General features: G+C 34.0%; 3 protein-coding genes and 1 long non-coding RNA gene across 13 annotated transcripts in view; 2 read left to right on the top strand and 2 right to left on the bottom strand.

Moving 5' to 3' along the window:
• Positions 1-2,537, top strand: part of LOC132698348 (uncharacterized) — a 5,826-nt gene extending 3,289 nt beyond the window's left edge. For both annotated transcript variants that reach the window (XR_009618364.1, XR_009618363.1), the window contains exon 5: positions 2,246-2,537. This is a non-coding gene — a long non-coding RNA (uncharacterized LOC132698348). The remainder of the gene's footprint in view (positions 1-2,245) is intronic.
• Positions 2,538-145,938: 143,401 nt separating this feature from the next.
• Positions 145,939-151,464, top strand: LOC132698289 (keratin-associated protein 10-7-like). Of its 2 annotated transcripts, XM_060664280.1 has the most exons (4): positions 145,994-146,164; positions 146,236-146,342; positions 149,221-149,502; positions 150,942-151,464. In XM_060664280.1, exons 1-4 carry the CDS (start codon positions 146,127-146,129, stop codon positions 151,385-151,387), a joined length of 873 nt encoding a protein of 290 aa, XP_060520263.1. In that variant the 5' UTR covers positions 145,994-146,126; the 3' UTR covers positions 151,388-151,464. The 2 variants fall into 2 exon arrangements, with proteins under 2 accessions (XP_060520262.1, XP_060520263.1); XM_060664279.1 differs by having other exon boundaries at positions 145,939-146,342.
• A 1,818-nt stretch (positions 151,465-153,282) lies between these two features.
• Positions 153,283-156,115, bottom strand: LOC132697951 (probable ATP-dependent RNA helicase DDX20). 2 transcript variants are annotated; one of them, XM_060663742.1, is made up of 4 exons: positions 155,717-156,115; positions 155,490-155,663; positions 155,309-155,436; positions 153,400-153,518 (listed from the first exon to the last, which is right to left on the bottom strand). In XM_060663742.1, exons 1-4 carry the CDS (start codon positions 155,907-155,909, stop codon positions 153,510-153,512), a joined length of 504 nt encoding a protein of 167 aa, XP_060519725.1. In that variant the 5' UTR covers positions 155,910-156,115; the 3' UTR covers positions 153,400-153,509. The 2 variants fall into 2 exon arrangements, with proteins under 2 accessions (XP_060519724.1, XP_060519725.1); XM_060663741.1 differs by having other exon boundaries at positions 153,283-155,436; positions 155,717-156,082.
• Positions 156,116-157,419: 1,304 nt separating this feature from the next.
• LOC132698811 (potassium voltage-gated channel protein Shab) lies at positions 157,420-288,082 on the bottom strand. Of its 7 annotated transcripts, XM_060665119.1 has the most exons (17): positions 238,647-238,757; positions 238,224-238,435; positions 236,367-236,615; positions 207,112-207,477; positions 203,214-203,501; positions 202,967-203,164; positions 198,517-199,363; positions 196,471-196,646; positions 194,595-194,738; positions 182,542-182,631; positions 173,123-173,374; positions 168,895-169,200; positions 168,666-168,834; positions 164,499-164,681; positions 163,209-163,405; positions 162,985-163,155; positions 157,420-159,770 (listed from the first exon to the last, which is right to left on the bottom strand). In XM_060665119.1, exons 4-16 carry the CDS (start codon positions 207,331-207,333, stop codon positions 162,994-162,996), a joined length of 3,234 nt encoding a protein of 1,077 aa, XP_060521102.1. In that variant the 5' UTR covers positions 207,334-207,477; positions 236,367-236,615; positions 238,224-238,435; positions 238,647-238,757; the 3' UTR covers positions 157,420-159,770; positions 162,985-162,993. The 7 variants fall into 7 exon arrangements, with proteins under 7 accessions (XP_060521102.1, XP_060521100.1, XP_060521105.1 ...); XM_060665117.1 differs by lacking the exons at positions 236,367-236,615; positions 238,224-238,435; positions 238,647-238,757 and adding exons at positions 247,835-247,874; positions 287,807-288,082; XM_060665122.1 differs by lacking the exon at positions 238,224-238,435 and having other exon boundaries at positions 238,716-238,788.
• Between the last annotated feature and the right edge of the window lie 276 nt (positions 288,083-288,358).

Below are 288,358 nucleotides of genomic sequence, written 5' to 3'. Positions count from 1 at the left end.
ACTATTGGATATAAAAACCAACAGTATAAAAGAGCTGTTAACAGGATTAGATTTGACAGCTTGGTAATAACAAAATATATAATGTCATCATGGTCATAACCCACTACGTTTATGACGCATATGATGAATGAAGTTAAAAGACTAGATTAGAACGATGAGGCCGGATGAAGCTAGATCAGTATAACTTACTAAAATTGTGACTTTAATAAATTTAAAATGATAATAATAAGTTAAAATAAAAAAAATTCTGTTCCATTTAATTTAAATATGCCCCATTATGCCCAATATAATTTATCTTAAAATAAAAAAATATATCGATTTTCTTCTTAGACAATTTGTACTGCATATATTTAAAAAAACGGACTAAATACGCAAATTCACCAATCTCTCAACATCAACATTGCAGTAACAAAGGCACTGCCATCCGTTTCGCATGACTGTTGCTGCATTTGCAAATTAAACAAACTAATCGAGAAGTCCTTGAAATACCTCGTCGATTCCGCCATTGCATTGTTTTCCTCCCAGCTGATTGCATAAAAAGTTCCCTCCTATCTTGCAAAATCTCGCATTTATTTTACACCCAAGGAATCAAGTTGGTTATGCTTAGGCTCCACCTTTTCTGATTAGCAACAACTAATTACGTATACTTCGACATTTAATAACGCGGTACCCCCTTCTCGGCTGTTTCGCACGATGAAAAATAATTTGTTGTTGATTATCTAGGTAAATTTAATATCCTAGCTAATTCATTGGTAGTTTTGCTTACTTTAGATGGAAAAAATGTTGCTATCGTACTCCACTAAACCTTCTGTCGATTATGATTTTGTCTCATTTTAATGATTGTGACAAAATGATAATAAAAATAACTAACTTTCTTTTCCTGGTTATGATAAGCAGCTTACAAATTTTTAAATAATTATATTTCAGCTCAATATCAAATCAACACAAATGTGTTCAGATCCTATTTACTATTTCAACTAAAAATAATGAAGAGTTAAAAGGGCCTACAAATCTTGTACTTTATATGTATATTATTAGCCAATTGCAGTTTCAAAATCATTGTCATGACCTGACTTGACACATCATTTATACAATTCTGTTAAAACTTTGTTTAATTATAACCTCGAAGTCTTCTTTGGTTTGCAGTGCATAAGTTTGCTCAACAATGATTTTTTTTGTAATGTGATGTAAACAATACAAATAGAACAACGTGTTTACGTACAGTTGGGTAGTAGATAATCGATTAGAATGAGATTATTTTTTTAATGTCAAATTTTATCAATCCTGAGTATGCTGTCCTGAATTTGATACAAATTTGCAAGTGCAAATGCATATAAAACATAAATTATCGCCAACCTGGCACCAGACTTTAATAGTTTGGTTTATTTCCTTTGAGGACATCTAAAAACCTTAGTTTGAGACATACATATTCAAAATGAAGAAGAACTAAAGAATCCGGATAACTATTGATAGATATATTTCAGAAAAATGGTAGTTTTTTTAATCCTTAATGATACAATAAAATTGAAATAAATTAAAAAACATGAGATATTTTATTTTGTGTGTGTGTATTTAAAAAACATGAGATTTTTATTTTTTTTATTTTGTGAACATGTGAAACTAGTTCTTATTTCTACAAAATATTAACGTGTCATGTCACGTAAAAAAGCGAAATTTTACCGTTATATATACAAATAAATGACTATTGTAGAACGAAACTCCAGGAATTTTCGAGATGAAGAGGTGGTACATTTTTATTTAATTATTTAAAAATAACTTATGTTGAGTAAAAAAGGTTATTTTATAAAATTGATTCACTTGCACACTTTCACATGCATTGATCATTACTTTAAACCAAAATATTTCGAAGTCGCTAGGACCAACCGACCCCAAATTCGAATATTTTTTACATAAAAATGGTTGAAGAATTCATTTATTTCACTAAAAATTTTTAATTAACAACAAAATCGAATTTCTCATGTTAAAAAACAAAAATAAAAATTTAAAGCCCTGTATCCCAAAGCATTTTAGATATTTTAGATCAACTGTGTGGTTCATAACTTATAACAAAAGTTTCGAAAGTTTGCCCCATTGTGTTAACCAAATTTGATTTAAAATCTATATTATAAAACATTATATAAAACAGGAAAAAAGTCAGGGTGACATCTCAGTAAACATTAAAGTACACACTTTAGTATAAAAAGTTTCTTTTTTTTTTGTGTTAATAAAATGTCGTTAATTTTAGGTGCCCGATGCGTTCCTGTATGTACATACCTTAAATTATGCAAGTGCCATGAAACGGGAAGGCATGAAAAGCTCTTTTGCCTAGAAGAGAAAAGTGGATCTTGATATATGCAGTGCAGATTTGATGATTTTGATATATCTAGCAGCACAAAAATTTGCGAAAAACACTGAAAAATCTAGGATAATCAGGGTTGAAACCTACCAAACCAAGGAAGGAATTTTTGCTGAATTTCCACTTAAGAGGCCAAAACTGGTAAACAAAGAGCTTCAGAAATTAGAGTCATTCTTCAAAAGTAAGTAAGTAATTTTAAATTTTAAAGAAAATCGCAAATCTGCATATTGGTGACTTAAACAATGACAGTGTTGGGATAGTTTCAAACATCATTGTTGGCAGTGTTTATTAAAAATAAGTGCTGAGATGCGTTTTATCTCATGGTCACAAATCGACAAAATTCTTGCTAGATAGAAGTTTTCTATTGAGTCGGCAAAAGAATATCAGTATTATGTCGGGTGATATCGTGGTGGGTTTTCGGGATTTTCTCATAGAAGGCCCGCGACAAACTAACGTTAACTATCTAAAAAAATATGCAGTGTTGCCTTTTTAACTTCACGGCTAATCGCAAATAATATAGGCAGCTTTGAATCTGCTAATAAAGCAATGGTCCAGGTTTTCACTGCGGGTCAAGAAAGCGATGTAATCGGCGCAGACGTACGTCACGCAGGTATGACTGACATGTAGGCTAGTGGGCACGGTGGTATAAAACGAATTGTCGCCCAACAATCTATAAATAGATCCTCTCGAGCCTATTCCATAATTGACGCGATAAAGTACGGACCGACATCACTTATTAATATCCCGACCTTCTGTATAGTCAATTAATTAATTATATCTACTTGTAATGCGAAATGCAGTGCGTGTTTGTCATGTCGCCGCCGCAGGGGACCCGTAGACCCCGGACATAATATGATCCACCATGACACATGACGCGCAGTGTGTCCCAAGGTGCGGACCGCACCTTCCATACTTCGTGACTTAATCCACTTATAGGCGACGTTTGTCGCGTCGTGTCTGACCGGTTGTTCCGTCGGCCCATTTTTTATGATGAGTTGGTTATTTTTTTGCCAGGGCGCCGATATACCGATGAGACTTTTAGATTGCACTGTTTCCCTTCGGCCGGGAGGTGCATTTTTATGAGCTACTTAAAAACAAACACTGTTATTTTGGTTAGTCGGAGTAAAAAAGAAAAAAGAGCGGCTATCGGTACAGAGAACACTCTACCGGCGGACAGCTCTAATAAACGGACAAGATTCGTAGAACGGAATTTCGACATAAAATAATAATAATAACAATAATCATAATAATGATAATAATAATAATAATAATAATAATAATAATAGTAATAGTAAAAATTGAAAACATCAACATAAGTGCAGGGGTCCCACAGGGCTCAGTTCTAGGACCAACACTCTGGAACATAGCCTACGATGGACCTTACAAATTATCCCATGTCGATTGGTTTTGCCGACGACTTGGCACTAGTGGTGACAGCTGAAAACGAGCACGTATTATCAAGAAATGAATGATGATGAAATCGCATAAGAGCTACAGCTGGCCCCGCAAAAAAATGCTCATCCTAAAAGGCAAAAGAAAGAGAGATCACATACGAATCAATCTGGGTGCGGTGGAAATACAACCAAGCAAAACCGTAGAATACCTAGGTATCACTTTGGATGAACGGCTTAGCTTTAAAAGACATATTGAAAACACAATAGAGAAAGCTAAAGATCGGGTGGCAAGGCTAACAAGGCTGATGCCAAATATAAGAGGCCCTAGTAGCTGCAAGAAAATTGTGTTATGCAGAATGGTGGAGAGTGTTACCCATATGGTATACAGCATTAAAGCATAACAAATATAAAGATATGATCTCCAGGGTCCAGCGAAAAATGATAATCAAAGTGGCATCAGCATATAGAACCGTCTCGACTGCCGCTTTACAAATTATAACGGGGGCTATACCCTTCGACTTTCTTACTCAGGAGAGGCGATATGTATACCAACAGGGTGCTCACAACCCAAAGAACTCAAATATGACTGCAAGAACAAGAAGCATACAAACCTGGAAACATGTATAGGAAAATAATTATAGAAAAGGCCAATGGACTAAAAGACTTATAAACAACATAGAAGACTGGGTAAATTGTGCTTTTCGGCACACTGACTATTATCTAACACAAGGCATCACAGGCTATGGGTGTTTTGGGGCATACGCCAATTTGGAAAGGATACAACTGACACCTGTATATATTGCAATGAAATAGGCGACGTAGAGCATACAATCTTTAAATGTGCGAGATGGAGCGTAGTACGAAACAATTTAGTTCTCAAAATGTTAGAAAATGAGGAACAGTGGAAAACAATGCACGATATGATTAAAACCATAATGACTCAGAAGGAGAAAGAGGAGAGAAAAAGGCAATATGGCGTGACAACCGGTTTAAGAATAATCTCAGAAGACTACACAACCTACCATCCATGATGTCATGTCAAACACGGATGGTTCCATGGATGCGATACAGGGTGTCGAAATAAAGAGGTTTTAGTGGGTTAGAGTCTCTCACTGTTTTGCCCAGAGAAAAGACAGCAACTCGTGCATGATGCATTTCCTCTCTTAAAAAAAAAAAAACAAAAAAAAATAATAACAACAGTAATGTTTATCATGCCAAATTATATAAATTTATATTAAGCTATACAAAGGAATAATGGGCCTTGACGCAACTTCCTTCCCAAAGAAAGGTGCTGTTGAGGCCAAACTAACCAAAAGTAAAGTTATAACAAAAAAATAATACATATTACAACATTTCATGTTCCCCTTAAATACAATAATCGAAGTTTACCTTATGTGGAGAACGGTATAGAAGAATAACAGGATACAATGACAAAGAAAGAAGAGAGAAGACAGTTTTTCAGAAAAAGAGAAAAAAAAAGATATTTCTTTATTTAAGCAAAATTCTTACTTAATTAGTGAATCGTCGTTAAAATGTCGTGCTAATTATCAACGTGTCAAAAATTTGCATTTCCTGGGTCTTTTGAATGAGTCAATAGATTGGGTGAAATCATTTATTTTATATTTATTAATTATAAACACAATCTGACAGGAGAAATTTTTTTTTTTTTTTGAAAAGGTATAGTTAACAAATATTTTCTACGAATATTTATGTTGTGATTATCTATACGATGTTATTGTTTCATGAAGATAGGGCGGACATTTTCACCTAATTATTTTATAATACAGACATACTGAATGCAAAGCAAGTCGGTGAACCATGGAAAGCCGTTCCAACTCTTCAAGCAAGCATTATTAGCTTTATACAAGAACTTTGGACTGTTTGCATACTTTTAATATCATCACAATCCAGAAATGATTGTATAATCAAAATTAAAATGAGATAGTAATAAAGTTTCACACAGAAGTGACAGAATTTTTTGAGATAATTAATGTCGGTGCAAATGTAATAACTTTAACACTGATAATGCTCTAAAGAGATACATATCACTTCAAATCTATGACGTACTTATTCCTCAAGTTTGCCTTATGTGTTAATTTGCGTTATTACAATTATTTCAATCTTCGTACACTACACTAAAAAGTAGTGACACTTCCCAAGAGCCATGTTGGAGACATGGATTTTTTTTAACAATTGAGCGGGATTGATTTGCGAACAAAGGGTTCCCCATTACATTGACATTTTAGGCAACTGGTAGTTCAGGTAGTTCTCTCCATAATACGCTTGCTTCAGTTATTTCTTATGATAAAACTAAAGCTGTGGCAGTGATTTGTGCTGTGGCATCGGTCCACAATATTGCAAGAGAAGCTGCAGACAACTTAGAAGAGCAAGTTACTCCAAACAATACAGAACAACGTTATGCAGAACATAATAAATCATTCTGGTGCTCTATATTCTAATTACATATTCAATAACCTCTGGCTTTCTTTTAATGTTGAAAAGAGACGCCCTTCAAAAGTTGACAGTGTATGTTTTTCTTCACACAATCATTCACATCAATTGCATGGAAAATTTTAGAGTACAAGGAAAGAATTATAAAAAAATAATCTGTTGCAATACTTTGTTAGAACTATTTCGAATATTTCGAACAGAGAATCGTGTGTTGCAATTCAAATTTTCAAAGCTTCAATATAAAAAATGTGCCGCCCCGTCCGCATCGAACCGGAGCCGCAAATAGGTGCGTCACCCCTTCGATAACGCCACAATGTGTAAAAAATTTTCAATTATCAGATTCCCGGAACACGCGTAAAGAGCATAATCATACCCCGAGGTCAATATACTATGTTTCATTGACCCTTAATTTTTTTGCCTCAACGAAACCCTGAAGATACTACCTGAAGTGGAAAAAACTTTTGCAGTACCCTCGATGAAATGATGGAAAGTTCTTACTTGTAGATTGTAGATTTGATAGAGTCGGTCGATAATAGCGATGTATGTGAATGTCGATATTCTGTTGCGCAGCATTTTGATTTTGTGTCCGCTGTGCTTAAAGAAACTAGTGGGATGTAGTTAGACAATTCAAGGTAATGTTGGCGCTGATCACCATAGAGAGAGAGCGAGAATTTTTGGAGCTATCTGTATGTGACATGTATATACTAGAATGGCAGATTGCTAAGTTGAACTTATTAACTAGACTAATCTGTTTGGATGTTAACATGACCTTCGGCTGTAATATATTCTCTGGCTGCAAAATATACTAGTTTTGCAATGTTAGTTTTTAAATTCTCAGTATTATGATGTTTTCTTTGATTGGATTTCTCGCCATATGCTTCTCTAAAAAAAATGCTTACACAATACACGCTTTATGTGTTTTGGATGTATTTTGATCTTTTGATGACGTCATAATAACAAAGAAGAGAATTTAAATCCATCAGAACATAGTGATGAGTGCAACTGAATATTAAGCTACGTAAAGTTATTCTGAAGTACTGCTCTACGTAATAGTTTAGAATTGGACTTATAATAAAGACTAATATTTTTGAGGTCTTGTTTTCAGCTATATGTGATTGAGAAGGTTAACCAGTGGTAAATGTATGTCGAGTGCCCAAAAACTTTCGAGTATGTTTAGTTGAAGCGGTTAATTTGAATAATAAAGTAATAAAAAATGTACGTCTAGGTACAATAATTATTCGGTATAATGACTCAACGACCGCTCACATACCTTAAGGGGGCAGCTGAGTATGCAGGTGTCCGTGGGAGTACACCTGGTCACCTGGGGGCCTTCTTCGAGAAGGTAACGCTCACTGGTCTTGTGCGTAAATGTAATTTAGACGGTAGATGACGTTACGCGATATAAAAAGTAAGCGGGAAAATCGACGTGTGTGTAATTGCTCAGAGGGTATTTCATTCCCGCCTCGATGCCGGGTTATTTACAGCATATAATCCGGTTCCTCTGGCGCTTAATCTTTGGCGAACTTAATTTCTATTAGTTAAAAGTTATAAAGGCTAAAAAAAAAAACAAGGTTCCTATTAATATCAAATTCGGTGGCAACACAGGTCAAGGGACGGTATTTTTTTCCTTTCCTTAATTTTCAATTAAGTATATTAGGAATTCCTAGAGTTTCGTTAATGAAACAAAGAGTCGTCATGTTGTGCTTGGACGTGTTTCTGGATAATTGTTGTTAATTTAGTAATTAACTCACTTTAATATTTATTCATTCCATTCCCATTCCAACTCCATCCATCAGTAATTTTAATATATATTTTGCTCTATTTTAATAATTTTTTTTACATATTTTTACAGTTCCTGCTTCTGATTGGTTTTCCCACTAACCAACCAACAGCAATTTTAGAGAAAAGATTTGAATATTTTTTCACTTCTGCTACAGGTGCTTATAGTGACTTGATAGTTGCAGCAAAAACTTGAACCAGATTTTGTTGCGTCATTTCCAGGCGATTCAAAATATTAACGAAAAATGTTGGGTTCGTATAGTACTCCATCAGGTCTAAGAGGAGGTTCTTTGTTAAGGAAAAAAAAATACCTGTAAAATAAACATGTGTACACTTTAAATAATAAAAAAACCTGTTCGATTCAAATCACTCAAGCTTTATATAAACTATTTAAAATATCCACCCGTAAACGCATAAATGCCATTCAATTCCAGAGAAGTGAAAAGTTAATTAAAATGTATGTACAGAAATTTGAGCTTGAGCGTTTATATTAGCTTTTGCTATCAACTTTAAAAGGAACCTTCCTAGTCCAGCCCTGGCGTAATGATAAAGCCGAAATAAAACGTTAACTCCGCAATACGGCGCATTGTTAATTGAAACCTATATCACTCAGTGGACAAGTTATTTTAGCCTTCTGACCCTTAAAGGCCGTATAAGGTCCCGCTTAATTGGAGGCTGCGCGTTATTTTGACGATCAAAGAATTTTAAAGACACGCCGATAAGATTCTTTGTCGGATCCGGCAATTCGGATTAAATGACCGGGCAGATAATGGGTGTCAACTTCACGGAGGAGGAATTTCAAAGGAATACAGAGAGAATAAAAAGAGGCGCTAAGTGACAACGGCACAGTAACCGTAACCGCATTGTTTACAAAATGCAAAAAATATTCAGGCATTTTGCCGTCGTATTAGAAGCAAAAAGTCCAGCTTATGAGGTGCTAGTGACAGTTTCAAAGTCATTTACTTCATTTCTCATGCTCCCGAATCAAACAATTAAGAGTAACGGAGTTTTGAACTGAGGAGGCTTTTACTTGATGAAAATCCATTTATCAAAATAAATAAGAACAGATATTCACTAAATTATATATTTTGACATGACAATTATTCCGAAAACTTTATCAAATGTCATTTGTCATAATTTCGTGAAAGTCTAAACTTTTAGTTCTTATTTATTTTGATTTTAACGGAATTTTGTTTAATTGAGCAGTGGATAGCTAAAAAAGGCAGTTATAAGCTAATTAAATCATCACACAGGAATTAAAATCAACTCGAGGCAACTACGTATTCACTCGAGTTAATAGAAAATAAAATTATATCACTAAAAGTGGATTTACATTGTCTGGTTTCAAATCTAATTTTCTATTCGAAAATACTAATTCAGAACATATCTGACAATTTTCAAGTGTAGTCGATTTTGACGTTCAGACTATCTGACGGTTCGAGATTTGATATTTGAGTTAATGCCATTTGTTGTATGTTTACTATTTTTTCAATCCCGATAACGTCTTAAAAAAATGCTTTTCACTTACAATTATCAACCAAAACAAAAATTATGAACGAAAACATAACGAACACCATCGCTGCTACTTCATTGCTAAACTTGTTACTCTCCTTTTTTAATGTTTGTATTTAGCTCTGGATGATCCATTTTAACAATAATTTTGCACCTTGATAATAGTATATTATGCAACAAGTGTGGTAAACGATAGAGTTTACCAAACGTGTTGCATACTATCTTTTTTTCATGAACATTAGTTTTTGGGTAAATTTTTGCAAAGCAGCAGGAATACATTAAGAATTGACAAACGTCAAAATTCGTGTGGTAATATTTCCGAAAACATCGGAATAGTCCCATACCCGTGCGGTAATAACTAGCAAATGTCCGAAGTGACTCCATGGGAAACGAAAGTGACGTTGTAAAATGACACTTTTAGCACGCAAGATATTAATATAACTAGGAATTTTACAGAAAGAAGTAGAAAAAGAAGTTTTTTCTACTCCCGATCTAGCGTGCGAGAAGCGTTACCTTAACACTTCAGTTTCGTTTCACACGGATCTGAGCCACTTCGGACATTTCCGGGATTTTACCGCACGAGCAATCGGATGTTTTCGGAGATATTTCCTACCGTTTGAATTTTGACGTTTGTCAATTCTGACGGTCATGTCAGTCAATGTATTCGTGTTATTTTGCGAAAATGTACCCAAAAACGGACTGACACTTTCCGTAAACGTTTTCGTTTATTAACTCGTGAGTCAAATGCCGTTTGCATAATATACTATTCTCGCATGTAGACACTGTGCTTCCAATGAAACGGGACTTGATCCTGAGCTACGAAACGAATTAAAATTTTATGGAATGTTCTGCAGAATATTCAGACTCAAAGGAGTTTAAAGGCCAAGGCGCTATAGTTATTTTTTACCAGAAAAATACTGATATGACTCTCTTTCTAAGTAGTATGAATTTCTTTTTGCAATCAAAAAGAGGGTTATGAGTTTGTTTTGCTGTTTGTCTAGGCGGCTATGATATGTACCATCAGTTCGTTTGGATTTTATTATACTAATTCAAATTGATTTTAAATCATATTTGAAACAATTGAAGTCAACTTATGAACTGGAAATATCATACTGTGGTTTCAAACAGTCCAAGTCGAGGAGACCAGATTTTCAACTAAAAACTCGACATTCCATCATAAATTGTATGCTGTAATAAAATGTTTTGGACTCAATTTGTATGCCTAAGATAATAATAATAATAATAATAAAAATAATGTAATATATACATGAAATTTGATTTCTTCATGATAAGATAGAACAAACTTCAATCTTTTATTTGGCATATTTGGTCAAACAGATGACCACTAACATATATCATTAAATCACACATCATCTTGGAACGCACTTGCCGAATTTTTATTAATATACAGTTTATTTAAAATAAGAAAGTTGGTTCAGAGAAGTTGGTTGGAAAGATAAGCATCTCGTATGAATGAAATATCGATAATGTTTAAGTTAATTACAAGCGGACCACGTAGGTACGGACATATAACATAATTCTACCAAAATAGGCACATAATATGAGCAAATGACGAAATTAAATAATAAAACCGATTGATTCACCTTAAATTGGCGGTAATAAAAGTTTCATGAGAAGCTCGTATAGAAACCAGGTTTTAAAACTGTTTATTAAATCAAACGCCGAATAATACCAATAATAATTACAGCAGATTGAGTGTCGCGGAAGTGTAGTTGATAACGTTAATTTAGGTGGAGTCGTAAAATCAAACTTTCAATTTACAGCGACGTTGTCTCTCAATAACACACTAATTAAATGGAATTAACGAAATATTTCTAATTATAAATCCCCTATTATAAGGTTATAAGATACCGTAAAGTTTTATGGTCTGACCATTGAAGTCGTAAGGATGTAATATGCTTAAAATCATAAAATCCGCTTCGACTTTCAATTAAAGAAAAGTGTATAACGATGCAAGATGCTTGAAAATTGCTTCTTTATATGAAAATTATACTAATCGAGAAGGATTAACGGATAGTTTTTCAGTACATTCTAATAAAGAAATGTCAACGCTTTGCTGAGAAAATATTTATTCAAATTTCTCAAAGAAATTTCCACAGGCACTTTACAAACCTTCTGAATTCCTCTCACGTTGGCTGTTGATAAATCGAACTTACTGACGTTTCGCCAATCCTGTTGACTTCTTCAGGGCTTAACTGCTGAGGGGAGCTGAGCAAAAGAAGAGGCATGAACATCGTCTTGGTGAAAGGTTGCGGTTAAGATTGGTTGTTTAGAGATTTGTATGGATTCTCCGAGAGTTTTAGTTTGATCGAATAACATTTGATGTCAGGTTTCATGATTATGTTCGGCAACTGCTAGTGAATTTATTTGTCGTAGTCTTAAAGCTTTTTTTATGTTCTCTTAGCCTAGTTCGTATTTTTCTTTAATGTTTTTTTGCGGCGTATGCATGGAATGCTGTAAACTTCTGCTGTCTCTAACGGAATTTTGTCTTTCACTGATCCAATATGTTGAAAGATTTTTGCAAAAGTGGTAAATCTGGTATTAACGTTATATTTCTAAAGAACTTTATCATGTAAGATCTTTTGAATGTAAAGAAGCAGCAAGTGTGATATTACTTTCGGACTTATTTTGTTTGGGAGGGTATAGAGAAGTGTATTTTGTAATGGAACGTTTGTAGTGAAATGTGGAAGTTATTAGGGAGACGTCCAGATTCTAGGTGCTTTAATGCTGAGTTCAATAATTTGGGTGGAGATAGTTTTTCGGTTCTGCAGACAAAAGAACTGATAACCGATGATTTTTGGGCCGAACGGTAATATGATAACGCATTAACATAAAACTCATGTTAGGGTGTCTTCTACTTCTTATAGTGCCATGTAGATTCTTGCATCGGCGTCGGTCATATGTTTCTGTTAATTGCAGCATTTTGGAGATGTTGAAAATTTTCAATCCCTGTCTCATTTCTTTCTTCTAACTCGCCTTTTTCCTCTTTCGGTCTTACCTTGAAGAATAAGGCGGTGGAATTGATATCGTTCTTCTAGCATATTATGTTCCAAATGGGAAATTTTTCTGCGCTTTATTCCTTCCTAAAGCTCTCCATCTTCTAATTGTGCTCTTCGAACAGCTTCTTCATTTGTTATGCGATCTACCCACTATGTTCTCAGCATTCTTCGCAGATGCCACACCTCCAATACTACTAATTTATTTATAGAATTTGCTTTTAATGTCCAGGCCATTACACCATACAAAAGAAATGAGGAAACATAACGTTTAAGGGTTCGGTATCTTAGTTTAAAGTTTAGATTGTGAGTTTTAAGATTTATTTTAGTTTAAGGAAGGTTGCTCTACACCTAATCTCTTGTTATATTGAAATTCTTCTGATATCATCATCAGCTGCATATCAGTCCTACTCACTTAGTTTTTTTGTATACCAATTTTCAGGCCTAATCATGTGCTTGTTTCATTTGCCCGATTCAATAGTTCCTGTAGATCGTTTGTATTATCCGTGATTAAAACAGTATCGTCTGCGTATCTAACGTTATTACTTGGTCTCCTGTTGATTTTAATGCTCATACGATTATTCGAGACCGACTCACGAAACACTCTTTCCTAGTAGAGATTGAACAGCACCGGTGATGAAATGCAGCTCTGTCCAACACCTTTTTTCTATCAAACCGCTTAGTACAAATTGCTTTAGGTACGACATTAAAAGATAGTGTTTTACATTATCGAAAGTCTTTTTATAATCGACAAAGCACATGAAAACGTCTTTCATCTGGTCCTGACGAGGTTTGTATGCTGAATATAGCTTCTCTTGTTCGGTAACCATTTTTAAACCCGAACTGACAGTTGCCGCTAGCTTTTTCGCACTTTTTATAGAGCCTGTTATGCAAAATTTGCAAAAAGAGCTTCCAGAAATGGCTCATTAGACTTATAATACTCGTTTCTGGTAAATAAAAGTAGAACGAAACCAGCCTTCTGTTAGGGTGTATAGAGTTTAAATGGTTAAGAAAATCTGGAAGAGATTATTGACCGTGAGGTCAAATAACAAAGTAGCCTCTACATATTTTTTTTTTAATGGAAAGTATCAAAAGTTTCCAAAATTATATTTGGGCTGGTGATTATGGAGAACCCATAGCTGTTCCTGATTATGACAAATATCTGTAAACAACGAATGTTAACGATTTCTCAATAACCTACTCAGGAGGAATCCGAAGATTTGTCAATACTATACAAATTTATTTACTAAGATTTTTTTTCAGCACTTAGAAAGAAAGAAAGGAAAAGGAGGATATAGGACCAAAACGACAAAAATATAGGGTTTCCACGATTTTATGACCAGATTACGGTTGATCCAACTCTTTGAGAATGAGTCGAGTCTGGTTAGAGCAGATTGATAAATAAATGAAAAAATATATTTTTTGTTTATTTTTTTTAATGATTTGTTAACGATTTATTGAAATAGTCTATTATATTATAATATACACACTATTATAACAAATATGAATAGTTTGCCGTTTGCACACTGTTGAGCTAGTGTGGGTCTACGATGTTGTCTGTTCCTCTATTTTAAAAAATGAAGCCGTACTCGCAGTGTTAATAAATGATAATAAAAAATATCGGCCAGTTTAAATGCCTCACATTTGTTTTAAAAGTCTGCAGTTACTTTGACTAACATTATTTTAATATTATGTTAATCTAAAAAACTTATTCGACGAGTCAAGCAGCAAATGATCGATTCCTGGTCTAGAGTGCCTATAAGTGTAATAGGTGCCTTTAGGTGTAATGGGCATCCACACATCTTTACTTTCGAGATTATCCGTAAAAATGGTTTTCCTGTCGGACATAATATGCAGATTTTATAATGTCCGCTGAGTGAATTTCCTTGTGAAAACTGTTTTTTCCTCATGTAAATGTTAACTAATGCAAATGCAGTGAATGCATTTAGTAGTAGCACTGTGCCTTTCTTTTTATTTCGCTAAAAGTCGTAGTGGAAACGATTACGCAACAATGTACTGGAGTGACTTAACTATTAGATATCGAGGAATCATGTATTCTCTTTTAATGCAAGAAAACAGATTGATTTCAGAAAGAAATAATAATCATCAATAAACAATCGGAAGGACGTGTTACTAGGTCAGAAGCTACAAGATTGCTTTCGAAAAATCGTTACTGGGAGGAGCAAGTTCGTAGCGCGTAGCGCGAAGCAGCTTTTTATTTTAAAAAGTAGTTGCTTCGTGGTTTCTTGTCCTAGGACCACTATGGAACTTTTCGCAAATTCGATGTGATTTTATTGTGCATGCACCCCGTATAAAGTGTCTTTCACGTATCGCCGAATTTCAAAGTCACGACAAACTTTGATAAATATAAAAAATTGTACAAGTAATAACGATTTCCGATGATATTATTCCAAGTGTCTCGCGCACCCTGTATGGTAGACGCAACCTGAAACACTCTCGATACAGTTTACGACATTGTTTAACTAAAAACGGCAATTTTCAGGGTCTTTCAATTTTTTTTAACCATAATTGACACACCCTGTACATAATTGAAAAAAATCCGCAAATGGAAGTTATAGCCCTGGATCCTCCACGTTTCCTGGTTGAAGAATTTTTCCAAAATAGTAAATGGTTTTCGAGAAAACAAGTTTTTTCTGAGACCATGCAGTGCTCCGTAATAATCATCATCGCGTCTTGACTGAGCCCCCGAAAGAGCGATTTTCATATGGATTTTTCCAAATATCCCGAGCAGCGTGTGTGATAGGCGAAAACCGCAAATACAAAAATTGTAGCTCTTGATGCGGCGTATGCTGTTTGAACCGATTAGCCATATTGTTTACGATTTATGATTTGATAATTTACTCTGGACTTTTAGATTTTTGCCTATAATTTGAAAACCCTCTATATAATCGAAAAAATGCTTGAAATAAATGTTATTGCACTGGATCTCCCGCGTTTGCTGGTTGAAGAATTTTGCCTATCGGGTAAACGATTATGGTGGAAACCATATTTTTCTAGAAGCTAAAATTACCAAAACAAAATTTTGCACCCAAATTTGTTTAAATGTGGACACGGACCTTTACTGCTAAATTTGAGGTTGATATCTGCAAATTTGGGACACTTAACATATTTCTCATTTAGCACACAATATCGGGAACACCCTAAATACAAAAGTTTTTGCTGTCTATACGGGCTATATCGCAATATAAAAGAGAGTGAGATTTGATTCACAGTCTTTCAGTTATATCCAATTTTCAGTTTTTTTGAATTTGTAATAACCAAACATTCTGACTATCCCGAAAGCTATTCAGTTACGGCAAGTGGGCCTCTGTGTCCACAAAAACGCATTCTATTTCTTAACTATTTATTTACTGATTCAGAGTATTATGTATTCTTTTATTAAACTGGGATAAGATGATTGTGTTTCGTTGATTGTAAGAGATAAAGAACTTGGAACTTCCACTGTCTCTCTCACTTCATTACTGGAAGCTGTTTACACTTTACACGGACAGTGATCATAATCACAGTAGATTGTTTAGTAGAATAGTTTTTGAACCAATTTCTATCTCGAATTCGGTAAGTAAATACATGCATAAATAACCAAGAGAATTCAATCGATGTTATTTAATTACGCAAAATTGTTTTATCCTACCAATTAATTTTAATAGAATGCTACTAGATCCTAGATCTCCCTATCAGTTCTTTTACTCGTTAATTGGGATTCGGTTGGTTTAGACACCAAGACCAGACTACAAAGTCTTGTCTCCAAGTAATTAATGCTTTAAAAGGCGAAAACGTGGGCAGCAATTATGTTTTGTGTCCGATTACGAAACACCAAAGCTACGACCCGTTCGTATTAGTTAATAACAATCGTAAATTGTTGGAGGAGCACGCTGGTCCCTATTACCCGTGGCCAGAACCGTATTTTCGAAACTACCAGGCAGTCGCGCCTATTTTTGATGTATTTCTTATTTTGAGAGTACATCTAAAACGGTAATTACCAAACAAAAAAAAATCCAAAGTAATCATCATCTGTTAAAGTGAAGTAGTAAATTGAAGAGAAAAGAAACAGTATTGTCCTTCTCCACAGTAATTGAATGTCAAAATCTTTTTTTTTTATACTGAAGATAACTATAAGACTATAACAAACATCAATTGGCGTATCTAAAAAAAAATTCTTTTTCTTGAAAAAAAAAACAAAATTTTATTTTAACGATTTTTGAATAGGTTTAGTCCAAGTCCAAGCTGACACAGTCGAAGTGTATTAAATATTAGTTTGATTCATTATAAAATAGTACAAATTAGGTATCCCATTTCAGGTACTTGGACAACTTTTGAAGTTGCTGAAAACAGGAAAAAATCACTATTAGTTTTTATATAAAATTACAAAAAAAACGTTTGGGTTATAACTATTAGAAAATCAAATAAAAAAATATGTACCCGAATGAATTCTACTTAAAAACATCAAAACTAACCAACCATGCAGAATCCCGAAAAACTCTTTAGCTCCCAATGGAGCGACTTGAAAAACTTAAGTGGCTCACTGTTGCTTGAATTCGTCACAAGGATTTGATGTTTTTCTTTTAATTTATTTAATGAAGATTTAATAATGTCATTGAAGAAGTTAATGTATTAAAAACAAGAGATGTACATAATACGCAGTGCGGCAAAAAAATCTGAAGATGAACTTTGATATTTTATATATTAAGACTATAGAGCATATTTTTATTTAATACCTAAGTCCAATTTCCAGAAAAATCCCCTACCAAAGACACCATTTTGAAAAATAATTCACGTTATCACGTTAGGTAACGTCACGTGTGCGTGACGTCACTGTACCGTTTGCGTTTTGGCTTTACCCTATCTCCTACGGTGCACACTTCCCATAATATAAAAAGATTCGATATAAATGGTAAAACTTTACCTAAAACCTCGCTTTTTTCGATTAAATTTATTAGCAATCGGCTTACGATCAACGCTAGATACGGTTCGGAACCAAATCTATTGCACCGATTCGGCCCTGACAATAACATAAATTGCCCATATTGTTGTTTCTTAATTAGAAAAAAAACCGTTACATTGTCGTCGTGTGCTTTAATTAACCTATAAATCTATTTGGTCAACGTGAGTTTCCTTGTATGTTCTCCTAAGGGGGGCCATTAATTCTATGGAAGAAATTTTAACGTCCCATCGTGGGCTGGTAACGATAGGCTGTTGCGACACTGACTTACGGATTGTATTGGGGAAATACATGTTTTGATATGTGCTTTTGTGCATTTCAATTTATTCACTAATTTTTAATTTAAAATTTTTATATATAACTCGAAATTTTCAAATTTTGCCTTATAACTCAAAAATTTTATGTTTCAACTCCAAATTTTACCTTAAAATTTCGCCGTTTATGTCGAAATTTTTGGAAGATCGCATTCTAACCTGAATTTTTTGAAAATTCTTGTTCTAATTCGAATAATAAAAAAAAATATTTTTTTTTCTCTTTCGAAAGTATCTACACTCGTATAAAAATTTTATATCTCGGTAACCCTAGGACCTATCGCCATTGGTACAGAAATGATCAGAGTCGGAAAAAAATTTTTTTTTTGTCTCTCCGTTCTCCGTTCTCGTCTATGGTTTTTCCTGAATAACTTTTGAACCGTTGGAGGTACAGAATTGAAATGTGCCCCGTTTTTAACCCTCCACGAGATACATCAGCCTGTAAGAAATGGCCTCGATCCGACGCCGGCATCCATCTTTTTTTCGCGTTTTTCGACTGTTTTTTGAACATTGCTATGAAACACGATAAGTGTCCGAAATTTGAAACAATCGATTTTAAATGGGTGGGGGGGTCAGTAAGTTAAAAAAAAATAAAAATCGCTTGTGGAAAGGTCTACAAAAAAGACCATTTTTCAAACACCGACGCCAGAACCAGAAGACGCAGAGGATACTTTCCCATAGACTTGATAATTTTTTGAAAAATATTCAAATTAAAATTCAAAAATTTAAAAAATACTGATAAATGGGTCCCCCTATTATTGAAAATTGGCAATAATTTAAAATCTGTGTTTTAGATGTCAGTTTTTTTTACATGATAATATAGCCCATATAGCCAGCTAAAACTTTTGTATTTAAGGTTTTTAAGTATTGTTGTTCGCGATATTCCGTGAAATATTAAAAGACATAATAAGTGCCCCAAATTTGCAGCTACCGACTTCAGAAGTAGAAGTCTGTACCCGCAATTAGACTCCTTAAATTGGGCTCAATAAAAAAACGCGAAGTATTTTTTTTTTGTTATTTTGGCATGCAGATAAACATCTTTTCCTCCAAAACCGTTAATCCGATCGGAAAAATTTTACAACCGTAATACGTGGGAGACCCGGTGCTATAACTGTTGTTTCACGCATTTTTTTGTTGAAAAACTTATCCTAGAAATTTCCGCTTTTGTGGGTGAATTATTGGCGATAAATGAAAAAAGATGTGATAATTTGATATGAACAGTATCGTAAACTGTGTCGAGAGAGAGTTTAAGGTTTCATCTATAATACAGGGGGCGCGAGATATTTGAAAAAATATAATTTTTAATTGCAATTGCCAGTTTAATTTTAGTTTTAGAAGTTTTAATATTTACCGAAGTTTGTTGTAACTTTGAAGTTCGACGAGATGTGAAGGACACTTTGTACAGGGTGTAATCACAATAAAATTACATTGCGTCCCTCTAGGACAAGAAGCCGCGAAGCGCCTTCTTTTAAAAATGAAATGCTGATTCGCTCTACTTGCGACGAATCTTGTTCTAAAGGAAAAATTTGGAATTTTGGTTTGTTTGGTTAGTTGGTTATATTAATTATGCACATATTTTGTATAGCCTCTAGCAGCCGTTTCCAATATGTCAATCGCCGACGTACAATTGCAAACACCCCGTATTTCGCATTAATATTGTAAGATAATTTCAGTAATAATTGAAAATAGAATTTTAAGCTAGAACATGAATTTACAAAATTTTGAGTTTAAGCAAGATAAAACATGAAATCTCGAGGTTATAATACGAAATATTAAAAGATCGAAAAATTTAGGGTAATATTTCAAATTAAACGCATGGCGAAATATTTTTGATGACTTTTTCTACGCCTTCGTAATTTTGTTTTTAAAAATTGTTATAATTTAGGTAGTTATAGTTCTGGGGTAATTATTGTACACAGGGTGTTTGGCGGAGGGTTTGCGATACTTGGTCGACCATTTCAGAAATATATTATTAATAGAAAGTGACCTGGACGTCCCTGAATTGCTTTGTTTTTGTTTTATTATTAATATGAGCACATTTGTATACGTATTGTATTTGTAACTAATTACAACTTTATTAGAACAGACGAAAAATACACAAAAATAACTTTGAGGAATGTTAAGAAAACCACATAAGCGAAAATCTTAATTTTTGTAAATTCCTTAAATTACTACAAAAGTAAAAGAAAATCGGAGACCTTTAGAAAACGGGTCTATTAATAAAACATATAAATATAATTATCAAAATTATAAAAAATAAATACATAATAAAAATTCCATGTCCGGTTTGACTATTCCGATTTAATAATATGGTACTCGAATTTGGAGGGCAAGACATTTAGTACCAGTTGCCACAGCTCTAAATCGTTGCTCTATGAATTGTACCGTGTAACCGTCCATGTATACGCCTTGGAGTACACCCGACAATTCTAATTACTGATAAATTGTTAAATCATTGTTACTAAATAAAACGAGATCATTTCACCGATATCAGTCGGGGCGTAAGCAAGAAATAATTGATTTTAATAAATTGATGTAAGTCCACGCGCACCACTTACAATCGCGTATCAAAATTGTCGACCAAGTTTCAAAGGTCGGTAAAATTGTCTAAAGAACACGTGACAAACAAAACACCAAATTGCCTTATATCCAACTTTCAAACTCGTAAAAATCCCTTAAAAATACGCCGCTCCGTCGGTATAAAATTACACATCGGCCGTCTTCAAAGCACGGAGAATAGGGTAGAAAGTTCTTCGCAAAGTTTTTCATAACTTTTCCTCGCTTTACTGCGGAAAAACCACTTAAAATTTTAATAAGCCGTTGGAAACAAAGTTGGGATCAAATTTGCCGCCACATAATGTTATCGATAATTTTATTATTGTCCTTAAAAACTTTCGTATTTCTATTGTCTATTTTTAAATCCGTTTCAGTGTCGAAGTAAGTGGTCGTTAGATGCTGTATTTCATATAATTTTGACGTTGACGCGTTATTAATTAATTCGACAATTAATTATTGATTAAAGTCAACTACCAAATAGAGGATCAAAAATAACCAAACTCATTAAAACAAAACCAGCTGAACGAAATTGTGGACTATTAAAAAAAACCTTAATCAATTTTCTTTTCACGTGGTTCGTATGCTGCCTTTATTTTTACTACTGTTAATCATGGTTTTCACCAATGCAAGATTAGGCTACTTTGACTTTCTTCAGCTTTTTCTAATAAGCCTTATTCTCTAGGTATTTTCACATATGTCCTCACTCTATCGAGAACTCTATAGAAAAAACATTAACATTTGTTACCTTTAATCACGATGATTTGATTCTTTCAAGGTTTTTGTCATATTGCTTAATGCAAAACAAAAGAAAATAAAAGAAACATTTTTCATATTGCAATTTTTGTGTCTTTCGAAACCTAAGTGAAATAGAAGCAGGAAAAGCAGAATTTGCAGAAAAACCGATATTGCCAGAAATTTTATCGAAATTAAGAAGAAAATGCTATTATTTTATCCAGAGAGTGAGGTTTTAAGTTGATATCTGCCAGTTTGATGAAAATTTAGCAAAAAGTGGCAGAAAAGCCACCAGAAATTGATACTTTAAGTTGATATATACAAGTTGGATGTAGTTTTCGGTACAATAAGCTATAAAATCCGATTTTGTCAGAATTATTATCGAAATTAACAAGAAAAGGCTACTATTTCACCCAGAGGGTGAGGTTTTGCTGGGTAGATGTCCTTTCCGGTTTAATAAGTGGCGGTAAAAGTCGATTTTGACTGGGATCTGATCGAAATCAAGAAGAAAAAGGTATTATTTGACCCAAAAAGAGAGGGTTTAAGTTGATATCTGCAAGTTTGATGAAAATTTAGCAAAAAATGGCAGAAATACCGATTTTCACTAGTGTCTGAGCTAAATAGTTTGAAAAGGCCAATGTTCTAACTAGATAATGGTATTTTAAGTTGATATCTGCAGGATGGATGTAGTTTTCAGAACAATAAATGAGAGAAAATTCGATTTTTCTCACTGAATTCGACCAGAAACAGTTATTTTTCGAAACAGAAATTGATGGTTTATATTGATAGCCGCTGATTAAGAATTAGACAAATTTCTATTTATAATTCTGAAAGGAAAAAACAAAATTCCACTGGAGAAGGTGGACCCAATTTGACATTTTTCAAAGTTTTCGACATTTCTGGTAGATATAGACAAAAACGAACGAATATGGCCTAAGCTTGGGTGTAGTTTCTGAGTTACGAGGGAATTATAAGGAGTATGCATTTTACGCAAGGGTCCATAAGTTTTTTTTGTGAAAAATTTGTTTTCGTGTACTACATTTTTTTTTAACATTTAATTATCAAGATATCACTCAATGTTACCAAACACAGTACATGAAACAAACCACAATATTAGTTTTAATCGGCATCTTGATTCAATTTAAGACAAGAACACTCTGTCTATTTATGACTTTCGAAATTATTTCAAAAGTTAGTTTACAGGTGTGTAAATATATCCATCGATTTCATCAACTGAGAGTCTTTGTGGTATATTTGCGGTTGATTAGCTGTCTATTAGGTGTATGTGATGATGTTTTAAAAATTAATAAAAACAGAGTGATCAAAAACTGAGATTAAAAGTTTAAATGATAAAAACGTTTAAGTATTTTTTTTCAAATGGAAACAATGTTTAGATTTCGAAATACATTGTATTTACATTTAAAATAACAACAAATAATTGCTAACCTGGGGGACATAAAACATAACATTTAATATTTAAAAGACGAATTCAAACAACTAAGTTTCTTTTGATATTTTTGATAAGCCCAATAACATAACATAAAATTGCTACAAAAACTGTGAAATAAAGCGCTAAAAAAATTAAACTGACTAAAGTTCCAGCACATTACGAGTATTACAAACAATTACGTAATTATACAAATTCGGCCATTAGATCAGAGAAAAAAGCTTATTTAAGAACTAAGTTTTGTCATGGTAATGCCAAAGAGAATTGGAACGAACTAACGAAACTTAATGTTGTAAGACGTAACAGGAGTACTTTGCCAAATCACTTAGATAATGTCAATCATACTAATAATTTCTTTATAAACAGTGTAGAAAATAATGATAGCCCCAATCAAGAACTGCTGAACTTTTATAATAATAATAGGTTAAATGACAGAACGGATCACTTTGACTTTGTATTGTCCACGGAAGATGAGATTCTCCACGTTCTGAAAAATATAAAATCTAAAGCTGCGGGCCATGATGATATAAATATATCATTAATACTCCTTTGCTGTCCATATTTTGCCCCATACATTACGCATATAATAAATGAGTGTATCTTAAATTTGTATTTTCTGTACTTGAAACAATTATGAACGATCAAATGGTAAACTTTTTAAATTCTGATCATATTCTACCAGAGAAACAGTCTGGTTTTAGACCTAATCACAGTTGTGAGAGTGCCATGCTGGACATTACTGATGACATTTTTAGAGCGACTGACGATGGAAAGATAACGGCTTTAATATTGTTGGATTTCCGTAAGGCATTTTGATATGATAAATTTTCCAATTCTCTTGGCCATTCTCCATTACGTTGGTTTCTCCGAAGCTGCCCGAAAGTTTCTGTGTTCCTTTTTGTCAGGTCGGACACAACGGGCTGTCTACAATCAGCAGCAGTCATCGTTCCTAGGTGTTCGCATGGGTGTTCCACAGGGCAGCATTCTTGGTCCCTTGTTGTACACTATTTTTACTTTTAACTTCATTGGAGCCGTCCACCAATGCAACTGTCATTTTCATGCGGATGACACTCAAATTTACTACTAATTTTTTCCTCAAGAAATAGCTACCGCAGAGGATATCATCAATACAGATTTATCAATTTTTTTTAACATTGCAACAGATCACCTCCTAAAGCTTAACCCTAATAAATCTTCAGTAATACTCTTTGGAAATGATAATCATTTAACCCATGCAAAGTATAACATAACAATTAAATTTAATAACATAAAATTGTCATTCTCTGAGTCATGCAAAAGCTTGGGTCTCACTCTTGATTCGCAGTTGCGGTTCAGAAAACATATTACTAATAAACTAAGGGTTGCCTATGCTAATTTAAAATTAATTTATGGCAATAGACATGTCAGGGAACTAGTAAGTTGCTGTGTGAATCACTTGTTCTGTCACAATTTAATCACTGCAGTGCTGTGTACGGACCGTGCCTGGATGCGTCCGATCGTTACCGTATCCAGAAGGTTCAAAACTCCTGTCTAAGGCTAATTTATGGAGTAAGGAGGAGAGATCATATCTCGCCGTACCTTGGTGCGTCGGGTTGGCTTAATATGCACCTTCGATGCAAATTACGAATGAGTTCTCTTTATTTCAACATTCTTAAAACAAAATTACCTTTTTATCTTTACAGAAAAATTACTCTTAACGACTAGTTATACCCCGTCACCGCAAAGAATTATTTAAAAGATCATATTCCTATAATATAGCCATTTGCATTAACTATATTACTAATTTTAATAATAATCAGTCCAATTCAACGTTTAGGAATAATTTCAAAAAGTAGTTGTTAGGCACGCACTAATATTAAGCTCTTCTACAAAACATGTGCCCCTTTCCTTTCCTTCCCCCTCCATTTCTTCTCTTGTCTTTTCTTTAGAATTATGTGTATCTACGCTTGGCCCTTTCAAATAAATTCTATGAAATTTTTTATTATTATATTTTCTCTGTTAAATTGAGGCCTAAACAGTATCTAGAATTTCTAGATGGCTTCCCTAACAAAAGGCCTATTGTTGACCATTATTTCACTTATTTAACTTTGGTTATGTAATTATTTTTATGTAACTTTGATGGTTATAACAATAAATGTATTATTATTATTATTATTATTATTATTATTATTATTATTATTATTATTATTATTAAATAACAAACTTTGACGTTATAAATAAATGTACAACTATGAAAGACAAAGCAGAATGCGATTGAGAATTCCGAAGTAATATTTGCTAGATTGCGGAGCAACAGATAATTCTATTATAAATATATTGCACGCTTCCTTAAATAATAAACGGGCCGTTATGAAAGTTTTAATTTACCACAAAAAAATAATCTCATATCGATCAGCAATCTATAATTTAGCAAAGCGATGGCTCAGCAAGATGATACTTGTAATTTAACGGAGCACCGGTAGCCGCCGCCATCTTGATGATTTATAACATGGTTAATTATTATTGTAATACGTTCAGGCAATTTATGGGCCTATAGTAATTATTACGAGTATTAAGATATACCGAAAATCGCTCGAGGAAATCGCACTGTTCGCCTTTTATTTGAAATTTTTTGTGCTCCGGTACCACAAGACTTTTTAAAATCATTTATATTATAAGATACCTTTTTAATAAAAGGGAAATATCATCCGGATTTTATAAAGGTTTTAATCGAACGAAAATTACGTTCAATTCTCTCTCCAGGTAGATTTATATTCCCTAAAAATTTTGCCGCTAATTAAAAACCAGAAATTCGTAAATAGAAATGAAACAGGGAAAAAAGATTTAATGTTGCCATCTACAGATACAATAAAATAAATACAAAAAAAAGTTAGCACCAAACAAAAAGATGTGATAATTTCGTATTTACCAGAAAAGCCACAAAGATAGGGATTCATACGAAATAAGTACATTTCTTGCAAAGCTACCTCAAAGCAGATTGAAAATCCCCATCAAAATATCGGGTATAAGCGTTTTTAATCATTACTATCATTCATGACCAATAAACTAAATTTCGTGTTTTTTCAATCAAAATTTTAGGAAAATACGACCACTTTTTGCTATTTAAAAATCAAGAATAGGGAACCCTATATCGATAAATTTCCTCTAACGAAGATCATTTTCCTGCGGATATTGTCAAGAATCCCCACAAATTTCTCTCGAAACTCGCCATATGCAAAACAACAATAACCCGACCGCACCGAACAATACTTCTTTTCCCTAATTTCTCTCAAACAATGATTCTCAGCCGGAGTCTCTGCCCCGATGTACCCCCTATTCCGCTGTATTCTCGCATCAACAAGGTCCGTACTAAGTAATGCCGACGTCGCTAGCATCTTTGACATTTTTTAAATTTTAGAATTAAATCATAAAAATAAACATTCAAAACACTTTTTAACCACACTAACATACTTGTAAACATTTTCGCTTTTATAGACACTCACTGACAGTGATAATTTCTGAAATATTTGCCTTCCGCCTCATATCACACACTATTTTCATATTGGTAACTAAATTGTGATCCAATAAAATTCCTAGATATATAATTACCTACTATAGATGATTTTGATATTCAAATTTACATTTTTAGTGGTTTAAACACCCCGAAACAATGAAAACTGTGTGAGGTGTGAAAATAAAAAAATTGATCGAAATTACATTTTAATTTCATCACACAAATTTTAATCTAAATCCAAACTGAATCAAAACAAATTATTGCGTTGTTGATACATTTGATTCCCCGGACTTACTCAAAAATTTCGATACAGCTATATTTGTCTGGAACAGTAAATAATAATAGTAATAATATTAATAATATTGTATATATAGGGGCAGCATAGTTCGTGATTTACGGTCTAACTGCAAAGTGTCAGTTAGGCATCATTCAACAAGTCCATTTTGGCATAGTTTCCATTTTCACACAGTTTTGTGTAGATTTGATGGATATCTTTCAGGCTCATGAAAAATAAAATTTAATACAATACAATCCGACTGAATTTTTAGTTGCCTATGTATTTAGTGGTTACATTAAGTCAGTTGCATCCAATTAGAAAATATGACTGTTAAGCTATTCCCAATAGCACCGCATTCAATCAGATTTTATAGATGACACAAAAGCTCCAGGCCATCTGCCATAGTTTGAGAGCAATAACGAGAATATTTACCAAAAATACCTTATTACTCTTCTATGTCAAAACGTTTTGAAATATCAATTAGTTAATGTATTAACATTAAACATATTTTACCATTTAGGCAAATGAGAGTAGCTATTCCGAGCCTGCTTCAGCGTAACCTAAACGAGTAGTAAGATTAATTCTTGGAGTCCCGCAATCCGCATATTAACCGGCCCTTTGTCCCTCAAGAGGTGTTGTGACGTGTTTCAGGCAGGGCCCTTTGTAGTAGTCTTAGTGCCCGATCCGAACCCTGCGCTATTGATGTATCGATGGGTATTAGCAAATAATGTCTCGTATTGGAGTGGTTTTCTGCTTTTTAACCGCAGTTTGATTGTTTAGTAAATAGAGGTTGGTTATTGGTTCATGACGCACCGACTGACTAATAAAATATACAGGATGTCGAAGTATTAGTAGGTAATAAGGTTCTAATAGACACTCCATAATTTAGTCTAAGTTTATGAAACTTGTTATTATAATTTTTTCATAACTGCAACGGGAGCTTGTTGGTTCTAGAAAGTTTTTAATTTTTAATAGCCTATCTTACTATTTTCAGTTTTTCAAATTGGTGGTCAGCAACCTCTTGATAGGATGTTTCTTCCAATTTTATTGGGAGCTAACCGGTAAATCTAGACATCACAAATCACAATCGAAATCGATATGTTTAAATATTGAAAACTTTCATTTTAATATAATTGCTCAGTTCATAGACAGACAAAATCGTTAGTGTTTTGTCGTTGGGGCTAACCCAAATTTTGCCAATAAAGACGTTCACTTGCCGCATACAATGGAACCGAACATAAATCAACAATCGATTGGAAAATACATTTTCAATTGCCTAGTGACATTGCTAAATTACCTGTAATACTTCTGACACAGAGGGCTACCTGAATTAGGGGTATGTAGCTACAAATACAAAAGATGTCTTGCACAGTGTCGTTGTGAGCATGAGGATGATATTGAAAACATTAAGGGGTGAACATAAAGAGGAGGGTTGATCGTGGTCTGTTTAGTACTGAAGGGTTTGAGAGATGACATGCTATTAATATCTGTTTATGGTTAATGGTACAAAAGGCGAGATAAAATATTTTGGACCCATTTGGGTGGTGGAGATGTCAAGAGACATAGAAAATTATTGTGTCTTAATAAAATATTTGCTAAAATTCAACGTCAAGTTTCGCGGAAGAAATACCATAACTGCACAAGTAAAAAAAGAATTCAAGAAAAAGAATCATAACACATTATTACCACTAGAGTTGTTGATGATAATATAATTACTCTGACATTTATCATAAAAGTGATTCATTTTTACATTTGTATGTGTATGACTTACTAGTCAATACTAATGAAAAATACTGTTAAAGACATTTTTGGATTTTTGCATTTGTTGATATGTCATCAAAACGTTCTTTAAAGGTTTTGTCTATTGATCAAAAATTCAAGGTTATAAAAAAAAGTGGAAAGTGGCTCAAAAAATAAAGATGTAGCTGTGAAGTATGGGATTTCGGCAAGTACAGTGTCTACAATTTTGAAAAATAAACATTCAGTTATCACCGCAATGGAACGTTTCGAAGAAAACAAAAACAATAACATTACACTAATGGATTGTGTTGACGGCGTAACTACCGCATGGAATATCGACGTTAAGCCTGACACAATTGCAAATTGTTTTAAAAAAGTCGGTTTTGGTCAGTATTCTGAATGGGAAGAAGAAGATGATATTCCCTTGATTTTCCTAAGTGAACGCCTGAAAGAAAAGAGTGAAGAGGAAATCCAAATAGAAATCGAGTTTGAAGCTTGGACAAACATTAGAGGTATAGCAGAAGGATATTGTTACTTCAGAGTTTCCTACTGATGAAGATATTATCGAGTCCTGCAGATCCGAACCGGTACAGTTAAACATCGAAGATGACTACGAAAGTGACACGATGGAGGAGAAATTGGAAGATGATTCTCAGCAACCACCTTCAAATGAATTGATTGAAAATTCGTTGATTGTCTTGCGTTCCTATTTGAAAACCAGTGAATACACAACCGAGTCCCTCTATGATTGTTTAAATAAAATTGAAGCTTTTGTTGAAAACCAAAATAAGAAATGCGATCGTCAATCAATAACTGACTTTTTTCCAGTGAAAGTTTGTATATACTTGTTTGTACATATATACTGGGTACATATACAATACATTTGTATGTACATATATTATGTAAGTACATACATAGATATGTACTACTATTTCATAATTTTCCTTTTGTGTTCAAAAATCATAGATATTAGGGCATTTATGTAACGTATAACCCATTTTTAAAAATGAATGAATAAATGTTGAATCACAAAAAAGTACATGCATTTGTAGTTTTTATTGATAACTCGAAGTCTTGATAACTCGAAATTTTCATGTGTCAAATCGCAGTTCGACTTATCGAAGTTCGACTGTAACTTGCTTTCGGGTTACGTTGAGATTAGGAAATTACTTTTCTAAAATAACTTTATTTCCTAAAGCACTGAGATATTAAAAGGGGTCTGAAATTTGATTGGTTGGATATCGACTGTCAATTTCACATATTTTTATATACATCGTAGACATTCCTTTATACTAAAGATATAAAATAGATATTTCAACCTTACTGTTGTCAAAATTGAATACTTCTCTGAGACCTATCTTCGTCATCTTGTCTCTGTTATATTTCCTACAAATGCAGCTTATAACATAACCTTTAATGTAGAATAAATCACATAATTCAGATTAGCCGAGTTCACTTAGGCGGTCATAATTTTTGACAGAGATATAAGACATAATTACCTCTATGTCAACTTTAATATTGATTAAATATTAGGCACGACATATTCATTATCAAAGCCAATGTCGTAAAATTTATGAACCAATTTAAATATATAAATTTAAATTAAAGAGCAGTTTCTCGCTGAAATTCAGCACAGGCGTCATAGTTACTCGAATCCTTGCAATAAAATTATCTACCACAAAATCACAAATCGACCCTTAAGCCGGATCAGCATCTGACGAGATTCTAAAAAGAAACTCAAAAGCGACGTATTTTGTTATCAAGTATCACCTGAAATAGCAATAAAAATTGAGTTTGCCATTTAATATTGCAAATTATCTGCAACAATGAGTGTTTTTTTTAAGTGATTTTTCTATTCTTATTATTGGCATGTAGATTGAGTTGATGAGAAAACGCCCACGTCAGAAAATGCAGCATAATGGAACTGGTTTATCGGAGATTTGCGATAGGAAGTCTTGTAATATGAGAGCACAGCACAACACGGAAGCTCATTTCTCAAAGCCCGCCAATTAGACAGCAAATTGAACGTGAGAATCCACAAGACGTATGATATCAACGATTTATCATCATACGCCACTTGAATTTGAATATTTGCTCGACGTTAACTGTGAGAATAAGTCTGGGCTTCGTTCGACCGATATACGTTTAGTAGTTTCATATAATATATTTCGTTAAGCGTTTTGATTAATCGTTCATACTACTTTATAGTAGTATCATCCACAATGTTGTGGATACAAGTAAAATATTTCAGATCAATTTTGAATTGCGACTATGCTGCGAATGCCTATTGCGACTTTCCGATTGCAACTCTGATTTTTAATATAACATACCAACTTTTTTTTTTAAGTTCGACCTCACAAAGTTGATCAGGACCGTCCAAAATCCGCATCTGAAAAACAAAAAAATTAAATATTCGAACTGTTGCTTTTTACGCTACCTCAAATTTCGAGTGCATTTTATCACAATATTTGACTATGTACTGATCTATTTTTAGTTCCTTTTAACGCGGTGCTGTTTTAATTAAGAAACTAGTGTATAACAAATAATATATAATATATTGTGTGTACCTTAAGCCCCAACTTGAAGGATTCGGTAACTTATATAAATATAAATATTGTATAGTATATGAGTATATCACTGGTATGAGAATAACACAAGCCCTGTAATGTTTATTGTGACTAAAATTTCTGTACCAGCCTAAGATACTTTAGACACTAGTAAAGTTCACTGTAAGTGAATATTTTAGTAAAAGAAGTTATCTAACTATGTCATTAAGATTATTACCGTCATTTTCAAAAATTGCAATGTGTAATCATACAAAATACGAGTGACAAGACAAAACATGTTTGGTTTTTTGTTTTTGAGCGATAAAGAGTTCACTGATTGGAATAATCGCTACCAATTGGTGTCACAAAATTACTGCTTGTAACACATGGTGACTCGGAATATAAGTTGGCAATGAGAGAATGCTCCATACTAAGAACGATTGGACAGAATGTCATGTAATTAAAAAAAATTGCAACTCAGTATTCCAAATCTATTTTTTCTGAATTTTTAAAATTCAATTTGAAATGTATTTTACTCGCCAAAATCTGAAATTAAATGATGAGTCATAATTTCAAATATTGATTAATTTGTGTTTGTTTGTTGTTTCATATATTTAATGATGCTCTCGGTCAGCAAGTTTTTAATTGGTCTTATCGTGCGCCTTATACGCGTGTTGCTCAAGCATGACGATTTTCATGACAGTGAAATGTTTGCGCTGAGTCCTCTAAAAAATTTTGCAATATTACAGAATATATAGGACGTCACCGAAAAATCGGAACATATCTAAAATTCATCGTAAAATGAACATATCTTCTGGATTCCGCTTGGGTCGGTAAATCAAAATTGCTGACGTTTCGCCAATCATTGAAGTTTTTTTTTTTAATTACTATCTTGCACTTAGATTTAAGATATTCGGGTTGTAAAGTTTCTGATTAAGAGCGTATTGAGTTGATTTGAAATATTGGGATTTTGAACTTATTCTATTACAGTGTTTTATTCATTGGGCATTACTAAAAGACCACCTAAATTCTCTGTCTTTATCTGATATTATAAATGTTCAAATTGCCTAAATAAAATTTAACAATGAAGCATGTTGAGAGCATCCCTCCATACAGTCGCCAAATGCACGAAAATTGTCATCCCGTTCCATAAATAACACATCGTTCCTGACTCGTATACCATTACTCACATAAATCATCTAATATAATCGATAATCTCCAATACGCCATAAAAGGGTTGCTGTCGCATTAACATATATCCGCTCAAATCATTATAAATTACCCCCCTGGTTCTACAAAATTATACCGTCTAGAATCCACAATTTGGGTTTAGTCGATCTCATAAATCCCGCTCCGGCAAATGCCATAGGAACACGATACGAAAAGGATATTTTGATCGCGTAAAAGTGATTTTTAAAACTATATCGGTGCTAGCACATTAATGGACATGACAAATTTGGTTAGTTTAGACGTTTGCCGAATAGGTTTTTGTTTCTGGTAATAAACAACATTTTCCGGTATTGACCTTAGGTGAACCTCTGAAATTGAATGCTAACAACTAATTAACCTCTTCGTACTTCAACTTCGTGGAATAAATCATTCCGGCCTGAACTGATAAGAAACGGATAAATGCTGGGCTAAACGTAAGAATAAGTAATTCAAGTCTTATATTCCCTAATGAACGAATTTAATCTGTTCCCCCGCTTAGTATGATGTGAGCCAAGTTTGAAACTAGTAATGAATTAATACGAAGGGGTACCCATAAAAAACCGGAATTCAATTGCCGCATGCAGAGCTTATATAGTACACCTTTCTGCCGCTAGGTTGTGTAGTGCAACATCTCCTTAATCTGTGGTTAAATTTTTAAAAAACACATAACCTCAATTTCTGCCTAAACTATGCAAAATTTGAATAGGAGTTTCTTAAGAAAGTGACCTTTATTTTAACCAAGGAATCCAAAAATGTCGAAATATGGAGGGTGTTCCGTTTAAAATAACAAAGTCGATGTCGGGGACACAAATCAACAAAATTATAATATTTTAAATCTGCAGAAGAGTACAAGAAACTTTTGTACGAACCTTTTTTTCGTATCTCCTACGTGAGATCGTATAGTGTAGCCTTTTATTTGTCACACGGTGTATATTCTCACGCTATTATCGATGGGCATAATAAGTGTATCCTTTGCATAGAGAATTATAATAATAAACCTATGAAATAACCAGTGCAAAAATTATTTTTGAGCAATGGCGGCGCAGCGGCGGTCTAATAGGTATAAAAACCGTTGAACTCGAAACCAGTCCCAAGCCACTAATAAATTTAATCGGTTAATCTAATAAAACAGAACAAAATAGACGTAAACGAATAGCCACGTCGCGGCCACTGCACTACTGTAAAAACTAATCATTACGCGAGCAATAAATTCTCCAATTTCGCATAATACAGATTCTTTTGATAAACTCCCGGTCAAAAATAAAACAATAGCATTATCCGCAGCTCTATAAATTAATCACCGCTTATCTAAACGTTCACGACCGCGAAACATATTCGAGTGGCACACGCCATTTTTATGCAAATGGTCGCGATTTACGTTCCGTTTTGGCCGCTGATAAATTTGCGGAAAACTGTCTCGTCCGTTCGGCTCACGGCCATTAGCAGATTACATTCTGATGCTCCGCCGGTCAACAAATAAATTTCGTTTTGCTAAATTCCCCCGGGAATTCTACGCAATCTGAAATTACCTTTGTTGGATGTCCCTTGTTGAATCGCGCGTTTTTTTCCAATTAAACGGATTGGAATTATTTGCGTACCTTCTTTATTGACAGCCCTGTAAGTAATACGCGGCATCTGAGGCGGGATTATTAAAATGCCTGAGCGCATTGTTTCAATAACGCACTTTTCTATTCGAGTTACAATTCGTTATCAATTCGTTCCGTGTACAGGGTGTCCCATATAAGATCCTCCATCGATTCCGTTATCCCGAAAGATCTTTCGATGTTAAATTTAAGTCCACATCCTGTATTGTTATTTTTGAATGTGCTTTGATACTAGATAAGTTGTGGGTATAGGGTGCTCAAACTAATGTCAAAAACACAAAGTGGCTGGTCATCAGCAAAAGCGGAATAAGTCAGCGTGGTAATCTCACAATTACGAACGAAAGAGCGAAGAAGTAATAAATATTTTAAAATATTTTCACTGAACTTACCAAAACTAATCAAGCTCGTGACTTAAATGGCGTCTATCCAACTTATCGCATAATATATGTATTCCTTTGTTTCGAACCACTCATGATAAACAAAACTTAAATGTTTGCTGATATGACAATTGTGTTGAACCGGTTAAGCAAGAAATAGAACTTTGGCAAAGAATTAATTAATAATTTAATGGCAATTAACACGCGAACAACGTTTAGCTTCATAGAAATCAATTTTTTTATAATACTTCACATAACTATATAACTACTCACGTAGTTTAACATGTTTTTATAACAGTGCCATAAATTTTTATTTTTTTTAATATTTTCTCAATTTTTTTCCAAAGTTAATTTCATATTTTATTAGAAGTACCTTTATATATGTCGGTAAAATCTGTTCATAGATATAAGAAAGTGACTAACTGATGCGAATTAAGGAAAGACCCGGGCAAGCTGTAAGAATGAAATATGGCCGAACAGGTCCGTACTTTGCTTAGAATTTAATTATTTGAGGTTTTGGTAGCAAAGATACTAAACAATATTTATTTATAATTAAATAAAATTACAAATAATTTTTATTACCTACTTAAATTACTTACAATTATTCACATAATATATTAATATCACTATCGATATCGTCGCCTGTTCTAATTATTATTTGTTCTATATTATTTGCAATATGGATATACGATTGTTCTGCTTTTTCTATATGTTTAACAGAATTTGCTCAACTTTGTGGAGGGATGTTAAAAACGTCGGTTTCTATAAGTTTGCGGACATTGGAGTTAACACGGGGAAAAACATTGTTACGACGAATGGCAGATTTCCATACAGTTGATTTTGGAATTTTCGTCAATGTGGCCGTTTCTTCTAAAGATACTTGCTTGCTAGCACCGCGTTCAATGAGAGTCAAATAAACATTGTTTATAACTTCCTTAGTCTCAATAGAATAGTGTTTTCTACATTTAGGCGGGAGCATCTCTTGAGATACACTAGATTCGCACATATTTTGCATAATTCGCACACGATTCAACACACGCTGTATTACACATGAAATAAAAATGATTACTAAGTAGTATACCACAATTTTACCTGAATTAAAATTGCATTGCATTGTATGTTAATGACCACTCTTGGATAATCCCATTCAAAAGCAATTGGTCACTTTCTTATATTTATGAACAGACCATAGCTGTCATTGAACTCTTAAGATTCCACGTAAAACCTTTGCTTGTTCTAACTTATACCGATCAATCTAGATATTGATAAATAATGTATAAACGTCTTTATTTGTTTTAAAAATTTTAATCGGGTTTATTGGGTATTCAACTATTACTCTTAGTAAAAGTAAAAAAGTAAAGGTAAAAAAAATGCCAAATGCCATATCAACAAAGGGGTAATATTTATTTGCCCATAGGTTTCGATCCTACGAAGAATTTTAAGTAATTCAAAGCATTTATCAATACTTAAATTAAATAATAAACGAAAGAATCGTATCGTATTTTGATAAAGATAAAGTGTTTGTGGAGAGTCAGTTTGGGTACCTTTCGGCTAAATCAACATTCAAAGCAACTATAGCGATTCTGGAAAAGATTTTGGAAGCTATGGATGTTACGCTTATTTCCTGTATGACCTAATTGGATCTTTCGAACGTTTTTGATTGCGTTAGTCAGTTTCTTGTAAACAAACTTGAATTTTACGGTATAAGCGATTAAAGTTTAAACCTTTTGAAATCTTACCTTAACAATAGAAAATACGACGTCACGTTACCTAACGGTGATGTTTGTGAACCACAATTTGTTTCGCTTGGGGCGCCACAAGGCTCAATATTCGGTTCAATTCAGTATCTGGAAGTACTCAGGCGATTGTTGATGCAGAAGAGTGGTTTCGCTCGAATCGTCGATACATTTCAGATTCCAAAACTTATTCAACTTACAACTTTTGAGACGGGTTTAACGTTTTATTTTAGTTACTTCATTAACGTTATATCACATGTCATATTGTTATGGGGAGACAGATAGGCATATAGAATCTTTAAAATTCAAAAAAATATTGTTTGAACTTTGTGTTGCGCACAAAGTTCAAACAATTTTCATCTATCAGTGCATAATGTATGTCTATGATAATAAAAAAATAATTAATTCCGACTTTCACATGGATGATACCATGAAACTGATATGTGTGTTTCCTATAAGAAAACATCCATTACAAAATCACACTCTTAAGGATTTCTTACACAGGGTGTATCAGCTTTTTGTAGCAGGATTTTATCAGATAGGAATCAACAAAACAATAAATAGATGCCATAGGTCGTGGTTTAATAAATGCTCATTTTTACAGCGGCTTTCAAAACCGTTATAACTTTTCATTTTTGAGGCACTAGAAGATATAAAAAAACTAATAATAATTGTAATAACAAATCAACAGCTTCCAGTTTTCGGATTTTTGCTTCTATATGCAACACCGTGTCTTCATCAAACATTTGATAATGACACGGTGAAGTCGAAATAATTGTCATGTCATAATATATAATTTTGTGAAAATCTGAACTTTAGTTCTTATTTATTTTGTTAATTTTTTAGGAAAATAAGCCGACACATCCTATACAGAATGTCAAATAACTTCTCGAGTGAGGGAAATAAGTCATAAAAATTAATTATTTAATAAAAAATAACTAATATTTTTTTAATATATCCCGTGATAGAATTGAAAGACACAAAATGCATGTAGACATAAATAAAAAAGCGCTAATCCAACAGCAATTTCTAATTCATATTTGTTCAGTTGATTTATCACAGTTCCCGTTATTGTCCGTGTCACTCTCTTAACTCCAACCCACATCAAAGTGTCCCGCGGTGAAGACAAATGTGTCGTATCAATTTTTACTTCTTAACGTTTTTAATACGCTTGTTTATTGTTAGGATACTATAAATAAGCGGTCGTTATTTGAGGTGTAGCCTTACTCTAACATTTTTTAGCGTTTGAAAATAAATTGGGGTACAGTTCAGGAGTAATTTATTAACTTGTCCAATAATTAGTTCTAAAAAATATTAACATGGTAACAGTGCATTTGATAAAACCTATTTTTATATGTATGTGTGTATTTTGCAAAATATATTAGTTTCACGAAATAGCATTCGTTTGAAGCCCAAATTGTTTGTTTGATCTTTCGAATACAGCAGTATCCAAAGAAATTCCGAAATTTTGCTTCAATGCGTACTACAACATCGAAGTAGATTTTATAAGGATCCAAATATATATATATATATATATATATATATATATATATATATATATATATATATATATATATATATATATATATATATATATATATATATATATATATATATATGCGGTGACGCAAGATGGCTGCTGAAAAGGGTCCTCGAAATGTCGCTGGCGGGATTGTGTGCCCTGTATGACAAGTGGTGATGCAGGAGGGCGAAATACCATGAAAAACAGCAGGAATATGTATACTCTTCGGGCATGAGTCCCTGAGAACAAGTAAAAGGGAGACAAAGGGAGATTTCAGCTTAGTTGAGGGGCCACGTATTTCTTTCCACAGGCCAGAGTTTCCTTAATCTTAAATGGTTTCGAGAATAAATCTAATATAAATCGTGCTCAATTCGTTTTGGGAAATAGCAGTTGTCACAGGCATCAAATAAATGCCGACTATTTGTGGAAATAGAAGTATCAGAGAACAATCTCAAATTTATCAAAGTTTGATTGTGCGATGACTCTGTATTTGAAGTGATAACCGATAACTACTTTTTCATTAAAAATATTTTTTTCAAATAAAAAAGGAAGAGAAAAATTATAGTGTACCGGCTCGCTATAATGTACCAAATGTTTTATGCTGTCAGGATTTTTTAAGGCATAAGGAGAGGGGTTTTATAAATTAGTTTGAATTTCTATTCTTCTTATTATGAATTTCATACAGCAAAAATCAATTTCCAATTGTAAACGAAGGTCAAGATTTGGTTTTCATCTTATGCAGTGTGTCGAAATCGAAACAAGTCAAGTTTGTCTTCCAACGAGCAATAAATTTCGAATATTTTCAGTCAGTGTTTTAAATATACCTAATCCGATCCGATCGCTCTCACCAATGACTAAAGTGCTTAATGAAGTGACTGTTTGCGAACGCTTAATCAGTGAATAATGGGGTATCTAGGGAGTATTAAATCGCTATCTTTCTTATTAATAAGGTAAAGTGGTATGATACTAATTGTTTGGAACGTTTATTAAAAACTCAGTGAATAAGAAATAACTAAGATGCGAATTCAATCGAAAACCAACAAAAAGTTTTTCTACAGACCCTTCACATTAATAGAAAAATGTATATATAGAATTACCAAGGCGGGGGCGTATTACACACTACTGATTTTAATACGCCCCGGGTAAAAAGTACTGAAAAGTAACAGGTTATTTTTTGTTTTGCATTCGTTTCTTTTGACGTCCACATCTGTTGGACAGGTTGAGGTACATCGTGCCGCGTAACAGATGGGTCATATGGATGAATACCTGCCTATCAGCGCAGAAACGTTGTTCCTGTTCAACTTTCTGTCTTTGTGATTAATCATCCATGTTCTTGCGCAAATTAGCTTTTTAGCGGTTTAAAAAAAGATTTGTCGAGAGGCTGCATTGCCTGCGTTGTGTGGCTGGACAGACATAAAAGTTCAATGTCGTTTTCAGAAGCCAAGTCCAAAATGCATGACCATCCAATATCAGTAACGCGTTGCCGGTACCTTTTCTTGGAATGAAGTATTCACGAAACCACTTTATAAATAAATAGCTGTTAATGGATGAGGTCTTTTGGTTCATATAAACATCGGAGTCAGGAGGAAGTCCATCTAAAAAATCTGGTTTTCTGTATTTATCTTTCATTATTCGGACTGGTGGAAAAAATGTCCCTTCAGCATTGCAGAATGCTATTAATGAGATATTTTCACCCTTTTCTGCATTTGTGAGAGAATACTCCCTCCCATAGCAACAACACGCTCTGCCTTATTATTCACTTGAATGCCTGTTTCGTCCATATTGAATATTTTGGACGGCTTATTTAATAATTCATTTTCAGTTAATAGTTTATGCAAGACATCAAAATAATCACCAACTTCTTTCCTATTCATCCCTTGGGCCCGAGCTAGTGAGAGGCCTTCAGATTTTTTGATAGATAAGCTGGGATTTCTTCTTAAGAATCCATTTAACCAAACTTTTCTGCTGACTCATCATTTTCAGAGAAACAGTTTATGCTTAACTCTTTGGCGAAAGCAAAAACCATTTTTTTCATTTCTACTCGGTGCGAACCGCACTTCTCCCAGTGCTTGTATATGCCGGACCAACCTTTTTTCGTGCTCTCTACTTAGAGCTGGACTTTTACCTATGTACTTTGTAGAGCTATTTGCAGCTAAATGTCTCCTCAAAGTTCTTGAAGGTTCACCATGCTCCCTACTGACTGCATTTATCCCCATCTGACCACTTTTCACTTTTTCCATAGCTGTCGACTTTGCAGTTTCAGTCCAAGATGCTCTTGTGGTTTTTCTCACACATACTCTGCCCATAACCTTCGACTGGGGCGTTTTAGAACCAAGCATATGGGGCGCATTCGAAATCGGGTGTACAATACGCCTTACTGGGATATTTCACCCGCCACATTTATTTTAACGGCGAAATGTGCTCACAGGAATTTATTTATTTGTCTAGATGACGGTCCAACCGAAAAAAATCGAAGAAAAATGATTTCAGACATAAAAGAGGACATTTATTCAAACTGTGAAACAAATTTACCGCATACGAAGTAAGGCACGTGTAACACGACCGGTGTCCTGCAAGATACTGAATCAGACAAGGATTGAACGCAAAAATATGGCGGCGGGGCGTATTAAGAGCCGGGGCGTCTTACACCACTTTACCCTAACACTGTATTCGAAGTGATAAACTCTGTTTAGTGCTCGTGGGTTATTGGGTATAATATAGCATCTTGTTTTCGGAAATATTTTTTTGTTAAGTATTTACTTATCCTCCTAATCGTCCTGCATTACGGCCTACTCACCAGAACAGTAGGCTGCGCTCAGAATTTTGTCTTGCATCAGCACCATAGCAATGGCGTTTCTTTGATTACTACTCGTCAGAAGTAGAAGGACCTATTCTTATATTTTTTGGAATATTGTCGAGCGTGTACAATAATGTCAGAAGGATCTCTTTTTGATTCGTTTTCTGCGCTCTGCTTTATATTTTACGTACGCGGTGACAAAAATATTTAGTATACGGTATATTCATCGCGTTTCGAAATTACAGAAAAAAACACTCGGATTAATGTGCGCTGGTAATCTGGATCGCACCAATTTGGTTAGTTACTTTTTAAGTATGAAGAGATATTCTAAAATCGTGTTCTGTGATGATTAGGATTATTGTTGTATTTTATGATTTGACAATAACAGACTTAATGCCCCCCCCTCCATTTTTTCTCACCTAACCTCTATTTTTTTCAGAAGAATCTTAAAGACTGAAGTTTTGATACACGACCCTCACTTACATGAACAATAATACCGTCATAAAAAAATTAAATCAGAAGTTGCAAAATTTCTGAAATTATGCTAACACGGCCACCATCTCCTTTTTACAGAACTTCTGGATTCCTCCTGAGTCGGTTCTTATTGAATCGAACTTGCTTCAGTTAAGCTCTGAAGAAGCCAACGGAATGATCCGCAAAATGTAAGCAAGTTCGACTCAACAATAATCGACGCAGGAGGAATCCAGAATTTTTGCAAATAGTACCACAGTAGGTTGTGGAAGTCTCTATGAAAAATCAAACCACCGCCAACTTGTTAGAAGTAAAAGGTGTTTCTGCAATTAAAAATTCTTTAATAAAACCGGTTCCAATAGACGTCATATTCATCTCTAAATTCTATAGGTCTTCCATCTACATTTCGCATGTTTACTTATCCTAAGACGAAATACCATGCATCATCACAAAAATAAAATTACTTAGGAGGTCGCTATGAATTCTTATAAATCTTGTACTCTTGCTGTCTCAGTTCTTGCACACACCCATAACACAAATGCTATCGTAAGATCGTGCGGTAAGTCCCACTAGATTAATTAATTATTTGTTGTAACCCAGAAATTGAGGTTGTCGAATTTCCCTCGTTTATATTCGCCATCTGCCTGACATTACTAGCGGTCTGTTGCAACGACAACAGTCGAACCTATTGACAATGAAATAGATTTCCAGTGTCAAACTTTTGCTTTTTACGGAAAATAACATTTTCTCAACAGATGACGAATAAATAAGCAACAATGAAGTGAATTTTAATAGTGGAGTATCGATACTACTACCTGTACCTGATACCAACATATTCCTATTAGAATTAACGTGGGAACTTAACTAGTCGCCTAATTTTCCGCGATTGCTGTAGAATAACGCAAACGAGTCTGGTTGCAGCGGGTTTTTGCTCGCCGTGTATTGAAGAAAATTCATAAAACCAGTACGTAAGAATCTCATATCTCTAACAGCGGCAGCGAGCGTTTTCCTTCTGTCTGTGCGAAATTATATCCGCTGCTGCCGCCGTCTCGGAGTGGAGAATGGGTAATAAGTGAAATATTGCGCGTCACATGGGAAGTGGAGCGGAGTTTAATAAAAATGGTATACCTATTGTAATACAAAAGGAGGAACGGAGCGTACGCTGGTATTCGACGACGACTGATGATTCTCGCATATATGAAAGCGGGTACGACTAAGGGCAATTCTGTCTGCTCTGTAAAGAAGATACATTTTCATCATCGGCGATTGATGGGTCAACTGCGGAGAAAACCGTTCTGAACAATGACCGGTTTAAAAGTGCGGATGTCTATTTTTGAATTTTGGTGATCAGAACTGATACGAGAAACTCATGTAAAGGTACCCTTGCCTAATTAAAAATTTGGTACACTTGGTACAAAAATTAAATAGGAGTCAAATAATCAACTATTACTACTGGTTTTTAATGGTTAGAAATAACCACTACTGAAATTTCCAAATGTCTCATAGTCAAAATTGGTAAAGATATCCTTGATTCTTCAGACCCCGTCGACTTGTTTACTAGAATCTTAATAGTTATAGTTTTGCACTGCAGGGAAATCCTTGTGAAATATTTCCAACAGTTATCAGTACAAAGTTTCTTTGATACTTTCGGGTCATATATGGTAAAACGCTTCAAAAACGATATAATGGGTACAACTTTCAAAGCTTCATGGACCAAATTTAGTGTACAGAAAACGTTTGTTCATTGTCCCATGTTTAAATATATTAATTTCGGCGTACGCTCGTTTATGTACTGGGCAGGCATAAATTAAGAAGCTCTTACGAAGATTGTCGACGTCACTCAAAGAATAACTACTAACCATGATCATGTGCTGCCGTGTGCAGGGTACATGAGATTTTAAAGATTTGTCACCATGCTCGATAATGCTCGTACCCATGCAGTCCCGCTTTTTGAACAATATTTTCAACACTAAATTGAATGAAGCAAATTTTGTTTTTGTACCCCCTACTCTAGAATACCCACACGACCTCCAAATAATCTCGAGACTAAAAAGTATAATATACAACCCTTTATTACTCAATCACCAAATCAAACGAGTGACTAAAATGACGTTCATCAAAATTGTTGAATAATATACTATTTGTGTTCCTTATATTGCCAGCTGGATTTGTTATGACTTTTTTTTGTAGAACTAAAATGACGTACTCTTTCATTTTAGGTTAGATTCATTAGACTTGGCTTTTACTTAATAGGATTTAATTACAGGTATAGGGCTATAAATTTAAATTTAACAACGGAGACGCATTTAAATCCAATTGGTTATTAAGTAATAAATACGAATATCTCATTTTGTTGATCTCCATAGTAGCTTCCAACAAATTTAGTTTTTTTCTTTTTGAATAATAATGTAAAATATCAAAATTATCGTCAATATTGTGCATTTCTAAATTTAAACGAATGGAATAGTTAGAATTCGAATTTTTATTTTTATACGCCCTTTTATGTTCGTTAATACGTTTCTTAAATGTTCTACCTGTTTGTCCGATATAAATTTTGGAACATGATGCACTAGAATCCGGATTTTTGAGTTTTTCGTAATTGAGTTTTAATGATTTTTAGAAAATGTCCTATGGCGTTTTTAATTTTAAAAGCAATATTAGGACCAAATTTAGATAGATATTTCGAAATTTTCTTGCTAGGTTCACCTACGTATTTTATTGTTTTATAAAGTTTGGGTTCGGTGTTTAATGTGGGATAGAGTTCGGAGTTATTTGAAACTGCTTTTTAGTTCTTATCTTATCTTATCTTAAAGTGTTTTATATTATTTAATTCTTTTTCAGAATTTTCTGTAAAATGGACCATTAAATTCAAAATAATTTTGGTCTAAACAAGCTATTAAACTATCTAGCAAGTCTTGATTTATGATAGGCTTGACTTGTCTCTGAGTGAGAATGTTGGGAAATAGGTTTTAAACGTCAAAGCGACCCATATAACTAATTACAATAAATACGTAGAAATATGATAACAAAAAAATATTGGTTATTACAAAAGAAGCTAACAAAAACAATGCAATAAGTATGTCTATGAGCGTATTTAAAGTGAGGTTGTCAGTTCAATAAAAAAATCCAATCTTTATGAAGTAATTACTTGAAATTAAGTACTTTTTGGTTTTACATAAACAAAAACCAAAAACAAACAAAAACGATGCAATAAATTTGTCCGTGAATGTGGTGAGTGACGTGATGTTGACAGTTCAATAGAATTTTTACAACATTATTTTATGAGTTGATTATTGGATCAATGTAAACAACCCGTACAAAAGAGTGCAATAAGATATGTTAAACTTTATTGCTTAGGGTTATCGGGATCCGAATTGAATGTTACTTTATCCTCTGTTATTCTAACATATTCGTATTTTTGGAAACAGCATTTCTCTAGACGTGGTTTATTAAAGTAGTAAAAAAATATTTAAAAAACGTTAAACAAATACTGAGAAAAAACAATAACAACAAACAATGCAATAAATTTGAGGTTGATAGTTTAATAGGATTTATTATTTTATTCTTACTATTGTTCTATTTTTGATGACAGCATTTCTTTAGGTGTGGTTTATTTACTATTTTTTTCTTTTTTATTAAGAAAAATGAAAGGAAAGGTATGTATTATAGACTATTTCTAATTTTTGAAATTTATTATTTTTTCAGATATTCGAATTCTAATTATAACATTGAAACTATAAACACTAATGTTTCTCCAAATTAAACGCTGACAGTTCCTGTGTTGGGAACGCCCCTTGCATAAAATATAAAGTAAACCTTCTACTTCAAAGCGGTGCTCCTCTGCTGAGCTACATCGTATACACATTTTAACATAAAACTGACGATTGCATTTCGCACTTACCATGCTAATATTACGCAATAAAAAAGCCCGTGTTATTCAAAGCTTTGAAAATACCTTTAGCCGTAATAAAAGTTTAAAAGTACATTAAAATCAAATTGAAATTATGCATCCCACAAATCATAAATAATGGTCTATTACCGTTTTTTTACCTTTAATTCAAATTAACCCAATTTTAAATATTAAGTACTTGTATATAATTCGTTTTAATTGGCACTTGACACGTTTAAAAGGGTTCTGGTTAGCGTGAATAACGTCTTGTCATTTTTTAAAATTAGCGTACGGCGCCAGCAATGAAAAAAATATTGCACGAGGTACTAACACTAGTCAAGATTTTTTTCGAACACGGGTAGGTATAAATCTTGTCGCTGTTATATTTTTAATCGCATTGGTATATAACCCGGCGTATCCATTTAAACAACCTTGAGAGGAGAACTGTTTAATCATAAATTACGCCTGATTTTAATTAACAACATTTCAAATAGAACAAATTGCACCGAATGCTTTTTTAACGCAAACGCGATAGGTAAACGATGCGAAAAATGCGCCGTTATCGCTGAAATAAATTTTATATATAGGTAAAACAAGAATGGTTTCGGTAAAAAATCTGAAAAAGCTGCGTTGCGTTCCGTGACATGGTTTCCCATGGTGATTTACGATTATTTTGAAATAATTATCTGGGTTTCTGGATTGATAAATCGAACGGAAAACAGGATATTTGGAATTCTTGGCATGTCCGAGCGGACGTACAGATATTCTAATTTGCGATTACGAGACCCTCCGACAATTTGTTGAGAAATGTTGAGTTATAGCGTCAACAATCGATAAATTAGAAAACGGCCGTCGAGTCTAAAATTTTCAAAACAAGTATTGTCGCCTTTGAGACTGATTTCATACATTGCATTACTTCAACTTTAGAATTTCGGTAAGCTATCGATTGCATCAGCCGACAGATATTCCTCAAAAAGTTCCATTATTGCGGTATAACGGAAACAAACTTTTTCTACTCCCGCCTGTAAAATACCTAATTGCACACCGATCTAGCGTCCGGGAACCACGTCAGTATCACATGGATCCGAGCCACTTCGGACATTTCCGGGATTTCACCGCACGGGTTTGGGAGCAATCGGATGTTTTCGATATATTTGCCACTCTTTGAATTTTGACGTTTGTCAATTCTGACAGTCATTTCAGTGAATGTATTCGTAATATTTTGCGAAAATGTACCCAAAAACTAACGATCGTAGAAAAAGTATAGTATGCAACACGTTCGGTAAACTTTTTAAGTCACTCGTTTATTAAACACTCGTGTCAAATAAACTCGTGAGTCAAATGCCGTTTACCGCACTTGTTGCATAATATACTATTAATGGGCAAAATCGTACATAGCTGAACATATTCAGAAAATAAAGCCATTTGACGCTTGAAAAAAATTGCGCATTACCACGGAAGAAATTGTACAGAAAGAGGGCGAGAGAGAGAGAGAGAGATTTAGCAGCTTCTGATGATGAACGATATAATTACAGTCAATTCGCCCGAAGAAGCTGTAGTTAAAGCTAATGAGGTTTTTAGTAGGCGATTGATTTGGACAAAAAACTTAAATGTTAAAAAAACAACACGCGTAATTCGCCACGTGAATAAAATTACTTTATAGCATATATTTCGTTAAGAGTTGCATTTTTAAAATTTTCGAAAATTTAAAAAGCAAAGCACTGTTAGGCAATCTCCTATTTTTAGTATCAAGAAGTTTTTGTAGGTTTTGAGTTATACGACATCTTTTTAAACCATGTTTTTTCTATTGCACTGGCATAAAATATAAAAACTGATTTTTGTTGCTGCAAATTGAATAACAAAAAATTATTACAGCTACAAAAATGGAAATAAAAATCAATTATTACTTAATGAGTTTTTAACGTCTATACGAAAGAACCAAAATATGTTAACTTACTTAACTTACACTACCATTAAAACTTTGAGTGTTGTAAAAAGTAACTCACACAACCGGTCCAAATGTAAATTATATTTATTCAATATCCCAACGTAAATGCATTAATTATATGGTCTGCTATACCGTACACAAAGAAATGCTGAAGAGGGTTCAAAAAATTGTCTTATAAAAGTGTACTACACAAGCATGACGTTTGAATTCATTCCGAACTTGCACTGCAGTTAATTTGTTCACAAAAGTCGACATATTATTTGAACCGCTAGCTAGACTGTTGTTATATTTTTCGTTAGGTTTATTTTTGCCGTTTTTTCTTTATTTCTAATATTGGTAAGGTAAAGGTACCTTCCCAATAATATTAGTAAAACATTATATATATATATATATATATATATATATATATATATATATATATATATATATATATATATATATATATATATATATATATATATATATATATATATATATATATATATATATATATGTATATATATATAAAGAGTATCGAATAATAACAAAAAAACTATACATTCCAGCACCGAGGCACGGATCAAAGAGTTAATTGTTTTTGAAGATTCCGCTGCAGTTTACCGTTCATAAAAAAAAATCGGGGAGTTTTCATTTGTATATTTTGGCTGTTTTTCGTTTGATATTAAAATCAAATTAACATAACCGAATGCGTGTATATATATGCTGTACTTATACGTTGTTATAAAAAATCTCGACTGGGAGTTAACCAGGAAGCAATTAAAGCGACTGACCGATCATATTCCTCGCAATAGCATTTGCTAATTCCTCAAGCTTTATGATATTGACTAATACACTTAGCACGCCTAACTGTAAGGTTTGTGTCGAAAAATCCGTTTAACTGTTTGACCATTAAAACTAATTTGTCCGTTCCACTTTGGCGGATAATTGAAATCTGTTGTCCGAAATGTTGGAATATTTATATTATTACGTCATATCCGACAAGACCCCGTAACAAAGAGGCGCCGCCTTGTTTTTTTTGCCGATCGTAAAATGTATCGGCGTCTCAGGCAAAAAGGACAGGGTGGGCAAGCTGCGGTGAGGAGATAATTAGGGTATTATTATGCGATGTTTTTGGGGGTTTACGATGAGTTAGTGAAGACGTAGTTGTCGAACGGAGAGGATTAAACTCGATTCTGCTTCATTACGTGGTTTTATTTTTGATGATCCTTACAAAGCAGCGGTGGGATTTTACTAAAATCACTTACAATCGTTTTTTTTTTTCTCTTCTCGGACAAGTTAAAATTATTGTACGTCATGGGAAGATTTAAATCGAAAACAGTTACAAGTGAAAAGCGTAATAAACGGAAAGAACGTTCATCCTCGTCTTCGGGAAGTGATAGTGACAGTTCGAATTCGAGTTATAGCTCTTCCGATAATAGCTCGAGGAGAAAACGGACAATAAAACGTTTGAGAAAAGAATTAAATGATTTAAAAAGGCGTAAGCCGGTCTTTCGCGCGGGAGACGAACTTTTAGTGCCAAAATTTGACCCAAGTCGGGATGACGTGATGGTGGATAATTGGTTGAGTAAAGTGGATAGTTTGGCAGAACGTTATCAGTGGGACGATGATACTATTCTTCGAATAATTTCCGGACGATTACGAGGTAATGCTCGTCAATGGTACGACGAGAACGTGGAGTATGACTCAAGCTGGATTGAAATTAAAACATCAATGAGCCTCTATTTCCGTAAGTCTGTTCCATTTTCCAAGTTACTAAAGGACGCTGCTAATTACGAAACTAAGCCGGGACAAAACCTAGGAGATTATTGTTTTAAAAAAATGTCTAAATTAAGGGCACTTAACATAAATATACCTGACGTTTATTTGATTGACGCAGTAATCGGCGGTATTAAAGACGATAATATATCGCGAACTGTTAGAGCCGCACAGCATGAGAATGCCAATGCACTTTATGCGTATCTAAACACCGTGGGTAACATGCCTACGGAAATTTGTAGTTTTCGTCAGAATAATACTAAATTCAAACGTCTGCCTTGGACTGGCTTCAATCGAGGAAATTCGAATAATAAAGAATTTTCTAGAAAATCTGAGTCCCGCCCAACGTGTTACAATTGTGGTATTCCGGGTCACATTTCAGTTAACTGCAAAAAACCACGTCTTGAATGTAATAATTGCAAAAAACTAGGTCACACTAAAGAAAAGTGTCCCTTTTTACAAAAGGAAATACAGCACGTTAATCTGTTAGCAAAGGAAAAGTTTCCTAATATATTCTTACAGCCCGCCCGAATTTTTGGCAAAAAAATAAAATGTTTAATAGATTCGGGCAGTTCAAATACGCTAATAAAGGAGTCCCTCGTTAAGAGATTTGGATTGCAACGTATTGATTCGGAGAGTATGACTTTGTGTAGTTTTATGGGCACTTCTTTAGATAGTAGGTCCCTTTGTAAAATAACCGCTACTATACAAGGGGTTTCGGCACAAGTAAGTGCCATAATTCTTCCGGACAAATACCTTAAATATGATTTATTAGTTGGTCGGGATTTTATTAACCAAGAACATGTAATCATGATTAAACGTGACGATCGATTAGTTTTATACAGCTTATTCCCCATTACAAGTGTGTCTGTGAGTTTGGTTGAGGTTTATGACACTATGGATTTAAATAGTGTAAATTTGGGCCCTATTTCAGAGGCTGATAAAGTAAAATGTATTTCCTTATTGCATAGTTTTTCGGATTGCATTTCATCTTCCATGGAAAATTTAGGAAATACGAATACGGTAGAGATGGAGATAAAATGTATAGTCGACACACCGGTTGTACGTTATCCTTATCGTATGCCTGAGGTTGAAAGGGGTATTCTCCGAAATATGATTCAAGAACTTTTGGATAATGAAGTCATCCGCGAATCCAATTCTCCGTACTCCAGCCCGATTACACTTGTTAAAAAAAAGGATGGAGGCTATAGAATGTGCGTTGATTTTAGACATCTCAATGCAGTAACCATTAAAAACCGTGGTGTATTGCCACATATCGAAGACCAAATCGACAAATTAGGAGGATTTAAGTATTTCACCAGTTTAGATTTAGCATCCGGTTTTTATCAAGTTCGCATGGCTGCTAATTCCATTGAAAAGACTGCATTTGTAACACCCGATGGCCATTACGAATTTTTAAGGATGCCCTTTGGGTTAGCAAATGCGCCTTCAGTTTTTCAATCATTAATAAACAAGGTTCTGGGACCGTTAAAAGATGAATTTGCCTTCCCCTATATAGATGACATTATAATTCCTTCATTGACGGTTGCGGAGGGACTAGAACGCTTAAAAAAGGTGTTAATCCAACTTCGTGCACATAACCTTACTTTAAAAATCAGTAAGTGCGTATTTCTTGCAACTACTATAGAATATCTTGGGAGAGAAATCAGTGCAGAAGGAGTGAGGCCAGGTAAGAAGAAAATTCAAGCGGTATTGGATATGAATTATCCTTCCAACGTTAAGCAAGTGCGTCAATTTCTTGGATTAGCAAGTTATTTTCGAAAATTTGTCAAGAACTTCTCCATGATTGTCGAGCCTCTAACAAAATTAACTCGCAAAAGTGCGAATTGGATATGGAGCGCACCACAAAAAGAAGCATTTCACCAAATTCAACAAAAGCTTATATCTTGTCCAATTCTTGCAATATATAACCCTAAATTAGAAACCGAACTTCACACAGACGCATGTTCCATCGGTGTCGGGGCAATATTGCTTCAATATGATGCTGAGGGTAATACACATGTTGTCTCTTATTTTAGCAAAAAAACAACAAGCGACCAAAGGCAGTACCACTCATACGAACTCGAGACTATGGCTGTAGTTTATGCCTTAAAATATTTTCGGGTTTATTTATTGGGGATAAACTTTAAAGTGGTTACGGATTGTAATGCCTTGCGAACGACCTTATCAAAGAAGGATTTGATCCCGCGCATTGGAAGATGGTGGCTGGAAATTCAAGAATATACCTTCGAAATTGAGTACAGGGCCGGCAAAAAGATGACGCATGTTGACGCTCTTAGCAGAAACCCTATATCGAACAATAATTTTAAAGTTGAAGTTTTTCATATAGACTTGACAGAAGCTGACTGGATTACCGCCGCACAAATGCAAGATGAACAGATTTGTAGAATCCGAAACATTTTAGCCGATAAAATAAAAAATAGCGATACAAAGTTTTACTTTGAGCAGTATGAGTTAAGGAATAACAAATTATACAAAAAATTAGGAAATGGAACCAAAGCATGGGTTGTTCCACGAGCAGCACGTATGCAAATTTGTCGTTTGTGTCACGATGATTCTGGGCATCTTGGTGTAGAAAAAGTGTTACAAAGAATTTGTGAAAACTATTGGTTCGCAAAAATGAGGAAATTCGTAACGAAATATGTTAACGCATGTCTAAGTTGTATGTATTACAAACAGTCGTTTTCTAAACGAGAATGTAAATTGAACCCTATTGAGAAACATCCGATTCCTTTTCATACATTACATGTAGATCATGTTGGGCCGTTTATGACAAGCAAAAAGAAGAATAAGTATATTTTTGTAATTGTTGACGCATTTACTAAATTCACTGTAATCGAACCAGTACATAATCAAAAAAGTAAATACGTTATTAGGGTTTTAACCGACCTAATATATCTATTTGGAGTACCTAGCAGAATTATAAGCGATAGAGGGACAGCTTTTACATCTCGAACTTTTAGAACATTTTGTAATACTTATGGGATTAAGCACGTTTTAAATGCCGTTGCCTCGCCCAGAAGTAATGGCCAATGTGAGCGATATAACAAAACCATTGTGAGTGCGCTATCAACAACAGCTGCAGGCAAGGATGAAAGAGATTGGGACAAATATATAAAACAAGTGCAAAGCGCACTTAATACAAGTTTTAATAAGGGTATTAATTCGACCCCCATGAAGGCGCTTATTGGCTATAATTCAAAACATGCGGCAGAGGCAATAATTCTGAATGAAATCCAAGACGAAATCGATAGGCTAGACCTGGAAGAGCTTAGGTGTAAAATTTCGGATCACATATCGAGGGACCAGAAAAAACAAAAAGAACGCTATGATAAAACACGACGAGATGCCAAAAGGTACAACGACGGTGACCTAGTTAGAGTATTAATAACGAGTATACCTACTACGGGTGCCAGTCATAAGCTTCATCCGAAATACAAAGGCCCTTTTCGCATCACAAAAGTACTATTTAATGACAGATACGAAGTTGAAGACTTACGAGAGGGGTTCAAACGTAGACGAACTGTTGTAGCCGCAGACCATGTTAAAAAGTGGATTAGTATACAAAACGAAGAGGATTAATGGCAAACGTGCCTATGAGCGAACGTCGCTCGTGTTTTGTATTTTGGCAAACGTGCCTATGAGCGAACGTCGCTCGTGTTTTGTATTTTGGCAAACGTGCCTATGAGCGAACGTCGCTCGTGTTTTGTATTTTGGCAAACGTGCCTATGAGCGAACGTCGCTCGTGTTTTGTATTTTGGCAAACGTGCCTATGAGCGAACGTCGCTCGTGTTTTGTATTTTGGCAAACGTGCCTATGAGCGAACGTCGCTCGTGTTTTGTATTTTGGCAAACGTGCCTATGAGCGAACGTCGCTCGTGTTTTGTATTTTGGCAAACGTGCCTATGAGCGAACGTCGCTCGTGTTTTGTATTTTGGCAAACGTGCCTATGAGCGAACGTCGCTCGTGCTTTGTATTTTGGCAAACGTGCCTATGAGCGAACGTCGCTCGTGTTTTGTATTTTGGCAAACGTGCCTATGAGCGAACGTCGCTCGTGTTTTGTAGTTTGGCAAACGTTGCCTATAAGCAAATGTTGCTTATTTTATTGTTTATAAAGGAATATCGCTTATGTTTAAGATACCCTACTAATTGATTATGTTTTTTTTATTACGTAAGACTAGGAACCAAGCTAGAATAGTCAAATTATTGTAGTTTTGAAAGATTTAAGTTACGTTTAAATTTCACCATTAGGTCTGAGGACAGACCAATAGTCAGGATGGCCGAGTGTTGGAATATTTATATTATTACGTCATATCCGACAAGACCCCGTAACAAAGAGGCGCCGCCTTGTTTTTTTTGCCGATCGTAAAATGTATCGGCGTCTCAGGCAAAAAGGACAGGGTGGGCAAGCTGCGGTGAGGAGATAATTAGGGTATTATTATGCGATGTTTTTGGGGGTTTACGATGAGTTAGTGAAGACGTAGTTGTCGAACGGAGAGGATTAAACTCGATTCTGCTTCATTACGTGGTTTTATTTTTGATGATCCTTACAGAAACCATATAATAAGACGTAAGGCCAAGCGTTAATACGAAACCGTCATAATTTCACTTTAATGATTTCCTTAAGGAACTACCGATTTGTATATGTGACTAGAAAACGAGCCCATATTTTACAGTTATTCACACACAAGCCTTAAAGATTTCATTTTGTTAGAATATGGTTAAGAAATATTGGTAATTGGACGGGACTAAAGGACGGTCTAATCACACCAATATTTCATATGCGATGGACACCCACGCAACGATGGCCATGGAAATAGAAGACGCAGCGCCGACAAATAAACAAAAATTGTTTTGTAGGTTGTGGGTGTTGGTTGCCTTGTTTCCATGATACAGGGTTGAATTCGCCCAACTTTGTAATCACATTTTAATTTGTGTCTACTATAATCTAATTGAAAATCGGTAAGCAAATGCTTAATTGTCGATATCTTGTTTTTGGTAAAGTTCGGATTTTCTGTGGATTTTTCACAAAAAAGTATACTTACTACAATATCTCAGTAGCTAACCATTTAATTGCCAGAAAATTAAAAACAGACTAGTAGTTTCATTCATTGAAGGGAGCTAAGGGCTTGACAATTGAATAAACCATCCAACGTCATTTTTGTATCTGTCACAAAGGATTTAGGTTATCTCTATTTTATGGACCTAATCTGATTGACAAGCGAAAATATACTCCATTGATACAAACATTTCTTCGCCAGTGATTTTTAGATTAAGTCTCAGTCTTGGCACCTGAGGATTGAAGAAAGCGTAAAGCCAACACTCTAAGACAATAACGGCAATTTCCTCTCACTGTGGGTCACTGCTTTGCATATCGGCTTACCAAATGACAAATTATTCCTAGCAACCGGTTTTAGGTTACATTTGCAAGTTTGCATAGATTGGACGGACCACTAACGCTGTGTTTAGTTAATTACAAAATAAAATTCTAAAATTGGGATAGATCAACGCATCCAATGATAACTGTTTATATGACTAGGTATATAGACTTTTAAGTACAGAGTGTGCATTTTCTGAGACTTTAGAATATTATTTTATTTTATTTTTAAAAATGGAGAGTTTCAGTTGTTCTTAGTTTTGAAAATTAACTATGATAAATAAAACTATGTTTCCTATCCTCTACTGGCTTTGTCAATTCTGAGGGTTTTATATGCCTGCTGTTTCGCAAAAATGTAATCACTTATGATCGCACAAAAATTATAGTAGGCTAAGACGTCAACAGCAATCATTCATTAACTCTTGACAAAAATAGCGTTTTTCTACCCCAGTTTATAAAATACCTAATTACGCACCGATCTAGCGTGCGGAAAGCGTCGCTTTACCACGTCAGTTTCGTTTCCCACGAACCCGAACCACTTCGGACATTTCCGGGATTTTGCCGCACGGGTTTGGGAGCAATCGCATTTTTTCGGAGATATTTCCCACGCTTTGAATTTTGACGTTTGTCAATTCTGACAGTCATGTCGGTGAATATATTCGTGTTTTGCGAAAATGTTATGCAACACGTTCGGTAAACTTTTTAACTCACTCGTTTATTAAACACTCGCTCCGCTCGTGTAAAATAAACTCGTGAGTCAAATGCCGTTTACCGCACTTGTTGCATAATATACTATTATCAAACGTATTTATAGTCTATTTAAGTATAGAAAACCCATTGAGGTTATCTTTTAAATGAAGATAAATTTAATCATATTATGTACTAACCTGCTAATAAAATAGCATATAATTCTGCGCCCAAAATCGAATTTTCATTGAGAATTTTCAACTTAAGTCTAAGTATTTTAACAAATTATTATTAAATTGTCAAAAGCAATTTGAATGACAGCCTTATGTTATTTATTAAAAAAGAATCACAGCCTCGCACACAAAAATTCACTGTGGAAAAATGTTATTCATCTCGTTATTTATTAAAATAAATATATACCAAAACAAACGCAAAAAATACCTATTTTAACAAGACAAAAATATATTGGTGGGATGTTTCAATAAAAAACATATTTGCCTCTTAACTAAAAAACGAAACTCGCTACGCTTCCAAATTCTTCTAAAAAGTTCTACAAAAAAAAACGCTTTTAACTTTTTAATAATTTTAAGGATTTTTCAATTTAACTTGGTATGTCAGCGAATAAGCGAAATATCATGCAAGTGTCGACAAATTTTTTAAACAAGATGGATGGGTGTTATATGCCACATTTAATTTATTTTTACACATTTTCTTAGAAGTTGTCAATATTTGGATAATGAAAAGGGTTTATTTTCTAAAAATCATTAAATATTCGACTAGCACAGACGTACTGGCCCAGAACAAAGGGGACGAAGACATAAACAAAACCTTCACCGAGCATCTTAACTACTTTTCGACGCCTTTTTGTATATATAATGTTCCTTATAATACTCACTGCATATGGTATTTATTTTGTTTGCAAGGGAACGGATTTTTTTTATGTCGTTTAAATCGTTCCGTATTTGCGATAACCTAAAAGTATATTTTGACATCAGTCAACTTTTCAGAGTGTCACTATAACAATAAAAATAATAATGTTAATAATAATAATAATAATAGAATAATAATAATAATAATAATAATAATAAATAATCGTTTATTGACTACTTATAAATACAAAAACGTATTTTTGAATAATAAAAATAATAATAATAATAATAATAATAATAATAATAATAATAATAATAATAATAATAGTAATAATAATAATCAATTTACAGGGATTAACAATAACCGTTAGACAATATATATATTTGAACCTATACCAATCTTTATCCATAATTAACTAGTAGACAATGTTTTTAAAAAGGATATAGAAAAAATGACTTGTTAGTTTTTGATGAATTTACTTGGTATTTCATTACGAAATTTGGTTATTAAGGTAAGGAAATGACCGTTTGCAAAGCTGAGTCGAATGAAATTGTGGTGTGAGGGCCCTCTTATACCTAATATTGTTAGTGTGCACGTCAGTTCTAAATTTATTTTTTCGTATAAGTAAGGATTTTGCATGTTTAACCATCCCATCATTTCGAGAGTGTGACTTATACGCTCAAACAGCAATTTTATAATTTCTGAATACGAAAAATGTCAATGTGGATGAAAGATAATATCGCAGAACTTAAGTTATGAAACACTAATAACTCACACCACAATACTTTTGTGGTGTAAATAATCGTTGTTTTGGTAAATAATCTTTAAATTGAAGTAAGCTTTTTGAAGTCATTTAGTTAAAAACCGCAATTCACTATCCAATAGTAGACCTAAATTTTTTCCTGTGTCATTATACGGAATTACTTTGTCATTTATAAAAATTGATTCTTTAAATGTAAGTGCAAAGGAGCTTTTGTTCTTCTTACGTCCAAACAATGTAAAAGCAGACTTGTCAGAGTTTAGTTGCAGGCAGTGCTTCTCCGAAATATTTTTAATGTCATACAAATCGGCATAACAATGACTTAAACACGAAAGACATTACCTAGAAAAATTTGAAAAAAAATATATATATATATATATATATATATATATATATATATATATATATATATATATATATATATATATATATATATATATATATATATATATATATATTCTCACGTATTGATTCACGGATGGAAAAATGTGATGACACTATATTCCGGGATATCATCCGTTCGCTCGTTGAACTCCGACTGGAATCCTGCATCCGACTGGAATCCTGCAAATCTTGCATCCGACTGGAATCCTGCAGACGTTTCGCCAAAATCTCACTTGGCATCTTCAATGCTCGCGCTCCGAGTGTTCGAAGTGTTTTCGGAGCGCGAGCATTGAAGATGCCAAGTGAGATTTTGGCGAAACGTCTGCAGGATTCCAGTCGGATGCAAGATTTGCAGGATTCCAGTCGGATGCAGGATTCCAGTCGGAGTTCAACGAGCGAACGGATGATATCCCGGAATATAGTGTCATCATATATATATATATATATATATATATATATATATATATATATATATATATATATATATATATATATATATATATATATATATATATATATATATATACACTGTGTTCGAAGTGTTTTCGGAGCGCGAGCATTGAAGATGCCAAGTGAGATTTTGGCGAAACGTCTGCAGGATTCCAGTCGGATGCAGGATTTGCAGGATTCCAGTCGGATGCAGGATTCCAGTCGGAGTTCAACGAGCGAACGGATGATATCCCGGAATATAGTGTCATCATATATATATATATATATATATATATATATATATATATATATATATATATATATATATATATATATATATATATATATATATATATATATATATATATATATATATATATATATATATATATATATATATATATATATATATATATATATATATATATATATATATATATATTTAGGTGAGAAGGTTTGGTTCCAGATTCTCGGATTTTAATATATCTGAAAGATGTCGAGAGTTTCAGGAATAGGAACTTTGGTAAAGAGGGATTCTAGGTCGCAACTAACTAAAATATCTTGTGTATCTAATGTAATGCTTTTTGATTGTTCAATGAAGTGAAAGGAATTAAGTACGAATCTCTAGCAAAACATCTAGATTCCTTATTAAAACCCATTACAGGGAAAACTGATAGTTTCTTGCTTAATTCCTTTCACTTCATTGAACAATTAAAAAGCATCAAATTAGATATACAAGATGTTCTAGTTTCGACGTAGAATTCCTATTTACCAAAGTTCCTATTCCTGAAACTCTCGACATCATTTCAGATATATTAAAATCCGAGAATCTGGAACCAAACCTTCTCACCTTAATTGAAAAATGTTTATCGGGAACATATTTATATTTATATATATATATATATATATATATATATATATATATATATATATATATATATATATATATAATTTTTTTTTTTTTCAAATTTTTCTAGGTAATGTCTTTCGTGTTTAAGTCATTGTTATGCCGATTTGTATGACATTAAAAATATTTCGGAGAAGCACTGCCTGCAACTAAACTCTGACAAGTCTGCTTTTACATTGTTTGGATATATATATATATATATATATATATATATATATATATATATATATATATATATATATATATATATATATATATATATATATATATATATATATATATATATATATATATATATATATATATATATATATATATATATATATATATATATATAGAAAAAAGTTTCGGGCCTAATATAGAGCCCTGTGGAACGCCTTTATTGAGATATTAAAAAGCAGATAATTTGATTGTATGTCACTGCTGAAACCCTCTTACTCAGACAATAGATTTCCTGCGTTTACAAAAAACCTATCTAATGTAAAACTGCGGTTAGTAAAGAATGAATGAACGTATCAAAAGCATTTGAATAATCCAAGAGAGTCTGTTTCCCCTCATCTAGAGCTTTAAAAATATCATAAGTAATTTTCAAAAGGGCAGTTGTGCATCTCTCTCCAGCTTTAAAACCAGATTTACCGGTATAAGAGAGTTGTTGTACCAATACTTTCGAAGCTGTGAGTTAATTATTTTTTCAATTATTATATTTAATATTTCGATTTCCTCAACATCTGTAAAGGAGAAATTAAGGCTTGAAGCGTGTTTGTTTCTCCGATAATACTCAATTAATTCAGTATCCAGCAGGAGATCAGGTATGCTATTAATGGACTGTTTATATTTTCAACACAAGATAACTCTTGTGGCAACAAATAACTACTTCCACGTTTAACCAAATCTAACAATTTTAATGCTTTTAACCATGTGTTTAAAGTTTAATAAGCAATCCATATGAGTATTGAGAGAGCCAATTGACATGTTTGGTGAATAATTTTAGGTAATATTTAATCTGTTTTTGTGCTCAAATAATATGATGACTGATTGATTGGCCTTAAGCTTAAAGTTACAAGCTGAAGATAATGGAATAGGGAATTTAGGTCCTCGTTAAACTTGTTCATTTGCAGTGGCATTTTGGAATCCTCAGCGTAATCATTTTTAAAGCACAAGGAAAATCAGAGACGTATGCTGACAGTAACAGACACTCCGAGCTTTGGATAACGCCAGTCTCACAGATATATTGCTATATTTATTATTGTTGCAGATAATAAATAAGAATTTATTAATTTTGTGGCGGGATTTTTTTAAAAGGATTTTATACTGATGAATTTAAATTTACATTTTTACACCGTATAAAAAAAAGATGGAATACGAGACAATAGCAGCTTTTGCAAAATCATATTTCGAAATTTGTATCGGTCCGCCCATGTTTCCACGCAACGTTCGCCTTCTTTGTCTGAACCCGAAGCTTCGTCTTTTCCGCTCAGTACTATATACATTCAAGATTATCCATTTTCACGTGTCACCGCTTTGGAAATTTTCCATTTTCCTTCGGCGCGTTCTTATTTTCTTTTTCCTGAAGCATTTTCCATAAATTATTTATCGCCGCCGCCTTAGTCCTATTGGAAGAGTTTTCTGGAACGGCAAAATGGCCGACAACGACGGCGACGACGAAAACCCGGGGAAATAAATTTAAAAGAAAATGTATTCGGATCGAGGTGAGGCGTTCCATACACGCGGGAACCGCGGAATTGCATGTGTATGGGAGATCCGGGAACGCGAAGGGGCTTAGCAAGGGGAAAGCTCCTCCTTCCTTCGAGAATGAGATTAACGCTATAGTCAGATTTTTTTTGCTTATGCTGATTAGGTTATATTGCTAATAATAATTTCCTTCATTGTTGTTGAAGTGCTTTTGTCCTAACGATAACAACTTCAACAAAATGATTAATTTATAGAAACAGAAAATTCATCAATGGTGTAATTCAGTAATTTAAAATATACCAACGCAAATGAACAAACGAATATAATATATGTAAATATATTATATAAATCAAAATTTGTTTGACAGATACAAAAAAATATTGTGAACACCTTAAGAGAATGATCGTAGTACAGAACAGAGCTCTTAAGTAACACAACTTAAAGTGCTCTCACCTTATCGAGCAAGGCAACCTCCACCCAGCATGGGAATGCTTAAATAAATTCGAAAGACTGAATGAAAAAACATATAATTAGACTAATTTTGATAAGAGATAACTTTTTAAAATACCTTTGCTGGTATTAACCAGTAGCGTACAAATAATACTTTGTCGAAGAACAATGTCTTATTTAGATTGAAATAAGTTAAATCTTAATAATGGAAAATGCTTGTATTCGTATAATATATTTGACAAATTTCTGATGTTAATCACGCTTTTATTTGGTTTATGCCAGTTTTTGCGTTTGCGGCGATTTTTCTCCAACATGGTTGCTACAGTGTGCCTGTTGAAAGAATGTAGTTGATTAGTTCTGGTTAGTTTTACTATTATTGCAAATAAATATGGACTTTATAAGAAAAGAATTTCACGAATCATAAGAAATGATGGGGCAGAATCGCGGAAAATCGTTAGTCTACTTAGTGACATTGCGCAACACATTTGATATACAGGTTTCATGAAATGGAATGAGGAGCTTAACCTAAAACTTATTATATAGAAAGTGTCCATGATCCAAACAAGTCTCCTAAAATACAATGCATTACATCCACATAAATCATCAGTTATACTCTTTGGTAACGACTAGTAGATTAATCATGTCCGAAGGAAATCAAAATTGATGTGACGAGTAAGCTCAGAACTTATTATAACACTTCAAAGTTACAGTCAACGTCATTGTTTGTCTCGCTATATAAAAAACAACCTGTGTAATACTTTTGTGCTATTACAACTGAATTATTGTATTAGTGTATACATGCCCTGCTTTGATACTTTTGGATGATATCGTATTGAATTCCTGTCTTAGACTACTATATGGAGCGAGTCGCAGAGACCGCGTAACACCTTACCTAAAAAAATCTGGTTGACTTTATTATATTTAAGATATAGGCTCAAAATTATTAGGAATAAAATACCGTCTTACCTGTACAACAAAGTTTGTTTTAGAAGTGATAATATACATAATTTAAAATTACGTTGCGAGGGGCTCTTGAGCTCTTAAAAAATCGTTTTCTTATAATATAGCTTTTATTCTAAATAAGTTCAATATACACAAACAATACAACAAATATTACTTGGGCAATAAAAACATTTCACCGTCATTCTACCCCCCCCCCCCCCTCCCGCCCAATCCTAATCATTTTGTATTCCACTTCTCTTCTTTCTTCTCTTCTTCTTTCTCTCTTCCTTTTTTTTCATATAGCTTTAATTTTTATTATGACTCTACCTAATGTTAATTTTTTTTTGTGTCTTCTGCCTTCACCAGTATCTGGTTATCCAGATGTCTGCTTTTTACGCCCCTTGCAAACCATTTGTATATTCTTCAGTTCTTTAGGTACTTGGTATATTTTATATTTGTTATTTTGGCTAAATAGTAAAGTTAATATTATTATTATTTCGTGTTTTTGTTATAATCGCATATATTTCAAATAATAGTTTTCTCAATATTTCATAGTTTTTTCATTCTCTGTTGATCACTTGAATTAAATAAACAACGTTCATTAAATAAATATGGTTCTAAATTCAATCCCAATTTTTCGAAAACTCCGTGAATATATTTACTGGTATCCGATTATTAATCAATTATCACAACCTCGAGTTACACTTCGAACCATTATTCAATCAGATACCGAATATTGTGTTTTATCGATCTCTATCGTACCCATGCCGACACCTGCGTCAGGTAATTTTATTGCAACAAGTCCGCATACAGAGCTCGAGGGATACCAAGAAATTTACAGTGCAAGCTTTATAATCCGGAAAATCAATCCAGACCATCATGACCTTAGACGCGTCAATTATTTTACCAAATCGAGAGTAATATACCTTACGCAGAGGTATATTATTTATTTGGTCAATATCAAAAGCTTTTTAAAAATTAAGCAATCTTATATATAGTAATTCATTAATAATAAATATTTTAAATCAAGAATCATGTGCGCAAATTATTCAGATAGTGATGAACCAGGCTCCGCACGCCCAGTGGAAGTGACAATTCTTAAAATAATAGAAAAAATCTACAAAATAGTGCTGAAAGACCGCCGATTAAAAATGCCTGAGGTAATAATATGTAAATAATGTAAATACTGTAAAAGAGCGCGTTGGCAATATTTTAAAGAATATTTTGCCCATGAGAAAGCTTGTGCAAGATGGGTGATTGCTAGCGCCTATCGAAAATTTGAAAAGGAAAACTGTTTTTGAAGGAGAATTGGGCACTATAGAAACGAATTATTAATGAATTTTTGCGCACTCCTGAAAATAAAAATCAAAACAGTGCACAGCAACTAGCTTCAAAGAAGGCAAAGGCCATTTTATCAGCTAACAAAAGTTTTCGCAAGCACTTTAATGACGTTACTTAATTATCGTCAACATGGTATGCCATGCGTTCACTACCAAAAATATAATCTTAACTTAACGCAGGAACGAGATTTCACTGTACGAAGCGGAAAATTAATAAAATCTTTGTCAAAAACATTGAAGAAAAACCAAACGAAACGAATTGCCAGCAGGCCAGAGACGCTCCCTTCTCGTCGCTCATAACCTCATTCCCCGTGTGCCACGGGTTGCCAGCGTCTTCCCGAACAAACATTTTATAACTAAATTAGAGCGGATATGAAAAGAATTAAAAATTACCCATTGCCCTACCTATAAGTGTGCAGTTTTATCTTTAACTCTCGTACGGCTCTGGTAGAATCCAGTAGGGTGTCGGAACAATACATACACTTCTCGCCGAGTATGACAATACGTCGTATTTTTTTGAAGAATTAATCAAAAATAAAATTGTAAATTAAACACCATGTAAATCAATTATTCATGGCGAAACGTCAGCAATTTCGACAGCAAAAACCGACGCAGGAGGGATCTAGAAGTTTTGTAAAAAGTATAGAAGCATGAAGTTTTATTCTTATTTTCGACACACCATGTTGTTTACTTACAAAAGAGAGTTTTCCTGAAATACTGGCTATTTATAAGAAATAAATTTTAAATTGACAGACACACACTGTTATGATACAGCCTGTTAATCAATTTAAAGCTTTGTCCTAAACTATATTTTTTATTTTGTTTTGTGGTGCGGAAATAAACAAATAAGACCGTTTTCTGTTTTTTTCTCAGTCTCAGTGACGTTATTCAACAGCTTTTTCCCGGCCAGTCTTGTTCCATTGCACAGTCGAGGTAGATTAATGTTACGCAGCATGAGAACCACTGATCCTATTTTTAACTGGAAATTGCGAGGTGGTAATCCAGACAATTCCAGTGAATTTAAACACTCTGACAATATTGCTCGTTCACCCAGCCAATTATGGTTGTTGAACTTCTGTGCTATATATGGGAAAATACGCTGAATAAGTTCCATTTTTGAGTCTGCGATATGACAGAAATCTGTGGGTAATGTGATGAATCCGGTCGAGGTGTCACATTTGCAGTTTCATCTTTGTGCAAAAATACTCGCATATTGGTTGGAGTATCTTTACATACTGCCACAAATTCGATGATTTTAGGCATGCATTTAGTTCATCTGCAATAGTTTACCTGGTAGTCTGACGAAAATCAACTGACAACAGAAGCATGGCCCCACCATCTGGTTGTCACGAAGATCTTTAAACGTTCTGTCCAGTGCCTCCAGTGAGCTCTTATGGGCCATTGTGCATTCATCCCAAACAACCAATTTGCATCCCTGTAGAATCTTGCGCTATGTTGCAAAACTAGCAGAATCGCAGATATTCCAGATGAAGCTAACGCTAGAGCAACATCATTTCGCGATCTGATCCTCGCCAAAAGCAATGAAATTAAGAACGTTTTTCGAGTTTCCCCGGGAGCATCAAGGAAATAAATTCCACCAGATCCACTACTCACAGCTTCTATCAAAGTTTTGTACGCAATTCTTCGTTGATTTAATTGTGGAACATTTGTACGAACTGTTTCGATCAATGCTTCAATGTCGTACTGTTGTTGTTCTCGTTGCAACTCGTTGTTTAATGCATCGTTTATATGGGAAAAAGAAAAGGGCTGTTTTTAGGATTTTCCCGGCAATTATTATAATTTTTCTCACTTTTTAAACCTTCCCTAGACCACCACGAACATTTCAAGACGAATATAAGATAAATCCGTCTTGCCGTTCTATATATAGAAGATTAAAATTTTTAATTGGTGGTTTGTCCTTAGGATAATTGGGTATGGCAGGGTCTATCAAAAAATGGCGTTTGCAGAGTAATTTAAAACTAAATGCAAAAAACGGGATTGAAGGATTTTTCGGAAACGCCTTATAGCCTAAAGTCTGCCACCAACTACCAAATAAACGTCTCTGGTTTAGAAAAAGTTTTCTTTTTCGAACTAAAACAACGCACAGACTATAAAAGAGCAAATTGTCTGCAGAAACCAATGCCCTTATCCTGAATGGATGACCCTAAATCGAATGAGAGTTGGGGTTAAAGGATGCACATGACGAACATGGCTAGATGGGGACTACTCCCGAACAACGAAGACACAAAAGCGGCTATGACGTAATACAGCAACCGAGTCCCTTTTTGGTCTGCCCAATGCTTGAACAGTCCTGGACGATTCATTTCTTGGAAATAACAATGCATTCAGGGCTTTGTGTCGACTTTTTTACTTTTTTACCATGTGGGTCTTTCAGAAAGGCACCAGATATTTTCAAATTACAAAAATCGAATATTGGCTTTCGTCCGAGAGCTTTATTTCGAACAATTTAAAATATTGACAGTTTATGAGAACAGAATATTTATATACTATGGCATGGAAATATTGAAAAGGCATAGATAGAGGTGAATTTTGCGTTCCCAGACATAATTGTCTCTATGAAAAAGGAACATTCTTTATAGCAATTAAGGCATATTGTAAAATCTTGCCTAGGCACATTAGTGCACTGGAAAATATTAACAGTTACAGAGAGAACTTTTATCAGTGGTGCACATTCAATATTTTCACAAGTTTGATTCTATTGTAAATTCTGTTTGTTTTTTGTTGAAGTGAAGCAAATTTCTCTACCTACCCATGAAGATGATCCAATGCATCAAATTCAATTTAATTACCTTTGTTGGTTTCAAAAATATTCACAAGAATCAAAAATCGTGTTCTATTTTAGTACATAGAGTACTTGCGGTTGCAAATTGACGTCGAATTTCGGAACGCAATATACATAATAAAAGATTTCACCCTTTTATTACAAACAGTGTTTTATATCCTATACGTAACTATAAGGTGTAAAATTTAAATTAGAAATGATAAAATATAAAGGTTTCAAAAACAAATAATCCAAATGTCATGGAACAATTAGTTGGTTATGGGCTCAAAACCCAAACAATACATATTTATAATAAGTGTTATATTATACGGGGTAATTCAAATTATACCTGCAAAATGGCGATTTCTCGAATGAATATGCTGCGCAGCTGAAAAAAAAGTTACGAGAATGTGTTTTTTTTGGGTTTTGAAAAAATTACGTATTCTTCCGTTTCCAGATTTAGGTATTGACACATTTCAGAGACTTTTCATTGGAGTAATTTAACGAAAATACTGTCAAAAATTGCTGGGATAGTGATATATAGGTCACCACCACCGATTTGCAATTAATTCCACTCGAGGAAAAATCGATAATTAGTGCGTAAACGACCTCCACAAAGCGAATAACATTGGAGCTTGCCACCTCGCTCCCCCCTTTTCACACTTTCGCTTCGCCCGCCACGCCGGAGTACAAATTCAATTACCCTCAAAACAAGACGCAGAAAACAATTATCCGAGAACGGGGAACCGGGAGTCATCCTCCCCGTTTTCGAGGGGCTGACCTCAGCGGCACGTTGCCTCTCGTCCGGAAGTCATTAAAATCGTCCGCGGAGTTACGAAACTCCCATTAACGGGGGCTGCTCGGGGAAGGGGGGGTTGCCGCTCGCCACCCCCCGCGCGATCACTGAACTTTCTCTTACAACTTTCATTAGCGGAACCCTGATCTTGTCCAACTTTTGCATCGACCGACCGGGTAACCGAGTGCCTCTGTCTGCCATCAATTAATTCTAATTCGCCGCCACTCTTAGCACTGTTGCCGCTTTACTCAATTATTACCCGTATATGGGGAATATCATAATTTAACTACAAGTGAGCAAAGTGGGTGTGCTCTCCCCATACTTGAAGAGACATTTGTCCCGCTTGATAAAACATGTTTTTTATACCCAATTGTTAGCAAAGTTACACCACATGTGAGCAAGGCAATTAGTTACACGATCCAAATAGCAGATATTAGAAAGTAGACTGTTAATAACATTTTTCTAGTCCCTTTTGTAAAATACATAATTACACCAATCTAGCGTGCGGGAAGCATCACTTTACCACATGAGCTTCGTATCCCATGGATCCCAGCCACTTCGGACATTTCCGGGAAATTGCAGCACGGGTTTAGAAGCAATCGGATGTTTTCGGAGATTTTACCGCACGGCTTGAATTTTGACGGATGTTTTGCAAAAATGCACCCGAAAACTAGCGGTCGTAGAAAAAGTATAGTATGCAACAGATTTGGTAAACTTTGTCAGGCACTCGTTTATTAAGCACTCGCTCCGCTGCGCTCCGTTCGTGCCACCTCCACACTTATTTCATAATACACTATTAATACATATTTCTTTTTATTAAAAAAAAAAATATGGTGTACGATTTCTTTGCTCACTTCAACCGGCCTCTTTGAAATTTAATAATTTTTTAACTTATACAACGTGTTGCTTATTAGCAATATGGTAGAGCTAAAAAAATTAATTGAAGAAGCAGCAGTGGATGTAAGGTATTTTAAACAATATAAAATTCAAATTAAATCATTAAAGATTTTTGACACTCAGAATAACGGAATATTTTTCTCAATTTTTTGTCGATGATTGTCGACTGTCGATGATTTTACAATATATAGGAAAATCAAAGTTAATAAATTGTTTTTCTGTAATTAGTTGCTGATTTATTATAATTAAATGTCAGGATAGGTAGTTCACTATCATTCATCCGAAAAATAACGATTCTAACACGAGCCATAGAACAGAAGGCAATTGCGTTGCGACAAGAGGAGAAACGGCAACACGGCAAGAATATCGTTATTCAAATAAGAGGGTTAATGAGAAGAAATGGCTCACAGCATCCGCGTTGTCGGGGAAACGGTGAGTAGGAACAGTAGGTCGGCGACCTCATTGAATAAATTTATTCAAATTTATTGGGTCAGTCTCTATTTCCCGCAGTATAAGGTCGCTTGTTACAGACCGAGGTCCAGGTAGGGAAACGCATTCATTATAAAAATGAACACTAACTTATAATTTTCTAAGAAAAATATCGCGATTAACAATTTGATCTTAAAAGTGAATTGAAAATACTATTAATAATAATAAAAATTATAATTATAAAATATAACAAATATTAATAAATATTTCATTGCTAGTAACTCAAAAATACGATAATAGTTTTTCGTGGAAGTCCTTAATTTGAAAAAATGCGTTTTTATCAACCTAGCCAAAATGCCATAAAGCCTCTTGTAGATCATAATTATATTCTTCGGAATTCCTCTGTAATTAATTGACATTCTTCTCCAATTCCTTCATAATGTACACATCAAAGATCATTGTTATCAAAATTTCAAAACCCACAATGAATGGCGTCCGTGCAACGGTGGTGACACCATCTGTTGTTTATTTAATTTTCGGAATTTACTGCTTTTTAAGAACACTTTTGTGTAAAAATAACGCACTTAGCTCTGGTCATAGTGATAACAACAACTCTAAGAAAATATTACAATTGGCTTGGACCGTAGTGATAAAAATAACTTTACGAAAGTTAAATCAAATCACGTTAGAAATTCAACAGAGTGGGCTACTTTGTAGTGAAACATCTTGCATAGCTGACACTATTTAATGCTACTCTAATAAAATAATTACTGTCACAGCAGCCAGAAACAGAAATCGCATCTGACTATGAATTTTAAAAACATATTTTGTTGTAAAAAAAAGTTCACTACCGTTTCTCAGACGCAAATGAACAATTTTTTTGTCCTACTTCTATGATGGTAGGTAATAACATTAGTTCCTGTCGTCTTATGGGCCCATGAACAATGTTTCAAAACGTTTTATGGATATGAACACTTTATAGGTAACTTATGAACGATTTGCCCCCATTAAACTCAAAAATATGAATGTCACGATCTTTTAAAGACATTTGTTGTATCTTGAAGAAAAGGTCACTAGACGTCTTTGGAAAAAGGCAGGAAAAGAGTCAGTATCAATCAATCAATATATGTTTGAAAGTAATTTTATGGATTTTACGAACCTATTTAAGGAAAGGTCATTTAAAGGTCTTTTGTTAGTCTGCAGGTGCTCAGATGAAGAGATCAAATAATAATATCACAGGAAGGCGGAAATCCACGCAAATGCTATGGAACAAACTCCATACAGCTGGTATGGCTTCATGGTCAAGAAACCCTAGTAAATTTTCTTACACATTTAAACTCTATACACCTATATACCATTGAGTTGGAAACTAATAATAACCTTCTATTCTTAGATATTCTTATCAATAGAAAATCAGACCTAACATTGGGTCATTGTGTTTACAGAAAACCCACGCACACAGACCGATACCTTAATGCATGGTCACATCACCATCCGGCTCAAAAATGATCGGTTTTTAACTCTCTTGTTTGCAGAGCCGTAAAACTATCTCAGCCCGAGTCACTGAAAACAGAATTAAAACACCGTCTCTCTAATAATTTCCATATTAAAGATATTAAGCGTTCCATCAAAAAATACACTTCACCACAACCTTCCAATAGCAATGAGGCCGAAAGCAATCCTACACTTGCCACTGCGGTCCTTCCTTACATTCAAAACATCACTGACCACATATCAAAAGTTCTAAAGAAATATAACGTCAAAACCAGATGATTTACCACTTGTCCCAAAATCTCTCAACATCTTCGATCCGTCAAGGACAAAATTCCATTTCAAATGCCAGGACTTTACAGCATTCCATGCATATGCATTGGAGAGATCGGACGAAAAATACGCTCAAAGAGCCTTAGGACTATGACAAATAAACTCATAAGCTGTTGCCGAGCACACTCATGAAACCGGGCAAAATTTTATTCTGTAAAACTAAAATTCTTGCATGTAATCAGTTCTTCTACCAACGAAAAATCCGAGAGTCTATAGAAATCTATAAACAACCTGAGAATCTTAACCACGACTCAGGTCTCTACCTGTCATCAATTTAGGAATCAGTCATCCGAAACAGTGTTTATGCCCCTCATTTAGCTCCGCGCCACTCAAATAATATATAAGCAGGTACAGAGTAAAATACGAGCCAGTTTCAGTCAAGCTCTGAAGAAGCCAGCAGGATGATTGGCGAAATGAAACGAAAACGAAATTTCGACTCAGCAAAAACCGACGCAGGAGGAATCCAGAAGTTTTGTAAAAAGTAGCTGGTATGTGGTCCACAGATGGAGCTTGCAGATCACAGTGGGGCGCTATTTCTTGGAGAGGATGCGTAAACTTACATGTATTTCGTGGGGGCAATGTGAATGCCCGTCATTAAATGGAGGACATTGCAAAAAGTTTTTTTAGTGTCATTTGCCGACGAAGCAGGTGCAAAATTTGTACTACTACTTGATAATGCGTGACCCCAAACATTGCGAGGATAGTACCCGAATACGTCCAAGAACAAAATATCGAGGTATTTGCAGTGGATTGAAATTGCCAAAGATCCAAAATTAAGAGCAACTTAAAAGCTCTAGGAGGAGGGGCGTAACATCAGAGGGAAGATGATTAGCACCTTCAGTCGGAGTGCAGAGACTACTCACATTATTAGCATTTAATTCTTTAGAAGAGATACATTAAGTTTTTAACCCCCAAAGTTCCATTTTTTAGTTTTTTTTGTAATTATTATTTAGTTTCTTCAAGAGTTAAAAAGAAATACTTTTTTTAATAATTAGAACAAATTTTACTTTTTGAAAAAATAAAAAGCAATTACCGAAATGATCCTTATTTCATTTCAACTAGTTACAGCACCACAAACTAATGCAGCTCCTTAGATCAGAAAGACATCCGATACTACCCGCACTGGAACCAAAAAGCGCAAATAAAACTAACCAACAATATGACCGACAACATACAGATCAAAAGGGGGGTGCGACGAGGATGCGTGCTGCCTCCACTTTTATCCAACTTATATTCCGAAGCAATTTTCCAAGAGGTCCTGGAGGACATGGAAATGGGAATCAAAGTTAATAGGAGGTGGATTAACAATACCGTCCTAATCGCTGATAATATGCAAGACCTACAACAACTGGTCAATCAGACAGGAGAGCAGAGCAATGCCCTTAGAGAGGTTGGATAAATTCAAATATCTGGGAGTCTAGTTATTTGTAGACTGGGCATCAGACAAAGAAATAAAATGTCCTTTTTACAAAACTTCTGGATTCCTCCTGCGTCGGTTTTTGCTTAGTCGAAATTGCTGACGTTTCGCCAATCATCCTGTTGGCTTTTTCAGAGATTGACTGAACCTGTTGAAACAGTTTCAGTCAAGCTCTCAAGAAGTTAACAGGATGATTGGCGAAACGTCAGCAAGTTCGACTCAGCAAAAACCGACGCAGGAGGAATCCAGAAGTTTTATAAAAAGTATCATACTAAAGCCTTTATTTTTCTTATTGAATAAATGATATTGAAATTAAAAAAACAGTGTAATTGGAGTGGTGAGGTCTAGCTTGCAGCTACTTATATCTAAAATGTAAGCATTGAGAATTTGGAACCCCCCAATGAAGTACTCTGTATATAGAGGTAAAATAAAAAAAAAAGTCCCATTGAACAAGTCCGACAGGCATTCTTGAGGTTTCGACGAGTGCTTACTTGCCCCGATTTTTATCTTAACCTATGACTGATTTTCGTGAAGTGCTTTGTGGGTGCTTCTGTACGGCATGGAAGGCTGGACATTGAGGACGACTGCAATTAACAAGTTGGAGGCTTTCGAAATGTGGCTGCATCGCAGTATCCTTAAGGTGCCTTAGAAACATCAGACAGTGGACAGGACTACAAGATATATGCAGACCACAAGGAATAGATAAGCGATGGAAAATATTATCATAAACATCGATTAGTGGATATGCATTGAAAGAAGAAGAAGTTTATTTTACCAACATTAATGGAATATTATTCTACTATGTTTAAATATTAAAAACGCAAGGAACCACAGTTTTTCAGTTATACCGTATAATACCGTTCGTCGCGTCGCCGGCAAAAAGAAAACCGCTCGATAGTCATCCCCTACGTACTTTCCGCCCTCTCGCCCCATCCAGTCTGGATCACGTATTCCCCTTTAAGCATCGCACGTGAAACTCTTTCTCGCAATCGAGGATCCGGGAACCAGGACTGGCCTTCGGCGCGATTGATTCGCTGGAGGCGGCGGCAGCGGGGCGGACGAGCGGCAGCCGCCCCTTCAGCGCCATGTGTCGCATACGTCGCCGTTCGCTTTTATTGCATTTTCTTCCATTTTCTTCCGTTTGAGACGGCGGCGACGGCTACGATTTGCAATAAATTGCGAACGCCACGTTCGCCGCTCCCGGATTGATGGAATTTGCAAGTGGATGCTGGAAAAACGGAGCGGCGACGCGGGGCTGCCGAAAGGGTGAGGCGGATACGGTAGACGACCATTTGCTGCATTAGCTCTAAAAACGTAAATCTTTTCTATGCAAAATTTTATGCGATTCTTTATCGTTTATTTTGACATTTTTCTGTATGACCCCACGGTAGAGTCCAAAATCATTGCTGTAGACTTATCTACGGACTATGTAAATATGACAAGATTCAAGAGCTGGAGTTGCTTAAAATCGGAAAAACTTTGAGTCATACGTTAAAGCAATTATATTTTTATTTTATATTACTATTATTTAAAAAGAATTCGATGACACGCAAACATCAAGTGCCCGTCTTGCGTAGTGACGACAATGAATTGGTGCTGGACACGAAGGAAAGATTACAGATTTTGGAAAAGTACATAGAAACACTCTTTTTTCTACTCCCGTCTGTAAAATTCCTAATTACACAACGATCTAGCGTGCGGGAAGCGTCACTTTACCACGTCAGTTTCGTTACCCACGATCCGAGCCACTTCGGATATTTGCGGGATTTTACCGCATCGGATGTTTTCGGAGATATTTCCCACGCCTTGAATTTGTCAATTCTGACGGTCATGCCAGTGAATGTATTCGTGTTGTTTTGCAAAAATGTACTCAACAACTAACGGTCGTAGAAAAAGTATAGTATGCAACACGTTCGGTGAACTTTTTAAATCACTCGTTTATTAATCACTCGCTCTGCTGCGTTTGTGAGTGAAATGTCGTTTACCGCACCTATTGCATAATATATACTATTAACGATGAAAGGCCAAGTGAGATGCAGCCATCACCAATGAAGAGGGAGAGGATATATATAAGAAGGAAATCTTACATGCTATAAAGTTACACAAAGATGAAAAAGTAACCGGTCCACGTCCATGGTATCTACGGAAATATTCTTAAAGTCATCTTTGATGACGGTCCATGTGTCGATCTGCTGGTGTGGTTGCTCAACAGAAGGTATGCTTCTAGCAAAATTCCTCAACTAACCGAAGAAAGCAAATTCAACTAAGTGATGTCACATATCCTTAAAATATTATTAAGAAACATATACTTGAGAATATACCAAAAGTGTGTTCTCTCCTTAAACATTCTAGTGCAGAGATGTAGAAATATGTGCACTTTATAACCCAGCTATACCGGAATCAGACAGCTGAAGTCAGATTGGAAAGAGAAGTATCAGAAAGCATTAGTATCAGAAGGGGCCTCAGGCAAGGATGTATCCTCTCGAGGCACTGGATGAAAATTTGGGAGGAATAATAGTGGATAAAGTTTCTATCAGTAATATAAGATACGCTGATGATACTGATATACTGACATGCAATATCTAGGACCTCCAACGTATTATTGACCGTCAATGTCAATGTCAGTGAAAAGTTTGGTCAGAGAATAAATGTTGGAAAAACCAAATTAATAGTGGTGGAAAAGTCAAACAGGTGACGGGAAATTTTGGGAATCAATGGAGACGAGGTAGAAGTTTCTAGCTTTAGATATCTCGGAACACTTTTGAACCTTAAAAAGGAAATACATCCTCGAATAGAATAATTTTTTTTTGTAGGAACCAGTTGACCCTTCCACTCAGAATTCGAATGGTTCGATGCCACATATTCTCGATTTTAGTATATGATTGTGGACCCTTGACTACGCTACGGAGAAGAGAATTGAAGCATTTGAAATGTATATTTACCGCCGTATCCTCTGTATATCTTGGACTGAGAAAGTATCAAATGCTGAGACGTATTCATAAATTGAAGGAACTACTTGCTACTTTGAAGAAGAGAAAAGCAATCCACCTTGGGCATGTATTGCGTGGGGAAAGATGTGAAAGTTTTCGCCTGGTACTGAAGGGCAAAATCCAAGGCAAAAGATCTGTAGGGACACGCCAGAACCCGTGGCCTAAGGATATGCTTCGATGATTCAAATGCACATCGATAGATATATTTCGGACAGCAGTCTCAAAGGATCGATTGGCTATACGGATCGCCAACCTTCGAAGAGCGACAGCGCTATAAGAAGAAATACCCCAAGTGTGCCATACGAAAGGCTAGTCGTGATGACGAGCACTCCTCACGTCCGCTGTGTCAGTGATCATCAGTCAAACTTGTTTCTCTCAACAGACATAAGGACCCAAGGTGTATCTTAATCACTTGTTACTTATTTCGCCAACCATTTCATACTTGGCGCCCGCTAAGACTCCCGCAATAAGGATAATCAATCGCACAGTATATTCTGGATAAAACCTACGTAGCCCCTCAATATTCATTCGCTTCTCTCTCTTTAATTTTGCGCACCAATATTATTATTATTATTATTATTATTATTATTATTATTATTATTATTATTATTATTATTATTATTATTATTATTGTTATCATTATTATTTAGCAATGACATGTAATTAGTGGACATGGACATTTAACAAATGCTGTGGCACATCCATATTCATCAGTTGGACGCATACGATGGAGAGGAACAAACTTAGTGGACTCATTGTACAAAGATGTATTTCGAAAGACAATTTCATATCAAATGGCATGGTAAGGCCTACCCAGACACCGCACGTTTTGTGATGAAGAATATTGGATGTTGGAGGAATGGAGAGGATATTGACATCATAGATTAGCCAATAACGTCACCTGATCCAGATTCAATGAGAAACGGGTAGAAAGCACTTGTAAGAGTCGCTAAAGGAAAACTAAATACTTCGGTGATGATCTTATAGAGTAATGGAATAGATTCTCCTAATCTTATGTTCAAGATTTAATTTTAGTTATAGGTAGGCGTTATATTCATTTCTATTTTTTAATTAAATTTGCTCAGAAATTCAGTATTCAGAACATCAATAAGACGTGCAAAGTTCAAGTTCCAAGAAAATCGAGTATAAGTTTTTTCATTAGGTTTATAATGACATTATTTTTAAATATTTTTTAGCTTTTATTATGTTTTTGGATGTTGCCATTGCAAATAAATATATCTTATAATACAACATTTATTTAGAAAAAAACTACTCTGTCTGCTGCACAGTCAAACATAAAATAGTACAGATTTAAATCCAAAATCAAAATTATCAAAATTATGTTCAAGATTTAATTTTAGTTATAGGTAGGCGTTATATTCATTTCTATTTTTTAATTAAATTTGCTCAGAAATTCAGTATTCAGAACATCAATAAGACGTGCAAAGTTCAAGTTCCAAGAAAATCGAGTATAAGTTTTTTCATTAGGTTTATAATGACATTATTTTTAAATATTTTTTAGCTTTTATTATGTTTTTGGATGTTGCCATTGCAAATAAATATATCTTATAATACAACATTTATTTAGAAAAAAACTACTCTGTCTGTTGCACGGTCAAACATAAAATAGTATAGATTTAAATCCAAAATAAAAATTCTGAATTTTATGGATTAGCTGTTACGGGATCTCTATTTAACGACATAAAGAATTGATAGTGCTTTTATTTATTTTATTTTGAACGGGTTCATAAAAATGTATTCAAATAAGTTACAGGTATTATATGAAGATAATTCTTATTTTCTGATTTATTAAGAAACATTATTTTGTGATATTACGACGTTGATATTATTTTTATTTAAAAACGTTAAAATCGATTTTTCTTTGTCTACTGAAAACTGTCTATTATCTCGTTAGATAATTTTCCGATACTTGAATATTTTCAGCTTTCCTCTATACTGCTGGCTCGTCAGACATTAGTCCCGTTTTCTACGGCAAACGATGGAAAAATTACGCTGCCCGTCGCATAATTTATTCATCAGAAATGCATTTTCGATAATAAAATATAAAAAAAGTCAATTTTCGCTTCGTTCCGGGCGTTCACGCCCGAATAAAATTTGTACGCGGAAAACGAACGGGTGGGGAAAAAACGCGAAATTTCATTTTACTTGCTGCGAAAGTCGATTTTTCCGTAGTCGATAAAAATATTTAATTCCGGAGCAGTAGAAATTTCGCATTTAAGGAAAAATTATTAGATTTCGAAATAAATTGGTCGTCCATTAATTTGACGTAGGAACGGAATTTTATAAAAGCAAATCTGATTTGCTCGCGCCGGGTTTACAAGACTCGGCTGGGGAATACGGACACAATTTGATAAACGAATACCGCCGTGCTTTCGAACTGTATTACAAGAGTTAAATACCATTGGGCGCTTTTTCCTACAACCAAAATGCGCCCCGATCAAACAACTAGAAAATATCGCGCAGAGTCCTTTGTTTTTGTTGCACAAATATTAAGGCTTAAATTTATTTCCGCTTGTTACTTTTGAAAATCGAAGAAATCGAATTTTTCGAAAGTATCTGCGCTCGTATCAAAATTTTATATCTCGGTAACGGTAAGTCCTACTGGATCGCCGTTGGTACCGTCGAAAAAAACATTGTTTTTTAGTCTGTTTGTCCGTTCTCCGTTCTCGACTTTTGGTTTATCCTGAATAACTTTCGAACCGTTGGAGCTCCAAAATTGAAATTTTCCTCCTTTTTAACCGTCCACGAGGCACATTAGTGATATAAAAAAATATATTAAAGTAAAGGAGAATAATTCAACAGACTCGGCAAAGATTGCTATTTCAAAAAATTAAAAAAAAACAAATTGATTACATAATTTTTAGGACAAAAACATTGAGCATTATCCAAAAAATAACCGTCTATAGGAATAACTGAAGAGCATTCATTCAAAACCAGTAATATCCATATTTCGAGTAAAAGATGAAAAACTATTGGTTAATTTCGATATCTGATTTGAACTTATCTATGTTATTCTTATATATGAAATTTTTAAAGAATTAAAACGTACTCTAAATGTGTTCGATTCACATTTTATTTAACAAGTGGAGATGTTTGCATTTGAATAAAACGCTAACCAGTTGTAAACTCATATAACTTCTCCCAAATTTAAAAATTCACAACATCAATACTAAAACATTAACACTAAAATGACAAATTATGTGCATATTGTACTACATAAATTGAATATAGAGGTCCCCAAAAACTGCAAAATTGTCACTCCTCAGGCTGTGAGACGGTTTTTGCAAACAATCTAATGATCATCACTTTAGGCACATCATACTAGCCTGCACTTTTAGCTGTTTTTGACAGCGAGTCCTCCGTCTTGAACATTTCAATTTCAATACACGAAAGTTTTCCTTTTCCCCAAAATTTAATAGCATATTGTTGTATTTTCAATAAAAACCCGGGAATTTTCTTTATGGTGAGTACTGTACTGTTCACGGCTTCAATCTATTCCATAACTACATTGTTGAACTGTTGAAGCATAACAATGAACTGGAAAGCAATGTAAAAAAAATAAGAATTGATTGTTTCTGCATTAAGAAAATAACCAAACTCCCATATACCCTACATTTCAAGTAAAGTTAATTAACATAAGTATCCTCCGTCATTTCATTTCAAATACCCGCTGCTACACAATGCAACCGCGTTTCGCGTTCTTTTGATCTCGTTGCTTTCCTTTATTCCCGAAATCATCGATCCAGAACACATCCAGGCTATATCGCCGACGCCCGTCTCTTTACATATTTCTCACATCATCATTTTTTCCGCAATTTTATCCCTTCGCTCGATATCAGCATCTCGAATATGCACGTCTTCTTGTCCTCGTCGTCCCTTTTCAGGGTTGGAAAGAATTTCCAGGGTGGTGGAAACAGTGGAAGTCCGTCATTATATCCCGGCTAAGGGCAAAGATCCAGGCACGGCACCGTGTTCTCTACACGCTTCCGAACAATGCCTCAGTCAAGAGGCATGTACGGGGGTTGCGAAGGGATGGGAACGAGGGGCGGACCTACGAAATACGTTACAGACCGGAGCGGTTTTTCAATCCCATATTAAAATGAGTATATTTCTTATAAATTTCGGAATACAATGCACCGAGTCCCATAACATTTTTTGGGCCACCTCGACAGATGCTGATTCTCCATTTCACACAAATTTCGCGGGTTTCATATTAGACAAATATTTCACAGATTTCTAAATGATTGTACGGATTTCGCCGATTTCGAAAAATCACTTTTAGGTTATGTGGAAAAATTTGGTAAAAAATTATTAGATAATAAAAAATACATACTATAACACGAATTTTATCATCCATAAATTTTCACAAGGAGCATAATAGTTATATATTTTTCGGAGAGACTTCCGCAGACTACTGCAATACTATTTACAAATCTTCTGTATGAAACTGCAGTTAAGCTCTGAAGAACCAAACAGGATGAATCCAGATAATTTACAAACAGTATAAGAATTATATTTTTGACATTTACTTCAAAATTTGATTTCCCAATTTTTTTCTTTTCAACTTGAATTAAGTAATTTTCTTCAATGAAAAGGGCATGTCTAACATATTTAAAACTTAAAAATTTTGATAAATACCGGTGCGTGAGAAAAATTATAAATTGAAAATAAGCATCGGAAATATATTTTTTTAATGGAAACCACCTATTTTTTATGATCTTATTATTTATGTGTTATATTAAATTACGTTATAATTTCACTAAGATTTCATGGATTTCACAAATAATAGAGAGTTCACAGAGCTGGTATATCAGCCTTCAGGCATGAACAGAACTGACCTGATAGTATTTTTGAATTGCTATTGAAATTTGTAGGCGTGACCGTTAATAATAGGGTCAGAAGCAGGTAACCAAAACTCTCGAATCGAAGCTCAAATAAACGAGAAGTAGGCAATTTTGTAAATTAAACTAGAAAATCGTTTGGTCGAATATTTTAACCTCTACCAAATGTTGATTGACAGTGTCTAAGAGAACGCACACCAAGTCTTACTTTAATAAATTCAATTAAATATAATTATAACAGTCTAACCAAAGATAAATTATAAATTTAAGCGTTTAATAATTTTCTTCTAGTCCCTCTCTCTCTAAAATACGGATAGAGCGTTTCGTTACCCACGGTCCACTTCAAATATTTCCGGTACTTTAGTGACGTGTTTGGAAGCCTTCGCATGTTTGTTTGATGTGCAATATACTAATGTACATAATAACCGTAATACGAGTATAAAATGGTAAGTTCTGAAACATTTCAATCTTGCTGGTAGTATGTAATCACTGTTGACAAGTGCGAGACGCCGGCCTGACATTATTATAGTGGGTCTGCCGTTGTGAAGAAAAACGAATGCGGACCCCTTGCTGCTCGAAGACCTGCTATGTTTCCTGAAATGCAAAAAAGAGGGGACAAAATACACACACTCTCTCTCGAATAGGGATATTATATAACTACATACTTATTATGTCCCAGCGAAACCCCTAAAGAAGAGAAATTTAAGAAAAAGTAACTGGGAGATGGAAACAAGTGTATAAATTGAATTATTTATGGGGTTTAATAAATCAAGGTTTCTTGCGAGGGAATTCGAATAAAGTAGGTTGTTATAAATTGCTTGTTTCGGGGTAGTTTAACGAAATTGTGTAAGGCGTCTTCGGCTACGACCAGAAAGAAATTAAATTGACGGTATTTTTAATTTGGAAGATTTTATGTATACGTGTGTAGGAATTGTGTATGGGCATAATTCAGTGAAAAACAAGTCTTTATTTATAATGCTTGTATTAAAAATTTTCCTTTCATTTTATTTTATGAAAAATTATGATTAACGTACTAGTGAAATAAATTTTTTGTTCCTTTCTTGTCTAAATTCACCTGTATTATTATTATAAAGCAATGCAAAGAATATTGCTTGTGCAATAGTGGCTTTGGATATGATAATCCGTTCTAAAGTTGGAAGACATTCTGCGAAACCCGGAGTACATACAAAACAATATATTAAGTATATTTTCTTTATGTTCATATTGATAACATTAAGACCGTCAGTTTTTGGGTACATTTTCGCAAAACAATACGAATACATTCACTGAAATAACCGTCAGAATTGACAAACGTTAAAATTCAATCCAGATTCCTGGGAAACGAAACTGACGTGGTAAAGTGACGCTTCCCGCACGCTAGATCAGTGTGTAATTAGGCATTTTATAGACGGGAGTAGAAAAAGAAAATTGAGCAATTAATTCAATTAAATTCACTTGTTCCACAAGGTAGACACAAGTAATCGTCAGTATTAGGTGAAGTTTAAAAAGCCAAAGAATTCGAACAGTAAAACAACTCTTGTTCTGTAATCGTTCTTTTATTTACAAGGGACTGAAAATGGATGCCATCAACTACATCATCAGTCGCATCTACAAAATGGGTACACAGTTTTTTTTTGTCAGTAAAGTGGATATTATTTAAAACTAAAGTGCGTTTATGGCACACCAGCCTGCGCTGTTCCTCTGAACGCCTACGTGAAATACTTACATTTTTTAAATTTGTTATTGAAATTTAGAAATATAAAATGGTTGTAGGTCCATTCCTTAGCACCTTCTCAAACACGTTAGAGAAAACGAAATATAGGGATTATATCGCCATTTTTGCGGACCAGGAAGAGGTCCACCCCTCAACTTATGGAAAATAACCATAATGAATAAAGTACCTAATATACAGGGTGTCCGAACTAAGGTCGGGATACTAAAGCTCCAAGAAATGGAAAGTTAAATTGTCATTTATTTCGGAAACTATGAATTTCCTGAATAGACGACCTTATACAAACTAACCTTAATTTCTAATGCCAAATCGGATTAAATTATATTTTACGTTTTCTTGTAATTTCATTTTTGCACTTCATTTTTGATGACGCTGCATTAATTTACGATTAAAATGGTAGAAGGTTCGTATAGTATAACATACATGAAATATATCTACAATTCCCCTGCGAATCCAAAAATGCAATTATTTACAGGGCGTTTCATTTAAAATAAGAAATTAAAGGGATAAGAATCTTATTTCAGAAACTCTGAATCCTTTAAGTAGAATTTTCTTCCAAACTAACTTTGGAAATATTTCTTTTTATTAAAATATAAGATACCGTTTATGAATCAAGGGAGTTCTTGATTTTACTGAGGCCGTGCTTTTTCCTATAGTTTTTCATTTTGCTTAGTGGTTCGATAAACCGAAACGCCAAACAGGAACGTATCAATCCAACCGTCATGCAAATACTTTGCACCACGGCGTCATACTGTCATTGTTAATGAATATTCGGCACAACGGCTTCTTTTTCTCGAGAGCTCAACGGCAACGTCTTCTTTTTCACGCGAAATGTCCCAAAACACGAATATTATAGTCTCGAAATGGCACAGCTAATAAAAGCTAGTCGAAATTGCAGATTCTCTTTAGGAATTCCCGTATAAAATTTTCTCATATTGCCCCGCGCTCGGAAAACAGCGAAAACGCGAAAATAATTGAAGAGCAGTTTTAATAAAATCCCAACCGTACGCTGCGGATTCATTGTTTGGATTTTTCAATTCTATTTTTTGGACCAGGAAAATGCGGATAGAAAATGCGCCCGTGATGTTCAATGTTACCTAATGAAAATGGTTACATCCGTGCTTTTTTACCACATCAAAATTGAATTAAAAACGAACGTTAAAAATGTCGAGCTTACCGCACTAAGCCTTTTTTTTCACGTTGCGCAAAATTAAAGTCGGGCCTCGGTTTGACGGTGAAAGTTTCCATCCACATTTGTTTATCCCTTCTCGATTTGCGTATGAAATTGTTATATCTGGTGAAGAAAAAGTTACGGGGCTTTGTTTATGGGATTGCATTAGACTCCGTAGATTAATATCAATTACATTCCAGAGTAACGAACAAGATTCAAGAGCTGAGGTGACTTCAAATTGAAAACAAAATATTGAGCCACAATGCACAAGATTAATGCGGTTGCTCATAGTCATCCATTATATGATCGTACAGTTCGTACCTACATTAGTATTATCACACATGACGCTTCATTTTTCAATAATCATCTTTAGTCAGATTAACATTGCAACATTTGCAAGACAATTTTATCCTAACAACTATAAACTGCAAATATTCAGCTATATTAATAACTAGAGTAAATATATAAATATATAATAGAAAACGTCAACCTAATTACAGAATAATTTCATCAAATGTACGAATCAATAACATGGGCTACCAATGACTAAACAAGTACATCATACAAATTGAAAACACACAAAGAATGTAATGGTCTCTACCCGGCTAGGGGACTGCCACAGACTGATCTATTAGATCAAAATCTAACAATCGTTTTCTGAGGTTACTAGGTGAAATGCAGGTTATGCCCTTAGAGTCCCTGAGGGTACATAAGAATTCAGTTGGCTCAGCAATTCAAAGCGGTCTACTAATCAGACACGTAGTGCCTGTAAAAACTAATATGATTTGACATTTCTAATAGATCAGTCTGTGGTAGTGCCCTAGCAGAATAGAAACAGTGCAAACATGCGTTTTCAATTTGGTTAATGCACTTTTTAGATACTGGTTGCCATGTTGTTGAATCGTGCTCTATTTTCGAGTGTACATAACTAACGTATAATAAATGTTGGCATTTTTAGGTTCGATCAATATGTTTTTTAAAGGACAGGTTTGTGTCAGACGTTCCACCCAAATGTTCCTAATGTCACATCTTCTTGATAAGACTTTTAAAGACGCTTAAAGAAACTTTGTTGTTTGTGGGCTATCGAGTGGGTTATCTTATCACCATGTCATACAACTGTGTCAAGTTGCATAATTCTCTGCCCCAAGCCTTTTGAGTACTAAACTAAACAATTTAATAGCTTTGTAATCGTTTCTGTGTTCTGTTAAGCATCATTACATTTTTAAAAGAAGCTACCACAGGCTACTGTACCACTGTACTGTAATCTTCTGGATACGTCTTGCGTCGGTTGTTTTTAAATCGAATATGCTGACGTTTCGCTAACCATCCTGTTGCTTTCCTCAGACCTAAATAGAAACTGAAACTTTCAGTTTAGCTACAATGTAAAAAGCATTTTTACATTGTATTAACGCACCCTATTTATTTGCCTGTTTCCTTAATACTATAATTGAGCACATTGCTTTTTCTCAATTAACGTTGCGATAGTCTCAGAAAAATAGGAGACTTCCAGCATGAGGATGGAAAGCTTCACGACCTTTGTTAATTAATGCGATGTTTGCATTGCTCTAACTTTTTGACAAAATTGTCTTTTACACTTTCGAGTGTCCCTATTACAAGTGGCCTGAGCCTGACTAAATGCACCGTAAGTACTTCTTATTGCAAACAATAAATATCTGTTTTTCGTAATTTTTCTTCCTCTTTTTTGTTGTACTGGTTTTCGAGGACATGAGAAATACGTGATTTCTTTCCAAGTACTGTAACGCGATGTCTGCTTTACTTGCAAGGATCAATTCTCTCTCAAGTTTTTCATATTTGGCTTCTGTTGTTGTTTGGCATTGGTAAATCTATTAGAAAAGCTTCTTTGGTTTGCTCATTAATTACTGTCATAATTGTTTTATCCCAAACTTTAACAGACTCGTTTTCATATAATTTTTACATATTTATCTTTGAGAGGTATTAAAATTCTCAGGTGGCATATTGTTTTAAAAAAAGCAGCAACAGAAGCTAGTACAGCAGTCAGTTGCAAACAAACGCGGAACGAATGCATTAGCATAATTTATCAGCCAAATTCGCTTGCTTAACTCGAAAACAATTAGCGGCACTTATTTAAATACGGTAGCCATTACAAATTAAAATGAAGAAGTTGTGTATATTTATATATGTGTGTGTGCAATTGAAAGAGATAAGGCACTTCTCTCGACACACGATTTGTCTTTAATACGAATGCTTCACCTGCTGCCGCAATTAAATGTGTAACAAAAACAAAAGTCTTTGTCCCGAGTGGTTTAAGACCGGTAGTCGCACTACACCACACACGGCTTTTTATCAGTTTCATAAAATGCACTTTATAGAGTGATTAATGGACGGTTGATTTCGTTATCTGTCGTTTGTTACTGTGGGAAATGGCCTAAGAAAGGAAGACAATGAAGACATTGTTAAATCGGCATATTTAATTTGCGGTTTCGGAAATGCCATTAACACTCGGGCTTTCAATAATTGCCCGGACCACGCAAATAAAGCGAGTCAAAATGTCTCCATTTTGGCTCGGTTCCAATATATTATTGTTTTTTTTCAAACCGGTAATAATTTATTCAAGGTTTCGGATCGTTCTGAGTTCGATCTGGAAACATTTTGAAATTTCGACATTTAGTAGTCAAATTCTTTATGAATACATATATCTAGGAAAAATTGTGAAACTTAACAAAGAGAACCAAATAGCAGAAATCAATAAGCATGGCCAGCAATTAGCAAATCGAGTTTAATTCTAAAAAGCCTTGCATATTTACCAATAATCTCAGTAATCCAATATCCAATATCCAATAATCTCTGATGATGTAATATGGAACCTCCTCAAAAAACGCGTTGGGAAAAGTAATACCAATTTATGTCAAACTTTGATATTATTTATAAATCTTTTTCACCTGTATAAAATTGCCATTGATTTTGTTAAATTCTACTCAGTCTATTAAGAATAAGCCCTTTTTCTTCTTCTTAGGGTGCCTGTCCGCTACGAACGTTGGCAATTATTCTGGCTATGATAATTTTGTTGGTTGCAATTCAGAACAGTTGTGTGGAAGACTTGGAAGATTGAAAGTCAGCATTCAAACGCTTGGAGTTTGGACTTGGTTTCCTGTTTAAAGGTCCAGGTCTCCACAACGCACAGAAGAACCGAGTACACATAACGCTTTAGGAGTCTTTTCTTTATTTCTAGTGAGAGTCGATTTTGAATACTTGACCCGTAGCTAAGAAAACACTTTTAGCTTTTCCAACTCTGCACCGGATCTATTGAGAATTGTCCTATGACTCATTAATTATAGTTCGCAAGTAATTATATTGTGAGACTCTATGGATTCTTGCTTGGTTTATGTATAGATTTGCTCCATGTGCTCCATTTCTTACTTATTATCACAAGTTTGGTTTTACGGGGGTTTGTATCAAGTTCAATAAAGATTAGATATTATTTTCAAATTTCTTCCGTCAATTGTATTTACAACAACGATCCTGTTATAAAATCATAACGCCCCGAGCTTATTTCATTTTAACACTTAGGAAACACTTCAATCGGCATCACCCTTAATTCCCACCATTAATATTCAAAATCAATTCTACCTTATCAACGGCACAACAAATTCTCCGCCTGGGCATGTCCGGGAGAAGGAATAAAAATCGGGAAGTCAACAACAATATCTACCTCGTTACTTTCACTGCGTAGCCGTTCTATAATAAAAAGTTTGTTATGTAAATTCTCTTGTATGTAAATTTGAAAAATTCAAATCAAACTTGTGATCGGCGGAGAGACATGAGAAAACGTCGAAGACTGCCACGGTTCGCGAATAGAAACGGATATGTTTGTCGAGAAAATTTGCATAGGTTTTTAAAGAGGGTTAAAAAAACGGTCATACTAAGATTACGGCCAACTAATTTCGTAACTTAGTACCTGCCAGGTGGTGGCAACATTTTTTTTATTTGCATGAAACTTAATGTTAATATTTCATTGAAGTGAACATTAAATTCAATTCTTTGGGAAAACGAATATTTAAGTACAAGTTAATTCCTACTTTGCCGCAGTTTTAGAAAATTATTGCAAAATGTCTGTTTCAACGTAATGCGCCAAATAATCTTAATGGCTGGTTTATAACAAACCTTATAAAATTAAACCAGGAGAAAATAGCAAAAACAATCTTTACGTTCAAAACTACTTCCCAAAATTTTTGAAAAAAAAAAACGGTTAAATTTTCAGGATTTCGTTTAAATCGAAAGTCACCTCGTCGAGGCAATTTCTAAAAAACTCTTTTTGTAATAAGAAACGTACCAAGAACTGCCACAGTGAGTGCGCTTTTCGCTTACTGTTTTTTCCTGGGGTGCCGCTTTGAGAACACCCACCATGCTACAGGGATCTTCGGACTCCAACGTACTTGCTTTTTCAATTCCAAGCTGCAATTTCTGCAGTACTGACCTTTTTTATAATAATTTCAAATTCAAAAACAAACCAAGCTGCCGACTTGAGTCTTATTAACTTTGCCTCACTGTACACTAAATGATTAATATCAACCAACACTTTTCGTTTTTGGGTGAGTATGGGATGTACGGCTGGTTTCAAAACTGATACTACTATTAAAGCACTTTTATATCAAATTTTCATTGTTTTCATATTTCCAATACTGTCAATGTCAAATGAAAAAAATGTCATACGAGCAGAGAGTTAAAAGCAAGAATTGTGACCAAGTTAGAAGATGGTTGGTCCTTATCATCGGCAGCTCAACGAATTAATGTAAGCAGATAAACCTTTTTTTCCATTAATAACAGTTGGAGCAAAGAAGAAATGTTTAAAAGAAAAGAGGGATCTGGCAGTAGTTAAGCATGAATTTCTGGGCAGTAAAACCACAATTTGTCGAAGAATGAAGGCATCGCAACTCAAGTGCTGGACTGCGGCAAAAAACACAGCAATCACTCTTCAACAGACGTAAGCACGGCTTATTTTCGCTTTTAACTATCAAACGCAAGGACATCAGTTTTGCGATAGTCATATTTGTAAAATTAAAGTGTACCAGACAAATAGCATTTCAACCATGCAGGCTGCAGGCCATTTCCGGGTAGATGTATGGACATGGATGAGGAATGAGATCAGTATGGCGGATTGAGGGAAGATTTGTTGGTGAAATTTACGCCGAAATATTGCAGAACGTTTGGGTGGGGGAACAGCTTTACCTGGAAAATAATTATATTTTCAAGACAACTGTCCACACTGTAAACTGCCATGGCCAAGTAACAGTAATGACACTAACCGAATCGAAAACATAACAGGGATAACGGATGTATCGAAGAGATTTTATTCCTCACAGCGAGGAGCTATGGCAAGGTATTCAAGAAGTATGGGAAGAATTGTCACTTGAAAACTTCATAGCTCCTTTGCCCAAAATATTAAATTCCTCCAAAGTGTCTCTTCTTGTCTTGCTTATGTTAAAATGTTGGGCCGCATCTTCTAAATTTGTTACAATCCTCGCATTTATCGAAACCTAATTATTTGGAATTATCTTTTTATTTATTATTAGTTGAGTCTGTTTAGTTTAGATGTTTTTTAAAGATAAAACCTACGAAAACAAACCACCGATAAACATTAAAATTGAACAAAATACTGAATACTTTGATACCGATAAAATGTAAGCCTAATATACATTTTTTGCAAGAGGATGTTTCTTTTTGCTTAAAATAATTTCGGGTTTAAACAAACAGTAAGTGCTGATTAACGCAACAAATATAGATTAAATAATACATTTTATTGTAAGAGATGGATACACTTTTTTTGTGGCTAAAACAGTTGACGAGACTGAACCACTCGATATCCACAAGGAAAAAACACACAACTCTTAAAATTATGCGTATTAATTTTTATTACTCAAAATAGTTGCATAAACCTGCTTTTATAACCCATATTGGACGTCAACTCAAAATTTGCATTGCTCAAAATATAAAGTGGTTCGTTTCTAATTTAATTCAAATATATTATGTTTCTGTTTATTCATATACTTAAGATTTTAAAACAATATTTTTTGGACTTTTTTTAATACGGGAAATAAAGTTGTTGCTTTAATATCTACAGCACCTTTTAACTTCAGATATAAAACTAATTTGGCAGATCCATTATCCAAAAATATTACAACCAAACTAAAACGAATCACGGAACGTTTCCTTCAAGAAAATTTAATAAAATTTAAATTAAAGTACAATCTCCTCCCGTTCCCACGCCCAAACGAAAACGAAAAATCTAAGGAAATCGCAAAACGTCCCCGCTGAAGCTAGAAAACCTAGTCTTTCATCGCCCCGTACACGCAGAGAATAAGCAACATACTTTCTTATTCTTACTTTTTCCCGAGAAACGGGGGGCGGAGCGAGCCGCCACCCCCACCCTAAGACGACGTATCGTATGTGAATGTGTGGAGGCGGCAAGAAAGAAAGAATGACGTATGTGAAGGGGATGAATTTTTCCGTCTCTGGGAGCCTATAGGTAGAGACTATGCCTGAAATTTTCCATTGGCTCCGGGAACGCTTGGAGGAGAATTTTTTTGACGGATTCTACGTAAAAACGGGGCTGGGGATCGCGGGATTTCGTAGGCGAATGCCTCTTTGAATACAAAGTGTGGCGATTTAAAGCGAGCCGTGCCGCAGAGATGAATTGGAAATCTTTTGCGTGCACGAAACGAGTAATTTCGCTTGAATGTCGCCATTTTACTTGAAAGGCAATTTGGCTTTGAAGACATATATATGCCAGGTTTCCCCTCAGTACTACTAAAAGCTATTGCTTATAAGTGTTTCACACACTGTGAAATTATTGGCGACGACTTAAAAGGGTCGCAAATGTTTGAACCATTATATCTCACAGACATCTTAAGAAATTAGAAATGATAGCAAACGCAATACTTTAGTTTGTCGATTTGCAAACCAACTTCGCGTTAAAACTCGTTCCCCTCCGGCCAGTGACTTCGCCCCTCCTTATTTTAATACTCCCGACCTACCCCATTTACCTAATTTCTCTTTCAATTTTCTTTTTAAGAAACTTCGCGGCGTTGCCAATCACAGACGCTCAACTAACTAGCTAGAACGTAATGATCGTCTAAAAATATATTATGCAAAACATGTTGGATGGGCACTATATTTTTTCTATCACCATTTGCTTTTTTGACATCTTTGATCAACGAAATTAATAAACGTGAAAGTACGGTGAATTACAAAACTGCCATTGCCATTCTGGAACTATTCTCATGGCGAGTTGGGACCAAATTAATAATTATAAAATTGTTTGCGTTGGCCCTGTAAAATAGGTACATAATAATAAAGTTCAATAAACCTTTGTTTACGCAATTTCAGAATAATGCAAATTAATATCGAATACAAAACCTTTCAAAATTTGATTTTAAAATATACAAAAATGGTGAGAAAAATAATTGTAATAACGAATGGAAATGAATGTTTCCGAAGCTGAAAATGATACTGTCATGTTTAATAAAAGAGCTTTTAAGTGGAGCGGAAGAAAAACATTTCACTCACAGCGAAAAAACAACATTCTTTGTAAAGAATGCAAATACTGGGATTACAATCCGACAACTTGCGACGACTGGTGGAAGTGTATAGGTATTAAACATATTACTGATAAAGACTTTTACGTTTACTATTAAGAACACCCAAACATAAGCAAATAAATGCGGGGAGAAAATTTTTCGGGTAAAATTTAATTTGAGCGACGATGCTACATTGCCTTCAATTACTTGTCCGAAGTTAACAAAAACGTCGAGAACAAAAACCGGAGAGTATGCAAATTTTTGAAAGGAAATTGGGATCAAATTGGCAACAACGCCCATCTCAATTAACCGACGAAGGGCGCCGCGACCTCTAATTACCTCATCTCCCTTTCGCCTTCCCGAGAAGGTCAAGGACGAGACGATGTCTTCGACCCCCAATTAAATCCTCTTCGTCGAAATTGGAATTCGTTCTTTTTAAATAGAAGGAGAGTTTTCTTTTATTACTTGATTTTATTACGTCGATATTTAATTTAGTGGAAACTTTATTCAATGTAATTTCCTCATTTGTGTGACCAGCATATTTATCGTGTATATTTCACATAAGAATCAGTAGCTGAAATTGAAGAGAGTTCAGCTCAAAATGTTCTCCCTCACAACAGTTTTACTGTCCAAATGAAATCTATATTCATGGACAAAAGCTTGATTTCATTTTTCATTTATATAACTTTCATTTTCTCCCTCTACATACGAAGAAATGTACCTGCAAGTTCCACGGATTGCAGAAGTTTCTTTTCTTTTCGCTGGTTGGTTTTCATTTTGATATTTGCAATTTTCTATAAATTCGTCCTTCCTGTTGCCAATATTTTGGGTAAAAACTGTTGTGACGACAGAAATTTCATTCATTGTCACACTGTCCGTTTTAGCACTCAGTGATACCTGGCTCCATTAGTCGTGACAAAAAAATGAATGTAGAGGATTTTGGGGAATGAAACACAAAACACTTTGTCAGTGGAAATATTATATTAGACTATTGTCCATTACGACTGAGTAAATTTTACAATTTTTGACCAAATATCTCCATGGCACGTTAAATTGCGAAATTTTGCTTCAATTGCCGCTGAAATTCCTGTGATATACGAGTTTCCGTGTGGATAAAGTATACGCATCCGATCATAAATTCTGCGCCTTGGATCAGATGCAGCGTTTAATTAAGCGATTTCGGACAATAGCCCACGTTTCGGGAACCAGTAAATCTCGCTAACAACATTATTAAACACGCTCAACTGTCAAGAGGCAAAATACCGCTTTCCCGACGTTGAGATATTTTGTTCAATTTTTTTTCGCCATCTATAAGGTCAATTCCAGAAAGTTCTGACGAGAAATTCCAGATTCTTTGTTTTTAAACGTAATTCACAAAAATATACACTCTAATCGAAGAGCCATTTTTCTATTCCACACGCTTGAAAGTACCTCAAAATGTTTTAGGAAATACTTGAAAGTGGCTTTTATTTTTATTTATTGCCATTTTCCATTGTGAAATCATAGTCATATCATAGTCGTTTTATTTATTTTCTTCCCTATGCCATATTATATTTGAAAAATATCTAAAGATAATTTTATTTTTATTTAAATTTGAGTAGCTACTCGGAACTAATTTTTAGCGTGTTTTACTAATGTGACCTGTGTGACTGAAGTGACCCATGCAACCTGACACCAATTACTTTTCTCTAATTTTATTTTTAGGTCAAGTTTATTTTTAGGTTAAATTATCTTTTTAGGTCCCTTACAATTTTCGGCAACAAGATAGTGGACTATACTATCAAAGGGTCTATGAACTGTTACCTTGCAACTACTTTGCAGCTTAACTATAGTTTCAGTAATAATGTATAATTTATTGATAGCTAACAAGTTTTTCGTTCATATCTTAAACATTATCCGCCGGATTACAAGTATCACTGTTTTTCTATTTCTTATTTATAAAGGCATTCATTCTTAAATCAACAACTTTTTTACTAAAGGACAAAAGATAGGAGAAAAAAGAAACTCGACAAAATGATGGCTTTTTCTGATCTAAGAATATTAATTTTTCTGTAATTTAATTAAATAAATAAATAAGTAATAAATGATATCTATTAGTATTGATAAAACCGCAACGATTTTTCTGATTCATTTTTGCACTATCGGATTTCTCCATTAATCGCTTACTCAACGAATAACAGAGCCATAGATATCTTTCAGTGAACTAAACGAAATAAAAAAGGCGCGAAATGATTGATATATCTTGCTTCCACCGGCGCTGGAATATCAGATTAAAAGTATATTAAAAACCTATTATGCCCGCTATATGACATCATATTTATTACTTAGAGGCGTTCGAGACGATAAAAAGAGCAAATCGTACGAATAAAAGCGTCCGCACATCGTAATGCGCTTGCTACAGCACGATCCAAGAAAGTTGACGACATCTTCTCCGTATCTCTTCTCAAAACATTGCTTTGAACAATAGAGATTTAGGACCGTTACAGTTTATAGCCAGCAGTTCATAGCAAAATTCTAATAAGCGTACTGGAACTATTATAAACTTCCTAGCGCACATCGTATTAGTTAAAGTAATAATTAATCGATAATTTTCTTTATTTTAATGTATATATAAAAAAAAATCACGGTCAGGCTCATGCGTAGAGGCATTTTATTTCTAGGCCAATTTAAACAGTGAGTTTATTACCTCAAAGATCTATTTTCATCGTTGTTGATTTTCGTCGATGATATCATATGCTGCGTTCTTGGGACTAGAAACGCCCAAATATTAACAAAAATTGGCACTATAATCGACTGTAGGTCCTGCTGCAATGTGAAATTTATAATAGTATTTTAGTTTTTGTTGTTATACATATTAGTAAGAGACGAATTTTATATACGTAGGTTTCAAACTTCATTCTCCTTAACTCTACTTATAACGAGTTTCTGAAACTGTGGAATAAGTGAGTTATATCACTCCTTTTCTATGCATTTGCTAGTACTTAAATGCAATGATTTTTTTTAATAACCAAAACTAAGAATCTGCTTGTTACATTTATAGTAATATAATATCTACTCATACATGTAAGCAAAAATAAAAATAAAAATAAAACGAGGATAAAAACATTAACTCACTAGGCATGTTTATATACATAGTTTAGGATTTAGGTAAAAAAAAACTGCTATGCTCGATTAAATATAATTGAAGTCTTATTTACCTCTGATATTTTAAGTTAATATGGTCATCAAAATGTCGTCTGCCCGCCTGAAACATCCATATTTACATGACTTATAAAATTCATCGATTAATTGAAACTATAGAATCAATCGACTAATTTATGAACTAAATGACTTTCATCCAGTTCCACAACCAAATAGGAAACCACAACTTTCTCCATGTAGCCATCAATCCATGTGTGCTTCGACTTGCAGAAAAGGACCAGTTTGTCATCAGAATCAGACGAACAATTACCACAACTGCACTCTAAAACTGAGATGTGTTGAACAGAGACCGCAGATTTTGTATTTAAGTTCCACTGAACCCATTGACGTTCGTGACAAAGTGAAAATTTTAAAATTTTCTTAAAATCTTTGAGGGCGTCATTTTCTGTCGAACCAAATATGGCAGCTAATTGAAACTTTTTTAAAATGTGTAATTGCATGGGACGGTAAATGAAATAGAATCAGAATAATCTTTTATTGGATTCAACCAGATGTCAAGAAAATTATTGCCTTTCTGTCAGGATAAGAACAGAATAAATAATATGACAATTTCTTATCCATTTTTTGTACCTTACGAAAGGGATTTGAGAATGTAATATATAGATGTTTTATTTTTAGCTTCATTCAAGGAAATACCATAAACATATTTTATGGCATCCATCAAATTAAATTATATGAAGTAATCACTTCAGGAGTTATTCAATTCAACAAATCTCGATTTTAGTTTTTAGGTTATTTTTGTGTTTATATGTAATAATTTTTAAAATGTGCCACATAGGAGAGCTGGGATGATTAAATCCCAAAGAAAGAAAACGTGATGCAGATTGAACTTTGTTTTCTTTATTCTCCCTGTAAATTTTAGGTGAAAGAAACGATCCGATAATAAGAAATCACTTTGGAACACAGCAACGAAGGAGGCGATATATACACGTAGCAAACCTATAAATACAGATGTGCCTCTCTTTTCCGTTCTTAATGGAGCTCATAAATATCCGCGAATGGGGGGAGGTGATTGCCAACTCCCCAAAGTTGCCCGCCCAACAACGAACAGACATCGCGGGCGCCATTTTTGTATCGATTCTGATTGATTACCGGGTTGTTCGAAAATGGATTGGAGATAGCTCAATTTAACCAGCAAAAATAGGAGTTCAACAAACTTCAACGCACGCCTGTATTAATCAAAACAATTCCTTCTACTTCCAGAAAAAATGATGAAGTTTAAATGTCTGCTGCAGCTAATTTTTTGTCGTCGAGCATAAGCAAAAAAGTAAGGAACTTAGAACTAATATATAAAGCAAAATACAAAAAACTAATGATTGATTTTTTCAAATCGACTTCTATTGGGCAGGGTTCTAAATCAATAAGAAAGTGTTCTGATATTTCCTTTAAATATTTTCCAATTACTTGTTTCTTTTAAACTGTAAGGCAGTTATTTTCATTGCACAGAAAAAAACAATTTCTAAATTCTACAGTACTTACCTCTTCAATATTTTCTACTTGATTGAAATTTTTACATTAAGAACACCAGTTTAAATAAATATATTTCCAAGAAATATTTTTCATTGTGTGTGTTTTAAAATGTTTCAAATTTTTATTTCTAAATTGCAATTTCTACTTCTGAGATTGCATCATCTCTTTATTTGGAAATTGTGGCCTCCTTAAAATGATGATATTATATAATTTTTGAAGGAGAAACAATAAACTTATTTTGAAAATGCAGTACTTTTTGTTTTGAACGCCTTAATATTTAAATGGAGACGACAAAACGTAACATACACATTTGACAATATGCCTGTGCCGTATTCGCAATGTTCGAAAATGCTTTTAAAATATAGTTTCCATTATAGTATATAATTATATAGTATTGAAAGCTATGTAGTTAGAACACTATTATTACTACTTTTACTACGTACATTCTTTAAGTGTGTTATATGAAGTAAGGGTTTGTTTCCAAATACATCTGAAGTTATCTGTTTAAGAATGGCCGGGGCCACATCGAAAGTTTGAGAAATTTACGCCGATTGGTGGCAAGTTCTTGTGCAGACTGTAAGCCCGGGAGCTGACCAATAATAATGAAAATTATTTGCATGTAATACATATATGGATTTTTGGATACAGTATCAAAATTTGGTATGTGGTATATGGATCCTGCTATTTTGACAAAACTAGATACAGGCCAAAAAATGTCATAACATAATGTTGAAGTTGGGTTTATTTATACTTTTAATATATTTAAGGCTAGGAAAGAATATATAATATAATTAACATTTTCATGAACTTCTCAGCAGCATTTTTTACGAATACGAAAAATTACCTATCCAAATTACACGGTGGACAGAATCTTTACTAAAGCCCTCTCTTTTTCCATTTTGGAGATTAAAAGAAAAAGTTAGAAACGATTTTTTTTTCGTTTAGAAGTAGTTTCATACCATTTAATGGGTGTTTTTTTATGGGTGTTTTTTTTCGATGTATAGAACTTTAAGTTGGCATTACTGTTCAAGATGGCTACCGATTTAACAGCTGTGACAGTGATTTATTCTCAGTTTGGTTTGGCAATTCATCATGAATAGACTCACGCTTAAACAACGCTTGCAAATAGTGCAATTTTATTTCGAAAATAATGGTTCTGTGCGGAATACGTATCGCGCACTACGTCCATTTTATCGTCGACAAAATCGTCCATTAGAGCAGTTCGATTAACCATGGAACGTTTTCGAACCACGTTTACTCTTACTGATAACTCGCATCACCAGAGACGCCGTAGGGTGTGTACAGAAGAAGCTATTGCTGCTGTAGAGCGTAGCATTGAGGAAGACCCGAATGAGTCCATCCGCCATCGAGCACAGGAATTGGATCTGTGTCCATCCACTTTATGGAAGATTGTGAAGAAGTATCTTGGTTTACTTGCTTACAAAATCCAACTCGTGCAAGAATTGAAGCCAAACGATCATCAAGTAAGGTATAGATTGAAGCGCACTTCTGGTTGAATGGCTACGTCAACAAACAAAACTGCCACATTTGGAGCGAAGCTAATCCTCAAGTGTATGTCGAAACACCGTTACATCCAGAAAAACTTACTGTTTGGTGCGCTTTATGGGCTGGTGGAACATTGCTCCGTACTTCTTCAAAAACGATGATGGCCAGAACGTTACAGTCAATAGTGATCGGTATAGAGCTATGATTACTAACTCTTTCATTCCTGAATTGAATAACCAAAATGTGCAGGAGATGTGGTTTCTACAAGACGGCGCAACATGTCACACAGCTCGTGCCACAATCAATTTATTGAAAGACACGTTTGGTGACCGCCTAATTTCACGTTTTGGACCTGTGAATTGGCCTCGAAGATCGTGTGATTCAACACCGCTAGACTACTTTCTATGGGGCTATGTAAAGTCATTGGTCTATGCGGATAAACTTGACCATTTGGAAGACAACATTCGCCGTGTTATTGCCGATATACGGCCACAAATGTTGGAAAAAGTCATCGATGTCCAGATTGGACTACATCCGCGCCAGCCGTGGTGGTCATATGCCAGAAATCATATTTAAAATGTAATGCCCCAAGATTATCCTTCGGATAAATAAAATTCGTGTCAATCGAATAATCCATCGTTGTTTTATTGCAACTTAAAGTTCAATAAAACGAAAAAAAAAACACCCCTTACATGTTAGATTAAATCTACATTTTGGATCACAAAAATTCTCTGTGTATAATAATAGAAATACTAGTTTTGAATACTTTTTATAAAACTTCTGGATTCTTCCTGCGTCAGTTTTTGCTGACTCGAACTAGCTAACGTTTCGCCAATCATCCTGTTGGGTTCTTCAGGTCTTGACTGAAGCAAGCAGTTTTATAAAAAGTATGACAGTAGTCTGTGGATGTTTCTATGAAAAATTATTTTTGGATAGATAAAATTAAGGAAAATAATGTAAATATCTGCTTCGACTTACCACATTAATAAAATGTGTTGTTTATCACTGGTCTTTAAATATTAACGTATATTTAGAAACACCTCTGGAAAAGCTCATTTTTAAAAGTATTTTTTAACTACCTGTATCAGGTAAAAATTATTAAAAATAAAAAGATAAAAAAAAGAATAAAAAATAAAAGAATAAAATTTTTGCATTGGTAGAACGGTCTAAAGAAAATTACATAAAAATTTAGTTTAAATCATTTTTACGTTAAAATTACAACCTCCTCAACATAAACTTGACATAATGCTTGATTGAAATCCACTATATGAATATTTTTAAGTATATAACTTAACCAATTTAAAAATAGCAAAAATTCGATAAAAAGTTATGCTCATTTAAATAGAGTAACTTTGTATTTTTAGAACGAATCTGTTCATCCATAATTACACTTGTTACATAAATATCTAAAAATTTAAAATGAAGCGATAAATATTTAATTTGAATTTTGGTTTAAAAAATTTGAAATACTCAAACGAAGAATTTAATTTTATTAAAAGAAACTGAGAATTTGCCATATTTACTTAAAGCCGATATAGTATTGAGTATTGAGTATATACTCAAATTGAGCTTAACCTATTTTGTATTTGGTTTTTTCCGTGTGGATAAGTCCGATAACCGTATTTTAAGAAATCATGTGCGCAGTTGATTACTACACATTTCAAATTAGTCGTTTGGAAGAATAAAGCATCGAATAAGTAGCAGAATGTCGCATTTTATATCTTTTCAATTTAACATTTCCACTAAACGGAATACAGAAAATCCCGCACCAACAAATCCCTATATCCGCAAACCAATTATTTCTTGACATTCCGATGCTGAAATTCTGGGCGGGATGAAGGACCGAGACTTTCGGATATATCGAATTATTATCCCGCCGACCGCCTCCGCCTCCCCCGATCCCTCGGTATTATTAAAATCAATCCCGCAAGAAGACAAGACAACCCGTCAAATCTTGGAACATGCCTGCTTGTATTTACATTAAGAAAACTCACGGATTACTTTCCGAGACAAAGCGGGTTTTAATATCGGGGGATTGTTGGTAGTGTACGAGGGTGCTCGTTGCGATATGAATTTTGAATCGCCACGATTGCGAAACAACATTATTATGGGATAGCAATCGTCGAATCTTTGACACGGAAAATTTCCTTTTGCGACGTTTGCGTTGCGATCCAGTTGTCCAAAACTATTGAGTTTTGAAAATAATAGTAATATTTATTATTAACTGCACTTGGTGCAAGAGTATCTTACTCTACACAGAACATTCACGTTGTTACCGGCAAAGTTTGAAATCCGCAATTGCATATAATTGTTAGGTTTATATAGAATGCCTATATCAGACATTTTAGAAAATAAATTACATCCACACAACCCAAATTATGGATTTGATCATTTATAATTCTTTTATAATTTATATTATATTTTATATAATTTAATATTAATTCTGCTCTTGCTAGATGAAATTATATCCTCGATCAAACCACCTTTCTGGGCAAAGTAGTTTGACATAGGTCAAATCAGTCTACTTATAAAAAAATTGATTATTTTTGCTTTAGATTTTGCTTTTTTCCTTCAAGCAGGCGAAGCATAAGACATTAACCATCAAAGGCGAGTCTCTATGTTAGTTAAATAAGTAAGTTCATTTTTTCATGCAACACACGAAGCGGATCAATTTTCTCGAGCATTTTATTCACTAATTCGACTCCACCTGCAAGTCCTAATATAAAAAAGGCCTTCCGTAGAATTCTTATAAATTCTATTAAATACCTAGGCAGAATATATAAAAAACATTTAAAAAGAATAAAATCGATTTTGATTTTGATATCAGGTTATAACTAACAACTAAATGAAAATTTTGGACGACTCAAGGTCAAGAAATGAAGCGCGAATTAAAAAATATAATTTATTTTTGAAAAAGCACTGGCATTTTTTTCGATAAAAATGTGCACTGTCATGCTTACACCCTACACCAATACATAAATAATTTTAAACAAAAAAATATTTCAATGTATTTTAGGCCCCTATCAAATTTCAACAAGACATCTGAGAAAACCCCTTTTTTCTACTCCCGTCTGTAAAATACTTAATTACACACCGATCTAGCGTGCGGGAAGCGTCACTTCACCACGTCAGTTTCGGTTTCCCCGGATCCGAGCCACTTCGGACATTTCCGGAATTTGACCGCACGGTTTTTTCAGCAATCGGATGTTTTCCCGCCTTGAATTTTGACGTTTGTCAATTCTGACGGTCATATCAGTGATTGTATTCGTGTTGTTTTGCGAAAATGTTCCCAAAAACTAACGGTCGTAGAAAAAGTATAGTATGCAACACGTACGGTAAACTTTTTAAGTCACTCGTTTATTAAACACTCGCTCCGCTGCGCATCGCTAGTGTCAAATATACTAGTGAGTCAAATGCCGTTCATCGCACTTGTTGCATAATATACTATAAATGATTCAATAACGATCAACCCTACAAACCCCTAATTTCACTCACCCAATGAAAAACGTCGCGTTTCACTATACTGTTAATCATTTCTTCTTAATAATATAGAAATACAGAAGAAACCAGTTCTAATTTCAACCTCGCAATTCCATGTTTCAAAATAAAAAGCAACAATATATGTATTGAGAGGGTACATTTTTAGAACCCCACTTCTTTTATTCTTAGATGGAAAGTTCCTAACCTTGTAGGTTAGAAATAGTATATTATGCAACAAGTGCGGTAAACGGCATTTGACTCACGAGTTTTTAATAAACTTGTTGCGTACTATACTTTTTCTACGCCCGTTAGTTTTTTGGTACATTTTCGCAAAACAACACAAATACGTTCACTGACATGACCGTCAGAATTGACAAACGTCAAAATTCAAAGCGTGGTAAATATCTCCGAAATCGTCCGATTGCTCGCAAATCCGTGCGGTAAAATCCCGGAAATGTCCGAACTGGCTTGGAATCATGGGAATAAAAAATGAGTCCATCTCGTACTGATTTTTTTTTTCTAAAATCATCCAAGGGACTTTAAAGATCATCATCTTATTATATAAAAATATTTTACACCAGTGACTGAAGAAGTTTATCAACGTGTTGTATATTGTTTCTACCAAGGTTGTTCTTATATTGTGTGCAAATGATTGTGTTCTTTGGGGTACGGAATAGTATATTATGCAACAAGTGCGGTAAAAGGCATTTGACTCACTTAATAAACTAGTGAGATAAAGAGTTAATCAAACGTATTGCACACTACACTTTTTCTACGACCTTCACGAAAAAATCACAATTTAACAAATTAAAAATAATAATAATAATAAATTTCGTACCATTCAAACAAAATATTTACTAGTTGCTATTTATCGTTCCCATCAGTTCTGCTATTGTTGTCTCCTTTTAACCGTGTACGTTAGACAGAGACAGATGTATTATTGGATGTCAAATCAACAACGGAATAAACACAAATTTACAATTGAGCTTTAAGTAGCTTATTTAAAGAAAAAGACAGTAATTGAAAGGAAAAACATCCAAGGTAGAGCTATTAACAGGATAAATTTTTAGGATCATATAAGCAAGAAAAAGCAGGTCCTAACCTTCAATTTTGTTTTGTTTGTACTGACGAGACAATAATATTTGAAAATGGTACAATTGGTCTTGGCAAGATATTAATTAATTCTGTGGGAAACTTAAATTATAAATATCACTTCACTTACCGACTAGTCCACTAGATTTTAATTGTAGCTTATAGGAATAGCACGTAGTATTTAAAATGTCTGCTATATGACATAACATTTTTCTGTGTTTGGTTTTTGGGTATATTTTTGCAAAACAACACGAATGCCCTCACTGAGACGACCGTCAGAATTGACAAACGTCAAAATTCAAACCGTGATGAAAAATCTCCGAAAACATCCGATTGCTCCCAAACCCGTGCGGTAAAATATCGGAAATGTCCGAAGTGGCTCAGATTCTTGGCAAACGAAACTGACGTGGTAAAGTGACGCTTCTCGCACGCTAGATCGGTGTTTAATTAGGTATTTTACAAACGGGAGTAGAAAATAATATATTATGCAACAAGTGCGGTAAACGGCATTTGACTCACGAGTTTATTTGACACGAGCGGAGCGCAGCGGAGCGAGTTTTTAATAAACGATTGAGTTAAAAAGTTTATCGAACGTGTTGCACACTATACTTTTTCAACGACCTTTACTTTTTGGGTACATTTTCGCAAAACACGAATACATTCACTGACAGAATTAACAAACGTCAAAATTCAAAGCGTGGGAAATATCTCCGAGAACATCCGATTGCTCCCAAATCCTTGCGGTAAAATCCCGGAAATGTCCGAAGTGTCTTGGATTCATGGGAAACGAAACTGACGTGGTAAAGTGACGCTTCCCGCACACTAGATAGGTGGGTAGTTAGGTATTTTACAGACGGGAGTAGAAAAAATACTTTACTACATCATTATCTTTTCTGCTCGCTCTAGATATAACGACATAAGATATTTTGAATTTTAACAAATCTACAAAATCTACACGGCAAATCTCGGATTCGAGCTGGTACAAACCGTTAATAAATATGTATAAAAAAACAGACATTTCTAACGAGATGTTTTGGTACGTTACAAGAAAGAGAGCCGGAAAAGGAGTAAAAAACAAGCACTTCTCCCGGGCAAATGCGGCACGGTGTGATAATTTAAATACCGATCCTGTTTGCTCCAAGGATAATGGCCTGGCAGGACTACGTTATTTGTTTAGCGTAAATGGCTGGAAATAAGATCCATGCAGTGAGCAAATAGCGTGTTCGGGAACGAAATTGGAATCGGTCTGTGTGTATGCGCTCCGTTTTTGAGAGGTTTTTGAATGCATCGTTATTATTAACTCAATGCAATATATCAGTCTAACCCAAGTGGCGAACTGTGTTACGACCTTAAAAATATCATGTGAGTTTGTCGTATTCTAAACAGCTTTTTTAGTTTAATTTGTTTATTATTTAGATGTTTTTATTTAATGAAAAGTGCACAAAAATTATTTGAATTAACAATATATATAAGCGAGTGTGTTACAGCTGTGTGGGCTGTCTCTCGGATCCTCTTTTTCTAGCCTCCCAATTTCTTCTATATCCTTCCGAACTTGTTGTATCCTGGAATGCTTTAATTCTGGGTCTCTCTATTTCTTCCGATATCGTCGTTTCTACATTCACTATTCGTTTGTTACTCACTGCATCCGTGGTACTCCACGACTTCTAAGAAAATCCATTTCTGTCGCATCACGTTTCGTTAGTTCAAATATCTCCGATCCATGCAGCAATATGCTTTGTAAAATCTTTTATATATTTTTAGCATCGCCTATTTATGTACATTATTTGACCACAATAAAGAGTTCAGGCTTGTTCTGTGTGATTAATCCGGTAGGATATTTATTTTTTACTTGAGCGTTGCTTTGATATATTTACATGTTGACAAACTTCGACTACTTGTCCATCGACATTTAAATTGTACCGGGAAGACTCCGCTGACAGGTATTTGGTTTTGCCAAAATTTATATTTAAGCCAATTTTATTATGTGTCTCATATATTTTGCGATGTCATAAGTCATAAGTATTGGAGATAAGCAACAGACTAGCAAGTGTCCTTTCATTGGTTTTATGCTTATGACTTGATAAAAAAACTAAGTGTGCAATTGCTCTGCTGCGATCGAATGATGTTATCTTATTATCTCTTCGAAAAGAGTCATAATCACCATTTATGTGTTGAAGTTTTTTTATGAGAGAGATATTTTAAATACTTAGTTTGTAAGTAAGTAATCTTCAATGTCTGTTTGATATCGCGCATTCCAGACAGACGAGCTAAAGCTGCGAACTAAACGAGCTAAACGAGTTATGTGCCAGGCTACGCATTGAGTTGTTTACAATATTATTCATATTTTCGTCATAAATCATTTTTGAGTCGATTACTATACCTAGGTCACGAATTAAGTTTATAATCAAAAATTAGAGAGTTTTTCTCTCTAGTGAACATTTATTAAGGTTTAGGAATGAGCTTGCGCTTTGGCAGTAAGATACCAATCTGTCGAGATCCGCTAGCCTTTCAGCCTTCAGTGTAAATTTTAAAAAAGCAAGGGTCCAAGATGAGTTCCTTGGGGAACACTGGAAGGAATTAAAACCATGTTGGAAGAACAGCCGTGCACGTCAACATATTGATTTCTATTTCTGGAATAGAGCATGCCAAGAATATATTCAATGAAACATATTAGATTAGAATCAATAGATATACTTTTCAGAAGCCCATGCTGTTCGATTATATGCTTACAAACAAAGGTTTCAAAAAGTTCACCAAAAGTTCAGAGAATGATAATTGGGCAATAGTTCTTTACGTCATTTTTTCCCTTTATTAATATTGCACCAGCTGTTTTCCATCTTGTCGGAAAGAATCAGATTTCTAATGACTTAATTATTGTTAATTTTGAGGGAATGTAGTCCGGTCCTTGCTTTGTCTTCAGATCTTCAGTCGATAAAACGAAATCTGACTCTGTTTTGGATCTGTTTGGACAACGTTATTAGGAACCATTTCAGACGGGATGAAGTTGTTTTTTCTTCCGTAATCTGCCAAAACTTTTTTTTCTTTTTTTTAGAAATTCTCTTTCAATGTGATCAATGTAATTTCTATAGTCCTGCTGCACAAGCGCCCTCTCATGAGAGAGAATGTGTTATAGTCTCCAAGGTTGCCGTAATTTGTCCATTTTTTATAAAAAATATTTTTTCACGAATAACCTTAATCATAATGATAAAATAGCATTATAGGAATTTGTTATTGATAACCCCTGTGATAAAAGAAATGATGTATCAAAGAGACTGTTTGTATAAAAGAGCGTACTTGTACTTGAACAAAATGATGATACATGGCGTGCATACAAAAAAGAGAGAAATCGCATTGTAAGCTGCATTAAATTAGAAAAAGACAGATATTTCAAAGATATTATAGATAGAAATAAAACAAACTCTAAAGAAATGTGGACAAATTTAAAAACGCTACTTCCAAATAAAAAAGGTATACTTCCCGATGAGTTGCAGTTTGGCCAGCGAATTGTTTCACTTAAGCAAGACATAGCTAATGAATTTAATAGGTATTTTATAGACAGTGTTCAAAATATTTTGACTTTCATTCCGCCAGCCCAGGCTGTGAATGATATCACTAATATACCAACTTATGGAGAAATAAATCAGTTTAATACCATAACTATGCAGGACCTAAAAAAAATAATAAGAGGATTTGAAAATGTGACTGGTGATGAGTGTGGTTGTGCAGTTGTTGGAAATCGATTGTTGGACATTGTGAACACCTCCCTTACGAGTGGAATTTTTCCGGAGGCATGGAAGACGTCAATGGCGATCCCTGTACAGAAGGTTCCGAACACCCAAGCTATGTCAAGAGTTTAGACCAATTAATATCGTTCCAGTTGTGGTGAAACAGCCGCTGCAAAGCTATTGTGACGTAAACAATATTTTAGTGCCTAACCAGTCGGGCTTTCGCTCCAAACATTCATGCGAATCTGTCGTCGTTACTGTCTGTGATGTTTTCTTGAGGGCGTTGGAGGATGGTAAATTTGTGTTGGCTGTATTTTTGGATTTTAAGCGTGCTTTCGAAACAATAAGTAGAATTAAACTGTTAAGAAAATTGTACAAAATGGGTATTAAGGGAACAGCGTATAAATCGCTTTGTTCGTATTTAACAGATAGGGTACAAAAAAATAAAAATTGCATATCTGATTCCATAACGGTAGAACATGGTGTTCCTCAGGGGACAGTTTTGGGACCATTGTTGTTTCTTATGTATATATACGATATTGTAAATATTTTAGATGATTCTAAAGCGGTATTATTTGCAGATGACACTATGATTTTTATTGTGGGTGAAAATGTGGATGAAATGCAAAGAAAAATGAATGCCGATCTGAAGAAAGCTTTTGAGTGGCTGTGCAATAACCTTTGTATAAACACGGACAAGTCAAAATTTTGTATTTTTGGTAAACGACATAAATTGAGTACATTAAATTTCGATGTAAACATTTATATTAACAACAAAAAATTAATTCACGAAAACGAAACTAAATATCTGGGTGTTATATTTGACTCAAATTTGACGTTTCACACACATGCCGATTTCATAATGAATAAATTTTCTAAAAAGATTAATTTTATATCTAGAATAGGGAAAAATTTGTCAATTGACACCAAATTGTATAACAGCCTAGTTCCTCCCCATTTAGAATTTTGTTCCACACTTTTGTTCAAATTGCCTAATTATAAATTAGAACAATTGCAGATTGTTCAAAATAGAGCCATGAGAAATATACTAAAGTGTAACAGATATATGCCGATTCAAAGCTTGTCTGTAAAACAAAAAGTAATGTTTAATGTCTATGTATTTGTTTTTAAAATTAAATAGCAGTGTGTTCCCAATTATGTTTGTGGAAAAGTTACCTAGTTCAGAGACATTCACTCTTACAACACAAGGAATTGTGGTAATTTTATGTTAATAGAATGTTATTCTAGTCATGTATAAAACTCTATATTACATAAAGGCCTAAAACATTTTAACAGTTTACCGCATGATATTAAAAACTGTGATACTCTTAATGAATTTAAAAGACTTTTAAGACGCCATGTATTGTCAAAATTTTGATTTCTGTTTTGGTTTCCGTTTATCTGGAATTTTATATTTAGAATTTGTATTATGTATTTTTTATGTAGCACAATGCTAAATAAATATTATATTATTATTATTATATTTCTGAATTCCGCACTAACTTTCTATCTATTTAAATTATTTCGCATAAAATCGCAAAAAAAAAGCGATAGTTTGGAAGAAGAAAAATTTCCCGCCACTGTCGCAAAGTAAACTTGCACGGGCGGCACAAGCTTTTTAAACGAAAATAACTTTTTGGCGGCAAAACGAATTAATGTTTGAGTTTCTCGTTTATGTTAGACGGTTCAGCGTATATATCTTATAGCATATATTTGCGCAATATACGGGAAGCAATATCCGAGAAAACTTGAGCAAACTTTCCGCATACAAAAAGGAAAGCGTCGCGTAACGAATTTCGCGTCTTGGAAGTTGGAGGACGTTAAAAAATCAGTGCCCACGAAATAAAAATATATAATTTCCATGGGAATGGTTATCGTAGGTAGACCTCGATATATGGGAATATTATAGAGGTTTTCAGCTTGACTGTACAATGGCTGGCAATCACAATGAGACATTTAAATCAACCTTAGCGGACTTAACATAACAGAGCCATTTTTGCAAATAACGATAGCCTATTCAAAAACCGCCGGGCATAACTTCTGTGTACTTTGATGCACGTATGGTTCGTTTGCAATGACGATGCCACCAAACGATTCAAACTGCCAGCTATTTTCTGTTGATTAATAAATGCAAATCATCGTACGCGCAGAAAGACTCCTATTTCTGCGGACAAACAATGACTTCGTATGTTAAATTGCTTTGTTTACAGATGTTGAAAATTCAGGTTTTACTTATTAAGTACTGTAACTGAAACACTTTTTCAAAACTTCTGGATTCCTCCTGCGTCGGTTTTTGCTGAGTTGAAATTGCTGGAACTGTTTCAGTCAAGCTCTAAAGAAGCCAACAGGATGATTGGCGAAACGTCAGCAATTTCGACTCAGCAAAAACCGACGCAGGAGGAATCCAGAAGTGTTGTAAAAAGTATTACAGTAGCCTGTGGAAGTTTCTTTGAGAAACTGTAACTGAAACATTTACCGGAAGAAATATGTGATCTTGAAATATTGTGGGGTAAGAACTAAGAACTCGTTTAAGAAGTTATCAACGAGGGCACTTTAGACCAAATAGCATGAACATTTTTTGTTCGGTTTCGCATCACATCCGATTTAATTTTTGAAAATTCTGTCGACAGTTCTCGATAATATGTCCCAAACAATTACTTTTCAAAATTGTACAGTGACTTGAAATTGGATAAAAATGAAATTTTAAGTTCAATGTTTTGCATTTCTTACTAAACGTGCACACATATTTAAATTTTACCAAAAAATAAAATTGCTATTGAGTATTTTTATACGGTTTTAATTTTCTCTTAAATCGGTAGTGCATTCATTCGAATGTTATGCGGAACCAATTAATTAAATGCTGTATCCTTTGGTTGAGGTAAACTTATCAAAATCTGAACACAATTTAAACAAGCATTATTTTCTTAGCGTATTTCCTTTTTTAATGAATTCGACTCTATTCATTATGTCGTTTCAAGTTTAAAAAATGCCGACATTTTAGTAACAGCATATGAAATGCATGTTCGATGCAAACGACCTATAGCCGACATTGCTGCACTCTCGGTAGGCTTTGTGGAACGTATGATGTAAGACTCACTCCTTTTTAAATGAGAAGAATAGAGGATTAGTTGCGTATATGCATGTAGTATAGATGCTGGATAGGGATTTAACAATATTTTTTTCGACTTGTTTGAATGCAGGCATATGCGACGGTTGTGCAAAAGCATTGCGTTATGAAGATCTTTGATATGCATAGATGGACGTGAAATGTGGGCTTGTTAAATTCGATAGAGATTTATGGGTTAGTGCAGTAGGCGTTCGTTAAATAATTGTCATAATGAGCTGATATTGCACCAACTACATAATTTAGTGTTTAGTTTTTAAAAACTAAGTTCAACCAGCAAAACACAAAGATACTTGTAATTTGTCCCGACCGGTAGTAACAAAAGCTAAAAGCTTTATTACTTTACCACAATCAACAAAAATTAGCACTTTAGTCATGAATTTCAGTTGGCACGAGTGCAACACAGCTGAGAGAGTGTTTAATAAGCGAATAACAAATTTTATCGATGTGTTGAATATACTATACTTTTTCCACGACCGTTATTTAGTTACAAACAACACGAGTACTGACTGACGTGTGACGCGATCGTCAGAAGTGACAAACGTCAAAATATCATCCCGTGACCAAAATCTAATAAAAAACCTCCAAACGCTCCAAAGGGGAAAGCAGAGAAGGAAGAATGTACACTGTAATTCCTTTAATTACTTATAATACCTTACGAATCCTCGGAATTCGTCGGGAAATCTTCCAAAGAGTAGGGCGTAAAGAAATAATTTTGAAAATTAAGTTTTCGAACTTTCGGTGTAAACTGATTTGATTTCCGAATTGGGATCTAATTTTGATGTTAATTATTAATATTATTTATTTTTAGTTTAACTTGCACTTTTTTAAAAAAAACGTGTATATTATTACAATTTTTAGCAAAAAGAAAAATTTCATATAACGCTTTTTCCAGAATATTGTTATCCCCGTTTTGCTTTGTGAAACTAATTTACCAGGACAAAGTTAAGGATCGCTTGAGTGACAGTACCTTAAGGCAATATTCATAGATTCGGATTTTCAGGTACATTACCATTAACAATTTTTTTTTTACTTTTTCTATTAAAATTTCTTAAAGTCAAATAATTTTTTTTACACTGAAATTTGTGTGCAAAAATATGAACAAAATAAACATCACATAAAAAAAATTAGTTTCATTTTCCGGTTATATTTTGTTAGTCCCATTTTACCAGTTTGTTGCGCCGCCACTGACCTCCCGGATACGGTATGTGTTTACGTACTAGCGACGATATATTTACCCGATATTTGGGCAAACTGAAACTTTTAATTTCGAAGTTGCCTTCGCGTAATCATTGTGTTCGAGACTGCTTCGCCCCCGACTTCATCCCTCGCCGACATCTTAATTTTTTTTTTTTTGCTTAATACGAGGAGTTTAAGCCGTTTAATTTTCCGCGAAACGACGTCAAAATAACGGGAAAGCTGCGCGAAATTTCCGCCCGGTTTTGTTATATGAAAAATTTTAGTGGAGTTTAAAAGAAAATTGGATAAAAGTAAATGAAGCCCTTTTGGCTAATAAATTTTCGGTGTCTGAAAAAAAATGTCAGGAATTTGAATGTATACGAAAATCTCTAAACATTAAAATTAAAATAAAAAATGGGTAAAATATAGATATGATATGTATGTATATGAATATGGAATACGATTATCAGAAACTGCATCTTTTGGGAAATTTCATCAAGGTGATATTTATTTAAAAAATTTTTTACTCGTTTTCCTTCTAAAGCTTACGTAGTAAAAGTAAAACAAAATTACAGACTACATTTGACATTTTTAACGGGTTTGAAGATATCCATTCTTTTTAACAAGAGACTCTTTAATATTTCATTAATTTGACCTAAAACCTTGTCTTGTCTGTTAATGTGATATTCTACGATTTCGGAAAATCCATATATAATATACATTTTGGTGGTGGTCTTGGGATTTTAATTTTGTAAATTACTTATGTTTCATTTAATTATAATATATGTTAAAAAAAAGTAAATAATTAACAAGTAGTAATATCAAAAATCACAATAATCGGTTTTTACTTAATTAAAAAAAAGTGTTTGCTGATTGAAATTAAAATAATATGATTAGAAATATAAAATCTAAAAAATTATACACAAGCACAGTGATATTGGGTTAAAATGGCGTTCATACACCATATATCAGTTTTGGTCATAAACACGCTTATATCTCCGCTAAAAAAGAGAAGTTTGTTGATCGATTAAAAAACATTCGGCTCAAATTATGTTTGCTGCTAACGTTCCAAGAGGTCAAATAACGTTGGACATTTTACTTTAGAGTAATTAAGACAAAAAATTGAATTAAATTATAACAAAGTTTTTCCTTTGCAAATTTTATCCATCTTTCCTCCCAAGCACTCAAGAAACGTACCTCTCTTAAAAGAGATACTAAATCGTTCGTCAACTTCCGTGAATACCTTATTAGACTTCGGTTTTGGGAAATTTTCATAAATATATATTGTCTGGATTTTAATAGGATTTTTATTTCCAAGAACAAGAGTTAATATAACAATACTCTAAAATTAGTACCAAATCAATTTGAAATTTTTATTTTACGCGTAACATCAGGTAAGAAGGCAAGCGCACTTATGAGTAAACCTTGTAAAATGCCACAGATCAAAATTGACACAAAAGTGACAGCAACAAGTGTTATTAAAGGCGATTCTAAAATATCTTGTTTTTCTGATACACATTTACCATTCAATAGATTTATCCATAACATCAACCGAAGTCGATGTTATTCCAAAAGGGCAAATTGCTAATCATTGAAAAAGTAACTTCACAGGTATGAACTCGGAGACAACGCCCGCCCTGCTACCCTCTCAATCCATCGATCCGCACAGACCCGGAGGCAAAAATGAGAGCTGCGCGTGCGCCTCAAAGTTAGTCGATATTTTACATAACACATTCGAACACCTACGGAAAGGGGTTGAAACACGTACAAAAGGGTGAAGTTGACGCCGCTCGAGAAGAAGCTTCCACCAAACGGAGCGGGTAGAGACGAAAGAAGGGGCCTTCGGAAGTGAGTGGATGGGGAGATCTCTGTGAAAATACATTGCGAATTTTCACGCAAATCGTTTACGAAACGAAATTTTATCTCTAAAAATTTCATAAAACATGTTTCTCTTATTAACGACTCATCTTCTTGAGTAACAGAAAATTATATCAGAAGTTAATTTTATGCATTTACTGTATCTAAAGTCCGACCAAATTATTTCTCTTCAGTTTGCAAGCTATTAGTAATATACTTTTTAATTAACCGCTAACCTATTATCATAAAATTTTGAGAATTGAGTGTATAAAATTCTGAAAATATAGTGCACGTTCAAACTCATGACACAGTGTATTAATATATATATATATATATATATATATATATATATATATATATATATATATATATATATATATATATATATATATATATATATATATATATATATATATATATATATATATATATATATATAGAAAACACTGAAAATAGAGCCAATGTCGTTTCTAAAACGAAATAATTTGCAATCGATACAGTGTGTGCATTTATTTTCAGTACTATAATTAAACCTAAAAAATTTAAATTTTTATTTCCGACTTAATGCTTAGTTTAATATTAACTTAGTGCTTTTCAATTATATATATATATATATATATATATATATATATATATATATATATATATATATATATATATTAATGTTAACTTCAATAATGTAAACTTAGTTATATAAATAGTGTACAATGGGTGCATATTTGAAAGAATTCTGTTTGAAATTCCCTCCCTTGTTCGGTGTTTTACATATGTTATGGTTGGCTGTACAGTTGGTATCATTGACTGGTTTTTTGGTTGTGGCTTTTTTAGGTTATTGCGAATTGTTAATAAGTTCCCGCACATTTAGTTTTCCTTCTCGACAATATGGAGTGTCATTTGTAACAAATCGGCTGTTTTTTTTTTTTTCATCTTTTTAAATTTTATCAATCCGGATATTTTATTGACCTTAACGTTTTATGTTAGTGGGATTGTTTTGTAACGTTGTGGTGGATGTTAATATTTTTTACAATTGTAAATTTTTTCCATAAATTTCATCCATCGAGTGTTATGTTGATAGTTAAAACGGGCGAAACACTTTATTTTATATACCAATATCATCTCTCTATATGTAGAGGTTGAAAGAGGCGTGTTGTGTAAGTTTTTTTCACTATTTTTTGGTTAGATTGTTAACTCTGATGAAGTGTTTTTTTGTTCTCTATATGACTTAGTGTCCTGATGAAGCCTGTATCCATGGGTGAAAGCTAGATATTACAATAAATTGCCACTTTGCTTTGAGCTTCAACATCTTTTATTGCTCCCTTTACGGCGATCCATCGAAGTTGGGGTGATCCCAATAATTAACAGTTTGTGTGTTACCAGTAGCCCCGTTACTGTCCTTCGCTTATATATATATATATATATATATATATATATATATATATATATATATATATATATATATATATATATATATATATATATATATATATATCTCTCACGTATTGATTCACTGATGGAAAAATGTGATGACACTATATTCCAGGATTCCAGTCGGATGTAGGATTGTGTTGTGATTTTTTCTTTAAATCTTCGGTAAAAGGTACAAAAACATATGACACAGGGTAAGTTCGGACATATACTTCATTATTAATTATGTCCTTCAAAAATATATTTTGATTTACTTAACCAAAAACTCACAAACCGAAAGAACCGAAGAATTAGACTTCAGTTAATCCTACCAAATCAAACATAATACGAATCCAAAAAGAAAAAAAATATCATTAAAATTATAAAGGACATTTATTTTAAGTTCAAAGATTTAGAAGTTATACTGAATTTTAAAAAAACTATCTAGGCGAGCATCCCTGGAAATAGAAGTTGGCATTGGCAGTGCCTCTATTGCGAAGGTATCCACAGTGGGAAAGTGGAAAAAGATATACGAACGTCTTAAATATTTTAAGAGAAGCTTTCGAAATTCCTACATAATAAACAAGCATCTTCCATCGCCCGAAAAAATCATGGCTATAAAAATCCAGTCGGTAGGTAACCAACATGGTGGTGTTGCAAGTTATTGAAATTCCGGTTATGTGCTCTCCAAGTAAGATATTTCTTACGTGGGCCACTTTAATGTGAAGAAATATCATCACCAACTATTACAAAAATTTAACTTCAAAATTATTTAAAATGCCAACCGTTAAAATATCTGTTTCCGTTTCCTCTTGGAACACGGTGATTTCGCAACTTCTTCACCCTATTCTAAATAAAACATATTTTTCTATTTTGACGAATATTTCTATATAATTTGACTTGGACTCAGAAGAGACTATAAATCCAGATCTTCTGTACTGGGGTAGAATTGGGATAAATTATTTTGTTTAAATCTTGCACCTCCATGTATGTTGTCATTAAAGCTACTATTAGCCGAACTGAATTTTTGTAGCTACTTTGCAAAATTCTTCGCTTTAGGTTGAATATAGTTGCAGAAAACTTCGAAATAAAGAAACAAAAGAGGGAAATTAGTGCGGTATTGCAAATTTTACTATTTAAAAATGATCATGCAAATCCAAACAGGTTTCCCGTTATAATTAGTAATCGCGTCATGTGAAAATATTATTGACGAATTACCACTGCTTGTTAGGAAAAGCACCATTTAAAACTTGTTAGCATATCACTATTTGAATAATGCATCGAGTTGGCCGTGTGACGTCACTGATGACGTATAACTTGGATAGTGTTTATATAAGATGTATGCACTTATTCGCGTATTTGTAAAGTACGCTTTATGCATTTTTATATCGCTAATATAATTCGTCCTCGAAACTGTCCATATTCATATACTTATACAGGGTGGCACAAATTCGCTTCTCAGCATTGGGATCTGAATAACTGGGAGTGATGCGAAACCTATTATATGGGGACTAAGTTACGCCTTTCATTTCGAAGATCGATATTATTGGAATAGACACTTTTAAATAAATGATACTTTTCCTCTGCCGTTGTAAGTATATAAACTTACAAAAAACAGCCAGCAGCTCGATAATTCGGTCACTTCAAGTTTTCCCTTCAGATTTCTTTCTTTGGAATGCGTACGAAAAATGCTTATAAAACTCCTATAATTTCAAGGAACGAATTAGCAACTACAGTATGTCAAGCGTTTCTAGGACTCAAATATATAAAAGTGTAAGTGGAAATAGTGAAAGTATAAAGAATTATTAAAATGAACGAAGCAAAAAAAAAATATTTCAATAGTTAAAATGGATTTAATTGGTTCATTTAATAGATAATAAGTTGCCTGAATGAATATTATTTAAATAATTATTAATATTATTTAATGCGGTCTAAATTAAATCAATCAGAGGTCATGAATTTTGCAAAGTTATTGACACATTGACAAGCCTATTTTTATTACATTGCACAAAGACAGCAAAGCGTAGGAGCGCCTTGGCAAAATTTCGTAAAAAAATCACAAACTTTTGAATGAAATATATTTTTTTTATATCTTTAAATATTGGAAAAAAAAGATAACACCTACAAGATACCTTCAAGCCCTAGTCGGAATTACCTCAATTTCAAAAATGTTTTAGACTTTAGAGTTGCAACTAGAACCATGCCTTACATTTGTATTCTGATGTGTGGTTGTCACAAATATTTATTTAGCCCAAGAGCTTCACCTGCCATCATTGAAAACTGAATTATATTGCTTCTGGTTGGAGTGGATCTAATTAGATTCCTCTTATTGCTCTGAACTTATATTTATTAATTAATATACTTTTTCTTGATATCGATAACAAAAAAATGGGAATAAATTCAAAGTTTTTTAATATAACACATTTAAAATCTTGAAATTGTCGAAAAGCAATGGACAGTTCTTCTTGTGTCGCTCGGAGAACAAATATACAATCACTATACAGCCATATCAACACATATCGGGAACACTTTGCAAAAAAATCCTTTCTATCTTGCTAATAATTTGAAAGTCTACGAACCATCAGTTACTCGCGCAACCGTTCTCGCATAACCAACCCCACCAAATTGCATATTTAACCGTTTCTCACAGCTTTACATATCGGACCTGCGTGTACACAAACCCGCATTAAAAATTCCATTTGCTCAATAAACTAAACGCTTATCATTTCTTCTACCTTGCAGAGGTTCGTTCCTACTCCAAGGATCTGTTTTTAGGTCCTCATTTCCATGCGGCGAATAAAGAGTCCATTAACTGTGTGTACCCGGGCGAAAAAGTATCAAGTTTTTTTTAAACGCCAACGGAAAAGCGGGTAGGCATAAGGTAGATGAACAAAAAGAATAAGGACCCCGGATAATTATATGGTTTCCGTATTTATCCGGCGGAATATTTCTATAAGATAGACATTTTTCTTAACTGCGTGTAAATACCGCGATTGTCAATTGGTGTATTTTTTAATTTCTAATTCCTAACAATCTAATTAAAATTAAAAAAAAAAACTCACAAACGTCTTTATCCCCTTTAGAAATGCAACCGTGACTTAGTCATGGCAATAATATCGAATTATTTTCCAAAATTAAAAAATGTGGCACAAAGAATCCAATCTTTTATTACTTAAGTAAACTCAAGACCTCCTACAACCTTAGATCAAACTCCAGTTTAATTTTAATAATCATTTTTGAACTATCCCTTAATAGTATTGGTAAGTTTATTATTACGGTTAAGGGAAAACACTGAATATTACTTTCGAAACATTTATGATCAAAATTTGTAAAATATACATGGTGTTTTTTGGCATTTTCATCTCAATGACAATCATGACAAATTCTTTGTTAATTTAACCGACTTCTTATATTTAATAATAAAAAAGTTGGCATTGGTGCACACTTAATTTGGTAAAACCGGTTTAGTCCAATAGAGGTTCCAGAAGATATATACAGGGTGAATCACCGATAGAGTAAAATGTTAGTTTCAAAAATTATGAGAAAATGGTAAATGCAAAAATTGCAAAGATTGTTCGGATGCAGAATTTAAAATTATTCTAAAATGTACGGGGTGTCTCAAAAAAGTATGACGAATAAAACACATACCTTATTTTTAAGACTTGTTTTGACTTCATCTTGATATTCTTCAACTTTTTTATTAATAATAATACAAACCTAAACCTAATAAAAAACTATTAAAAAATAAATAAAAAAATACTAGTTTTCACACACGGAAAAAAATTAGCGCTATAGCGCCATTATTTTAAAAGGTAGATCAGACATATTTCATATGAGAGTTATTCGGAGTTGAAGTAAAAGATACATGTAACTACAGGATTTTTAATATAAACAAATCATTTAAAATTGAAAAATTGAAAAATCTCGATTTTCTAAAATGGCACACCATACATATTATTATTTTTTCTTAAAGATCTTAAAAAACATGTTTAACAGTGGTCCTTTTTAAAGCAATCATATTGTGTTACATTGGTGAAAACGTGAGATGGTTAATAATATGATGTGTGTAATGTGTAATTTATGGTCACGCCCCTCCTTTAGCTCCCCCCCCCCCCCTCCCTCAAACAATATATAAGCACGTACAGAATTGAATGTCAGCCGACTTCAGTTTAAGCTCTGAAGAAGGCAAGAGGATGATTGGCGAAACGTCAGCAAGTTGGATTCGTCTACAATCGACGCTGGAAGAACCCACAAGGTTTGTAAACAGACTTCTTCGGTTATCAACTCTCTTATTTCTAGAGCCCAGAAAGGTAATAATTTTATTCGAGTAGATTTTAACGATTATTAATTTTAGTTAAAAGACACCAACCAATATTTTGGATATTTGGATTCGTGGTTGTTGATGTTGATGTACAGTAGCCTGTGGAAATTTCTTTGAAAATTTTCTTAATTTCTTAATTATAAAATCTTCTTCAATCGTATTATTTTTTCACCAACCGAAACCGTCGGTATTAACTATAATATATATAGAGTATATAAGACGTTATACAATTGTTATGAAATTTGTGTACTTCCAACATTTGTCAGTCTTATAATTTGAATTCCAAGAACGTCTTTCCAATGATATAACGCAATTATACAATAATTTCATTTTGTTATAGGTCTATTTTGCTAGTTGGGATGTGTTATGTCTAGCAATAAATCATGTCTTTAGAAACTAGAGCAGTGAAGGGAGGAACTACTAAGACCTCCGAAATGACTTCAAACTTCATATATCTCGCGTTTTGTTTGTCCTACAAAATTTTCAAAATATCTTATAGGTTAAGAAAGATTCACATTTTAATTTAGTTTGTGTTATAGTTTAGAACAATTAAACTTTTAATACATTGACGTTTCTTGTTTAATCACTCGAGCCACTGAATAGAAACATGACTAAAGGTTTGTTTGGTCGGGACCATAGACAAATTTTCAAGTGTAGGTAAAATTATATTTAATTTTATGTCAACGACATGAAATCACTTCTCTTTGCTCACTTCATAACTTCATAACACAACAGCAATCCATTACGCAAACAGTCATGTTTATCCAAAACAGTAGACTACCAATTAATTGAAGGAAGCTTCATTGCGGTTAAATTGCATTCGGAGCTTTAAATCGATTTGAAATAATTGGACAGATGATATCGAAAAATGTAAGGCTTAGCAAGCCGATCGGTGTTCCTTGGCATTTTATGCAAAAATTACCCCGTCTACCAATCTCACTCTCCGAATATGACCAACCAAAACGCGCACAGATCGACGATAAAAAATTAAATAAATTTCATCCGACATGCACCGAATACAAAAACAAACCTGACGTGTTAAGTATGGGGCAGTTCATCTTATTTAATTTTATCAATAAAACTGCCACTTTTTCGCGGTTTAATTACATAATTAATAATTCATCGGTAGCATTAACATAACAACAAAAAAGAATGAGTCCACTCCCGTCTGGGTGGCTAATTAGTGCCATTTTCATTAATTAAATTATTTACTTAAAAAAGATAAACATCTCGCAGAAGACGTTTACTTTTTTGTATGGAAGGAAACATGCCCCCATTTTGTATAATGCGAACGAACCTTCACCATTTTGTATTTAGTTCTTGTCCCATTTTTTAAATTAAGCCTAGTAATCGAGGTGACACATTATCATCAAAAACTGGCAGACTTTACATGTAACTTTTTCCACTTCCACGTCCCTTAATTGTTCTTCAATCAATTGAAGCAATATCCACAACCAAGTCTAACAGCAGAAAATCAACTGATATAGAACTAGCATAATGGAGTGAGCACCAAAAACTTGAAATTACTAACAATTGTCCAATTTAATGCTACCAACAACATTTATAAAAATAGTTACACTCTCAATTAAATTTGTTAGAAAAGGATTGAAGCAATAAACGCTATAGACATACTGTTAGACAATAAGGCAATAAAATATTGACAAATATAAAACAAATTCATACAACTGAGATTTTTTTTCAGCGATTTCACTGATTAATTTTAATTTGCAAATTTAGAAGTGGCCTCTTAGGTGGGGGAAAGACATTTTGGCAGCATTTAAAGGCTCGAAATGGAGTTACCTAATTAGGCGCTCATTAATCAAAGAGGTCCGCAAACGTGAATGCATAAAAACCGCCTAGTTTTAACTAGGTATTAAACACCCAAAAATGTCAGTCCCCAAAAGAAGGTTACTTAGAATCATTATGCAATATTACTAATACTATCAACAATACATAATATGTATCTATCAAATCGTCGTTATTTTATTTTTTGTATTTTTGAATAAAATTAAATGTATGGTTATTTTTGGTTCTAAAGGGTTTTTCTTTACAGCTTAGAGAAACGCGATCATAATAGTTTATTATGCGCCATTTCAGTTAGTTTTTTAAAAAATCGTGAAAATAAGTATAAGATTAGAGGAAACCATCTCAAATATTTAATGTAGCTAGTAAACATAACATTGAAACTGCAGGGTTTTTTTTTGCGCCGGGTGAAATCCAGAAGCAGTGAGCGTGCCCTTGAGTTTCTCTAATGTAAAATGTGTCAGCTATGGGATAAAATTAATTAAATTTTTTGAAAACTCAAATTCTTTTTTCTACTCCCTTTACCACTTTACCGCGTGAGTTTTTTGTCCCACGGATTCGAGCCACTTCGGACATTTCCGGGATATTACCGCACGATTTTGGGCGCAATCGGATGTTTTCTAAGATTTTACCACACGGCTTGAATTTTGACGTTTATCAATTCTGGCGGTCACGTTCGTGAATGTATTCGTGTTGTTTTACAAAAATGAAGACAAAAATTAATGGTCGTAGAAACAGTTTAGTATCCGCCACGTTCGGTTAACTTTTTAAGCCACTCGCTCCGCTCGTGCCAAATAAACTCGTGGCTCAAATGGCATTTACCACACTTGTTGCATAATATACTATTAATGAACACTTTCCTTATCTTATTTGCTCTAAGAAATTTTTTGAAAATGTTTATATTTTAAGTCTTAACATGACCATAAATAAAGCCGCATTTATTTTAGATTTTTAAATTACCTTATATTCGATTTTAGTAAAAAACACAACAATGAAATAAACACACATGGGACTTTTTTTATAAATCTCTCGCTTCACCTCCTTTAAATTTGATGAGCAACTTCTGAGACAAGCTTTGTGTCATCACAATCAGAAACCAGAATTAGAATTAATCTGTTGCAACGGGAACTACAAAGAATATAATTTTCAATATACTCTTTGGTTAGTTGGTAAAGTCTGTTCATAGATATAGATAAGAAAGTGACTAACTAATTCGGATTAAGGAAAGACCCGGGCAAGCTGTAAGAATGGCCGAACAGGTCCGTACTTTGCTTATAATATAATTATTTGGGGTTCTGTTAGGAAATATACTAAACAATATTTACTTATGTATGTATTTATGTTTAAATCTAAAATAAAATTACAAATTATTTTTATTACCTACTTAATTTGCTTAAAATTATTCACATAATATATAAGTATCACTATCACTATCATCGCCTGTTCTAATTATTATTTGTTCTATATTATTTACAATATGGATATACGATTGTTCTGCTTTTTCTATTATATGTTTTTGCCCAGCTTTGTGGAGTGATATTAAAAACTTCGGTTTCTATAGGTTTGAGGACACTGAAGTTAACACGGGGAAAAACATTGTTACGACGAATGGCAGATTTCAATTGGTGCCAAACATGTTCAATGGGATTAAATATACAGTGGTCAAGTCGAAGCCTTAAAACTCTGTGGCCTAGATTTTTTGCATAATTATCACAGACGTATTCCTCTTGCAGGTTCTAGCTTTGTAGAACCTCAATTAATTGATTTTTGGTATAATCTTCGTGAAAATAAATGTCGTTATTTTACATGTAGTTTTGGATTGTTGCTTTTGTGTCACACGAGGAAGGGGTTTTAGTCAACTGTCTACTGTGTTTGTTTTTAAACCAACTTCCAAATAAATCAGCGGTGGTGTCTTCATGGTAATCCAGAGAAGAATCTTTAATATTTTTCGCAGACAGAGAAAGTCCATTTGGAATCCAACCATCTTTAGAGCCAGCATGCAAAATAGTTATTCTTTTACCTCTTTTTGATGGCGCGTTTGTTTTACACTTATCAGTTGAGTCAACTTTTCTGGGGTATCATAAGTGTCGAATCAGGTTTCATCCAAGTAAATAATTGGCCTTTGTTGTTCTCTGTAAATCCTAATTTTTTCTAGATATTCCAGTCGCCATTTCCGAATTGTAAAAGATTCCATTAAAACTTGCCTTTTGTCAATTTTTTTTTAATCTAAAACCCATGTGTTGAATACACTCCCATAAGGTAGTACTGCCACATTAAATACCGGTTTCATTTTTTTCAAGCCTCCTAATTAAGATATCTGTAGGCACGCTTTGTTCCTCGTATAACTGGTCAATTTTACTGCGTAAACTTAAACTAAGTGGTATACCAAACCAAAGAATATTAAACATAGGTAGGTACAAAATTATTTTCTATTACGGACCACACTTTTACTTGAATTTAAATTCCGAAACTTTAGGTAATAATCTTGTTGCATTTTATGTTAATGACCACCCTTGGATAATCCCATTCAAAAGCACTTTCTTATATCTATGAACAGACCATACCTTGGGAAATTTTCAAAATAAACATTTAAGATAGCGTTAAAGTTTAATAGCGGTAGATTGCAACACTGTAGGCATGGCACGCCATTTAACCAGTTCGTAGCGAACAAAAAAAAACACGCGGAAGATAAAAAACTGAATTGTATTGGCTTTTGCCTTTCGCGCAAAGTGCCTCTGCACATATAAAGCCTATTCCGCGGTTGTTTATGCGTACTCATGCTCATCAGCATTTTAATTTGGCGACTAGAACACATTTTATGTATACCAAGCGTTTGTTTATCTCGTATCTGCAATTGGAGTCTTTTATGATCCGATAAGAGTTTCTTTATCCTTATATTTATCTAAGCAAGAAACTGTCGCAGATGTTTTTGTCCTGTCGCTTAAAGGGGCTCGCTCGAGCCATTTACGGTGAATTCGAAGTGTCAAGTGGCTCTCCTACTTCACACCTTTTATTAAGTTAGATGGTACCCGAAAGGCTGGCAGTTATCCGGTCACTTTATGTTTATTCGGTAATTCTATTTAAAAAAAAAGGAAAAAAATAGATGGGTAAAATTGAAACTATAATAAAAATAGTAATTTTGTATAATTTTTATTCACATCTTCGAGTTTTGAAGGAACAATATTTTTAAAAACTTCATTAAACATCGTTTTAAATTTACAGTAAAATTAAAAGTTACATTGTAAAAAATAACAAATACAATGGAAAAATCCTAATTAATGAACGTAAATTTTACCAATCATCGGACGGTGTGTCAGCCATTTCTCTATTGCCCTATAAGGAATGTGACGTGTTGAATTATTTATTTATTATTTATAAGTGCAGGCAAGTAATATAATTTTTGTAAAATAATATTATTTGGTACATATTATATAGTTATAATCTATAAAATTTTCATTTCCTCAATTGGTAGCAGTGTTGTTAGCAAATAAATCCTTGTTTGGTTGAGCGTCATGCAAATTAAGAGCTAATGGGTTTATGGGTGCACTCATAAGTAAATGCAACATGCAACAGATTTTCAGTGTTTTGTCAAAGTATTTTCATTTCAGCACATGAAAATGGCATATCAATAATAAATCAGAAATTGGTAATGTTACAATTCCTTAAAAGTCTTTTTATATTGTAAATCATGAAGCACTTGGTACTACCCGTACATCTAAAAGACAAATTAACGAATCCAACATATTTCGTAGGGCAATTAAGAGTTTCACAAAGGGCAGATGCAAGTGTCAGCTCCGCATATTATCGACGAGGCCTACTTCCATCACATCTCGATTGTATATGGTCGACTGATGGGTTCTCTTTTGTTGACCATCTTTAGCAATTTTCTTCTGTTAAGCAAATATCTCTGTCATGTAGACTAATTACTATGGTTATCTGCCCGTTATACATGAGTGGCGTAATAGCTGGTTTCATGGCTAGCATATAATCAGCATTTATCAGATTTTTTAAGATCACGTGTACGCATTTTCTTCTTTCCTTTGCTATTTCAATTAGCGAGTGCGTGCTGAGTTTGATAAAAGGTTTTTAATTTTCTATTGGTTCTCAACGACCCCATGTCACAAATATCAAAATGAAAATCTATAATCTAAAATATTTAACAAAAGTAAATAAGAACTAAAAGTTCAGATTTTCACGAAATTGTCATGTCAAAATATATAATTTCGTGAAAATCTGAACTTTTAGTTCTTATTTATTTTGATAAATGGATTTTCATCAAGTAAAAGCCTCCTCAGTTCAATTTCTAAAATATTTATTGTGCCACCTGTCATTAGTAAGGTACAGTCTGTCTCAATCTCCAAATCTTCAAACCGGGTCCTTTAGGTATTAAAGGACGGAACATTTGAGACAAACAAAACAAAAGAAGAAAGTTTCTAATTCATAATAAATTTATTTAACATTTCGACCGGTGTATTCGGTCTTTTCCAAAAATTTCCAAAAATTGACAGGGTTTTATACAAGGCAACGAGAACGAGAACAATAAAACTTACCCTAATTTTGATATCGATGTAGAAATAAAAATATTTAGATACAACACACGACGGCACGATTTAAAATTGTAGAAATAAAACTGTAGATATAAGATTGTAAAGCAGAAATGTAAACGGTGTAAATATTGACAATAACTATAACCATCTAAGGTATTCTAAAGGAATATGACGTCAAAATAGGTCCTAAGGGTCACAATTTGTAAAAACAATTTTCTCTAAAATTAATGCAAAAATACAAGATGAAAAAACATGAAATTACATGTTCGGGTTGCGATAGTGTTTACATTGGACAAACGAGTCAGTATCTCAAAAATAGAATGAATGGGCATGCGTGACAATAACACAGTTATTGGAAATATTTTTTAATCCAATCCTTATTATTCTTTGAGGACAACAGCAAGCAGTTTGGGACAAATGCGCCTTCTGACGCAGCGTGTATTGTGGTGATGCGTTTTTCTTAATTTGAAGGCGCTTTCGTATGGCAGTTTTGAGTGGAATCAACCCATCTTTGCGTAATCTGTGTGAATCCATTATTTTTATTTACTACTTTATTACAATGTTTATTACTTTTCTTCAACATTAATAATCAATCAATGATATTGGCGTTTATATATGTTAACGCACAGTAAAAACGATTATTCAACGCTGCCACAGTAGTCAAGAAATATATCAGAAAGAAAGAAATATACCTGGCCTACCCCTGCCTTATCACTCAAGTAAGAATACATTTTTTGTTAATTGCGATATTTAATAACAATAGGTAATAACATCGTCAAAGTTTTATTGGGGAAGTTCCCCACCAACAATTCATTTGATTACATTTAACATTTGAAATTAATTTAAAAGAAATTTAAGTTCGAAAATTTGAAAAAAAAACAGTAATCTGAAAGATCGTAGTGAAATGAAATTAACTTTCTTAAGCGCGTAAACTATAGAAAAATATGGTTTTATATCAGCTTTTTCTAATGGGTGTTTTTTTTTTCGATGTATAGAACTTTAAGTTGGCATTACTGTTCAAGATGGCGACCGATTTAACAGTTGTCAAGTGACTTATTCTCAGTTTGGTTTGGCAATTCATCATGAATAGACTCACGCCTGAAGAACGCTTGCAAAAGCACTCGGACTGTGACGGTGTTTAATTAATATAATAAAAAACATAATAAATTAAAGAATATTTAATAGTATAAATTAAAGAATATTTAATAGTATAAATTAAAGAATATTTAATAGTACACTAGGCAAAATCTTTCATAAAAGACTAATTGAAAAAGTTTATAAACGTATTACATATTATACTTTCTCAACGACCATTAGTTTTTAGGTATATTTGGGGAGACTGAGTGTCGTCTGACTTGAGCACCACAACTGAGAAAAGTCATAATAACGCCCGTGGCTGAAATCTACCGAAAACATCGGATTGCTCCCAGTCACGTGACCTAATTAGTAGAATAGAAAAAAGTATTTGATGACGTTTTGCTACTTTATTGGAAACCCACTTTTTTGCTTTTGGTTTCTGGCCGCGTGTTAAACGCTTTGTCTAATCCTTTATTAAATGTAGGATGAGAATAAGAAATTCACGTGACCAAAACCACTTCTTCTTTTAGAAAGAGAAAATAGAAAACTTCTGGGAAAAAGCCAAACCTACAAAACGCAAGCACTCCCAGGCTAAGTAATCTTTTCACATTCAAATAAGAAAAAGGTCTATGAGTAAATATGCAAATGTTAAAATTGCTACCTTCGAGAGTTGCACTGCTGGCAGACGAAATTTTAAGATTAAAAACCTACTTGACTTCCTGGTTGGATATATGTTTACGTCTTTTCATATTATACGAGTACGCTCCCCTCGATATTGGACTAGTGAATAGCGGAATCCACTTTAATCCACTTATAGGCACAGGTAAAAATTACCTTTGCACCTGGGGTTAACTTGAAAAGATATTTGGGATAAATATATGTAATTCCCAAAATTGATGGGATAGAGCGTAACAAAAGCAAACGAGACATATAGGATTTTGATACTGATTGTGATTAATTTTTAAATACCCCTCGCAACTCTTCCTTTTCTTGTTACCACAAAATTGAACGGTTTTCTACAGCATGGAAACCCGGTATGTGAATGGGAATATAGATAGATATAGATTATTATTTTAGTTACAAACAAATATCGACTACTGTGACTAGCGACAAAATTTCTATACTTGTCTTTTTATATATAAAAAAAACAATAAGTGATCATTTGTTTTTTATTATCATTTTATCGAAAATCGTCGTCGTGTCGTCTGATAATTTTTACAAACCCTATAAAAAATCAATGCACGGAAATTAAGTTAAAATTACAAAATAACAATTTCAAAAAATCACGCAGCAAATAAATAAATAAATAAATAAATGAAATTTTAGAAGATGGTCAGTAAGGTTACTGGCCAAAATGTTTCATGTACTTCAAATAATGAATCTGTTTCTTTCTTTTGCAATGCGCCTGTACTGATGAAGCAGAGAGAGACATATACTACGACATTTTTACCTTCAGTTGCACAATCAGCAATAAACTTAGAAAATGCGACCAACTGCACATTTAATGTTATTGATATTATTAATAATAAATATGCAATTTAGGTAAAAAATTTAGGAACAGCATTGTTCCTAATATGTGTGCAAAGCATATACAATGGTTTCCCTGGTTTTTGATGTTTATAGAACTTGTAGCGTCAAGAAATACGTTGAGATATGCAGAAAATTTCAAAGCAAGAAAAAAAATGTTTATATTATAACTTTTCTGTTCTTTTATAAATAACGGGCCTATTTGTATAAAAAATGAACGGTGGAAAGGCAACAAAATACTAACGAATTCGAATAAAATTGCGACTAATCAAATATCAAAGTGGTAACTATATATTTTTTTTACACCAGGATAGAAAATCCTTTCTTTTTTGTTATACCACGCAGAAGCTACGAAACTTTCTTTAAATAGAAAAGCTTAGGAGGGACAGAAAATTTTGAGGAATTCTATTTTTAACCTGACTTAATTTAATAACAAATAGGTATAAAAACAATTGCTAATAAAGAATTAATATTTTTTTTTAATAAAAGACCAAAATTATTTTTTTTAGTTTAGTTACTTTAGTTATTATTATTGTAGTTAAATTTAATTGGGTAGATAAGAGGTATGAAACCTGCAATGTTACCAATCCGAAAAGTAGTCTGTGATTTCCAAACCATGGTTTTGGATAATGGCACTAATTAACGCTTACATTCGAATTAATAAATTTGGTCTTTAAATGTGTTCGTAAGTTCATTAATCGAACATATTTAAAATTTTGAAAAATTAAATAATATTACCCTAGGAAAATTTGTTAATATAAAACCGTAATATAATAACCTCTGTGGTAAAAAAAAATAAGCAAAAGAAAAATATTTAAAAAATACCGAGAAGGTATCACATTGTTCCAGTATTAAAGTCAGTAGTGGGCAGCCCTCAAATAAATAATTCTTATAATAGGATATGAGGCGCCATCTGTTGACGTCTAACTGAAATTCGGCTTTCACTTTGATTTCTGTGTAACGCTGAGGTGATGCTACACAAGTTCCAGTGCGCGTATTTCAGATTTTCTATGACCGAATAGAAGTTCCCAGACACAAGATTATTATTAATTATTATTTATTGTGTTTTAAAATTATATTAAACTTTAAAATCTCAAGATTTCCGTAAACTCAACCAAAGACGAATTTGAAAAATAAAATGTTGTTTTAGAAAAATGCCTATATTTCATATCACCCATTTTAACAAAATTTTAATGCTAATTACAATTAGCATTATTTTAGAATTTCAACATGCTACCAACCATTACTACTTCACTTCACGAATCACAAAAAAAAATGTTTGCTTCGATTTTGAAAAATAATTGAAAAAAAAGTAGGTTCTATTCCTAATGTTAATAATAATTAACCGTCTGGCAGTAGAGATCGTTTGCGGAATGTCCGTTCTCAACCTCTTAAAAGTTAAAAGGATTGCAGCAAAATAAAAGCCAAGGGAAAAATCTACAGTAAAACTAGAAAGGAAAACTACAGGACATAGCTTCATTGGTCTTAATATCAACATAAGCGACACCGAGAGATCAAAAGAATATTACAATCAAACTAAGCAGATTGCAATTCAATATGTAATTGTACGTGTTTGTTTTTCTCGAAATTCCTTTTGTGATAATTACCTACGGATTATGCATGAAGCATACATTTGCAGATGTCGTATGGCTCGAACTTCGCAGGAGGAGCTAGAACTTATCGACGGACTTAGTAGTAGTAGTTTAGCAAACGTCAGCCTACTAACCTAACCTAACCTAAACCTAACCCAAATTTAGGTGTCACCTAACCCTATATAGCCCCTGAAAATGTTCATATGAACGACCGTGTAATAGCTATTTTACTAACTCAACTAGCTGCAGAATAACGCGTAGCTCGTAGGCGCACTAAATGCGCAAAATGTGATAAAAAATACAATACTGTGCAGCACGTTTCGAAAAAGTGCACAAGAATGAAAAGTTTTCATACGCTTATGTCAAAATTTGGCGTCAAATTTTTAAAATGTTACATAGAAAACATGAAGCAATTTGGTTTTCGCTGGTTAGTTGGTTTTAGAAATTAGTAATTTTCAATGTTGTTTGGTGGACGTAAAAAAAAAATGCTAAATTGCTAAAAAAAACTAGTCTCTTTAAACTTAAAAACATTTAAATCACCGTCATCTTTTAACATGGAAAATATGGGTACGCATCGAATAAATTAACCAATCAAAATTAACGAAACACCGAATTTAATCGAAGATAAATCAAAGGTAATGGGTAAATGGTAATACACTCAAACCCTCCGAACCATAAACGAACACTAAATACACGTTGGTCGACACCAAAAGACAAAATATACTGTTTCGAATAAGTTTTAGGACAAGCAGCTGATATCAACAGTACCCCACTGATTTATGTTCCTTTGACGAAATTGGAAATTAAAGAAAGGTGCTTTATTAATGGGATACATCTGCGTATTTTGTTCTGCCCCATGCCATATTTGGCAGTGTAAAGTACCAAAATAAAACAATGACGTACGCTAACAGCCGACAACAGATGAATGCCCGACTGGCAATTATAATATAACAGCAATATTAATGAAATTTGTTGCCCCGTAATGATAAGTAGGTACAGTACAAGTTTAAATTTAATGTATGTTTAACATTTTTGATATCATTTGAATATAGGTCCAAAAAATATATATAATTTAATTCCAATACGGTTAAGTACGTATCTAAAAGAACAATATCACCAACATTCAAAAGGAGCCATTGGAAATTGGAACTAACAACAAAAAAAGTTGTTTGTTATCCAGATTCAAAACACTTATGAGTCAAATCAAAAACCAAACAGATAAAGCATCTGATTTAAATACAAAAAACTATCTTCCTAAATTTTGGTCATATATTCAACCCAATACAAGTAACTCCAGAATTTCAGGTTGTTGAAATCACCAAAGATTAGGTTAGGCAATGCTATCAAAAATTTTAAGAAAAAACCATCTGTCGCTTCTGATGGAATGCTTAGTTGTATAAGGAGTCGTCAGTCTGTTTAATCCTACACGGTGTTCTACAATTCTCCATTTTGTGGTAAAATTATTAGAAAAATATATGTTTTTTTATATTACCTAAGCAACTGTTAGGGGTATCTTGTAAAATTTGGTAAATGCATTCTGTGCATCACGAAACAATTTCAGGCACATAACACTTGTTTTTATTTTTACGAGTGGCTTCCATCCTCCATTTGTATAGCATACTTATGAAGAAAAAATGCTGCGCAACTGACAGTTTTTCCTTTGATAGTCTAGTCATTTCTGCACAAATATCACCTCTTGTTTCTTGTCACCGTACTCGATAAAAATAAAATTAAAAGTACTATACTTCGCAGTACTAACTAATAAATTCAAAAAACTTCATATGAATAATTTCAACTTATTAATTTTTTACTACTAATATTACTAGATTATTATAAAAATTGTTGCAAAGGGCCAACAAGCAATTGTCACGTTTTCATTCAGTCCAGGTAATTCCATCAATTCCATATATTAAACGAAAACTTTGATGGCATGAGAGTTTTCGTCCATTCCCAGTAAAGATTTTATTTAGCTGTAAACATAACTAGTTATTTAATGTTAATATTTTGAAGGTATGGTCTGTTCATAGATATAAGAAAGCGGCCAATTGCTTTTGAATCGGATTATCTAATACAATACAATGCAACAAGATTATAATTTTATACCTACCTGTGTTTAATATTCTTTGGTTTGGTATACTACTTAGTTTAAGTTTATTAGTAATCATTATTATTTCGTGTGTAATACGGCGTGTGTTGAATCTGTGCGAATTATGCAAAATATGTGCGAGTCTAGTGTATATCAGGAGATGCTCCCGCCCAAATATAGAAAACACTATTCTATTGAGACTAAGGAAGTTATAAACAATGTTTACTTCACTCTCATTGGTGCCAGCAAGCAAGCATCTTTAGAAGAAACGGCCACATTGACGAAAATTCCAACATCAACTGTATGGAAAATTGTGAATAATCCCATTTCAGCGAGAAAAAAAGAAGCGATGCTGAAACTTTCTCGAGTGTAGATGAAAGTGATCAAGATATAATACGGCGTAGAATTTACGAGTTATACGAGGAACAAACAGTGATTATATTAGATATCTTAATTAGGAGGTTTGAAAAAGATGCAACCGGTGTTAAATGTGGCAGAACTATCTTATGGAAGTGTATTCAACACATGGGTTTTAGATTTTAAAAAATTGACAAAATGCAAGTTTTAATGGAATCTTTTAGAATTCGGAAATGGCGACTGGAATATCTTGAAAAAATTAGGATTTACAGAGAACAAAAAAGGCCAATTATTTACTTGGATGTAACCTGGTTCGACACTTATGATACCCCGGAAAATGGTTGGGTTGACTCAACTGATAAGTGTAAAACAAACGCGCCATCAAAAAGAGGTAAAAGAATAACTATTTTGCATGCTGGCTCTAAAGATGGTTGTATTTCAAATGGACTTTCTCTGTCTGCGAAAAATATTAAAGATTATTCTCTGTATTTCCATTACCATTACCAAAATAATTAGAACAGGCGATGATAGCGATAGTGACACTGATATATTATGTGAATAATTTTAAGTAATTTAAGTAGGTAATAACAATAATTTGTAATTTTATTTTAGATTTAAACATAAATACATACATAAATAAATAAATATTGTTTAGTATCTTTCCTAACAAAACCCGAAATAATTAAATTCTAAGCAAAGTACGAACCTGTTCGGCTATATTTCACTCTTACAGCTTGCCCGGATCTTTCCTTAATCAGCTAGTCACTTTCTTATATCTATGAACAGACTTTACCACAATTTCTTGCAATATCCCTTCTCCTATTTATGGATCTATCTTCCGAAGTTCCTTTATTCAAACTCGTCGTGAATTAATATTAGAAAAAGTTAGTCCATCTGGTAAGGTACAATTAAGTACGTTTTAAAGAACAATTCATTTTAAGTCAACACATAGTGACTTGACAATCATGTTTGTGCCGGAAATATCTGAAGTTACTCACTACTGTGACTATCGAAACAAACGTCCTAAAGTGAGACTTTTCGCACGCGTGATCAGTGCATAATTTTTACTTATTTGCTAAATTTCCGAGTAAAATACATTATATCGTGAGATTGTACTATAAGAAAAATGTTAACATACCAATTAAAAATATCAATATAATTTAAATTATACCAAACATCTAATTTACGAGGCACTGTCTATTATTTAAAAAAATGGGCAAGCCACCTGAATTAAATTCCGATTCGTCCGAACAGCCATCCTATATAAAAATTAGCTGCTCAATCAGATACTCCCTGACACGAGCTCATCAAAACGAACCTATAGCCATTAAATAAAATCTACCTTTTATGTAAATAGGGTTCCCGACGTCGACGACATACCAACAGTCAAATTAACAACCAAAAAACACGGCCAACGAAAATACTTGTGCCCACCGCCGGAAAGTCAACGTAGGGACATATATATATTCGAAAAACTGAGCAAACACATGTTCTTAAGCCTCGTCCAATTATAAAAAAAAGTCAAAACCGAGATAACGATCGAAACGTTGGGCATCAATCTTACCACGACGACTCATTAACTCGCTAACGAACAATGGCTCGGTAAAATGTTATCAATCATCATCTTATTATAGTAAAATAGTGTTAACTTTGGTGCAGGGACGCGAAGGCTATCCGGAATTTTTAACAGTTTTAATTAAGCGATATATTTTTTGTGCCTAAATAGCTGTAAGTCAGGTGGCGATTGATTGTGTTAGTCTGCGAAGCAGAATTACTCTAACTAAAATGATGACGTTAAGGGGTCTTTTATTCGGCAAGCATGAGCGTCTAGAGTTAATTCGCTCTGGGAGCGGTTTGTCGTAAACGCTTGTTAATTTTTGTGAGCCAAGAAACTTTACGTATGACAGAATCGATCTTATCATCAAACCAGACACTCAAGGAACAGGTCCATTTTAAAAGTGAAGTGCCGGTGAGGGCTGCAGGTATTTTGTTCTTTAACGTTATTAAAACTTAAAGTTCCTTGCCTCGTCTTTTTTATCCCTGGTACACGTAACAATCAAATTCAACCAGCAAAAAATAGTCTAATCTATTACTAAGCAAAAATATTAAACAACATTGGGTTAATTAGGAAAAATTACCAAAGAAAGTGACTCGCCAGTGCACCACTTTTTCCTACAGCACCACACCGTAAGTTTCATTATTTAGTCATTGCACTGTCATATTGAATAACATGTCCCATGTAACTCTGAATGGTTCACGAACACTTTTAGTATTGTGCTTGCACAAACAAATTCTCTCACAAAAGCCAAAAAAAAAATCTTAAACAATTTAGGCAACCAAACAAGAGTTTTTCTACTCCCGCCTGTAAAATACCTAATTACATACCGATCTAGCGTGCGGGAAGCATCACTTTACCACCTCAGTTTCGTTTCCCACGGATCCGAGTCACTTTGGACATTTCCGCGATTTTACCTCACGGATTTGCGAGCAATCGGATGATTTCGGAGATATTTCCCACCCCTTGAATTTTGATTGTCATGTCAGTCAATGTATTCGTGTAGTTTTGCGAAAATTTAACCAAAAACGAACGGTCGTAGAAACAGTGTAGTATGCAACATGTTCGGTAAACTTTTTAAGTGACTCATTTATTAAATACTCGCTCCGCTTGTGTCAAATAAACTCGTGAGTCTAATGCCGTTTACCGCACTTGTTGTATAATATCCTAATTTTCTATTCCCACCTGTTAAAGGCTTAATTACACACCGATCTAGCGTGCGGGAAGCGTCACTTTACCACTTTACTACCAGTTTTGTTGCCCACGGATCTGAGCCACTTCGGACATTTTCGGGACTTTACCGCACTTGTTTGGGAGCAATCGGATGTTTTCGGAGATATAGAATTGTGACGTCTTTCACTTTTGAAGGTCATGTCAGTGACGTAAAAAAACTATAGTATGCAACATGTTCGGTAAACTTTTAAGTCACTTATTTATTAAACAGTCGCTAACTCCGCCTGGGGCAGTTGTGGGTGGACTGAGTAGCTCACAATTGTCACTGCCGGTCCCAAGCCCGGATAAAGGAGGAGGGTTGAGCGTGAGGCTAGCAACCTCACCTCGGAAAAAGACCTTGCTACGAAAACGGACGATAAGCCTCGGAATAGATTGGATAAAAGGAAACGACAATGGCTAAGAAAACAGGATATGAATATAGGAACATGGAATATCCTCAGCTGGTACCGCCCTGGGGCATCAACCCATGCTATCAAGACACTAGAATCACGGGGACTAGATATTACAGCGGTTCAGGAGGTTAGATGGACTGGAAACGGAAACGTTAAAATCAGCAAATCAGTGGTTTTCTACAGTGGCAATGAACAGGATAGACATGAATATGGAACGGGATTCGTTGTAAAGGAACAATTGGTGCAGTCCATTATAGATTTTTGCTCAATCAATGAGCGACTCTGTTGGATCAGGCTAAAAGGCCGCTGGTATAATTACACCTTGATATCGGTACATGCCCCGACAGAAGAGAAGGATGAAGAGACAAAAGATTCGTTTTATGAACAGCTGGCAAATATTGTGGATAAAGTACCAAGACATGACATGCTGATGATCCTAGGAGACCTTAACGCTAAAATCGGTAAGGAAAATGCATTTAAGCCGACCATTGGATGCCATAGCCTCCATGATGAAAGCAACGACAATGGACTAAGGCTAATAGACTTCGCCACAACATATAACCTCCTTATCAAGTCAACCTACTTTGAACATAAATACATACACAAACAGACATGGATATCTAATGATGGTAGAACACGAAACCAAATAGACCATGTACTAATAGACTCCAGACACAGTAGTAATTGCTTAGATGTTAAAAGTCTTCGTGGGGCGGATGCAGATACAGACCATATACTGGTGAGTTCTAAGATTAGAGCTAGAATATCTAGTAGCAAGAGCACAAAGGGTAACCCAACAAAAACATGGAACGTAGAAATTTTAAAAGAAGAAGAGACAAGAACAAGATACACAGAGACGATAACCAACCAAATTAATCAAATGGCTATGGAGGAGGACACTAACATATTTTGGAATAAACTGAAAGAAACGGTGAATAATGCAAACGAGAACGTCTTAGGCCTGCGGAGCAAACAGAAAAGGAAACAATGGTTTGACGAAGAGTGTAAGAGGGCGATCGAGAACAGGAAAATGTCCAGACAAATAATGCTGCAAAATAACACAGAAGAAACCATAAACGAATATAAGCGAACTAGATCAATAGCAAGAAGGCTTATGAAGAAGAAGAAAAAAGAACTCCAAATACAAAAGGTGAAGGAAATTGAGGAAAACAGACGCAACAACAACGCTACGACCTACTTCAAAGGAATATTAGATTTTAAAAAAGGCTACCAACCAAGAACCACAAACTCTCTAAAGCATCAAGATGGCCAACTCATAACTAATAAAGCAGAAATCCTAAACACATGGAGAGAATATTTCCATGAACTGCTCAACACCGAAAGCATAGAAAACACAGAAACTAAAATATTCCAGACAGCCGAAGTCACAGACAATACTCCTAACTATGATGAAGTCAAACAAGCGATTTACAGACTCAAAAACAATAAGGCGCCAGGAAGCGACATGATCCCAAGCGAATGTTGGAAGCAGGGGGGAGAAACACTGCACTCGGCTATGCACAAACTCATCGAGATAATATGGCGAACAGAAGTAATTAATACCAAACGAATGGCAAGAAGGGGTAATTGTACCGATACACAAAAAAGGGGACAAAATGATATGTGGTAACTACCGCGGAATAGCTTTGCTGAACACCGCATATAAAATCTTAGCCAACATACTCCTCGACAGACTTAAGCCATACGCCAACGAAATAGTGGGCGAATATCAGTGTGGATTCAGAAAAGACCGGTCAACTATAGATCAGGTGTTCACCATTAAGCAAATAATGGAGAAGTGCTGGGAATTTAATAAAGAATTACATCAACTGTTTGTGGACTTCAAACAAGCTTACGATAACGTTTGCAGGGTAAAACTTTGGGAAGCTATGGAGGAACTCGGTTTCCCCAAAAAACTGATACGCCTAACACAAATTTGTATCAATGGAGCGAAGAACAAGGTCAGGATCGGGCAAGAACTCTCAGATATTTTTGAAGTCAACAACGGCCTCAAGCAGGGCGATGCCATTTCACCTTTGCTATTCAACATCTCCTTAGAATACGTGGTTAGAAAAGCGGAGATAAAGGCTCCAATGACAATGTTTCGCAATAATGGCCCAAAGCTACTGCTAGCATTTGCAGACGATGTAGATGTGATTGGTAGTAGTAGACTTAACGTCAAGGAGACCTTCACCAACTTCGAGAAACAGGCACTAAATATGGGATTGAAGATCAACGAAGGGAAAACTAAATATATGTACACAACTAGAAACAACCAAAGGAGAGATAGAGTAGGACAAAACATCACAATGGGTGACTATAACTTTGAGCGGGTGAAAAAGTTCAAATATCTAGGAACAACACTCTCAGAAAACGCTGATGGGTCAGAAGAGATAAATTGTAGAATACAAGCTGGTAATAGATGTTTATCAGCGATACATGACCTTCTTAAATCAAAAAATCTCACACGCACGACTAAACTATCCATATATAAAACCATAATAAGACCCGTAATAATGTATGGATGCGAGACTTGGACACTTACAGTGGCCAACGAAGAGCGGATCAGGGTTTTTGAACGGAGAGTACTGAGAAAAATCTATGGGCCGGTCACTGATATAACAACCGGTAGATATCGTATACGCAAGAACAGGGAGCTATATGAACTATACAAAGACCCCAATATCATCAACGAAATAAAAGCGAGAAGGCTACAATGGGCCGGACATGTGAAAAGACTTCCAGACAACCGAATAGCCAAGCTAGCATGGGAAGAGGCACCCGAAGGAAAAAGACCACTAGGTCGGCCTCGCCTTCGCTGGAGGGATAACATCGAGAAGGACCTAAAAATAATGGAAGTCGATAACGCACTAGACCTAATGAACGACAGACAACAATGGAGGCGCATCGTCAAGTCGGCTAAGACCCACCCCGGGTTGTGAGCCACGGGGAGGAGGAGGAGTCGCTCCGCTCTTCTCAATTAACAAATGCCATTTACCGCAATTGTTGCATAATATACTATTATCGATCGGTTCGATCTGAGCTTGCCCGTAAGCTTACTGCAATGCTTTATAATAGTGCTCTCTTTTATTTACTAAGATTTAATTAAATTGAACAGAAATAGAAACGTATCCAAAAATTATGACATTTGTGTGAGAGAGGAAGAGAAAATATTACAGACTCTTAAACCGTATGTATTCTGTGGCTATTTAATTATGATCAAGTGTGGGTCAATGTCGGCAATAGTGCATTCTGTTTATTTTGAATAAATTATCACTGTTTATTTGTTAGGGTGTTTATGGTGTAATGTGTTATAAGGGCAGAGTGGGAAATTACCATATATAAGACAATTACATTTGATAAGTCGTAAAATATGCAAGTATGGAACCAGCATATTGTGTTTATTGTCCAATATAATAACAATCTTAGGTTTTTGCTTCTTGTTACTAATTAATTTAACTAGGCGCAGTGGACCCATTTAGGCTCTGCCACCGAATCGATCGTCACACTAATACGATGTCATTTCACGAACACTCGATTTGCCAAAACATGATTAATTAACATAAGGTAGTAAACATGACAAAATGGTAACGTGGCTGTGATATTTCGTTGTTTTTTAAGCTCCATAATGGCCAGTAAAGAATAATATTTGAAAGTCGTATTTTCGTACTATATTTTTGAAACTCGTAATATATAACTTTAACATCGTGTAGCTCCAATTTTTTATTAAAATATTGATTTAAGTAATACTATTATATTGTTTTACTAAATGGAAAATTTGTTTGAAAGCATTACGAATATGTTGCAAGCGCGACTCACATTCATAAATTTCTCAGATATTACTTTACGCAAAACGTCCAATAAAATCCGAGATACAATCTTATCGTAGAACAAATTCAAAATTTTTAAATTGGCCGGACAGGCAACCTGCGATATCCTCCGGTACTTTATCCTGTTAACAAGGAAACATTCTAATGGTATGCGTATTTTGCGACCGTCTTAAACGCGTATGACACGCCTTGTAAGTTAATCGATTATTACTGTCGCAAACTATCAACTTAAAGTTGTTCATGCACGTAGATTCAATATACAATAATTATATATAACTAAATACATAAATAATTTAATACAGTGAAGCAGACGATTCTCTATTCCTGATTCAAAAGCAATGGTTAACAAGATCGGTGTAGGGTCAAATGAGTTAATTGTAAACAGGGGCAATTGTAAACGCTAACTAAAACGAGTTTAAATTTAAGGCTTGGTTGTCTCCTTATTTACTGGTTTCAAATGTTTCATTTTTATTACTAAAATAATTGAAGAGTTTTTACATTTGCCCCAGGTATTTTGCAATATGGGCCAAAAGTAAATATCATTTTGGAGTAAATGTAAACACGCTTTAATTTTTTTATTTTTTTATATTTCAGATGCCTCGAAAATATGTGTGTAAGACAAATGGGCCGGGATATACAAAAGAAGACCTGAGGTCACATCTGTCACAGCACTAATGATTAGTGCTGTGACAGATGTTCAGTACCACAACAAAACTTACCGGCAAGCTCAAGAATGTTATAATGTCCCTATTGCAGTAATTTCCCAAAGGATTAATGGACGAAAAACTTCCATGGACTCCACTTGGCCAGGCCAGGCCAGGCCAGGCAAAACAGCACTCTCTGCCCAGACCTAAAAACCAAAAAACAACAATCAATCAGTGTACTCTCAAAGAGAGTGGAAAGGTCAAAGAAACTAAAGAAGCTTGGAAAGAAGGAAGATATGAAAAAGAAGAGGCAGAAAAAACAGAGTTCCTCAAGTGACGATAATCCATTTGAATCTTTTAAATGTGATTGAGACAGTCCGTGGGAAGAAGATTTCAACAAAAATGCAGATTATAAAAAAATACGACTATAGATAGATTCTTGTATTCTGTAGAAGATAGTAATGTCAGTTTTGTCTCTCAAGAGTAAATATTGGGAGTTCTACCTGTTCCCATAATTAAAATGACAGGCGAGCGAATATTTAATCTTTCTGAAAATAAAATGCCTTGTTCGTGAAATACTCTTATTTTATTACCGATTTTGTTATTTGTTGTTCAACAATTTGTTTTCTTTACCTAATGTGTTGTTAAATTTTGAAATGAATTAGACCTAGATTTTCTAAAATAAACGTCATATAAACTATTCGAAATGGACTTTTTGTCAAGCATATATGCCATGTTCTCCAATAACTTTGGGGTAAATGTAAACTCTGGCCAGAATTAATAAAACATTATCTACTAGCTTATAAGGTTAATGTTCACATATGCCTCACAAGAAAATACATTTTCTTGAACCTGTTTCGTGATATATGTTTACATTTGCCTCACAGAGTCGTCTGGGTAAAGGTCATTGACAGATACTTTTTGTATTTTTTTTAAAGTAGTATTGGATTTTTATATTTAATGTTAATCATCATTTTAGTAAAGTATACAAAAAATATCAAAGTCGCAAGAATCGTTTACTGTTACCCCGGTTGACCCTATCTCAGAACCTCGAGCAAGGCAATCTTTAACTATGTCTGAATATGTCCCTTAATTGCTGATTTTTCAGCAATTAACTGCTGATATTTCAAGCAGCTCAACCCAACTTAACTTAAATCACTAACCAAATTACAATGTATCTCTATGCTTGATCTTCAAGGTAGTCAACCATTCCGTTTCTTTTACAATGAATGTAAAAGTTCCTACTAGAAACTTAGAAATCTGGGACATATCACTCTTTATAATTATAATTATAAATTTAATGGTTAACTGTTAACTAATAATATAACTATTTTTTCAATGAATTTTAATCTTCTCAAAAAAGAAGCTAAAGAATCCTGACAGCATGTTTATTGAATAATAAGGGAAATTTATTTTGTAATAGCTTTTTGAATTGTTCATATAGTGTATACCGTTTGGGATACTAGTTCTGGTATATCCTGAATCCAGTAATAAACAAATACATAAACCGTTAACTTTTTCATATTTAAATCTTACTTTTAAAAAATGTCTTCTCTATTGAATATAAAGAAATATTGGTTATCGTAATCAAATTTTTTTCAATTTTTTGTATTTGCTACAACACTCACAAGCTTAGTAACCGTTTGATGAATTTCCTAATATAATTTCATCTTGGTTTCCTAATCTCCACTAATCTTTCATTTAATTATAATTAGGTTGTCTACAACAACTGCTTACATTTTCCATGGGGTACCAACTCATCCTCCGTAGACGATATAACGCGACTTCCAGTGACAACTTTAGCGTTTAATTTCAAATAAAAAGAAATGCCTATAATGATTATTCTTCGTGATGGCTATTTAATAGAGAACGCGCGGGATAAGCACATTAACTACTTATTAGTACGTAGTAAGTTACGCTGTTAATGTCTGCAGCCGCCAGAACCCGAAGCCAATACGTGTTATATATCAACATTGTTGAACGTTTAAAATGTTTACATTTATTCTGAAAATGATTTTACATTAGCCGGTATTAAGCGTATAGTAAATAATTGCCTAGAGATAGTCCTTCCATTATATTTCGTTTTCTCTCTCCATTTCCGCGTTTGAGAAACCATTTTCGCGAAGATATTGATAATAACGTTTATTATGCAAGCTTTACAGTCCCATACGACGAAAATAACCATTAGCTAATTAAAACTTTGAACATAAATATGAAATTAACTGATTAAAATGAAAAATACTGCAAAAATTGAATTTTTTTTAATAATAAGCAGCTACACGCCACATAAAAAAGAGTGAAATGCGAAAAAAGAAACAAAATACTGATAAGAAAAACGGAAGAAGGGGTGAGAGAGGAAAAGTAAGAATATTATTTAATATCTTCCATCTAAAATTATTTCTATTCACATTGTACTTAGAAGTGAATGTATTTTTGTGGGCAAAAAAATGTGAGTTATACCTATATTTAAACATTTGATAAAACAAAACGAGCAAGTGTTTTCTTATTAAACAATATTTTCACATAGAATAGGTAATCGAATAATTACGGTGCCCCCGTACAAAGAACGAATGAAAACACCTTGTGTAACCGTCACTCTAAAAATCCAAAAAAACTGGCCCACAGCTTAATCCGCCGTGCCGTTAAAATCGTGCCACATCCTTCAAGTTGTCACGCCACCAACTTACAAAACGTAAAAGCAACCCCGTCAAGCTTTTATCAGAATGTATAATTTTTAATCTTTTTGTATTATTAAGTACCTCTACATGTAAATCTATTCATCTTTCTTGCGTTTTAAGTCCGGTCACTTGTTTTTCCAACTATTCCATGCGTGTCCGAGGCTTTTTTGACAGCTTTATAGAATGATATTAATTTTACTTTTAAAATAGTTGCATTTCGATTCACGCTTTATTCGGTGTTAAGGGACTTAGGGCTTTAGGGTGGTATAAATATTCTAATTAATTTTTATTAAATTATTCAGATCCCTAACAAGTTCACATTTTTTTTATTATTAATTATCCTTTTCTTTAGTAGTCCAGTTTGCACTAACTAACAAAAAATTTTGCAAATCTTAAGTTGTTAAGTTGTTTCTTGGTTGCTTGGTGCAATAATGCATTATGTATTTGGTTTACACAAACTGAAGTGGTTCCGTTGATTATCCGCATAGCCAATTAATTTGTTGTAATTGATTCGGTTTGGTAATTGCAAATTTTCAAGTAGCATTCAGCGATTATCAGTTTAATTTTATTTTGTAAATGAATTACCAACACAAATTTAAATATTAAATACTTTTTTTACGAGATGACGAAATGAAATTTTCATTATAACGTATCATTTCGAAGAAACCATCATCAGCTTTGATTTTTCTTATGATACCCAAAAAAGGAGAACCAGTATTAGGTGGCATTTTTACTTACGAATGCACCCACATAACGATAATCAAGCTATTTGAGGGTAGCATAGACCATGGCATACCTAAATAGAATATATCAAAATTTACTTGTCAATTCAAGACACTTAAAATATATAAACATAGTGAACACTCGATAAAAATCTAATGTTTTCATATCACAATCATCAGCATTATCCTCATTTTATTGATCAGAACAGGAATGAGGAAAAACTTGAACGAAGATATTTTGAACAAGCGGATCATTTTATTGCTGTTTGTTCTGTCTTTCTTTCTCTTATAGAGTGCAATTTAGTATGACTAAATTTTGTTGATGGCTTTAAATATTTGTAAGAACTGTACTTGATGGGCAACAATTGTTTGTTCATATAGGCCCAATCTAACCACATTTCAAGAATGATACAGGAAGGCCACAAATATTATCAAATACAAGTTAAAGTTCTATTATTTAGATTGCACGTCATATGTAAGTAATTATTGGTTAAAAAATAAACAACTTTCTAATCGTGATACGCCCAAACTTCTCCGCCAAAAATCCATTTCTGTAGATAATAATTTATTTTTATTGTCTCTATTCAGATCCCAGTTCCGCTCCGTATAATGTCACACTTTCCACAAAGGAAGAGTACATTTTTTTGTTGCCTTCCGTATGTTCTTCTCCCATAGTACTGAGTTAAGTGATCGGATTATCTTTCTTCCTTTTGCTACTCTTTCCCGAATTTCTTCCCTGCTATCACGATTAGAAAGAAAAAGAAACATCGATGTAAGAAGAGAAATGGAAATAGAAAAAGATATTACAGAGGAAATGGAAAGGCGACAACTGGTATGGTTTGGACATGTAAACAGAATAACAGATGATAGATGGCCAAAATGAATTTTAAAATGGACTCCCCCGCAGAGACGAAAACGTGGTCGACCAAAGCGCAGTTGGAGAGACGAGGTGAAAGGAGCAATGGCAGCAAGAAATATTAATCCGGAAACCCTTTGCGATAGAAAATTATGAAAACTGAGTACGGAGAAGCGAAGACAATCGCATTAATCCATTGTATATATATATATATATATATATATATATATATATATATATATATATATATATATATATATATATATATATATATATATATATAAATATAGGAATTAAGGAAAGAAAAATTATCGACTAGCATTCATAGCTTATTGTGAGATTTTCTAATTTCGATGCGAAACCGTTAAAAACAAATTTTTCAGTTTTTGATTATTTTTAATCTTTGAGGCCATGCAAAATAAAAAATCCAAAGAAGCAGAAATTTGTTTTATTACTATTCTTCACAGTGCTACTTCCAAATAAAATAATCAGATATACGCCAAAGTTATTGATACTATACTTTTTCCACGACCATTAGATTTTAGGTAAACTTTCCTTTTGTCAATTTTTTAAAATCTAAAACCCAATTCTTCTGCCACACTTAACACCGGTTTCATCTTTTTCAAGCCTCCTAATTAAGATATCTAATGCAGGCACGCTTTGTTCCTCGTATAACGTATAAAATTTTCACTTTCATTTACACTCGAGAAAATGTCAGCATCGCTTCTTTTTTTCCTCGCTGAAATGAGATTATTCACAATTTTCCATACAGTTGATGTTGGAATTTTCGTCAATGTGGCCGTTTCTTCTAAAGATGCTTGCTGGCTGGCACCACGTTCAATGAGAGTCAAATAAACATTGTTTCTAACTTCCTTAGTCTCAATAGAATAGTGTTTTCTACATTTGGGCGGGAGCACCTCCTGAGATCACTAGACTCGCACATATTTTGCATAATTCGCACACGATTCAACACATGCTGTATTGCACGCGAACTCAGACTGAGTACTAATAAACTTCAACTAAGTAGTATACCAAACCAAAGAATATTAAACACAGGTAGGTATAAAATTATTTTCTATTACGAACCACAATTTTACCTGTATTTAACCGAAACTTTAGGTAATAATCTTGTTGCATTGTATGTTAATTGGTCACTTTCTTATATCTATGAACAGACCATACATTGAAGCAAAACAGTACGAACATATTCAGTGGACGACGTGTGACGTGGCTGTCAGAATTGACAAAGGTCAAAATAACATGCGTGGCTAAGATATACCGAAAACATGTGATCGCTCTCAAACCCGTGACTAAATACAGGAAATGTCCGAAGTGGCTCGCGACTGTGACGAAAGAAGCTGATACTTCTTTCCCGCATGATGAATGCATAATTTTTTATTTGAGAGTAGGGAGTAGAAAAAATATAATTAAGTAAGACGTTCCGTTCAACATATTTCACACGTTTGGTCCTCATATGTCGCCATGGTCTCCTAAAATCTTGAAATACTTATTGATTACCGCTGAATACTTTTTCTTAACTGTTTTATATTTCATAATAATGTAGTTCATTTTCTTCATTATAATACATATTTTGTGTTTTTTTTGCAAAATTTTGGGGTTGGGTTAAAAGCAAGGACATTAAACCCAGTTTGATGAAATTGAAACACCACGTACAATAATATTTATCACGGACACGCAAGTAAAATCGAAATGCATGTCGTACGTATCAATGACGCACCTATATCTACTGGGAACATCTAAATTCCTATAATAAGGAATTATATTATGAGTCTTCCCAGGAGGAGGCGCGTGGGTTATAAAATAAATGCATTCTGTCGCAATAACTTAATGGGGCTATGAATTCCTATAATTATCGCCTGTATACGTTTCCCGGAAAGGTTCTAATATGGCGATTGTGTCGTAAATATGGCGCCGCTCCTTCGGATTTACTATTTTTTTGTATCTCGATAACGTTTGTCTGTAAACGGAGAAACTGCCGTCAATATCGTTTAGCATGAACGGATATTCTATAAACTTAAATTACTTTCCCTCACACAATAAACGAATATTTTAATAATAAGAATCTGAAAAAGTTTATAAACATTCAAAAGACTATAAAAAAAAATTGTAAAGTTTGAAGAAATTAAATTTTTCATGATTTAGTTTTATTGTTTTTTTGAAAATTTTACAATCTTAGATAGACGTTTCGAAATATTCTTGCTAGATTTTTCTATATATTTTATTGTTTCATAAATTTTCGGTTCGCTATTTAATTATAATATTATTAATAATTTTGGGATAGATGGAGTTCCGAGTTAATTGAATCTGTTTTTTAGTTACAATATTATCTATCCAAGAGATGTCGTATCCATTGTTAAATGATATTTATTTTATAATATTTAATTCTTTTTCAAAATTTTCTGTGGAAAGTGATATATTAAGTAGTCCGTGGATCAAAGAATAAAAGGCAGCCATTTTGTGTGTCAGTTATTATGAATTTCTCTATCCGTGTGTAAGGGGCTATGGTAAATGGAAAATAACATTTTTTCTCTAATTTTGTTATAGTTAAGTCCAGAAAGTTTATTTAGTTCCATCACTAAGGTAATTTTTATACACTTATGCACGGAGTTAATATGATTCAAAAAGGACTATAGTTGTCTTTCCGTTCCAGTGAAACAAGCAAAAACATCATCTACACATCTATACCACCAGAGAAATCCTTTGCTCAGAGGATGTTTATGTATACTTTCTAAATTGTCCATGAAAATTTCTGCAAGTAGCGGACTAAGCGAGTTTCCAATAATTAATCTTTCATTAGCAAAATAAAATTGACCATTAAATTCAAAATAATTTTGGTCTAAGCAAACTATTAATTAATTTCTTTTTTTTTTTCGATATTTCGAATTCGATAACGGGGCATGACAGATACGACGTTGGCAGAACGGCTTGGTATACCTATTGGTGAAAAATGGTTGATTATGGTCGGTCACATTCCGCAGCTCATGCAACTAATTTAGATTCCGTAACGTGACTGACCCTTTCGTGAACGGCGACGTGGGCCCCGCCGACTTTCTTCAAAAACAATAAAAAGGCGGCGCCACGGAGTGAAAAATAGGCGTGGGCACCGCACGCCCCACCGGAAACACGCACGCACGCCGCCACTGCCGGAAATTGCATGCATACCACGTCGCCCCAACCGAAATTGGACCAAGCCGCACTCAAAGCGACAACACGGTCATTTTGGGAAAGCTAAAATTAGGCACGCCGATAGGTTCGACAGTATTTTTGGCGAAACCGAAACTAAAGCAATAACGAGAATATTCAGTATTCAATTATAATACGACCAAAAATATAGTGCAATTATTACTTTGACGTTTTATTAAGTATTTTACAGTACCTTAACAGCAGATCTTCGCAGGACCGTGGCGAAACCCATTACAACAGATATTTATTCTGTACTAAAGTTTAGTGATAATACCATAAACGTAATTCGGCTAAAATATCAGTACAAAGCTGGTCTAACTGTGGAAAACGAGTAACGAGAATTAGTGGCGGAGTTGATCATTGAACTAGGTGACGACCAGTAGCGATAGTGACGATTTTTCAAGTGACTGATACTTTATTATGAAATAGAACTTAATAAATTGTTACTTTTTCCTAATTTTTTTATGTACATGTTTCAAGAATTGCTCATCGAAAAAGATTGAAAACATAGTTATACCCCGCTTGTTAGTGCAGCTAGATAAAAAGTTAATCACGGGGTCTATAAAATCTATAAAATAATAAAATAAAATAATTCTTGTTTTTGAACCGAACTACAATACAGAAGAGATCTTCGGAATCTATACAAGTTACCGCACGGACTTTTGTGATTTTGTGGACAGATCATGCTTAGATTTGCAATCAAAAAGTAAATTGCGAGGAGTGAAAAATTCGTGTATTTCGTTTATCTACAAGATATTCTGGATAGACTAATACTGTATCCCTCTTGCATCCAAAACTGCAGTTCCGATACTTAACAACAGTATGTTGGATATTCGTAAGCACAACATCACTATTTAAGCATTAATATACGTGTGTGTGAAAAGAATGGCGATATTGGATTTTCTTCCTGTACAACAAGACTTAAGCGTTCTTTATTGAATATCTATAATTATAAGTGTAATTCTAGTAACGTAATTGTGTATGCTTCTCTACCTATGTTAGTATTGAGTGTTCCTTTTTGATATGTATCTTATCATGTACCACAAATATTATTTTGTTAAAAATTTGAAAATTTGCTACGGTTAAGGTGATCTTCGCCGAGTTTCCATCTATCAATCTAAATTAAAAGCTTTTTAGTCACGAAATATTATTTTGGCCCAAGCGAAGAGAAGCGAAGCGAATATCTGAAGAAGTTTATCAACGTGTTGTATACCACACTTTGCGACCATTAGTTTTTTGGAACATGTTTGCGGCACCAATACATTCACCTCCACATTCACCGAGTGACGTATGACGTGACCATCAGAACTGTCAAACATCAACATTTTGTGCATCTCTGATTACTGCGTAATTGAAAGTAGTTGATAATAGGGAGTACTGTCTAGCAATTCTTTTAATTTTATTTTAACCCATCTACATCATGCTTGGTTTTATAATGACTAAGGTTAAACAATGCAAAAATTAATGTTAATATGCAAAACTCTTATAAACTTTTTCCGACACTCATATAATAAATACTCGCTAAGATCGTGCTAAAACGAAAACTCGTGACTAAAGTATCGTTTATCAAATTAGTTTTTGTTGTTGTTTATTATTTATAGTTCGTTCATGTCCATCAAGCTTATTGTGTTTAATGTTCATATTTTTTATATTTATTTATTACAATTTTATTTATTTATTTGTTATTTACAGTTTACTATTTACAATATACATTAATTCTGGTTTAGCATTAACTTGGAATTTGCTTCACTATGATCATAAGAATATTACCCACAAGGCAAGCAGTATCGGGCATATTAAAAATAATTTTTCGCAAAGGGACCAGGTATTAGTAAAGGTACCGCCCAAGTTTAGAATTATCTATAGCGCAACGTTTTTCTGTTGAAAATAACGAACTGATTTTTAATGCGAGTTACCAAGTCGTCAGAAGTTCCTGAACGCAAAAATTTGCATTTCGGTTGTTGCGTGATCCGTTACGAAAATATCGTCGAAGCCGAAAATTTGAAGCCGCTAATTTTATTGGGACCGACCATCTTGATAAAATTAAACTTTTTAGCTCAAATTATAGCAATTTTAAAATAATTGTTGCTTATAACGTGGTCGTTTAACAGAATATACGAGTATATGATATGTTTTATGTTAAATGTTTTCAGGATAATATCATTTAGTCTTTTGGTTACGAACCCATGAGAAGTGTGATGTAAAATACAGAGAAATATCTTTTTAATCGAGTATATTTTAAAGTTAAAATGGCTGAGTTAATGGCTCTCAAAACTGCGACGCCTATGAATAAAGTTTAGAATATTAAACTTTTAATAAACACAACCTTTTAGAAAAATTGATCGCTGAACACTAAGAAACGTCAAGAAAAGGCAAAACTTTTCCAAAATTCGAAGTCGAAAAAGCATTTTTTGAATTATTATTTCCGACGCATCATGTTGCTGACTTACAACACAGAATTTTCCTGAAATACTGGCTATTTAAAGGTATAAATTTGATATTGACAGACACACACTGTTATGATACAGTCTGTTAATCAATTTAAAGCTTTCTCATAAACTATATTTTTTGTTTTATTTCCATACGCGACGTATGATTGTCCGTGGGCGAAAGAGGGATACTCCAAGTTGATTCTGCGAACTCCTAACGATTGTCCTTGCGATTTATTTATGGTCATCCCAAAGGCCAGATGTACTGGAATTTGTAACCGATTAAAATCGAATGGTAAATCCGTTGGAATCATCGATATCTGCGTGGTCAAGACATCCTCTCCTTTGTATTTTCCTTTTATGATTGTTGCCTCAATGACGTTATTCATCACCTTTTTCACGACCAGTCTTGTTCCATTGCATTTCGCGATCTGGTCCTCGCCAAAAGTAATGAAATTAAGAACGTTTTTCCGGTTCCACATTCACTGTTCACAGCTTCTATGAAAGTGTTGTACGCAATTCTTTGTTGTTGATTTAATTGCGGAACATTTTTACGAACTGTTGAGGATGGCAGAAGCATTGGCCGAGACAGTTCATAAAAATGTTCCACAACAACGAAGAATTGCGTACAACACTTTGATAGAAGCTGTGAACAGTGGATTACTTTTGGCGAGGATCAGATCGCGAAATGATGTTGCTTTAGCGTTGGCTTGATCTGGGATAGCTGAAATTACCATTAAACACAACAAGAAATTAATAAGCGGCATCTACGAGTCGGAATTATAACAAAAATCTAACTATGAATACGTCGCGGTAACTTAGTATCTAACGACAATTGAAACAAATACCTACGTCAAAGTCAAAATTTTCGGTTGAACTCTCGCGGTGTTATCGATGTTAGAAGCGAAATTTAAGTAAATCAATATATATTATTACCAAATTTCGAGTGCTAAATCGGCAATGGCCTTCGTGTGTTCCGAAAAGAGCAAAAAACGCCAGGATCTTCTTAGGGAGCTGAAGAAACTGGTCGATCAGTTGGACGATGACAAATGTTACAAAACTTGTATCCAGCAACCGTCAGTAAATAAAAACACAGGACCAGTTATCGAGATATATGATCCCTTACCAAAACCTTGTTTGCCCATTTGCAGCCCATGTTTCGTTCCATGTTGTCCAGCTGGAGGTCAATCTCCCGATTACTGCCTTCAGTCAGATCGCTCTCGGTCTCGGGATTGTTGTCTACCAAAACGTACACCAGGTACTAATAAGTAACGTTGTTTTTTAGGCACCGATTTACCTTGCCACACCATATTGTAGTTCAACTTTTTTATTTGCATTTGAATTTCCATAAATGAAAAATTTATAAATATTTCTGCAAGCATTTTCTCACAGTGACGTATCCAAATCCGATATTGACAATATGGTGAATGCCTACGAATTGATAATTTCTAATCGAATTATGTCATTTGCTCGTCGAACTTATTTGAAAAAATTATTGCTGAATTATTATTTTTGAATACATCTGTGGTTGTTTTTACTATTTTTGCAAAAAAAAAAAATAATAATGAGCCAGTGTGACTCATAACTTTTCATTTCATTCCTGCTTTTAACATACTTCAAGAACTTTTATCAAAATATCAACAAAGCGTAGACTGGGTATTGATCTTTATTTCACAAACACATATATGACAGTCACTTGAATAATTACCGACCTCACCATGAAGATGGCGGCAGTAGTTACTAAAAGTTAGTGATCGTAGTTGTGCACCCCTTGATAGTTACTTACCATTTTGGACGCATGGTTTTTAGTTGTTATAAAATATTTGTTTTTGAAAGGCCATATGTCTACGCGAATTAAAGTTGAGTTGGACTCTCTGTATGTGGACTCTGCACCGTCATTTACCACAGTCAAATTTTGGGCAGCTGAATTTAAACGTGGCTTAGGACTTAGGAAATGATGAACGTTAGGGACATCGAAAAACTGTAACTACTGACAATATTATTGAAGTTCATCAAATTCTGTTAAACGACCGTCGGATTAAAATGAGAGAAATAGCGGAGGTTATGCAAAATATCCGAAGAACGTGTTTGTCACATTTGCATGCATGAATTACGGTTTGAACTTCTTGACCATCTCGCTCAGTCCCCAGATCTAGCCACAAGCCCCAAGCGACAATGAGCAGACAATTAATTACCTTCGTGAACAATTATTCTGCGCTAGGTACTATTTCGACGGGTTAGCAAAATTGAAGCATCGCTGAGAAATGTGTATACAAGCAATAAAAAAAAAGAGAGAAAATGTATCATTGTTAGGTCGGAAACTTTTCAAGTGACCCTGGTATTTTTTACACTGGTTAAATTAAATATTGTGAATAAATCCTAATCTTAATATTCTACATTGTACATATTTCTTGTCAGTCATAGTCAACCTTCTGAGACTCATCCAAAAAAGTTTTTTTATATAAATATTGTTTCATATTTCTCTATAGTGCAGTATAATTGTCAGGGCTTTCTTTTGGTATATGAAACCAAATTTTTGTTTTATAGGCCCTAAAATAAAAATTAAGATTTCTGACTAGTTGCTTTAATAATACTACTAAAATTATAACAATAAATTCTAACTAATTTATTTGACATTAACGTTACGAACAGTATTGATTGGTTGAATTTTTATAATATAATATATGGTTAAATTTAGACAAAGATTAATCTTTATTATTGTTAGCACAAATAAAAAAAACTATTTTGTTTTTACAAGCTAAAATAATAATAAATAAATAAATACAAATTACTGAATTATTAATATACAAATCTAATTTTCTACAACCGTACACAGTCTCCCATACTGCACAATTTTGAGTGGTTTTCGATAAGAAACAACAAATTGCAATTACATTTTAATGTATTCGTTATTATATTTGACTGAAGAAAACCACGTTAATTATTATAATAAGCAATTGTAATGCCAATATTAAAATTGTTAGCCGAATTTTAAAAACAGTGCAGAAAGGCGCTTTAGGTATAATTTTATTTTTTTTTTTGCAAAGAGAAACTTAAAAATACGTGAACAGTAAATTGCTTGGGCACAAAAGAGAGAAACAATTTTCAGCTGAAATTGAGGAATTGCCCCGCCTCAACGAATTATACGTTCTCTCCATTCTCACTTTTATTTTCTTTATTTTTTATTTTTTCTTATTCCTGTATCCGCCTATTTTCAATGTGCTGCTGTTTTAGTTTATACTTTATAATCCTTTGGCCTTTTCGTTAATTTAATTTTCCTATACGAAGTGCAAGTCGCACTAAAGACTCATAAACTTTTATTATAGAGAGGTTCGGCTTGTTCACTCGGTGTACTCTGAATCACTCCGTATACAATCTCTTCGTTCGGGTATTGCTTTTTGACTTAAAAAGAGTGACTTCGTTTGCGTTCGGTTCTACATCCTAATTCTGGATTTTATGAGCAAACAACAAATATTTGTTGGGCGGTTTTGTTTAGAAATTAAATTGATTTATTAATATAGAGAACTTTTTCAATATTTCTGTTGGGACAGGAATAAAACACTTTTAAGAAGCTCATCAAGGACAATTGATGTTTGAAATATATATATATATATATATATATATATATATATATATATATATATATATATATATATATATATATATATATATATTTAGATATATCAATCATATACGTGTTTTTTAAACGGTTTATTATTAAAAAGGGACACACTTCTCCAAAATTTTCAATTTTTTCAATTACATTGATTTCTTTATTATCCTCGTAGTTGGTTAATAAAAATTGATGATAAAAATAACCAGTTCTGTTCCGGAAGTACAAAAACAATAAAAAACCAAAACAGCTGTTTGACATTTATATTTGAGGTTCTGCTCCGAAAGTCCAGTTTACTTTCTATTAACTCCAAGCTCACTGCCAAAAAATTACTCCTACTTTGCTCCAGACAAGTTTTTATTAGCCAAACCCACCTTATATTATAGTATCGAAGTGCATCACATAGGCCCTTGGTGTATGGTGTACATTTCTGGTCCCAGAATTTAATTGCAGTATAAACATTTGACCTCTATCGGACAGTTATTACGGAACAACAAAATTGTATGTACCCTCATTTTTCAAGAAACCTGCCAAGTCCGGAACGGATCAGTACCAGTTACCACACCACCGCCTCAACCTATTTGTGTTCCACCGCTTTTACCAATATGTACTCCCCTTCCCCCGCCCTGTATGCCAGTTTGCAATTCAGCCGTCGAGGAGCAGCCCTGCGTCCCTTGCAATCCTCCCCAAATGATGGTATGTTACAAGATACAGACAACGAATGGAAATACATGCACCAGGTCGAAGAGTAGAGAGTTGAGGGCCAGTGTATTGCACGTCGGTTGTGAATGCGAAAAACACAACGGTAAGTAATTTTGTAAAACTGATTTTTTTTTGGTTCATCTAGATACAATAATACGTACTATAACTTACTAGTGATTTGCACGTAGAGGAAGAAAAAAGTACGGTAGCACCTCGGCACAAACGACTGCTCTTTACATTAGTACATAGCAACTCAAAAACTGATAAATATGACAACAGCGTATCATTTCTGGTTCCTCCCTTTGATTCCACTAAAGGTTTATCAAGTGTGTGATAAAGTTTTTCGTTATTTGTGCAATTTCATTTTAATTTCCTTGTTAACATGACAGCAGTGTAATTTCTTTTTCTTTTATTTGACTTTTCCACTGAATTCACAATATTAAACGAGTTATTTAAATCTACTTTTTACGTAAACTTGAGACAAACTGAAAAACCAGATCGAAGCGGTTAATTGTTGTTGGGCATTTCTTTTATTAACATAATAATATATACTTTTGGGTTTTAAGGGGCCACATGAACGAACTAGGCAGATATACTTTTAGGAACCATTGGACATCTAAATTTAGGTTAGGTTCGTTTGTTGGACTACTAAAATGATCCTCAAATGGTTTACCAGAGAACCAAGTTAATAAAATAGACAATTGCCCTTTTGTTAACACCGTTAACGACCCTCATGTAATGGTTTATGGAAGAGTCCTACGAGTTGCTTGCCATACGACCTTATTAAATGTATGCTTTGATATGTTAGCGAATGAGTCAGTAAGTTAGGAATTATTGAAGGTTTAGGTACTAAAAAAAATTCAGAATATGTATTTCTCAATCAAGTTGCAATCTTTTTAGCTTGGTTCTATGCTTCTTTTGATGTCTTATCTTCGTATCAACATCCATGACAGGGTTTTCTGTATTTTGATTAGCTTATGATTTTCCCAGTGACTTTCATTCTTCTGAAATTGTTTTACTTGTCAAAGACTGAGAGATTTGAGAATTGCATGACAGTGTTGAAGATACATAAGTATTCCACAAAAAATATCAACTACTATCAATTGGTAAAATATAAAAACTGGATAAACTGGACATTTTAATTTAATTTTAAAGTAACACTACACCTGAAAATAGTTCGTAGACTACAATTTGATTAATAGAAGTCCAAAAATAAGGAGGTTGCAACAAAATATGTCCCCAAGCCCGCCCCTAAAATTTTGTTCTTCGTTAGTTAATTCAATTTTAGGGCGAGATTGATGGGAATGGTCGATAATGACAAAATTTTACTGTCTGTTGTGACGTCAGAACATCCGCTTTATTTTTAAGAGTATGGAAAACTCGTAAAAAAATTAAAAACCACTTCTGTATTTCTTGAACAACGCAAAAAAGTTTTCCTAAAATTTGACTTTGACCAGGGGATTAAAACTTGTTGCTTAATTGACCACCTATAAAAAAAATTAAACGGCCTCTACCTGAGTTGTAAACTAACCAATTTTTAAGGGCTACAAGACAACTGCCCCCGATCGGAATGTCATGGCAATCCTGAATGTCTCACCAAACCTGAGCCAACCTGCGGTCCTTCAACTTTCGCAGGCATGAAGCATTTAGGAAAACCGTACTGCACCGACAAGAAGACGGAAAGCAACCAATATCAGTGCTATCCGGCTTTCGTCAGGATTCCTCCTTGCACCCCAACAAATGGGTCGAATCGGCAAAAATGCAATGGAAATGGGGGTGCACAAAGCAACTTTTGTCCGCCCTGTATGCCACTTATAGCGCAAGTACCATGTCCCCCATCAATTACGGTCGAAACTCCGGATACGCCACCAGCCTACTGCACCGCCCCCTACCCGATGGTGTGTCTACCACCTGCGATGTGTTGTCCCCAAACCACTCAAATGCAAAGTGCTTGTTACTCTCCGCCAAATTGCCTATGTCCTTGTTAACACTTTCATTAAAAAAATGTATCTTTCACAGCAAACATGTTTTATTCACTTTATGCCCTCGAGACGCACCTCGTTAATATAAGGAAATTAACAATGTAATGTGTTGATTAAAATTGGTAGAAACTTTTTGTGTACATTCCTACCTGCCAGCCATAATGCGCTTATTTATAGTCATTACACTTACTACTCTAAAATGCATAGATGGGACGTGAGGAAAGTGTTACTTTAGGACAACAGCTGCATTACCCACATTTCCGGTAATTTAGTCACGGTTTTGTGAACAATCGCACGTTTTGCTAGGTATTTTGATGCTTGTCAAATCTGACGATCACGTGACACGGCCCTCTGTGAATGTTTTCGAGCTGTTTTCTAATAAAAATGTACTTAAAAACTGATGGTAGTAGAAAAAGTATAGTATGCAACAAGGTGATAATAATCTCCAATCAGTCGTTTATTAAAAACTCATCAGATCAAACTCATTACTAAAACGGGGTTGATCAAACTTGTTGGATATTTTTTCATTTTTTTTTTTAATTTTCCATTTGACTACAACAGCACCTTGATAATTATAACTCCAAAAGGCTTATTACATTTTAATACATTTGTCTTAGGATATCGTGCTACGAAGCGCTTGCGATTGCTTAAAATGATACCAGGTGCCATTTCTGACGGGAAGGACAAAACCAGGGATGTGGTCATTTTTACGTCATTAATAGATAAATAACGGCCCAACAACCCAGTAATAAGCCCATCTCAATATCTTTAGGTTAACCAAAAAATATGAATTTAAAACGCGAAAAGAAGTTGAATTTTAGGAAGCACTTCCGCTTTACTAGTTATTGATGAAGTAACGGATGTTAAATTATATTTAAAATCGAAATGAAATTTCATTATTTGTCTCTATTACTTTTTCAGAATCCCTTCGACTGGCCCGAAATTAAACTGTGGCTTATTTTGTTCTTAAGTTTTGACATGCTTACATATTTTCAGTCATTTACTTTTTCATTAGAAATAAGGTTTATTCAAGTGTAACAAAAACTAATCAAATGAATACTAACTTGAAGGAAACAATATTCAATATACCTCTCCACAGGAAGATTTATTTCATTAGGGAACGTAAGAAAAGAAAATTAAAAAGAAAAAACGGATAAAACTAAGTTTTCAAATGTTAACGATATTTCGATCTTTCATTACATTATTTTATTTGATGCTTTTAAAATTTCTAAAATAATTTTAATTGCATCTATGTAAATCTGGTAAAAGCGGTGGGTAAAATAAATTTGAATATGTGCCCGTCCTTACCGAGTCAGATGGTGATCAAAGAATATAAAATAGAAATGGTTAAGGAAGGTACCAGGTGACGTAAGATGCAGTTATTAGCACTGTAGTTTTTTCTACAGCTTTAAAGATGTTGATTTGATTTATTTAATTAACGGGACGACGTTTCAGCTTATAATAAATACGATATTTGAGAATTACATGATGTATGACATATTTTATTTTTATAATTATTTATAATATATATTTCTTTCTAAAACGATGCCAACTAACCAGAATTAACCAAAACTTGGTCATCCATTCGCTACTTGACAGATAAAAATAGATAAATTTTATATCACAATTTTTTTGTACTGAATCAAAATTTATAAAATTAATCAATTAAAAATAAGGCCTTCCACTTCTTTTTTAATTTTGAGTTACTTGGAAAAGATTTGGGCCACTAAGTTTTTTGAATTCAAAAAATTTAATTTTGCTCCACAAACATCCTGTATATTTCTATACCAAATATAAACTTAGGAAAAGGTGTTATTTTATACCAAATAAAAATGCGAAGAAATTGAAAAACTTACAAATATTATATATTTGAAATTTAATATTTACAATAATTACCCTAAGTAACCACTCCATATTTAGAAAAGACATGAGTGCCATTTATATTTGTTGATCTGATTTTTCCATTCTCTCAGCAGATTGTCTTTGAATGCCTGCCATTTCTTCAACATAAATTTTTTGCTGAATACAATTTCTTACTGCTGACACTTGAGCTTGCCAGTCATAGCAGAACCACTGATCAAACTGTTCTACAGTATTAAAAGACAACCCAGTTTGCCACAGATGTTCACTACAATGCCTAAAATATTCGCCATATTGATTGCAATACTTTTCGATGTAAGATGGAGCTATACTGTGATTCCCAGATTCCCTTACTTCATTATTAATGAAATTATTTTTGGCAACTGACATGTACTCATTAGATTTTTGAGACTTTGCTTCAACTGGGACCCATTTAAGACAATTAAAATCATCAATCGGCTGCATGTCATAGTTAACTTCAATTTCTTTCTCTAACTCAAAGTTGTATTCCTCATCATTATCATTATATTCCTCTCCAAATTCATCTGTAACAATATCATCTTGGCAATCATCTTCTACTTGACCATTTACAATTTTCATTCGTTCTTCTTCAGGAAGCAAGTTTTGCCAATGAACTGTTGAAGGGTTTATTGCAAATTGATATGCCATTGAAAATATGTTCTCCAAAACTTGTTTTTGGGAACACCTTTGCTGTCTTATTTCACTTGCCAATACATTGCATTCTTGTAAATAATCCTCATATCTTCTAGAGTTCAGGTACTGACCTATAGCCTGTATGTCATCTTGATCTGTATCACAGTTACTTAAAGTTTTGGCGACGCTAAACAGAGTTCTATTTTTTTTGTATATATCACTTTCAGAATTTGGGTTAGATGGGATATAATTGATATCTAAATTTGAATTAAGAACTGTCTTGCCTTTTTCAGCTAGTTCAGTTAATATTTTTGTTATATCTATATCCTCACTCATAAGTTTATGTTCTTGGTTACTTGGTATGTTAAAAGCATCTGATGTTAAGTGACTTAATAATTCAAAACTATTGATTTTGCAATTTAAATCATCTGAACTACCATTGTTACCCAATTCAAAATTTCCTTCTGCTAACTGTCCTAAAATTGATGTTGCTTCAACATCTGCAATACTCTCCTCAACATTTCCTTTAACTTTATCTAGATCATCTTTTTTATGTTTTATTTTTCTACTTTTATCAGGCTTTACTTTTATTTTGTCTAATTCCACTTTGAACTGGTCGAATGAGACATTTTTTTCTGAGACAACTCCAGAAAGCAAATTTTCTTTGGACAAATTCTCTTCTTTTAGATTGAATGAATCATTTAGAATAGGTATGGATAAATTGGTTCCTCCAATACTACCCAATATATTTTGTAATAACACAACCTCTTGGCCTTCAGATGCCATATTAATACAAACACCTGTAGAACCATATCTACCAGCTCTGCCCATTCGGTGTAAATAGGTCATAGCATCCGTGGGAATATCATAATTTATGACTAAGTCTACATTAGCTGCATCAATACCTCGAGCAGTCAGATCTGTAGATATTAATATTCTAAACTTAAAGTCCTTCAAGTTTGAAATAGCATTAAGCCGGTCATTTTGATTTTGGGCCCCAGATATATAAGTAGAACTCCAACCATTTCGGTTAAGAAAATTGCTTGTGCTTTCAGCACGTGACTGATAATTTGAAAATACCAAACACTGGGTAAAAGATGTCACTGCAAAAATTTTTACCAAATCATCATTCTTAACCTTTGTCTGTTGTACAATATTATTTGCAAATTTGGTAATCCTCACAAATTGCTTAAGCCCCAACAGAAGTGGAGTTTCAATTTCAGCACTAACATAAGTTGGGCTAAGCATATAATTAGTTAAAAGTGTCTCTAGTTCTTTGGTGTATGTCGCGCTACACATTATAACTTGCTTCTTTGCAGGTAAACTATTATAAATTTCGTTAACATCATTTTCAAAGCTATTTTCCATTAGCTTATCAGCCTCATCAAGCACAAAAAGCCTAATAAAACTTACATTGAGAATACCAGTTTGTATAAGCTGTTTCAGTCTGCCTGGTGTACCAATAGCCACATGACAGGATCTACATTTAAGTTTATCCTGTTCTATCGGAAATCCTCCAATAAAGTACTCTACATTTAGTCCTAAAATAAATATTCATTAATATTACCTAATTGGCAAATTTGGAACATGGTACCATCAAAATAACATCCAACAGCCTTAAATACATCTCGAATTTGAACTGCAATTTCTCTAGTCGGAGTTACAACTAAAATTTGTGGCCCAATCTTAGCAAAATCTATAGTATCAAGTGCTACAATTGTGAATACCAATGTTTTGCCAGTGCCCGATTTCGATTTTACCAACAAATCTAGAAAATAGTTTGTTATCGCATTTTCTACTACTGCACTAATTTTACGTTACCGAATCCACACTTTCCTAAAGGGATTGCTTTAATTTGAATAGGAGAGGCCTTGTGAAATCCGTTGTCAATCAATCCTTTGAGAACATTGCCAGGCAAAACCAACGACTCGAATGAGACGTTCCCTTCTGCAATAACGTCCCTGGTTCTCGTTTTGTCCTCCAGAGAATGGGCTAATTTTTTGGTCTCGGACATGCTTATAAATGTATAGAAAATATAAATTGTTTATAGATGCCTAACCTAAAGTTTCTTCGTCTTTGAACAATCAGCTTCTTCTTTTTTATTTTGGCCTATTTGTCTTATCCATAGACTACAATTTAAATGCAGATTTTTAGCTTTATCACATTACGCTGTTAGATATTTTCTTTGCAATAAATACTAAAACACAAAAAAGGAATTATGACGAACGACAAGTTTGGTTTTAATAATCAATTTTTCGATATCTTTACTGTTTCATTCAAAAATATATAACAAAAGCGTTTTTGCAAGCTCCAGAGACACTAAAGAATGTGCTAAGTATTGTTTCTAGAAACATGTCCTGTTATTGATAATGTCTCTATTCGTTTTAAAAGAGTAAAAATATGAGAGGCATACAACTCTAAGAATAGACGAATGCGCAGGACTAATATGCCATTTGTATATGACAATGTAATAGTATAATATACAGCGTGTTTTCTAAATTAGTATCCAAACTATAGTTTAGACAAGAATTGCGTTAACGTCTCTCTAGGTAATAGAATAAAAAATTAACAAAAAAATAAATAAAAACGGCACTGAATATTGTAGCCAAAATAGTTTTACTTTTTAGAAATGTGGGGACCAAATTGGAAAGGAAGTCTTAAAAGAATCTAAGTCCTTTTTTTTATGCAACTCCCTGGAGAATTTTTGAATTAGGTGTTTTCATGATACCTAATACATAATATAGAGATTTTGTTTACTCGTCGAACGGTCTTAGTTTTTAAATATTTTGAATTAGTAATTTTTAAAAGTTACAATAAATTCTCAAAATATAAACTCAAAATCATAATATACAAGCATAGGTATAGTACGGGGGAAGGAGTCTTATGAGAAAAAAGATGTTTATGTGAGAGGTATAGTTTGCTCATTTGTGTTTAGTGACTATAACCGAATTAATCCAAATAAAACGCCATTTGTTTACCCATCAGGTTACGATATGTAAGTACTTTTTAATTTTCTATCGATTGGTGTTTGGGAGTTTTTTAAACACATTTCTGTTTCATTTAGTTGGTCTAGTACTAATAGTACTGTGATTATAGGGAAAAAAATGCCCTGAGTGATGGGTACCAACCACCCAAGAAATATTTTATGTATAAGATAGGCCAAATTAGTAGCCACTTTGAAATAGAAACTCCCCTTTTCTGTCGTGTTAGATTTATGAGGTGTTTTGACTAGACACACTCAAACACTCAAAAATAATCTGCATCATTTTGTTTCGGGCAATACACTTAATGAATTCTTTTTTCAAATTTCTAGAATCAAACCTCATTGCCGTTGACAAGGGACAATAGGGTTGATAAATATATGTGCCCATACATTTAGAATACTAAGAATTGAGCTATCACGAATAATTGATATCTACTTTGAAACTGTATTTTAACCCTCGACATATTGAAAAAAGTGAAACTTACAAGGAAATAATGTAGGCTCTAGTGGTTTGATAAATAAGAGAAGGACGCTAGATATTTTTAACAATTTTATAATTTGTTCCAACAAAAGTTCAGCCAGGAATGAAATTCATGTTTGTTATCATTTTGTAACAACTTTGTGCAATCACATTATATTAGGGTATCTACAACAGAGGCGCTTAGCATCGAATGATTCCTCGTGTGCATTTCTTAGAACAATAAAATATATATAAAAGGGGTTTTTGCAAAAACCATTCAATGTAACGACGCCGATTGTTTCGGTATATTTGCGTTGTGAGTCAGTGTGTAATTGTTTATTGTACTTGAACTCGCGATTGTCTGTTTACACATCTTAACTGATATCTAAAACTTTAACAAATCGATAATTGCGTATTATGATTGTGAACACTTTTATGTCGACCAAAAATTCTGACCCACAATGCGTTGAATCGTGCAAAAACACGAATTCAATCAGAACTACTGGTTTATAGTATAGTCAAATAAAACAAGAAAACATACAAAAATATGGAAGGAATAAGAATGTAAAGAACAAAGTATAGAAAATAGTCGTTGCATTTGTTGTCCATTTACAATTTATAGCGTAGCTTTAAATCAGTCAGAGAATTAATACTTCTACAGACTCCGACACTGATGAAGAAATATCTACAGCTTTACGGCAAATACGACTATAAAACTAAAAAATTACTAGTTTCTTCCGGTATGATAAAGCAAAAATGCGGGGTGCTTCAACGTGCATTTGAACTACCGTAATTTGTATTTTATTTTTGATTTCCAGTTCTTCTGTGAGTTACGCGGTAACAATAACTATAAAATTTCTTCTGCATATTTTGTAAAAACCACTTGTCGTTTTGCCTAGTTTACAAAAGTCTACTTAAGTTTTTCCACACATGGATATTTGTAATAAATTTCTTCCAAGTGACAACTAAGGTTATAAATGCCGTATCAAAAATGCTTGCAGCAATGGAGACTACTGCTAAACACATACAACGATCAATGTTGCTACCACTTTTGATTGCGCTTTTAAATACGTAGTTCAAATGCATTTTTTTGACTCGAAAATTGTAAAATTTTATTTACAAGTAATTTGCATATTTGCGATATTTTTGTTTTATTTACATAATTGACATGTTTGATAACACTGGCGTTTGTGCTCTATCACAACGATATCGCTATGGTAAGATCTAAGGCAAAAAATATCTATAATTGGGTAAAAAAAGATGATTTAGTATGCAAGCTTTATCGGAATGCAGTATCTCAACATCTTTGGAAAAATCTCTTCGATTAATGCATTAGATTCCTAGCAAAAAACAATTTTTTGAATAGTTTTAGGCCATTTTAGCGCACAACTTTCCTAAAGTCGTCAAGATACATGAACCCGAAGATTTAGTTCTATACACCGAATTTTATTTCATCTAAATACTCTTTGCAACCTCTAACAGGGTAAGAAGTAGCGATATAAGTTGTTTAGAGTGAGGCGATTGATTTTTAATACAACTCATCTGTCATTAGTAGACGTTATTTGCGAAATCCGATCCAAGATAGTGAAAGTGATTACGGGCCAGCCTGCGACAACAGGACAGCGTAAAAAAAAATCAAAGGCATACTAAACCATTAAAAGTGAAAAGACTGATCTGCGAGAAGAGACATTTCGAAATTTACAATAAAAACCCTTAAAAAGTAACAAACGTCAAGTTGAAGTGTATCATTTTTACAACTCTTATCACTTAAAATTAATTTAATCACAGACAAAAATAAGCTTGGCCAGTCAATTTTTATAACATCAATGTTCTCATAGAGATTTTGTTTACTTGTCGAACCGTCTTAGTCTTTAATGACACATTAGGGGTAACTGTATTATACAGGTGCCAATTCCTATGGAGAAACGCGCAATAAAAACCGAGACGATCCGAAGTTTATTACCAAATGTATTGCTGTATCATTGACTACCATTTGGATAGTTTAAATCACTTAAACACAACCGTTTTTCCTTAACCAACGACTACCAACCCATCAAACAGCCAACTATCGCAGTTTATTAAAACCGGTTCACATTTCTTTAACAATAACGTTTATAGAGGACTAGAATTGTCTATCACTTGCGATGTTTGCACTTTTTATTTCAATATATTAGTAACTACGCCTAAGTCATCACGTTTAGTTCAAAATATATTTAGAATATATTCATCATTTAAAAAAAAGCATCGTTCGTTTGAAATAGGAATCTCGATGATTTATTACATCAATGTCATAGCACTGGAACACACGGTCACAATGCATTCGAAATGTCGACGAGCGTAATTCCGTGGCGTCTCAACACTCTGCACATTAAAACTTCAGTGATGCGATACGTTGATGACCGCTGAACTAACCTAGGACTTGATTCAAGTATCTGTAAAATTTAAATCGCATGTATTACTAAAATACATAGAGACGAAATTCCGATAACAGTTTGCACCATAGAACGATGATACTTTATTACCGCATTTATTTCGTGATCGCAAACTTATTCTTACTAGTTACCAAACGGTAAGTAGTTGATTTATTTATTGTTCTAGAACTGGAAGTAAATATGTAAAACAAAACACCATGTCCTACGGTAACTACTAGAGTAGCGGCCCAATTTCAACAGACAATATTGTCCAAAACCTATAAAAAAGGTACTCACGGTTGTTGAATCTTTTTTTATATAATTCAACTTTGAAGCAAAAAACTATTTAGTTCACTCAATGCTCTCGATCCATATAGTCCCTAGATGTATAGGTCTTGCCTACCCTAATGATGATGCACTTTTGAAGCCAACATCAAAAACTCCCTTGTGTTGGGCCGCTGACAGTTGAATTTGACAGTTTTTAGTCTGGTTAGTTTTCGTTAGTTAAGCTGTTTAACAAAAAAATGCGGAATGCCAATTGGAGTCAAAGCCGCCTGAGGTGCATATTTACGGCGTCTGTTTTATCAAGGAGCTTTAGAGCAAGGTCTGCATTAGTTGACAGTGAATTTTGAAATAATAAATGAAATAAATTGAATAATTTATGCTCTAGTAGAAAAAATAAAACTTTTTGCACCGTAAACAACGCAAAAAGTATAATAAAAAATTTAGTAAACTTTGAACAGTCAATTTTTATAAATTTATATTTCTTTAGATGCGGAAATGCGTAAGCAAAACTTTACAACTTTTTTTACTGTAAATCAGACACTCCATTTTTTTACCAATTTCAACCTAATGACACTAAATTATTCTTTTATTATTTACATAGTTATTATTATTACATTTTAAGGGTGTTTTCTAATTGAATGTCAATAATTAAGAGAGCGATTTTTGGGTCCATTTTAACAAGGAAACTTTATATGAACTTTATATATACTTTATATATATTAATATCTGTAATACCACTTTAGATATTCTAATGAAATTTATCACACATGTACTATGTATCAAGTGGCATTATTTAGTATACCACAATTTTTTTTAAATACAATTTCCAATCATTTCTAAGAAAATTGAATTTTTTGATTTCTTTCAATCTGATGTATGGTTTTCGCTCAAATATTTACCATTTACAATTCCAGACCAAACATTTACCGAAAACTTCTTGATTTTTACATTCTACAACTGCATCGGCCCAAATATATGGAAATTTCTGATTGCATTTCTGGAAAAGTTACTTTCATCTGTAAATAGTATTTCTTTTTCAAACAAGGGATAATGCGCAATTTTGTCCAAAAACAATTGACAAGAATTGACACGTAAGGATCTCTGGGAAGTAACGCTTGGACCGTTGATTATGCTATGGGGTACAAATAGAAAATCGTGCAAAATTTTCCAAACCAAGACGTGCGAGATATTCAGATTATTTCCAACCAAAATATTATTTGTTCATAGACTGTCAGTGATTGGAGATTGTAAGAATAATTTTTATTTTGTGAGAAATCAGTGGCTTACCAACAATGTCTGCTAAAATAGACATGTGAAATTCCGTACTCCCGCGACTGGATTTAATAAAAAAAATGGTACACTAAATAATGTCTCTTGATACATAGTACATGTGTGGTATCTAAAGTGGTATTACAAATATTAAAAAAAAAAAATTTTGAAAACTTTACTACCAACTTAGCAACTAGCAACTTAACATTGCAACAAAGACAACTGTTAAGCAAATGAAACATTATGCAGAAATTAACAAATTGATATTGAATGAAAGTAAAACTGAGATGATCGCCTTTACAACACGGGATTTAAATAAGAGGTTATTAGTACGCTTTAATGAAAGCACAATTCAACAGAAAAGTGTTGTAAAATTCCTCTAAGTTTATGTAGACTCGAGACTCTCCTGGTTCGAACAGGTGGACCACATTCTCAAAAAAGTTTCTGTTTACCGCTTTGTCATATGGAGGCGCCACCATCAGGTTTCTTTCCCCTTGTTAAAAATAAATTATTTTTCGTATGTCTATTTCTGTCTCAACTACGCCTTGGTTTGTTGGGGAGGTTCACCACGTGCGGAGCAAGTCTTTAGGATACAGAAACGCATTTTACGGACTATACTGTTTAAGCCCTGGATTTTTCTTGTCGGGACCTATTTTCACAACACTCTTTATTGACACTTCCTGGTATGCACATACTAAATTGTGCCACGTATGTAAAAAGTAACTCTAGTCTTTATATGCTCTCAAGAAACTTAGATATTCCGTACAGTTTAAGACCGAATCTTAACATCAAAATATCTACACATCGACTGTCCTTGTTTTGACTGTAAAAATTTATAATAAATTGCCTATCGAACTGAAGGAGATAACTAGTCAAACAAAATTCAAATGCAATCTTAAAGACAGATTGCTAAGCCTTGCCTATTACAATATTAAGGATTTTCTTTATTGTGATACCTTTTAATACGTATTACTTATTATTATTATTATTAATTTACTAATTGTACCAAGATAATTATATACTTTTACATTCGTATTATGCTGACAATATCCAACACTTGTAAATCAAGTCTTATGGAAATAAAGCTTATCTTTATCTTCATCTTTACCAAAAGTTAAGACGATTACGACTTATGTTCATATGAAGTTTTCTTTTTAAAATGGACCCAAAAATCGCCTTCGTAATTATTGACAGACAATTAGAAAAGACCCCGTATAATAAAAGTAAAAAACAAATTACCACAATTTGTTATATATTTAGCAATTTCTATGATATCACTTTTTGTAAAAAAATTCAATTTTTAACTTTAAACACGTGGTGCTTTAGATTTAGCTGGTCGAAACTGAAATATCGATATATATATATATATATATATATATATATATATATATATATATATATATATATATATATATATATACATATGTCAACAAATAAAATTTTCTTTATAGAGCCTAATTAACTAGGTTAGGTAATTATTTTATGTTAATTAATGAATAAAAATTAATTAATTAATTATTACATTTTAAATGTTTGAAATGTGGAAAGGAAAAATAAATATCAAAAAATTGTTTTAGCTATCATAAGGTCGGTAAGAGTTGGTATTGTTGTTTTTCATGTTTTAATTTTCCTGAACTATGAATTATTTAAAAATAGCATGCCTGTGATTAATTAGCTTTACCTTCGAATGCTACGCGGACGGATGTATATGATCTTTCGATATGGAATTTGGTTGCTTACAGGAACCGGAAGTGGGCGTCGACCCTAAAATAGGCAACAGGCGAGTTTCTTCCGTCGGCGAAAAATTGCCTTCGTCCATCGGCGGTGGCGGCGGACATATATACAGGGGCACCTAAAACCCAAAGTTAATCGGTAATGTCTAATGAATTTTGCGCGATTCAAAACCTGATTTACTTCGGCCGGTCCCTTTCGGTTCTCGGCCTGTTTGACGACATCGTCCATAAAAAACAGTTGAGACTTCAACGTTCGCGATCTGTCAACGTCCTGCTGATATGCGGCTCTGTTAGGTACTATTTTTGTCTTTCCGCTCAACCGACTTGGTGGCGGCGATGGTGAATAGTCTCCGCCGCCATCATAAACGCCTAAAACGATAAAACGAGATTCACAGTGATCTCCAAAAAAAAAAAGAAACGGTTTACGATTTAGGGAAAGACGACACTTTAATCACGAATGAGTACCTGAAGAAGTTACATGTTATACTTTTTCTATAGTCATTAGTTTTGGATACTCAATGACGTATGACTTAACCATTAGAAATGACAGACTTAAAAATATTATCAGTGGCTAAAATATCGCTTCCAAACCCGTGGCCAAAATACCGGAAAAGGACGAAGTGGTAGTCTTAAAGTGACTTTCCGCACGCCTGTTCACTGCATAATCAGGTGTTTTATAGTGGAGACTATAATAGAGAAATAGATTTTCAATGATGACAGTGCTTTTAATATTATCGAGACTTATAATGGGTGTTTTTTTCGATGTATAGAACTTTAAGTTGGCATTACTGAACAACGCTTGCTTGTTTGGTGCGCTTTATGGGCTGGTTGTCCGTGCTTCTTCAAAAACGATGGTGGCCAGAACGTTACAGTCAATGGTGATCGGTATAGAGCTATGATTACTAACTCTTTCATTCCTGAATTGAATAACCGTGATGTCCAGGAGATGTGGTTTCAACAAGATGGCGCAACATGTCACACAGCTCGTGCTACAACCGATTTATTGAAAAACACGTTTGGTGACCGCCTAATTTCACGTTTTGGACCTGTGAATTGGCCTCCAAGATCTTGTGATTTAACACCGCTAGACTACTTTCTGTGGGGCTATTGGTCTATGCGGATAAACCACAAACGCTTGACGATTTGGAAGACAACATTCGCCGTGTTATTGCCGATATACGGCCACAAATGTTGGAGTCATCCAAAATTGGACGTAATAATGAACATGAGAAAGTGAATGCTCTGAAAGTGGTGCAGTCTTATGCTCTTTGTAATCGTAGCTGACAACCAAAATAACGATGTACATACTTAATTTTTCAAAGAAACTTCCACAGGCTACTGTAATACATTTTACAAAACTTCTGGATTCCTTCTGCGTCAATTTTTATTTTTTTTTAAGTCAACACGGTGATTGGCGAAACGTTAGCGAGTTCGAATCAGGCGCTTAGATATTTTTTTTTACCTGATCCATTGTCGGAAATAAGGCGTTCGCTTTCTGGGTCGATTTCTTTTCTGCTACCGCCACCGATGTCACCTTTTTTCAGGATTGATTTTGACCGACGATGCAATTCGAGCTGCGGTGATGTTGTGCTCCTACTGTCCATCGAATCTACAGACAGCGACGATTTGCTACCTCCATTTTTACCTAATAGAAATATAGGTGCAGCATATTAAACCTAAATCAAAAAATGAGATCACTGAAAAATTGAACCAAATAATAATGTAATACGAAGAGTGAGGGTTTCTCCTACTTTTAAACATTTTTGTAACGTATACAAGCTATTTTTTTGAATATTAGCCTCATTTTTTGAGTTTGTTGATAGATGTCAACCTTATAATAGAAATATACCCAAAATTTTCGTTTTAATTTATTTTACATGTTAACATTTCTTTCCAAGCCTAAGTTCGCCATGAATGGGCCACTTGACAGATAGAAATGGATATGTAGTTTTCATAGCTCATCAGGCAATAAAAATTATTTAGTAGCGAATTCATGCCCAACTTAGGTTTTGGGCAGAAAACTGCCAGCTATTAATCTATTGAAAATTGTAACGTTGACATCACTTCTGATTAAACTGGGAGTGGTTTCCTCAAACTAAATATATCAAAAATAGGGCTTTATATATTCCTTACTTAAAAATATATTTAGGAAAAAGTATGGTGATAAGTACATTTTATGTCACCCGCTACACACAGAGCTGTAGGAACTGAGACGCACTTTCCAATAGTAGTGAAAAATCCGTCGAAAAATGTATTTTTTAGTTTTTATCCATACGGTATTGTACAGAATATAAGCATTGGAACACAAAAGTTGCTCGCATTCGAAGAAGACATTTTGGGGTGCTGACTCCACATCTGCCACCAAAAAGAACTGTCGATTTTTGATCGAGCATCAAGACTCTTGGACGGTATCCAAATTATGACTGGATCCAAAAGTATTTTGATTGTGGATACATTTATGAAATAAAAAAGAGGACAATCAAGGACAATTTAAAGGACGGAAGCCAGTCATAATTTTAGTTTCGATAACTAAGAAATAAAGGGTCAATCATGACAACAATGAAAGATTCGCTCGTTTGAAGTGGAAATCATTTAATTAATAATACTCTTTTATTTTTTTTCGCGTCGGTGGGCAAAACCAAATTGTCAAGCTATCCCAAAATGTACAAACCTTGTAAGATGCCACATTTTTGTCCGTAGCTACAAACGATCTTTTGTTGAGACGAATTTTCGAGCTAAATGCCAAATAGATAAACTAGGAGAAACGTTAATTGCTAAAATAGAGAGTTAGTGTTGAATTCCCTGAAAACTCGTCGGAAATTTTAAGTTCATTTTAAATCGCGCACTTCTCAATGGAACAGCTTAACGAAATATTCAAATTTTCATGAAGTACCGAAATTGGATTTTAAATTTAAAAGTAGATCTATTGTGCATTTAATAACATCGAATCTAAAAGGTAAACGTTTCAGGAAATGATGTTATTGCATTTAAGGAGATTTGGAGATAACTCTTGGATTTTACGTTATAATCCCCCGTTGAGCTTACATAATAATCCCCGACGAAACAGAGAAAATAGAGAAATGTTTTCGATTTAAAACAGACTGAAAAGCAATGCCAGCCATTTCCTTTAACAAGTTAAGATTTAATTTAAATTTTCTAGGATACAGAGTTTTAATTCTGTGTTATAGTTGCCGCGTTTGAAATATTCAATATTTTCTGTGGAAAATGATGTTTGCAAACCGAAGAAGAAAAAAAATGTTAAATTGAACTTAAAAACTGAGTTTGATTTGTAAAGTTGTACGTTCAAACGTTCAATTATTATTGTAATATATATTTATACAAATATACACAAAGTTATCCTGATTTTTAATTGTAAATAAAATGAAATTCTGAAGATAGTCTCTAGTTTTTTTAAATGTTTTGTTTCGATTTTTCAATTTGACTTGAATTACTTTTACCAACCTGTATTGATAATTAACGGAATTAATAATCCAATTTAGTCTTCCTCTACAAAAATTTGTACAATTGAAATTGTAAAGGAATCTATATTGCAAATGCCACTGCTGTCACATAATATCAAATAGGTACCTCAAAAATGTTTAAGCAAAGGATACGAAAAATGCAATAAAAAGAAGGAATCTTTCCTAAGCATTTTTTTTTCTAGAACAAGAATTTTTAATTTTTCTACAAATTTCGATGCTCCAGCAGCGGAGGGTATTCGCAGCACTGATATATTGTAGTAGTGATTATACGTTTGCAGAATTGCACTAACAATTTTAACATTGTCTACCTTGCTATTTTAATTAGAGAAAATATGTATCTCCCCCACTGAGTCATCTAAATTGTAGAAAAAGGAAAATGGATAAAGCTTATGTAAATCATCTTAAATACTGGTAATATGTTCTATAACTGGAGCCATCTGAAAAAATATGTTTGCGCCCATCAACTTTGGTGTAATACCAAATTGTTTAGTTGTTTTATTTTTCCTATAACAGATCAAGGAAATTCCCGGTTAAAACCGCTGTTTTAAGGGTTTTCCACTTTTTGCGTGATCGTTAAATTAATATAAAACAAAAGGCTAAATAAATATTTTCTTAAACCCTTTCTATAAAATAAAATAAGTCGATACTAAGGGAATTCTTATATTTAAAAATGTTGGAGTTTCACAGGAGTTTTGTGTATACCAAAATATCTTAAATCTTTCACTAACATAAGTCCGCAAGTCTCTTTTTTCAAGTTTGATAATTCTCTAGCATATTTTCATTTTTAAAACAAACATATTTATCTTTACTTGTCAGTTTATCATATGTAGCACATTTTAAGAGCAATGTTGTATTTTTATAGGTGATACCATATAGCTATTAAACATATGGAGGCCTTGCCTATGCTAATAGTACAGGAAAAATTTTGAGAAGGTCTATTCAATATGCGCATGCGCGAGATTTTAAATTTCTTTTTTAACCGACGTCCGACCCATAAGGCCTTGCGGCTTTCAACAACCTGCCGCTGGCAGGTCGTCAATATTTGGATGCTGCATTTTTACGGCAGTATTTTCTCAAAATATGTCGAAATCCTATTACATTTTCAGGCAAAAAAATTGGCGACAAGTGCATGGTTAATATTATGCTGAATTACAGCATCCGGATCGGCGTTTTCAATATAATTCTGTAAGTAGTTTGGAGTTTTGGTTCTTTAAGTCCTATAGACACGATACCAGCTATTTTTTGCCGAATTTGTGGCCGTAAATAGGCGCAAAGGGTTTGTTTTTATAAATTTATTGGTTTAACCTACACTGAAAATGTAAATAAAGTCGAATTCACGAAATGTGACTCTAAAAGTGTAAATATAACTTTGAGGTACTAGATATGGCACTGGAAACATCTAAGTGGAAAAAATGTTCAAGCACCTCATATACACAGAACGGCCATTCTTTCATCGCAAGGCTAGTAATTGCAGAAAGTTTCGCCTCACAAATATATAATTATGAAAAGTACCAATTGACAATCTCTTTAAAAAACTGTAGGTATTGGAAAATGTAACGAAGAAAATTAAAAACTTGTATAAAACAAGTCAATAAACAATTAGCCCTAAATGTAACAGAATTAACATAACCAAACCCTAAAAAGTGTAGTTTATTGTCTCAAAATTTAACAAACATCTTGCTAGCAAAAATTGCATGGCGGCTACCGCAAAAAATTCCCCCTTAAAAATATTTAACAGCAATTGATAAATGCTAAAAAAATTTGTATTAATTCACACAATAATTTAGCTATATTTTATTGCAATTTGGATTCAAATGTAAATAACCAAAAAGAGAGAATCATAACCACCAAAGATGTAAGCAACAATGTCACAGACTGTTAGTATTCTCTGGCCATAGCAATTCCTAGCTCCGCGTTGCCAATTATATTCGGATTTCAGAGACTGATTTTGCGTTCTTATGAAAATTAGTCAATTTTTTCAGAAAAATTACGACAATGTGACAATTCGGTTAGTTGGGGGTGACGCATGCACAAAAGATCCACACCTTCTCTACAAAAATGCCATAGCCACCTGCGGCGCATCAATTTTTACTGTAGTAGGGCCACTATATTATTATCTTACAACTATATGGGTGATAGATACTTACCAGCTCGTGATCCTCCCAAACTATGTCCGAACAAATGCTGGTTAAGGATCCGTGTAGCTGATGCCAGTCCCCGAGTTGGAATAAGCGAAATTTTTCTCCGTTTATCCAGACTTTCTTGCGAATCACGTTCCTGTCGGGCATCACCAAACCTCGTCTTTGGTTTGCCCCCCTACAAGAGCGCGTCTTATATTACGAACGCCGCTACCACTCGATACCCTGATTTTTTAACCTGTTGGAATCTAGTTTTCCTATTTCTCAGCAAAGGCGAATCGTTGAGACTAACCCTGCTGCCTCTGTCCATAATCTGAGCGAAACCTCCGAAGCCAACTTGCTCGTCCAATGGGGATGCTCCCAAACTTCTTAATGCTGTGTCGCCACTAGCTGACTTTTTAACGGTGGTTCTTTGAGGCGGGGGTGGTACTGGCGGTGGAATTGTTGTCGGACTGTTGTCTGTGGACTTGTCTAAAGGATTCACGTAGAGGTTGCTGTCCAAGGCGAGTGTTGTAGGTTCGAGGATTTCCGATGTCAAATCGCCCTATGAAATAAATAGTTCAGCAAATGCGCGGCGATCACACTGGCGTTGACAATTTAACATTTCGAAGAACAAGTCGGCAGTGTTCGGCTTCGGCAACTATTAAAGAGCCATTTTAAAAATTAGCCATTAATTATAGACTATTTTCAAGTAAAGTCCTTCACAAATATAACAGGCGACAAAAGTTTTAGGTTTGGTGTCACCAATTCAATTTTTTTTTGTTACATTTGAGCCTATTGCTTTTAATTACCAACATTCGCTATCCACAAATACTTATTTCTTTTATGTGTCCTCATCTTGAACGAATATGCAAAATAAATTGAATTAAATTTATTTAAACTCAAAGTTTAAATTTTAACTGCACAAGATTGTTCTAGTCAACGCGATTGAGAGATCTTTTAACCCTTCCAAGATGGTTGACATATATATCTGACAGTGGGACAAATGCATCACAGGTTATATAGGTCAGGATTTTTTTAGGCTTTAAAGGCGATGATAAATCACCCAGGATTGAAAAATTGAAGTGATCGGCAGTGAACCGACTGCCTATATGTTATGACTGGAAAATTGGGCATATGGACTAGCGCCATATATATTGGCCACTGTCCGATATATGTGACGCTCGTCCGTATGGCATACACTCAACAAGAGAGACGCGCTCATCTGTCAAAGATCTCAAAAACCTGACACCACGTATTTGTAAGTGTTTTAGTTGCATCAAAAATGTCGTGCGTAGAAGAAGCTGGACCTTTGCGAAAAAAAAAAAACAAATAGTAACGCTACAGGCAATTATTGCGGACTAACAGACGCGGAAGTAAGGAGTCTCAAAGAATTGTTGGGATCAGATCATATCATTTATTGATAGTGGTAGTGAATATTTGCCAAGTGATGTCGGCGGAGGAGGAAGCAGTTCTGCAGAAGAGATTGATGAAGAATTGCAAGATGTAAGTTTAGAGAGTCATCATAATACCTCAAACGAAAACATTCACAATGATAATGGCACCAAGGACTATAGTGACATACATATTAACTGCCTAAGTTGCATAAATTTAATGACAGCCAGAGTGGAGTAAAGGACATTACGTTGAGAGAAGACTTACCTGAAATAGATTATTTTTTGAATCTTTTTACTAAAGAATCTTGATTTAGATGAGTTTTTCACCTTTCTTGGGTTGCCTATGATCATGAGTAGAAATATAAAGCTTGAAATAAAAGAACATTTGTCAACAGATGCTCTTTTATACTCTCCAGTCTTTAGTCAAAAAATGACCAGAGACAGATACTTACAAATTATAAAAAAATGACATTATTGTTCAATATATAGGATATCTGTGTGTTGAATGCACATGGCATGTTTTTGATGAAACTGCCCAGTACCGCTTGCTAAGTTTCAACAAAATCTTCTACATGGAATTTTCAAAAGGTTTTTATACATTTTATTGGCTATTATTCACATATATTGCTGATTTTTTTCAAATTCTTCTGTTAAATGACATTAGTTTTTGTTATTGCAGATACAAATCCAATACCAACAAGCCCACTTCCGTTTCTGCAACTACTGATATAGCTAGACTACAGAACAGACATTTCCTCACATTAGTTCCCTCAACTGAAAAGACAAAAACCGTCTCTAGAAGATGTATTGTATGCTCACACACAACAGCAAAGGAAAAAAAAAAGAAAACTTTCCAGATATATGTGTAGACAATGTTTCAAAGGCTTGTGTGTAACTCCATGTTTCCAGATCTACCACACAAAGAAAAAATTTCTAAAAAATACTTTCGGCATTTGTTTATAATGAGTTTTATATTTTGATTTAAGAATATTTTGTATATGTTCATTTACATCTTTTAATATTTTTCAAAAGTTTGCTAGAAAAAAAAATGTTAAATTGAAATAAAGTTATTTCATTAAAAAAAAAGTATTTTTTGCATTTTTATAAAGGGCCCCAGAAGTACATTTCTATGACATTCGTCCTCAAGGCACGTAAAAAACAGCCGTCTGTGTGGCACTTTTGCGGCAAAATGGTTCCGTCCTGAAAGGGTTAACTGCAGCAGCTGTATACGGTCTCTAAATGTTTTTAGTCTTATAGGAAGTAAAATACTAATGGTTCTTCAACTCCTTATCGAACTTATTCTTCAGGTAGTCGTTCGTTAGTGCCTTGTTTATTTTAATTGAATTCTTTTCAAACTATTGCTAACTGCTATGGGGTCACCTTGCTCGTTTGCGTGTGTTTATTTACTGTGCACACTTTCATAAACAAATGTGGAACTTATGGAAAGCATCATTTGCATGTCTTTCAGGTCATAGCTTTTCTGTATGTACTTGGATAAAATTCGTAAGGAAAAAATAGATGTCTCTTTCATTTTTGAAATAATATAATATTACATCAAATATTATTTAGAAAAAATAAAAAATATCAATATTACATCAAATATTATTTAGAAAAAATAAAACTTCTACATCACAAAAACGCGATATAAATTTTTTGACTTAAAATTAACTAAATAAACATACCTTAAAGTTACCAACTCTTTATCACCTCTAACCTGTTCGTTGCATTGTCTTAATTAAAATAAATTTGCATATAACGTAATTACATGGCAGCCAGATCGTGGTTACCAGATTGTGGTACGCTGCTAACGAAATGTAATGGGCATAAAGCTTAAAATATTAAGTGGGCGTGCGAATTCCGCCATTCCTAACCTTTCTCGATTTTTTATTTAACTGTAAGAGACAACCAGACCAAATATCATCGCCGCAGCAAGATACGCGGACTAAAGTGATCAGATTTAGAATCTGTTTTGCTTTTAAACCTGAGTTTATGGGATTTGCAGCAAGCACTAAAATCATCTGTCAGATAGATAGATCACTATTGGGTGTCTATCCATCAAAAATGTGACATATGTGATTTATTTATGGTGAGACGTTGTCACCATCGAGAAAGTATCCCGAATCAAGACCTTTTGTATCGCTTAAAATAAAACTTTATTTCGCGTTCTGTGTAATAAATGTTTTTAAAAACGCTCTCCCGAATTTTGAACGTTTAAGTCAAATAAACTTTTTAATTAGCGGCATAAACGTACATCTGAGATATGTAAAAATGCTTTTTATATTCAAATATGTCTTTCCCGAACATATGAAGTTTCTTCTCATACTACCGTAATTGTGAGATCAAATTAATGCGATGTAAAAATGCTTTTTATATTCAAATATGTCTTTCCCGAACATATGAAGTTTCTTCTCATAGTACCGTAATTGTGAGATCAAATTAATGCGATGATTGAGGATTTTTACGCGCAAATTATGTGAATAAATCATCAAAAAACTTTTAACTTGGATTTTGATAGTTCTACACTTTATTGCCTATTTGTTAAGTTTTTTATGCACATTTTCAGAGGCGGTAATAGTTGTTATTAATTAATTAAAAATCTTCTACATCAAAAATAATATTTATCTATTTATCAACGGAAGAAGTCTAATTAACAGTATGCAATAAGCTTTACACTTAAAACCAAAGCAAAAAAGAATTATTAAAAGTATTAACTAGAGTTAGAGATATAAAAACAAAATAAGAATACTGCTAATACCACAAAGAAATTCATAACTATATGAATTATTATAGACTTGACCCAAGAAAATGCTGAACGACAAAAAAATCAATTAGACTGTGGTTGGCTAGTCTAGCAGTTCTAAACTGTCGTAATTTGTACGTTGAATTGGATAATGAAAACTATGAGTCGCTCGAGTTGCTCTGGAAGGCATACGAAGGCTAATTTTATGAAGAATTCCGTAGGCAAAAGCTTGTCCACGGAGAAAAAACTAACCAAGGTTATAATTTTGCATTAGCCGCATAGGTTAAGATTTGCTTCTAAAGATATCCGAGTAGATATCTTTAGGAAAATAAGTGCGTGGACATAATTACCTGTGAGTTAAACGGATTAGTTGCACAACTTGCGAATGTATCCGAACTGTCCATACTAGCCAGATCGGTACCGTTGGCCTTTTTCGATGGTACCACGTCCACTTCCGTGAACGCCCCCATAATTTGTTGCGGTATCAAAGTTTCCAACAACACTTCCGGTTTCAGTGTCCGCATTTCGAGACATACCGGTGTCCGAAAGTCGCTCGTCGCCAGAGGCATGAGGTTTTCGGCGTCCACGAAGTCCTTATAGTCCTGCGGAGAAGCGAATTTTAACCGATTTGAATGAGTAAAAACAAGTAGTCCGTTTGTTTGTTTTTGCGCTCCTGCGATACACTCGCAGAAATAAAAAACGAATTAAAAAAATGAACCTTAAATTATGGTTTAAAAGGAATTTAGTCAAAGGGCCGCTACTCTATTGGCTCAAATAATGATTATAATAGTATCCCAATTACATGTTTATGTTTCCTCGTGCAAGTATGTATTAATTACAGAACAACGAAATTCGTAAAAACGTCTATTTGCGGCAGTACCAGAGATTAAAGGGAAGGTGATCTAACATTCGATAATTTCAAGAAACAGGAAGAAAAATAGCAATTAACAGATAGGAATAAATTAAAATATAGAAATTTGGCAGATTGACGAAAGTACCAGACAAAATCAATTATGATTATTCAATGATTTTTGTTTGCAAGTGATTATCACCCACAAAATGGGACGCCACAGGTTTCCATTGCTTAGTAATTTACCGAGACCAAAAGCTTAGCGTTTTTCTAGGCAAATTTGAAGACAGTATTTAACAACTATTCTAAAAATCTTTTTTAAATACGAGGGCTGCCTTTTATATTTCGGGATTTTCTTAAACTAGTCCTACCATCTGGCGACTAACGTTTTTATAGGGAAGTTTGACATTGTGAGGTTAGGTTTACTCAATTAGGTTTTGGCTAAAGAGTGTTGTTTGTGTTTTTTGTGATAAATTTTTAAAAAATGTGACGGTTAAAAATGGAACTTAATCGGGAGCATTTTCATGCAATAATTTTTTACAACTTTAGACGTGGACTTAATTCGACTTTTGGAGTTTATCGCTGGTTTTCGGACTTCAGTCGTGGTCGTAGTTTTCTTAAGGAAGAATTTCGTGAAGGTCGTCAGAAATCGGTGGTTGTCCAAGAAAACATTGACGCAGTGCGGAAACTGATTTTGCAGAATTGTCATGTGACTTACTATGAGATTGAGGTACCTTTGAGCATTAGTGGGACCAGCATACATACAATATTGCATGAACATTTGGCCGCTAAAAAAATTTGTTGGCGTTGGATTCCACACAATTTGACATCAGCTCAAAAAAAGGCTCGTGTTGATTGGTGGAAGAAAATGTTAAAAAAATACGATCGCGGTGCTTTCAAAGAAGTCTATGATATCGTGACAGGTGATGAATCATGGATTTATGCATATGAACCTGAAAGTAAGCAGCAGTCGACAAAATAAGACAAAGCCCACAAAAGTTGTAATTATAAACACAGGCAATTTTAAACGCTACCTAAAACGAGTACAAATTTACCGCCAAACTGAAAGGCCGTGACTCTTCGAAAAGAATTCCCCTACTACTAGTATTAAAGGAATCACGTTGTTTTGACGAGTTCGTTTGGCTAGATGCATGTGCTTCTCAAACCTATGCAAAAATTTCGTTTTTTCGTTTAGTGGTAAAAAGTGTATGTAAATGAATTGCACTCAATATAAGTCGGGCTTCGACAATTTTCTAGGATTATTAAGGCTTTGTTGACATTTGCCTCAGCTATTTTGCAATATGGGGCAAAAGTAAACATTATTTCGGGGTAAATGTAGACACTCCTTCAATTTGTGTTGAAAGTATTTCAGATGCCTCGAAAATAAGAGAGCAAAACAAATTGGCTCGGGATATACAAAAGAAGACGTCATTAGTGCTGTGGCAGATGTTCAGTACCACAACAAAACTCACCGGCAAGCTCAAGAATATTATAATGTTCCTATTGCAATAATTTCCCAAAGGATTAATTAATGCAAAACTTCCATGGACTCCACTGGTGCAGGCCGCAAAACAGCAGGGCGAAAAACCAAGAAACAAAAATCAATCACTGTACCATCAAAGACAGGGCAAAGACCAAAGAGAATGAAGAAGTGTGAAAAAAAGGGAGCTATGAAAAAGAAGAGGCAGAAAAAAACAGAGACTTCCTCAAGTGACGATGATTCAATTGAATCCTTTAAAAGGGATTCAGAGAGTTCCTGGGAAGAAGATTGCAACAAAAATAAAGAAGTTATCACTCTGAAGAGCACAGATTTGAAAAATGGTGATTTTGTTCTTGTTAAATTCACAGATGGTAAAAAAAATACGAATATACATAGATACTTGTGTTCTGTAAAAGATAGTGACATTGCAGTAGTAGCTCTCAAATCTATTGAGGAAATATACCAAAATTTCACCATCACTCAAGTGATTTCATTTTAGTACCGATTTTGTTATGTGTAGTTCAACAATTTGTTTTCTTTTCCTAATGTGTTACTAACTGTAAATTTTGTAATAAATAAAACTATTTGAAATGGAGTTTTTTTCAAGCATATATGTTCTCCAATAACTTTGGGGTAAATGTAAACACTGCAAAATTATCTACTAGCTTATAAGGTTAGCGCTCACATATACCCCTGCATTTTCTTGAACCTAGAAGGATCATTGAGGTTCATTGAGGTAAACATTGCCAGATAATTTTTTTAAAGTAGTCTCGCATTTTTATTTTTAATATTATTCTGCATTGTAGTAAAGTTTACGGTTCAAACAATGCCCCAAAAATTATTTTGTAGTTAATATTAGAACATTAGAGTCATAATTTAGAGATGAAATTGAAAAAATATCAAAGTTGCAAAAATTGTTTACTATTCCCCCGATCGACCCTATGCTGTTCTTTGAGCATTAAAAACGTTGAGTTGATGAGCCATATAGTCCTGATTTAGCACGTAATGACTTCTTTTTATTCCCATACATTAAGAATAAATTACGTGGGCAACGATTTTTAAAACCAGAAGAAGCGATTGATGCGTTTGAAAAATGCTTTGAAGATTGGTTTTATCGAATGCAAAAGTGATTTGATCATCAGGGTGAATAATTTGAGAAACGATGAAGTCATATTTGTTGGTAGCTTATAGTTTTTTATTGCAAATCCCGCAATATAAAAGGTCTCTCTCGTACCTATGGAAATAAATAGACAATCAAGGCCTTAGACATAATAAAGCTAGTTTTATGGCACAAGACAATTCTGAAAAATGTTGTCGAATGACTGGAAGTAAAGAGGCTGAATTTAAATTATTGCACCAGGTCATGTTTATGGAATCAAAGTTCAGAAAGAAAGGCAAAATCCTTGATAGTGAACATAAAATATGTTCATTCTTGAGGGTTCAAATGAGGGTTTGTGAGCACAAAAGGTGACAACATAAAAATATTACTAGTGATTGTTAAGCATTAAGGAAAGGTATTAAAGTAGTATGGGGAAGAGGAAGAAGATTACACGTTAAATTTCTGAAATGCAACAGAACTATTGATATTTGAGTCGTGTCAAATGGGAGATTATCCCACAAGAAAGATTATTACTAAGATAGACTAGTATTTCTGAACCGTCATATCATTCCCGACGGATATATAAAACACCAACTTCGTATTGGGGAAAACAAAAGATTATCAACTGGTTGACCGGCAAAGATTTGAAGAAAAGGGGATTAGAAAGGATCATTTTATGTAATATGGCGGGGAATATTGGTTCTACTGAACTTACGATTCGAAATCCTTTATTGAATTTACCATTTCTTCATATAACCCATAATAAAACCTGTAAAGTTATTTTAACATTTTTCTTGTTACAATAAGATTCCCCTTAATTTCTTTTTAGATCCTATACGCCCAGGTTTCTTATGTTGATAGCCATTATTTTTGAAATAATTACAATGAGTAATAAGATTATTTTTGCCTTTCGAAGCTTAACACTTAGCATAGCATAGAAAATGACTACATACGAAAGCTGGAACCCCTTCACGAAAGCCTGTTGGCGACATATAAGCCTGCCTAAAATAAACATACCTATATTTTACTCAGTAATGCTTGACAATCTTATACCAAATCCTTAAGTTCTTGGGTGTCGAAATAAATTCAGTATTGGACACTCCATTTAAGATAAAAATTTAATGTCATAAAGGAACTCATTCCACCTGTCTCGCTTCGTGATCACCTAATTAGACCATTTTCGAAAATTAATGTGATAATAAATAAGTGTGATCAAGTAACGAAACGTGAAATTGTAAAATGACTTATTTTTATTAGTTTGCGCCAATGTTGGTAGTCTGTAATCAACTCGGTTTATTGGCAATAAAACAAGCTTAATTACATTCTGATCACAATGGATAATTCGTAGTCCGTGAGGTTTAATATGAGTTAAAATTTTAATTATACGCAGCTTATTCGCGGAAAATTTACATATCAACAAATATTTAAGAAAGACCATGACGTAGAATTAGCACAATTCATCTCCGCGTACTTAAAATAGTTCGTCGAAATCGTAAAATTATAAAAAAGTGCATTTTGAATAGTACACTAACAGTAATTTAGAACGATTAGCGTTTAGTAGTATTGGTCATGCATACCACCACCCAACAACAACAGGCTATCATATACCAAACAAAATAGATGTTATACATGCAACGATTCCGGCATGCAATATACCACAAACCTCATTATTTCCATCATGCAAGACTGTTTATTTCTGTATTAATAACAAACGTGATTGCAATGTAAGTATGCATATAAAGTTTTATTGTCCCATCCATTGCCAACCTGAGATGAATTCTGGCTGAAGCGAAGGAGTATACAGGGTGTTTACAATATTGGCATGGTATCAACTAACACCATAATTTCGTAAATTTCGACTTGAAGATAGTCAGTACAAAATATAAATGTAATACGTTTTTTAACTTGTTATTTGGTTTCTTTTAATTAAATTTCTTAAATTTTAGCTAGCAATTTGGCAGTAACCTTTGTCAATTGACAATTTTTTAAGAATACTTACTAAAAATCTCTAGGTATTTTAGCATTTGACATAATTCTTAAATTACTATTTCTGCAGTTCGTTATTTATACAGGGCCATTCAAGGTTATGTGAAGCGGCATATTATGACCCAAATGCCTTACATTCGAAATTTTTGGTGGTTGTTTTATAGCATTATTTTTATAATATACAGGTCGTCCCAAAAGTGCTATATATATTTGAGCCCTTTCGAGTTTTTAAGTGAAAGTTTTATTGGATTTAGTTGCCTGTGTTATTTAGTCTACCAGTTTGGCTTGGATTGGCTCTGCTTATAGAGCATTAAGCACAGTAGTGTGGCAACTATGGAATATTATGGTCAAAGTGACTTTAATTCATAGTTATCTTGTTTTGGCTGGAACAAAACATTCTGCGAACGTATAGAAATATTTATTTATTTATTATTTACATGGCTCATTTCCCGGCACTTGAATGTTCTCCTTTAATAATATTTCGGACAGGATTTGCAAATTTTAGTTAAAAAAAAACGTGTCTAACACGAACTTGCATATTGTCTGGTGTTGGGGTTAAGTCTGGGGATCTGGTTAACCAATTTGCGATGATAGTTTGTTTATTTGTTCATCTGAGTTTGAGCCAATATTCTGATGTATAAAGAGACATTTTTTAATAACAGTGGTTTGGTTTATTTTTTAAATACATTCAACTTGCTATTGTTAATATTAGAATTTGCGAGAAAGTATTGCGCAGATCAAAACCAAATCAAACATTTATCTTAAAAACACCAAATGAAAAAATATGGTGTTCTATTTAAATTGATGAAGGTAAACCGGTTATTTCAAATTCTACTATCACCATTGCGATGTCGCTAAGAGATGAGGTGCGCTATACCTCACGGGCAAATTGCGTATCGATGAGTAGGACAATATTCCGCTAAAAAATTAAAATTATAGGACAGAACAGTTTCTGATTTTATATTTTAGTAGGTTATTTTAAAATTTAGAAAAAAAAACTAGCCGGTGAATCCTGTCACTAGACGTAGACTGAAAAAATCGAACGGCAATAAAATTACAATCACTGGCATGATATCAAATAGTGTCTAACACGTCGTTTTATTTGTAGTACATACTTGCGGCTTGCGGCTGTGGTAATCAAAATCAGATCTTTTCTAGATTCATCATTCTTCAAATTTTCTCTTCACCTTTTTTTATTTTCCATGTTTCTCAATTATTTTTACGCCACTCTTATAATGATTAATTTGTTAGAAAGGCAACTCTTATGTTCATCAGGGTTAGAAGTAAAACAATCTTTGTTGGGCTCTTTTAAAAAGTGTCAGTGTGTGGAGTGTTATGCTTAAAGTGACTGCGGTTTTGATTAGTAGTCAGCTTACTTTGGCTGGGGCACAAAATTCTGAGAAAAATTAGCGAGTAATTGCCGTTGAATATTAATAGCAAAAGTTGATTGTTAAAACAAGATTTATTGTGGTTTATTGCGTTTAATAGAGAGCGCTTCATCGTTTCTCTATATAACTATAAATAGTTAGACACTCGACCATACTGAGCTTATGAAGGATGACTCATTCAAAGACAGTAGTCAAAGAAACGCATAAGGTACACCCTATAAGGCGAATAGAGCAAATCTGAGATACGGTCCGGCTAATACCGCACAATGCGATCTGAAATGATTTCAAAATTGCTCGGAAGATGAGCGAGAGTCAGACAGAATTTTTTTGAAAAGATGTGACACATGTTTTAGAATAGATATAGCTGAATTGTTCATTTCCCTTGCAAAATTGACAGAGCAAGATATAAAAATACTTGTGAAAAGATTTATCCAGTACGCACTCCATTTTTTCAATCAAAACCGACATTAAAATCTTAGCTAAACAGGGTGGTTATATGACGATTAAGGCAAACTTTCTTTATAGAAATTTTACTGGTTTACGATATACAAGTTGTGATTTTTTTTACAAAAATTGCTATAATTACAACAATTTTAACAGTAGCGTCATTAAAATTTACCTCCGAAACTCTTAATGTAGTCATAGAGCGCGCTAGCTGTAGTCACTTACACCCTATAATTACTAGATATTTGCTGAGAATACAAGCACTTTCGAAGGACATCAAAAACTGTCATTTCTGGACGCTTTTTCAGCCGATAAGATCTGTCATTTCAAATTTTACCTTAAAACAATAGTACCAGTGAAATAGTTTTTGAGATATCTACGATCAAATTGTATTTGTTTATTAGAATATTAAAATGCACGGTGGACAGAAACGACATTTATTTTTTATTAACAAAAGGGCACCTATGATCGGTTGTAACATCACTAAATTAAATTTTATTCTTTCTTGCATTTTCAAAATTTGTCTAAAAACTACAAAAACTATTAAAAACCCAAATTCCTAAATATCAATAATGCACAATAATATCAATAAATGACCTTCATCTATAAGTTTTTTAAAAAATCTTTAAAAATTGGGCGAGAGTCATCGATCATTTTTAATTTCATTGGCAACTAATTGATTACAGAAACAATTGCCTTTTTTGTAACCGTTTGTTTATTTTTCAATATGGTCATTATTGACGGTATTAAAAAATCCAATGGGCTTAGGTCTGGACTTAATAATTAATAATAATTGACCACACTTTACACTCTTTACGAGCTACACTAAAATAAATTACATACATAAAAATATCTTTGGATGCCAGCTCCAAAATTATTATATAAATATATATAACTTTTTCAGTTTCTATATAAAACTTCCACACTCCGCATCTCGCAGACTAGCAAGGTTTATATAAGGCAAGTTTAACTTAATCGCCATGTAATTATGTAATTAACTCGAGTTTCAAGCTTTCCTTTGGGTTTTGGTTAGAAAACCGATCTAATCCTTACCTGGTAACTGGGTCAGGATTTTGAATGGAACATGCTACCGACTTTAAATTTGAAGTCTGATTTACAAGTAAATAAGTGCTTTTGATATATACGAGGCATGTTTTTATTGGCAATGTCGAAGTATCGACATTACACTTAAAAGAATTGTAAAATCTGCTTCTAGAATTAAATATTCAATGTATTTCCTAACAAAACTTAAATTCAATGATTGATTTACATTGAAATATTGATGGGAATAATGCATGAAATCTGTACATCTATAACGATTGGAAGAGCGTCGGAGGTCAGGGGGGTGTCTGAGATTTACGCCTACCAAAGGTAAGATTAACAATCCGACGAGAATGGGAGAATGGTCCTAATTCCACCGTTCCACCTGATCCAACATCGTAGAGTTGAAACAAGTTGTTATCACGTATACTTTTTGCTGACTGACTGTGACTGTGTATGTGTTTCTGGAAGGACACCAGGAGATGTGCAAGCAAGCGTAAGACACCAAACTATAGGTCGACAAAGTAAGCTTTCATTGCACGTTTCCAGGCATCGCGTAACATCAAAAAGCGCCCAACAAAGACAAACAAAGAGGGTCGGTAATAGGTACAGAGAGAGTGCTCATTGCACGAACACACACCGATAACACAAAGGCTTCTGTACAAAATAACACGCCGTGTACAGGCCGCCGCTGGGCACTCACCTGTTTATGGCTATTCACTTTTGGTCGTGCGCAGCGGCACACACTCTCCCCTACATTGGCCGCCATTACTGTCACTGTAATCCTGAAAATGTCGTTCGCATTGCACTTCAGACGATGCACTCAAAAAATGGCTACCGAGGATACAACCAATTTGGCTGCCGATTAAAAATTACGAGGCACAAGACAAAACTTCTTCTTTACTTTCACCCACCATGATAGTGACACGAAGCGCTTTTATAAATATTCCGACATTGCCAAAATATTGAATGAAAGCTCAATTTATAGTGTGGAATGAGTGTCGTTTGCGTTTTTGAAAAACACGACAATATAACAAAACAACCGGAATCTAGTCAACTACTAAATATAGCCATTTTACTTTTTGCATGCCTATAAATTCGATTTTATCACAATCAATCAAACAGCGCGCTACTTTAGCGTGTGAGGTGATCATAATGCGAAACCGTATGGTGTAGTATATGGAACCAACTGGTGAAAAAAATGTCCGTCAAATCGCATCTACATGTCGTAAAGCATTTCAAATTGCAAAACATCGTCCGATATCAAACATCCTCAAAAATGACAGCTATCATCAAAATCAAAGGTTATTACCATGTGTTTAGCTCCACACAATCATCATTTGAGAATTTCGATATCGGTTTTGGATCAAAGCGGTACAATTTTGTCTAACAAACTCGTTTTTGAATATGGATCGGGTATGGTGGAATAAAATCTAGGCAGTGAAGAGTGCCGTGAAAGAGAATTATAAACGAAATACTACCTTGGTTGTGCAAAAGCAACATTCGTATTCACTAGGAATTTCGTCAATTTTGTCAGCCTTCTTCAAGGTATCAGATTTTTTGCTGTCAGCCTAGGATAGACACAAGTTAAAAATATATATTATGTAAGAATTACGAGCATGTTTCAATGATTTGTTAATATAAATGTACACTAACATTCACAGGAGGTGCAATATTCAACATGAACATGTGTCTATTTGAGAACAACACGGCAAATTACAACAAATTTAAACCGTCTCGTCGTCTCATGTAGCTAGAACTCACAGTACCAATCTCTTCGAATCTACGAGTGATAATATAAATGTTTGTCAGTTTCAAAGGCAGGTTAATAGAACAGCGCTCCTTTAAGCTACGCTACGATCTTTTATCTGGTCGTCTTCCCAAAAAAAATAACAGTAACCAGATCTACAATTTGTATGTATGTAAGTTTCAAATCAATTTTTGTATTGCCGATGTAATTTATACGTCCATGAGCATAGCTTAGCATAAGCTAGGGTATTATGGAAGTAATTTCCAAACTTTTTTCCTAACTTGAACATTCGTTATTTTCCTTCATATTTCGATCAAATTTGAACATATCTTCGTTACTGTTTCTAACCGCAGATTTATTAATTTTTAATGACTTTCCTAGAAACTAACGCTGAATATAGAAATTCTCATTGCCAAGAACGGATGTGCATATGGAAAAAATGGCAACAAATTTACTTGCTCGAGATCGTGTCATAGAGATAGGCAAGCCGAACAAGGAGAGACGCGTTCAAACCCAATGTTTTTGTTGTCACACACCTTCGATCCTGTTTGCCAAGCCGGATTCTAACTGCTCTTACCAAAGTACCAATGTGCTTCAGCGTGTATAGTGTGTTTAAAAGACGTATACCCAGTTTTGTTCACAGCGCTAGAGGTATTAGAAGTCAAACAATCACACCTAAGCTAGAGATGCTATTTAGCACCTCAAAAAATGGTATTTCTGGAATTTTAATGATGTGAATACTTAGTGTTTGAAGGAGAGAACCACAAATAAACCTATTTCATAAAAAGCTTTTGGAATGTTCATTTTTTATGTTAAAACCATTGTTTTTTTTTTCAGAAGATGTAAACTAGATCTGTATATGGTAGCTACATGCTGCTGCTTTTTATTAAAATAAATATTATTTATTTCACTAGCCACTCTAAAATACCCAATGCTAAAATGATGACTAAATTCGTGTCACGTGTCATTCTAAGACTCTAGCTTCCTTAGACACTGTCTTGAGTTACCACAGACGTTACGTAGTTTAGTCGCGGGTTTCGGAGCTATCGGATGTTTTCGGTAGATTATACATACTGACAGTTTTTTGTGAGACTTGTCAATCACTCAGCGGATATTATTTGAGCTGTTTTCCAAAAATGTAACTAATGGTCATGGAAAGTGCAGGATGCAACACGTTAATAAATTTCTATAAAAATAGTCGTTTATTAAACTATGGTGTAATCTATTCATAATAAAGGGTGATTCAATAAGAGTTTCCACATTAAAATCTGAAATATTTTTGAAACGCCACTGTATTTCTTTATTATCATATGAGATTTCTAACCTCAAAACATAAACAAAATTACTCATGGACCAATATACGACTGAACAACGTGTAAAAATTGTGCAAGCCTATTATGAAAATGGACGATCAAGAAAAATGCATTTCGGGCTCTACGTGAATTTTTCGACCTTCTGAGAGGACAAATTGGAATGTGGTTCAAAAATTTGAGCAAACTGGATCTGTAACTAACCTCAAAGTCCCTCAACGTGCTCGTGCAGGTCGGTCAGATCAAAATATTGCCAATGTTCGCGAAAGTGTAGCCGAAGATCCAAACACATCGATTCGTCATCGATTGCAGCAACTGGGCCTTACGTATTCAACCAGACAGCGAATTTTAACAAACGAGTTGCATCTACACCCATATAAAGTCCAAATAACTCAGGAGTTGAAACCTCGAGATCGAGATCGTGTTTGCAGAATGGATACGAGAACAAGGGGTTCATTTTTCAACGAAAATCATCTTTAGCGATGAGACACATTTTCACGTTGGTCGCTTTGTAAACAAACACAATGCTCGTATTTGCGGATTGGAAAATCCAACAGAGATTGTTCAAAAAACAATGCATCCTTAAAAAGTGACTGCTTCGTGCGCATTTTGGTGCGGAGGTATCCAGAGAAACGATGCAATTGCTGAGGGGCAAGTTTCCTGGTCGGATTATCTCACGTAACGGCGGTAACAATTGGCCGTCGCGATCATGTGATCTTACTCCCCTAGATTTTTTTTTGGGGGTATCTAAAAAGCAGAGTGTATAGAAATAAACCAAAGACTATTCCAGAGCTGAAACAGGAGATTAGACGGGAAATAGCCGGCATAGAACCTGAATTGTGTCAAAAAGTGATAGGAAATTTCAATAAACGGATTACGTCATGCCACATGAGTCGCGGGGGTCATTTGAATGACATCATCTTTCATACCTAATTGTAATACACTAATCTAAAATGGCAAATAAAAATGTTTGTATATTTTTATATTCTTCCGAGTTTTTATTTTTATTTTAATGTGGAAACCCTTATTGAATCACCCTTCATCACCAAAATTTATCAACTAGAACATAAAGCGAAATAAAGTTAAAACAAAATTAAAAAATTGCATACATTTTGTGTATTGAAACAACTTATGCACTTATAATAAAATGTCTTTTTTATGTACATAGGATGTTAATGACCTCATATTTAACATAATTCTTAATGCTCTTTTTTGGTGAAGAGAAGGAAAAAGAAGAAGATACAGAAATGGCAACTCATTTTTCAGGCAGGAGTAAATTGATATATTTAGAACAATCAAGATGACTTGTTAAAGTCGCAATTAAAAAAAATTAGATCAAGCATTTCTCTTTTAGTCATTGTTAAACCACTGGAATATCCAAATATAAAATAGTGATTGTCTAGTTCTGACAGTTGTCACACTCATCTGTTCTTCAAAAAATTTCTTCCCATCCGGTTAACAACTTAGTGAAAGTGATTGAACTTAAAGAAACAATGGGGAACTTCTAGGACGTCATCAAGTAAATGCGAATGTAATTCGCGTGAAATTAGAGCAAACGGCTGAGCTCCACTCGACATTGTGCAGAGACTGGCAAGCATAGAATTCAGAACGGGGTACAAAATTGAATCCCCATCTCGCCATATATTTTGTAATCCCAAAATGGTGCCGTGTTACCAATTAGTTAAATCAACCCAATTATGTTTGTCTTTCGGGTCGCGTGCTCCACGTGACTACGAACGGTCTAGCGAAATGATCGATACTCACAACTAGGTTCGAACAGAATTCTTTATGAACGAAACGGAAATGAAAAGTTTGGGTTTTAAAATGAAATTGAAGTGTGGTATGATAAGAAACTTTGTTGGTTGCCGCTTGATATTACGTTACTTCATTTACATTGTAACGTCGATAAGCAACTAGAACTAGGTTTTTATGTTTTATGTCAAAAGCCAGAAAGCGATCATATCACTTTATCTCTTATATTCTGTGACTTATTGATTTTATTTAAAAAACATTAATAAAAAAAGCATGGTAGCACAAAAGTGCTGTATGGAATAAAGTTAGGTGCCAATATACAGAGTATCTCTTAAATCTCTACCTTTGATATTTTAGGGAGATGTGAATTTAATGCGTAGTACTGAGCTGTCATGAATTTTTAAAGTTCTGTTCTAACAATATCTAAAATTAAACTAACCAAATATGTAACATCGCCCCAAAGGAGCTCCAAAATTAGTATAATTCATTTTAATGGCTTTTAAATATTAACCCATTCGCTACTTCTATCAGTACATAAAATATATTTTCTACTCCCGTCTATAAAATACCTAATTACCCACCGATCTAGAGTGTGGGAAGTGTTACTTTACCAAGTCAGTTTCGTTTCCCATGAATCCGGGCCACTTCGGACATTTCCGGGAATTTACAGCACAGGTTTGGGAGCAATCGGATGTTTTCGGAGTTATTTCCAACGCCTTGAATTTTGACGTTTGTCACATCTGACGGTTAATGTATTCGTGTTGTTTTGCGAATATGTACCCAAAAACTAACGGTCGTAGAAAAAGTATAGTATGCAACACGTTCGGTAAACTTTTTAACTCACTCGTTTATTAAAAATTATTGGGCTTGAAACTTCGGCCAGTCTGAATCTCTAGTTGCTTTATACTAGATGTTGAACCACAGTATAGAAAATTATATTTAATTTGAAATTAAGGCATATTTTCTGTTTGAGGTATTAGATTCCCCACATTGTTTCGAGTTGTCTTCGTGAATAGGTAATTAAACAAATTTTGTCACCGGCCTGTTTAATATTAGCTTTACCGGCCCATCAAAAGTCACATTTCCAGAGTCACTAAATCGCTGTTGTAATTCAATATATTATTCCCAAATAGACATCGGTGCACAGTTCGAGTTTACATTCATACACAAAATATCACCATTCCGCATCCTCCCAATACAGCGTATGTATTCTTCCGAACAATGAGGGTACACTATTTACCTGAGGACGTGTATTTACAATATTTATAAAAAAAGAAACTAATCTCGGCGCAGGATTGTGCCCGAATTTATTTATAAAATGTAAGAAATAAATAATCTATGGCGCAAACTGTTTGGAAGTTTTTCAAAACGCATTAACTCTATTTTGCTGACTAAGTGTTTTGGTTCGTTTATATTTTACTAGCCCGGTTGAATTGAAGCATAATACTTTTCTTCGGAAATTATTCGTCATCGACATATGCAGTCAAAAGTTTTTTAGCTAAAGTAAACATATTTGACTTTTAAATCTAAACTTTCTACGAGGGTATTTTGTTTAACGCCTTTTCACATAAGATAAAGGGCTGGGGATGATTCAATGTTAAATATTCAACTGTAACTTCAAAAAGAAGGATTTTAACAAACTTCATCTTGTTGGTTACTTCATCAAATCTATCTTAACTATATAATCAGTTCCCAGTGAGGCTGCTAGAGCGCTCTTTTCGATACTTTAACAAAAAAAGCAACATTTTCTTGTTAGTTAAATTTAAATACAATAATATGAAATTGTTTCATAAAAATTTAGTGAAAACTTATTAAAGGTTATTTAGCCTAGACGCTATTACGCCGGTATTTATTGTTATATATTTATTTTGATACAATTTAAAGTTAAACTTTCAAATTAAAAACGATTAAAAAAAACGTGTGCATAATAATCAATATACAAGTGCCAGGCTATGCAGAATAAGAATTTTTCGTCAGGAATGAAAAACAAATGCCTAAAATCCAATATTAAAATTATGCTTAGACAGTCAGTGTAATTTGTGTTTGTTGTACACAAAAGTAACGTCTTAAGACTATTGACAAGCTGTTTTCAAGTGATATTCTTTTGTTTCTGGTGTAAATTTGAGAAAATTATTGTTTTAAATCTTAGATAGCGTCCCATAGCCATCATGTGGGAAATTTAAAAAAGTTTTCCGCGGTTCTATTTTGACCATTTTAGTAATATCATTTTTTTCCGGAAATCTTGAAGAGGAATATTATCCGATATATAATATTTCACACCATCATTTTGACAGCCTGTATATTGGAAAAATATAAATCTATCAAGTCAGGGGAATAGGCACAGTTTCATTTAAATATTTAAGGATCACATTTACCATATCTAAAACTTCTGTTGAATAGAGACACTAAAAAAATACATATACACAGGGTGATTCATTGAAATATACATAATTTACCTGCATGTACGATAATTGAGCATTAAGCAAGATACAGAGTTTTAAATAGCAATTTTTTTGGGTTATAACTTTAAGATCACTAGGAAGAAGAAAGAAAATTTGATGTTCTATTCACTCAGTCACATCGATTTAATGAAAACGAAATACATAGTTATACCGGGAGCAACATTTCGATATGCAATGTTGGTAATTAAGGGATATTAATAATAATAACAATAATAATCATAATCATAATAAAGCTTGGTTCTCCAACATATTCTGTAGCAAAATATCTAGCTTCCTTATTAAAGCCCTTTACAGGGAAAACTGATAGTTTCGTACTTAATTCCTTTCACTTCAGTGAACAAATAAAAAGCATTACATTAGATTCACAAGATATTCTGGTTAGTTTCGACGTAGAATCCATCTTTACTAAAGTTCCTGTTCCTGAAACTCTCACCAGCATTTCAGGTATTTTAAAATCCGAGAATCTGGAACCAAACCTTCTCACCTAAATTGAAAAATGCTTCTCTGGAATATATTTTTCTTATAACGGTCCAATTTTTGAACAAATGTCAGGAAGAACTATGGGTTCTTCACTATCACCAGTCATCGCGAATATATTTATGGAAGCTTTTGAGAAGAAAGCTCTCGACACCTTTCATCTATTGGGTTGTTCGGAAAGTCATTTCGTTTTTTTTGGAGAACATGAAAGACAGTTTTCGTATAATGAATAAATATTTTATTAAATTATATATTGGCCATTCTGGTCCAACACCTTTTGCCATCTTTCTGGCAGTAACATAATTCCCCTCTCATAAAAGTTTTGGTCCTTGCCGGCAAAAAACTGGTTCAGGTGGTTTTTGACATCTTCATTTGAGGTAAAGGTTTTGCCATCCAAAAAATTTTGCAGGGACCGGAACGAATAGTAGTCGGAAGGCGCCAGATCTGGAGAATATGGTGGATGCTGCAGTACGTCCCATTCAAGCTGTAAAAGTTTTTGGCGAGTGACCAAACTTGTGTGAGGTCTCGCATTATCCTGGTGGAACACAACACCCTTCCTGTTGATTAATTCGGGCCTCTTCTTTTTAAGTGAATCATTCAATTTGTCCAGTTGATGAAAATAGACTTCTGAATTAATCGTTGTATTGTCCGGCAAAAGCTCAAAAAAAACGATTCCTTTGACATCCCACCAAACGGAGAGCATCACCTTTTTTTGGTGAATGTTGGCTTTTGACACGCTTTGAGCCGGTTCATTTTTTCTGCTCCATGACCTCTTGCGTTTAACATTGTTGTATGCAACCCATTTTTCGTCCCCAGTAATAATCCGCTTCAAAAATGGATCATTTTCTTGACGTTTGAGGAGCGAATCACACACGTCAACGCCACGACACAAATTTCGCTCCGTAAGGACATGGGGCACCCACACATCGAGCTTCGAGGTTAAGCCCATGCCTTTCAAATGGCCATAAACAGTCGAATTCGACAAATTTAATCTCTCACCGATCTCTCGTGTGGTTATTCGCCGATTTGCATCAACTAATGCCTTTATCGCATCTTTGTCAGCTTCGACCGGCCTTCCAGACCGTGGTGCATCTTCGGCATCAAAATTGCCGGATCGAAATTTTGCAAACCAGTTCTGGCACTGGCGTACTGTTAACACGCCTTCTCCATACACATCCGTCAATTTTTTTCTCGCTTGGACAGCATTTTTACCTTTTCTGAAGTAAAAAAGTAAAATATGACGAAAATGCTGCTTATTGCTCTCCATATTTAAAAGGGCACCAACCAAAAACTACTGCGTAGAATTAATAGAACTTTTTCACACACAAGCCTTGCAATATCAGCTCTCAAGACATATAATGGTTATGCGGCTTAAGTGTGAAGTTGGTTTCGAAAAAACGTAATTAAGTCCTCTGACGGGAAAAAACGAAATGACTTTCCGAACAACCTTATAAAACCAAAATTATGGAAACGCTACGTCCATGAGACTTTTATTATTTGGCCGCATGGTCAAGAAACCCTAGTAGATTTTCTTAGACATTTAAACTCTATACACCCTAACATACATTTTACCATTGAAATAGAAACTAATAACAACCTCCCATTCTTAGATATTCTTATTAACATATAATCAGACCTAACATTGGGTCGTTGTATTTACAGAAAACCTATGCAGATCGATACCTTGAAGCATTGTCACATCAGCATTCGGTCCAAAAATCATCGGTTATTAACTTTCTTGTATACAGAGCCGTAAAACTATCTCAGACTAAGTCATTGAACCCAGAATTAAAACACCTTACTTCTGCTCTTCTCTCTAATAATTTCTACATTAAAGATTTTAAGCGTTCCATCACAAAATACACGTCACTACAATCTTCCAATAGCAATAAAGCCGAAAGCAAACTCACATTTGCCAATGTTGTCCTTCCTTACATTCAAAATATCACTGACCACATATCAAAAGAAATATAACGTCAAAACCAGATTTACCACACAAAAATCTCTTCGATCGGTCAAAGACAAAATTTCATTTGAGATGCCAGGAGTTCCATGCGTATGCGGCAAAAAAAAAAACAACTAGGCTCAAAGAACATGAAAGAGCCTTAAGACTAAGACAAATAAACTTATCAGCAATTGCCTAGTACAATCACGACACAACTGCAATTCTTGCATGTAATCAATTCTTCTACCAAAGAAAATTCCGAGAGTCTATAGAAATCTATAAGGAACCTAACAATCATAACAGCGACTTTACCTATCACCAAACCACTTAAACAATATAAAAGCAGGTTCAGAGTAAAATACGAGCCAGTTTCAGTCATACTCTGAAGAAGCGAAAAGGATGATTGGCGGAACGTCAGCAACTTCGACTCAGCAAAAACCGACGCAGGAGGAAACCAGAAGTTTTATAAAAAGTATCATACTAAAGCCTTTATTTTTCTTATTGAAAAAATGATATTGCAATTAAAAAAAGAGTGTAATTGGAGTGGTGAGGTCTAGCTTGCCGCTACTTATATCTAAAACGTAGGCATTGAAAATTTGGAACCCCCCAAGGAAGTACTCTGTATATAGAGGTAAAATGTGTACACTTGGCAATGAATCATGCCTGCATTTCGATCGTTTAGGTTTTGATCCTCATTTCATAGTTCAATTGGTTATATTATTAAGGATTTTAGTCTGAGATATGGTCAATTTCAAAATTGCAAAATAAAATTTTTGTGGCACTTTTGATTATTCTAAGGTATTTTTTATAGACTAAATAAGGTTTCTTGCAAAAACATTTGTTATTATAACAACTAATCAATCTCAATAAGTACCACTTTTCGGTGGCTACACTTTAATTAAATAAACTTGGGTGAATTTTTTCCGCACAATCCAAAAAATTACAATATGTATCCGATTGTAATAGTTGATATATAAAAAAAAGTTCTACTAAAACATTTACGGCAAGTATTAAAAAAATTGAATGAGATTTTTCGTACTCATAAAGCGAATCTAACGAAAGCGTTACAAATTAACAAACTTTTAAAGTAAAAATCCTTTGTTTTGATTTTTTGCACCGCTTTGGGAAAATAAGTTTGAGTTGACTATGCAAATTGCACTTTGGGGAAAATTCGCAAACTTTTACCCAAATTTGACAATGCAAAAAACCTAGAGGGACGACGGTTAGTTTTTTGTATAGTCTTTTAATACGAAACTCCGCATTTAAAACCCAAAAAATAGATTTTTTATCACAAACGTAAATTTTAATGTGACCATCCATAGGACATTGAATCAAAAGCTCCAATTTAACGATCTATCATCAAATTCTTAATTTATATATTTAACATTATGCGTCAGCGCAGCGACGAATATGCAATACGTATTCCATTAGTCCGGCATATTAAATTTTCATTTTCAGTGTTAGCCGTGGCGTGAAATATGCGGTAAGCGCAAAAATGAACATTTTCGAAATTAATTAGCTCACGTTATTTAGGCACAGCGCGTTTTCATATTAACAATACGAGCAGTAAAACGAACGCTCGTAATCGATTGAAAAATTAAAAACCGAGCACTACGCTCAAAGCTTTTAGACTTGCGTGTATCGACCGATAAAGAAATAAAGGTGCGCTGGATTTTCTAAATAAAATGATTAAGGCAAATAACTAACAATAATTTGAAACTTTTCCATGGGGCGCTATTTGTTCGAAACCCTTATTTTAAAGGGAGTTTCAGAATTTTGGATAAGAAAATTTTATTGCTGATTCTACGTCTAAAATGTGAAAAAAATTGGAATATAGATGTATATACACATATATACATATATGTCCCTGATGTTTTAGAAAAAAATGCTGCATATGTAACTGTAACTCATCTTGATACTGGTGAGCCGTTTTCAATACTTTTGAAATAAACCACAGAAAACGGAATAGTTTAAACACCGCGTATCATGAAAACGAAGTATTTTTTACCTTTTTTACATTAAAATTTCTGATATATGCATTTGCCCTTATATTTTCTTCAAATAATTCTGGATCAACCTGCATGGGTTGAGTAATACCGGATCATTTTGCTTTATACGATCCGCATCTGTCCCGATATGAGTCCCCCTCTTTTCAGTACTTTACAGTATTTTTATACTTCTTGAACTATTCAACCGATTTTCGACCCATCTTTGGTCTTATTTGAAAGAGCTTATGGTTTTCTGCTTATTTGTTTATTGGCCTCTCAGAGCGCTCAAGATCTAGTTTTTGACCAATTCTAAGCATATATAAATCGTGAACTAAGATTCGAAGTGTTGTTACAATTATCTAGAGGAAACCAAAAGTATTGAAATGTTTATGTGATTAATTCTAGTCGACTTCTGGAGCAGTGTTAACAAGGCAATACTATCCTCGTTTTTTGTGAAACAAAAGATGCCGTTTTAAAACAATCCTAGCTGGTTTTGCCTTTGAGATACAGAGCGACACAGGAATTTTGGCCATTTCAGTTACTCTTTGTTTTTTAAATCCCCGTATCATATTGAGATGATAACTACGGAATTTTATAAATCTGTTTACGTAGTTTTTGGATACGCGGCAAAATTAAGTGTGTTAAACTGGAACAACCTGTATATATATATATATATATATATATATATATATATATATATATATATATATATATATTTATTTTATTGCACCTTTTATAAGTTTTTCAAAAATGTGTATTTATCTAGATATATTTTCTAAATACATATATTTTGTCATTTTAAAATATATGGTTAGTTAACGTATTATTTTATTACGAAAAATAGAACAGAACGTAGAAAGTAGTAACTTAAAAAACTGATTTTTACCAGCTATCAGACATTTACGATTTCTTCTTTGGGCGTTTACTATAATTGTCCAGGGTTTTGAATTCATAATTCAAGGGCGTATTCAGGTTTTTTTATAAAATGTACGTTTTGAAGTACAAGCTATTTTTAAAGAAAAAACCATATATATATTTTTTTATAAAAATAGAATTTTGCTTGTTGATTTGCTTCTCCAAATTTGAACAATATATTAAAAAAAAATTTATACATTATTGTCATATGTCCATTTCATACAAGCCCACTATAATTTTTTTTTTGCAATTTATACATCAATCATAGAACATGTTCACTTATTTTATATTCTCTAGTTTGTATTTTTTTCTGTTAATAATAATAATGATAACAATATTGTTAAGTGGAAAAAAATTAGGAAAGAATTAGCATGTTTTCTAAAATATCGAGTGTTTATTTAAAATGCAACCTATAAGAAGCCCAATAAATTTTAAAAAATATATACCGGGTCTCTATTTTAAAAACGTAACTTTGGCTTTGTATCTTTAAAAAGATACCTTCTACAAAAAAACCAAACGAAGTATAGCACTGGATTGTACGTTTTTTTTTTCAATAAACCATTACCATACAGGGGTTTAAAATATAAAGGGTAACTGAAATGACAAATTTTCTGTTCTGAATCTCAAACACAAAGCCAGCTATCATTGCGAAAATCGCATCGCTCTATCCCTATAAGAATAGTTATCTCAGTTGAGATGCCTTGCGAAAACAACATTGTACAATTAACTTGGTAGCTTCAGAAATAATAAAGATATTTTCGAAGTTACGCGGAAGAGAAAAATACAAGTCAATTGAGAGTAGATACAGTGCAACACTTATTCCGTTTTTCTACACCATTATAACACGCACAATACAAAAAAACACATTCAATCGCTCGATCGTAAATGATTAATGGACACATCAATGATTTGAGGACAAATATTTTGACCCTTACCGATGGGGAAATGTATCCCTTCGGCTGGGTCTCGTCTTGGGCCAGCGGAGCCATCGCTGCCATCTGCTGGTAGTTTTCATCGCTGGTTACTCCTAAATCCAAAAGTCGACGTTGGGAAGAGGGCGAGCCTGGTGGTGGTGGACCCTTGAACCGAGCAGAAAAAACAGAATAAATAGTTGAATTTTACTAAATTTATGTTGTTGTAACTTACAAGCTTACAAGGTCGTTATTTATAAATAGACTCTGACAACCAAAACGTTGATCAGAGCCTTTACATATTTGGAGCAGCCAGTTATAATTTTTGATTAAGTTACTGAACATATGAAGGCGAGAGTAGCTGGCCATTGGGTAAGGTTTAACGTTATTTACGTTGTTACGGATATTAAAAATCCTTAACATTTTTAAGGGGCTGAATATGAAATGCGGTATTATTTCGATATTAATAATCTAACAAATGCTAATATAATCATTTGTTTAATTTAAATGGAAATAGAATCACTTTTCAACTCTCAATTTTACAACAATAATTGGCCACTGTATGTTTTTTAGAATTAAAGTTGAAAATAATATACTAAAAAAAACAAAATAAAATCATTCAAATAAAATAAAAATAAAAATTTTTCTGTAAAGAAAATGTACATTCCTCGGAGCCATGTAAATTTAAATTGATATTTACTAAAAGGTCGTTCTTGATTCATTGTAAACTTGACCTGTTCCTTTCATTTCGCGATTTTAGATTCATTATCTCTCCATAAAAGCAGATGTGACAGCAGTAGGGGGCAAAAATGCGAACTTAAATAATTTAGGAAAAGCATTTTCTGAAACCTGAAGTTGTGTTTTCAATTTTGATCCTTGCTTTTTTCGACACATTTTATTGCAAACGATTATTTCAGAATAAATTTCGTTCATATTATGTTTCATTTTTTTCTTGAAGTACACTTTTAGTAATAGAAACACGATTACCAAGACTCTATTAAGCATTCCTCCTGCCTGATACCTCATGAAAACTTATTTTCTTCTATCATTGTCTGTTTGAAAATGGTAAAATGTATAGACCGAAATTTTTGAAATGATTTTTGTTGAAGATATTTTTTTTTACGACTTTCACATCGCAAGCAGAGAGTTTCGGTAACGGTTACTGCCAAACATCATAGATCAAATTCTGAAGAAAAAACAATACCACAATTTATTAAACAGGCTTTTTCCACGAGTCAAAGAAACTTCTAAGCGTCTAACTTCTTAAGTATACATAATATAAAAGTAGTTTTTAACAATTCATTACGAAAATTAAATGAAAAGTTATGAAAAGTTAAAAAATATAAAACTTCTAATGATTGTCCCAAATGTTTACAACCCAAAGAGGAAGATGTTTTAGTAAAAGCTTGATTCCAATTATGCAATTCATTTAAGAGAATGTAAATTTTGAAAATAAAGGACACAAATTAAATTTAATTGAGTTTTTAAAACTAACAAATCAATAAATTCAAATATTCTTATATTAATGTTTTAAGTCCTAGTAAACATATTTTTGGTTAGTTTTTATTTTTTGACTTCGAATTGCTTTTTCACGTTTTACTAGTGTAATTGCTATGCTTCTTAAAGATTCTTCGATCTTCGATATTCCAAGCTGCATTTATCTTTAAATACTACCCGTCAAATATTTAAGTAAATATTTCTATGAAAATTTTTATTTCGGCAAAGTTGTTGGAATTGCTATAAAAAAGGTAATACTTTTTATATTTTGAAATAGACGGTCATGACAAAGGCATCCCTTCCTACATTTAAACTGCTTCACTTTTTTTACGATTTTATTTACGAACTTTAATCCTCGAGTAATTTATGACGACATTTATGGTCTCTTTATGCCGTTACGAACCTCGTTAGTTGGAAGACACGGTGTCGTGGAAGAGTTGCTCCTTCGATGCCTGTTCGGAAAATGATCGAAATTCCTGTAACACCCCATACCCGTCTGGGCAGGATTTCTGCCACCACCGCCTCCAGTTGTGGACTCCCCTTCGGTGCTGTTTCCGTCAGCGTGAGACATATTATGGCCTGCACACACACGCAACGTTTCGTACACAGATCGCGAACATCTTCATGGCGGGAAAACACTGATTTTTATAGTGGCAGTTTTGTGTGGAAGATGTTCTTACACGTCATAGGCGTGTGTATTTTCTACGAATCTATGTTCGCGTAAAGAAAGCTATATCGACGCCTAGAGGCAGCCACTTTCCTTACGTCGACATATAGGAAACGAAAATTCTAGAATGCACTACGTAAAAACTAAACGTAAACACAATGTTACAAAGCGGCACATATGTCGTAGACACTAGTTGGTATAAACGTGCGCAAAGTGACGTAATATAAAGCATGCTTCGCCAGTCGATTAGAGAACGGTCACGAATGTTTCCGAGTGCTTTCGTTTGCCCCTATAAGGGCGCACTTGTCACCTGCGGAAGAAGAAGACACAGAGGTTGGAAGTCGACCCCACAAGGAACCACCGATGCAAATTGATGAAAGTAGATACAGCCTTGTGTTGTTGTTAATGGAAAAAAAGGTACCGTTAACTTTAATTTGTGGGATCTAAAGCGCCAAAGTCGTGTTGTAAATAATATTCCACGAAACTATAACTTCTTATGACGTTGATGAAGATGGTGTACACTGTGTTCCAAATTGCTTGTAATCACAATTATTTATCGGGAACCAGCAGAGATAGAACTGAAGAATTGCATCATCTTAAAGAGAGAAAAAAGGTCAAAGACTACAGGATGTGTTCTAGTTAAAGAATACCATGTTTAGTCTATATCTCTAAAACGGTTTGTCTAAAAATTTTATGGACTACACCACTGGATTCTACGCAAAACTTTTCCTTTCATTTTTTATCTCCGAAACGAAACAAAGTGGCATAATTCTGTTTGCGACGTTCAAAAGTAATTTGGGACACGGTGTACACGCAATTAAACTGAATTCAATTCAACCCGAATAAACCACTGCACATTTGAAAAAAAAACTTGCCAGTGTAGGAGATGCAGTGCAACAAAAATCAAGTATTTAAGTGTGAACAATAAATTTTCGAAAACACATCCAAGCGGTTACTTTGGACCTTGACAAGGAAACAGTTCTACCAGAGTTTACGAGATTTTGTAACTGCAGCGCAGAAAATTAAATGAGTTAAATTTTGAGAAATCCCACTTTCACCAGTTTGAGCGTGGTTATCTTTCTAAAATTATTAATTTTTAAATTCGAATATTATTTCAGGTTTATAGAATGAAAGATATCAATACATGCAACTAAACCACCTTAATATCTAAGCAGCTAATCCTATAAGCGAGCATTTGGTATTATTTACTTTTTTTTTAAATAATCACCGCCATTCCGAATTCTCAAATCCATTTTTTGATTAATAGTGGAAATAATAAAAATAGGTACACTTACTTATCGCAGGCTCGCTTTTTGTGAATAAGCATGTTATTAATATTACACAGGACACTTTTTGGTATAACTTCGTAGCCAAAGTTTTGTTATAATATAAATTTATTAGTTGACCACAACTTGCTGAATTACGCTGAAATAATTATTAAAGGATGGCTTAATAAATTAATCGTGTTTTTCTTTTCATTGTTTAAATATTAATTTGTCTGAAAATATGGCCAAAAATGGAAGGTAAAAGTTTTAGGCTCCACAATTTAATCCTGATTTATTTCGGCAAAAGTTCCAAATTGTTTATATAATTTGAATTTGCACCTAAAATTTCAGTTATAAAATGGATAATTAGTCAACTGTTTCATTGACAATGTTGTTGTCAGGTCATTTGAAGTTGAAGCACAAAGTTCGACATGCTTATCATGCATTTATCACGACAAAATAAACAGAGAATGCAGATAACAATTAATATGCTAGGCAAGGCAAACCGATATCTCACCTGTATCGACTATAACATCAATCAGATCCATACTCTTGGCGAAAGCGTCTCTCAAATTGATATGATGAAACGAGACGATACTTCCCTCCCTTTTGGCCCTCTCAAGCGCTTCCCTCCTCTTCAGGGCTTTTTCGCGCCGCATTTGATTCTTATAAAACTCGGCAAAATTGTTAACTATAATGGGGATGGGCAACGCGATCACCAACACACCGCAGATACAGCACACACTTCCTATAACCTTCCCTAAGGGTGTAGTTGGATAAATATCACCGTATCCCACCGTTGTCATTGTGATACCGGCCCACCAAAATGTCTCTGGTATACTAATAAACTTAGTGCCTGGCTCTTCTTTCTCCGCGAAATAAGCCAGACTAGAAAATATCAACACGCCCATGGCGAGAAAAAGCATCAACAGACCCAATTCCTTGTACGAATTCCTCAAAGTGAATCCTAACGATTGCAGCCCGGTCGAGTGTCTGGCTAGCTTTAATATCCTAAGTATCCGCATTATTCTGAACACTTGCACCACCCTACGAACGTCCTGGAACTGATCCGTTGCATTCTTATTCGTTTCTAACAGGAACAGCGACACGAAATAAGGCAATATGGCTAACAAATCGATGATATTGAGACCACCCTTGAAGAACTTCCACTTGTTCGGCGACGCGCTGAACCTCAGAATGTATTCCAAGGAAAACCACGTAATACAGACAGCCTCCACCATCGCCAGTTGCGGGTTGTCTTGGAAATTGCCCTTTTCATCGTTCACCTGCATACTCGGGATCGTATTCAACGTCAAAGCTATGGTCGAGAGCACTATGAATAAGATGGAGACGATCGCTATCACCTGGAAGACATACGACAATGCTACATAGGGATGAAAGGCGATTTTGTCCAAATTCACACTTATTTACGGTATTTCAATTTAACTTTTTTTGGAAGTGGAGTTTTAATTGAGCAGCGAGGGAAATATGAGGATGCTTTACGCTATCAGCTACTTGTAAGTAACACAAAAACTAATTTTATTAAACTAATAATGAGACGTGATATCTATAACATTATAATCGGTTTTTAAATTAAACTCGTTTAAAAAAAATGTCGAATGAGCTACATGAAAATGTGTGAAAGTAATTTAATTAATATTAACACGAAACGGAATCTTGTAAGGCATCTAAATAGCGCAAAATGCAAGGTGCTACGGGGAAAAGATATAAGATTGATACAAAATACATGAAAACAGTTTTACGAAGAAGTAGAAAAAGATGAACTAGAATTAGTTATTAAAATTTCAGTACGCTATTGTTTTGCAAGACAACCGACAGATATCATTATTTTTTAAAAATTCAAACCAAAAAACAAATTTCATTTTGTATTATTAAGAATATTGGCAATATTGTGGTTTAAATAGTTGCATTTATCTCGTTAAATGGCTGATTTGATCGTTTGATCTTAAATCAATTTTTAAAAAAGTGGTTATTTATTTGAGATATTGACTGAAATCAAATTTTGGACTTGGATTAAAAAACATTGTACCATCTCCATAAGAAGATTTCCAAGATATTTATTCTCGCTCCTTCTATTTCATTTTCTTCAGGTACTTTATACAGGTTGGCTCATTACTGCGAATTCTATTTTATAGCTTTATTTTCTCTCTCTTCTCTTTTAAGTCTCCGTAACCAGTTGTTTTAGCTAAGAATAAAATGCAAAAGTTGTCTATATGAAAACGTTGCATTAATTAAAATTAGTTTCCATTATATAGAGTACCTCGCCATAGCTAACTTTAATATTTTCTAAAATTTTTAGTTTTTTAGATAGTAGATATTTTGTAGAAATGGATTTAACCAAATACTAAACGTTTCTGTGTAAATTTAATTATCAGAACAAATACTTGGCATACCAGATATCAACATCAAGACATTTTATAGTTCAACTTCAATTCGAATTTAAAAACTGTACTTTAACATTCTTCCCAAAGTTTAAATGAATTTTTAGCCGGGTTTACTAAATTATTTACATTCTGAAATAATAATTCTAGTAACTAGTTCCAACGTTGACTAAACATACCAATTTATAAAAATAATTATGAGTAGTCTTAATCTAACGGCAGCATTATTTCGGTAACAATGAAAATTTCAGCAGTTATTTTCAGTTGTTAATTTAAAATTTCATTATTTTGTTTTAACGCTTTTAAATTTAATTCGATATTAAAAAAAATGTTGTATGCAACTATTGCAACAGATATACACATGTTACACTGGTTCCACAAATTTCTAATGATCGTCAGTAATGAGCTACCCTGATATGTGTCCAATGACAAATATCAATTTGGCACCTATTACGTCCAAGTGTGATTAATGTCGATGGACATTGAACGACATCCAGCCAACCTGCAATATGTACAGCAAGCAAGGTCACACTTATCCAATCCATTTTCTTTCTTTGTAATGGTAAAAAATGCATTATTATTAAAAAAAAACGAATTGCAACTTATTCAGTTGTGTCCAGTTTAATTCAACTTTAAAAGAATTACTATTAATAATTAATAATAATTATAAAAGCAACTTGTATTTGACTATTTAGATACTTATTAGTATTAAACATTTTTGGCGCAAAGCAGCGTTATAGCTCGTAAAAGCGACAGCGCTGAAAGATGAGAAAAAGGTTACATCCAATAAGTAAGCAGAAATAAAAGTGCAAAATTAGTAACAAAAAGTGTTAGGTGTATACGCCAGGCAAATGTTAACAAATACGTGAAAAGAGGTCCTGAGATAGGAAGCAATGTACAGATAGCTCGAATCCGATTGTCAATTATAACTAGCCTAGCCTGGCAAACTATTTTCAGTATGCTAGTATGCTATGTACACTACTTCGCGGGCTTAATTAAATTAATTTTCAGTTAGTAATGTTCTAAAATCTACTGGAACCTATGGAAAATCCATTGCGCAGGCTTCAAGTTTGCGTTATGTTCGATTTAGGCAATGGTTACTCAAAATATAAAGAAGCGAATTAGCGTAACTTTAATATCATTCGCTGACCAGCACGAGATCGTTTCTTAATAAACTTCAATTATTCTAGATGGCGCTGAAAATAGTCGCCAAAAAAGACTATTTTATAATAGACGGCGCATTTTGGATTCGCTTGTTTAGGGTAAAGTTGATCATCGCGTATGCCCATCCACCATTAAAAACAAAAACGACAAAAGCTGGATGCTTTCGAACAAAATCACACATATCTTCATTTCCCAATTGCAGATGACATCTAGAACAGTTATTTTAGCAGATCATTCAGTACAGTATTCGATGTTCGAATTATGGATTGTTTGAAAATGTGTGACAATCGACAGTGAAATGAAGCGTCTTCGAACATCGAATAAAGGAACATTTAACATGGAATAAGCCAATTATTCTTTAAGTCACAAAATTAATTCATTTGTAATCACCAAAAATAAGTTTAAAATCGGAATTAATGCTTTGCATATTTACAGAAATGTACAAGAACAGTGCCGATTTTTTTCATGATTTGACATGGTGACTTCCAACATTTAAGTTTTGTTACACTTTGTACACCGGTTATCTAAAACTAAATTAACTTTTAACATAGATAAAAAGTCACAAATCAAATGTTTGCTGGCACTATTATTTGCTCTTTCTCGATTGAAGGTTGTCGTGTCATTTGTTGTTATCTTTTTAAGTGAACCCTTTTTGTTCATTTTTTTTGTTAAAGCTAGGATTTGAACTAAAATTACATAATTATCAATTCATACATATGAGTTAAAAGTAATGTTAATGTCAGTTGATGTTAATAACAATTTAATAATTCGGTGACGTAAATATACCGAAATATATTTTATTTATTAATTATTATTTATTTTTTGGTTTGTTTTTAAAATCTTCCAGTACCTACCTAGCTGCCTAACAAAGTTTTTCTAGTAATGACTTTTCTCAAACATTTGTATATTTAAAAATTGAGAACAACGAAAAATTAGGCTGACAAATATTTTACTTTTTACACTGTTTACTTAGGGGTGTTCTATACATTCCTGTGAAATCAAAATTTTGTTGTATACTTTCTTATTGTATTATTATTAAAAGTATTCACAAATTTTTCCCACATCTGCCGTGGCAGTAGCCATTTCATTAATTTCTTCAACCAGTATAAATGAAAAGTTAAAAAATGCCCCCAAAAACAAAAAACTGGAACAGAAATCACGCTTCCTAAATCAAAAAAATTACCAGATAAAATTTTATGAATTGTCAAAAAATTTTTTTCACCGATAATAAAAATAAATCCGATTTTTACCCAAACCAAACCGAGGCAAGTGTGTTGAGTTTATAATCAAATTTCAGATCATTTTTCAGAAGTGTTTAGGAAAAACCCTTGTAACATTAAAAATACCGTGCACCAATTACATTTTAATTATAAATACCCAAAAATTCGCCTTTCCACTTACTCTGGCCGCTATCGATGTCGTAGGCTTCTCTAGCATGTCCCAAAGCCACTTTTGCCACTGCGAGCACTGGTCTTCGCCGAACTCCTCCTCGTCCCTCTGCCTCAACGACTCCGCCTCTTTCCTCATCTCTTCGTGGACGTGCTCCTTACGCTGATGGTATTTATGTTGACAGCACGATTCCAAATAGAGTTCGTCAACCTAGGGACGGTGTAATAAAAAGAAGAATTTAAATTTAATTTTATCTTACCCCCCAATACTCCAAGTCGTCGCTAAAAGCCAAAACACACATTTCGTCTACAAGATGCAGTTTACCGGTGCGATAGAAATTTAATATAGACGAGAAGGATTTTGGATGCCTATCGAAGAAATACTCGTTATCTATGAGCGAGTAGTCATCGCACAACTCGCTCAGTGCTTCGTGGGTGTTGCAGTCCCGTAATCGCCCCAGTCTGGTGTGAGGGAGTCGATCCAGAGTACGCCAGAGTACTTCGTGTTTCACTCCCCCGACGTTGATCACCACCCGTCTGTTTAACGCCTGAAACAGTAATTTATTTGACCGCAGGCAGGCATTAGCAGAAAAGTTAATCTTATGAAATTATTCCCTAACCATTACATTCTTTAGTAGATTGAAGAATCCCAAATTAGATGTAAGATTCAAGATTTTGAAGGATCTATTGTGACTCTCTCTATAGCTGTAGAGCTTTATCTGGTGTCTGATTAGAATCCATAGTTTCGATGGTGGCTCCTTGGTGTAGTTCATTGCCTCTGGTTTGGTTATGGCCACGTACTTTCGATATGCCATCACATTGGCTATATGGCTCTTGAGAATCTGCATTTACTATTTTTTTAAACTCCCATTAGCCTGCTGTGACCCTTCAGTAGACCTACCATGATTCTTACAGCCTTTCTTTTATAGCTTAGCACGTCTTCTGTAAATTTGGACGATGAACTTGCGAGAAATTACTTGCATGTCCCTCCGGCATTTCCAGGATTCTCTATCCATCCATCCTGTGATGGTTGATTTTTCAACAAAAAAAGAGTTCTAATGCAAGCATAAGCTTTCATGAGCTTTCGCACGTCACTGCGTCGGCGCATTCGTTACCTTTGTGACCTTAGTATCCTGGTATACTTGGACGAGAAATATAGTGCTTGAATAACTGACCCTGTGACTAACTTTGCCTACTGTTTATTACTCCAATATCGCACCCCTTTATAAAACACCCTGAAGAGCAGACGCTTACCGTAACCATTCCAGGACCGTCCTAGGAATTTATCTACCTGCACTAACAAGCGGGATATAAGCATGTTTTCAATCTTTTTCGCTGAGCAATTCTAGAAACATGTACATAAAAAAATAGTACAAAGTAACAATTTATTAACTTCTATTTCATTACATTTCTACATAATATCATTATTAATATACAAAATATTAAATATAATAATAATAAAGTCTCTAAAAAAATCGTAACTATCGCTATTGTCGTCACCTAGTAGAATGATCAATCTCATGGTTCTCGATAAATATTTTCTTCTTTTATTACTCGTTAGACCAGTTTTGTACTGATATTTTAGCTACCTCTTGCCGAATTACGTTTATGGGACTATCACTAACTTTTGGTGCAATGTATTTCTTCTTATATGCGCTTTCAACTTAGACCAAATCATCTCAATCGGGTTAACTATATTAGATCGATTTTATATATAGAAGCGATTTTGTAGTCTTTATTAAAAATTTTTTTTTAATAATTCCAGAAGTTGTTTTTTCGTGTAGCTCCCTTTAAAATATTATTTTCATGCAGAAATTCTTCAATTTCTTCTTCATTTGAAGAAGTATTTGAAACTTTTCTAATTTGGTAATCCACACTTGAATTATGACGTTTTTGGCAGACAAAAATAAGACATCTTCCACCCAACCATTTTTAGAGCATGAAGAATTATTATGCGTTTTCCATGTGAAGGCGGCACGTCTAATACACACATGTTACTGTTATCAAACCATCATTTTTTTACTGTGTCGTGAGTGTCGAACCACGTTTTATCTAAATACACTATTGGCCTAGTTTGCTCTCGAAGTTTTTCAATTGCATTTAAATAACCCCACCCTCCATTGCGAAATTCTTTGATATTCCATTAGCACTTGACGTTTGGTACCGAAAATCCATTTTCTTCAAAAAAGTACGCAACGACTCTTTGGCACCACTAATGTTTAACTGTGACAGTACTTTTTTATGCAGTTCTACTAGGGTTAAAACGATATTCACTTAAGCGTCGTAGATTATACGCCTAATTAGCTCTTCCCATTCCGAATTTCTTATAAAATTGTAAACATTCAAAACAATTTGTTTAGCATCCGAAGATAAATGGATCCGTTTTTTTATTTGCTGAAGTAGTTCGTCTTCTAAATTGTCATTAGGTTCGACTACCATCTCCACTTCTTCTTCAAATTCTGCGTTGTTCTCCATGTTTTCTTCTAACAAGGGAACATCTGCTTCGTCTGTATTCTTATGACGTACCGGGAATATAATCTATAGTCTTAACAAAGGCTGTTGTTGTTTACAAATCGAAGAACTACGTAGAAGACACAAAAATACAAGAAGAAGAATGTTGTTAATCGACAGGCACACAAGACAAAAACGATTATTTTTAAACTTACCTGTAAGATAATTCGAGTACAAGTACTTGCCATACCCTTTGAACTATCCAGTGAAAACAGCTTCGCAGCGTCAAAGCTCGGGAATCAGGTACATAAACATGTACTTACTGGAAGGATCACAGTCAAATATCTCCGCAATATATACGAACACATTGCAATTTAGATTAAACTCTTAACTCTCACCCGATGTTAAAATAAACGCTTCTACTTATTCCAAAATTCGAAAAAAAATAAAAATTTCAAGTGTCTACACATATTCGTTACGGTCCATCTCAGGCAAGATGGGTTTTACCACGGTCCTGCAAAAGTCAGCGGTTAAGGTACTGTAAAATACTTAAAACCTCAAAGCAATAAATGCACTATATTTTTGGTCGTATTATACCCACGCTAGCTTCATTTTATTATCAGTTGCTATCTCGTCCAATGTCTTATATCAATCCAAAATTTACTTGGATGTTATTTTGTTGGATTGCATATCTTTTATTGATACTTGACTGTCGGCGTAGCACGCAATTGTTTTACTACGAAACTTTTTCTCTTGCACAGTGCTTGGAAAACTGTTGCTACTTGCCCATTACAATAGAAAATATTACGTCTTGGGTTCATATATTCCAGCTGCTACTCCTTGTTGGTGGGCGATTTTTCCAGACTTTTCTCGTTGAGATTTGAGTACTGTGACGTTCATCAAACCGTACTTAGGTGTCGTTCTGTCCATAAACTGCAATAGGACTTCGTTTGCTTTTATGTCCTTGAAGAGCTTTTTGTTATTTGTTACTATGACCATCAATTTTTGGTGCCTGGCCTTGCGATGGATCTAGAGTTTACTAATTGTTCACCATCACCACGCACAGTTGAAATAACAGAAGAAGTAATTGATACTGCCTGGTATTGCCTATTTTTGAATCATTAGGTCTCATAAGAGAGATTAAACAACATAATGTATTGTTTTAGTTTTGTACGTTTGAGTTGAGAGAGTCAAAGTAGTTTGAAAAGAAAATCGCTAATATTGACTGTTTACAGATGAACTTTAAAATCAAACGACTCCAAAATAAAGCAGGGAAGATTATTTTGCAGGGGCATTTCTTCCTCAAACTAGCTAATAACTCCTCTGATTAACTATTTTCTTTGGAAGATTGTATTAGAATTGCGCTTCAAATCAAAAGTATCAAACGTTGTTCAGTGCAATGTTCAAAGGGTTATGTGGGATTAACCAAGGCGGAGACCTACCAAAAAAACTTTGATTTTAATTAAACCATTTTCTCTAGTTTCTCTTCTCAATGGCAAGACGCCAGTATTTACACTGGTACGACTTACGTTGGTAGAAGTTGCGATTAATATTCTCCCCATTAGATAAGTCTTGATTGCAATTGACTACTCGTTGCTTAGAGGATGAGTATACACTTTTGTTGTCGGTGGCTTTTGTTTTAATACCATAATAATTAACTTCCAAATGTTGTCTCGTTTATCAAAACCTAACACAGCAAATACCAACCTTTGATCTCATGATCATGAACGGCTCCGGAGGTAAAGACGACATACTCCTCGAATACGGCCTTTGCAGTTGGAGCGGTAACGGGGGCGGCGGCATCGGTTGCGCGCCGCCACCCCCGCCTGGGGGCGACGGTTGCGATGGCAGCACCGGTTCGTCCCATCGTATCGCCGTCGATGTGGCAGTACCTTCGCTGCCTCCGGCACTGCCGTCGCGATCGCCCATTGGAGTCGCCGTGGGCGGCTGATTGGGAGGAACGCTAGTCGTGTTTACGCCAGGAGCGGTGGCGGCAGCGGACGGGCGGCGGGGCGGCCGCCGGTCTCATCCTCCTGCGCGCGGCTCCTGGCTTTGGCTCTCAATCATTCTAATCTGGAATCAGGGAACAGGCCGTTGAGGTGGTTAAGCATTTTTTTAATGAAATTTTTGTATTTATTTAAGCTGTTTTAGCAAAGTGTAGAGTAACAAAATGGGAAGTTCCGTCCAGTTCCGCTCAATTTTGGAGAAAGCAGTCGTTTGACGGTGGCTCAAAGTTGCTTATGGCCTGCTGCAGTTTGATTATGTTGAAATGAGCAAATATTTGGTTAGTTTCTGTTATTTTGTTGTTGGGTTGATAGAGAAAGCATAGACTATTATTTAATGATGTGTTAGAGAGAGAGAGAGAGAGAGGGTACGAGTTGGCAACAATGAACTCAGCCACATATTTACCACCACCTAATTTCGATATCATAGGCCTAGGTAAAGTTTGGGCAATAAAATTAAAATAAAATAAAAGTTACATAGTAACAAAAACGTGACAAGAAAATACGGATATTAAGATGCCTCCCAGCACAAGGGAAGAGACTGGCAATTCTCCATATTACAAGCGAAGAGAGTTTTGCTAAGCTCTGATACGGGAGATCTTTTTTTTTTGCTGAAATGATAAAATATCTCCCGGCTGATCCACTAGTAGTTATGAATCACTTAAGCTGTCATTCACGATGCATGGAGAAGACTTGAACTTTATCTTAGTAAAAACAAGAAATTATTCTACTGGTAGACCAAAAATATTGAATTTGAATTGAAAATCAAGTAATATGCCAGATGTCCCATTTAAAATAAGAAAGTTGATACTCGCCCACTTCAAATTAAAACCCTGTATATACAAAATTGAAATAAATAACAATAAATAATGCCTTGTAATATCTCAATTAACTATTGTATTTAACTTTTGACTCTATCCCCTATAGTTTCTGAGGTAGGTGGTGTCCCAAGATAAACGGCCCACCCTATACACGTTGTATTGTGTGATACAAGTCATGAAGAGGAAAAAATGTGAGATCTTGACTACTTAATCGATCTGACCGTCGCGTCGGCGCCGTTAATTATATCGTCAATTTCTCAGGTGACGCAGAATATTACGAATTTTTATAATGTATTTATATAATGTTTATTTAAAAAAGTTGGGGTATATCTAAGCGGACAACTTTTTTTTTTAAATAAAATAATTTCTCTTTCATGAGCATCCTACCAGGACGCCTTTGGCACACCATTTTCAGGGTTGATGAAGGGATAACAATAAGGAAAACCCATAAATTAACGCAATGCCCGGTGGTACTACTTGCACTTGATAAAAAAAAAGAATTATGCAATGCCAAACAATGAAAATGGTTTAAGTATTCTTTGGATCACGCTAGTATCTTTGCATACCCGCGCTTTCTTGTTCGTAGTTGTCAAGGTTGTTCTTGGACAATGCCACTTATAGATATGAGATATTTACCAATAATAATAATAATATAAAATAATCTTGCATGTCAATTTTTCCAACAGATTTAAACAATACTTTAAAAACTGTGAAATATCGGAATGGGCGGTGGACTCATGACTTTTAAAAATATCAAACAGACTTAGAATATATTTTTCTATTAAATATGTTGATAAAATTATTATAAAAAATTCAAAAAAAGTTGGCTATTTAGATAATTTGAAAATAATTAAATAAATACAGTCAAATGAGGATTTCCATTCGTTTCAAACGAATATTAATAGATTCTAAAGATCTCTGTAGTTACATGCTTGCATAATTAAAGCCGAAAAAGGAATAAACTTTTTTTTTGTAAACAAAAAATGTTGTAAACAACACTAATCTAAAATGGCATATAAAAATGTTTGTATATTTTTATGTTCTTCCAAGTTTTTTTTATTATTTTAATGTGGAAACCCTTATTGAATCACCCATTATTTGCATTAAGGTAAGCATTTCAAGAGGTGCGCACTACCCCTAAAAAAATAATGTTATTGTTTTGTAATCGATCCTTATAAATAACTAAATATAATTACAATTGGTTACGCCACGTTTTCAAGCCAACTCGAAAAACCGACAAAACAACACGTCAATAATGAACATTTCCAATTAAATCTGAACAAGGCAACGCAGAGTAAAAAAAGCCCCTTTCGATGATGGCGCAAAAGTGGCTTTCGGATGCAAATAACATCCCTTTTTCAAGTCTGAAGCTCGATTACGGTGTAGGCGTGACCAAAATACGGTGCAAAAAGTCCAAATGTTTTCACCGACACGTAATTCATTACGTTTTAACGTTAGTTGTGGGCGAAAAAGTTTGACGAATAGGTAGGTATTAGGACCTTTTATTGTTCCGCAAAAACATAATTATTTATTAAAACTTAAAATAACAAACCGTAACAGCTTTCGAATTAAAAGTTTTAATAAGGCGAGCTAACTAAGTGCCTGCTGCTATTTTATGATTGCACTGGCAGCGCCGGTTCGTCCCTTCTCATCGCCGCACAGAAGGTAATTACACGAAACTAGGTTGACAAGGGCAACTATATAAAAGATAAGGTTTGATACGAAATATAATGGGGAACAGCGTATGCCTTGTATTTGTTTTTTTTTTTTTTTAATTGAGCCCAATGTATATATTAAAATAAATATATCACATTACTTGAAAATGAACTAGTTTTAATTTGTTTAAGAGAAAAAATATAACAGAGTATCCCAAAGTACGAAAATAAAAGCAGTACTTTTTAATTTACAAATTCCTTCTGACTATAAATTTAACCTAATTACTTTTTTGCGATTTTTTGGGATAAAGAATGTTTTGATGCCTTTAATTGAATTCTGTATAAAAATATCTTTATGTAAAAGGTCTCTATAATTATATAACCCTCAACCTCAAAACAATTTTCATGCGATTAAAGGATAAAACTTGAGAGCCTGAAGTAAAACAAAGATAGCATGAAATCCAACGAAAAATGACAGTAGTATGTAGTAATTGTAACTGTGCCAAAGTCAGATGTCAAAACGGTCGTCATGGCAGATCTTTTTTAAAAATCCCAAAAAAGTGCGGATATTTTTTAAATAGACAAAAGAGATATAAGAGGTTTGAATAAAAATGTAATATTAATATTTTACTTAATAATAAATATAAAAAGTTAGCTATCACTCTTCTATTTGTTTTGACCCGAAATAAATTCATCAGAAGTGGAATATCCAGTGCGTTGATACTATTGACGATATCATAGATATATCCCCGAAACTTTTTGTTACATCCTATATATGTTCTCATGTCAGGTTAGATAAAATGATATTGTTGTGATAATGATAAAACCACAAACTAACCAAAACTAATCACAAAATGTAATAAAAAAAGTAATATTTTTTGCCTATTTCGCATGTACATGAATTTAACATCTGAAAAGTAAAACAACAGAAAATTCAACAAAAAATGAAAGTAGTATTGGTTTCAATTGTAGATGTGCCAAACCCCAAAAGACTGCAGACATTTTTTAAATAGACCCAAAGGAGACATAACTTGTTTGAATAAAAATGTAATAACCAGTTTGTCGCGATATAATATTTTACTTTTGTAAATTAATAAAAAGTTAGCGCTAATTCTTCTATTTGTTCTGGCCCGGAATAAATTCTACAACATCAGAAGTGGGATAAGTAAATCCACTGCTTTGCCGACTATATTCGCGATGCATCCTTCTCGAAAGTATTCACGATATCATAGATACATCCCCGAAACTTGTAGCTGTACTCGTTCCCGCGAAATTGAAGGTGGAATGCCAATCCGGAGAGAATATCCGCAATCTTCCTGTTCCAGAATATATGTGTTCTTCTTCCAGTATTGGCATTTGGATATCAAATTAATAATTAAGTAATAACCAGATGGTGTTCTTTTTCAGGCATTGGCACGTGGATATCAAATTATTTAGAAAATTTTAAGTAATGTAATGTACTCCTGGTTCTTACATCACCGCAAAAAACTTTTAGTCCATAGTGCAGGGATGATTATAAGCTGTATTGTGCTAATTGGGTAGTTATCGGGGGAAGCCCATGAAGAACCCAATAAAGATTGCAGAAGGCTCAGAGAATTCAACAGTCACAAAATTTGTCAGACTGCTTCCAATAACGATGTAATGAGAATGTTGCTGATATCTTCCGACCCTCTAATTAACAGTTACTGATGAGCTGTAAACTGTAAAGAATTATGTTCTGCTAATGAAAATAATTATATGTTCCATCAATGTTCGTCCAGCAATTTTCTTCTTTTCTGGGAGCGAAAGTGATTAAGATCCATTTAAGAATTTAGCAATGTTGTTCTTTTAATGACTTTTTAGTAAATTTCATTTTTCAATTTCATTTTCATTTAATTTTAACCCACTTATAATCACTAATTTGGTTTTCAAATTTAGCGTCTTTTTTTGTTACACCCTATATATGTTCTCATGTTAGGTTAGATAAAATGATATTGTTGTGTGCCAATCGGAGATAACACCTTGTATATTATGAATTGTTTCCGTTGAGTACTAATTAAACAAAAGGTTTAATTTTAGATAAAAAATCAAAATTAACCTTTAAATACTACTGTGCACTATGAATTTTTCAGCGCTGTTATCGTAGATAGATAATTATATAACTTTCCCTCTTTAATATTGACAATCTCTAAAACCATAAGATGTAATAAAAAATAATCTTTTTATACAAATTTGGAATGTAATGAGTGAAACAAAATAAATCTATTTTCTCTACGGAGAGACTTGTTTAATCCATTAGTATGTGTTTATTATTCATATATTCAGTGAAAGTCCGTACCGTCCCCTCATTTAAATTAGGGCTTCCATCTTGATGAAAGGGGAACATGCACAGCGTGACTAAATACTCCGTAAAATATCCCTATTAATAGACATAGAAACATCGAATATCAAAGCTCTCCACGTCAGTAAAACTATATATCAAAAATAATTAAATGCTTTGAGCTACATTGACTGTAAAGTTTTGTGCCCCCTTTCAATAGTGGGGATTGCCACTTACAAAGGTGAAAAACGAAATCACATTTATACCTATTATTCCACTTTTCTAGTTTTCATTATCGAATATATACAGGAAAAATAGAGGTTGGCAATAAATTATACCAGGAACGAATAAGTTTAGAAATTGACGGATATTTTCTCCTATATTCTTTGGTCGTCTCAAAATGATCACATACTGCTGATTTTCACACTCGTGAAATGTTTACATTTCAGTTGTTATTTTACAAGGTGGGAACACACCTCATTTGAACGGAGAGAAAATTTTTAATCCATATTGCTGAGGCTCCATTTAAACAATGCTAAATAACTTTACATCTTACTGCACTTTACACCATTTACTTTACAAAGTTAGTTAGTTAGGTTAAACAATCGGTTGCGTCTTTTACAAGTTTCGATTTCAATGAAATGTTTTAACTACACTATGTGCATCACAGAAACTGAAAATGGATCAACTCCCATTGTTAAATCGGCATCCTTTTGCCATTTGGTAGCTTTTCTCCTCTGGTCTTTCTTTGTAGTGATTCGCAGTAAATTCCCGAAAATGATAATCCTGTGTTTCCTGCCGTATACCCGCTTTCTATAGCCGTTCTTCCTACGACGCGAACGGCTTGCAATCCGACTGACCTTTGACCTTTCAAACCGCGCGCGATGTTGCCGGTTGAATCAAATCGTCATCGACAAGTGAAAACAGCATGCACATTAATTTCAACGCTTATTTTGAGAATTTAAGAGAATTTTAGAGAAAACTAAAATGCAAATAAAGATTTTTACTGTAACCTGATTTATATTAAAATTTTCGACGTCATTAATCTACCTACTAATAATATGCCCACACCCCTTCACGGGAAATACTTTTAAACCTGTTTTTCCTTAACAGAAAAAGCCTTTTTTTTCAAAGAAACTTCCACAGACTACTGTAATACTTTTCATAAAACTTCTGGATTCCTCCTACGTCGGTTTTTGTTGACTCGAACTTGCTAACGTTTCGCCAACCTGTTGGCTTCTTCAGAGCTTCAGAGCAGTTTCAGTCAAGCTCTGGAAAAGCCAACAACGTTAGCAAGTTCAAGTCAACAAAAACCGACACAGGAAAAACAGAAAACATCAGATTTAAAAAATGATAACTATTTCACCAAACTTAAGCTTTCAAATAATCGCCTTTATTAGTATTAGTAATTTATTTTTGTGATGCGTTGTTTCTTCTTCAAATTAGAAAAAAAGTTTTGGATACTCAAAATAAAGTTTTCATATTTTTCATGAAAAAAATTTCTGTAGTTCTCACACAGTCATTCAAGACAAAAACTTTTCCTGATACAATCGTATGAATAAAAAAGATCCAAGCAGTTATAAAAGCACTTCCATATGGCGAGCCGTTTAATTTCGAGAAATTCTATTTAACACAACAATGATATACCCTTATTTATCGAAAAACAATGGTTAAGTCGTTGAAATGTGTCGGAAATGTGAACAATAAAACTCAGTTCGCTCCTTTGTGCAATTTTATTAATTTTTCTATATTAGATATAATCCTAATATATAAATTAACCTTAAATAACAGATCGACATTAGCTTTCTAAATTCCGCCCATCAACTATTTTCTTTTTTTTTTTTTTTCATTCCAGTATAACCAAAATTATTCTCAAAACTCTCACTTGTGATTTTGTAGATCCATAGATAATAAGCAATTTAATTAAAAAAATATGCATTATATTTATTTACACACAGCGTTTCAGCAAACACAAATGTTTTATATGACAACGTTGTATCCTATCCCTCCAGTTTCCCGAGCTTCTTCGCATCCTGCAGCCGCCGCAAGTAACCATACTGCTGGCGCGTCCCTTCTAGCGCCGTTGCCAAATTATTTATTTATGGTGCAGTTCCAAGACGGTTGGAGCACTTGCCGGTGTTGCGGGCCAAAAGCCTGTCATAGGTATTTGAAAATTTATCGAGGCTGCAAAAACAATGCCGAAAGAAAACGAAACTATCCCTGTCTCCTCTTTCGTTCCGTTTACGACAACCTTTTACGTTCGAAGGCTTATTTATTTAGAGGAATTTAAATCGTTGGCTTGCCTTTTGGGGAAGGAAGTTGAATTGGGGCAGCGGTGAAATATCTATGTTGCAGCAAAAGTTCGCTTACAAACGAAATTACATTCATTTTTATTCACTAAACGAAGCTCACTTCGAAATTTGTTTTTGTGATGTGTGGGTGTGATTTAATAAAAATGGAGTTTGCACAATGGGAATTCCTTTTTAAATATTTTCATTTCAAATTTTAAGTATTAGTAATGATACTAAGTGGTAGTAGTTAATTTTTTTTTAATATTTTAAAAGTACGCTCTGTTTTTTCGCTTGATAACGGTTGGAGATGATTGTTCCTTTGAAATACATTAATAAATAACATTTGAAGGTGTCTCCGACTCATCTTTTGACGTGTCTTCTTTTGTTTGTTGTTGTTTGTTTCGTTTGTTTTTGAGGATTGGGTGAGAATGGATTAAATTTATTTGAGTTTTGGTTAGTTTGGCCATTAATAAAAATTTTTATAACTTTTAACACTTACAGTGTTCCTGACGATCCATGTTTAAGAAGTTTAACTGGACAATATCGACATAACACTAAACACTAATACACTAAGTTTATATATAGAACATATTTAATAATTATTATAATATAATATAAAAGTATGTGTTGAGGAAAACTAGGAATGATAGTACAATTTTGCACTTTTACATAAAACGAACATCTGGTACTGTTGTTGTTCAAGTTTACCATCATGATGTGGGTAACCAAGTAATAATGTTTACCAAGCAAATAGAAATTGAACATGAAAACAGTACGCAAAGATACTATTTTGGCGCTATGGAAAACCAATTCCCCCTAAAATCATGTTATTATGGACCGCCCGAAACAGGATTAATTAACTACGGCAACACTGCCGTCCATTCTTCCGTGTAATTTGCTCCATTTTCCCACCTACCGCACGCTTCCTCCCTGACTCGTCCGACAAAGTGATCCGCTCGGTTTCCTCGTTTTGATGATGTTATTCGATTAATTTCGGCGATTTTCCCGTAAATGGGATTTTTTCGTGTATAGGACGGATTATACGTGGTCAGAAGTACCGTGGGACCCGAAAAATGTCTATTTTCGTATATAGAGAATGAATCGGTCAAAAAAACAATTTATAATTCATAACCTAGTGGGAATTGCTGAAAGGTGACTTAAACGATTCTAAATCTTAGTTACGATTATTTGATGGAAAAGGTAAACGAAACGAAATGAAATATGACTTCACTAAGTTAGAAAAATTTCAATTTACGTCTCAAAATTCGATTTCAGTTAACAGAAAATGAAAGAAAAAACATTAATAATAATGTTAAAAGTCCGTTAGTAAGCGTAAAGTTGGTTTATATAAAATTTTACAAAAATTTGCAACTTAACAACCTGGGACGCTAGGCAATATTTGGTTTTGCTGCCTCTGGTGGCAGGTGCTGGATTGGAATTCAAGCACCTTTTTTAATTTCACTAATTTCATCAACACAACACAACAACACAGAATCACAAGATCGCGGAGAAGACATTTTTTTTTAATGTGAAAAGTTCCAATTAAACTTTTATAAACAGAGGCATAGCCCTACTGTTTATTACGTCTACGTGATTAGTAAATGTGAAGGTGGGGCTTTGAATTCAAGAGACAGCCAAGAGGGAATGGAAACTTGGTTTTACTGAATTCTGTACCTTTGCATTTACTAATATTGAGAGTCAAATCATCTTGAAGCAACTGAGCATCCCATCAAAAAATGCGACTAAAAATCTACTTAAAGAGCGTTCAAATTTCTATAAAGGTGTGGATGACATTCATTCTTCTATTTTTAGGGTTTAGTAAATATTTTTAAGCTTTTATTAGGATACCGTTTTTTATATTTTCCATTTTTACTATTGTATTCATTTACTTTTCTGATTTTTTAATTAATTTTAACAATTGAAGATCTACTTTTATAATTATTGGATATCAAATTTTACGATATTGATATTGGTCCATTTCGACCAGGAGAAGTGGAAATATCGATACTTGGAACTTTCATTTAATAAAGAATTTATGGAGAAGAATTACGAAGCATCAATAATGTAGCAGACACGCTTGTTTTTAAGAATTGACGGTGCTACCCACCTTTTGTGAAACAGCTTTTTTTTTAACTTGTTGAAGAAGTCCATACATCCACATCAATCAAATTTACTTAAGATGAAGACACTACCATAAGGATCGTATTTGAACGTATAGGTACTAAAATTATCACAACTTAATTACAATCTTGAAAGGTAATTGAGATTTAATCACGTTAATGAACGCCTGCTCCAATTAGCCGCCAACATTGCAAAGTTATAGGACTTTCTTTCGGGCTGGTATAAGCTGTTAAGCACTTTAATCATATTGTACTAATAGGCGCAGTGCGCCGAAAACCTTCTTGTTTAAAATATTTAAATCTGAACTTTTCGGCCACGGCTGGAAATTGTGCAAAAGAGATCTTGCAAATTTAAGCAGTACTTAGTTTTTTCCGATTAAAACTGTATTAGCAGTTTGTAGAGCCGTTTAACTTAAAATATTAATTGCCTTGCCAATGTTTCAATTTTTTTTTTTGAAAGGGAGGTGGTTAATTTTGGCTGGTATGGTCTGTTCATAGATATAAGAAAGTGACCAATTGCTTTTGAATGGGATTTTCCAAGGGTAGTCATTAACATACAATGCAACAAGATTATTACCTAAAGTTTCGGAATTTACATTCAGGTAAAATTGCGGTCCGTAGTAGAAAATAATTGTATACCTACCTGTGTTTAATATTCTTTGGTTTCGTATACTACTTAGTTTAAGTTTATTAGTAATCATTCTTATTTCGTGTGTAATACAGCGTGTGCCGAATCGTGTGCGAATTATGCAAAATATGTGCGAGTCTATTGTATCTCAGGAGATGCTCCCGCCCAAATGTAGAAAACACTATTCTATTGAGGAAGTTATAAACCATGTTTATTTGACACTCACTGGTACCAGCAAGCAAGCATATTTAGAAGAAACGGCCACAATGACGAAAATTCTAGCATCAACTGTATGGAAAATTGTGAATAATCCCATTTCAGCGAGGAAAAAAAGGAGCGATGCTGACATTTTCCCGAGTGAAGATGAAAGTGATCAAGATATAATACGGCGTAAGATTTACTAAAAGGAAAAAAGCGTGCCTACATTAGATATCTTAATTAGGAGGCTTGAAAAAGATGAAACCGGTGTTAAATGTGGCAGAACTACCTTATAGTATTCAACATAGTATAGTATTCAACACATGGCATGTTTTAATGCAATCTTTTAGAATTCGGAACTGGCGACTGGAATATCTAGAAAAAATTAGGATTTACAGAGAACAACAAAGGCCAATTATTTACTTGGATGAAACCTGGTTCGACACTTGTGATACCCCGTAAAAGGGTTGGGTTGACTCAACTGATAAGTGTAAAACAAACGCGCCATCAAAAAGAGGTAAAAGAATAATTATTTTGCATGCTGGCTCTAAAGATGGTTGGATTTCAAATGGACTTTCTCTGTCTGCGAAAAATATTAAAGATTCTTCTCTGGATTACCACTAAGACACCATCGCTGATTAATTTGAAAGTTGGTTTAAAAACAAACTAGTTCCAAACATTCCTCCTAATAGCGTCATTGTAATGGACAATGCAAGTTATCACAGTAGACAGTTGACTAAAACCCCTTCCTCATGTGACACAAAAGCAACAATCCAAAATTACATGTATAATAATGACATTTACTTATGTTTACAATTTAAAATTTTGCAGGTATATGCGTTTCTTTCTGTAGGCCTCATAGTTTTCCTTGTTCAAAGTTACTTCATACCGTGAAGACATAGTGGATATTATTAGGATCCATTATTATCATATTAGTTTTGATTTTTTTAGTTCCTTAATTCGTAATATAATTCGGACAATTCTTGTATTTATTTATTTTTTTTTTGAAAATGTGACTGGAGTTCTTAGCACAAAAATTTCGTCATCTATAATAGGCTTTCGAAAAGACCACAAAGATAGTGGTTAATTTTGTTTTTCTAGCCAAGAATAGTGTCTTCTTCGAAACTTCTTTAATGAACAGTTTTGCAGTTTCACGCGGTATAAATTGGCAACCGAACAAGTGAGAAAAATATATTACTCGCGTATGCTAGACATGTCTTTTTCCACAAGAATGGACTTCGACAACTTAAAGAAAGTTTTCACAATGACGCGAAGCGTTGCACAATCGACGTGGGTACAAATAATACAATACAAACAAATGGGGACGTCAAATCCCGAGCTCTCTATATTTCATTACGGTGTTGGCATCTAACAACATCATTTGTCTTAAAAAAAGATTTTTTTTGTTAAGTGGTATAAAAAACTGCTTACCAAGGCGACACTCCTTTCTTATGGGGAAATGCTTTACTTGTGTGGGAGGAAACTTTGCTAACTAGTCTTAAAATTAAGCTTATTAATTGAGTATCTGTATCTGTAAGTGGAGGGGGTAGCCTACTTAGCACTTAGCACCTTAGCAGGCCCATTGTGCTTCCTCTTAGACACTCCGTTTTACATCAAGCCTAGTGATTCCACGTAGGTTATGACAGCTTCTAATATTACTCAATATAATCAACTAATATAATCAAGTAAGGCGTAGATTCGCCAAATGGGTCCAAAACGAGATTTCCGTTGTTCCCGATTTTCCTAAGCGAATTTTGTTTAGCGATGAAGCGCACTTCTGCCGCATTTGGAGTGAAGCTAATCCTCAAGTGTATGTCGAAACACCGTTATATCCAGAAAAACTGACTGTTTGGTGCGCTTTATGGGCTAGTGGAATCATTGGTCCGTACTTCAAAAACGATGATAGCCAGAACGTTACAGTCAATGGTGATCGGTATAGAGCTATGATTACTAACTCTTTCATTCCTGAAATGAATAACCATGATGTTCAGGAGATGTGGTTTCAACAAGACGGCGCAACATGTCACACAGCTCGTGCTACAATCGATTTATTGAAAAACAGGTTTGGTGACCGCTTAATTTCACGTTTTGGACGTGTGAATTGGCCTTCAAGATCTTGTGATTTAACACCGCTAGACTACTTTCTGTGCGGCTATGTAAAATCATTGGTCTATGCGGATAAGCCACATTTTATTAAACAGGAAACTAAAAAATTGCGTCGATGACTTTTTATAACATATAACAATTTTTAAATTATTTATTATTATTAAATTACAATTAAATCTTCTATTGGTAACATAGTATGTTAGGTATGTAGGGTCCATATCGTGCCCTTGGTGTATATTCTGTAAAGCGTTGCCTTACCAAAGCACGGCTGAAAGTTAGATGTAAAAATGTAGTTATGTGAGAATAAAAATAAATTATTAAATATATACTCCATTTACCAAGACAAATTCTTCGGATTCTTGGGATATTGTAAGTGACAATAATTCGATAATTTTATTTATAAGGTTTTTCCTGTCAGCAAGGACCTCGAGGAATATTATAAACCAGAAAGTCTAAAAATTACCTAATTTTTTTTCTGACAAAAAAGTAATTAAACCATTTCGTCAATAAAGAAAGCCACTTATTGGAAAGCTCGCGAGTACTATTCTCTTTATTTGTCAGCATAATTAACGCGCGAACAACGTCATTATCATTTATTGTTGCGGTTGTTTTTGAAAAACATGGCAATATATTATTTGGGCCGTCAATTCGGGCCGGTGAATCGGGGTAACTGTCTCCAATTTATCCGACGCACTGACGTTGAATAAACGTACTTTAATTAATTCTGCACAACGCCAACATTCCGTATCGGTTTTATTAATCGTTTTTAAGCTTCGAGTTTCGTACCTCCCCGCACCGCGACTCTATGACGTCGGCAGATAACAAAGGAACGTCGCGACTGGCGTCGGTTCATTGGGTGCAGTTTTGGTTGGCGTGTTTGCACCGATTGTTGTCGGGATAATTAGGTGCGACGAAATAATTGGAATTTTTCATTAGGGCACTTCCAAGTTGTTGCACGAGCTTTTGAAATCTGCCCGGCGGTTGTGTTCGTGTCCATAGTGCTATATTAACGTTGTACTAGTTGAATATTGGTCAATAATCAACCATTTTTGTTACACGGTATTCTGGTTCTTTAGTTTTTACAATATAAACTATATAAATTCGCAACGCTTTAATAATCTTATTTTTACTTTCGCAAAAATCGATAAAATTAAATTTTTCGAATATATACGCGCTTAGCAACAAAACATATCTCGTCACGGGAGGTCCTAGGGGACTCATATTCGTACACAAATGATAAGAGTAGAATTTTTTTTTAAATGTCTGTGCGTTATCCGTTTCTCTGTATAAGCGGCATTGATTGACTATAACTTTTGAACGGCTTGAGCCATGACGTTCAAATTTGGCTCATTTTAAGCAGTCCACGGAACACATAAGAAGACGGAGAAAGGCCGCGATCGGACATCGGCGTCCATCTTTTTTTTTTAGATTTTCGACTATTTTTGGACATTGCTATGAAACACGATAAGTGTCCGAAATTTAAACCTATGGACTTCAAATTTGGCAAACTAAAATTGGAGGGGCTGGGGGGTCGGCAAGTACTTTTAAAAAATTAAAAACCTCGTTTGTAAGGGGTCCAAGAAACCGAAAAAATTCTTGAACGGAAAGACGCAGAAGATTCGGATCCAAAAACTTTTATTCTTGACAATTTTTCACGGTGCGTGGCATATTCAAAAAAAGACTGGATTCTCCTATTAATAAAAATTGGCTATAACTAAAAGACTATATTTTAGGTGTCAGTTACTTTTACATGACAATATAGCCCGCATAAATAGCTAAAACTCTTGTATTTAAAGTTTTATTCTATTGTACAGGGTGTTAGCGATATTCGTTGCAATAATAAAAAACATAATAGGTGACCTAAATTTGCAGCTACCAACTTCAGATTTGGCACAGAAGTAGAAGTTCAGACCCGCATTTAAATTATTAAAGTTGGGAGCAATTAAGTACTGCAGAAAATTTTAATTTAATCTGAAGGAAAGGAAATACCATTTTATATATCCATATTGCTAACGTTTAAGTTTTTAACAATATTGTTATTAATCTGTCGTAGCGATGTAGAAACAAAATCGATTTGAATATATGGCTTCGAAGATCTTTTTTTTTATTATTTGATAGTCTGATCCTGTCATTTATGTATTCGTGTTTAGTTTTATATTGAAATTTCTGCAAGCGTCAGTGAATGGAATAAAATAATATTGCCACAATGCTAAAAAAATATAAACAAAAGGTATTATTAGGTTGCACAAGAACAAGACTTCCTAAGGATAAATCATATGCGGAAAATTTAATAGCCGATGATAAACTATTGAGCGTTGCGGTCGATTAACATTTGATATTTAATGTATTCAATGAAAAAATATAATTATTGGTGAATACTATAGTGGTTCTGATCAAATGGTTTGTAGGGAATGCTACCCTACATGTCTTTTATTCTCATTTTCATAGGCTCACGATTTTTTGTACCAGTAACTTTATTTTACAATGCATTTTGTTTTTATTGTTCAATTAAAAATACAGGCCTAATATAATTTTGACTAACAAACTAGTACTCTGAAAATTGAGCCCTACGACACCCTGTTACTGATTTTCCTTGCACAACTCTCTGTTCCATTAATAGGGACAAATTGATTACTTACTCTAACTCTTAATTAAAAAAGAGCCATGAGAGGCCAAAGTGATCCTGTGATTCCAAGCTTTTGCCCACAACAATATGTGTAGACAAATAACCTTTGATGCTCATCAACAACTAGCAAAATAAAAAGAACACGTTCAAGAATTATTTGACTACAATAGAAATTTTTCAACTGATCCTGACAATGTGACACACACTGTACTACCAATAACAAAAGAGGAAGTCAGAAGAGCTATCAGATGACGTTAGCATGGAAATATTCAAATTGTTAGAAGATAAATGATGGCAGAGCTCTTCAACATTGTATATAACACTGGAATAATGCCAGAAGATTGGTTAAAATCAGCAGTGACCATCGGACTATCAGTTTGATGAGCCATGTTTTAAAACTATTCTGTCGCGCAGTACATGGAAAGTAAATTAGAAGAAAGAATTGATGAAACCCAAATGGGCTTTCGTAAAGGTCTGGGAACAAGAGAAGCTCTGTTTGGTATGCAGGGGTTGATTCAGAGGTGTCGAAACGTGAATTATGATGTGTATCAGTGCAGTATTGATTTTGAAAGAGCTTTTTATAGATTGCAACACGACTATCTGCTTCAATGCCTTGAGGTCAGAGATATCTGAATAGTCAAAATCTGTGTGATAATCAAAAGGCAGTAGTAAAAATTGGACCGCATGCCATGAGCAACAGCATGCCAGGAGTGATCATAAACGGAAAAACTGTTAATATAACATCTGATCCTCCGATGGCACTTTAATCATTGCGAATTCTAAATGTTAATAAAACCGTAGTAAACATGTTCACCTCAAGAGACGTAACGACCGAATACATTTGCTGAGGAGTTTTAGTGATGATCATTATGAAAATATCACGAAAGTGTTGGGTACGATGCACTTTATTCATTTTTGGATCACTGTTGAAGATATATATTTAACATTGTTAAGTAATAAGGTGAGTAATCACTTTAATAAAACCGCTTATGTGTTTAAAAATTTAAAAATTAAAATTATTGCATCTTTTTATTGTAAACTCAAACTTGACACTAATTTATTTTTTATTGTGTCTTTGGTTATTGTGTCACAATTTCAATCAACAAAAACTTTGCAGTTTCATGATACATATCCTAATATAAACTATGGCGCCACTGAACCAAAGAATAACTACTCATTGTTTAAGATAAGGAAAGTAATAATAGTCTTAATTTTCTAGATACTAATATTACTAATCATCTAAATCACCTTTACTAAAATCCGAAAATGTACTTTTGTGGCTTTTTATTTTGATTGTAGTTATGACATTACTTGGCAAGAGCAAGTTTTCCTTTTTTTAGTCATGGACAGTGATAATCCAACTCAAGTAACCGCTGGTGCTATTGTAACAGTAGCAGTACATTTGACAGGAAATGATATGTCCACTTTATTCGGCTATGAAACTGGAGTAGAATAAGTTAAAGAAGGCGGGGTGCTATTGTTGTTAGGAGACCGGCCTGGTTAAAACAAAAACGAGGTAATGATGGAAAGAGTTTAGGTCAGGAGGGAATAACCACAATTGTTATTTCATTTCTTTGATTTAAAATTGGATTATTCAAGACTTTAAACAAAATTTGCCAAAATTGATAGCCATAGACAAAAGACCCGATAAGCCTTAATATTAGCTACAATCTTTCATAAATACCACTGCAACATTTAAAATATACATTTTTCCAAAACTCAATAATTGGTTGGAACTACTTTTACCCCCAAGTCGACATTTTTAATAAGCACTTGTTAAGCGTACAATTGAGATGAAGAAGTCTAATCTAGGCGTATTTACAGCAACGTAGGACAATAACAGTGAGAGTACTGTATGTACTGTGCGTGTTTATGTTAACTACTTAGGTGTTACGTAAATTATGTAAAATGTAAAATAAATGGGGCTCATCTAATGAAATAAAAATTAGAATAGAAGATGAGAACAGTTTTCCGTAGCTATAATTTTACAAGGAAACTTCTAACGAAAATGGTTGGATGCTACGTGATGCTTGTTCTCCTTTATGGCATGACGTCATGGTCACTGTCGCCCTGATCAAGCGTCTAGAAGCTTTCGTAATGTGGATTTACAGTCGCCTACTGACGAGATAAAAACTCAGTAGTGCTAGAGCGAACGAATAAACGTCCTTATATAATTCTAACATCAAGCACCGTAAGGTAGCCAAGAAAATATTGTATGTCCTCTGTGCAATGGGAATCGCAGGAGTGGTGACTGCGGAGCGGATTTTTAACAACGCACAAACAGTAAATTTGCAGTAGATATTTTGAAGGTTCCAAATATCGATTTTCGGCAGACGTTGTTTGATAAAGACTGTGCTTGTTACAGAAAAGAGCAAGAAAGGGTAAAATATCGTATACATTATGTATAGCAATTAATGTTTAAAACCAACCTGCGCCCTCTGGTCTGATTTTTCATATAAATATACAGGGCGTAGCATCACACATAGACGAGTTAACTGAAATAATGCAGGACAATCAACCTCTTGCTGTCTGTATAAGTGAGACGCATATCACGGATGATATCGAGGAGCGTGAGCTTAATATTGATGGATATACTGCCATTGTTTCATTTTCCAACAGCAGACATACTGGTGGTAGCATACTATACATTAGAAATGGTATCAATTTCAAACTTTGCTTTAAAGACGCAGTGGACTACAGCTACTGGGCAGTTACTGCAATAGTCCTCTTTGAGTCCTCTTTAATAGGATCACCGAATGGACATGTCAAAGAGTTCTTAGATTATCTTGTAGAAAAATTAATTGACCAGAAACAAAGGACATATTTTTTGGGAGATTTAAATATCGATTATTTGAAAAATAGTAATGACTCCAAAAAACTTCAATCCGTTGTTAATTCGACTCGTTTTAAGCAAATAGTAACAAAAGAAACACGAGTTACCGTAAGTTCAGCTACACTAATCGATCAGATAATAACAAATGACTTCAACGTAGAGGAGGTCCCGAGAAACTTTCCTGTCTTCAGTGACCACGAAACTATTGGCGTTCAAGTAAAAGTTCGAAGCAAGACACTAGTAAGTGAGGATGTTTACATCAGAAATCTGAGTTCTCAAAATATTAATCAAATACGGGAAGCACTTATTGGTCAAAATTGGAATTACACATCCACGGATGTTAACAAAATATATGTGGATTTTATAGGAATTGTACAGGGAGCGCTTGATAGGATATCTCCGCTCCGTAAGACCCAACCAAGAAAATATCCGTGGTTTTCATTGTTTACAAAAAGTTTAAATACACCAAAAGTGAAGAAGACTGGGAAGAATATAAAAGAAAAAGAAATAACGTTATTTCAGTTATCAGAAATGAAAAACAACTATAACCAAAAAATTGTTGATTGCAAGGGAAATGGAAAGAAAATGTGGCAGACATTAAAAGGACTTGTTGGAAATAAAAATAAAAAAGAAGATTTTACCAATATTGATTTTGGACATTACAGTGACAAAGAAGAAGAAAACATGAATAACTTTTATGCCGATAGATTAAATGAAATAGCAGAGACTAGAGAAAAGAAGCAATGGCACTCTGTGTGTGCTGTAGCTTGTCTTGCTTTAAAAAAATAACGATATCGGAGCTTGAAAAACTGTAAATAACCTAAAAAATAGAAGTACAAGTGACTCTGTTCTAAATATTTAGCTCGTCAAGGATTTATTTTGTGTAATAGGTTTTCCGTTGTTATATTTGGTGAATGCGTCTCTAAGTGCCGGAAAAATCCATGATAAACTAAAAACAAGCATCATAGTGCCCATACCTAAAGTATCAAAACCGAAAACACCTGGTGATTTTCGACCAATTAACTTGCTGCCAGTAGTTGATAAAATTCTGGAAACGATAGTGTGTGGGCAGTTGCGAGACTACCCGGAGCGGAACTGCCTACTCTACAGTGGACAGTCTGGTTTCAGGAGCAAACTCGTGCGAAACTGCGTTGCAATATATGTGTGCAGTGTGGCGGAAAGACATGAATGAATCAAAACTAATTCTGAGTGTTTTTGTAGATTTTAAACGTGCATTTCAGACTATTGACAGGGACATTCTTATTACAAAGTTAGGTTTATATGGCATTAAAGACTCTGCACTAGAATGGATAAAAAACTTTTTATCTGATAGATCTCACCAGACTAAAATTAAAAATAATGTTTCTAGTCATAGGGATAGCAGATGGGGGGTACCGCAGGGAAGCGTATTGGGCCCGCTTTTATTTATTATTTATATGAATGATATGTATCAGGTTTAAAAAAACTCCTTTGTTAACTTATTTGCTGATAACACGCTTATTTCAGTCTCTGGAAACGAATGCAAAGAAATAGCTACCAAACTGAACACCGAAATGCAGTATTTCTACGAATGGCTGTGTCAAAATAAACTGAAATTAAATAGCTCCAAAACCAAGTGCATGGTTATCGGTTCTAAGGTTAACTGTAAAATATTTTATAAGTCGGGGTATTCTGTGGATATACAGGGTAATAAAATTGAGTTTATTTCCGAAATTAAATATTTAGGGGTGATCTTGCATCCACAATTATGCTTTAGTAATTATGTTGAATATCTATGTAAAAAAATTGGTAAGAAAATAGGGTTTTTTAACCGTGTATCGCGGTTTTTATCGCAGTGGACTAGGATATTAGTGTATAATAGTATAAATTTGCCTCATTTTTCATATGTTTGTTCAATGCTTATACCTTGTACAAAAAAAGATTTAAATAAGTTACAGTTACAACAAAATAGGGATATGAGAATCATCCTGAACTGTGATAGATATACTCCTATAAAGAGTATGTTAGACCAGCTAAGTTGGCTAAATGTTAGGCAGTTCATTAAAAAAGCAAGTTTAATGTTGGTTTATGGAATTGCGCACGATCACCAACCAGGCTATCTTAAATTATGATTGGAAAAAAGGTCAAACTTTTATCAATATAATCAGCACTTCAATGTTTCTATGGTAAAAACAACAAATTTACCGAAAGCTCTATTCTACGATGGTGTTTGTAATTTTAATGAACTGCCGGATAATATTAAGGGCGCGCCTTGCCCAAGAGTGTTCAAGAAGATACTTGCGGGGTATTTGCGAAGTTTATAGTTTTGTTTATGCAAATTTTACTTGCTTATGTAAATAGGCAAGTGATAAATAAATAAACAAATAAATAAAATAAACAAGAAGTCTGGGTAGAATACTTTGGACATATCATGCGTAGCCCTGAGAAATATGCCATACTACAAATCATGATGGAGGGAAAAATAAAATGCATGGGAGGAATGGAACAATAAGAACGTCACGGTTAAACAATTTAAGACAATGGTACAAAAAGTTTTCGATCGAACTGTTTCGTGCAGCTGATTGACAATATAGTGGCCGCCTCCCACTCGAAAAATATTTAACTTGTTACCAAATTCGATGTGTTCTAAATTTGTCCCTAATGAATTGGCATTTGGTAATGAAATTTTCACTCTTCGCTCGCCACAAATGAATTTCGAACATAAAATTTTAATATTTTATTACATTGCGGTCACCGCCATTTAACGCGACCGAAGTTACTCAGTTTACGTCCGTAAAATATATTCAAAGGCATCGCGCGACGATTTTAATGCGTTTTTCATTGCGAATACGTAAAGCTTCGAGCGCAAATAGTTCCTGCCCCGGCAATTCCAATTTCAAGTTTGCCAGTTTATCATAAATTCACGCTTCGGAGAAAATTCTAATTGCGTTTAATGTCCAAAGTATTTCCCGGAATAGAGTTTAGCTGAAAGACCTCAAACGGTAATAACGAGTCCGACGGCGTATCGCTACAAATTGCCCGTTTAAGAACACCGAGAATATGAAGAAATAAAAAATGACATAAACGTGAGGGGGGCGTCGACGGAACGCCACGGCCCTTAGCAAAATACGTCGTCCCACTAATTCAGCAATTTATTGCGAACGACAGGCCCGGCCTTATTTTTTCTTTTTTTTTTAAGTAGACGACAGTGCGGTTAACTCTGAGAGAATTTATTGCACGGTGTTAATTGGACCCCATTAGGCAAAAACCTGCCAACCAACATTATATGAAAAAATTAGAGAAACGGGTAATCTGGTCAATAATTAATAAATCTTTCATTTTTTGAAGAAACTTCTACAGGCTACTGCATAAAAAGTATTACAGTAGCCCGTGGAAATGCCTTTGAAAAATTAACAAGCCTTTATGAAGATGGCATCAAGAGCAAAAGCAGAAAGTTATAAGATCACCAACTAAAACTGACCTTTTTGTTACGTTGTAATTTTCTTAAAATATCCCGTCATGTCATAACCTCGTCCGCTTATAAAATTCTTCGAAAATCTAGTTTCCCTTTACTTCGATAAAGAACTCATCATACCCGTAAGGAAATAGACTCTTCTGTCTCTACATCTTGAAATTGATTTCATCTTGTCTCCATCCGAGTTCGATACCCTTTCAAACATGATTCATGACAAAGCTTTAAACCTCCGTTTATCTTCTATCCAGAATCATATTCAGAAATTTGAAAAATTAACGTCAACGCTAGGGAAACCATCAAACTCTTCTCAACTACCAAACACTGTGATAAATGTATAAATCGCACCGACTTTCGGAAACGGAAAAATCAGTTTTTTCAAAAGGTTCCAACTTTGTCCTTGCCCCACGTATTACCATAAAAGAGGAAATCACTTCAAATGTCGAGAGTCTATCCTAAACAAACTACCATCTCAAACAGCTAATGAAATTTGATTTGAAACAGCAAAAGTCCTTAAAAAATCAAAACTCCCCAAATTTAATATTTCAAAGCCTGAATGCATTGCAATAAAATTTCTAAAATCTAATCCTGACAGCGTAATCCTAGAAGCAGATAAAGGAAATGCTACGGTGGTCATGAACACAAATAAATATCAGGAAAAAATTCAATATATTCTTACAGACAGATCATATCGTCAACTTAAAAAAGATCCTACGTCATTTATGGAACGCAACCTTAAATCTATCATCCGTGAAAAAATCTGCAATCCCTCATGACTCTAAAATTCCTCGTCTCTACGGACTCACAAAGATTCACAAACCAGGATTACCCTTTTGACCTATTGTTAGCACAATTGGTTCTGCAACGTATTCTCTAGCAAAATATCTAGCTTCCTTATTAAAAACCTTTACAGGGAAAACTGACAGTTTCGTACTTAATTCCTTTCACTCGGCGGCATTCTGGACGCCCTCTAGCGAGGTCTGTAAGTACAAGGGGCCTAAGTGCTTGGACGCTCGCGGGGGCGCCCCCTTTAATACCAATACCATACGTTTTACCATTGAAATAGGAACTACTAACAACCCCCCCCCCACATTCTTAGATATTCTTATCAATAGAAAATTACGCACACAGACCGATACCTTAACGCATTGTCACATCACCATCCGGCCCAAAAATCATAGGTTATCAACTCTCTTGTTTACAGAGCCGTAAAACTATCTCAGCCAGAGTCATTGAACCCAGAATTAAAACACCTTACCTCGCTCTTCTTTCTAATAATTTCCACATTAAGCGTTCCATCACAAAATACCCTTCACTACAACCAATGTACATGATGCCGAAAGCAATCCTACACTTGCCACTGTGGTCTTTCCTTACATTCAAAACATTACTGACCACATATCAAAAGTTCTAAAGAAGTATAACGTCAAAACCAGATTCACCACTTGTCCAAAAATCTCTCAACATCTTCTGTCGATGAAAGACAAAATTCTATTTGAGATGCCAGGAGTTTAGAGCATTCTATGCATATGCTGCAAAGCATACATTGGAGAGACTTGACGAAAAATATGAACTAGGCTCAAAGAACACGAAACAGCCTTACGACAAAGACAAATAAACTCATCAGCTGTTGCCGAACACAATCACGAAGCCGGACATAAAGTTTTATTCGATAAAACTAAAATCAATAGAAATCTATAAACAACCTAAGAATTTTAACCGCGACTCAGGCTCTTACCTGTCACCAATATGGTAATCAGTCCTCCAAGACAGCGTTTATGCCCCGCATTGAGCTCCCCCCCCCCCCCCACACACACACACATAATATAAAAGCAGGTACAGAGTAAAATGCGAGCCAGTTTCAGTCGAGCTCTGAAGAATTCAACAGGGTGATGGGCGAAACGTTAGCAAGTTCCAGTCAACAAAAACCGACGCAGGAGGAATCCAGAAGTTTTGCAACTTTTGGTTTATTTTTAGGTCTGCTGTCCCAAAGCAGGAAGTTTAACATTTTGAAATTACCGCAAATTGGCTAGTGTTCTTCGTATTTATTTTTTTCTAAAATTAGTAGATCCAATCGTAAGAAGACTGGGTAAGGAACAATTTCAGGTATATATTTTGCTAATTAAAATGTGATTTTAAATAGGAAATTTCTATTTTTTATTTATTTCTAAATTTTTGCCCTTTATCGCAACTAATATCAATTAACCTGTATCTGAAAACCTAGAGCTGATCGAAATTATCTGGTTGCATTTCTGAAATCAGAACATTAAAAAAATCAGTTGCTGGATTCTGGTACCTTTTTTTTTTCATTTTCTTAAAAGTAAAGAATTAAACTGAATAACATATATGGACCTTGCTTGAATGTATCAAGATTGTACATAACTTTTGCATAGGGTTAATCTATAGAAGAGATCACATCTCGCCGTACCTTGCTACTTCCATGCAAGTGAATACCCTATATTTTAAGATCATTAAAACTGGGTTTTGTACATTCTATCTTCTCATCGTTTGATGTTTCTAATGTTAAAAAGACCACACCGTTGTGAGATTGGTAATTGAATTCCTCTTAATATTAGCGAGGGTTTATTATCTACGAACCCTGTCTTGAATCAAACAAATTCGCGAAAGGTTTCTTCAAAGTACTTCCTCCTTCCTACGCGAAGGGTGTGGGAGAATCGCAGACAGACAAAAGGAAGTTCACAAAAGAGCCCTTTCTCAAATATGCGACTACGAGAATAGAACGCAGGCCGGTGATTTATATGGAAGCGAACTAATGTAAACAATAATAATTTAAAGAAACTCCACTGGTGACAAATACCTTACCGTATTTACCGAAAATATACAAGGATATTTAGGAAATTTTGCTGACCACCCTTTCTGATTCCGATTCCTCGTTTCTTAATAACCACTCAACACATTTCTTTCAAAATTTGGGTCGTTTAAACAGAAATGCTAATAATATATTTTATTAATATTTCGGGAAAGAGTTGAATAATCAATAACAAGAGATGACATCCTCTGACAAACATATTGAATTGAATTTCTTAGAATTCGGCAGTGAGTGACGCCTTTACGTAAGTATATACATACTGTTACTGTGAATCAGATGATCGATATCCTCTTGGGGTAAGCTCTTCCTGGATTACGTCAAAGTAAGGTCTAAAAACTTGACTCAGCTGCTTTCATTTATTATCGCATCCCAAACGACAACAATTCCAATGAAGCCGCTCTTGACACCATGCCAGTCGTAGCTAATTAAGTCTACTGCAATGCTAGCTGAGCCCACAAGCCCTAATTCTACGCTCAATTCGATCCTGTTTCACATTTCCCGTAAAGACCTTCCAGCCATTTTGATTGCATATTGATAAATCGGACTTATTCCGGTCTATGGTCACCGAGGACTAGACCTCGCGATATGTGGCTAGGTGGAAAAGAGAATTAACATTAGAATAAAATTTAAAAAAATTAATGCCGATATAATTCGACCATGGTCCAATACAGCACATATCAGCTATAATACAGATCCCTTGTGAATTCATTTCAGAGTCATTTCCAAAGGTGATGTCTGTAGATTTTTTTTCACAAGCTTGCTGTCATTTTGAATGAAAGCATCAATTCACTGATAAATGCCAAAGAGCGCGCGAATATATTGAACGAGTGACGTGTGTTGAGACCGTCAAAATTGATCAACTGATAAAAGTGAACAATGAAACGGATGCCTTAAAGTTGCAATTCATATAAACCATGTTCAACTTGCTTAATGCCATGTTTGATCCCATATTTAACACATATGATGTCTGTAATTTTTTTTTCAAAAGCTTACTGCCATTTTAACTGATATTCATATAGTCTGCATGAAAGGTAATAAAAGCAACAGTTCATTGATATTTTTAAGAAAGTGCATTTTTGTGCAAAGAAAACATGGTACTCAGGATAGCAATTAGATTTGCCACTGTAAAGGATCTGGGGATTTTATTTGACCGGACGTTCTCTTTTGTACTTGACATTATTAAAATAGTTTCCAGTGCAATGCAAATTTTAGGGTTCGTAATCTACTATTAAAAGTTTGACTAAGGCTCGGTGGTATGGTCACTCCATTGAGAGTGTGTAGAGAAGGTTACTGAAGTATCTAATGTTCAGGGAGGAGGGTTTTTATCTTGAGGAGGGAGTTGATCATGAACTACTACTGAGAAGATTCGCTGCATTGCCTTACACAGAGACTTGCAATCTGTATCATTTCTCTATAAGTTTGTCCTTTACGGACTCCAATGTCCGTTTCTTCTGGAACAATTACGTTTTCATCTGCTGCGGCTGGAAGGGAGACATTAATCAACTTTCTTACCGCAGTTACCCAGATATAATGTCCATTTTCAAAACCCTATTTACAATATGCGCGTTAACTTCAACAAATTATCATCGCACTGTGATTAATATTATGATGGTCTCCAGGCGATACTTAGGCAACTTCGAGTGACGTCGGGTTATCTGTACTGAAAAGCCTTATCCTTTTTTTTTTCATTCTTTATTTACTTATAAAATTAGTGGATTTAAGATTAGTTTTTGCGTCCCATGTAATTAATATACCATATGACTTATGTTCAATATTTCCTGCAATTAAGTCATGGTACCGATTTGAGATAAAGTACTATTATTTATTTATATATTATCATGTTCTAAGAAATTCGTTAGGAAATTATTGCTGCGAGATGAAACTTCTTTTTTACATTACCAAAAAAAAAAATAGCGCCCAAAATCTACCATCTAAAATTGGCTTAATAATAATCGTAGCATCTAAAAATGTTTTTAAAAACGCGCCTCTATGTCTGAAACTCGATCAGCTACAATTTCATTGTCTTTATCAAAAGCGGAAGGATACATCGAGGATGTCTGGAAAAAAAATATTGTGATGATGATGATTGCGTGATATATGATGATTGAAGATGAAAAAAATGCATACAAAATTATTTTATCTGCCGCTTATATAATTATATTTTTTACGACGTCAATATCAAAATAACGATTTAGAAAAAATGAGCTGTATGTAAGAACCCAAAAACCCGATAACGCCCAATCCAAAACAGACGTGACGTTTGCGGAACAGTTTCCCGCAAAGTTTTCGGGCTGAATTGGGCACCCCTTTAGAGATTTCTGCCTGATTTCTGATGGAGGGGAGAGGTTATCAGAGATTTATTGACGATTCTCCATCCCCATGTTTTCCATCTTTGAGGCTCGTGTACCAAATACATTTTGCCGTCGGTTTGGCAACATCGAATGATGTAGTGGATATTATTAGGCGGATCAAGATATCTGTCGGAAGCCTTCACAGTCATTTTAAGTGTATGCCACCGGAAAAGTCACAGAATGATAAATTTTCGCTTCAAAAAATTCGATATATAACAGTTTTTTTTGCACGTTTTCTGCGGTACACTCGATATTACCATTTCAGAGTTCCCATTTAATTTTTTTCATTCTTAAAAACATTCGGCATGTTTATTTTTAACTTCTAATAAAGAATGATGAATGAAAGTGTTTTAAAATGCCATTGAAAATGAAAATAAATGCCCGTGGTAAATTGTAAATACGTAGAATGAAAATAAACAATAGGAATCAAATACGTCAGGTTTTTATGATGTTATTATTTCATTCAATTCTTTGTTGCGCGTAAATGTATATTTACTCGTTTTAAAAAGGTCTGGATTATCTTCTTATGTAATCTGTGCAATTTCCTAATGTTTTATATAATTATGAAACATGACAATTGATAGTATATTATGTAACAAGTTTGATAAATGCTAAATAGCGTGTGAATACATTCAACGAGTGACGCGTGATGAGACCGTCAAAACTGATCAGCTGATAAAAATGAACAATGGATCAGACGCCTTAAAGTGACACTTTCCGCACGTTTACAATAATAATTTCCTATATATACTGCGCATTCTAAACCACGTTCAATTTACATAGTGTCATGTTTGTTTCCATGTTTAACATAGAATATAAAATTGATTTTCCTAAATAGAGGAGTTTTAAAAAAGTAGAATGTCTTCCAATTGCATATAGGATGTGTGTCCTCAAACGCTTTACATACAATTTTTGAGGTGTTCAAGTCAAAACTAAAGCACGCGTTACGTCTTGCAGCCGATTGATTGCTAGAATTGTAAATAGATATATTTTGTAGGAGTTATGACCCCTACCATCTAAAATATCTGGTGTAGTGCCCCACTGGCAATTTGCATTGCATTTTACGACCACCCAAAAAAAAAGTAAAATCATTTGTTGGCCTTCGCTAACTTTAATTAAAATATCAACAAAACAATGGGAAAAGGTCGAAGGCTTTAACTACAATTTTTATTTTCGCTCTCATTTCGAAGTGGTCGTATTATTTAAAACCTCGTTAAAATCATATATTTGTTTTGTTTAACATTAACATGGAAACTACAAATCTTAAAATTTTAACACTCTTTAAAAATTTTGGAGCGCCCCATATACTTCCACTAATCGAATGAGACGAAATACAAAATAGACTCAAAAATATATCAACATTTATTCCCAACTCTGCCACCACCTCTTCCTCCTATCCTGTCGACATCACCCGAACGACCAGGTCCCACTGACCATGCCGATTGACATTCTACGGTTGGTCGAATAATCCTACTAGTCGTAGGCACGCACATAGAGAAGAAGTGGATTCAATGATTACATGCTAGTCAGATTGCAATCCGACGCTTATACAAATATTTTAGTATTTTAGTAGCCTCGATTACGTAAGTATTTTCATAAAAAATGGTCAATCCCTATACTGTAGATACTAGACAGCAAAATATGATGTTTAAGCACAACATTCCTTATACAAATGTGATTTGAGGTTTTTTGACATGACAATCACGAATAGGAAGCATATTTGGGCGTTGCTTCTAGAGGTCGCTAGTTTTATTTAGGTAAATCGAATAACATTCTTTTATCTGTTGAGTTATGATTGAAGTATTATGGACGTCATAAATAATGTTCAATTTCAAGTTGAAATGATGGAAAGGTGCGGAGAGCAACAACCAAAATTTTACAATAACAACTTTGGGAATAGTAACGAAAAAAACTAAAAACAAATGTTGGAATTATTGGCGAAACAGATTCACTTCCACGACCAATCCACCGATAAGGAAAGTATTCATAAATGTTCATATAAATATTTTCCCACTCTAAACGCAAAATTTGGTGGCACCCCATCCTCTATAAACCACATGTTGGATGGTGGACATTTTCCAACATTTGATTTATATTTTTTTTTTATTACGAAAAGTGTTATTGTTAAATACGGGTTTTTATTGCTTCCTGTGCTTTTAAGTCTTTTTTAAAAAAGAAAATATACCTTTAACTGTTTAAATGCAAATAAGCCAGAACACAGTTAGAAGGGCTAAACAACACTGCCTATTCTGTAAAAAATGCTCATTATGCCTCAACAGTAATTCGACAATTAAGAACAATATGGTCTGATTTATTTAAATAATACGGTGGCACTAGCGCCCTCTCGGAACAACATACAAATAAGTTTCAAATTCATAATTGTCATGTGAAAAAACCTTTATTTTTTTATTTATTTGTAATTGGTTAAGTGTTGTTGTTCTTGGTTCTTCCTCTTCATAATGTCTAGGCCATAAACGTTCGGTCTGAGTTCATATTATGGTCTGTAACATACAATGAACAAAAAGCGAATTGCGACCCGCCTTTTCAAAGAAACCAGGACAAGTAAGCCACAAATTTGATGGAAACTGCATCATTTGTTTTCTATTAAATGCAAGGTAAAATAATTAATTCCTGCCTAATTGAGCATAACGATTATTGACGCGAATTGAAATAAGGATATCCACGTTGAACTAAATAGTAGGCCGCAGGTCGATCATCGCAAATTGAATTGGTAGAGAGTCGTTATTTACCTGACAAACTTCCGACAGCGACACTTCCGGCCATACGCCCGCCTTGTCCTCGACTTGTCCATAGTCCATGTCACCCGCCTGCGCACCTTTCACGTTTATTAAACTCCCGAGCACAGATTTGGAAACGTCCGTTTCGACTTTAATTAACGGGATCGTTTAAATGGTCGATTAAGACAACAATTTTGGCTTGTCTGGGGGTTGGAACGGCGTTGATGTTTAAGGACCGTTTTACGGCGTAGGGTTGTTAGCCTGGTAAGTAAAGGAACCAATTCGCATGATAGGTAGAAATGCAGAGGTGCATTTCACTTCTCGTAGTTGTTGTTAACTGATGGTTAATGCCCGATTAAAGTAGAGTTGGTAAGTCTTATTAAACATAAATTTTGCCAGAACAAGTAATCTGGTAGTTACAAACCATTGTATAGGTACATTCTGAATACGATTATTTATGTTGAATGTACATGAATGAATATGTATGAATCCACAACGCTCTTTTAAATAAAAATAATTAAAAACTTAAGCTTCCGAGAATTCAGTGAACTCTATTTTTGTATATGAGTGGCCGGTAATTATAATAATCTCAGATCACGTGGATAACTTGACTGTCTCAATTGCTTTTTACAAAACTTCTGGATTCCTCCTGCGGCGATTTTTGCTGAGTCGAACTTGCTGTCGTTTCGCCAACCATCCTGTTGGCTTCTTCAGAGCTTGACTGAAACTGGCTCGCATTGTGTGTGTGGGTGGAGCTAAATGAGGGGCATAAACACCGTCTCGGATGACTGATTCTCAAATTGATGACAGGTAGAGACCTGAGTCGCGGTTAAGGTTGTTTATAGATTTCTATAGACTCTCGGATTTTTCGTCGGTAGAAGAACTGATTACATGCAAGAATTTTAGTTTTATAGAATAAAATTTCGACTAAGCAAAAAGCGACGCAGGAGGAATCCAGAAGTTTTGTAAAAAGCATTACAGTAGCCTGTGGAAGTTTTTTTGAAAAATTTCATAATTGTTTGTTGTGTTGCTATTCTGTCAAAAGGCCAAATATTCGCCTGGTACAAAACATACTGTCATTTTCTCATCATATCGCCTCGTCACCTAATGGAATACTCATTAATACCTTCTTACAATGTCACTATCCACAGTACTTTTAATTCATGTAGATATTTTGTTTTAATACATTTTATTTATTGACTGTCTAATAGAATTACTGTTTGCACATGCCTTATGCTATTTAACACAAAAAAAACATTATACATCTGCTAGTCTTAGCATCATTTTCTGTTAAAATGGTTATGAAGTGTTAATGGTAAATGGAACTTTTTGTTAACGTTCAGCGAAAATCTTTGCAAAGAAGTAAATCCCACAATTTATTCATTTTAGACGAAAGCTCATTCATATTACAACGAGATTAAGATAACGGGTATTAAGGCTCATCCGCCTGTGTAAGGCACCCATAAAGAGAACGTATTTTCCAGATTAACATTGAATACGGTTCGTTTCATCTAACTTGGTGCTATAAACATTTTATTGTTAATTATTTTAAGAAGATATTGAAAATAACCGTTGTTGCTCGATTTTTCTCAATATGCCTAAGAACTAATAATTGCTAATAATAAAAATTATTATTATTACTGTACAGACTGAAATTTACAAGGCATTAAGTATTGAAGTTCAAAAGAGTGTAGATTCCATACTTGTCGAGTAGAAAACTATCAAGATTATGAAAAAGAGTAAATTATTTCTCGGATAAATCAGTGTCATAGTTTTAATAAGTTGTAAGTGAGTCGCCAGTTCCAAACATCTCAATCAAGGAGGTGCCAACACATTTTCATATTTTATTTAATTTCAATTATTCCGTACCTGTTATTATTTTTATGGTTGTTCCTGCAGGTCCTCTCTGTTTTTAGAATTGTTAATATATGTATTTGTCCCACTTTTTCACACTTTTATATTTACTGACCATGTTTTTCATTTTATTTTTATTATTTATTTTATATTTTAAAATTTTTTATTAATGCTCCGTCAAAAAAATAAAAACTAGAGTACGAGGTAACACTTATACCAGCATTTAACTAAATCATTGAAGCAATTCGAATTTTGGTTTCAATTTGACGTGCGACACTTTGTTAAACTTTATAAAATATGACGTTTTTGTCGAATTTCAAATTGAAAACAAAGAGAATTAAGCACGTGTGCGTGTGGAAAATCACCGTTGTTGCTTATAAAAAAAATAACGGTTTGACCGAAAAATGTATCAGGCACCCATTCCCAATTTACGTTTACATTAAATGACATTTTGTGAACCCTCTTCCGATCTAACGGCACTTATCGAAATTACACCCATCGACGCACATTATACCGTTTTTGACGTGTCAGCGAAAAAGAAAAACCAAACTACTGGCCGAATGGAAAACGAACCACTAACCACAACGATTTGAAGTTTCCACGAAAGCTCGCAGCGTAAAGGGCCGAACTCGGTACGAAAGCTGCCGAAAGGACTTCGATCTAGAGCAACACATAGCAACGATTCGGCTATGTAACGTGCAGAGGGCCCGCCCTCATACAAACTCTGTTTAGAATATTTACAATTGTTTGGGGACCCGAATCGCAATAGTAGAGTAGGGGTAGATCTGACAGAACGTTAACTCTCATGTCAAGAATATATAAAATAAAATATCGAGAAAAAATTATAGTAAAAATTCACTTTTGACGATATTTTGAATTTTATGATATTTATAGTTTTGATAACTACTTCGGGTTCCACAAAAAAGTTATACCCTCTACTACCTTTAAACGCTTTCAAATAGTGACGCCAAACTAAGATAGTTCAATGTAGGCGTTAGTTCATTATTTTGGAGATTACTTGGTGATAGATAAATAAAAGAGTTTCATTTATAACTGTAATATCTCTATAAATTTTTTTATTGAGGTCATAGCCGCTTAGACATAATTTACAATACCGAATTAAATAAAAAATTAGGAACAAATTGTCACTAAAGTAATCTTTTTAATCAAAAATGTAAAAAATGCCGGGTGTGTCATTTAAAATTTAAAAGTTACAGTGGCTTTCGGTTAAATTAGAAATGGAAATCGTGCACTGCATATGATTTTCAAATGGCATGCCTATATTTAAAAGTATATAAGGTGTTCGCACTTTTCTGTCTCGGATATTTACCAACCCTATGAAAAACGTGAAAACGACACACGCTAGACAACGTTGCACAATAGTGTTTTTTTTTCCATCCTTGAAAAAAAAAACAATCAAACCTTAGCACTTTGCACGCCCTGATGACTGGGGTATAATTTTTATAATACACGGTATCTTTGTTTATGAAAATATAAGGTGAGGTTTTTGGAGAAAACAAAAAAGCACAACACAATTTGCATAAGTAAAATCATAGTATATTATGCAACAAGTGCGGTAAACGGCATTTAACTCACGAGTTTATTTGACGCGAGTATATTATGGATATTACGCGAGCGGAGCGCGGCGGAGCTACTGTTTAATAAACGAATGACTTAAAAAGTTTACCGAACGTGTTGCATACTATACTTTTCCTACGACTTTTAGTTTTTGGGTAAATTTTCGCAAAACCGCACGAATACATTTAAAATCTGCGAAAAGATCCGATTGCTCCCAAACCCTTCCGGTAAAATCCCGGAAATGTCGGAAGTGGCTCGGATCCGTGGGAAACGAAACTGACGTGGGAAAGTGACGCTTCCCGCACGCTATAACGGTGTATAATTTGGTATTTTACATGGCAAACAAACCAAACAAATGGTAGTAAATATTTCAGCTTAGTACAGAACAGTTCCCAATTTCACGTATTTATGAAATGAGAAAGTTAATTAAGAAAATTGTTAGTTCCCAGTAAAGGAAATAACTGATTTGGCTTAGTGTGCACCAGCAATTTCTTAAGATATGATGCATACAAGATAGAATAGATTATTATAGACAAATATATTAGCACAATCCAGTACATGTATTCATGTAAGTGAGGTTTTCCAAAATAGGAAGGGAGAAAAGATTAACAAACCTTTTGGATTCCTCCTGCGTCGGTCACAGCTAAACTGAAATAATCTTAACCGCCACTCAGGTCAGATCACCAATATGAGAATCAATCAATGTTCGTGTCCCCCACCCTATAGCTCCGCCCCCCTCAAACAGTATATAAGCAGATACAGAGCAGAAGCGAGCCAGTTTCAGTTAAACTCTGAAGAAGTCCACAGGATGATTGGCGAAACGTCAGCAAGTTCGATTCATCAACAGCCAACGCAGGAGGGATGCAGAAGATTTGTACTCAGTATTACAATGTCCGGTAAACGAAAAAAAAAAAAGACTTTTTAAAATCTTTTATTAATACTGTACAAAACTGGCTATTTTTATTTACAAATTTTTACACATGCACTGTTTTGTCAAAGTACTGTTTTTTTTTTGGCATTTACCATTTCCTAGATATTTGTTTTTCTTTCATCGTTTTCTGCAGCAAAATTTTAATCGAAATACTATTCTAATGAAAGGAACTTGTTAACAAACAATTTAGGTAAAAAACATAATTATTATAATTTTTGTGCCTTGTTCTTGCATGTGACCTAACGTTCGGTCACACCTTGCAATAGAATTAAATTTTATATTCAACGAATGATTAAAAATTGATTTAATTCTTTTAGTTCACATATTCGTACCTAGGCCGATAGGAAAAGTAACATTTATTACAAACACGAAGTCGAACAAAATCGATTCGTCGTAGTTAATTTACTTCCACATCGTTTCAGTCCATCAGAGGACAGTGGCAACAAATATATTCTCAACCCATCCGTTGCGCATTCCTTGAGGAATTCTGCGTAGATTTGAACTTCTACTTATGTCAAACCTATTTTTAGAGAAAATTGCAATTCTTTCGACTCGCGGGACTACGCATATACAAATTTGATATCAGGGAATAGAAACGAAATATTCATCAACTGAAAGGCCCTTGCACACTGGAAAACTGTATTTATTGCTTTACGTATAAAGAGAAACATAAACGAAATACGAAATAGAAAATAAACTCTGTGTGCAAGAGTTCTTTTTATCGTTTATTTCGCGTTTTATTGCCCGCTAAAAATAATGAATAGTAGGTATTCGAAATTTTATGGGGTGCATGGCTAATTTAATGGGCCAATTATATAAAGAATTAGAAGTTCTGGAGAACAAAATAGTTTTTTCTTTAATTTTTAATAATACTCCAAGCTGAATTTTTCTAAAATGTTTACGTACCTGCAGTGTGGCCAATTCCACGTACAAAATTCAAATAAGTAAGTCTTTCCCCTTACATTGCTTTATTCAAGCTGAATATCTTTTTGTGTAAGTGCAAGATTTTATCACAAGTGTTGTTTACCGACGACGCATGTTTTTCCCGTAACTCAATAATAAACTTCCATAACAACCGTGTGTGGGCCGATAATAATCCTCACGCCGTAACTGAAAACCATTTTGGAGAGCAATTTTCGGTAAATGTTTGGATTGGACTTATAGGGGGTTTCCTTATCGGGCCTCACTTTCTACGTTTACCGACGACGTATGTTTTTCCCGTAACTCAATAATAAACTTCCATAACAACCGTGTGTGGGCCGATAATAATCCTCACGCCGTAACTGAAAACCATTTTGGAGAGCAATTTTCGGTAAATGTTTGGATTGGACTTATAGGGGGTTTCCTTATCGGGCCTCACTTTCTACCTGGCAGACTTACTGGTGACCAGTACAGACAATTTATTGAGCTGAACTTATGAACCTAAACTTTTGGAAGATGTCCCGCTAGAGCAAAGATGTTCTACGTGGTTTATGCATGAGGGAGCTCCACCGCACTGGACCACATGTTTGGCCACCCAGGTAACCTGATTTAAATCCAATGGATTTCTTTCTCTGGGGACACTTAAAAACATTAGTGAACACAACACCAGTCCAAAGTGAGGAAGATCTAAGAAATCGGATAGAAGACTCTTGTGCAGTTATTAAGAACACCGCTGGTATTTTAGAAAGGGTTCGCCAGTCCCCAATAAGGCGTACAAACGCAAGTATCGAAGTCGGGGGAGGTCATTTCCAGCAGTTGCTCTAATTTATTTTTTTCTGGCGGAGTATTGTTTGTATTTTATGTAAAGTTGAAAGTTGGCGCGTGTAATACTATGACTAGTGTCAATGCAAAGAAATAAGTATAATTGGTAATAATCTAGTGAATCTTTTTTCACGGCCATGTGTTTCTTATGTCCCGTACTTGTTTTGCGACGACACTTATGATTTCCGATTAGCATCTACACGGTCCTTTTTAGCTTTTTTTATTTGTTAAATCTTTTGTTTACAGTTATTTAATATTATTTAATAATAAACGTCTTCCTGTTGGTAGGTAATTTTTTGTATTTATTTATTATTTAAAGCGAAAACCGTGCTCATTCGAAAGCAAGTTCATGCACCAAATTGAATGGGGATTTTAAAATCACGCAAGGAATCGTTTCGTAAAGTTTGGCCGCGTACTTTTTTAACACCCTGTATAGAAATAGTTGGCAGTTAGCGAGAAGTTGACGCAAATTTTAGTAGTACGTCATTGTTGATGTGAAGTTTACTTAATTATGTGATTAAATTTAATGAAAATTATTTATTATGGTAGATATTAAAACATCATTAAAATGTATTTTCGGACAAATTCATTTTTCATATGTCGTAGACATACATTCACTTTAAAATTTGCTGCAACAGGGAGCAGGAAGGCAATATAAAATTGTATGTTTTATTAAAAATTGAAATATACATGTGCTTGGATGAAAAACGCGAGCGAAGCCTATTCGGTCGGTCGGGTTTGACTGTATATTGCATTCTCCATGAAATTTTTGAATAAAATCGTATTTCATCCATTGCATACTTTAAAATTGAACATTTTATTTAGGTCTGGAACTTTAAGTTGCAATAAAACAACGATTGACATGAATTTTATTTATCCGAAAGATAATCTTGTGGCATTACATTTTAAATATGCTTTCTGGCATACCACAGCTACGGCTGGCGCGGATGTAGTCCAATCTGGAAGTCCAATTTTCGATGACTTTTTCCAACATTTGTGGCCGTATATCGGCAATAACACGGCGAATGTTGTCTTCCAAATGGTCAAGCGTTTGTGGCTTATCCGCATAGACCAATGACTCTATATAGCCCCACAGAAAGTAGTCTAGCGGTGTTAAATCGCAAGATCTTGGAGGCCAATTCACAGGTCCAAAACGTGAAATTAGGCGGTCACCAAACGTGTCTTTCAATAAATCGATTGTGGCACGAGCTGTGTGACATGTTGCGCCGTCTTGTTGAAACCACATCTCCTGGACATCATGGTTATTCAATTCAGGAATGAAAGAGTTAGTAATCATAGCTCTATACCAATCACCATTGGCTGTAACGTTCTGGCCATCATCGTTTTTGAACAAGTATGGACCAATGATTCCACCAGCCCATAAAGCGCACCAAACAGTCAGTTTTTCTGGATGTAACGGTGTTTCGACATACACTTGAGGGTTAGCTTCGCTCCAAATGCGGCAGTTTTGTTTGTTGACGTAGCCGCTTCATCGCTAAACAAAAGTCGCTTATGAAAATCGGGAACAACGGCAATCTCATTTTGGGCCCATTCAACGAATCTACGCCTTACTTGATGATCGTTTGGCTTCAATTCTTGCACGAGTTGGATTTTGTAAGCACGTAAACCAAGATCCTTCCGCAAAATCTTCCATAAAGTGGATGGACACAGATCCAATTCATGTGCTCGATGGCGGATGGACTCATTCGGGTCTTTCTCAATGCTACGCTCTACAGCAGGAATAGCTTCTTCTCTACGCACCGTACGGCATCTCTGGGGATGCGAGTTATCAATAAGAGTAAACGTGGTGCGAAAACGTTCCATGGTTAATCGAATTAACTGCTCTGATTGACGATTTTGTCGACGATAAAATGGACGTAGTGCGCGATACGTATTTCGCACAGAACCATTATTTTCGAAATAAAATTGCACTATTCGCAAGTGTTGTTCAGGCGTGAGTCTATTCGTGATGAATTGCCAAACCAAACTGAGAATAAACCACTTGACAGCTGTTAAATCGGTCGCCATCTTGAACAGTAATGCCAACTTAAAGTTCTATACATCGAAAAAAAACACACATTTATTACTATAAACAAATTTAAGATTTTTTTAAACATATAATGTCGTTGCTATTATTTCCAACAAGACGACCACCTCTACCACAATTTAGAATCCCAATCTGAGTAGAAATAATAAGAACAAACAACAAAAAAATTGGGTCTATTCTTTAAGACAAATAAAGAGAACTAGCTTACAAATAATTTAAAATTCATGTAACAGATTTCGTTGTTTACGTAAGTGTTATCAGTAATCGGTAAATTTGTTGATTATGGATAGCTGAATTTTCACCATTGATTTGTTTTTAATTGCTCAGCATAGAGCTTCTTTATATGGAAGATCTTTCAGCTACAGTTCGGCTGCATTCTGGACTTTCAAAACAGCTTAAAGCATTATGTTCACAATGCATTTATATTTGCATATTAAAGATCTAGTTAGTTGTATTCTACATAACAATCCTTCTGCTTCTTTTTGTCAGATATATTACGACATTTCTATTTGTATGTTACCTTTTTTTTTGTTTAATATTATTTGCAATAATTATTTTGGAAAAGCGTAGATCTACGAAGATCTTACTCAATATTCTTATTAATATATTTATTATTTTTATTATTAATACGGTGTACATCTGAGAGGTTGTTAACCAGGGGATAGCCAATGGCTGATGGTCATTTGTTTACATGGGTTGCTCTGCAAAGTCTAACCTCGTTCATTGTGGTTGTTGTGGCTGGTTTTGATTTCATTTCACCAATTCTAATTATAAAACTGATTTGACATATAAAAATTAAACCATTCAAATTTAATTTAGTTTGCCATATGTAACATAATTATTCCTTTACTTAGTTTGGGAGTGCATTGCTTTTAATTAGAAATAAAATGGTAAAAAGGAACACAGAAAACTTAAAAGCCCTTTTTCTGTATAAATTTATGAAAGAAGAAGTATTTTTTTAATTCGGCACTAATTTTAAAAGGGTTTATATTATTAAAGTTTAAATTCTATTAACAGCCACACCTGTATACAGCTACATACGAGAGTATATGCACTATCTTGACAATTAACAACCAAAAACTTTGAGTGAGACCGACAATAACTTAATTAAAACTGAAAATGTGTTAGAAATAGCCCAATTGGCAATTATTCCGCGATTTTAACACCCTTAATCGAGAAAGTCACGCGAACTTTGCACGTGGCACCGTCTTATCTGAGCCAAATGTTATGCAAGGTCACCCTTAAATATCTTCCGGAAACCGATTATATTTTTAGAATTTTTGATTTTATATCGGGACTATAATCAAATTAAATTGCGAGTTCTTCGTTGCTTTGTTCTCGTTTTCTATATCCTATCCCAGTAAGAAGAAAGAAAAATATATAGCGGAAATTTTTTTCGGCTTTAGTATTTTCATCAAATTCCGTTAATAATTTATACAAATTACTATACAGGGTGGCCTAGTTTCAACGTGTTCTTATGGAAAACTCCGTTAATAATAAAGATACCGTTTTAACATTGCTGTCCTACTTTTTTATACATTCTAGATTATGAATAACACCTGTAGTTTCTAAGCTACGAGGGAAAATTAAAAAATTGGCTATTTTTAAAATTTCCCATTTATGTCTTAATAAGAAAGGTTTTCTGATTTTGTAATAGTATATTATGCAACAAGTGCGGTAAACGGCATTTGACTCACGAGTTTATTAGACACGAGCGGAACGAGTGTTTAATAAAAAAGAGTGACATAAAAAGTTTACCAAACGTGTTCCATACTACACTTTTTCTACGACCGTTAGTTTTTGGGGGTACATTTGCGCAAAACAACACGAATAAATTCACTGTGCGGTAATATCCCGGAAATATCCGAAGTGGCTCCGATCCGTGGGAAACCAAACTGATGTTGTAAACTGACGCTTTCCGCACGCTAGATCGGTCTGTAATTAAGTATTTTACAGACGGGAGTAGACAAAAACGTTTACATTTTTTTTACAGAAATAAAATGGTGCATTTACAATTTAAATTCGGAGCTTTGTTTTTCAACACCAAATTACGAAAAAAATTAGGCGATTATATTTTTAGAAATCAAAACACCGCGTGGCTCATACAACCACCCGATGAATCTCAATATTGGAAAAAGAAACATTATGTGAAGGAGAATATAGTAGAATAATCAAGTTTAATTAATTTCAAACATTTTTAAATTTAAAATTTTAAAATTTCAACTTCGACATATTTGGAAAATATAGCATCAAGAAATAACTACTAGATTATTTAGGACAAGAAATATAGAATATTAAAAAATAAGAGAAACTGTTTTCTCTTTTACTCAATGCCTCTAAATGACAAAAATGCGACAAAAAATTTCTAGGTAATAAATAAATAAAATAAATCATTACAGTTATAACAGCTTTTAAGCAGTAATTTCTAATAAAAATATTAAAAATATAAACTGCTAGTTTCAACCATTTTTGATGGACGGTACTTGGTCTTCCTAAGTTCTAATTTTAAAATAAAAACGGAATGACATTAAATTATTAAATTATCATATTTCTATAGCAAACCCTGCCTAATGTGTCGATCTAGACCCAACATCATAAAAAACTTTACTGGACTCCCCAGCTTCTTCAAATTCTTCGCCAAAAAGTAAAAGGTTAAGGCTTTGCATCACTGGCTGAAAATCCAACATCAGCAAAGAAGTGTCTTAGTTATATCTAATCAAAAATTAAGCAACTTCTTTGGTGTAATCTGCTTTTGGTTTAGTTGATTCTTTTCTGAAATGTAGTGTCCAAAACCTTATATAAACAAAAATACAAAATGCAAGAAATGCGTTGTTAAGGTCTATAGAAATTATAACCTTTCATATGCCTAAACTCCTGTAAAATTATTTTTTAGATTTTACAGATATGTAGTTTTGGAAACAGTCCACAAATTTTGTTTACCTGTTTCGAGTGTCAAGCAGTTTGGATCTAGTGCTTCGTGCGTATAAATAGTTAAAATAATCTGCACCTTTTAGTCTCTTTAATAAGTTCGACAACAGAATCTCAATGAACGCGTTTTATTTCCGGTAGAACGTCGTTTCGTAAATGTCTTTCCGTGTTTGGTTTCCTTCCGGTTTCTTTTCCGCTATTATTGATTTTATCGCGAGGCATGCCTATAATTGGATTGCTTTCTTCTCTTCGGATGTTTTGCAATTGTAAATACGACACACTCAGAAATCTTACACTTCTGAGCTCTGTGACGCTGCAAAGGAAATTCTTAAACAAACAATGCGAACTGACATCCGAATGGGAGGCGGTTTAAGTAGATGCAGCAGAACAAAATCTTACCTCATATTAGTACGTCGCGTACCATAATCCAGAAGACACCCTGAAAAAAAATTATAATAAATTGATAACAAAAAACAAACATTGCATTACATAACATTATTAATTTTCTTCTAATATTTCACGTTTTTTAGTATTGTTGTAAAAGTATAACGTATATATATATATATATATATATATATATATATATATATATATATATATATATATATATATATATATATATATATATATATATATATATATATATATATATATATATATATATATATATATATATATATATATATATATATATATATATTAGAAACTCATTCCGAGGGAAAAATCGAGTCGTTGCCCAAAATTCTACGGGCTCCCAAAGATTCATAAGGACGGGGTTCCCCTGCGTCCAATCGTAAGCGCCTTTAACTCACCTTTATGCAAACTGGAAAAACATCTGGCCAGTGCACTTCGGCCTATAGTGGAAAAGGCAGATTCCTATGTTAAAAACTCAGAACATTTCACTCAGATTTTAGGTTCTCTCAGGATGGACAAGGACGACATTATGGCAAGTTTCGATGTCAAATCCCTCTACCCGAGTATTCCAGTAGAAGAGGCACTCTTGCTTATAGAAAAAAACGAAGATCTTCCGCCATACATAATGGATCTGTCAAGACATTGCCTGAAAAACGCTTACTTTATGTACAACGGGAAAATTTACCGACAAATAGATGGAGCAGCAATGGGATCATCTCTCTCACCTGTGATTGCCAACCTCTTCATGATTTACTTCGAAAAGAAAGCAATAGAGAAGGCAAATCTGAAGCCAAAACTATGGACAAGATACGTTGATGACGTATTTGTTGTATGGCCTTTTGGCAAGGAGGAGCTTTTGAAATTCCTAGATCATCTGAATTTCATTCACCCAAGGATTCAAATAGAACTTGAAGAGGATAACAGTCTGCCCTTTTTAGATGTGCACATCACAAGGACCGAAGCTGGACACTTGGAACACACTGTCTATAGAAAACCAACACACACTAATAGATATCTGAACGCTAAATCTCATCACCACCCATCACAGATACAGGCAGTGGCAAATACATTAATTGCTCGGTCCTTCAGGCTCACAAACGAGAGGAACAGAGATAAAGAACTGAAGAAAATTAGTACCTGTCTTCGACAAAACGGATACCAAAGGTGCACCATCAGCAAGGCAATCAGTAAACAACAACAGCCGCAGCAGAGAGTGCAGGACGAGACCCAACGAAGATCGATCGCTGTCCTGCCATACATCAAGGGGGTTACTGACAAAATCGGCCGAATATTACGGAAACCCAAAACAAAAAATTACTCTGGAAAACCAAGGAGTATACAGCGTAGCATGCGGATCGTGCAGCCTGACGTATGTGGGACAGACCAACAGAAGGATTTCAGCCAGGCTCGAGGAACATCGTTTAGCCATAAGAAACAAACAAACAACGTCTGCTTTGTTTCAGCACCAACATCAGACAGGCCATAAAATTGATTTCGGCACTTGCAAACAAATAGCTAATATTCCTGATTTTAGGACTAGGATTATACGAGAGGCCATCGAAATAGAAAAGTCCGGACACCTCAATACGAGAGACGACGCTCTGCATTTATCCAGTGTTCAAAGTGTTTTCGGAGCGCGAGCATTGAAGATGCCAAGTGAGATTTTGGCGAAACGTCTGCAGGATTCCAGTCGGATGCAGGATTTGCAGGATTCCAGTCGGAGTTCAACGAGCGAACGGATGATATCCCGGAATATAGTGTCATCATATATATATATATATATATATATATATATATATATATATATATATATATATATATATATATATATATATATATATATATATATATATATATATATATATATATATATATATATATATATATATATATACAGGACCCAGAGCGAATTGCTGAACCAAATTGGAACTTACAGCTTTAAAGGATGTCAAAAAAATATTTTTTTGATAGCGAGAATTTCGAGAATTTGCTTTGTACTATTAATACACAGAATTAAGTAGTACAGCTAAAATACGAGACTTCTTAATTTAAATGCCACCTTCTTCATCAATCTTCACTCACAATACCGCACAGGAGATTACATTATTGGCGGATTTTTTTTTTCGAATTCGAATTCAAAAAATCGAAAAATTCAGGGACTTCATTTAACCTCCAGTGGAATTGCGTAAGAAAATTTTACACCAAAACTAAATTAAAATTAGTTTCTTTTTACTAAAACATCAAAAATTCAGTTGCCACGTTGACTACGAATCCTCAGCGCGCCGTGACTAATGATTCGTTTTGGTCAAGAAAGTAAAGAAAGTATTTTTGAGAAATTAAAATGATACAAACGTCATTAGTTATTTCAAAAAACACTCCCACTACTACTACACTTCTAAAAACAATGACGTCTAACGTGTTTCCATGGCAATCTGGTTAATAAAAACTACACAATTTAAAGACTTCCACAAAAACACAAAATAAGAAATAACAAAGGCTTACAAGCCCAAATTAGATTCGAAGTCCTTGTATAAATATCTCTTTTATAACTTTTCAAATATGAACTTGTAACCGGATTTTTATCTTTAAGTTCAAATCTCGAAAAGCAGACATTTTATCATATCCAAAGCGCGACCTCATTCACAACTAAAAGGGTTGTAGAATACAATTTTTGAATAATTTTCAATAATTTATTACTCCTGTTGGGGTAAAGACATTTTTGTAAATTGTGTCAACCCGTAATTGGACAACTGTGTCTGCGGGTTAACCTTATTAAATAAATAAATCGATAAATAAATAATTTATGACCAGGCATGGATCACAAAATGTCATAAATTTAATTGCCCAGAAAGTTTTCAGAAAGTCTACCAAAACCAAACAAAAGCGGACCTGTGCTGGCAATAAAAATCGATTGCAGTTTGATTTGAAAGTTTCGATAAGTACCAATATTGTCTTTATCCCGTTATTATGGAAGTATGGCTTTAGTTAACCCTAGTTTCGCCCCGGTCATATCGCCTGAAGTTTCGCTAAATTTAACCTAAAATTTTAAGAAGGACTTTAGATACGATTTCCGAAAAAGGTAACCACAATATTTGCATAAGTATTAGCAACTTAAAACTGGCATCCGAATCAGTTTTTAATCCAGTATTAATGTAAAAAACATACACAATTTTTTTCTCTGCTAAAGTATGACTAATATGAAGAAGTAAAGGTATTAATATTCCTTTGGAGAAAATATTGGACCTCCAAAGACTATCACAGAGACATAAAAGATAAAATTTTAAGTTTTTTTTGTGTTATTTTATTTGTTGTATTATTTGTATTATGAATTATGTATTACAGAAAAAAATATATGTTGTATGCTGTGGTTTAGCACTTTCTTATACAAAACACATACATAGTCAATGGAAACACCGCGACGGCCCGTGTTAGAACGAATTCGTATTATCGAATGGCGACATAAAACCGGCAGTTCCGACTTAGCTGTCAATTCGCCACCACCTAGGCTATTTAAAAAAGCATTAATATCCGCCAGATATGGAAAGGAAATTAAATAAAATCGATTTAAATTAAATCTGGTCGCCATTCACGTGCAACATGCTTTCGCCAGCCCACGTCGGACATTTCTTTGTAACGGCCAACGGGGTGGAAAATGGAACACGAAAGATCAGAGATGGAAAAAAAAAACGTGCACACACACACAAAAGGCCGGGCTTTCGTGTTTTCAATCGAATTTATTTCGGCGTGTTTTCGACTATATTTAGCGTCGGACGCTGGGCGTGTCCGTATTTGCCTTTAATATCGCAGAAAATAGCGACGGCGGAAAGGGTAAAAAAATGAATTAAAATTCGTTTTGCCTGAACGGGAGTAAAACCGGTGTTTTTATTAGTAATTGAAATTGACCTGCAAAGGACTGGGCGCTAAAATGGCACTTTTTCAGGCTGAAAGAAGAAATATACTTTTTATAGTCTGGTTATTGTCACGTATTATTTTTCTGCTGGCACCACATAAAAATTGTGTTGATAAACCAATTGCAATTCCAACTTTTACCCATCTTCCTTTTTGGTGACAATGTCAGTTCTGAAAATTCCACACTTGTCTTCGATCAAAGTCCTTGCCATTCCTGGTACCTAGGTCATAGTTCACTTACAAGAAATGGTTTTTTGATTCGTTTCGAATACGAGTTCAATCAACCATTCAAAAATTTAGTGTAAATATGTTACATATTATAACAAATTGAAATTACGACAACAGAAGATAATATGGTCCCTAATTGCCGTTCAATGTTCATCCTGAACAAACTTTGACCCTCAATCCGTTTATGCACTGGTAACTTATTGCAGAGTTTACCACCCATATAATTCGAGTCCCAGTGCTGTGATTTGAAGGCATTTTATCGGAAAGTTAAATCTGTCTGTTTTCTTTGTTCGACTACTAAAAACATTAAACGTCAATTTTTCCATATAATTCTTCTTTTCTGTGATATAAACATATTTTGTGTTCTATTGTGAAGTTCACAGAATATTATTCCATATTTAAGTACAGACTCGAAGTTTGCAAAAGAAAGTGTTTTTAATGTTTTATTATCTAAATACTTGGCAAGAACTCCAAGAATTTAGTTTACTTAGTCCAAATTTCCTTCAAAATCATGACACTTTCCGAAACACCGAATGAACTCTCAAGCTTAGTTATATTTTCCAATTTTGATTTTTTGTTTTAAAAATTATTATGTTCGTTTTATTTGTATTAAGAGTTTGTTTATTTTTATTAAACCATTGATTTTACCTAGAAGAAGAAACTACCGCTATGGCAGGTATCCAAATTATTGTTTGACATGGGTGTTTTGCTTCGAGCGGCCCTGGGGCGATTCCATATTCGTCCGAATTTTGGAATGAATCTCTCACATTATTAGTAAATCCATTATTTTCTAATTTTTGGTATTGAGTAAAAATTCGCTATCCAGAAATGCTGGAGCAGTTGTAGGAAACAGTAATAACGAATTGGGTGGGGCACTTTTCGCAAATGGCGATGAAAAGTAAAAAAAGATATTTAACAGGACAGATTTAGAAATATAATTCTAGGTCGTTTTTGATATTTTTGATATTTTCGAGTTGAGTAATTAAGAGGGATTAAATATTGCATTAAAAACGTTAGGAAACACTCTTTTCGCTACTACAAGTTACGTATTTTGCACGACTAGCTAAACAAATAACTATTTTTGCCCAGCCAATTTTTTTTATCATGAAAACAGGAAAATTCAACATCCTGATAGTCAAACAGATTTTTAAGCAGTCAATGTTCGTTCGTGATAAAAAAGACATTTTCAAATTAAGTGGAAATTACTTGGCCCGGCGTCGATAACGGAAGTTTCGACTTGATAAAATATTGACAGCTCACTCAAGATAATCTGCTCTTCTATCTGAACAGGGAAACGTGTCCAAATAGACCAAAATCGGGATATATCGATCAGTGATTGTTATAACCCGCCGGAAGGATTTTCACCGGTATAGGTAGAGCGCATAGATAAAGAAAAGATATAGATGTTTATGTTAAATTAGTTTGCATTACAACCGCTTGTGGCGCTAGCGTCGCAACGAATAGCAGTTCATTTTCATTTCATTTCATTCATTTTTCATATTGAGGGTCTCATCGGTTTCATGATTTTCTGTTGTATTTTGGTTTTTCCTAAAATGCGATTTGGTTCCGTGTAAACTTTATTTAATTATATATATAATTGGATGAGCCTGTAAGAATATTCCATTCTGTTACAGTTTATATATGTAATTATAAATATTTTTACTATTACTGTGAGTAACATTATCAGGAAAAAAAAACTAAAATTGGGCGGATATCAAATTATACAATTTTACAGGAAACATCTCTAGAATTTTTTTTTAAATTTAACTGTCTTATATCAAACAATACGTAAAATTTTACTACGGTACTTTACTAAATGGTTTTAAATCTGTAATAAGAACCAACATTGTATCAAAAGTCGTTCTAGTTCATTCAGAAAATTATTTATATTTCCTGAAACCATTAATCATTGTATAATGACGTGATCACAGGAAAAGTGTTTTTACGTGGTAGTGGTTTTTATGTTTTGGTTTGACTTGAATATCATCTCAATGTTTCCTAAAAATTAATATTAATTATTATTTACTGTTATATTTATTTTATTATGTATATATTATATTATTATATATTTTTTAAATTATATTTTAAATATTTATTTTATTTTATTATTGGGAATATGCTTTAAACCGTTTTTGGAAAACGTGTTATTTAAAATAAATGATTTTAAATAATAACTTTTTTTTATTGACCATTACACAGAACAAACTTCCACATCATAACCTGAAATTGGTTGAATCATATACTTGTTTAAAATTTTATTACATATATGTATTAGGCAAAAGCTATTAACAAAAAACATTTTCATAAGTGCGGACTAAATTTTCACTTCTTCTGTGAGAATTGTCCAAAATATTTTCATAATGTTTGTTTTTACGGCCATCTATCATTTATTATTATGAATATAACTTAGACATTTATTTTTTAATATTTTATATAAAATATAATATATTTATATTAATTAATATTAATAGTTTTGATAGTTTGCTGTATATTTTAGGTATGAAGCATTTTTTTTATTCAAAATATTTTTCAAAAAATAATTTGCACTTAATTTTAACTAATAAGTTTTTGATGTTAAATTACTGTTTTTAATACATTAAACTCCCCTACTGATTTAAAAATTAAGTAAATTATAACATAACATAAATTTTAACATTTTACATGTGTGTTCAACACGAAAATTTCAAAATGGCTGTCGCATTAAAGTTGGCCACGAAAACTACTGGACCTTTAGGGTTACAAATGTTATAGGTAAAACGGTCATCAGAAATTTCCTGAAATTACAGCGTAAAAAATTTCGCAAAGTTTTGTCTGAGAGTCTTTGGCGACCTATTTTAATAAAAGTGGGGGAAACTCCCGAATCTCTAATTATTTAAGTCCCTGTCCCCCACGATTCATTCCAATTTCAGCAAACTAGGGTGTGTTTTCGAATACCATATCAATAAATTCAAATAAAATCGCTTGAGGGCGCAATTCGCAATAAGCAGTTATTATTTTTAAATTTTGTCGCAAAAATTTAAATCATAAGATATAATTTTGCTATCACAAGGCGAAAATAAATTAAATTTGGATTTAAAAACGTAAAAACCGCAATATCGATATCATTGTATGTTTCACGAAAAAAAAATTAAAGGGCATTTAGTGCCTATGTATAGTATCAAAACATCAGAATGCAAAATATTTGTACGGAGAAAATCTGTTTCTGTTAAAATATTTAGCGGTAAATTTCAACAATTTCTATATATTTCACGATATACTTTACGACTATCTCTGCGAATCAAAGTCGGCTATGTTTACTCCTAGAAAGCTCGCTTTAATCTTCTCAAATGCGATTATTTAAAGTAGGGCCAATAAATTTTATTTTCGCTATTTTTGTTTATGCAGAATCCCGCCAGATGATCAATCCGCCATAAAATTTTTCGATACGTCTCGCTAATAATAATTCGTGTTTATGTCATATTTTTATGGGGATTGCTGCAGATGTGAGGAATGAATTGAATTTGATGCGAGTTAATAAATGTATCTTCGTTTTCCGCTGTATTAAAAGGGATCCGTAATTTTAACGACTCAACAATCGAAAACATAATGCTTTGAAATTCGTACCCTAAGAATGAAGCAAGTGCAAGCATTACGTTGTAAAAGATTGAAGCGAGTAAACCCAATATATTTGATACCACTGTATAAATATAACAACATGTGATAACAGCAATAGTAAATACTAATAATAAGTAAGCAACATAAATCAGTAATGACATTTAAAAATATTTATGTTATATTGTTTTAGTCTATTTTCACGAAAATATTAGTGAATTTACTCAACACCAAACTTCTAATATGCCCTATCTTCGTTTATTCTGAAGACGGTTGAAAAGTAGTCGCAGAGATGACACACTGCAGATTTTGCCGCTGAATACGCTTACAAGCCCGGAAATAAGCAGATCTAGCATTAGATGGCTCTTCAAGTTAATAGAAGATAAGGAGATAGTCATAGAAGGGGCATTCAATCATGGTTTAACAAATTTTATTGCTACGAAGGATAAAACCTCCAATAGTGCTGTGCAAATTGAAACGAAACTATCTAAGGAATAGAACTATAATTTTTACTCCAGAGTAGACAACTACGAAGACACCAGTGCGAAGGGAATGCTCTCAAGGGAGGGGTTGTATCTCCTCTACTAAGGAGGTATAGACCTCAGAGAAGTCGAAAGACTAATAAAATTGTGGAACACTGATGTCCAATTTAAACCTTGGATAATATTATATAGATACACAAACATACAGATTAGTAGTTTCAGAACTGATTCTAAATTACTTCCTTAATTTAATGTTAAGGCAAATGTTGGAATATATTAACATAGCGTAGGTAAAGTTCTCATATTCAGTATCTTGTAGTTCTCCTTTTATCAACGCAAAATCCACTCCTCAAAATACATTTCTCTCTAAAGTAGAATTCGAAAGTTCGGCAGTCGGGAGTCCGGAATTTTGTTTATTAACAGCGCACTGATCTTGAAATTTAATTAAGCACTTCTGCTTTCTTAATTAGAATGTGTCGCTCGTCTGCCAAACTTTATATTTTTGCTTCAACCTTAACCTATATTTTTAGAATAGTTTAAATGCTTTTCCTGTCCCTGACGATCGATAGTGCAATTGCGGCTGCTTTATTAACGAGGGCAGCGCCAAAATTTCCCGGCCTGAACATGAAAGAAACAAAGTAGAGTAACAATTTTATACACATATTATACACACTTACACACTTATTACATCTCTTTATTAACAACTCAATCCTTTAAAAAATATTTTCTTGGTCTGTCTGCAAAATGAGCTAAAACAGCCTATTTTAACTCAACTTCATCGTTAAACCGGCGTTCACGTAAGTCCTTTTTCAAATATCCAAACAAATAATAGTCGCTGGACTATAGGGAAGATGATCTATCTGTTGGAACCCACACTCTAAAATGGCAGTTTGTGCAACACCAGCAGTATGGACAGGTGCATTATCGTGCAAAAGACGCACGCCTCTGGTCACTTTTCCTCGACTTTTTACACGCATGCAGTCTCGCAAATTTTTGTAATAATGTTGCGTAATATTTACCAATACCACTAACTTTATGCATACCTAAATGATCATGCAGGATCCGACGAACCCTTATATCAGAAAGGTTAGTAATTTCTGAGATTTCCTTGATCTTTAAACGTCGATCACTCAATACCACCACCAATATCTTCCGTTACGACCTGCATTGGTCGACCAGTTCTTGAATCATCTTCAAGGGACTCCTGCTCCATTCGAAAACGTTTTGCCCATTCTTTCACTACAGAATACGAAGGAGAACTTTGGCCGTACACATAATCCAACCTTTCTTTAATAATTTTAGGTGCTAACCCTTCTTTCGTCATGACTGCTCTATACTCAATTTGCGTTATTTGCGAAATTTTTTCGGACTCGTCTTGTTTGAAATGCAGTCAATAAAAAACTATTTGACGCAACACTTCAATTTTTTTTTCGCAGCCTAGTAAGATATATATTTAAAAGAAGACAAAGCTTTATCGTGATACTGGAGCTGCATCTATGTCAGGCCGGGACATTTTGGCGCTAGCCTCGTTGTAAACGCGTATGTTTCACATCAGTAAATGGAAAGAGCGCAAACAGGAATTACGAAATAATATCCAATGGAAATGAACCTCCACTTGGTATATTATGCAACCATTTTGATGAACATCGCTTTAGGGACTAGTTTCATTTGATATAACTATAATCTGTTCAGAATTCTTTTGACATGCGACATTAACTGCCAGTTTTGAATAGCGTTGCGACGAAAAGTAAGATTTCGAAAAAGGTTATTTATTGAAAACATTTCAAAAATGGATAATGTGAAAAATAGAACGTGTAACTTTTCACCATGAGTAAAATTAATTTTAAAATCTTTGGTGAACAAATATTTTCATATGCTGGCAAACGAAAAAACCTCAGTCTATCAGTCATCAAGAGTACTGTCCGTCTTTTCTCCTTTTCATTTGGAGAAGTATTTCTAGTTATGTTGAACATCACTCTGGAAACTCACTGGCTGAAATGACCCAACATTATCAAAATTTGATTCATTTTGAAAAATGAGTGGTTCCGATTTTTAGTCGGCTCCCAAGCATTTTTCAAAGTATGAGCTAGTTAATGTAAAGGATTTGTGGAACCTCTTCATGACTGCTTGAAGTGGAACCGTTCAACAAGTTGTGCAAGTTCGCTCTATCCGTTTTTGAAAAAAACCAATCTCTAAATTTTATAAGAAAAACATAAAAAACCGACAAACCTCAATATAATTAATAAAAGTTCAAACAAAAAATTTTACTAGATTAGAACCAACGAATAAATTTATTTATTGATTACCGCTTCCTATTATCAGCATGATAAATATGTTAATAGACGATTTACCCAACTGATGGCGCCCAGCTTAAGTTGGTGAATACAAAAAATTGATCTAACAAGGAGCAAATTGCAAATTATTAGAGTGAAAAATGTTTATTAGAGGTTGGTGCCATGAGGCATAACACAAACATTTCAAAAATATCCTTAATTCAACAGGGTATGTTATAAAAGCGTGAAGAAATATATATTTTTTAATATAACTGCCTAGATAAATTTGCATATTATGTGATTACTGAAATCAAATATTATATCGATAAACTGTTTAAATATCTCAAAAGTAATTGCTACCTCATAGGTAGAGAAATTGGTGGAAGTCATCCATTCATAATTTGTATTTGCTTGCCAAGTGTTTCTATTTTTATTTCATAAAACAACGCAATTCCAGGTCCCTTTTTCCAATTAATTATTAACAATTTCTTGGGAAAATCGATACATTACACCGCGCCGCTACCGAACTTACAAAACCTGGGGGCTTTTCGGGTCACGTTCGCAAATATTCGTCTGCATTCATCTGTGCGTGAATCGTGGCTGTATCTTGGTGGAGCCTTAACATTAAGATCTGCTGCTTGAATATTTCAATATATTGCCTAAATTGCCTTTTAGTATGCAGTTTATTTGAACTAGAAGTGTTCTGTTTCATTTACTCTGCGCATGCCACATGCATGGGAAAATTTTTATAAGAAAACTAGCGATTTCTAATATTTTACGAGATATTAATGTGTTCTCGTGAGAACCTCAACAGACAAGCATATCTATATTTACAACGATAATCGGGAGCAATCCAAGCAATTCACTACAGAAAAGCCATCATAATAAGTAAATGATAATCAATAAATAAAGGCAGTTGATCCCTCAATTCCGCGACTATGAACAGTGCTAGGATGTATCTATATATCTATAGATCTACAAAGATTTTTATTACGCCTCCTAGCGGTGGAGCTAGAGACTTATAAATATTTCGAGAAATTTCTCTAATATCACTATTTGTTTTCGAGAAACTGTAGAGTCTATCTCAATCTTCGTCGTGCTTCTCGGTCTGGGAAACTATTAAAGGACAGAACATTAATAAGAAGAAGAAGAAGAAGAAGAAGAATAGTAATAATAATATTAATAATAATAATAATAATAATAATAACAATAATAATAATAATAATGTTTATTTCCATTGACATTTAACAAAAGTATCGGATAATGCCAACAAGTAAAAAAAAATAAATTAGAACACTACAATGCAAACTTTAAAAACAGACACGTACAAACACACAAAGTATATCACACTGAGAGATCGACATTACTACAATCAAAGTATTCTTCGATAGAATAAAAAATGAGCTTTAATTTTTGCTTAAATAAATGAAGAGGCAATATCTGTCGGACGGAAAAAGGCAACTTATTATATAGTTTTATTGGTAAAATCATAGGGCTGTTAGCTACTCTGGCTAACTTATGACTTGGTACCTGCAAATTAATTCTAAAATTGTAATATCCATCAATTCTGGTCATGCAATAATTAGATAGATTACTCTTTATGTAAATTATGCTATTTAATATAAAGAGAAAGGGAAACGTTAAAATATTTAATTTTGGGAACAGGGTTCTATAAGAGTGACCACGAGACTTACCCAACATTGTTCGAACAATAAGTTTTTGTTGGAAAAAAACTTCACTAGCTCTGGAAGAGCTTCCCCATCATATAATAGAGTAAGATAAGCAACAGTAAAAGCTGAAGATCCACACTCGCCAAATAACTAAAGTATGCATAGCCATTTTGCTTAATACGTAGTCAATTTGGCATGTCCAGGACAAATTACTGTCTTTGAACAAACCCAAATACTTGACATCGTTAGTCTGTTTAATCGATTTATCCTGCATTCGAACCAAACAACATCATCTCATTCTTTGTCCCGTTCGAACAAATACCTGCCCTAGTGGCCAAGAACGTGAGATCTTCCAGACTCTTAGATGGCACGGCCATAGCAGTATCATCTGCATATAAGGAAACATAATTGTCTGGGAAAGAATCAGATATTGGTATTGGTATTGGTATTAAAGGAGGGCGCCCTCGCGGGTGTCCAAGCACTTAGGCCACCAGATGGGCCCGTTGTGCCCCCAGGCCGCTCTAGAGGGCGTCCAGAATGTCGCCCTTTCTATAGAAGGTCAGCAACTCCTTTAGCCCAATACCGTGCACTGAGTCTGGATCGATCAGGGCCGTTCCGAAGACTCCCAATCTTGCCCATGTCAAGGTAGGGCACTCGATGAGCAGATGATACGGGGTCTCCTCCCCTTCCATGCACCACCTACACTCCGGGTCGTCTCCAATGCCTAGCAGGCAAAGATGCCTCCTAAGCCTGCAATGTCCTGTGTAGGCCCTTGTTAGTGCTCTATACTCCCTTCTGGTCAGTCTAAGCAGCTCCCTGGTCCGAGGAAGGGCGGGCCCATCCATCATAAGCCTCGCCTGCCTCATTCCCGGAGCAACTCTCCAGGCCCCCGCGGCCCGGTCTCTCGCCCAGGCTTCGAGAGCTCCCCGCCTCACACACGGGGCGATCCCCAAGCGGGGCTCTGGCCCTATATGCCTATGCAAGGAGCAGAATCAGATATATCACTAATATAAAAATAAATAACAACTAAAAGTTCAGATTTTCACGAAATTATATTTTTTGACATGACAATTGTTTCGACAACACCGTTTCTATCAAATTTCTTTATCACAGTTGATAAAGACACGGTGTTGTCGAAACAATTGTCACGTCAAAATATATAATTTCGTGAAAATCTGAACTTTTAGTTCTTATTTATCTTGATAAATGGATTTTCATCAAGTAAAAGCCTCCTCAGTCCAATCATTAATATATATTATAAATAATAAAGCTCCCAGTATGCTTCCCTGTGGGACACCGCTGGTGAGTTCTTTAGATGAGGATCTAATCACAGAAGTATCACTTCTAAGCATAACTCTCTGGTCACGACCCTTCAACATTAGGGATGGACTCTCAAAGGTTTTGGTCATAATATTTTTTGTTTATTTAGGTGGGTATAATATTAAATTACACTAACAAAGAACAATGACATTAAATATATTGCTAGGAATATCTATACATAATTACAATTTTATTCTAGATGTCTAAATCTAATTCTGTTTCACAGTCGTCAGAATCGTCATTGAGATTAATTATGATAGTATTTATGTTGTTTTGTATAGAAATGTAAGAATCCTCAACTTCTATAATGTGCTGTACTGAATTTTTCCAGCTCTCAATTGGTATATTATTAATTATAGTTTTTATCAAATTTATAACACTGGGACATAAAGCAGAAGTAACATTTTCTGCTCTCATTTTACTTGTTTCCACAAATGCTCTATGGGGACTAAACATGCAATGATATGGAGGAATACGTAAAACAGTATGTCCAATCTGTTCAGTCAAATTATCGCATACATACTGTTTTTTAAATGCATATGAATTTAGGACTTTTTTGTAACTGAATTCAAAATAAATAAGATGTTCAACAAATATTCCTAGATTTCAGTTTTTGAACTGAGGCTGATGCTTTGCGAAGCAGACGGCTGTGGTAGCTTGCGTTATCCACGACAATAACACAGTTATTAGGAATATTTTTTAAAAGATTGTTTTGAAACCAATTTTCAAAAAGTTCGGCACTTGTATCCTCATGATAATCGTCTTCTGACCCCGCTTGTATTATGGTGGTTCCCTTTTTTTGAAGGTGCTTTCTTCTGATACTTTTGAGTGGAATCAATCCATCTTTGGATACAGTGTCGTGTGTATCCAACCATTTTTCATCAAGGTAAATATTGATCTAGTGTCTAATCTATATCTTTTAATCTATTGAAGGTAATTAAATCCCCAAATGCATAATCTGTGTGATTCCATTACCACTTACCTTGTGTCTATTTTGCGGTACTTAAATCCCATTTTACAAAGAACTTTATGGAGGGTGGCACGGCTTATACTTATATTGATTCCAACTTCTTCTAGATTCTTTTTCAGTTTATCCAAGTTAGGAACAACTTCGCTTCGAAAACACAATATATTTTCCTTCTTATTAGGCCCTGATCAATATTGCGTATATGGTGATTTGAAAATCACTACGTTTATTCTTTTTCCTCAATTCTCCACTATTAATAACATCGCTTATCGACGATATTGGCGTTTTTGTAAGTAGACAGTTTTCTTCTTGTTGAACAAGTCCTCTACTGATTAAAGTTACATACACATTTTTCCCAACCTGTTTTGCATCAAGCGACAAATGATTTCTATGTTTATATTCTCGTAAAATAACATTTTGGAGACGCACAGTAAAAACGTACAACCAAGACCACATCGATCGCACTGAGCGGACATTCCGGGATTGAGGTAGTCGAAAATATTTATGGAGAAACTAGACAAAGTAGAATAGCAAAATGCCTCGGATTAGGTAGTAAACAACTCAGACAACTAACAGAACTGTTTACAAGCCTGCGTGCAAGACCAACAATCGTCATAGAACCGATCAAAGAAGTTCCTACTCCACAGATTCGGACCTCGCCTACAGTTCCAATATAATAAGCAAGTAAACTCATATGTAGGCAAAAAAGTTTGCTCATTTTGGCGCCACCCAAGTACCGTAAAAGATGTAACTCGAAAACACATTCATATTTCTTCAAAATAAACTGTGAAATTGTCCGTGAAGTATTTTATGAGTCATTCGTCTTTTCTTTTTATTTTCTTCGCACTGGCTTTTACGTCCATGTGGTTTAGGATGTTATTTCTTGAATGCCGTCTCTATGATTCCGAATTGTTGGCAAATAATTTCTTTTAAAGTCGGCACATCATTTTTCGGGTAGTATCAGCTCCTCGCTGTGCTTCGGTCAGTTTTCGAGGAACATTTTCCCGGCTTTTCTTGGCGATGGGCCAAATTGAGAAATATGGGAAACAGGCATTGTAATCGATTGCCCAGTTGTTGCGTTTTTTAATTATGTTATTTATTCTACACCTCTGTTAATTATTAAGATTTTGTTCTTTTATAAAGGTATACTTCACTTAACCATTGTGTTTAGACTTTTCCCGTACTTTGACCAACGGTTTGGCAGCACGGGTGTTTTCGTATTTTTTTATGACAACCATGAGATTACAATTAATTTATCTCAATTTCATCCTTTACGTAGAAAAGAAATGTCCATAGAATTTATGTTAAAAAAGAAACTGTTATCAAACCGAAGTTTCTTTAATGTTCGAAATTACTGTAAAAATCTTCCTAAAAAAAAATATTTTTAATTTCATTTGCCGAATATTTTTGGGTGATTGCAAGCTTTAACAACATTCGCATAAATGTAGAGTAATTTGATTTTAATTAAGTGTTTTGTCCTCTCGTAATTAAATCCTTAAACAATTTAAATCCAATCAGAGTTAAATGTCCCTCGAAATAGGGATATGGGCGTACACTCGTTATTTTAAATATCAAGGCCGCCCGCGGGTTTTCTGGTAAAGACTTTTTGAAGGATCTGACATTTTTCATGCCCCATCGAACAAAGTCGCTAACATTTTCCATTTTCCCCTGCCGATCAAATCATTTCGTCATTAAGTATTGATTAAATCCGTAGAGAGCGTAGGTTTGAACTTTTCAGAGTTTTGTATTGCCAGATAGGTAAAGTACGTAGCAAAAAATATTCCTTGATTGCTATAATATTGTCCTGATAACCTTAGCGGTAAGACTAATATTAATAATTAATAAATCCTTGCATATTGCTCAAGGTATAAATGCAAAATTATTTGAAAATTAAAGAAAATAACATCATTTTTGTATCTATGCGCACATAAACAATCTGCTTATTTGCTACATATGACACTTTCATTTCAACCTGCAGCAATTTTGGATACAGAAAAAAAATTAGTGTAATTTTATTTTAATTTATTATGGATTTTGAAATTAGTTCTGTGAAACTTGAGACAAGAAAATCTTTCCATTGTTTTTGTTGCTTATTAAATAGGGGACACTTTTGTTTTTTATCGAATGGAAATCAAAGACCAACTGCAAAACATTTTTTATTTTTGCTATTTTTGGAACTCTACCGCTTTTATTTAGGCCCGAAATAATAATTTATTAAGCAAATTCGTTTGTAACCAAATTGAAACTCATAAACCAACAGCTAATCAGAAAAAATCCATTTCAATCTTTAAACATTTAGCTCCTCAACAATGTAGCAGTATTTTTAGTTCCAGTTTAAACTGAACTGTCATAAAGATCCCATTTGCAACTACTTAAAGGAAAATATTACGTTAAGTAAATCACAAAATAGCTGTTGCCACTCAAGTTTGATTAACACAAATTTACATACTCTTGTAAAGAGCTACTAAAGTTGGATATGATAAGAACTTGACGCACTTGCCTTTTTCAAACGAACCAGCTTGCGGAGGCGTAATGTGGCACACGTCAACTTTTATTTAAAATTTTGTGTTAATGTCCACACATCTGTATTCACATAAACATTTCCACAGCGATGCATGCGGCACCGCTCCGCTAAAAAATGTTTATACTATAAATATAAAATATGTGCCTTCAAATTCCGAAAATCATTTTTCTCATATAACGGCGACGTATTTACTCCAAAACTTTCAGCGACCCATAAACATCTTAAGGTTTGTTTAGATAAGGAATCTGAACGTTGAATTGGTGTCAAAAAACTGATGCAATTTTGGAGAATCGCAAACTCTTGATGTTTTCGACTGTTTACTTTCGTCGAAGGCTTGTTTTGAACCGAAGTGGTTAATCGTCTGGCCGAATTCCGTTCGTCAAAACAACATCAGAAAAGGTAATTAGCGATGTACCTTAACACGAATTCTCGAAAAAAAGATTCGTGCTATTTGGCACTTATCCATCCTTGCTTCATGGGCGTCGATTCAATGCTTTAAATTTGCTCGGTATAAAAGATATAAAAGACGAGTCAAGGATATTGAAAACTCTATACAACTGTTATCTCATAATTAAAATACGGAACAAATTTTTCAAGCGTCAGCAAGATGGCACCTCCATCAACCTCCATATCGTGTCGCTCACAACCTGACACTTAAACGTTTTCAGGTATACAGACTCTCACGATGATGAGCTACATTCTTTCTGCGGTTCCTTTATAAACTATGCCGTAATCATATGATAATTTCTTTGTACCACTGGTGCATACTAGGCATACTTATTTATCTAGAACTAACTCGAACTCGCACATGTTTAACATGAATGGCTTATATAATTTTACATAATAGCCTTTCAGGGGGGTTGATATTTTTCACTATTGTTTCGAATTCTCGAAAAAAAGATTCGTGCTATTTGGCACTTATCCATCCTTGCTTCATGGGCGTCGATTCAATGCTTTAAATTTGCTCGGTATAAAAGATATAAAAGACGAGTCAAGGATATTGAAAACTCTATACAACTGTTATCTCATAATTAAAATACGGAACAAATTTTTCAAGCGTCAGCAAGATGGCACCTCCATCAACCTCCATATCGTGTCGCTCACAACCTGACACTTAAACGTTTTCAGGTATACAGACTCTCACGATGATGAGCTACATTCTGTCTGCAGTTCCTTTATAAACTATGCCGTAATCATATGATAATTTCTTTGTACCACTGGTGCATACTAGGCATACTTATTTATCGAGAACTAACTCGAACTCGCACATGTTTAACATGAATGGCTTATATAATTTTACATAATAGCCTTTCAGGGGGGTTGATATTTTTCACTATTGTTTCAGAGCAAAGATTCATTTCACGGTTACAACGAATGACCGCAATTGGTTTTGATCGTCTACTATTAAATACTGTAAATTGCCTTGTAAATGTGGAAACTATTTTGAACATTAAAGGGTTATTATTGTTATCAAAATAACAGAGTATTAACTATGTGGGATGGTATGTGAAGAACTTACTAAGATAACTTTTCCAAATAGACCTCTACAACAGGACTACAAGTAAATATGCAAATCATAGAAGGTTTTGTTTTAGTCTTAGAACGTGTTTGATTTCAAAAAGCAATTTCGCCTATTAAGATGAACTTCGCAAACAAGGAAAATAAAAGTTGTATTTAAAAACTCTGCGCGATATGGCCGTACGCATGGAAATATGATATTCATCTGCTCCAGAAGAACAAAAGTGCTGACCATTTGACATTTCTTACAGCCACCGAACAATAACTATAACACACAGTGATAAGTGGTTGCCGAAATCAGATAAGAAAAAAACTAAAATATTTATTTACTTTTCGTAGTAAAAAGATTCTTATCGAAAATTTTGTATGTTTACATATTTAAGTTCAAAACTTTTTAAAGAAACTTCTACAGGCTACTGTAATTTTATTTACAAATTTATTTACAAAATTTAGAAACTTGCTTAATTAAAACTGTTAACAGGAAGAATCCAGAAGATTTGTAAATAGTAGTGCCAAATTTGCTAGTTGTCGTCTAAAATGTCAAATTAAGCATTTTAAAAATGTTGTAAAACTTTATATTTTTATAGATACTAGTTCCTATATTGTCACACATGTTAGAAAAACGGTGTATTATACGATATTTACTTATTAATAATAGTAATCAAAATAAATAAGAACTAAAAGTTCAGATTTTCACGAAATTATATATTTTGACATGACAATTGTTAAAGACATTTGATAAAGACACGGTGTTGTCTAAACAATTGTCATGTCAAAATATATAATTTCGTGAAAATCTGAACTTTTAGTTCTTATTTATTTCAATTTAATAATAGTAATACCTCTTTATTACAAATTTGATACATATGTAAATTATATTTGTATATGTATCAAATTTGTAGGACACTAAGCTGAAACATTTAAATTGGAAATCAAAAATTCATTGATGCTAGACGGTCTAATGGAATGGACATACTTTTTACCTTCTTGAATAATTTTAAGGAAGTTATACATTTCAAGGAAAGGGGACTTTATTGAAAAGTTTTATGCTCATATAATATGACCTTTTCTCTGCAGCCCTCAATCGATGCATCGGATAGGAGAAATTTAAATTTCTTCTATCTATTTCTTCTATGTATTGTTGTATGTATCACGAAAATTGTCTTTGAAAAATGTACAAGCCTAGGTAATTCATTTTGTTTATAGTGTACAAATTAACATTTTTAATTAAAAAAAAAACCTATAATAATAGTCTAGATTTAAATAAATAAACCTAATTAAAAATGAACCTACAAATAACTTATTACAACGTCTTTCTCATCGGAATTATCATAATCTGAATGTTATCAATAATTTACAGCCGCCATTTTTGAATCAACTATGTAATATAAAATTAGTCTTCAATTTAACTTCCTACTTTATTGAAAACTTTCTACACCTAATCCCTTAAAACAGTATTTTGGAGTTGACAATTTTGACAACGCTTATATTACATGAAAAATGTGAAAAAAAAAGATTTGTAATCATAAAGTTATCAGAGAAGATTAAGACTAGTAGAACAATAAACTACACTTTCTGAAAAAAGTAACCAAAGACAACCAGTATGTCATTCTGTCATAAAATATTTTTAATATTTCAAATGAGTAAAACTGAAGCAGAGAATACATTGTATAGAATATGGTGAGCATATTAGATTGGTCTAGGGTTTTTTTTTTAATTGCTCCAAATTCAGAGAAATGTAATAATTGTATAGGACTTTCCATCTAATAATTGTAGTAAAAAAAATCCTACATTATTGCAAACAATGCGGCAATAAACGGATTCGCTACACCTGTTTTTTTTTTGGTTCCGCCACTGCAGAGACAGCAGAATTTAAAATTAAACGGCGCACATATGACGCCACGGTTATTTATGACATCATAGCTTTTTGTCTATTTTATTTTGAGGATCGAACCCGGCATGCTTCTGGTTAGGCTTCGCAAATTTATTCAATTTTGCTGATTGGTCGAGCGACGAATGCTTTTTCGAAAATGTTTATTTTTCAAAGCCGTTTTAGACCGGCCACGTGGTGTTTGGTATGACGCGGTACGAGAAATTTACACGTTTATTTTGCGCACCTGTTATTTATGACGTGGTATACGCAAGATTTTCGTTAGATGGTGGGCCAACGATGAAAATTGCCGTTTCAAATCCGTAAAAGATGTGCAGCTGACACGCTAAATCACTTTCATAACGCCATACCTATCCAATAAGTTCAAGAGTTCAACCTTTTGTATGTGGTTCGCATATTTTTAAGATCTCAGAAAGGTTATTTGTGTTTAAATTTTTGATATGTTCCCCAAAAACACACACTCATGGTTTAAAACTCTGTAACAAACAATAAATAATACCTGGAACCACCTTTATCCCCTCCACATCGTAGATCGCATTCTGTGTTTGCAAATAATAATTTCCTAACGGTAGAAAAATATCGTTTCTAATATTAAATTCAAACTTCGTCTACGCCACAAATAGTAAAATGATAAGTAAAATAAATATATATCTAAGTGCGGGCATTAGCCGCAGACTATACGTACATAGGAGAATGTGTTTGAACAGGAATAATAGCCATATCGTGCAGGCACAGTACACCAAACAATGCTGTGGTGCAGAATTAATATTAGTGTATTTATCAAGTTTTGTTAGGTTAATATAATCTATTACATTGTAATAGCATAAAGTTTTTGCTAGAGCGTTTGTGTCGTGTTAAGTTTTGGAATAGAATATTAAACTGTATTAATTCAATAAGCGAAACAACCGAAATAAGAGTTTATTTTTTAAAATTTGCTTTAAAAAATAAATAAATAAAAAAAATCATGAAGTATTTCAGTTGGCAACTGAATACTTTCAAAGGGTAAAACAAAGTGGTATATGGGCAAATTAAAAAATATATATTTTTTAAATTTACAATGAACAGTGATTTCACAATTATTCGAGAAAAATTTTGTTTCACTGATTATATATAGGATGTTAACTATAGGATGTTAAAGATCACTTGGCCGTACGCTTTCTTATTGATTGAAGTGTGTACACGGTCTCCGATGGTTTTTACATCCATCCATTCTTGAAAACATCTAAGCTACAGCGGCCGTTTTCTTTCTGTACCGCACATGTCTTCCAGTTTTTTTTTTTTTTGAACACTTAGCTGGAGAAATCGATATTTTGGATTTCTCATTAGGCACAACCCAAAATAAGTTATTTTTTGCTTAAAAAAATCTCTATCTCTTCCCATCTTTCTCAGTTAACCCTGTCAACCCGTAGGCACCTTCGCCATTCAAGAATAAGTCCACATTTCAAATATTTCATGTCTGTTTGTCGATGTCGTTTTGAGCGTACCTTACAATAAAAATAATAATCTTAGCATTTTTAGCTTCAGGCCTATGTTGGTGAGTACAATTTTTAATTTAAGATATTGGATAGGAACCACTTATATTCTGGACTTAATCTGCTTGTCGTTGTCCCAATTATCATACCAATTCCATATATAAATTACTATGCTCGCTCCAAGGGTAAACGACTTTACACCTACTCGCTATCATAAATTTGGTCGAGGCGTGAAAAGCAGTAGATAATTTTCTGCGATAAGAGAAACGACGATAACATCTCTGGATATGAGGTCTGCATCGACAGTTTCGATATTTTGTGAAAAGGGTTTGCGTCTATGGGTAAGTACTTTCGGACGTCGATTTCTTAATAGCAATGATAAGCCCCAATTAATTTATTCTTCTTAATTGAATCTTTTTATATTCATATTTCATTTTTTCGGATTCTGTTGAAGACCCAAAATAATAAAAATCGATTAATAACATCTAAGTATTACGTTGGTATTATATTTATAAACTAATTCTCGTTTGCTACCTATAAATAGTTACAATTTCCTAATATTTTGATATTCTACTTCTTCTTCTTAAATTCTAATCGTCCATCAGCCTTAAGTTTAACACCGGACGTATTTAGCATCACTGTTTAGCGTAATAAAACGAATTCTTCTGTTAAAAGAAAACAATAAAATTTGCACTATTGGTTACAAGTCTTGTTTAAATGCTACAGCGTAGAATTCGCCTAATCTTGAAATAATGTTTCAGTGAATATGGGATTTACTACTTTAAAATATCTTTAACTTATTTCCTCAAATGGTGACCAAAACATGGAAATAGTCTTTCGTGAATTTTAGTCTTGGTTATATTGTGTTTATCTTTAAAAAAAATACACTGTGCTAAAATTAAAACACTAATTTTATAAGTAAAATCAGGGTTTCATAATTTATCTATTAATTTGTTTTTTATTATTGATTATTATATTTATATTTTTATTACTACTATTTAAGTATAAAGAATGAAAAGTTTAAGTCGAATTTTAAACACGCGGGATGTAGCTGTTTCCATAAAGAAATTCTTGATTTTTTTGGCTTAAAAAGCTAAAAACCGGGTGCACTATTCCATAATCCCGAAATACCCGTCCCCGAATGTTTACGAGGTGAGTGTAACCGGCAAATTTCTAAGTTCTATAAATAAACGTTTCGAATCTATTTCCGACATCAATCGGGACTCCCCAAGAATAGGCCGGACTAAATTTATTTCAACAGCCATCAACAGGTCTTGGTGTTAAAAAGCGACCGAAAATAGCAGTGTCTTCCAAGGTCAAACACAGTTGCGAGATCGTTAAATTCCAATTCTCAAGGGTCTCATATACATGTGGTGTGACATCCAAAGGCTGATTAATTGTATTTTTAATTTTAACAAATAAAATTACATATTCCTTTGAGAATAAAATGTGTGTCTTTGAAACAAAACCTTGATCTTTAAAAGTCCACATTATTCACACCAAGCTATTCGTTAATTTGGAATGTACCTCCAAACTAACCACTTACCCAAGATAACGCGTATCTTTGGTTTAAGCTAGGCTCGACACTAAACTAACCTAAGCTGTTATCATTATTTTCGATCACTCCAAACCCTGCAAAACTTCAGGCTTTTATTACAGGGAAACATCCATTTAAAAATCAGAAAATCCCTGTTGACGCCCTTCTCTGGCCATCCAACCATATGGAACCCACACTAGGCTTGATGGTGTTTAATTAAGTATGAAATCATATGACAAAACAATGCTAGCAGCGCCCGGATTATCTGAACTGAAAACACTGGTCGAAGAGTCTACCGGATGCTATAACCTTCTTCAAACTTGATGGGTGGCAGTATCGTCTGTTAAATTAACGCCGAGGGGACAAACAATGCGGATATCGACATTATATCAATTATGCGATTTCTGAATTGCCTAGCTTTCGAGCTGTTACTAGTGGTATAAGTCTTGGATGAAGGAACTCTTTGTAAAAAGTATGTAACCGTGAAGATTTGACATTATATTGTTACAAATTTTACGTCGCCAATTTTTCATATTAAAAGCCTCGTATCGAAAAATAAATCAATGGTATATTATGCAACAAGTGCGGTAAACGGTATTTGCTCACAAGTTTATTTAACACGAGCGGAGCGAGTGGTTAATAAACGAGTGACTTAAAAAGTTTACCGGACATGTTGTATACTATACTTTTTCTACGACCGTTAGTTTTTTGGTACATTTTCGCAAAACAACACGAATACATTCACTGACATGACCGTCAGAATTGGCAAACGTCAAAATTCAAAGCGTGGGAAATATCTTCGAAAACATCGGATTGCTGCCAAATTCGTGCGGTAAAATCCCGGAAATGTCCGAAGTGGCTCGGATTCATGGGAAACCAAACTGACATGGTAAAGTGAAACTTTCGGCACGCTAGATCGGTAGGTAATTATATATGTTACAAACGGGAGTAGAAAATAGTATATTATGCAACAAGTGCGGTAAACGGCATTTGACACGAGCGGAGCGAGTGTTTAATAAATGAGTGAGTTAAAAAGTTTACCAAACGTGTTGCATACTATACTTTTTCTACGACCGTTAGTTTTTGGGTACATTTTTGTAAAACAACACGAATACATTCACTGACATGACAGTCAGAATTGACAAACGTCAAAATTCAAAGCGTGGGAAATATCTCCGAAAACATCCGATTGCTCCCAAATCGGTGTGGCAAAATCCCGCAAATGTCCAAAGTGCCTCAGATTCGTGGGAAAGGATACTGACGTGGTAAAGTGACGCTTCCCGCACGCTAGATCAATAGGTAATTAGGTATTTTACAGACGGGAGTAGAAAAAAATATTTAAATGCATTAACAAGCAAACAGAATTCAAAACAAATTTGTGCTGAGGTATACTACATTCTTTCTCTGACATAAAATGACGAATTAAACTTTCTTCTTCTTCTTTTACTTCTGTTAGCCACGACTGCTAACATCATTCGGCCAGAATTAAACTTTAACTTTAACTTAATTATATAAAAAAGATTATATAAAACAAATTTGTGCTGAGGTATACTACATTCTTTCTCTGACATAAAATGACGAATTAAACTTTAACTTAAACTTTATTATAGTTTGAAGATTTTAAGTTTCCTAAGACAAGAAAATTGTATATGAGAATATAGATATTAAAAAACTTGCACAAAAAAGTAGTACTAAAGATTCAGGTACTTTATAGAAGAAAAGAAAAACACAATGACATTTTCCAATAGGTTTAAAGTTGGGAACACATACACAGACTACCTTGAGATTTTAATTGACGATATATTAGTCGACAGTTCTGGACTACAGACGAATTGTGTGTGAATGTGGTAAGTTAGTTTTGGCGTGATGGGTTTGTCCTCTAGAAAATGCCAATGTAGTTACTTCCTTAGTTCGGTATAGTGTCCTCGTCTAGTTGGATGGTACGTTGAGTAAATTTTTTACATTCAAATTAAACCAAAACGTAAACGGGCCATATTTATCTTCAAACGGGGTTTCCTTTAAATATTTCACTTAAGCGGCAGCATATTTGCCAACGCGCTTATATAACGCACTAAATACCTCGGATCGAATTGATCGCGATGAACCAACCCAAAATAAACTTATCGTGAAAAGATGAGTAAACTCTCGAGTCTTTTATTGCAGGCAACAACAGCAAATCGTAAAAATTAACACACCGTTTGCCACATTAAATATAAATTAGTTATGTGAACCTGTGCCAACTCTACAGCTGTCGCGCGTCGCCGGCGATCGATTGAGAATGCGAAAGAAATACAATACGATAATATGTTTTCGAATATTTGCAAACAAAAAGGTTTTGAAGGCAAAAAGTAGCCAAAATGCGTTGTCGGTGACCAAAGCAAAGTAAAACCTTTTTTGGACCGTCTTATCTTTCGAGGCCCTCTGGGAAAATATATCAGTTTCGAGGAATATCTAGTACAGTGTTTCCAATAATTTTCTTTAAAGTGGTGGTCAAGAATTGATCAAGAATTTTATTTACCTCAATATGTAGTGCCAGGATAAGTGGGTTGAAGAAAAAATGAAACTTCAAACATTCAAAGATACAACATCAGGCATCCCAATTTGTTTTCTTAATCAAATCCACAGACAAAGCTAGTTTCATCACTTTCGCAACAAAAGAGAAGCACTAATTACTAGTACTAAAACTATAACTCAATACGTTGAAAAATAGTAAACGTTAAGATATAGTAAGAATATTTTAAAGTTTCTGTTCTAATAGATATTTTTATGCGGCGTTTAAAACATTCAAATTACATAACAAAAAAAATATATCTAGGAAATGACTATGGAAATTAAACACAATTTGTAGTCTAGTTATAGAAGAGTTCTGCCCTAGGTAGTTAATAGCAATAACCTCTCTATCTCTTTCCACCTGTTAATAAACATCAAACACAAGAAAGAGCTATTTCTACAATGTTAGATTATTTAGAATATTTGACAATACATTACATCATCTTAATGATGCAATCAGTTGACGGTTGACCCATACAGCTACTACATATATAGAGGCCCTACCTATGCTGACAGTACAGGAACTCATGAAACAACTATGTAAAAATTTTTTGAGAAGGCTCGTTCAACGTGCGCATGCGCATGCGCGGTTTTAACCCATGGTATGGTCTATTCATAGATATAAGAAAGTGACCAATTGCTTTTGAATGGGATTATCCATTAACATGCAATGCAACAAGATTATTACCTAAAGTTTTTGGAATTTAAATTCAGGTAAAATTGTGGTCCGTAATAGAAAATAATTTTATACCTACCTGTGTTTAATATTCTTTGGTTTGGTATACTACTTAGTGTAATACAGAGTGCGTTGAATCGTGTGTGAATTATGCAAAATATGTGCGAGTCTAGCGTATCTCAGGAGATGCTCCCGCCCAAATGTAGAAAACACTATTCTATTGAGACTAAGGAAGTTATAAACAATGTTTATTTGACTCTCATTGACGTGGTGCCAGCAAGCAAGCATCTTTAGAAGAAACGGCCACACTGACGAAAATTCGAACATCAACTGTATGGAAAATTGTGAATAATCCCATTTCAGCGAGGAAAAAAAGAAGCGATGCTGACATTTTCTCGAGTGTAGATGAAAGTGATTAAGACATAATACGGCGTAAAATTTACCAGTTACACGAGGAACAAAGGAACATTAGATATCTTAATTAGGAGGCTTGAAAAAGATGAAACCGGTGTTAAATGTGGCAGAACTACCTTATGGAAGTGTATTCAACACATGGGTTTTAGATTTAAAAAAATTGACAAAAACCAAGTTTTAATGGAATCTTCTAGAATTCGGAATTGGCGACTGGAATATCTAGAAAAAATTAGGATTTGCAGAGAACAACAAAAGCCAATTATTTACTTGGATGAAACCTGGTTCGACACTTATGATACCCTGGAAAAGAGTTGGGTTGACTAAACTGATAACTGTATAACAAACGCGCTATCAAAAAGAGCTAAAAGAATAACTATATAACAAACGAATAACAAAGATGGTTGGATTCCAAATTCTCTGTCTGCGAAAAATATTAAAGATTCTTCTCTGGATTACTACGAAGACACCACCGCTGATTTATTTCAAAGTTGGTTTAAAAACAAACTAGTTCCAAACATTCCTCCTAATAGCGTCATCGTAATGGACAATGCAAGTTATCACAGTAGACAGTTGACTAAAACCCCTTCCTCATATGACACAAAAACAACAATCCCAAACTACATGTATAATATTGTATATAATTTATTTTCCCGAAGATTATACCAAAAAGCAATTAATTTAGGTTCTACAAAGCTTGAACCTACCAAAAGAATACGTCTGTGATAATTATACATGTTTGGCACCAACTGAAATCTGCCATTTGTCGTAACAATGTTTTCCCCGTGTTAACTCCAATGTTCTCAAACTTAGAGAAACCGAAGTTTTTAACATCCTTCCACAAAGTTGGGCAAATTCTGTTAAACATATAAAAAAGCAGAACAATCGCATAACCATATTGCAAATAATATAAAACAAAAAATAATTAGAACAGGCGATGATAGCGATAGTGTTACTGATATATTATGTGATTTAAACATAAATACATACATAAATGAATAAATATTGTTTGATATCTTTCCTAACAAAACCCCAAATAATTAAATTCTAAGCAAAGTACGGACCTATTCGGCCATATTTCATACTTACAGCTTGCAGTCCTTCCTTAATTCGTATCAGTTAATCACTTTCTTATATCTATGAAGAGACTTTACCTCCACCAGCTACGCACCACTAGGTGGCAGAAGATCGCGAATAGTAGGAGCACTGTACTTCCACCAGAGTGGGCTCTCCTAGGGCTCTGAAGGCGGGAGGTCATAATGGGCCAAAGCGTTGAATATCCCTAAGATTAGGAAAAATTCCTACAACTTTTGCACTTACCATTCCCTGATATACCTAATATAGTTATTAGATAATAAAGAGGTCGTAAGGACGGTGACGAGTTAGTGCCATTTCTTAATTTTTGGGCTTCAAAAGGGTCTGCATTTTCAGCATAGACAAGTATCTATATGGGTAATAAGGCGACTATATATTTAGGACAATCACGGGAATTGATTTTGGAACTTTCCATGATTAATCAGATAACTCTTAACCGCACCACAGAAACCCCCTGTTTAGATAAATTGACACATTTGGAAGTCCATTATGCATGTTGCACGAAAGCGGCAAAATGTATCAAAAACTTATTTTAACTTGGTGTATAAAGGAGGGCAAGGGGGGGAAAATTTATCTCCTGCCATCAAATGATTTATCGTTTGTCGAAAGAGGCGTCGCCGTCGTTCGCGCGCGAAATATATTGCACCTTAAATGTGGCTAAATATCGAAGACGCCGGAAAATAGGTTACAGAAATGCATCTTCACTTGGCCCAAATCGTTGCCTCTAGATATTTTATTCCTAACAGTCCACTTGTTGGATCATTTGATATTGACGATGATTTTTTTCTCTCAACCATCGCCTATCATAATTTTCGTTAACGATAATTTAGTTATAATTGAGATTTGTTTTACAGTTCGAAAACATTTTTTATAGATATCAACTCCATAATATTAATATTATATGCAGTACAATTTTCGACACTCTTACTCTCAAGTTAACAAGATTATGGATTTTTGATACTACTAGGATCATTAATGGAGTGGCTAGCTGTAGCATTACACATAACGGATATCCAAGAAGAAGACTGTCAGGTTTTACGGCCTGGATCTTCTGAGAACAAGGTTAAGTCTATTGTAGTAGGTGAAAATACCTCTTTCTTCTCCCTTCTGTAATAGTATATTATGCAACAAGTGCGGTAAACGGATTTAAATTACGAGTTTATTTGGCACGAGCGGAGCGCAGCGGAGCGAGTTTTTAAAAAACGGGTGACTTAAAAAGTTTACCGAACGTGTTGCATACTATACTTTTTCTAGGTACCGTTAGTTTTTGGGTACATTTTTGCAAAACATTCACTGACATGACCGTCAGAATTCACAACAGTCAAAATTCAAGCCGTGCGGTAAAATCTCCGAAAACATCCGATTACTCCCGAAGATAGTATTGTTGAAAGTTAAGAAAATTGCTCAGTGGTTTGAATCATCTTTGTGAAAGCACGAAGGTCACAGATTTTCAGATCATGACATAGTGGAATTTTACCTTTCAAGGGTATTTTTTTTTTATAATCATATAATAATAACGGGTATCAAAGAAGAACATTGGCAGGTTTTATAGCCTGGATTGCCTGACTACAAGTCTTTTGTAGTTGAAGAAAACCCTTCTGTTGTTGTTACCTTGTTAGCAAATTACGCAGTCTTTTGAACTCGAAGATTGGCAAATCATGGTATTGTGGAATAATGATAGATAATTTCTCCTGTAAAGGCTTAACTTTAACTTACTTACTTACTTTAAAATCTCTAGTAAAATAAAAGACAAAGCGACATGTGCTTAGAAATCTTAGCTCATTAACAGTGTATTAAGTACCGACACAAGGTTAATATTCCGGAGCGAAGTTAGTATTTAATAAAGTGCACACTATATTTTTTCTATGACCATTAATTTTTGGGTATATTTTTGAAAGACATTAAAAACGTGACTAAAGCACCGGACACATTCGAAGTGACTTGCTGAATGGACGTTTGTATTTTCCTGAACAAGTAAGAACTTTCTAGACAGATTTAATTTCATGGCAAAAGTGACGTTTTCGTGTCGAAATATATCTGTCGATTAAAACAAAATTTTCTTAGATTTTCACAATTATTTATTGGTTTATGACTGCTGTTGCAGTAACACGGTGCTTTTATCAAATAGTAATTTTAAAAATCTTTATTTTTTTCAATGATAACACCCCTTTTTAAAATTGTACCGTATTTTATTGAAAAAGGTGGTAATTTTGTATAAAGTTGAATACTTCGAAATATTAGCAATAACTAGATTTTCCATTGTAAAAATGCTAAACGACTTTTGTTTTAGCAATTGTATGTTCAGGTATTGTTTATATCATATTTTATATTTATCGTGTACTAGTTGACTCGGCAGATTTCGTACTGCCTCAATCGATAAATAAAAGACCTAAACTTGTGTATAAAATAATCTTAAAACAAACAAAACGAATCCGTATTAAATAAAAAGGCATTTTTTGAATGAAGCATGAAGTTTTATTAATATTTTCGACAAATCATTTATAAGGGATAAGTTTGATATTGACAGACACACACTGTTATAATACAGTCTGTTAGTCAATTTAAAAGTTTTTCATATACTATATTTTTTGTTTTTGTTTGTAAGCGGTAAAATGGTAAATCCGTTGGAATTTATAATCGTTGCCTCACTCAGAAGTAAAGTGTCACTATCACAAAATATCAAAAAAAAGAGCACATTACTTGGAATGTCACTATCACAAAGGATCACCAAAGTAAAGAAAGTTGTCGCGCACTCATAGATATCGTAACACAATATCGTAATACTGTTTTACGTGTTCTGAAGTGAAAACAAAATAATCTGATATATTAACAACTGAAGTTAGCTAAAATTAAGTGTCGCGAAGCCGACCAAATTGAAAATTACATTTTGTGACTATTCGCGATATTCTCACTTTTGTTGAGTTTCGGAACGCGACATTAGATCCTCCAATGCAAAACTATTTTGAAGTTGGGAATACTCCTTCATTTCTTAGGCAACAGTGAGTGATTATAATTTAATAGAACTTTATTGAATAGCAATAAAGTTCCAATTGACTCTAGAGTAAGATCACGTCAAGTGGACTCCCCATTTACCACTTGATTATAAACAATTAATCTATATATGTTTTTTATAAGTACTTATGATGAAAAATTGATCCCTTAAACGATTTTTTCAAATTTTGATTTTAACAACCTTTTTTTTTATAATGAAAATTTTAAGCACTTTCATTTAAAAAATGGATTAAAAATCAACCGTAAGAGATGAAATGAAATTTTCAAAAACGGTCAAATGTCCATACTTTAAGAATATATTAACTACTTAAAATTATTTGTTTATGTTCGTATCGTTAACTAACTTTCAAGTTAACAAATGAAAATTTAACTGATTTCTTGGTAAAAAGAATCAAGTGTTTTTTATCGGTCAGATGCTTTACACATTCAAGTTTAAGATTTCAGAAGAAAATTTCGCCGCTCGTTTAGTTTAAACAAAATGAATTTATTTATGAAAGCGCGCCCGGCGCCGAGTGCTGTGGAAGCGCCGAGCTGCCGAGCGTCTCGAACTACATTGAAGGTTTTATCAGTGATAATTTAAAATAACAATACAAAATATTATTATAAAACAAATTTTATTATTATTTATGTCATTTTATTATAATTATTATTAATAATTTTTTTTTTACAATACTAGCAATCATAACATACTGAATAGAACAAACAAGCTTAAATAATTAAATTGTAAATTTGTCGTCAGTTATTTTTATTTATTTTTTTTTTAAATAAATACTTTTTCATCCTCTGAAATGAGCCTGCATTCTAGTGAAAAATTTTCCACTGGTTTGTAATAATGAAATTGGCGTGTATTTTTTATTGTAGTTAAGCGTTCGAATCGTGGTTGGTAGTTTTTTTAAAACAACTTTACTTAGAACCTACTGAAAAAAGGAAAGTGGGGTTGTTATATGGTTGTTTTTATCACGTTGGAGACTAGCACGATAAGCGTGTCTTTTTACACTCCCTGCTAAGCCATCACCCGCTCCTTTGCCAAGAGATGAGCGAAAAAAGTCCAATCAGCATCAACACCAAAATCATTTTTATGAATAACTAAATTGGCAAAATTATATTTAAATAAAAATTAAAACAAATGATTTAATAACATAATTTAATAATTCACTAGGCCCATTTTGAATCACAGAAAATATTATTATTACAATTAAAAATTATAATACTAAAATATTAACTAAAAAACTCAACTTAACAACACTTCAGCTCTTATTTTTTATACTTCTTTCATGCTTTGCGTATAAACTTATGTCACGAATAGACAGGAATGACTTCTAAAATGATTTTGTTTTTTACTAGGATCCGCGAAAAACAAATGAAAATCGTAACGGAGCGGTTTTTATTTTGTTAACTAAAGATAGAGTGTTGACTAGTAAATTTAAAAATATTAATAAAAAATATAGCCCATAACAGTTTTAAAAATTTAGAGTTGATTATTATTTTTTTCTAAATTTACGTTGTTTGGTAAGAATAATTTAAAAAATTGATAGTATTCTTTATAACATTGTTAAAAAAAAATAAAATTTTATTCATAATAATAATAATAAAATAAATTTGTTTTATAAAATTATTTTGTATTATCATTTTAAATTATCACTGATAAAACCTTGAATGCAGTTCGACACGCTCGGCAGCGCGGCGCTTCCACAGCTCCCGGCGCCCGGCGCGCTGTCATAAATAAATTCATTTTGTTTAAACTAATGACGAGCAGTGAAATTTTCTTCCGGAATCTTAAACTTAAATGGATAAAGCATGTGACCGATAAAAAAAAACACATTTTTTTTTACCAAGAAATCAGTTAAATCTTCATTTGTTTACTTAAAAGTTAGTTAATAATACGAAAATAAACAAATAATTTTAAGTCGTTCATAAATTTATCTCTTACGGTTGATTTTTAATCCATTTTTTAATTAAAAGTGCTTAAAATAGTCATTATAAAAACAATGTTGTTAAAATCAAAATTTTAAAAAATCATTTGAGGGATCAATTTTCCATCATAAGTACTTATAAAAAATGTATATAGATTAAATTTTTATGATCAAGTGGTAAATGGAGGGTCCACTTGACATGACATTTTATTTAGGAAAAAACGTTTATATGGGAAAAAGAAAAGGGCCGTTTTTAGGGTTTTCCCGGCAATTATTATAATTTTTCTCATCTTTCAAACCTTCCCTAGACCTCCACGAACACTTCAAGACCAAGATAAAGATAAATCCGTTCTGCTGTCCTCGAGTTTTAGCAATACTAACGAACAGCAATTATATATATATATATATATATATATATATATATATATATATATATATATATATATATATATATATATATATATATATATATATATATATATATATATATATATATATATATATATATATATATGTATAGAGTGGTTTTACCTCTACGTTTCTCATTTGGTAGTTTATCTACACCTCGGCGTGATTTTTAATCCTCCCAAAAAAAATCTGAAACACTTTGGATTATTACATTACCTTAAAATTTAACAAATTGAAAATAATCGGTAAATTGGGCATGTTTCGTGTCGACTTGGTAAGGTTACGTGTCGGTCGAGTGCGAATAAACCGTACAAGATAATTGGCAGTGAAGACTGCCAAATGCGGTAAAATTTGCGATGAAACTAACCCCGCTTTAATACATTTCGTGACTGCTCGAAACCCAATTGTTCCGTTCAAATTTAGTGGTTCGGATTTTGCGAAAGATATTTTCCCCGGGCATTCTCATTATGCCATTTAGGTCTAAAAAAATAATCCGACCGGAAAATAATTAAATCTAATTAAGTCGAACGTTCGAGAGCGAGCGCGTAAATAATTTCCAAAACAAGCACCGTTTGTAGTTCGTAGGATATAATTACTTTCTGGTAGACCCTTGGAACACTCGAAATAAATCCATTAATTTCCGTTATTAATGATGTTACCAGTTTATTTGTTAAAAGGGGATAGTGGATTAACGCCGCCGACTCCGAGGTGTTGTGTGATCGTCGAGAATGGATGAAATTCCAGGCTGCTGATTCCAAGAACAAGAAGAATAATGCTGATAATGCAAAAATCACCTCAATTTGTGTCTACAGCTGCCAGTGTTTAACAACAGCACTTAACTTTTCATTAGTAAATACGTTTAAAAATTGCATCTAATGCGATTTCTTGACACCTCTGAAACAAAATTAAAACATAAAATATTTGCTTTACCCCCATTTCTCCCTTGCCAACTTGCCAGTAGCAAGTCCAGTAATATTTGTAAATTAGTCGCATAAAGCTGAAATAAGGGCTAGTTAAACTGTAATAGCATTGTTGTGTAACATTTTTTGTTGTGGTTACAGTTCAATGAGGTAATGAACGTCTTACTGTTATTATAATTATAATAGTAATTATTATTATTAAAGAAAAACAACTTCAATTTTACTTGTATCGAATATTTTGGCGAATATTTAGTGCTGACGCTCTCAAAACTGAGAGGAAAGTATCTTGGGCGACATACTCATGTCGTGTCCTCCAAAGTTGTTATTAGTAGATAGTTCACAAACTCTTTATAGTTTGCCTTTTAGTGGGATTCAATCGCATACTAAAAATGAGGTTTTCGATTTGAAGTACTGGTAATTGAGGAAGAAATAAATTCTCGCTGTGCGGAATAGGCCTTTCAGCAAATTGCATATTCTTATGTTTTACAGTGTGTACATTTGTTATTGACATATTTTGTAGACTGAAGCATAAATCACATTTTACCTCTCTTTCGGTTCAGGCCATATTATTGAAACTGCTGCCGGCATATGAAGAGATTCTTTAGGAGTTTTGATAAAAGGTACGAAATGCCATTTACAAAACTTCTGCTAAACTTGCTAACGTTTCGCCAGTCATCCTGTTGGCTTCTTCAGAGCCTAACTGAAACTGGCTCTCATTTTACTCTGTACTCCCTCTTATATATTATTTGAGGGGGCGGAGCTAAATGAGAGGCATAAACATGGTCTCGAATGATTAATTCCCATATTGGTGACAGGCAAAGACCTGAGTAGCAATTAAGATTTTTAGGTTGCTTATAGAAGAATTGATTACGAGCACGAATTTTAGTTTTATCGAATAAAATTTTCAGTTTCAGTTTCGCGATTGTGTTCAGTAACTGCTGATGAGTTTATTTGTCTTAGTCTTAAGGCTCTTCCATGTTCTTTGAGCATAGTTGATATTTCCGGTATGCATGAAATGCCGTAAACTTCTGGCTTCTCAAATGGAATTTTGTCTTTGACGGATCGAAGATAATGAGAAATTTTTGAACATGTGGTAAATTTGACGTTATATTTCTTTAGAACTTTTTATATAGGGTCAGTGATGTTTTGAATGTAAGAAAGCACAACAGTGGCAAGCGTGGGATTGCTTTCGAGCTCCATGCTATTGGAAGTTGTGGTGAAGTGTATTTTGTGATGGAACGCTTAATATCTCTAATGTGGAAATTATTAGAGAGAAGAGCAGAGGTAAGGTGTTTTAATTCTGGGTTCAGTGTGCGTAGGTCTTCTGTAAACGGATTGACCCAATGTTAGGTTTGATTTTCTCTTGATAAGAATATCTAAAAATGGGAGGTTATTATTAATTTCTACTTCAATGGTAAAACGTATGTTAGGGTGGATAAAGTTTAAATGTTAAAAAAAATCTACTAGAAATTCTTGACCATGAGGGCAAATAACAAAAGTATCATCGACGTAGCCTTTCTTTTAGTTTTAGATGGATGGTGTCGAGAGCTTTCTTCTCAAAGGCTTCCAAAAATATATTCGCGATGACTGGTGATAATGGAGAACCCATAGCTGTTCCCGTTTGTTCAAAAATTTGACCGTTATAAGTAAAATATGTTCCAGTCAAGCATTTTTTAATTAAGCTGAGAAGGTTCGGTTCCAGATTCTCGAGTTTTAATATATCCGAAATGATGTTGATGTTGAGAATTTCAGAAATAGGGTCTTGAGTAAAGAGGGATTCTACATCGAAACTAACCAGAATATCTTATGCATTTTAATTGTTCAATGAAGTAAAAGGCATTAAGTACGAAACTATCAGTTTTCCCTGTAGCGGGTTTTAATAAAAAAACGAAAGATGACCTTAACAAAATTTTCATGACTTGCTTAGTTTTTAAAATACGGGGTTATTGGAAAGTTTTAGTTTGTAGTTTTGGGGTACCCCTCGTATCTCTGGTATCCTATGAAATGTGGGAAAGGTGAAAAGCGCATGCGATATAGATTTTTACGTAGAATTAAGTGGCATAGTCAGTTTTTCTCTAAATGGAACACCTCATCATGTTATTGGTCAATTTGATTCTGCTTGGTATTTTGAGTTTCTTAAAAATGTATAACAGTAAGGGGTTATTTGTATAAATGATTTTTTTTAAATTTTCATGAAAGTATTTGCGGTAAGCCTTGGAAAAAGGATTTATTAAATATCTAAAAAGCTTGTAGCTTGTATCTAAGTACTAAAGGCGAAAACGCATGGCACTATCCTTCACTAACAACGGACATGCCTCTCAGTCGCAATGAAAATGGGACACAGTGTACATAGAGTATAGTATCCAAATCTCGCTCGCTTCGCTCATGCCTAAACAAATTCATAACTAGAGTATCGCTTATTAAACTCGTTGCATAATATTCTACACACTAGTTATAGTGTCATGTCAAATACATAAATATTAATTCCGGGAAAGATGTTAATATTAATAATTCCTACTTTCCCACTTTGAGGCGAAGTCGTTGTTGCCTCATTTGTGTTAAACCGCTCCAATTATTTAAATAAATCGCTAAAATTTTATTAGAACATTTTTTTAAATATTCAGAATCATAGTTTTTTACACATGAAATGTAATTGCAAAAAAGCCAAACAATATTTTGATCCTGCAAGAATCAAGTTCGTAAAATTATTAAAAAAAAACACACAAAAATAGCTATTCCAAAATTTGTGCCGGTACGTAATCTCACAACATAGAATACTATGTTCACGAATTTAAGTTAGAACAGCGACGTATTTGTTGACAGTTAGAATCGGAATCAGAATCATTAATGGCTTTGCAGTCGCAAATAAACAAAAAATATTCACTTAAGTTCTGTTTACGGAGAAACGTGGGTATTTCAACAGTCAGTATTTAAAATGTCCGTCAGTGTATTTACAATTAATCCAATACTCATTGCCGAAGGTTTTTGACTTTTATTTGTGCCGCATTTGAGAATTTCTCGTAAAAAATACGTTAATTCATTTCACCGTAATAACGCAAAATATAAATAAAAACACATCAATCAAATTAACAATGCATACATATTTGGCCGTTGTTATCTACCCATCAATAAAAGAGGCATGTAGATAAAAAAACGATAAATTATTGAGTAAGTCAACGATATTAAAATTATATTACATTAATGAATATTCAAAACTCAATTTTTTACTTACTCAACTTCATTGTTATGTTTCACAAAAAAAAGACTTCACTGCCGAAGGTCTTTATAGATGTTATACCTACACAATAATAAAATCCCTATCTAGTGTTTTTGAAAAAAAATATTTATGGATGATAATGTTCGAAGAGAGTGAGAAGGAAGAAAATAAAGCAAGATGAAGTGTGTATGTTGTTTGTGTCAAAAAATTACCTACTTAGAAGAAAAGCATCGTTAAATTTTTTTTAATGTCTAAAATTTGTTTATTGTTATTCTGCTTTTTTTAAGTTAAAAGATTCTAAATGTTTTAGAAATTTAGTAGATGCAACAACGCTGCGCTGCGCTCTGATCGTGTTAAATAAACTCGTGAGTCAAATGCCGTTGTTGCATAATATACTTTCAACTTTCTATAGCAGACTTTTAGTTTTTTTCATTTTTGTTGCATCTACTAAATTTCTAAAACATTTAGAATCTTTTAACTTAAAAAAAATGCAGAATAACAATAAACAGTGAAATCTGCATTTCATCTATCTGTGTTACATAATTGTCTTTTTCTACTCCCTTTTGTAAAATACCTGATTACACACCGATCTAGAGTGCGGGAAGCGTCACTTCACCGCGTCAGTTGAGTTTCCCACGGATCCGAGCCACTTCGGACATTCCCTGATTTTACCGCACGGGTTTGGGAGCAATCGGATGATTTCCGAGATATTTCCCACGCCTTGAATTTTGACGTTTGTCATTGAATGTATTCGTGTTATTTTGCGAAAATGTAACCAAAACCTAACGCTCGTACAAAAAGTATAGTATGCAACACGTTCGGTAAACTTTTTAACTCACTCGTTTATTAAAAACTCGCTCCGCTGCGCTCTGCTTGTATCAAATAAGCTCGTGAGTCAAATGCCGTTTACCGCACTTGTTGCATAATATACTATTAACAAATCTCACCCATATTTAGTCAAAATAGTATATTATGCAAAAAGTGCGGTAAACGGCATTTGACTCATGAGTTTATTTGACACGATCGGAGCGAATGTTTAATAAACGAGTGACTTAAATAGTTTACCGAACGTGTTGCATACTATACTTTTTCTACGACCGTCAGTTTTTGGGTGCATTTTCGCAAAACACGAATACTGACATGACTGTCAAAATTGACAAACGTCAAAATTCAAAGCGTGGGAAATATCTCCGAAAACATCCGATTGCTCCCAAACCCGTGCGGTAAAATCCCGGAAATGTCCGAAGTGACTCGAATCCGTGGAAAACGCAACTGACGTGGTAGAGTGACGCTTCCCGCACTCTAGATCGATGTGTAATTAGGTATTTTACAGACGGGAGTAGAACAAATTTATTTTTACATGCACATATTGTCAATTTTTCTCAACCACGCACAAATTAACTCCGAAGCTATATTTCAAACATTTTATTAATTCCCACTTCCTGAATCACTTTCTGAAGGAAGGCGCACTATATACAGCGACCCTCAAATTTTCCGTTATATATGGAATTTTGTTTGTTATTGGATGAGAAACTTTTTTATAAGCGTTCGCTCCTGTTAATTTCGTTCCAGCTCTTATACGGCTCACATAAGGTGGTGGGGGAAAAAACCAAAAAAATATTTTTGAAATAAATTTTATCTCAGCTGAACTTTTTGCATGACATTTTACCAGAGCAAATTCAATATCATCCTTTTCACGAGTTTAATCACAGCTCGAAATTCAACACAATGTTAGAGTCTTTTGGGATGTGCAAAATGTCTGCCATATTGAAAAATATTTCAGAATATCCGGAATATTTTGTGTTGTTCAATCGAAATTCGATGTGGCTTAGAATTGTTGCCTAGTTTGGCAGAACGGCGAAAAACTAAAAAGCATCCACAAGCTACAATAAAGCCGTAAATAAAACTAACAAAAACAAACCAAAAGCTCATTGTATAGTCTCTCAAATTTTGTGTAAATGAAGCTCGAAAAAAAAATTCATTTCTCTTTTTCATTGTCTGTTATAAATTTGTTCGATTTGTTGCATTAGAAAACAAACTTGGCTCTTGATTTCTTTCAAACAATCTAAACTTTCCATTGATGGCCTCTCGAAATAAACTAATTTCTTTGTACAAATGTGAAAAATGTTATTATTGCTGGCCAGAGTTTCGTGTTATTTTGCTTATCCGGCCCGAAAATCAATTTTTTGTAATACATTCTCCTAACCTTGGCCGTATTTTGAAACATATGCGCAGAAACCATTCATTCGAATAAAAATGTCATTGATGCAATTGGCAGGTACGCTAGCCTTTGTTTCACGACACGATTGCAAATTAAAAAATCTTTCGGAATTTTCATTAAGGACGACCGACCGGACAACTACAGTGACTTACCGTTTCGACAAATGTCCGGTTTCGTCGCGAGAAAATTGTTTTTTATCGTCGCCAAATTCAAAACAAAAGAACAACCAAAAAGCGCAAGTATATATGGGGGAAGCAGCAAAACGCAATTGTGCATCCAGCGTCGACAGATGCGCCCGTCCCGAAACTCACAAACACATTCCCGATGGAAAAAAAATTAAACAAAAACAATCGAAAAATCGATTCGAAATTTACGCGCCGAAATTATTGACGGCTAACGACGTCGCATCAACACGCGATACGCCGGTGTTAACGACGATACTGGCACGAAAAGTGGCAAGGTGGTCCGGCGTCGCGACGCCGGCGACGCGTGGTTCGAATTTTGTTCTTCGCTTGTCGTCGTATGGTAACTCGCGACATCTCGCGTTAAGCGAGAGCCTAAATATTAACGGAATCTTTTCAAAATTTTCGTTTGGCTTTGAGTTTTATTATTCATTTTCATTGTTTCGACACATTTTATGGATACGCTTTGCTTAATTCTTGAGATTCGCATTTGTCATCTACAATTCAAATAAAAAAAAATCA

This window comes from Cylas formicarius, unplaced genomic scaffold (genome assembly GCF_029955315.1).
Source record: "Cylas formicarius isolate icCylForm1 unplaced genomic scaffold, icCylForm1.1 PGA_scaffold_2__14_contigs__length_35257938, whole genome shotgun sequence".
Taxonomy (NCBI): Eukaryota; Metazoa; Arthropoda; class Insecta; order Coleoptera; family Brentidae; genus Cylas; species Cylas formicarius.
Note: the sequence above shows the minus strand (reverse complement) of the source record. Positions and strands in the feature narration are given on the sequence as shown.

Bases quoted from the DNA above. Each gene is read 5' to 3' on its own strand.
- LOC132697951 (XM_060663741.1), bottom strand. From the start codon at position 155,909: ATGTCCGAGACCAAAAAATTAGCCCATTCTCTGGAGGACAAAACGAGA. The intron at 155,664-155,716 runs GTAACGTAAAAT...ACTATTTTCTAG, and splicing joins TTTAGGAAAGTGTGGATTCG to ATTTGTTGGTAAAATCGAAA. The intron at 155,437-155,489 runs GTACCATGTTCC...TATTTATTTTAG, and splicing joins TGTTGGATGTTATTTTGATG to GACTAAATGTAGAGTACTTT.
- LOC132698289 (XM_060664279.1), top strand. From the start codon at position 146,045: ATGGCCTTCGTGTGTTCCGAAAAGAGCAAAAAACGCCAGGATCTTCTT. The intron at 146,343-149,220 runs GTACTAATAAGT...TCATTTTTCAAG, and splicing joins TCTACCAAAACGTACACCAG to AAACCTGCCAAGTCCGGAAC. The intron at 149,503-150,941 runs GTAAGTAATTTT...CCAATTTTTAAG, and splicing joins TGAATGCGAAAAACACAACG to GGCTACAAGACAACTGCCCC.
- LOC132698811 (XM_060665117.1), bottom strand. From the start codon at position 207,333: ATGGGCGATCGCGACGGCAGTGCCGGAGGCAGCGAAGGTACTGCCACA. The intron at 169,201-173,122 runs GTAATTATGTCC...TTTATTTCATAG, and splicing joins CTAATCCGTTTAACTCACAG to GGCGATTTGACATCGGAAAT. The intron at 164,682-168,665 runs GTAAGTATCTAT...TATTTCTATTAG, and splicing joins TTTGGGAGGATCACGAGCTG to GTAAAAATGGAGGTAGCAAA.